We start from the raw sequence: 228,094 nt of genomic DNA, 5'->3' as shown, positions 1-228,094 counted from the left end.
GGCCTCCGTGGGAGGGGCAGAACGGGAGGGCCACAGCTGATCCAGGCCACTTGTGGGAGGGGCACTGGCCAGCAGGTCTACAGGCGGCTCGGGACATACCCTGCCGTCCCTCTCTTTCTCCCGCCCCACGCCATCCTCAACCCCACCTCACCTCTTCCCACCAAATCCTCAGTGTTTCCATGATTCCGAAAACCACCCAAGCTCTGGCCTGGATGTTTCTGAAGGAGAACGTGCCAGAAGTGGCTATCTCCATGTAGTCACTGTGCAGTTCCTGCCTCTTCCCATGTCCCTCTCACCCCCCACCCGTCCTCTCTGTGCTCCTCCAACTGGTCCTCCACTCTGGATCCCCCACACCCCCAGGCAGACTAGCTGGTTCCTGGTACCTATTCCAGGTGGGGTAACCACTGGGCAGGAGGGGAGCAACTGCTCTTTGGGACAGCGCTGCTGTGACATGGCCCGTGGCCTGGCCTGAGAGGAAGGGAGGCCAGCCAGGCGGGGCACGTGGCAGAGGCCTGGGTTGGGGTCTGGCCCTGTGCTGCTCCAGCCTGGCCAGCAAAGGCCAGAAAGGATTCCAAGGCTAACGCCCTGAAGACTGGAAGCTTGGGGTGGCCTGAGACCTGAGCCCACAGCCCACTCAGATGTCCTGGGGCCCCTGGCCTGTGGCCTCTGTGCCCCACCCTCCTCCTTTCCCCAAAGCAGGAAAGTCCAAGGCTCACAGGTCAAAAGCCATTATTGAGACATGTGGCCTTGTGGGCAAAGCCATTGAGCCAGTCCCTCTGGCCAGCTGGTTCTGGCCCTTGCCCTCAAAGTGGGCCCTCTGACACCAGAGGGGCCAAGGCCCAGCCTGGGGTCCAAGAGCACTGCCAGCTCGAATCTTGAGAACCTCTGGATGCCAGGGCCGAGGTCGGGCGCCTGCCCCGCCCTGCTGCCCGCGGCACCTGTGCAAACTGACCACAGGTGCCTGTATTTCCCAGCAGGCCAGCCCAGGGGCAGCAGACACCTCCTGGCCACGGAGACACCTGAGCAGTAAGGTGACCTGCTCCCACACATGTGCCGGGAGAGCAGGGGTTCCTGGGGCAGGGCAGGCCAAGGCCACACACGGCCCCAGGAGGCTGATGCTCTAGAACTGGCCTGGGAGGAAGGACGGGGAGGCTGGGGGGAGAGCTCAGCTGCTCCCTGCCTTCCCCCCTAGGCCTCAGGCCTCTGCAGATGGTTGGGGGCACACAGGGCTGTCCGTGTTCTCTTGCGTGTCTGCAGTGCTCACTTTGGCTCCTGGCAAAGCCTTGCCCCACATTCCCCGAGACCTGGTCAAGACCTTGTGGAACGGGAGAAGGGAGCAGGGGAGGAGAGAAATGAGTGTGCGCCAGGGCCTGACCCATGACCCCTGACCCCAAAAGGCCTGGACTGAGCTGTGGTGAGGACTTCGAAGCCTCTGGGGGCTATAGGTCTCCCCGAGCCCCTCCAGGGGTCCCCTCGGCCCAGCCCTCTGATTTACCTGGGAGCGTGTCCCTTCTGTAGGCTCAAGCCTGCTCCCTCCCAAGCCTCTGCTCTGCCCTGCGGGACAGTGGTGACACCCAGTTCTGCACCCCTTTTGGGGAGGCCAGCTGCTGAGCCCCAGGCCCAGGGGTGCCAATGGCAAGGCTGACGGGGCCACCTGGGATGGGGTTCAACGTGGAGGCTGCCTGGGCAGGCCCTCTCTCCTGCGTGCGTGCCGACGGCGTGCTCCGGGTGTCCACAGACTCCAGAAGCCCTGGCCCACCTCTCTGAGCACCTGTGTTGGCTACAAAGAACCAAATAAAGTTGTCAACCAATCCAACTTTTTAAACAAGTCTGTTTATTGAAAGGATCTGAAAATATTGTAATAAGGCTTTCAACAACATCTAACAAATTTTCAAGATATTAACAATATGAAACATTAAGAATTTACTTCAAAAAATCCGAAGTTTTCTAGATCATTCAAATCATGCTGCTTTCAGACTTGGTTAATACTTGCTTTTTTGTCTAAACCAGTGACCCAAATCCCAAATGCCACTGTCTTTTGGACCTAAAGCTGGGAGTTTTGGTCCGGCCCCCTCTCAGCCCAAGGGAGGCCGGGCAGCGAGCCTCGAACCGTGCCCCGCCCCTGGCAGATGGCAACAAGGGCCCACCTCCCTTTCGCTTGGCCATCCGCCAAGCACCACACTGAGGGCCAGAGGCGCTGAAACACGGACGTGGGAGACCACGCTCAGGCTGCAGAGCCTGCTCTATGGAGGCCCCTGGCTGAGGGTGGCTGCATGTGTGGCCCCAGAGCCTTTCCATCAGCCCAAGAATGAGGCACGTGACCCTCCACGAGGCAAAGCACAGGCCCGTCCCTGTCACTCCAGAAGTGGGTCCAAGAAAGGGCAGCTTCTGTCCCTTCTGTTCTTGCCAATTCAACAGATTAAAAATGCAGCTCAAAGAAAAATCAGTTACTCAGAAACAGATGCCCGAGTGTAGGACATCTGTCAGGGAACAATAACCAGGGGACGAAGCCACGTGCACTGAGCCACAACTCCCACCAGGTCACACGGGCTCTGGGTCCCACGTGGCAAGCACACGTGCCCACGCCCCACGCGCCCGGCCGGCCGAGGAGCGACCACTGGAATGATGGGAGTTTCCTTGCAAGCACAAGACCCACGGGGAGAAGCAAGAGCAGAACCAACACAAAACGTCCCCAACCACCTCTTTCCTCACTAACCAATGTGTCCCCATCTTCTAGTTGCAGTTGCAAAGTACCACGGCTTACTGACCGAGAAGCACCCTCTCTCTCCGTGGACCGTCACCCCCACGGTGAGCATGCTGAACAGTGGTCCCAGCACACAGTGCCACACAGAGCACGTGTAAACAGTGGAGCAAGGCTCCACTTCACAACAGTACAAAGCCCGTTCCCTCTGAAATCTTCCAAGTGTGTACAATAGAATCCGTACACAAGCAGTTCAGAAAGCTTAAAATAATCTCTACAAAGTATACCCAGGATTTAAAATACCTTCCGGGGGCAGAGGGGGCCGTCCCTGCTTCAGGAGGAATGTGCGTGGGTCTGACCTACCAGGCCACCGCTGCGCTTGCAGGGGCCATAGCGTGGAGCCCTGCCGGCACCCGTCACACCACAGTGGGCGGGGGGGGGGGGAGAGCTTGGGACCAAGGCAGCAAGGTGTGCCCGGATGAGGTGCAGGTGCCGAGCAGGAGGGAGGGGACCCCTCCACTCATCAGCCAATCAAATACCGAACTGCTCTCTGCAGAAGCGTCCCCTCCGAGTCCTTTTAGGGGAAAAGGTGCAGGATTTAAGGGGAAAATCGTGGTAGCTAAAGGAAGATTTTTGACTACAAGACATTTATTTTCAACACGGAAAGTCCAATCAATCCATTCTGATCCCCTCTGAATTTCAATAGACTGATTGGAGCACAGGCTGCCTGACAAGGAATCACAAAGCGCACACCCAGCTCCGGCGTCCCCGCCCTGGGACCAGGCTCTGAGCGACAGCCCAGGTGCACGGTGTGGACCTGGGAGCCCCCGCCAGCACTCACTTTTCTTATTTAGAAATGCAAAAAAGAAGTCAGATTTAAAATGTTAAAAACGGCTGATCTGGTCGACAAAAGGCAGATTCCCGGCTCTTCCCCTGGCTACAGACAAAAGTGCTGTGACTTCTGGCGCCTGACTCGGGGCTCACAGCACAGGTGCTCAGGTCAGCCGGCTCCCGGAGGCCACGTGGGAATGAGGCAGCAGAGCAGCTTTGGGACTCTGGGGTTCCGAGTGTGGACGGCAGGAGCTCAGGCCTAGCCCTCCCCCGCCTCCTCCTCCTCCTCCTCCTCCTCCTCCTCCGTGAAGTGCGCCTGCTTCTTCCGCACGTTCCAGTGCAGACACTGCGCCAGGCTCTCAAACCAGTCGCTCACGGGGTCTCGGACGCAGATGGAGGGAAGCGGGTAGCAAGAGGTAGTGATGCTGATGCTGAGGCGGGGGGGAGATAAGCACGGCACAGGTGAGCCCACAGCCTCAGGCCAAGACCCGGCCCCAGGGGCCATGCCCACCCCAGCCCAGCTGGGGATCATCTCAGTTCTGCTCGTGCCGCTCGCTGCGCAGCCCGGGGCCCGTCTCACCCTAAGGACAGGTGCAGCCGGCAGGGCCACCAGGGCAGGCCGAGGTGAGGGGCTGTGGGTCTGTCGCCGCCCCCCAAGTACAGCAGAACATGGGGCGACCTGCTGCCACCTGCGTGGGTGACCAGCTGCCCGACAGCCTCGCGTCTGCCCCCCGCAGCTCTCAGTCACAGAGCTCTGCCTGTGGGGCCTGCACAAGCCAACCTCAACAGGGGCACGAAGGCAAGCATACCCCTCACACCTGCTCCTCGCTCCGGCCCCGAGGCTCACACACCTGTCTCCGTGGCGGATCTCCTGTCTCTTTCGTCCATCAAAGGACACCCATGCAGTGTTCCTTGCTTCCGGTGACAGCATGATCTGGAGAGGGTCAAGCAGGACAGAGCAGGCTCATGAGTGCAGCTGAGCACCTTGGACCCCCACCTTGGGAGGGCAGCACTGGCCAGGAGGACCCTTGAGGGTATCCCTACCACCCACTCTATGCCAAGGCCAGTTCCAGGCCGTAAAGGCCTTAACTTATGTCTCGCCGACACCAACCCTGGGAAATAAGACGGGCAGGCCATCAGGCCAAGTCGCCGACCATCCACCCAGGGCCAGGGACACCAGCCAGGGGTCTGGCTCCATCCCTCTCTCCCTGTGACCTGCAGATGTGGCCTTGCCTACCAGGGCTCACAGCCAGGGATACGCCGGTCTAGGGTGGACCAAAGCAGGGAGTGCGAGGCAGGCAAAGGACAGAGATGGAGGAGCAGGACACGGGCCACACACCAGGACGGACTCTGCTCCTCACAGGGTGCCGCTTCACCCTGCCCCCATCCAGTGGGGACTATCCCCACCCCCCAAGGACCCACAGCCCTGCTGGAGGGGCTGGCCCGGCTCTCAGCGCTGCCCCCGCCGACCAGACGGACAAGGACGAGCGTGAAGCCCTTCCTGCACCCAGCACGGTGGGGCCCACAACCCAGCGGGTGCTGGGGTCACAGCTGGGGGCAAAGAGGGTGGTCAGCATGGCAGGCCCCAGGCAACAGCTTAAAGCAGAAAGGGTAGAGGGTGGACTCTGACCTTCAGCTCGACCCCCGCGGGGACCACGATAGGCCGGAATGACAGCGAGTGGGGGCAGATGGGTGTGATCATGATGGCCGGCACGTTGGGGTGGATCATGGAGGCCCCGGCGGCAGCCGCATACGCTGTGCTACCCGTCGGGGTAGAGACGATCACCCCTGATGGACAGGCCGCAGCGTCACTCTCTGTGGGCTCTGCCCCACCCCCACCCTGTGGGACCCCAGGCGCCCACCTACCGTCACCCTGCACCGTGGTGATGAGGTGCCCATCCAGGTAGACATCCACGTTGGACAGGTATGAGGAGGGGCCTCTGTCGATCACCACCTCGTTCAGGACCTGGGGGGACAAGGTCACTGCACACTGGGAGGGGCCAGGCAGGGCCGCCCTGGGGGGGGGGGGTTGTCCCATAGGCAACTACACTGTTGCTGGGCTCTCGGGAAGATCCTGAGGTCAGGGGGCCCCCACTGGGTCCAGCCCAGAGTCCCTCCACCCGTGCCTCTTCCTGAGGCCGTAGGACAGGCAGGGAGCCTGCACAGGGCACACAGCCACAGACCTGGTACTGCATGACCTGCTTCCCAACCTCTGCATCCGGGTCCGCAGCTAGTAAGCCGTTCTCGCTGATCCCGTTGGGCACCACCATCTTCTTCCCCCTGAGCTCCTTCACGACCCTGACCTTGAGCCGGCTCCGAAGAACAACAGCTGCGTTCCCTGGGGGCCAGCAGGGGTCATACCCAGGGAGGTCAGCAGGGAAGGGGTGGTGGCACCGTGCAGGAAGCAGACAGCCCTGCTCCACCAGAGACCACCCTTCTCCTCCCAGATTGAGGACAGCACCTCCTGCCTTCTGTGAAAGCCAGTTCACCACCTCCCACCAGCACACACAGCAGTTTCAACACAGGACCTCCTCAAACCTCTCAGTGTGAGGAAAAAGTGTTTGAACTGTTCAAAAATCTTGCATCTCTGAATCTTGAAACACTTAAATATTGCTCTACACATCATTAAAAACCCCAAAAACCAAGTGAGAAGACAATCCCATGTTCAGAACTCCTTGTGAGTTCCAGAACATTCCGACTTACCCTGTATCACCTGAGTAACTTGGGACTGAAAGTTCTCAAAGTTGAAGGGGGTCAGGAAGCCCAGGGAACCCAGATGGAACGCCATGACCGGAGGCACGCTGCCCTATGAGCCAACGAGGCAGGTCAGTCAGCTAGCCAATCCACTCAAAAGCCACCCCAGTTGTCCCCAGCACCGACGGACCCACCCCCCGACTGTCCCTGGGAAGGGACGGGCACATGAGTGCTCGGTCAGTGCTGGGGGCTGGGGGGTGGGCGGGCAGGCTGATGCCAAGTGATCGCACGGGAGGTCAGCGGGCAGGCAGGGGGGCGGGGAGGAGCTGCTGAGAAACCAGTGCAACAGGACCGGCCAGCCTGCTGGCCACGGAGGACAGGAGAGAGCTGGTCAGGGAAGGACGCAAGCCTTCATGCCAGAGCCTCCCGCCTTGTGGAGAGTGAAGGCGGGCTTCGGGGGGTCCCAGCGGGCTCCCCGGCAGACTCCTGCCCTCTGGCGCCTCCACAGGCCTCCTGGGTGCCCTGGAGGGTCAGCCTGGAGCCGCCGCCTTCATCCTGCTGTGGGCCCCGTCCCCTCGGCCACGAGGTGCCCGCTTCTCCTCATGGGTGCCATGCATCTGTGGATCTGGGGCAGCCCCCCAGGGCAGTTTCTCCACCACTGCCCCCCTTCTTCCCAGTCACCCCGCTGCCCAGCCCAGGCTCCACGTCAGTAGCAGTCCCCGTGAGGACGGAGACCCTAACAGAGCAGATGCACCACTTGGCATTATTTACAAACCTGCTCTATGGCCAGTATCAGAGTAAGAAGACCGTAGAACTCGGCATCCCCATGGCATAAAGTCATGAGGTACAAGAAGGGATGGAAAACCTCACTGGGAAAGCACCTCCTCACGCGGTGCCGAGGCCAGACCCCCCTGAAGACCTCACCTGGAACAGTGAGGATGCGTAGAGCAGGGTCCCATCCCCTCCCAGGCATATGATGAAATCGATCTGATTGGAAATGTCATCATAATCTAGAAAACAGAACAAACATAAGAAAAGGTGTCTCGGCAGCCCCTGACGCCACAGGGCGCCCTGCCCACGACGGGGCAGGAACGCTAGAAGCCTGCCAGGTCCAGGGCAGTGGTGCCAACCCGCCGCACGACAGAGCCGAAGACAAACTCACCTTCTCTGAAAGTGCAGAACTTTTTCTTCACTGGTCCAAAATTGTCATCGCTCACTATGGCAGGGTCTTCTAGAACTTTCTTCTCCACATACACAATCATGTTATTCTCCTGGAAGGGAGACAAGCACGTCAGCTCCACAAGACCCAGTTCAGATCCTGCTGGTCTTCCATGAAGCCTCCTTTTAAGCCGTAGCACTTTATGATGAGGGGGAAAGGGATTCCTTAGTCCTGGCTGTCAGACTGCTTTTGACCTGCTCGTGCACAGATTTCTGTCTTTCTGGAGGCTCTGTGACCCTCAGTTATGGAAGTCACTTGCCTGAAATGGGCTTCTTGACTTGGTCAGCTCTGAGATCACAAACCCAGAACCTGGCTAGGAGGCCAGCTCCGCGCCTGCCCCCGCCACGTGGCCCAGGAGCACATGGAGACCCCCGCGCTCCAGGGTGGAATCTGGCTGACACAGACGCCGTGGGGGCGCAGAGGGGAGTTCTGGGTTGCCACCCCCAACCTGGTCACTCGCCTCCATCAGGTACACACAGAGCTCCTTGAAGGGCTGCAGCAAGCTGGCGTCCCGGATCTTCTTGATGACAAGAACACTCTTTGGGGACTTGTTCCACGTCAACCGCTGGCTGGCAGGGTCCTGGATATGCCTGTGAGGGCAAAGGAGCGTTCACACCAGGAGCACGCTTTCCCTCGAGAGGACAGACACACCACATCCTCGGAGGCATGTCTCTCAGGCCCTGGACCGTGTGCTAGCCCCACCAAAAACCTCCAAAACCATGACACAAATCACCAAAACAAGAGGCGCGGTGTCTGACGTCATCTAGTTACTGAGCATCACTCACCCTTTCCAGGCGTTTCTACAAGGGGAGGGGTCACTCACAACACCCTCTGTGAGCTTCATCGTCTGCCCAGGTCACGTGCGTGGCTCATGAGTAGGTACGGCTGCTTTGGTCACAGTGTTTCAGTCACACCTTGCTAACAACGGAGTGGAGGGCACACCAGCCCCCATACTCTCCCATCCGTGCTCATTTGCACTATAAACTTAATTTCTGCAACCTCAAAACTGAAAGCAAAACTATCCTAAAGTGACTTCTGAAAGGCTATATAAAACAACTACGGCAAGAAAGCTCCCTAAAATTAAAAATCAAGCAAATCTTACTGAATCTTTTCACCGTTTACACGATCCTATTTAAAACAAAAAGTCCTGAGGATCACCTTTAACAGCAAGGAGGCGGGATGTGAGGCGCCCTGCTCTTCACTAAACTGGCTGGCTGTTCAGGGCCCGGGGGCGGTGACACATCCCAGCCACACAGGAATCCGAGCTGGGCTGTGGAACCGGCTTGGCCCCGTGGGCAGAGCTGTCAGGTCTCGGTCAGGTGAAGGGGTGTGCACTCTGCAAACTTCGTCACTCTGCTTGGCCGTGGGCCTCAGAAGCAGCGTGGACGGCTCACGGACCTTTGCCCGGGTCGAAGCCCCTTTGCGCTGACCCAGGCATGCATGGCCTGTGGCCCTTTTGGCCCTCAGACTCAGCTGTGTCCAGCCAAAGCCACCACAGTGTGTCCTGCACACGCCTGGGTGCCAACTGTGATCAGCCTCCCGCTGGGTCACCTACAAGGTGGGGATGCCGACTTTCCCCAGCACACAGGTTGTGGATGCCGGCTGGGGGAGCGAGGACGCCTGAGAGCTAGCAGGTGACCAATCCGAGCCACTGCCTAGTAAGCCAAAGGCAGTCACATGTTGGCAATTCCACACATTTCAACATAAGAAATGAATTCTGACTGTTTAACAGAAAGCGCCAACATCAAGTAAGTGACGTCACTTGTCTGTGTTTTCCTAAGACATAAAGCACAGCCAGACCAGCACACAGAGCCCTTTACAGAGCTCCCACCCCTGTGGAACCACCAAGTGACTCTTCGGACAGAAGCCGGAGAGTCACTGAGAGTCCAGAGAAATAACCCTGATCGCTTAGTTTTTACAGTTTCTCACCCAGGCACTGCGTGGCCCTCACTGCGTGGCACTGGGGGTCTGGTAGCACTTGTGACAGCCGCACCTGCAAGGAGGGGTGTCTCTCAAAAGTAAAAGCAGGGTTTCAAAATAGCCAAATGATGTCTCTGTATTTTAAGAATAATTAAAGGAGGACTCATGGGTGGCTCAGTCAGTTAAGTGTCTGTCTGCCTTTGGCTCAGGTCCTGGGATCAAGTCCTGCGTCGGGCTCCCTGCTCAGTGGGGAGCCTGCTTTCCCTCTCCCTCTGGTGCTCCCCCTGCTTGTGCTGTCTCTCTTTCTCAATAAAATAAAATAAAATAATTAAAGGAGAAGCATGTCTGACCCACCCAGCGTATTGTGTGAAATACACTGGTTTCCTCCTAGACTTTTTACTGTAAAAACAAAACTAACTCTAAAGATGGTGCCTGGCCCAAACCCCATCCGCGTTCTGGAGAGCAGTGAGCCCCGTGCTCGCTCGAGCTGGTGGGGATGCCCTGCGGCTTCTGCTGACTTGAAAAGTGAACTTCTCACCCCGAGTCAGAACATTCCACAGCGCCGTGATCCTACAACAGCACACACGCCCAAGGAGCGCCCCCCACCCCCAGCACTCACATGATGGTCTGGGGGTTCTGCAGCACACAGGCCTTTGGTCCAAACGTGGTCACTGGGCATGGCCCATGCAGAGAGCGAGTCCTCCTGTGGGGAGAGGGGACACAGCGGGTGAGCAGACCTGTACAGACTGTTAGACCCTCAGAAAGGCTTTTAATCGTAATGACCTTACGTCCATCATCGGCCCAGTAGCCACGTGACGGCCCCAGGAGACCCCGCCCTGGTCCACAGAGCCACACCCACCACACACTGTGCAGCGTCAGCAGTTAGAGAGAGTTCCTGAGAGAAAAGGACCCCAAACCGGGCAGGTGCCCAGGCCCCACCCCCAAAAAAGGGAAGACCACCTCTGGGGACAGGCCTGGAAATCTGAATCTGAGCAGTCTCTCTGACCAAGTCTGTCTGGGGACCAGTCCCCTGGCTTATACTTGGGAATTAAGACCTTAGAGACCAACCCTAAATTACCTAGATGAAAATTCTAACAAAACTGCTCATGCTGAGTTGCAAAGTCACTAAAAGAGATCCTACTTCAATGACCCAACTTCTCCAATAACTGAAAAGTGACTCAGCTGTAACTGAATCACCAAACGAAGGGGCTGTGGCCAGCGCACGTTGCGGGGCCAACACCACCTGGCTGCCCTGCCCCCTCCCTGTCCGTTGAGGGCCCAACGCCCTCCCCGGCACAGGCTCGGGGGAGCGATGAGGACACCCACACAGTGACAGGGTTATGGGACGTGTTCAACCCCAATGGCCTCACCGTCCCTTTCTGCACCCAAAGATGGCCAAATGGAGCTGACTTCATCTTCAACCGTCTCGTGGTGTCAACAAGATCTTCAAATTCAACACAGACAAAACAGATTTTCTAGCTGTCTTACAGAGGGCAACAGACCGAGAGAGAGCCCTGGCGTCGGGTCAAAGACTACACCTCACGGCCCGCGAGTGCACACAGGAAAGGCGGCTCACGACAGGCCTCAGCAGCGGCATGCACGCTCAGTGCGCAAGGACCGGTGTGACCGGACACACGGCTGTCTTCCTCCTCCGCCAACACCCCGCGCGGAGGCGCCCTCTGGCCTGCTGTCACCTGCTGTCACCGCACCACGTTCCACAGCCTCGGAAGCTGGACGGGCCTGTGCTGAACCCCCAGAACCCACCAGCAGCAGCAGTGCTGCCGGGAACGCGGAACCCCTGCTCGGCGGACAGCGCCCGGCCGTGGCCGCCCTTCCCCGACGTGCGCTTGGAGCTCTCCCCGCAGAAGGCTGCCCCCGCCCCGTCCCCGCTCCGCCCTCGAGCACCGACGAGGTACGCGCTTTTTACTGAAAACTTCCCCTTGCGTTTGAGAGAGTGAGCCCTGCTTGAGAAGCGGGGCTGGCTCCGGCAGCTTCTACCCAAAACTCACCGCACTCACTGTTCCAGAAGCCAGGGCAGCGTTGACAGGTGCCATCACCACGCGGCCCGGCAGGCCACTGCGTGGGCAGCCCTGAGCGCGGTCACTGAAGCGCGTTGTGCAAGCACACGCACCGCGGGTCGCCGCAGAGGGCAGGCCGGGTCGGGGGAGGGCACTTGCCCAACTCCCCTGCGGCCACACCCAGCCCCCCGCCAGCCCCGTCACCGCGTGGGTCCCGCTGATGGGCCTTCAGGCACCACCCACACACCTCAAACACCAAAAGTCAGAGTGGGCGCTGGCTGAGGAGAGAAGAGGAAAATCATCCTGCGCTGGTACCACCTGGGGAGACGTGCCAGGCGGGCATCTGTCCTCTGCTCCTGGGACTCAGCCCCACCCCACCTTCTGGACACACACGGTATCAGTCAGTATTTACACACACCAGTACCGAGGCCTCAAAAGAACCCTTGGTCGCAGTTTGGAGCAGTCAGAGTGTGCAGGTGAGGGGGGTGCTTGGAGGAGGGCCTTCGTACCTGAACTCTTTGGTGCTCGCCAGGGCGGGCGAGGCAGACAGGCTGCGGGACTTGGCCCGCCCCCGGATGGGGTGGTTGGGCCCCCAGTCCTCGTCCCCATGGCACGCGGAGCAGCGGTAGGAGGCCGACTCTGCACTCAGTGCCTTACTCATGTTGACTTTCTCTTGTTCCATTTCCATAGTCGTTAAACGAGGACTTCGATCAGAAAAACACTGATGCCTTAATTTAATAAAATAAATAAAGTAAATAAATACGCATGCAGAAAATAACATATATACACATACACGCACCCATCCCATCAGGGCACAAAAATGGCTGAAGTCCCATTTGCCAAAGGACTTGAGAACAGTCTCTTTCTATCCCAAAGATATTTAAGAACTCAGGAACCTACCTGTGGTTTCTAGTGAATCTAGAAGAGCTAACAGTCAAAGAATAAGAAGGAACTAGCAGGCTGGAGCTGTGGCGTTTCTCCCACAGATAAGGCCAAGGGCCAGGTAGAGGAGAAGTCACAAGCAGGGATTCAGCCCATTACGGTGCAAGGAATCACATGGGGCTGTGTGGTGTTAAACGCCCCTCGGTGCAGGTGAGCTAAATGGTTATACTCAGCAAGACTGACGACCAGATACACACTGGACTCCAGCCCTGCTAACGAGCCAATAAAACATTTGCCAAAACTGACCTATTTTAGCCTCAAAGAAAACGTCAATTTCCAAACACTAGTGAAGGCAGAGAACCTTACATTCCGACCACAGTACAATAAAACCAGGAAAAGACAAAAAAGTAGGAACAAAGAAAACAATTCTGCAACCACCTGGGAATGTCTGAACTTTCTCCTAAGCAACTTATGGCTCAAAATGGATATCAAACCAACATATAACACATCGAAACGACCAGGATAAAGTAAACACAAACCAAAGTCTATGCTGCCCCATTAAGGTGTGCTGAAGTTTTTTTTTTTTTTTAAGATTTATTTATTTATTTGACAGAGAGAGACACAGCGAGAGAGGGAACACAAGCAGGGGGAGTGGGAGAGGGAGAAGCAGGCTTCCCGCGGAGCAGGGAGCCCGATGCGGGGCTCGATCCCAGGACCCTGGGACATGACCTGAGCCGAAGGCAGACGCTTAACGACTGAGCCACCCAGGCGCCCTGTGCTGAAGTTTTTGAGAATGAAGAGAAATGAGCCGAGATTCCTATAAAGCTAGAAAAGGAATGAAATAAGTCTAAGAAAGGCAGAAGCAGTGACAAAGGCAGAAATCAGTACACTGAACAATGGAAAAAGAAGGGCAGAGTTTCACAAAAGCCGGTGTAGATCAAGGGACCAAACAGGGAATCCTCCAAGGACAGGAAGGGAAGGCCACCACAGGGTCACGGCGAGGGTGCCTGCAGCTTTGGAGCCCACCCGGAGCTGCCCAAGGAGGAAAGCAGGCAGGGCAGGCGTCTCGCAGAGGAAGACCCCCCGCCCATGGCGGGGGTGAAAGGCGGCGCCCCAGGTGGAACCACAGGATAACCTGCCGCACAACCCACGTTGCAGGGACAAGCGAAGCAAACAAGGTCGCCCCAAAAGAGACTGTAACACACATGGTAAGGCCAAATGTTCTCCCAGAGGGGTGAGGACGCGTCAGAGGACAGCACTGCAGGAGGTGAATGGAAGGGAAACTCCGAGACCAGACAAGCCCGGGTCTCGGTGTTAAGGTGAAAGGTGATGGCGCCCCTGCACCCCTACCCTGGCCGCACCTGACAGGTACCAGAGGAGCTTCAGAAAGTAATGCCCACACCCAGACTGAAGGCATCAGTAGTTTTACGAGCTCCCAGGTGGGGGCGCCCAGGCAGCTCAGTGGGTTAAGTGTCTGCCTTTGGCTCAGGTCATGATCCCAGGGTCCTGGGATCGAGCCCCCCATAGGGCTCCCTGCTCGGCGGGGAGTCTGCTTCTCCCTCTCCCTCTGCTGCTCCCCTTGCTTGTGCTCTCTCTAAAATAAATAAGATCTTTAAAGAAAAACACACAAAAACTCCCCAGGTGATTCTAAATTTTAGCTAGAGTTGACAACACCGCCTAGTGGATCAATATCCAAACATGAAAAAATCTTTAATAAAACCCCAAACCTACAAGAACATACTGATATAACCACTCCTATTCAATCCTGTACTGGAGACCATAGCCAGTGTAATAGGGAGGAAAACGAAGTAAAAGGCATAAGGATGAAAAAAGAACTGGTAAAATTGTACTGTCATGGGCTCCTGGCTGGCTCAGTTGGTGGAGCGTGCGACTTTTAATCTTGGGGTTGTGACTTCAAGCCCCACACTGGGTGTAGAGATTACTTAAAAAAAATTGTACTGTCAGATGACATGGGTCTTCTATATGGAAAATCATAAGGAATCTACAAAAAAGTGACTCTGCCCAATAAGTGAGTTTATTAACCAGGTTACAGGAGACAGTTGGTTAAGCGGCCGACTCTTGGTTTCAGCTCAGGTCATCATCTTGGGTTCCTGGGGTTGAGCCCTCGTTGGGCTCCATGCTCAGCAGGGAGTCTGCTTGTGGATGCTCTCCCTCTCCCTCTGCCCCTCCCCACCATTCGTGCACACTCTAAAATAAATAGATGAGTATTAAAAAAAATAAAAATGCCATTTACAATCGCACTGAAATAAAAGCTACATAGGGATATAGTTGACAAAAGAAGTAGAGAACCTAATTCAAGTTATAAAATAAGTCATGGGATGCAGCGTACGGCAATGTGACTCTAGGTAATAATAATGGAGCATATATTTGAACGTTGCTAAGAGAAGAGTTTAAAAGTTATCATCATAAGAAAACAATTTGTAGGGGCGCCTGGGTGGCTCAGTCGTTAAGCGTCTGCCTTCGGCTCAGGTCCTGATCCCAGGGTCCTGGGATCGAGCCCCGCATCGGGCTCCCCGCTCAGCGGGAAGCCTGCTTCTCCCTCTCCCACTCCCCCTGCTTGTGTTCCCTCTGTCACTGTGTCTCTCTCTGTCAAATAAATAAATAAAATCTTTAAAAATAAATAAATAAATAAAATATTAAAAAAAAAGAAAAAACAATTTGTAACTCCATGTGGTGATGGATGTTAACTATATCCATTGTACTGGTCATTTTCCAATACATACCCATCAAATCATTACACTGTACACCTGAAACTAGGAGGTCATATATCAACATCTCACTAATAGGAAATAGCACAAAACCTGTATGCTGACAACTAGAAACGCTGCTGAAAGAAATGGGGAAGCAAAGAAATGCAGACAAAAGCACATTTCCAGATCAGAGAAGCTGATATTGTTAGATCTCAGTTCCCAAACTGATTTAGACTCTCCACAATTCCTACACACAAAACCCCAGAAGACTCTTCTCCAGAAAATGATGAACTGGGGCACCTGGGTGGCTCAGTCGGTTAAGCATCCAACTCTTTTCTTTTTTTAATTTTTAAAATTTATTTGGGGGGGTAGCACAGCGGAGGGGCAGAGGGAGAGGGAGAGAGAATCCCAAGCAGACTCCATGCTGACTGCAGAGCCTGAAGTGTCCAACTCTCGATTTCAGCTCAGGTCATGTCTCGAGGCTGGGAGAGAGCCCCGCATTGGGCTCCATGCTCAGTGTGGAGTCTGCTTGAGATTCTCTCTGCCTCTGTACCTCCCCCCACCCCATGCTCTCTAAGAAAAAAAAAAAAAAGAGGACAAACTGATTCTAGAATTCATGGAAATGTGGACAACCTAGGCCTAAGATAGCTAAAAAAAACTGAAAAAGAACAAAGTAAGACTAACACTTCCTGACTTCATGATCTATAGTCAAGCTCCAGTAACCAGACAGCATGGTATTGACAAAGACACACAGATAAACAGAACAGATTCCAAAATGATGCCCTCACACAGGTACAATCAACGGATTTTTAAAAAAATTTATTTGTAATTAAGTGATCTCTACACCCAACGTGGGGCTCAAATTCACAACCCTGAGATCAAGAGTTGCATGCTTTTCCAACGGAGCCAGCCAGGTGCCCCTCAATCAATGGATCTTCAACAGAGAAGCCAAGGTAATTCAACAGAGAGAGGATCATCTTTTCTTCAAGTAATTCTTTTTCTTTTTTCTTTTTTTTCTTTTTTATTTTATTTTATTTTTTTTAAGATTTTATTTATTTATTTGACAGAGAGAGACACAGCGAGAGAGGGAACACAAGCAGGGGGAGTGGGAGAGGGAGAAGCAGGCCTCCCGCGGAGCAGGGAGCCTGACGCGGGGCTCGATCCCAGGACCCCGGGACCGTGACCTGAGCCGAAGGCAGATGCCCAATGACTGAGCCACCCAGGCGCCCTCTTCAAGTAATTCTACAAAAACTTGATAGCCATGTCTAAAAGAATAAAGTTAAACTCTTTCTTCACACCAAATATAGGCATATCTCAGTTTATAGCATGTGGCTTTATTGTGCTCTGCACACATTACATTTTTTACAAATTGAAAGTCCGTGGCCACCCTGCTCCAAGCACATCTACATTTTTCCACCAGCATTTGCTCACTTTGTGTCTTTGTGTCACATTGTGGTAATTCTTGAAATATTTCAGTTTTTCACTATTATATTTGTTAAGGTGATCTGTGATCAGTGATCTTTGAGATTACAATTATAATTGTTTTGGGGCACCACTACCCTGCGCCCATTTAAGATAGCAAACTTAACAGGTAAGTGTTGTGTGTGTTCTGTTCCACTGACCAGCTGGTCCCCGTCTCTCTCCCCTTCCTCAGGCCACCCTATTCCCTGAGACACAACAGTATGGAAATTGCGCCAATCAATACCCTTACAACGGCCTCTAAGTGTTCAAGTGAGAGGAAGAGTCACCCATCTCTCACATTATTTATTTATTTATTTTAAAGTAGGCTCCATGCCCAACGTGGGGCCTGAACTCAAGACCCTGAGATCAAGAGTCACGCAGTCTATCGACTGAGCCAGCCAGCCAGGCACTCCACACACCTCTCACTTTAAATCAAAGCTAGAAATGATTAAGCTCAGTGAGGGGGGCATGTTGAAAACCGAGACGGGGCACCTGGGTGGCTCAGTCAGTTAAGCGTCTGCCTTCAGCTCAGGTCACGGTCCCAGGGTCCTGGGATCGAGCCCCGCATCGGGCTCCCTGCTCAGTGGGAAGCCTGCTTCTCCCTCTCCCTCTGCCCCTCCCCTGCTCATTCTCTCTCTCAAATAAATAAAATATTTAAAAAAAGAAAAGAAAAGAAAAGAAAACCGAGACGGGCCGAAGGTGAGGCCTCTCATCCCAGTTAGCTGAGCTGTGAATGCAAAGGAAAAATTCCTGAACTGCTTGCCACTCTAGTGAACACACAAAGACAAGAAAGCAAAACAGCCTATTGCTGATCAAACGAGCCACAACATACCCTAAGCCACAGTCTAATCCAGAGTAAAGCCCTGACTCTTCTTAATTCTGGAAAGGCTGAGAGAGGTGGGGAAGCTGCAGAAGGGGAGTTGCAAGCCAGCAGAAGTTGGTTCATGAGGTTTAAGGAAAGAAGCCGTCTCTGTTACGTGAAAGTACAAGGTGGAGAAGCGAGTGCTGACGTAGAAGCGGCGTCAAGTTCTCCAGAAGATCTAGCTGAGATCATTAATGAAGGTGGCTATGCTTAACAGATTTTCAATGTAGACAAAGCAGCCTTACTTTGGGAGAAGATGCCATCTAGGACTGTCATAGCTAGAGAGAAGTCAATGCCTCGCTTCAAAGCTTCCAAGGACAGGCTGACTCTCTTGTCAAGGGCTAACGCAGCTGGTGACTTGAAGTTGAAGCCAATGCTCACTGACCATTGAGAAAATCCAAGTACCCTTAAGAATTATGCTAAAAGTACTCTGCCTGCACTCCAGCAATGGAACAACAAAGCCAGGATGACAGTCATCTGCTTACAATGTGGCTGACTGAATTTTTAAAAAACGATTATCTATTTGAGAGAGAGAGAGGGAGCAAGCATGCGTGCTAGTGTGTGTGGTGGGGGACAGAAGGAGAGAGAATAGAGAATCTCAAGCCAACTCCACACTGAGCACAGAGCCCAATGTGGGGCTCAATCCCACGACCCTGAGATCATGACCTGAGCTGAAACCAAGAGTTGGATGCTTAACTGATTGAGCCACCCAGGTGCCCCAGTTGACTGAATATTTTAAGCCCACTGCTGAGACCTACTGCTCAGAAAAAAAAAATTCCTTTCAAAATATTACTACTCGCTGACAATGCGCCTACTCATCCAAGAGCTCTGATGGAGATGTACAAGAAGATTAATGCTGCCGTTATGTGTGCTAACACAACATCCAGCCTGCTGCCCACAGGTCGAGGAGGAATTTCAACTTTCAAGTCTTATTATTTAAGAAATACATTTTGTAAGGTTATGGCTGCCATAGATAGTGCTTCTTCCTCTGATGGATCTGGGCAAAGTACACTGAAAACCTCTGGAAAGGAGTCACCATCTAGACGCCATTAAGAACTTTCATGAGGGCGCCTGGGTGGCTCAGTTGGTTAAGCGACTGCCTTCGGCTCAGGTCATGATCCTGGAGTCCTGGGATGAGTCCCACATCGGGCTCCCTGCTCAGCAGGGAGTCTGCTTCTCCCTCTGCCCCTCCCCCCTCTCATGTGCTCTCTCTCATTCTCTCTCTCTCAAATAAATAAATAAAATCTTAAAAAAAAAGAACATTCATGATTCATGGGAAGAGGTCAAAATATCAATATGAACAGGAGGTTGGAAGAAGTAGACTCCCACCCTCACAGACGACTCTGAGGGGGTCAGGACTTCAGGGGAGGAAGTCACTGCAGATGTGGAAACAGCAAGAGCGCTAGAATCAGAAGTGGCCCCTGAAGATGGGACCAAATCGCTGCAACCTCAGGATAAAACTTTAATGGATGAGGAGTTGCTCCTTATGGGCGAGCAGAGAACGTGGCTTCTTGTAAAGATGCTGGGAAGACTGTTGAAATGACAACACAAGATTTAGATCATCACATAAACTGAGTTGATAAAGCAGCGGCCGGGTGTGAGAGGACCGACTCCAGTTTTGAAAGAAGTTCTTCTGTGGGTAAAATGTGATCAAACAGCATCGCCTGCTACGGAGAAATCATTTGTGAAAGAGTTAGTGAGGCAAATTTCATCAGTGTCTCATTTAGGAAATCACCGTGGCCACCCTCGCCTCCAGCAACCACCACCCTGGTAAGTAGGGAGCCGTCCCTGCTGCTCACATGATAGTTAGCGTTTCTTAGCAATAAAGTAAGCATCTGGGGCGCCTGGGTGGCTCAGTCGTTAAGCGTCTGCCTTCGGCTCAGGTCATGATCCCAGGGTCCTGGGATCGAGCCCCGCATCGGGCTCCCTGCTCTGCGGGAAGCCTGCTTCTCCCTCTCCCACTCCCCCTGCTGGTGTTCCCTCTCTCGCTGTGTCTCTCTCTGTCAAATAAATAAATAAAATCTTAAAAAAAAAAAAAAATAAAGTAAGCATCTATCTATCTACCTATCTCTCTCTCTCTCTCTCTCTTCTCTCTCTCCGCCGGGCTCACTACCGTGAGATCAAGACCTGAGCTGAGATCAAGAGTCGGACACTTGGGGGTGCCTGGGTGGCTCAGCTGGTTAAGCATCCAACTCTTGGTTTTGGCTCAGGTCATCTCAGGGTTGCGAGATTGAGCCCTGTGTTGAGTTCTATGCTCAGCAGGATGTCTGCCTAAGATTCTCTCTGCCCCCCACCCCCGCGCTCTAAAATAAATAATCTTTAGGGCACCTGGGTGGCTCAGTTGGTTAAGCATCTGCCTTCAGCTTGGGTCATGATCCCGGGGTCCTGGGATAGAGCGCTACATCGGGCTCTCAGCTCAGCGGGGAGTCTGCTTTTCTCTCTCCCTCTCCCTCTGCTTTCTCTCACGTGCACTCTTTCTAATAAGTTTTTTAAAAAAGATTTATGTATTTGACAGAGAGGGAGAGAGCGCAAAAGCAGGGGGAGCAGAGGCAGAGGGAGGAGCAGGCTTCCCACTGAGCAGGGAGCCTGATGCTGTCTCCATCCCAGACCCTGGGATCATGACCTGAGTCAAAGGCAGACGCTTAACTGACTGAGCCACCCAGGTGCTCCCAAAGCATGCAATTTTTTGATCTCGGGATCACGAGTTCAAGCCCCACACTAGGCGTAGAGCTTACGTAAAAAAAAAAAATGTTTTAAAAAAACACAAAGAATGAGCTTTTGCCGTCTGTGACAACATGGATGGAGCTAGAAGGTATGATGCTAAGTGGAATAAGTCAGAGAAAGACAAATACCATATGATTTCACTTCTATGTGGAATCTAAAAAACGAAACACCAAACTTTCATTTATTTATTTATTTTAAAAAAGATTTATTGGGGCACCCTCTGCCCCTTCCCCCTGCTCCTTCTCTCTCTCTGTCTCTCTCGCTGAGCAGGGAGCCCGATCTGGGGCTCGATCCCAGGACCCTGAGATCACGACCTGAGCCAAAGGCAGACTCTTAACCGACTGAACCACCCAGGCGCCCCAAAAAACCAAACTTTTAAATACAGAGGACAAACTGGGGTTGCTGGAGGGGAGGGGGATGGGGGATGGGCAAAACAGGTAAAGTGGATTAAGAGGTACAAACTTCCAGTTATAAAATAAATAAGTCAGGGATGAAAAAGCATAGCATAGGAAATAAAATTAATAATACTGTAATAGGGTTGCCTGGGTGGCTCAGTTGGTTAAGCGTCTGCCTTGGGCTCGGGCCATGATCCCAGGGTCTGGGAGGGAGACAGCATCAGGCTCCCTGCTCAGCGGGGAGCATGCTCCTCCCTCTGCCTGCTGCTCCCCCTGCTTGTGTGTGTGTGCTCTCCCTCTCTCTCTTTCTCCCTCTCTCTCTCTCTGACAAGTAAATAAATACATAAATATCTTTTAAAAACTAAATATATCTATATAAAAAAATAATAGTGTAATAATGCTGTATGGTTACAGATGGTGACCACAGTTACCTCGGTGAACACTGAGTAATCTACAGAAACTGTTGAATCAATGTTGTACACCCGAAATTGATATAACATTGTACGCCAACTATGAGAGAAAAACTCTCTAAAGGTCTGACATACAAGAGAAACTATTTTAGATTTCTTTCTAAGTCAATATGACTGTACATAAACTTCGTTCAAACCAAAAACCTGATTTATGGCCCCCCACGCATGCATTGTACATCTGCTTTGTGAATGAGTAGCCTAAAGGAAAATCATCTTGTCTTTGAGATATCAATCAACACTCCTACTCCCTGCATTCCTTTACGGCAAAACTCCTAATTCTTGCCTATATGCTAATCTATAATCTTTGAGCTTTTACAAGATGTAAAAAGTATATTACGCTGTAAAAACCATTCATTTCCTGGAGTGTGAAAACGCATCTCCAGGGCAACTGTCCTAACTTGAGCTCGAATAAAACTCTCTTTTTTACTTTTAGAGATTTTTTTTTTTAAGATTTGTTTATCTGAGAGAGTGTGCACGTGCACAAGCACGGGGGGAAGGGCAGAGGGAAAGAAAATCTCAAACAGACTCCCCGGTGAGGGCAGAGCCTGACGTGGGACTTGATCTCACAACCCTGAGTTCATAACCTTAGCCGAAATCAAGAGTCAAACATTTAACTGACTGAGCCATCCAGGCGCTCCTACTTTTAGAGACTCTAAAAAGTTTGTTCACTTTGTGTCGACAGCTATAGATCAATTAAAACAAACACACACACCTAACATTCTTTACTAACAGAACCTCAGCAAAGTAGGGTAAAAACGTCAGTTTTGAGCTGTGACCAAGAGGTCCCGCAGCAGCCTCACCCTGCCATTCTGAGAAGTAAAACCAACCAACTCCTCTCCTCTAATATGTAGAATCAGGGCAAGGCTACCTGAAATGCCCCACTCTGCATGGGACTTAGAGCAACTTACTGCCAAGAAAGGACAAAAGAAGCACTTAAATTAAAGGAGCCTATTAGGCAAGTGGTAACAATGCAATCTTTTCTTTTTTTTAAGATTTTATTTATTTATTTGACAGAGAGAGACACAGCGAGAGAGGGAACGGAACACAAGCAGGGGGAGTGGGAGAGGGAGAGGCAGGCTTCCAGCCGAGCAGGGAGCCCGATGCGGGGCTCGATCCCAGGACCCTGGATCATGACCTGAGCCGAAGGCAGACGCTTAACGACTGAGCCACCCAAGTGCCCCCAGGCGCCCTAATTTTAAAAAACAACTTTGGCATCGGGAAATTTTATTAGGAAAGTAGTGTTGGGCAGCAACGTTTCCTAGAATTCACACATGGTGGGGAGGGGACACGCTGAGAGGGCAGTGAGGCATCCGGGACAGAAGTCAGACATGACACCCATGACATCCAGTGAGAGCTCTCAACCGTATTTGTTGAAAATACTGAATGAGGCTCCCTGCTCCGCGGGAAGCCTGCTTCTCCCTCGCCCACTCCCCCTTGCTTGTGTTCCCTCTCTCCCGGTGTCTCTGTCAGGTAAATAAATAAAATCTTAAAAAAAAAGAAAAGAAAGAAAATACTGAATGAAAAAGGAAAGCTTATTTGGTGACAGAAATAGGAAATGCTGAACCTCACTAGTTGACACTGAAGTGCAAAACAAGTCCCTGTAAAATCGCCCTTCCCTTCTCCATCGATAGTGCCCAGTGCTGGCAAGGATGTGGTAAAACTGGGCATCCACACTGGCAGTGTGTGAACCAAGGAAGGCCTTTTGGAAAGTTCTCTGGTAACATGAGCCAGGAGCCTGACCTGTAGCCCCATAAACCGAACAGGATCCGAGACCTGAAGGGGGCTGCCCCAGAGAGGCAGTAGCACCCTTCCTTGGGCCGGGAAGGCAAACCAGGGTCTGTGCGGCTCTGAGCGAAGCCAGGCCTCCGTCGCCGCGCACTGGAGTAAAGTTCTCAGACACCAATCTGGGCGGCCGTGCAGGGCTATTTACCTGTTCCCGTGCATTAAACTCAGGAGCCTGGCAATCACGGGTCTGGAGGTACCGCGAATGGCCCGCCAGCGGCACAGACAGAGGTGAACTCGCGGAGTGACAAGCTGACCCGCACTAAGCCAGGCCGGGCCGCAGCAGCGGAGCGCCTGCCAACAGGTGTAAACAGCACGGCAGTGAGGCCGCTGCAGGGGGCCCTCAGGTGCGCCCGCCCCCTGCACACCGCCTCTCCTGGGTGCTGGGCCTGCGTCCTGGAGCTCCCTCGGCTGTGGCGATATCCATGCTTACAGAAGTCCTGTGATTCGAGGGAATAAAGAGGTGGGGCCATCAACTCCTATTAAAAAACACCCGCCTCTTCATTCTTCACACCTTTTCTCAAGCGGTAAACTCAGGAGCACCGACTCGTCTCCCCTGTAGCGGGGCGCCAGGGGCGGGGCCCGCGTCCGGAGACCCCCGACCTGCACGTCAGAAGCCCGCGGGGCGCGGTGCCAGCAGCGCAGACCTGCCCGCAAGTCAAACACAGAGAACCCGGAACCAGCACGAGGGCTCCCCTCCAGCTGCGGCCACTGCGTGCCTACTGCCCTGGCACCTGCCCCGCCCGCAAGTCGCCCGGTGGCCAGGGCAAAGGTCACAGTGAGGGCAGGACTCGGGGCGCCCGCTGACAACAGGGCCCCGGGATTCCGGGAAACGAGTCCTTGAAGGGCGTCATCCCGAAAGAGGGAAAATAACTCCCTTCTAAAAGCCAGCGCACCCTCCCAGAACGAATGAGTAGGTCTTCCATGCGAGGCAGAGCTGCGCCCCAGGGCGGGGAAGGAAAAGTAACCTGTTACTCAGAATCAAAGCCCAGGGCATCCTTTGCTCCGAGCGGCCCCCGAGACCCCCGCGGGCCCCGGCTGCGGGCCGCCGGGCGGGTGTCTGGCGCCCAGAGCGGCGCGCCCTCCGACGACAAAGGGCGCGGCAGGCGACCCCGACCTGCCCCCGAGGGCCCGACCCTCCAGGCTGCCCGCCAACCCGCGCACTCGGGAGGCGGCCGTCGCGGGCGAGGTCGGCGGTCGCGCCCCCAGGCTCACACCCGGGCGGCCGCCCTGGCCCACGACCCCGCACCCCCAGAGCCCCGGGCCGCCCCGTGACCTCGGGCGGCGGCGACCGCGGGCGGAGGGCCGGGCCGACTGGCCACGCGCACTCACCGTTCGCTGCCCCGGGCGCCTGCGGGGCCGTCCCCTCTCCGGGCCGAGCCCGCGGGCCACGCCACCCCGCCGCCGCCGCTCGCCGTCGCTCGCCGCCGCTAGCCGGCCCCCGGCGCCGCGGCCGCCCCCCGCCCCATGGCCGGCCCCCGCCCCACGGCCGCCGGGACCGCGGCGCCGGCCCGCCGAGCAGCAATGCAGCCAGTGCGCACGCGCGCCCCACCCCGCGCATGCGCCCCGCCCCACGCATGCGCCGCGCCCCGCGCACGTGGGTCGGCCAGCAAGGACCTGGGGTCCCGGCTGGGGGCTGCGACCCAAGGGTCGGTGGGGCTGGGGGCGGGAGCGGGCCATCGGCTGCCCCGACCCCGACGGCGGCTGCCGCGAAGAAGAACCTTGGTCCCCACTCACCCCGCCGCGTTGCAAGCACGTCGGCTCGCGCCCCTTGCCCCTGCCCCCTTGCCGCTCCCGCTCCCCTCCACCGCGGGCCGGGTGGACTGGCTGCGGACCCCCGCGAGTGGTGACAGCACCCGCTTAGGATTCCATAACTGACGGGGTGTGAATCTACTTAGAAGGCGCATGTTTTGGGAACCAAAACCGGTTGCCAGCAGCTGCGACAGCCGGACCCCTCCCTGCCGGTACCGCTGGAGGGGGCGGCCGGGGCGGGGCCACCGCGGGCCTCTCCCACCCCAAGCAGCCTGGCGGGGCCCTGCACACCACCTGGACTACAGGGGCTGTAGGCCTGGGATGTCAAAGGGGGCCCCTCCAGGGTGACCTGCTAGCACCGTCGTCCACCACCCCTCTCACCATCACCACCGGAGGACCCAGAGAGGAGAGAGGAAGGGGACCTAGGACACAGTTACCCACTTGGTAGCTTCTGGTGGAGCTGCAGGCCTTCCCCAGGCCACCCAGGAGTCAAGTGTCCCAACAGTGTGCCAGGCTCCTGGGACTCGTCTGTGAATAAGGGGTCACCGTAGAAGAAGCCGGGGGGAGTGCCCTGTTCGGTTCTTGGTAATCTGCCTGGCTTCCCAAGTGCCCCTCGTTTTTCCCTGTGTGCGCGCAGGTCTCCCAACCTTGTGTGGAGTGGAGCCTTTTGCAGCAGCGTGGCCGCCAGGTTTCCCCTGCCCCCATACCTGCGGTGGTCAGGCTTCTCTGGTGGGGTCTCCCGGCCCAGCGTGCAGAGACTCCAAACTCAGATGGGCACAAAACAGGACATGTCTCACTACTGCCCTGGGACCACTGGGCAGTGGGGTCACCAAGAGTGAGTAGAAAGGGGGGCAAGGATGTCAGGAATTGGGGGGGATTTCTCAAGCTCTGTAACTTCCCCATCTGGTTATTTTGGAAACCCAACCACTTCCCTAAAGTGACAGCCGGCCACACCCACGGGAGAAGCCTTTTGAGCTGTGTATTTTGGATATGATCATTAACAGAATACTAACACTTGATCCAGCACTTATTATGCTCTAGGCACCGGGCTAGGCCTCCTAAGAACCTTCTAGAGCAGGAAGTTTATAGAGAAGGCACCGAGGAAGGAGAGCCAGCAGCCTAGGAACTAGCCAAGTTCCCACGGCAGGCCCCTTCCTGTGCCCCTCTCTATAGGGAAGTTGTGCAGGAGCCCTGTAGTGATGGAAAGCCTCTGTCCACCGGAGACCTCAAGACTTCACACAGGAGTGCTTCCCCATTTCAGAGATGAGAACACAGGGGCTGTGGCTTCCTTCCGCTGACCAGACTGTGCAATTTCTCCCAGCAGGCCCTGGTCCCACCCAGCCCCCTCAAGGGCTGACCAGCAATAACGGAAGTCAGTGCTGGGAGGGGTTCCTTAGGGCATCCGGAAGGTTCCTAGAAGTTTTATTTGGGCTGGGTCCAAAGGCGGAGTAGGAATAAGCCAGACCTGCTGGGGAGAGGGAAGGGCCAACAGCAGGGACAAAGGCCAGTGTGGGGGTGGGGATGGATGCCAGGCAGGCTAGTTTGGGCTGGGCTGAGGTTGGGCGTTCTGCCTCAGAGGCTCTCAGGTAAACTTTCCCAGCACTAGTGTTTGTTTCTTTGCATTTTTCTGAAACGTGACTTGTGACTCCGGTTTTACTGAAGCCTCAGACCCCTAAAACCTAGATGCACCCTCTTCTGAGGATTGAATGATGGGGGACAGCAGAGTGGGTGGGGTAGGTGGTGGGAGAAGGAAGTCTGGGCCATGGAAGGTAGAGCCACATCGGCTGCCCGCTCAGAGCTGGACTCATTCAGGTAGGGTGGGTGGTCCTGGATTTTGAGTGCAGTCGGGGGCGGGGGTGGCGGCTCCAGGGTGGAGGGCTTTCTCCTCACAGTCCTGCTCCCAGCTCACAGGGAAGTTCGCCTCAACTGTGCCTGGCAGGGGTGGGGGGGGGAACAGAGGCTGCCCGGTATTCAAAAGGGGAAGTGGCCAGGAGCCTGGGTGACAGGGGTGGCAGGGAGGGACCAAGGCTCCCTGTGGAGGAGGGGCGTGTCTTGGGGTATGCAGAGGTCATCTTGTCCACCCCCAGCCTCAGGCCTCCAGCCAGCACGCGTGGGACAAGTCCAGCCCCTCCTGCATGGCCATTCCTCCCCAGAGCCCAGTGTCTGGAATTGCCAATGTGGCGCTGTCCTGTTTGGAGTGGTTTTGGGGGGTGGAGTGGAGCAGCCCCTCTTCCTGCAGGCCTGTGAAGTGCCATGCACACAGTTCAGCAGGGAACAAGACCTTTGAGTGGACTGTAAGCTTCTCAGCAGGGTGGTCAGTGAAGGGGGGCATGCCCTGCCGGCAGCTGGGAGGAGCCCCTGTGGGCCAGAGGCAGTGCCGGCCTGGGGCGGGTGGGGTCTGGCACCTGCATACAGGGGGCTCAGGAATTCTCACGAGGCCTCTAGGAAGCAGGTGCTTTTGTTGTCTGTGGTTTTCACTCGGGGAATCCGGGGCACAGACAGGCCAAGTAACCTGCAGTGAGGACACGAGGGGTACAGCCTGGGCTTGGCTCCAGAGAGGGCTTTGACTGGACTCACGGAGCAGGCAGCGGTGGGGGTAGACGGAGTGCTAGTTAGAGGAGAGACCCTGCCTGGACAGCACACCCCTCTGGGCAGCCCCCAGGGCCGGTGGGGCCAGGTTGAGGGTCAGGGGCTATGGGAGGCAGCAGGAGACCCCAGTATCCACTTGGGGCACAACACTGAGTGGGCATGGTGGGGACAGGGCCCTAGAAGTCAGAGAGAGGCCCCAGTTGGAGTCCACCCTCCAAGGGCTCTGTGAGCTTGGACAGCACACCTTCAACAGGTGTGCCCCCAAGGGCAGGGCCATGACTAGAACCAGGAGGGGCAGTGGTTGCAGGGGAGACTGGAGGAGTGGAAGGAGCAGGGTGGGCACCCTGGAGGGGACGCGTGGCACAGAGCAAGAGCTCACTTCCCGGGACTGCCCAAGCAGCTCAGGCCAAGTGCTAAAGGGTCCGCTCAGTCCGCACAAGATTGTTTTGTGCCTGAAGGTTGAAAACCAGCATTCTGCCCTGGCAGCGCGGGCTCCTTGCTAGATGCCCCGGCTGATGCCTGTTTGCAGGGACTGCTTTGCTGAGAAAGTGGGACAGTAATCTCAGAGCCAGCAAAGGGCCACTCTGTGCCCTGGGGTCAGGGAGCAGGGGGCATGCTGGGTGCCAGGCTGGGGCACTGAAGGAGATAGGGACAGGTAGGCATCGAGGACTACCCATTTTACCCCGTGGCCACCTTGTGCCCATCCCAGGGTGTGCCCCTGGGCCGGCTAGCCACCTGCTTTCTGATCCCAGAACATCCCTCCCGAGGACTCCGGCTGCCAGCCCCAGGGGCACCTCGGATGCTCTCTGGCATTTTCTTCTAAGACAACGGGCAGTGTCTTTCAGGGAGCCGTGGGGGAGGAGGCCGAAGCCAGGCAAACCCACCATTCAGGCTGCCAGTCTCTGAGGAGACAGCACCCCTGGTCCTCGCAGAAACCCACAGGAGGCCCCCGCTGCTCCATCTTGCTGATAATTGGAGAACAGAGCCTCAGGTGGGAGTACTTCCCGTGGAGAGCAGTCTTCACTTATTTATGAAAAAGTACCAGCATTTAACCCACGAAAACTATGAAGTTACGTCTGACAACCGTGTAGAGTAAGGAAGGAACGGGCCCGCCCCGGTGGACGTCCTTTGGGAGTGTGCCCGTTCTGACTTCTCACGTTTTGGTGGGAGATGCTTATTTTTCTTCCATGCTGCAGTTCTTTTTATCCAGACTTGAGATAAAAACCACTCAGTCAGCAGGAGTAATGTCCTCAGACATCTTATAGAGGGAAGAGGAAGCAAGGGGCTCAGGGGAAGACAAGAGACCGGAGGGAGGGCCACTGGGGACAGTCCATGCACCCTGGGCAGTGGCCTGAGAGGTGGGGGGGGGGGGCAAGCCTGGGTGGTGGCAGAACTGCTGGGACCCAGCAGACCCTCCTTTCTTTTTTTTTTTTAAAGATTTTATTCATTTATCTGAGAGAGAGAATGGGAGACAGAGAGCATGAGAGGGGAAGGGTCAGAGGGAGAAGCAGACCCCCTGCTGAGCAGGGAGCCTGATGTGGGACTCGATCCCGGGACTCCAGGATCATGACCTGAGCCGAAGGCAGTCGCTCAACCAACTGAGCCACCCAGGCGCCCCCAGCAGACCCTCCTTTCATGGACTCTTGGTGATGGGGACCAAAGACCTGGCAGAGAAGCGGGCAGCCACGGCACTGCCCACATGACCAGATCAGGCCGACCTCACCGAGTAGGGCAGCCGGGGGACGAGGGCTGTCGTCAGGAACCCAAACAGCCTGGCAAATAAGCAGCCACACCAAAGTCCCTCATGTCAAACTGCTTTATTACATCTTAAATAACAGTACAGTTTAATATAGTATCTATCTTGCATCCAGCCTCCTTGCAATACACTGACTTTAAAATTAAATACAAACAGTGAGGGGCACAGGGTGCAGAGAGCTCTACAGAGGTGTCGATGGGAAGGAAGGAGGGCTCGTGTTTATTCTCTCTGCCAGATCCAGGCCTACCGCGTGTCACAGCGAAGTTCTGTACAGGCTGCTGCAGAAAACAGGACAGAGAGAAGCCACCACTGCTGCGGGAGGGGGCCAGGGCGCGGGGAGGCAGCCGCTGCTGCTGGACGCCGGCCTCCCGCGGGACCCGGGAGGTCTGCGTGTTAGATGGCGGTCTGCCTCCGCGGCGGACACAGGCCAGGGTCTCCATTCCCTGCCCCCCACCCCCACCCCCGAATCCAACAGTGATCATTTGGAACAGGACTTTTTTTTTTTTTTTTTGAAAGAAAGAAAGAAAGAGTGACTGATCCCGCTGCCCAAGCGTGAAGCCTGCGGGCTGCCCTGCCCCCGACACTGCAGACGTGAGCGGACAGAGCCGCAGTGGTTACACTGTAAAGAGGTTATTTCTTAAAAGAAAAAGAACATCTAAGGACTGAGTCCTATATGCGCTTTTGAGCATTTCTACAGCATGCGATTCTAAGAGTAAACCCACCCAATATGGCAAACGATCAAATTTTTTAAAATTTAACTTAGAAAGTTTGAGATCATTATTTTCAAAACATTGATTTGTACATGGTTTCATACACAAATAATTGACTGACTATCCAAGCACAGGACGGGCGCCTCTCTGGAAAACAGAGGTTCCTGACGGCTGGGGGGTGGGGCGCAGGGTAGTGTTAGGCTATTATTACGAACGTCCCTCCGACTTCACAAGGAAACCCAAGGTGAGATTAAGAACTGAACTGAGAAGGTAGGGAGGACGGGTCGGGGGAGCAGGTGCCTAATCTGAGTTTACTATTCATCACGCATTCAAGACCATCCACAGCATGTGCTTGGTTCCTTTCCTTATTAGCATCTTCCTTTCTATGCCGTGTTTGTGCGTAACAATTATGTGACACGAGACAAAAAATAAAAAACAAGGGACTCAATTTACATCATTAACAATTTCAGAGAGGCTGCACCAGACCCTCTTCCTCTGTAACTACTGAACGTAAAGGAATATATTTTAAAAAGGAAATATGAATGTTTGCAGAATTCTGTTACAAACACAACCTGAAATTTAGAACTGATTACAAGATAAAATCCTCAACTTGCTTTGCATGAACAGCACAAAATAGGGTCACTGACCTAAAATTCAAATGAACTAGTGAAAAGGTGTGTCTGCCTCGCAATTACACTCAAGTTTACCTTCTGGTTAGCACGTTTATTATAGTATTTCCTTTTAAATTCACTCAAGACAAAAAAGAAAACAAAGACAATGGTCCCGGGAGGAATGCACAATTTGTTTGAGTTTACAGCACAGAGATTCTTCTCTTCATGGGAATTGTGCTCTTGGTTTCAGCAATAAGTGAAGGAAAAGGTCTTGCCCTTTTGAAGTTCTGAGGGGGTGCAGGGCGTCCACGTTAGTAGGGGTGGATTGGAAATGCTATCACTGCAACGCTTCAAGGTTGGAATGGGCTTCCAGTCGCCACGACGTCCAGCTGCTGCTTTAAACAGAGTTTAAAGAAATGTAAAAAAGAGAACATCTAAAGTCAGTGCTACTGCTCTTCATCCTGCCCCTCCCGTCTGTCGCCGAGGGTATGTTGTTTCAGGTGGATGCGATGCTCACCTCACCATAATTCCAAATCAACTCAACATCAAAATTAATCTAGCAACTGTGAACTCCTCTGTGCTGTGAGAAATACACAGAGGTGTGTGCAGGGAGGGCGCCTGGGCTGTTGTGTTACCTGTCGGCGTTAGTTCCAGATCTTGAGGAAGCTATCCCAGGACCCTGTCGCCACGGCCATCCCATCGTCAGTCACCCCCAGGCAGCTAACGCGGTTGTCATGCCCAGCCAAGACACCTGAGAGCAGATAAGAGCCCAGTCACTCCGGGACCCAGAGGTGCCCCACCTAGCAGTGACGTGCTGATGCTCTGCAGGGCTGGGTGCGGGACCACGCGCGGAGGAAGGCCCCAAATGCTGAGGCCCAGCCCCCGCAACGCCTCCCTGGCAGGAAAGGACGCCAGGAGGAAGAGAAGCCACGCTCCACCAAGGCGAGTAAAGCTCAATACACTCCTCTCTTAAAAACAATGTGAAGGCACCTACAGCGGGGGAAGCATTCAAACAAAACAAAGATACACTGGAGCGCCTGGTACAGATACTAAGACAGCATGACTAGGAACAGGCACGATGAAAGGCACAAAACACACAGTGGGCAACTCAGGGTCTCTTGCACCAACTCTTGAGTATACTCATGATGGTAAGAAGCTTCAATAAGGGGTGCCTGGGGGGCTCAGTCAGTTGAGCATCTGAATCTTTTTTTCCACTCAGGTCATCATCGCAGGGTCATGAGATCGAACCCTGTGTCGGGCTCCCCGCTCAGTGTGGAGTCTGCTTAAGACTCTTTCTCCCTCTCCCTCTCCCACTAGTGCACTCTCTCTCTAAAATAAATAAATCTTAAAAAAAAAAAAAAAATCCAACCATCCCAATCGCAGGGCAATTACAACCCAAGAGTATAAGGCTGTGGGCTGTTTTTCATTTGTTTATAATCCCTAAAGCCTAGCACAGGGCACAAAACACAGAGGGCTGGTGACAGATGCAAGAGGGGGAGGGCCAATGGGATGTCACACGGTAACCCCACGCTGAACCCACAGTGAGACAAAAGCCCCCTGTTGACACCCACCATCTGTGCTTGGATAATTATCAGGAAGAGTCTGATGGCTAATTTCAGAGAACTCCTGTCCCTTTTCTATACTCCTTAGGGTCACAGCTGAGTAAAGAGAGAGTCTCAGCTGGACGGAACAGTGTTCTCTGCTGTGGCACTGTAACCGGGGAACTGTCGGGGCAGAGGCAATGGGGGCAGGGGGCCTGCGAGAGGGAGCAGGGGGAGCAGGAGGGGAGCTCAGCCCAGGGCGGGAAAAGACCCATCGGAAAGTGGGAGGTCAAGGAAAGAACCCCAGGAGACCCCCAGTCATGCTCTGTTCTTCCCCCTGCCAAGGTACAGAGTTGAAAGATTCTGAAAATGTCAATTCAATTCAGTTGCCTGTCTGTGTTTAATACAGGAAGTTTCTCATCTTTTGTACAAGTTGTGTTTTATTATTATTTTTTAAGATTTTATTTTTGGGGTGCCTGGGTGGCTCAGGCAGTTAAGCATCTGACTCTTGGTTTTGGCTCAGGTCACGATCTCAGGGTGGTGAAACTGAGCCCCATGTCTGCCTCCGCACTTTGTGGGTAAGTCCGCTTCTCTCTCTCTCCCCCGTCCCCTCCCCCTGCTCATGCTCTCTCTAAAATAAATAAATCTTAAAAATATAATATATATATATATATATATTTTATTTTTAAGCAATGTCTACACCCAATGTGGGGCTCGAACTAACAACCCCAAGAGCAAGAGTCACATGCTTAACCCAGTGAGCCAGCCAAATGCCCCTGCACAGCTGTGTTTTTTTTAAATTTCATTTTATTTTTTATTTATTTGAGGGAGAGCATGAGAGGGGGAGGGTCAGAGGGAGAAGCAGACTCCCCGCCGAGCAGGGAGCCTGATGTGGGACTCGATCCCGGGACTCCAGGATCATGACCTGAGCTGAAGGCAGTTGCTTAACCAACTGAGCCACCTAGGCGCCCCCAAGCTGTGTTTTAATGCACTTGACAACCACACCCTTGCCTTCAATGTGAACTTCAGACTTTATACTTCACTAGGCACACCTGCCCAAGCCTGTGCTCCACACTTAGATGACACAGTTCCACCACGTACACCCAGAGGGGAGAGAAAGCAAGGCGAGGGCCTTGAAGACCCAGCAGTTCACCCTGTCCTGCCCACTGCAGCTGTCCATGTGCACCTCACACGGTGCGTGCAAGGAGAGCTTCTGGTGCTAAGGAAGCCCGTGTGCCCTGAGCCCGAGTACGGACGCCCTGGCCTGTCCCCCATCCCTCCGCCGGGCCATGCCGCGGGGCAGGCAGGTGTACTCAGGCACAGCACATGTTTCTTAGCGGCACGACGGGCACAAACCTAAACATTTCAGCCTCGGTGCATCATGTCCATCCTCAAAAGTGTTACCTGAACACCAGGAGGCCCAGGAAGGCCCAGCAAACACCTACCTGCCCTGTCGGCCTTGAGTGCATCCCACACGTTGCAGTTGAAGTCATCGTACCCTGCGAGGAGGAGGCGCCCACTCTTGGAGAAAGACACCGAGGTGATCCCGCAGATGATGTTGTCATGGGAGTAAGTCATGAGCTCCTGGTCCGCACGAAGGTCGAACAGCCTGCAGGTGGCATCATCCGAGCCAGTGGCAAATGCGTTGCCGTTTGGAAAGAACTAGAAAGCAAATGAAGAGAATATGCAAATGCACAGAGAAGTACTGGAAACGGGACTGCCCGACAGCAGGGCTGCCGCTGCCACAGGAAGGAAAGGTCAGCAGGGGCTGGGCTCGGGCAGCCACCGGGTCGGAGAGGCAGCCACCTGGGCACCCTGACCTGAGGGCATCGGTACCTGGGCAGCCACGGCCGCGTCGTCCCCAGAGTAGACTTCATTTCATGACTGTTTTCCAGGGGATCAGGAAGAGTACGGTCACCCCTGAGGGCCGCCAGCAGCCAGACAAGCCTCATGAAGAAGGGACCCCCAGCCCCAACCAACCAGATACCACCCTTCACATCTTCTCGCAAGAGCCCCTCACGTCAGGGTGACGAGGCAAAGGGAAGGCTCCTTTCTTTGGCTGCGCCCCAGCCACAGGGAGGGGCTCCCAGCTCAGCCTCAGCCTCCTGCTCCGAAGGGGCTGTGCTGACTGGCTCAGCTGCCGCCCCACTGCCCCGCAGCTGGAGGGAAGCCGGTCCCAATCCCTGGCTTGCCCCGGGGCTGGGAGCAGGCGCCTGCGCACAACAGGCCCATCCCCGAGGCCTGTGAGGTGAACAGTTAGCACAGAATGAGCTGGTGTCACGAGCACAGACTGCACCACAGCTAGGTTTTCGACAGGAGTTTTTGTGAAATAGGTTATAGTTGCATACAAAGACAGAACATCCAACCCTGAACACATTTTAAAACTTGATGTGTTCTGCAGCATACAAGAAGTAATCTAACTTGCTGATGGCTGGCAAAGGCCCCCGACCCACATCTTCACCCCCTACTCACGCAGATGGCATTGATGTCGGACTCGTGGCCGGTGAAAGTTTGCCGGCACATCCCTTCTCGCACATCCCAGAGTTTGGCTGAAGCATCACAAGCACCAGAAACAAACAGTCTGGTGTCGGGAGCAAGAGAAAGGCTCATAACATCCCCAGTGTGTCCAGTGAATGTGGTCGTCTGCTGGCCGGTCTCGATGTCCCACAGAGCACTGCAGCAGGAACACACGACAAGCAGTCACCTCACTTTGTCAGGCAACAGTCAGGTGACTGTCCTTCAAACCATCTAGGACCATAGCAAACCTCTGCGCTTTTTTGCCTGACAATTCTAACTTTTGTAATGTGACTGTGTTTGGAAGGAAAACAAAGCAAACAAACAAAATACAGATGAGAATGTGCCACGGGCTTCGGAATAACCGTTGTCTCTACGCCAACTCAGACACCAACACAGATGAAGCCAGTGACCTGCACTCTGAGTGGGTTCGCAGGAGCTGCAGGGAGCTCCTGGAGGTGTCCCAGATGAGGCAGAGAACGTGAGTCTACTGCTGCCGGCTCCGTGGCCTCTGGCATGACAAGGCCAGAGGCTAGGACACCGAGACAACACCAGGTAAAGAAATGGCTCAAAGCAAGGCTGAGGCCCCACGGCCCTCCCCCGGAGCCACACGTGGGAGAGTGAGTGGCGAGTGCGCCACGGGGCAGCCCTGAGTTTGGTGCCCCGCGGTGTCAGCGTGAGCGGCTACTGACGGGTGTCAAGTAAGATGCGGACAGAGCTACAGTGGGGCACATGCTGTTTCTGTGCTTCAGACTCTAGGAGGCGTCAACACTGAAAACTGCTCAGTTCATCCCAGCCCCCCAGGAAATCTGGCTCAGGGGCAAATCCAGTCACACCATTTACACCTACACTGGGCAGGGCTTCCTTGCTTGGGGCCTGGGGGACTACAGGGAGGAAATAAGGTGTGCCCAGGACTCCGAAAAACACTTATTCATAAATGAAAAAGCTTTAAAAAATATCTTCTAATAAAGAAATTCTTCCCAAAATTGACAATCTAGAATATATGTCTTTTGTGAACTTACACAGTTTATACAAAAAGGACGCCTTGTAGACCAGGACAAGCTGGACATGGGAGTCAGGCCCGGGCACAGGGCACTCTACCACATCGTGCCTCGAAGACCAGAAAAGCCCCCAGGACAGTTTAAGTCTAAAATGACTCATAAAATACCTATCTGAACCAAACAAAACAATATAGAAAACCTTAAGTCAAACCTCTAGCCTCAGCAGATGGCTTACTCTTTTAAACACGAAACTATTAAAAATATGTTCTGCATCCAAAACAAACCAACCAACCAACCAACCAACCCACCTATCTGATCATTTAAACTGTACACACTGGTGCCACAAATGAAAACGTTCTAGAGATTGTGTAAGTGGGCTTCTAACTCTACGTAAGAGAACAGCTCAAACTCAGGAGAAGTCTGACACAATCCACTTGCAATCATGACCCCTGCTCCTTCTGAGCCCTGCTGGGTCCACGTGGCACGGCGCTCTACTGAGGGGAACGCAAGCACACCCGCTCCCCCAGGGGGCTGCTGAGTGTCACCCAGCCAGGGAGTGTGTGCAGGGAAAGAAAAGCAGGCATTTCTCGTGCAGCTGCAGCTTCAACGTCTATGAGTCAGTTCTTCCTTGTTCAAAATTAAACTTTGAGCTTTAAAACCTGTAGAGTAAAATGAACTCACTCATCACTCACGCACTAGTGTTTGATGCCTCACGGCCACTTCAAACTGATAAAAGATGGCCTAATTAGTGTCAAAAATCTTATTTCCTACACATCTAAGGCGAGCAGTGTATGAAAGGCACGGCGCTCAGATGCTCACCAGGTGGTGTCCCCAGAGCTGGTGACGATCTGATTGTCATCCAGGAAGCGGCAGCAGGACAGGTAACCTGGAAAACAGACACAGATGCTGACCCCGATATGCAAGCCCCATCCCACCCCATCCCACCCCGATTCTAAGGTCCTGTAAATAGAAAACACACTGGCGGAATGACTACACCTCGAAGTCCCACATGTAGGTGAAAACCACTGCCTTATCAGCAACCCTGGCCCCGGCCTCACACGCAGTGATGAATAAAGGAAGCAGCGCAGCCCACAGGCCAGGAGGCGTGCACCCCAGGACAAACGGGAAGCGGTGAGCAACCCGTCCTGCACACTGGCAAACACTGCGCAGGTGTAAGGAACACACTCCATCTCTGCTCGTCTTACCCACATGTGGGGACAGAGGTTCCCTTCCCGTTCACACACCCACTCATCCCACAACGCACCCCGGCGCGTGGAACATATCCGTGATCAGAGGAGCGCTTCATTCCCTCCCGGAGCTCACACTCCAGCGGGGAGAGAGAGTGTGCACGCATGAGGGAGGAAGGGGAGAGGGTGGTCTGCAGAGGCCTCCCGAGCCCTCCAGGAAGGCACGGTCAGGGCTGGGAATGGGGTGCCAAGCGGAGCAGTGGATGTGTTTTCTCTAAGACGCTACAGTAGTCCAGGTGGCATGGGAACAGGCGTGTGCTGCCTGGGCACCCACCCTGCCGAGCGTGTGGAGCCAAGGCTGGGACATTGGGCGGGACATACTGAGATCCCTAACCTTGAGCAACTCTTGGTATGAGGAAAGGTAAAACAAAAAACCGATTTTGCAGTACCTATACATTACAATTTCTACTTAATTAGCTCTGTTTATCACGGTTTGTAATTTTGTTCCACTGTAAGTGACCCTAAGAACTGGAAATGCAGGGTAAACCAATCTATCCCCGGAAGGAGTGTGCCCAGTGGGTGGGCTGGCCAGGCGTCCAACCGAAGGGGCAGCAACACTGCCTCTCTTGCGAGGACGGGATGCCCCTGACAGATCGGCCCCGACACCTTTCTTCCTGGTCCACACCAGAGCTACATACAACGCTGTGCAAAACAGGGTAATAAAAAACAAAATACACACAAGGAAGAAAACCACAGAAGGGTTTTGGTATGGAAAGTATAAGAATACAGGGAAGGGGCGCCTGGGTGGCTCAGATGGTTAAGCGTCTGCCTTCGGCTCAGGTTGTGATCCTGGGATCCTGGGATCGAGTCCCGCATTGGGCTCCCTGCTAGGTGGGGAGCCTGCTTCTCCCTCTGCCTCTGCCTCTCTCTCTCTGTCTGACTCTCATGAATAAATAAAACATTAAAAAAAAAAAAAAAGAATACAGGGAAAACAAAGCATTTATCTAAGAAATATTACCAAAATATTTAGAGATGACGATTTTTAAATATTATCTATGTGCCTAGAAAAGGATGTATGGTCAAGCACTTCCTAGAGCCCAGGTCACGTCCATCCACAGGGACACTAGGGAGCCCAGGGGTGAATCAATGCCCAGCTAGGTGAGGAGTGGCCTGTGCTGAGAGATCACCTGATACCGAATCCACACTATGCACCTAACCCGTGGCCCCCACCCGCTCTGTGGACCCCCAGGTCCTGGTCTCTCTTACTGCTGAAGCTCCGGCCCAAGTTCCTCTCCAAGAACAGCATTTGCTTCCTGGTGCATCTGACATTACTCCAGTCAGCTCACACCTCCCTCCTTCCCACAGAAGCCAGTGCTGGGTGTCCAACCCCATCCTGCCAGGTACCCAGCGGGCCCTCCACTGACCCTCACACTGCACCATCATAGCCTCAAGCCTGTCTGACTCAGGGGTGCAGGGAAGGCAGGAGAAGAGAGTCGTGGAGACTCCAGCTGGTGCTGGAGAGCCAGGCAGGACACACCTAGGTCAATGGCCCAAAGAAACATGACCTCCAAGATGGCCTCTGTCCACCTCGTGCACCACGCAGGTTGTGGACACTAAGACCCATCAGGTGAAGGGGGGGGCAGGGCAGTCTCCCCTCTCTAGGTCCTAAAGCCCTGCTGGACAGTGTTCATGTGGAGGGAGGCGGGAGGCACTGTTAGGGAGGGCGGCCTTCCACATTCATTCCCTAACTTTCCATAGTTGGAGCTTCCAAAATACATACACAAATATTACTTTTAATGAAAGTCAGGGCTGCCTGCTCACAATCTTGTAACTCATTTCTTGGTCCTCTTCATATTTTGTACATTGAGAGACAAAAAACAGTAACCAGGGGGCACCTGGGTGGCTCAGTCAGCTAAGTATCTGCCTTCAGCTCAGGTCATGAACCCGGGGTCCTAGGATCCAGGCTCCCTGCTCAGCGGGGAGCCTGCTTCTCCCTCTCCCTCTGCCCCTCTCCCCACTCACTCTCTCAATAAATAAAATCTTATAAATAAAAATAAAGGGATATCCTTAGAAAAACAGAACAAAACAAAACAATAACTAGGTAGATATTTTATATGTATCCACATCTTTTTAGATACTATATATATATATATTTTAAAGACTTTATTTGAGAGGGAGTGAAAGCAAGAGAGATCACAGAGGGAGAGGGAGAAGCAGACTCACCACAGAGTGGAGAGCCCGATGTGGGGCTCGATCCCAGGACCCTGAGATCATGACCTGAGCCGAAGGCAGAAGCTTCACCGACTGAGCCACCCAGGTGCCCCTAGATACTATATTTTTGTAAGTTTTTTTCTTCCAGACAGAAAGCGTAGAAACCACCTTGTAAATGGCACTAACGGACAAGTGCTGCACATCAATGTTCAAGAGCACTGGGCTGGGGCCCGCCAGCACTGACACGGGGTCACGGGGCCTGTGAGAACGGCGGATGCACCGGGCCAGCCTCCAGAAGGGCCCGACCGCGCTCCATACGCTCCGAGACCAGCACAGCCTCACAGGAGCCAGCGGGCTGGACGCAGTCAGCGGCTTCAGACGTGGGCTTTGAGGGGCGCCTGGGTGGCTCAGGAGGTTACAGCAGCGGACTCCTGATTTTGGTTCAGGTCATGATCTCAGGATAGAGGGCTCTGTGCTGGGTGGCGAGTCAGCCTGAGATTCTCCGGCTGCCCCTCCCCCCATTCTCGCTTTCATGCGCTCTTTCAAAAAAAAAAAAGAGAAAGAAAGAAAAAAGAATGTGGGCTCTGAAATCAGAAATACATGGCTCAGTTCTCGCAGTGGCTTAATTAGCACTGGGTTCTCTGATGAGCTGCAGTCGCCCCAGTAACTGGGGATGTGCACTCAAGAAGTCTGGAAGAATCGGTGGCAGTTACCATCTTTGTTACTGAAAAATGAATAAACTACCTGGGAGGGCTGTGTCTGTGCAGACACGTGTACGTGTGTGTGTACATGGGGTTACCTCAGGTGAAGACGGCCCCCCACCCGGTGTGTGTGTGTGTATGTGGGGTCTGCCCCGGGGTCGGGGGTGTGCCACACAGGGGCCAGCCAGTGGTGCTGCTGTCTTTTGGGAACCTACAGAGGGGCTGGGAAAACAGACCCCGACAAGCATGGGTGCCGAGTCTGGAGGTGCACTGGCATGAGGGTGTCCCTATGCACCTCACCAAGACCATGGATGACAGTGTCAGGACATGCTGGGGACAGCCTGGTGCAGGGACAAGGCTACCACAGTCCAGAGACAGGAGGCTTGAAATAGGCAGTGCAGAGAGCAGGTGCTTGGGTCAAGGACCAGGGGGGAGATCAGGGAGTGCTATCAGCTGAGGCCTGGAGGACAGAGGCAGGACATCCTGACAGAGCATGTTGCTTGGTTGGGAATTTCTTGCTAGAGAAACAAATATATTTACTTCTGAGTTTGGAGAAGCTACTAATCCAGACAGAGCAAAGCCAAGAGTACCAATGTGGGTAGAAGAGTGACTCGTGTGGCACCCCTGCCCCAAGACCAGAAGGCCCAGCTAAGGTGATTTATCCCAAGAAAATGGCTGTGAGCTTGAGGGGCCATTCACCCACAAGAATGTCCACACTACTGACAAACTGGAAACCATCCAGACATCCAGCAACAGGAACACATCAGCACGCAATGGAACTCTCTCAACTCTTTAGAAACATCATAGTTCTGGGTGAGATCATAGGTTCAAAACACAAAGGAAGCGAATTTAAAGTTATTTCCCCAAATTTCAACAGTGAGCACATGGTGTTGGTTTAGGCCAGCCCACCCCTAGAGCGCAGCAGGGCACCAGGTTGGGCGCTCTGGCTAAGTCGAAGTTGGAGTCAGAGACACAAGGCCCCACTGCGGGTGCCCACCAGGCAAGTGCTTGTACAGCATCCGCTGCAGCTCCTGCCCTGGGGGGGAGCGAGCCCCGAGCTACGGGGAAAGCCACCTGCCCCACTCTGCGGCGCGTACAGTAGCGGGAGAGCACAGGGTGAGAGCACACTGTTCAAGGAGTGTGGTAAAAAGGGAAAAAAAGACGTGATGAAGGAACTCGAAGATGTGAGAGTGAGGAAATGCCTAAGAAGGGTTTTCTTAAGAGTTAGGAGAGCTTAGGGGCACCTGGGGAGCTCAGTCAGTTAAGTGTCTCTGACTCTAGATTTCGGCTCAGGTCGAGATCTCAGGGTCGTGGGATCGAGCCCTGTGTCAGGCTCTGTGCTGGGCGTGGAGCCTGCTGGGGATTCTCTCCCTCCCCCCTCCCCTTAAATAAATAAATAAATAAATAGGCGCCTGGGTGGCTCAGTCGTTAAGCGTCTGCCTTCGGCTCAGGTCATGGTCCCAGGGTCCTGGGATCAGGCCCCGCATCGGGCTCCCTACTCTGCAGGAAGCCTGCTTCTCCCTCTCCCACTCCCCCTGCTTGTGTTCCCTCTCTCGCTGCCAATCTCTCTGTCAAATAATAAATAAATAAAAATCTCTAAAAATAAATAAATAAATAAAAGTTAAGAGAGTTTACAGTACCCAGAGAGAGATGAACTTATAAAACGTTAATGGCAGAAGATGGAATCAGATGAAAACACAAGCAGACTAGAAACACCTTCAGATGCATTCACAAGGCTGTGCGGTCTCGTCCTCTCAGAGCTCAGGGTTTTGGGCAGTTTGCCACCATCCTTCCAGGATGGTGTGAGGTCTGGATCCAGGACTTGTGGCCACCCTAGGAAAAGAGGCTCTTTCTCTGCTGGGGCTGCTGAGCAGGCCAGATGGAAAGGAGGCCAAGGGAGCCATCCAGAGGGAAGCCAAGGGGCAAGCACGCCCAGATGGCACTGTGAGCCCTGCACCCAGCCAGGCGTCAGGCAGCCCAACCCCCTGGGAATGGTTCGTGAGATTATTTAGTGAGCAGTGGGACCTGAGTTTCCCAGACTGTGACACACACACCACATCACACTTAACTAACTGCCAGTGAAAAGGGTGCCAAAGAGCAGCCCAATGATAACCCCTGGAGCAGAATGACGAGGAGACATCTTTCCCCCCACATCCAAGTTTGCTGGCATGTGCTAGACAAACAAGTGGTTAACAGACAATGTGTCCGGTCCACTGTGCTTTCACAGGAATGTAAAATATTCAGCCTCAGATTAGATGAACAAACTTTCCCGAGGAAACAGAGTTTTAGCCACCACTGCTGGTTTGGCAGGAATACTAGGCAGTCACTGAGCAACATACCACGTTGTCCAGGAAACCTCTGACTAAACTCTTGATCAAAATGTTTATGCCTCTGTAGCCATCTTGACCAGAACGATGTCAGGAAGGGCAGTGTGTCCACACTGCAATGAGACGTTTGGGAAGGAAGGAACCTCTAAGAGCAGGTGTCAGTTCTTTCCTCATCAGCATGCAGGGACCTGCTCTGAGAACAGTCTGTGACACCAGGCCTGACACCTTGGTCAGATGTGAGTCTTCAGGGAGTTCCTCATTTCTCAAACATTAGGATTTCCACCAAAACAGCACTCAGAAAGTTGTATTCTGTATGTGATACATTTATATTTATACTATATAATATATATATAAATTTATACCACATACTAATGATAATAAATGTCCCATCTCAATCACTGTGAATTCAGTCCATGAGCTGCTTCCAGAGGGCATCCTTTACTCTGTAAGACCAAGCACCATCTTAGAGTTCCTCTCTGAAGTACTGGCAGAGAGTTTCCAAACCCTGGGTAGCTGACTCTAGAGAAAGAAGCTTCTGTTTGTTCCATATGGGCCTTTATATTCCATGGAAACAATAGCAGGACACAATTGATTATGAAGAGCCTTATCCCTGAAGCTGAATGTACATGATTCCTGTCCTGGGACTATCAGACACGACTAGGAAGGATTCAGTACGCCTGCTGATAACAGCACACCTAGGCGTATTTTGTGCAACCAGGTTTCTAAGATTCTACAAGAAAATGTCCCAACTGTGGCTTAACCAAGAGTTCTCAACCTAATGCTCGGGCCAGACAGAGGCATCGTAAGTGATGAATGGGCGCTCAGGTCTGGGACGAGACAAAGACAGCAAACCCTCAGATGTGTTGAACACACTACCAGTTCACACCTTTACCCTCTGAATAAAACAAGACTAGTTTAAGCTTGTGAGATTTAAACTTTTATTGACTCGAAGCTGAAAACTATGTATCATGTCTGAAGAAAGGAACACATACTCTTAAGAGCCCAAATGTTTTTAAGAAACCACTCAACGGGGACGCCTGTGTGGCTCAGTTGGTTAAGCAAAAGCCTTCGGCTCAGGTCATGATCCCAAAGTCCCAGGATCGAGTCCCACATAGGGCTCCCTGCCCAGCTCCCTGCCCCTCCCCCCCCATCTGCTCTCTCTCCTCCTTCCCCCCACTTCTTCCCTCTGACCCTACCCCCTCTCATGCTCTCTCAAATAAATAAATAAAATCTTAAAAAAAAGAAACCACTCAACTTCCAGAAAGTAAAATTTCATGACATAGGAAGGAAATAAATTTCAAAATATTTCCTCTAAGACTCATTTTATTTCTTGTTTCGACAAATGCAGTGTTAAAAAATCTAAAGCCTTAATTAAAAATAGAAGTCAATATGCTGAATCTGATGATAAATCAGGAATTGATAAACATTAAGAAGGTATGTGTTTTACGTGCTGGAAGTTCATCAATGCGATAAAGTGGTTTATGAAGTGTGCTCACTGGACAGAGTCACACAGCTTACAAGGACCTGCGGACAGCCTGCTCTGACTTCCAGCGGTGGGGCAGCGGTTCCTACCCACAGGAGCAACTTTCCCACAGAAAACAACTATGAGCTCTGGACAAACAAACAGGAGTGCCTAGCTGGCTCATTCAGTGAAGTGTGCGGCTCTTAATCTCAGGGTCATGAGTTCAAGCCCCATGTTGGGTGTGGAGACTGCTAAAAAATAAAATCATTAAAACAAACAAACAAACAAACAAACAAACATCTAAAGGCACAGGAAACAAAAGCAGACACAATGAAGGGGAGCTACACTTGGAAAAAAGAAAGGGCCTGAGTTTGTCTTCATGGCCGGCCCCCATCTTAGAGCACGTGGGTAAGATCTGTGCCCAACCTTCTTGAGTAGCCAGTGGACAGATCTGCGGGCACCCACCGTCAGAAAGTGAAAGCAGCAAGCGTGGAAAGGAGAAATCCACATAAGAAGAGCCCTCAATCACATACCTACATGCCCAGAGCTTACATGTGAATCACCCAGGCAAAGGGCACGCTCCACATGGCCTGGCTGATGGGAAACGGACAGACAAGGCTTCTGTGGTTGCCTGACGGGATGCAGCGTGGGTACGCCAGAACACAACACATCACAACGTCCAGGGAAGTATTCAAAGTACTAATCGTACTAACAGGAAAACGTCACCCATACTGAAGAGAAAAGAGACACCAAGACCAACCTCAAGAGGATTAGCTGTTGAAATGGCAGACAAAAATTCTGAAGACAGCTCTCGTAACTATGAAGGATACCAAATATACATGTAATAAATAAAAAGACAGGAAATCTCAGCAGAAAAATAAGAACAAATATTTTTTAAAAAGCAAACAAAAATGCCACAACCTAAAAACAGAACATCTGACATATACAGGTTGCTGGGTACTCAAAATTGGAGGTGACAGAAGTCACATGAGCCTGAGGACAGATCTGAAGAAGGGGAGACTGCAGAAAAAACAGGAACCCACAGGACCATATGACAACCCACGCACTGGAGTGCAAAAGGAGAGGACACTACAGAACAGAAAATGTATCTGAGGACATTGCCTAAAATGTCCCAAATTTAGTAAAGGACAAAACTTTACAAATTCAAGATGCTGAAGCACAATAAATACAAAGAAAAATCACACCAAGGCACATGATAATCAAACTGCTAAAAAACAAAGAAAAAGCTTTAAAGTGCGAAAAGGAAAAAAAATGTCAACCCCAAAAATCAATATATCCAGCAGAAATACTCTTCAAAAATGAAGGAAAACAGGGGCACCTGGCTGGCTCAGTCCACGGAGCGCTCAACATTCAATGTCAGGGTCACGAGTGCAAGCTCCACGCTGGGGGTAGTTTACTTAAAAAAATAGAATAGCGGGGCGCCTGGGTGGCTTTGTCGTTAAGCATCTGCCTCTGGCTCAGGTCATGGTCCCAGGGTCCTGGGATTGAGCCCCGCATCGGGCTCCCCACTTCTCCCTCTCCCACTCCCCCTGCTTGTGTTCCCTCTCTCACTGTGTATCTCTCTGTCAAATAAATAAATAAAATCTTAAAAAAACAAAAACAAAAAAATAAATAGAATAGGGACGCCTGGGTAGGTCAGTTGGTTAAGCGTCTGCCTTCAGCTCAGGTCATGATCTCAGGGTTCTGGGATCGAGTCCCACATTGGGCTCCCTGCTCAGCGGGGAGTCTGCTTCTCCCTCTCCGTCTGTGCTCTCTCTCTCTCTCTCTCACAAATAAATAAATAAAATCCTTAAAAAAATAAAAATAAGGGGTGCCTGGGTGGCTCAGTCGTTAAGCATCGGCCTTCGGCTCAGGTCATGATCCCAGGGTCCTGGGATCGAGCCCCACATCGGGCTCCCTGCTCAGCAGGAAGCCTGCTTCTCCCTCTCCCACTCCACCTCCTTGTGTTCTTTCTCTCGCTACCTCTCTCTCTCTCTCTGTCAAATAAATAAATAAATAAATAATCTTCAAAATAAATAAATAAAATAAAATAAAAACTTAAAAAAAAAAAAAAACTCTTTGGGGCACCGGGGTGGCTTAGTCGGTTGAGCATCCAGACTCGTGGTTTCCTGCTCAGGCTCTGCACTGGGTGTGGAGTCGGCTTAAGACTCTCTCTCTTCTCCTTCCTCTGCCCCTCCCCCCCCACTCTCTCCCCTCCTCCCCCCCCAAAAAGAATGAAGGAAAAGTGGCATTTTCAGAAAAATGAAAATGGAGTAGTCATTCTAGCAGACCTCCACTAACTGTAAGAAACTAATGTGAACTCATCAAGCTGAAGAGAACGCAGAAGAAAACTCTCATCCTCAGAAAGGAAGGAGGAGCACTAGAGATGGTAAATATTGGAGTAAAAGTAAAAGACAATTCAAGTTTCTTCAAAGGCCAAGAAGGGAGAAGCAGAACAATGTATGATGGGGGCATACAGATCAATAGCTATGAAAACATGATAAAGAAGGAGGAAGGGCAGAGGGTACCTGGGCGGCTGAGTCAGTTGAGGTCTGACTCTTGATATAGGCCCAGGTCATGACTTTAGGGTCATGAGACTGAGTCCCCACCCCCGCCAAGCTCCAAGCTGGGTGTGGAGTCTGCTTAAGATTCTCGCTCTCTGCCCCTCCCTGTTTGTGCTCTCTCTCTCTCTCTAAAAAAAAAAAAGAAAAAAGAATGATAAAGGGCAGAAAAAATGGGCCTTTCCGGCTCCAAGGCTCTTGTATTTTATATGAATTGATACAATATTAACTGAGTGGACCATGAAAAGTTATGAATGTACATTGTAATCCCTAGATAAACCACTAAAAATTAATGCAGAGGAAACCAAACGGGCCAACAGATAAACTCAGCTAGTCCTCTAAGAGATGAGGTTAGTATCGCACCCAGAGGGCAGGAAAGCAGAGCAGTCCCGGCACGACAGAGCCAAAGCCGACTGTGGGCGCCCTGCACCCAACGGCAGCGGGCCCACACCACTAGGCAGGCAGAGCCCTTAGAACGGAAGAAAGGCACAGCCCAACTACATGCTGTCTATAAGGGACCCTCCTTGTAAATACACAGTCAAGTTGAAAGAAAATGGATGGGAAAAGAGTGTGGAAACAACAGAAATCGGGAGTGACTCCACTAACATCAGATAAAGCAGACTTAGGACAAAGAATATTCTGAGAGAAAAAGGGACATTTCATTATGATTATATTTCTACTAACAGAGCTCAAAACATAGGAAGCAAAAATTGCCAGAATTAAAGGGAGAAAGTGATAAATCCACCATCAGGGCCCTTAACATCCACCCTCAGCAGTTCACAGAGGTAAAGATAAGAGACTTGAACAGGATCAAAAGTCTGGCTGGAACAAACACACTGACAACACTGCCCAGCAACTGCAAAACAGACTCGGTTTCCAAGTGTATGTGGCTGCTCATCCTGACACTCTCTGCTCCATTAAAAACAAGTCCCAATAAACTGAAAAGAACTGAAATGCCACAGAGTATGTTCTCTGAACATAATGGAATTTAATTATGAATCAGTAATAAGTTGTGTAAGGAAACTCCAGGTACTTGAAAACTAAACATCATACATCTAAGCAACATATGAATCAAAGAAGTAATCAAAAGGGTATTAAAAATACTTCAAGCTGAATGATAATACAGTTAAAGCCCTGTTTAAAGGGAAATTTACAGCTTTAAGTGCTTCTATTTGAAAAAGAAAGGTCTAAAAGAAAAAGAAAGGTCTCGTTTCCACCTTAAGAAGCTAGAAAATTACGAAGGAAGCAACCCCAAAGCAAGCAGAGAGCAGGAGATAACGTAGGACAGAAATGAACGAAATGCAGGGAGCACATCTGTAAAGGACAACCAATCTGATCTAACTCTGGTGGTTGCCAGAGGGGAGGTTGGAGGGGAATGGGGGAAAGAGATAAAGGGGATTAAGTACACTTACTGTGATGAGCACTGAACAATCTATACAAGTGTTAAATAATTATACTGTACACCTGAAACTAACGGAATACTGTATGCTAGTTATACTTTAACAAAAACAAACAAAAAGTCACACAAATTAAAAAAAAAAGGACCACGGACATACTCTTCTCTTGCTACAGTTAATTTAACAGAAGGCTTGGGGCACCTGGGTGGCTCAGTCGTTAGGCGTCTGCTTTCGGCTCAGGTCATGATCCCACAGTCCTGGGATCGAGCCCCCGTATCTGGCTCCCTGCTCTGGGGGAAGCCTGCTTCTCCCTCTCCCACTCCCCCTGCTTGTGCTCTCTCTCTCACTGTGTCTCTCTCTGTCAAATAAATAAATAAAATCTTTAAATAAATAAATAACAAAAGGCTTAACTAGAGTCAAAAGCAGTATTATTTACTCCCTCACTTATGATCATTTCTTTGGTTGCATGTGCTGTAGGTGAGCCTCATGGGGTCTAACTGTGAGAACTGAGCAGACAGCCACGTAAGTAAAATATTAGGACAAGACTTCATTTTTCAGAAACACTATGGTTGGGGTGCCTGGGTGGCTCAGTTGTTAAGCATCTGCCTTCGGCTCACGTCATGGTCCCAGGGTCCTGGGATCGAGCCCCGCGTCGGGCTCCCTGCTCCACGGGAAGCCTGCTTCTCCCTCTCCCACTCCCCCTGCTTGTGTTCCTGTTCTCGCTGTGTCCCTCTGTCAAATAAATAAATAAAATCTTAAAAAAAGAAACACTATGCTTTTTGTTATGAATAACAAGTGTCACAGGTAAACTAAACTTGGCAAAATAATATACCACCTAACCCTTAAAACTGGCTGTGTTCAAAAGAACAACCTAGAGGACTCTATTCTGTTTCCTTTTCAACAAGAGTGCTAGTGGGTATGAAGTGTATTAAGGGGACCAGGTTGGATCTGTACACATACATATGTGTGTATGCATATGTATACATGCACGTGTAGATTAGGAAACCCTCGTGGAAAGGCACTCAAGATACGAGATGGCTTAAAAAAAGGTTGAGATTGACCTACGTTACTATAAAATAAAAAAGGGTGGCTGCCAGCTACGAAGGCAGTGACCTAAGTCCCTGAGATCCTTGACAACAGGATGCTATGGTGACCTCAATCCAAAGGTTTCTTACCAGTGAAGGCATATCAAAGCCTGTCTTTGATTTCATTTTCAGAATGTTTCTGGCCATTATTACAACCAACTTATTAAATAATTATTGCGAAGAGGTGCGTGTCCAGAGCATATAATGCACGGCAGACAATTATCCCAGCTCTAAAGTTACCGGTGAGAACATGTACCTGTATGTCCGGCCAGTTCGCGGCTCACACGTACATTCCCTTCACGAGTTTTCAGATTGTAAATGGAGCAAATGTTATCCAGGCCGCCGCAGGCCACATAGTTCCCAGAAGGGGCGTATGCACAGGTCATGACCCACGAGGAACGCAGAGGGATGGCATGGACCTAAACAACAGAACACAGATGATGCAGACACGCTCAAGTTCAAAAACATAATTAAGGACACTATGATTCTATTTCCAGTCTTCAACTTTCATTGCAGAGAAGGTGACACAACAAAACAACGGCCAGAATTATTTTGAAAATAACTTATACATGTGGCCAGTCAGATAAAGTACTAATTTAATAAGAAATCCATCGGGTACCTGGATGGCTCAGCCGATTAGTGGTCTGACTCCTGATCTCAGCTTAAAAAAAAAACAAAACCCAATGCTGCACACCAATTTAATCTGCAGTCTTGTTAAGGTCACAATTTATGGTTAGGTATGCACCTAAGTAATAGTTTTAGAGCCTCCTAATCCAGACTATACATTAAAAAGAAAACAGTTCACAAACCTGTCAAAATGGCTATAAATTGATTTACAAAACAAAATGTTTTTAGTGAAGTAACAAAACTAGACATTGTAATTAATCCTGCCACGGACGTCCCCATGTTTGGGATAGATTTGTTATAAATACTGCAATCTTAGTACTCTCCAGTAAAAATGACTGAATCTGATCTTTTCCTACGTATGGACCAAGTGATAGCAAGTACTTCCTCATTCAGTACAACCTTGGATTAAGTATTTAAAAGAATTTAATTTATACTTCAAAGTACACTGCCTTTCAGATTATCTCTTGTAAAAACGAATAACTAAATGAAAAGCTGGATTTCTACATTTTTAAATGAATCACGAACTTTCTCAGACTGAACGAACTCTGGAATGCAGGTCTTTCAGAACCATTAAGGAGGGACGTAGCTCCCACCTGCCCTGCAGTGAGACCACGGCCCACAGCAGAAGACACCAGCAGCACGTGCTACCACGTGGTTCGGCTTCACGCTGAGAACTCACCGTGATTCCCCTCCCTATCCGGTGTGGTATGTTTGTACACAAGTGGACTGGAGGTTAGAAGCCCGCCTCCTCCTGGGTTGGTTTCTCAGGGAGGGGACTCTGCAGTCCTTACCTTGTTTGTTGTGTAGCTATCCCAGATGATCAGTTTGCCATCCTGTGAGGCACTGACTAGAAGCCTGCAGGGAGAGGACAAAAGAAAACTCATCAGTACCACAGCAACAGTACAAACTAAATCTGAGTGACTACGAACACACACTTCAGTGTCACATTTGTTTGAGACAGAGCACACTGACTTATAAAAAAAATTAAAAAGGTCTAATTGTGGGCACCTGGGTGGCTCAGTCAGTTGAGCGTCTGCCTTCGGCTCAGGTCATGGTCCCAGGGTCCTGGGATCGAGTCCTGCATTGGGCTCCCTGCTCCGCGGGAAGCCTGCTTCTCCCTCTCCCACTCCCCGTTTATGTTCCCTCTCTCACTGTCAAATAAATAAATAAAATCTTAAAAAAAAAAAATAAAAATAAAAAGGTCTAGCTCAACTCTGAAAGCACGAAAGAAAATGCTCCCATAAATAATAGTTCAGATTCAAGAGTGCTTGCCTTCAAATGCAGATTAGATCACCAAAGCCACTCTCTGGTGAGCTAACAGGTTGATTTCTTTCTTTTTTTTTACATTTTTTAAAGATTTTTATTTAGTTATTTGACAGAGAGAGAGAGAGTAAGCGAGTACACAAGCACGGGGAACGGCAGAGCAAGCGGGAGAAGCAGGCTCCCCGCTGAGCAGAGAGCCCGACATGGGGCTCGATCCCAGGACCAGGATTATGACTTGAGCCGAAGGTAGACACTTAACAGACTGAGCCACCCAGGTGCCCCAACAGGTTGATTTCTTATAACTGCTTATGTTTGGTTTTTGTTCATTGTAAATCAACTTTCAGACATATAGATATTTTAGAACCAAAGGTGGCAGAAAATATTTAGTATACAACTTTATGTTCCATTTGACATATAGAAAGCTTCGATAGTAAAGAATAATTAGCTTTTAAATACTCCAAATTTATGAGACATTTCTCACCAAAAAAACAAAACAAAACAAAAATCATGAAAATTTCCCAGACTGAGCTAAATGTGGAATCCAGGTCTCCTAGAAACATTAAGGAGGGGCTTAACCTCCCACCTGCTTTGCAAAGAGATGACAAACTGCAGCAGAATCGTGTCTTGTCCAGCAGAAGAGACTAGTAACTGTCATGAATTTTCTTCATGATTCTTGCTTTGGGTAACTGCTAAGTTTGGGATCCTGTATTGAAAAGGTGCTCTGTCTGTATTTGCAGAATTAAGACAGGAAACTGCAGAAGGAAAGCATGACTAATGGGCAAAGGGACAGAGTAATTCTGGGAACCACAGCTACTTATAAGATACCCTAAGAACTCTGTCCTACAGAATGTGCTATTTTCAAGCAATGACAAGGAGGCTCTATTCATAATGCTAGGCAGAGATACGCCACAGTATGGTAAATAATGATAGATTAAATTTTTTTCTTTTCTTTTTTTTTAGGCAGAGCATTCCAGCAATGCCCCCAGGGGTGAGTTCAGATGCTGCACAAGAGCCCAGGGTTTTCCATCTCCCCCAAGGACACATGTGCAGGGCCAGGCTTTGGATGGCCCTCCTACCGTAGGAGAGGACAGTGGCAGGGTCAGACCTGGGGGAGACTCCGGACTCCCCATGGGCCCAACTGCCCCAATGGAGGGGGACAGGTGACCCCCAAGGGTCTTTAAACCTCTGCACCAGAACACTCTAGGTACCTGGAAACAGGGCGGCTGGTGAGGTGGGGACAGGGCTGCATGGCCACCGCCCCAACACATTTTTAATTTTAAAGATTTTAATCAAGGGGCACCTGGGTGGCTCAGTCATTGGGCATCTGCCTTCGGCTCAGGTCATGATCCTAGGGTCCTGGGATTGAGCCCTGTATCGGGCTCCCTGCTCAGTGGGAAGCCTGCTTCTTCCTCTCCCACTCCCCCTGCTTGTGTTCCCTCTCTTGCTGTGTCTCTCTTGGTCAAATAAATAAATAAAATCTTAAAAAAAAAAAAAAGATTTTAATCAAGCACAGGTTTTGACCATTTCAGCCAAGAGCATATTTGACTTACTAACTGATCAAAACCTGGAGGTAAAACTTACTCAAGACATTCTGACAACTGTGATATTTTCCATCAAATTCTATGTTCTGATGCACAAACTTCCTTTACAGGGAGTCAACAATGAGTTTGGCAAAGAACACAAAATGTTTTTACTGATGCACTGCAAAACTTATCACAGAATCAAACGAAGTGCAGGTCTAACCTATCATTTTTCAGATGCAGTTTCTTTCTTTTTTTTTTTTTTTAAGATTTTATTTATTTTTTGAGAGAGAGAGAGACACAGCGAGAGAGGGAACACAAGCAGGGGGAGTGGGAGAGGGAGAAGCAGGCTTCCCGTGGAGCAGGGAGCCCGATGCGGGGCTCGATCCCAGCACCCTGGGATCATGACCTGAGCCGAAGGCAGACGCTTAACGACTGAGCCACCCAGGCGCCCCTCAGATGCAGTTTCTTAAAGCAAAGTCTTGCACCTAGGTTCAGTAACAAACCTATTAGGCACTTAAAGCTATTTCCTTCCACGTAACAGAGTAAGGTTCAGTCTGCTCCTCAATTTCTGGTTGGCCCTTTACACAGGCTTTGAATGGACTATCCAAGCCAACATAAAGAAGCTCATCTTCCATGAGGGTCACCTTTAGGAAAGTCTCCTGGTCAGAGAGCTTAATATCTGCTGACTCGCCCAGGGGTTAGAGAAATGTTAAGCTGTCCGATGATCCTCCAGAAGGTGAGCGAGGACACTTCTTAATCCAAGACAGGACAACTGTTGGAGAACTGAATTAATTTTGCCCCTAGAGCTTTCAGCTATTCACAAGTCAGTTACTATGAGGCACCATCCACCCAGAACACACAGGAAAGAGCCAGCAAGGAAGTGAGGGCTCCAGGAAGCTGAGAACAGAGGTTGAATAGAGGCCCACATCCAAATGCCTCTGGCCCCTCATTTACTTGGAGGAGGGAGGGCTCTCAGGTTTAGCTGGGCCAATTGTGTTTTACTCTCAATCATAACAAGACTTCAGCAGACTTTAGAAAGGGGAGAAAAAGTTTCACATTAACTCATGTAACTGAAAGAGACTCTCAAATGTTGTAAAAAGTAGAATTTAAGTATAAATGAATATATCATGTCGATAAACAAACGTATACACACGCATACTGCACAAACTTCTTATTGTGGGGCTCTCCTATGGTTTTGAAAAATAAACTGCTAGTCAGTACAATAGTTTGAAAGCATCTATAAATTATACAAACATGATAAGATAACTAGTATTCATGAATTACAGCCTTGAATCATGAAAAACAAATATTTTGGACTTTAAAAAGACAAAAATTTACCTATCCAGAAAATATGGCTATCTACAAAAAAATATCTGAAAGGCTCTGAATAGCAGAGATCCTCCTTAATATCATTTTTTGTTTTCTTTTGTTTGTGATTATAAAATAGGGCCCCCGTATAAGGGCACTGTGAAACGTAACTGTGCAGTTTCAAAAGCAGTTATAAAACAAGTGCCCATGTGCCCACCTTCCCGTCCAAGAAACAGAACAAGACCACAACACCCCCCACCAGCCTCCCAAGTCACCCCTTCTTTAAGGGGTGACCACGACCCTCAATTTGGTGCTACTTATTCATGCCCTTGCTTTTCTTCCTTCTGACTCTGAGGCTTTCAAAGCACAATTTGTGTTTGAACCAGATGGAACATAAAGCCTTGCACATAGTGATGGGAATCTAGATGATCTGGTGTCCTGCTGAGCCCCAGTCCTCATTTGCACAGCGGCCTGCAGGCTGGCCTGGTACTCCCAGTGACCCTTAGGCACAAGGCAGGTGTCACCTATGCAACTCCCCAAACTAGAGCCCGGCTGTTGAGCAAATTGCTTAGGGAGCCAAGACAATCACTGGGCTCCAAGTACCAGATTCCTGAGTACCAGGCTGTGAGCACTAAGCTCCAAGTACTAGACCAAGAACCAGGTTCTGAGTACCAGGCTCCAAGTGCTCGATTCCTGAGTACCAGGTTCTGAGTACAACCTAGCTGCAGTGTCTATCAAGTGTCCTGTCTGGTAAGGACATTGATGTTCCTACAGATGGAGGAAAAGCCCTGGAGGCAACATATCATTTGGTTACCGTCTACTTTTGATAACAAATTCCAAGGTGGACTGATTAGCAAGGGCATTTTTCTTTCTTTCCCCTTTCTTAGTCTTTCTGATTATTGCCATCATTAAAATGATCAAAGTTAGCTCTCATTTGCATTTGAAATTGTACTGAACAGCATATAGAACAAACTAAAGATAGCTTCTTTTGTTCTGTAGCTGTTTACACTCTAAAGCAGACAATTTCATGAACAAAGAGAAACCAAGCAATTCCTCTCTGACACACACACAAAATAATGCTACTCAAAGAAAGGCATTTTGAGAATCATACATCAGGTATTTGAAAGAGCATGTTACAGCCACTAAGTCACACAGCATGTTACTTAATTATTCGGGTGGAAAAGGTAGAAGAGACAGCTTCTCCAGCAGCCTCTAAAAGAAAGAGCTGAGTAGATTGCACTCTGGTGATGTTGCAGGTTAAGGGAAGGAGGTGTGGAGAGGGGAGAGGAAGAAAGGACCCATGACATGATGGAGATGAGCCACCCAGAGGGGAAAGAAGTCCAAATAAGGGGCAGAAGTTAAAGTAAAGCAATGAGCACCTGAGGGGCATTTTCTTGTTGGGACGGTAGATAAAAGGCAGGGCAGCAGCTAAGACATGCACTCCCACGCGTCCACTGTGGGCTCCAAGAAAACCAGCAGCAAACCTGTGCGTGCACAGCACTCAGGATGCTTTAGTCGCTGCTGTAAGGCTCAACACACTTAATCTTCCCCACACCACAAGGCAGGTTTATGATCCCTGAGCCAGGACACTGAAACCACAAGAGGGTAGGGGCCAAGGAGTCATGAGGAACAGGCTGGAAAGGCAAGGAGCCATGCACAGAGAAGCTGTATAACCTCCCCAAGGTCACACAGGCATGGCACAGTGGAGCTGGGGGGGGGGGCCACGGCTGATATAAACACGATGAGGGTGGTGAAGCAATGACAGTGCACCATCAGCCCAGGTGAGTGAAGTACGCACAGGGAGTGTGTACTTGTCGTGCTACACCTGGCCTGCCCAGGTATCTGCCAACGCCCTCACTGTCTTTACAAATAACAGCAAATGAATTCAGGTTATTTTTCCTCAGAAAAACAGAACAATCCTTGAGTGTCTCAAGCACTGTGTTTTGCTCATGCTCCCACACACCTGGAATCCGTGCCCCAATGCATGGCATAAATTTTGGCCAAGTGCCCCCTCAGCGTTCTCCTGGTGCGCATCTGGATTCTTCCCACTGGGTCGATGTTGTTTGTGATCTTAAAAATAAAAGTTACTGCAAATTAACAGTCTGTCATGGAATGACTTCCCCTGAGGCCTCCTCTCACACCCTCCTTTGCAGCCCCATTGCCCTCATTCTGGCTGTGTCCACCCGGTTCCTGCAGCTCTCCACTGTGACTTCTCCTCCTTACCACGGCACCTACCTTCCTTTCATGGTCTGTATGAAGTCTGTCACTCTACTTGCTCTTCAAGACCTCTGTTCCCCCAACCCCTCTCTCCCCATAATGAGCACATGGCACCGGTCCACAGGTGCGCTGACCTCCCCGGGTCTCCCTCCCTCCTCTCTCTAACTGCTCATCCAGGCCTAGCTCCTCCTGCCTCTCAGTCCTTGTAGGCTTGCTCTCCTTCCAAGTTACAGTCCCATCAGCCCCCGTCACACTGAACACAGGCCCGCTGCTCACACACTGTCCACAGCGACCAGGCTGGGCACTGATCTGGACAACAGTCAGCAGTGACTAGAAATGCTGTTGCTTATTGCACAGAACTGGATGTGCAGACCTGCGGATTCACTCCAACATGTAAAAAACGGACATTAACGACTCTGTGTTGACAACTGGACTAAGTGTATCACAATGTGTTTTTTTTTTAAGATTTTATTTTTAATTAATCTCTACTTAATCCCCAACATAGGGCTTGAATTTATAACCCCAAGATCAAAAGTTGCATGCTCTGCCTACTGAGCTGGCCAGGCACCCCAATAATGGGTATGAAAAAATGAACAGTCCAAAGTATACGAAGTATATCTGAGAATTCAAATTTAGGACTTCTATGCAGTATAAGTTTCTCTTTAACTTACTGTTTAACCCCAACTAAACCACATCCCCTAAAGCACTGGGACAATGTAAAACATTTAAACATCCTTAGCAGAAGTATGAATATAATTTTTCTTTCACATTTCTGTTTAATTCTTTGGACAGAAACTTTTTTCTTAATGAGGTGAAACTCACCATTCTAGAGTGAACGGTTTGGTGGTGTTTAGCACATGCCTACCTGTGTGCAACCACCACACCACCTCCATCTGTTCCAGCAGCTTTCCCCCCGAGGAGGAAACCCCCCACTCATCCCCCACCCTCCTTCCTAAGTCCTGGCAACCACTTATAAACTTCTGTCTCCTTGGAGCTGCCAGTTCTGGACATTTCCCATCTGTGGAATCCTACACTGTGTGACCTTGTATGTCTGCTTCTTTCCCTGGGCATCATGTTTGAGGCCCATCCATGCTGCTAAACACGTTGTAATGCATCCTTTGTTATGGGTGATTAACATTCCGCCGTGTGAATGGACCACACCTTGTTATTCACTCATCCCTTCACAGAAACTGTGCTTGTCTCCACTGTTTGGAAACTGTGAACACTGCCGCTGCTGAGAACACACGTGTACGTGTGCTTGTCTGAGCACCAGTTTTGGGTGTGCATCTAGTAGTAGAACCGATGGTTCATAATTTATGTGCAACTTTTTGAGGATCTGCCCAACTGGACTTTAGAAAGGCTTGTGAGACATCTATCTATCACCCAAAAAAACATGACTTCCTGTGCATTCCGAATGAAAATGCTTCAAGCAGTGTTTATACCCTCACTGTGCAAAAGGAAGAGCACAGCTCACTCTCAAGGCAATGAGTGCAGGCGCCGCTGAGAACCAGCCCAATGCCAGGCAAGCGCCTCTGCGTAGAGGGGTCCTTACCTGAGAGAGCGTTGCATCTGCACATGCTTTTCTAGCATCCTAGGAAATAAGAATGACAAAGCGGGAAGTTAGTAATGTTTCACACACATTCAGTCCCAGGTCTTCACACCAAAGTTTCGGAGAGCCTCTACAAACGGTTAGAAACAAAGGTAGAAAGGAGGAGGATGGCGTCCCCTCCCCACTCCCCTGGCTCAAATGCAGTCTAGGGCGGCCAGAGGTCCTGCGCTCTGTGACCTCAGAAATGGAGCCTGTGCTGGGAGGACCACACTGGAAGCCGCGTGGTACTGGAGACACCCAGATTCGGGTGCTGCTTCCTCTCCTGCCTGCCGAGGCTCCTGTACTTTGCCACAGACGTGCACGTGCGCCTCGCTCTGTCTTTCTAACAGCCCAGGAGCCATGGGGCCCAGAGAAAGAAGTCCAAAAAGCACTGGATGTCCAGCCCAAAGAACTTTCCCTCCAGATCATGTTAACCAAGGACTTTGTTTTCAAGCCAAATAACACCCAATGCTAAACTCTACGAGCAAAGGATCTGGACTCAAGACAATCAAATTCAGGTAAGACTCTGGCTGTTGTATCTATTATCTGTTTTCTTTTTTTTTTTTTTTTTTAAGATTTTATTTATTTATTTATTTGAGAGAGAGAGAGAGAGAGAGACTGAGAGAGAGAGAAACAGCATGAGAGGGGATAGGGTCAGAGGGAGAAGCAGGCTCCCCGCCGAGCCGGGAGCCCGATGTGGGACTCGATCCAGGGACTCCAGGATCATGACCTGAGCCGAAGGCAGTTGCTTAACCAACTGAGCCACCCAGGCGCCCTACTATTATCTGTTCTCTTATCTATAAAATGACCTTGTGAAACAGGTAAGAACTATAAAGTGATATTCTAAGGCTAACTAAGATGTTTTCATTGTTCCTAAGTGATCAAACTTACTAGGAAATATAGAAAATAGAAAGCCATATATTATGAAGGAAAATGAGACAACAGCTTGAAAGGGATAAAAATTTGAGTACAAGAATAATATGGGACACAATCCTCTAGGGGCAAACTGCCTCACTGTGAATTATTTTTATTGCATGAAGCTGGAAGGAATATTTATCAACTGAGAACATGGAAAAATACTCAAAGACATTATTGTTATAAATGTGCCAAAGATCTAGATTTCAAATTCAGCTTTAATTACACTATTAGAAGTCATTCTGCTTGGGGTGCCTGGGTGGCTCAGTCCTTGGGCGTCTGCCTTAGGCTCGGGTCATGATGGGATCGAACCCCGCATTGGACTCCCTGCCCCACAGGAAGCCTGCTTCTCCCTCTCCCACTCCCCCCACTTGTGTTCCCTCTCTCGCTGTGCTCTCTCTGTCAAATAAATAAAATTAAAAAAAAGTCATTCTGCTTAATTAATTCTACTTAATGGATTAAATAATTAAAACACCAAAAATTACATCATCAAGTATTTCTATGCCAGCACCTAAATTTGCTGTAAGGAGTAAGCAGAGGGAAGGTCCAGAGTAGCAAGTGTTTCAACAGGGGATTCTACCTGTCAACTACTGAGTTTAATGTTTATTTCTGAATATCACTCTTTTTTTAAAAATTTTATTGTTATGTTAATCCCCATACATTACATCATTAGTTTTAGATGTAGTGTTCCATGATTCATTGTTTGTGCACAACACCCAGTGCTCCATGCAGAACGTGCCCTCTTTAATACCCATCACCAGGCTAACCCATCCTCCCACCCCCCTCCCCTCTAGAACCCTCAGTTTGTTTTTCAGAGTCCATCGTCTCTCATGGTTCGTCTCCCCCTCCGATTTCCCCCCCTTCATTCTTCCCCTCCTGCTATCTTCCTTTTTTTTTTCTTAACATATATTGCATTATGTGTTTCCGAGGTACAGATCTGAGATTCAACAGTCTTGCACAATTCACAGTGCTCACCATAGCACATACCCTCCCCAGCGTCTATCACCCAGTCACCCCATCCCTCCCACCCACCCCCCACTCCAGCAGCCCTCAGTTTGTTTCCTGAGATTAAGAATTCCTCATATCAGTGAGGTCATATGATACATGTCTTTCTCTGTTTGACTTATTTCGCTCAGCATTAACACCCTCCAGTTCCATCCACGTCGTTGCAAATGGCAAGATCTCATTCCTTTTGATGGTTGCATAATATTCCATTGTATATATACACATCTTCTTTATCTCTGAATATCACTCTTAATGATATTATACACGACTTTTAGTTTTAAAAAAGAACCATGACGGGACGCCTGGGTGGCTCAGTCGTTAAGTGTCTGCCTTCGGCTCAGGTCATGGTCCCAGGGTCCTGGGATCAAGTCCTGCATTGGGCTCCCTGCTCGGCGGGGATCCTGCTTCTCCCTCTACCTCTCGCTCCCCCTGCTTGTGCGCTCCCTCTTTCTCTGACAAAAGAAATAAATAAAAATCTTTATTTAAAAAAATGAGAATATTTTAAGTGGAAAAATAAGCCATGGGAGTTAAGCAACTTCACCTTGATTACTGTACGAAGATCAACCTGGATTTTCACACTGTATCATACAATAGACTGTGGTGATACTATTGGTAAACGGAGGGAAAAGTCATCTTAAAAACTAAACACAGAGAACTCCAATTCAGTCTTCATTCTAGCCTACAAGTGCTTGTATCGCTGAGTGCGGCGCTTCTCAGAACAAGCAGGAAGAAGTCTTCTAACGGAAGCAACCTGTAACTGCTTCATAAAGACAGAAATCTCTACTATCTTTCAGATTAATTTCCAATTGAATGGACTGGTGAAAATGTGCATAATGGGTATATTATTTAGTGCAAAGGCTTCCATGCTGCTGTGATGAGAAATGCCACCGAAGACAACAGGCCATCTCTTTTGTCCCTTTAAACCAGAGTACATCCAAACCAGTGATCACTCAGCTCCCCACACAGCGAGGTTTCCTCCTACTTGGGCCCCAGGGAAAGCACCTGCTCTGCTCAGTCGCTGGACAGCAGCACTTGGCTGAGTCTTCTCACCTGCATGGGTTGGCACAGCTGCTTTGTAAATAATTTGCACCTGTACATTCCGAGTTTTTCCTTAATCCATCAATTAGCTCATGTACTTTAAGACATGCCATTGTGGGTTTTTTTCTCTTTTGAAAACAAGGTAAAAGTATATTTTTAAAAAAATTTTTTATTATGTTGGGGCGCCTGGGTGGCTCAGTCGTTGAGCGTCTGCCTTCGGCTCAGCTCATGATCCCAGCTCCTGGGATCGAGCCCCGCATCGGGCTCCCTGCTCGGCGGAAAGCCTGCTTCTCCCTCTCCCACTCCCCCTGCTTGTGTTCCCTCTCTCACTATCTCTCTCTCTCTGTCAAATAAATAAATAAAATCCTATAAAAAAAAAAAATTTTTTTATTATGTTATGTTAATCACCATACATTACATCATTAGTTTTTGATGTAGTGTTCCATGATTCATTGTTTGCGTGTAACACCCAGTGCTCCATGCAGAACGTGCCCTCCTTAATACCCAGGCTAACCCATCCCCCCACACCCCTCCCCTCTAGAACCCTCAGTTTGTTTCTCAGAGTCCATAGTCTCTCATGGTTCGTCTAAGACATGCCATTGTTTGATCAGCATCCCTTTGAGAGCCCGTGTTTCCTCACAATCTAAAGTGGGATGGGGCGCCAGGGTGGCTCAGTTGTTAAGCGTCTGCCTTCAGCTCAGGTCATGATCTCAGGGTCCTGGGATCGAGTCCCACATCAGGTTCCCCACTTGGCGGGAAGCCTGCTTCTCCCTCTCCCTCTGCCCCTGCTTGTGTTCCCTCTCTATGTCTCTCTCTGTCAAATAAATAAATAAAATCTTTAAAAAATAAAAAATAAAAAAAATAAAGTGGGATGAGGGCTGCCTGGGTGCCTCAGTCAGTTAAGTGACAGACTCTTGATCTCAGCTCAAGTCTTGATCTCAGGGTTGTGAGTTCAAGCCCTGCACTGGGCTCCAAGCTGGGCGTACGCCTACAGGCATGCATGCATGCATAATGGGATGAGATGGTCCTTGGGGTCTTTCAGCTTGAAAACAAATCTAAGAAAGCAAGGCCTCTTAGAATCACCTACCACTGCTTGTTTGATTCCCTATGTCCTGCATTCTTTAACAAGTATGTATTCCTTGGGTAGTCAGAAAGAAAAGGGTATTTTTTCTTTTTGAAAGAAAGTCTTCCCTTCCTGTTTGGTGTAATGGACTTTGCCATCCGCCCCTGTGCTGTACAAAGAAACCAGCACAGACTTAGCTCTGAGACCAGTGTGGGAGCTTTGAGCACATGAAGCGCAGCCGAGACAAACTGAGACCTGTCATTCAATGTAGGACACACCGAATTCTTGAGACTTAGTATAGAAAAGGAATGTGAAATAATAAAAATACCTATTTTAAAAATTTTTATTTTTAAAAGATTTTATTTTTGGGACATCTAGGTGGCTCAGTCGGTTAAGCGTCTGCCTTTGGCTCAGGTCATGATCTTAGGGTCCTGGGATCAAGTCCCGAGTCAGGCTCCCTGCTCAGTGGGGAGTCTGCTTCTCCCTCTGCCCGTCCCCACTGCTTGTGCGCACGCACGCCTCTCTCTTAAACAAACAAAATCTTAAAAAAAAAATAGGTAAAATAAAAATAATAAAAAAGAAAAGAATTTTTTTTTTAGATTTTTTTTTTTTTTTTAAATGCAAGAGAGAGCACGAGAGAGAGAGAGAGAGAGAGCATGAGAGAGAGCATGGGGGAGGGCGGAGGCAGAGGGAGAGGCAAGAGCAAACTCCCAACTGAGCAGGGAGCCCAACCAATGTGGGGCTTGATCTCAGGACCATGACCTGAGCTGAAGGCAGATGCTTAACCGACTGAGCCACCCAGGCACCCCAAAAGATTTTATTTTTAAGTAATCTCTACACCCAGTGTAGGGCTCGAACTTACAACCCTGAGATCAAGAGTTGCATGCTCTACTGACTGAGCCAGCCAGATGCCCCAAATATCTATTTTTTTAAAGTATCTATTTTTTAAAAAAGATTTTATTTATTTGAGAGAGAGAGCGAGCACAAGAGCTTGAGCAGGGGGAAGGGGCAGAGGGAGAGGGAGAAGCAGACTCCCCGATGAGCAGAGAGCCTGACTCAGGGCTGGATTCCAGGACCCAGAGATCATGACCTGAGCTGAAGGGAGATGCTTAATTGGGCCAGCCAGGCACCCCTAAAAGTATCTATTAATTTTATGTTGAAATGACAATATTTTAGATACAGTGGTTTAGACAAAGTCTGTTAAAAATTGATTTCAGGGGCACTTGGGTGGCTCAGTCGTTAAGCATCTGCCTTCGGCTCAGGTCATGGTCCCAGGGTCCTGGGATCGAGCCCTGCATCGGGCTCCCTGCTCAGCAGGAAGCCTGCTTCTCCCTCTCCCACTCCCCCTGCTTGTGTTCCTGCTCTCGCTGTCTCGCTCTGTCAAATAAATAAATAAAATCTAAAAAAAACAACAGGGTGCCTGGGTGGCTCAGTTGGTTAAGCGACTGCCTTCGGCTCAGGTCATGATCCTGGAGTCCCTGGATCGAGTCCCGCATCGGGCTCCCTGCTCGGCAGGGAGCCTGCTTCTCCCTCTGACCCTCCCCCTTCTCATGTGCTCTCTCTCTCATTCTCTCTGTCTCAAATAAATAAATAAAATCTTTAAAAAAAAAAAAATAAAAAAATAAAAAAAACAACAAAAAACGATTGCACATGTTTCTTTTCACACTTTTATTTTTTAATTTTTTTATTTTTTAAACTGACTGAGCCACCCAGGCGTCCCCATACAGACTTTCTTTATCTGCTATGAACAGATCTGAACTCACTATGAACAACAACTTCTAAACAATAATTTCTAGCTATCAGAAAAACAAAATTTTGAATTCTATATTCTGGAAGGTGGACAGACAATATTAAATAAGTCTGATCAGAGCAAACTATTAAAAGCACCAAGTCCTCCTTATTTTTATTGAGCTATATCTGATCTTTGTTTTGTTAAGATTTTATTTATTCATCTGAGACAGAGAGATAGAGAGAGAGCACAAGCATAAGCATGGGAAGAGGGAGAGGGGAGGGGGAGAAGCAGAAACCCCACTGAGCCGGGAGCCTGACGTGGGGGGCTCGGTCACCGGGAGATCATGACCTGAGCTGAAGGCAGACACTTAATCATCTGAGATACCCAGGCGCCCCATATATCCGATCTTTTAAATGTTAGGATTTGAAATTTGAAAGATACTTTGTTTCCTCTTGGCTGTAGATCTTTAAAAATTCCATTATCTTTTCTTAAGCTTAAGAAAAAAAGTTGGCAGGGCGCCTGGGCGGCTTAGTCCTTAAGCGTCTACCTTCGGCTCAGGTCATGATCCCAGGGTACTTGGATCAAGTCTCACATCGGGCTCCCCGCTCGGCAGGAAGCCTGCTTCTCCCTCTCCCACTCCCTCTGCTTGTGTTCCCTCTCTTGCTGTGTCTCTCTCTGCCAAATAAATAAATAAAAATCTTAAAAAAAAAAAAAGAAAAAAAGTTGGCTACCAGGATGCTGATGCTTCCTTCCCCAATTACCACCAGGCTTTCTGAACACAGAGCTGGTCATCTGAAAGGGATTTGGCTCCATCCTTATAGTAGACTCAGAAAAATAAACTGATGTTTAGACACATATTGAAAAATGATGTTCTGAGGACAGCTGGGCCTTGAGAAGCCCCTTCATCAAGTGGACATGAATCTGCCTCAATGTCCTAAGGATGAGTTTTCCAGGAGTCAAACCCTCCTTGTCACAGTCTTCTAATCAATGGTGTGAGAACAGGAATAAGTGCTTGTATTTAACGTTTCTCTAGAAAATGTTCATTACAAGTACTGTCTCACTAAATGGGAGGAGAGCGGAATTCACGTCTTCAGACCCCTCCCAGTCCCACCTTTTCAGAAGCACGTGGGCTCTGCGGTGGGAGAGGCTGGGATTTAAAGCTGTAGGACTCTGGGGGCTACTCACTGTACAGGGTGGCTGGGTGACACATGGTTGTGTTCATCTCCAGCTACATGTGCCTGCTCTCATTTAACAGCCTATCAAAACTGCAGATGCCAGTATCCATCCCAGAACCCTTCTCTAGGACACCTTGGGCACACCTGAGACACTTTCCACTGTTGTTACTAACTCTTGTTTTACACAAGTTTCCTTGCCCTCAACAGTCACAAGGGAGGGAAGCAGACAGCACACTCTGCACAGCGACCAAGACAATGTCATGAACAGGGCGGGGGGGGGGGGGGATGTCTTGAATGAATTCCCAAGGTTAAGAAAAAATATACAGAGAGACATTTACAAATTCTATGAAAACATTTTTTGTACATTCAAATAATGATATACTGGAAAACAAAACCCTGAAAACCACGTGCTAGGCCAAATACCTGGCTCTAATTAGCATATCTTGTGGCAGCAAAAATTTAGTTTCAATCCAAAACACTGAGTAGTCATTCTGAAACCCACCTTTCCCAAAACAGATAAGATCTTACCTGAAATCCAAATGATTTATAAACTAAACTAAGCACACATGTAGCTACATACCCTAATTTGGTTTTTAAGCTGCTCGGCCTCCTGCCGTAACTGGTCAAGTTCACTCATCTTCGGGTCCTAGTGCTCTTCAATGCTACCTCAAGGAATCTCAGATCTGAAACAAATATAAGCATAAAAAAATTAATAAACAATGGTTGAGTAACTTAATGAAGCAGGTGAGAAAAGGAAATTAGAATTTTGAGAGCTATGATTTTGTTACAGGTCAGAGCACTTTCCTTCAGCATTCACCAAAACTTCTAAAGTGCCTACCAAGGGCTGGATTAATAAAATATAATTACTACTATCCACTAGGTTTTACAATGACACTGTCTAATAGACCACTCAAAAGATGGTGGTGAGTTGAAAAAGGAAAAATCTGTTAAGCAGCATTTTTCATGAAGGATCTGAGTCTCCCTCTAAACCCAAGAACGTAAGACTGACGTTAGAAGAGGTCTCACACAGAAACCGAGGGGGAGTCTGTTCAGGAAAAGAGCAGAGTGGCAACCTGACAACCTAGATCCTCAACACCACATCCACGAACTTGAACCCATGACCGCCCCCCGCCCCCGATGATGTCAGAATGTTTACACAGCAATTCTGAAAGCCCTCAGTGTGGTGTCCAGCAGGCCTCTGGTTCACGGACATCTCACTCTCCCACCAAAATGGGCCCTGGGGCCCCAGTAAACAGAAGCAGTAACTCCACCCTTACAGGCACCTCAGTACAAGCAGCCCTGCCACCCACTCTTAACCGCGCCCTACCCCGGTCTCGTTAGGGACTCCTTACATCAGACTCCAAACAAAATCACCCTGTTATAATAGAGACTTATTTTCCCAAGGGAATGTCGTAATTGGGGTTGCATTTCTGACCAAGAACATGACTGTTTTATCAGTCATAATTATGACCAATGTATCACAAAGCTGAAGACATAATTACCAACATCTCTTAATCGCTTAAGCCTACAGTGAGCTCCCACATGCAAACATGGCTTATCAAAGGGCCTCAACATCCTATGCAAACACACAGTGGAGATTTTATGCAAAAATGACAGTGTTAATATTATATACATCAGATACTTAATTAACAATAGTTATTTTCTTGAGATTGAAACATATCTGGGGGAAATTGGAGGACGCAGGAAGCATATTTGTTAGAGTTCCCAGTCTAGATAAACTTCCCTATTCTGCACAAAAGCATTTAAAATAAATTTACATGGTTTACATTACAGAAACTTGATGTATACTTACTGATGAAAACAAAAATATCTTTCCCAATAAGGAATATCTTTAAAAAGTGTGTGTGAGTTCTTAGTTCTTGCTTTCAGCTGTGCTGTCTATTCACAGCTACAAAAACAGGCCAGGCAGGAGGCAGAGGGATGAAGGGGGTGCATGCTGGACCTCCAGAAAGCAATCTACAGTTGCTAGGACTGACCTTCAATGAAAGTCTGCAGAACCACCAGGAAAGGCCTTACAGGGACGGGACGGGATGTGAAGGCGCCTCTGGGAAGGCGATACACGGTGACACAGTTTCAGAAATATTTCAGACCAAAATAGTTGTTTCTAAAGGCATTACTTTAAGTGGGTGCTGGAAGCATGTAGAAAGCTTCAAAGAATACTTCAAGGCTCCCTGGTCAAAAGGAGCTTGCTGAAGCTCAATGTAGGAGGGGCTACACTTTCAGACACTTTAGCCCTGTGACACCACTGGCTAATGCTCTCTCCAGTCTTCACGTACAAACTCTTCAGAACTGCAATTCATGAATATTAACGTATGCAACAGGAACAGTGCCAAGAGAATATGAGATAATTTTTACAACAGAAAGCTGTGATGATGTGTCCTCCGAGTTTGTGGACTGCTTTGTGTTCTTTCTGCCACCAGGACATCCTACCACCACTCACATGCATTTATATGTGATCATATTACACCTTATACACAATTATGCAGTTAGCGGTAGTCTTATTCCAGCAACACCACCCAACCCCCCATGTTAGAGAATTGTTCTTAGTCTGTAAAGAAGCCATATTATTCAATCCTTCCAAAATCAATGTTGAAGAAAAATAACAGCTAATGGTTATCATCATGGGGTAAACTGAATTGTTAGTTTTATAAATAAATAAAATCTTAAAAAAAAGAAGGGAGGGAGCCTGGGTGGCTCAGTCAGTTAAGCATCCAACTGTTGGTATCAGCTCAGGTCATGATCTTGGGGTCTTGAGATTAAGCCCCATGTTGGGCTCTGTGCTCAGTGGGGAGTCTGAGATTCTCTCTCCCTCTGCTTCTGTCCTGCCCCCCACTCGCATGCATGCTCTCCCTCTCTAAAATAAATCAATAAAATCTTAAATGGTTGGGACGCCTGGGTGGCTCAGTCAGTTAAATGTCTGCCTTTGGCTCGGGTCATGACCCCGGGGTCCTGGGATCAAGTCCCGCAAGTCCCACATCGGGCTCCTTGCTCAGTGGGAGCCTGCTTCTCCCACTGCCTGCAGCTCCCCCTGCTTGTGCTCTCTCTCCCTGACAAACAGAATCTTAAAAAAAAAAAAAAAATCTTAAATTGTTAGTTTTAGTCAACAAACATTAACTTCTGCTTATAATTTTTTTTAAAAAAGATTTTATTTACAGGGTGCCTGGGTGGCTCAGTCGTTAAGCGTCTGCCTTCGGCTCAGGTCAGGATGCTGGGGTCCTGGGATTGAGCCCCACATCGGGCTCCTTGCTCGGCGGGAAGCCTGCTTCTCCCTTTCCCGCTCCCCCTGCTTGTGTTCCCTCTCTCTGTGTCTCTGTCAAATAAATAAAATCTTAAAAAAAAATTTTATTTATTTATTTTGAGAGAGTGAGCGAGCGCACGGGGGAGGAGGAGGGAGGCAGAAGGAGAGGGAGAAGCAGACTTCCAGCTGAGCAGGGAGTCCGATGCGGGGCTCGATCCCAGGACCCTGAGATCATGACCTGAGCTGAAGGCAAACATTTAACTGACTGAGCCACCCAGGTGCCCACCAAAGTGTCTTTAAAATGAGAAGATCCATTTAATTCACTTACCCCACAAAATTTCAAAAGCAATAATATCAATACTTGCTGACTTGAATCTTTAGTCACAAGCAAAGAGAACAAAACCAGATCTATTTCTTTTTCATCAGTAAATAGCATAAATTATTAATGCTGCTTTTATTTTTTCTTAAAGATTTTATTTATTTGACAGAGAGAGCACAAGTAGGCAGAGCGGCAGAGGGAGAGAGAGAAGCAGGTTCCCCGTGGAGCAGGGAGCCCGACGCGGGGCTTCATCCCAGGACCCTGGGATCATGACCTGAGCCGAAGGCAGACGCTTAACTGACTGAGCCACCCAGGCGCCCCAATGCTGCTTTTAATTACAGATCCCTCTATAGTCAGTGTCCGCATCTGAGTCTCAACAGAGAGACTCAAAATCCACATTTGTTCATTTTTAAGAAAAGAGGTATTCCTGTGGCTACTAGCAATAATAATCATGTCCTGTAAGACCTATTTAATTTATATCTATAAAGATAAGTCTATTTAGTCTTTATTTAGCTATAAAGAGTAACCTACGGTTAAGCATTCAAAATTTTTTAAAATTACATTCTCTATTCTCCATGTAAAAGGTGTATTTTCTGAAATCAAATCTGGACAAGAAGCTTTTTTTATAGATGGACAGACTTAATGATGAAGGGGCACTCAGGGTCTCTAGCACACTGGCCTTACTGTCCCTGCGTGGGCGCTGTCCGGGACCACCCTGATGAGATGTGCGTGCACACCCCTTGCTCGAAGCTAATGGACACTGATATGGCGCCACAGCCTGAGCGTGGAGGGGTCGGATAAGACCACCGTCACAGAAAACCAGGTAGTCAACAGTCACCCAAAGAGAAACTGGCAGACCGCAAGGAGCATGCACACTCAAATAGAGTGGAACTAAGAGGAAGCAAAAAACTTTCTAATTCCCATAAATTAAAAGTTCACCCCAAATGCTCTTCTATGAGGATACAGTAAATGAAATAAACAAGGTACAGAATAGTGTATGAACGATGATGTATTTCTCTTTGTGTACATAAAAAGGACAAACATCTATGTTAACATAAGCAATGCTTTTTCTGTGCACGTGAGAAAATGTTAATAGTGGTTGTTTTCAGAGAATGACAGGAATAGTGGGGCAGCTTTTATTTTTCACACTATCTTTTATACATGTACATATTTTTTCTTTTTAAAAAAATATTAACAGGTTATCTGGGCCCTGAAACCAAAGAGCATTCACATTGTTTTGTCCATACTTCTTGGTTTTAAAAACAAAATGTTAACTTTTAACTGGAAGAACTATTACATATCACTAAGAACAATAATGAAGATGGAATAAACACTTGGAAAAATGCCTGATGTATATTAAATCAAAAACAAAGTTGTGTAATAATTTTAGCTATTTTTTAAAAAGATTTTATTTATTTATTAGAGAGAGAGAGAGCACAAGCAGGGGAAGAGGGAGAAGCCAGTTCCCCGTGGAGCAGGGAGCCTGATGCAGGGCTCGATCCCAGGACCCTGGGATCATGACCCGGGCCAAAGGCAGACGCTTAACTGATTGAGCCACCCAGGCGCCCCTAATTTTAGCTATTTTAGAAGATTAAAAAATATATTTTAGTTTAAAAAAGACATTTAAAAAGACTAATAGCATCTTGTTAGAATTTTTGGTCATATTTCCCTCTTCATTTTCCAAACACTGATAATGTAGTTTGTTACTTTGATTTAAAAAAAAATGTACATTTTAAAAGTCTTACTTACATGGAATCACTTTGCTTTTCTCTTCACTATCCTTAGTTCCCCAAAGCCTTCTGAAAACCCCACCATCAGGTTTCCGTGGCCTGGGTTCCTTCTCTTCTCCCGTTGCTAAAGTCAAGGCTAAGCTCTGGCCATGCTGACTCAGTGCATTCACCCATCTAATCCACTAAGACAGGACCTGCTGAGAGCCTCACATCTGTCCTTTATGACCCACATTGCCACTAGCTTTTATTTAGAACTTCTGTTCTAGAAATACTTTTCATAGAAATTTAAATAACTTAAAAGTATATGATCTGCCCTAATTTAGATTATATCCAACATCTTTGTAAGTCAAAGCGTTAACACAAATTTTTTATTCAAATATTTCACATTTGCAATATAACTTGCTTCAGGTGGCCCCCCATCACATCATTTCCCTCTCCTGAAGACCCCAGTAAGGTGTGGGAAGGAACTTCAAGGGTGCCTCCAGCACCCCAATCACTAACAATGACATTCACGCTGCAAGCGTGTTAATGACAACATGGGGTGATTATATAAAAAAATGATTACAAGTTTTGGTTCTGACACATACAAGGAATGTGACATCAAATCACTTTTCAGTCTGATCCATCAGGGAATGGTGTTACCTACATCCCAGGGCTGAAATGAAAATTAAATAAGCAGCGGGAACATGCTCCGTAAGCCTTTGAGCAACTGGACTATGAAGTACACCTTTCAAGAGGGCGGCCACAATGCATACAGTGGTCTCAAGGGCAAAAAGAGGACAGCCCAAGACTTAGCTGCCAGCATACCCCTGGGCCCACGGTGCTACACTGAACTGAACAGCTGCAGCACCTGTTAACCTTTACAATAAAACTGCTAGTTACTTTACCACCAAAAGATGGGTTTATTCGGGAAGAGCAGAGAACTGCAATTCCGGACAAGCAAGCCACAGCAAAACCAGAGACAAGTCCAACAAATAAAGGAAAGGAACAGTATTCTATGGAAGGAGGAAGGAGGAAGGAGGGAGTTGGAAGGGTTGTTTTGAACGAAAGCCCATGGGAGAGAAGCAGGAAGTCAGGATGATGATGGTTTCTCACCCACTGAGTTGCAGGGGCAGTGGATTTTTCTTTTCTTTTTTTAAGTAGGCTCCACACCCAACCCTGAGGTCAAGAGTCATGCACTCCACCAACTGAGCCAGTTGGGCACCCTGAGGCAGTGGACTTCTTGTAGGAGATACAATGTACATCTTTTCCCACTGGGGCCTGTAACTGATGATTCTCCCGCAACTGCCACTGAGTGGTCCCGGCTCCCCCTATCAACCACCCCTTCCAGTATCCCCAGCGCACTTTAGTGAGGTTTCCTGCAATTTTCACACACTCTGGAACTTCATAAATCAAAAGCAGCCCCACTGAGCATCCAGTGTCATCCAGAGGCAGAAGCTGGCTAACTAGTTCAGCCACAAAAGTGCCCCATATCATCTCCAAGTCGAAGAAGCATTTTGAGAGAAAGGGGTTTGCGTGAGGAATTTAAACCAATTTCATCAGTTCTTCTATTTTTCGTCCATTCCCAAATCCAAGTTAATCTCCAAAATTACTACCGTGAAAATCCAAAGGGCAATAGAAAGTACAGAAACCCTCCTTCCGTTACATACGACCCTAACACAACTATGAGCAACACAGGGCAGCAGGACAAGGGTATCACGCTCAGGAACAGGCATTGTGGCTCACGCAGGTACAGGGACGTGCACTGCGGATACGTCTGTCCAGCAGGACTTATCTGCAGCCTCCCGTCACTTAAAGGTATACGCTAACGTATCTAAGAATAGAATGACATGTTTGAGGTTTGCTTTACAACAACGAAAAAGGAGGAAAACAGGCGAAGGCAGATATAAAACAAGACTGGGTGTGAGTTGGTCATTGCTGTAGTTTGATGATGAAGTTCCTGTATTATTAACTTTTGTGTGCATTTCAATTTTCCATTAGAACAGTTTTTTTTTTTAAATGTTAGTAACTTTGGATCTTGATTCAAAATCCAAACATACAGACTTCAGAGAAAATCAGGAAAATCTGAATATGGTCTGGGTGTTTGATGGCATGAGAGTGGAGTTCTTTTGTTTGGTGTCACATGGGAGTAAAGTCCGTAGTGTTAGAAATACTTCTTACTTATGGGTGAAATGATGTGATTTTGGGATTTGCTTTAAAATACTCCAAGATAAAAAGGAAGGAAGGAGGAAGATGATTAAACGAAATTGGCAAAATCCTATAAATGTTGGAGATGCGTGATTACATAATATTTTTATCTACATTTGAACATTCTCATAATAAATTTTTTCAAAGTATTTCTTGGTATTGTCTGACTACCTTATGAACATGTGTTAAATCTGTCATAAACCTCTTGATTTAAAAGTCTGGGAGCACAGGGGCGCCTGGGTGGCTCAGTCCGTTGAGTGTCCAACTCTTGATTTTGGCTCGGAGCCATGATCTCGGGGTCGTGGGATTAAGCCCCGCATTGGGCTCCGTGCTGGGTGCGGGGTCTGCTTGGGATTCTCTCTCTCCCTCTTCTTCTGCCCCTCTCACTCCCTCTGCCCCCACCCCTGCTCTCTCTCTCTCTCTCTCTGATAAATAAAATATTAAATAAAAAGTCTGGGAGCACAGGCATCCCCCAAACAGACCATGTGGTATCCTCACATTTTTTCCTGTAATGACACAGACTGCCTGCCACTTTAGCTGGTTGTGAGAAGGACTCGATTCCAGTAATTCCCAAATTTGTCTGAACAACTGAATGGTCAACCTTGGAGGCTTATATTTCCATGTTTCAAAAGTGATAAAAATTAATATTACATTTTGATGATATATTATTACCAAATCAGCTTCGATGAAGTAGCAGATACCAGAATATTCAATGAAATAAAAAGTAAACCATGACTAGTTTTTATACGGGGAACCAGATGGTAATGAAGATGCAGAAAGGAAATGCAATCACATGTTACACTCTCATTTGGCTCTGGTTTAGCGATCCGGCAAACTTTTACATGTTATTTGAAAATTACTCTATTAGGATGCAGTATATTTAAATAGTTTGCCCTCAACATCTCGGATGTCTCCTCAGATTTCCCTGCTTCTCAATTTTCTGATGCAAATTTTATTTTATTTTATTTTATTTTAAAGATTTTATTTATTTATTTGAGAGAGAGAATGAGATAGAGCATGAGAGGGGGGAGGGTCAGAGGGAGAAGCAGACTCCCTGCCGAGCAGGGAGCCCGATGCGGGACTCTCGATCCAGGGACTCCAGGATCATGACCTGAGCCGAAGGCAGTCGCTTAACCAACTGAGCCACCCAGGCGCCCCTGACGCAAATTTTAAACAGCCCCCTACCTAGTTAAGTGGCTTATTATTAGATAATGCATAACACAAGAGACTTCTACTTTGCACATTTTACATTTATGCACAATGCAGTATAATTTTCTTCTTAACTTACTGTTTAGCCCCATTTAAAGTACATCCCCTAAAGCATTAGGACAACACAAAAAATTTAGTCATCCTCAGTAGAAATAAATTCATACAATCATGTTAGTTCTGTAAACAGAAAAATAAGACACAAGAAACAATCTCTACATACACTGAACATACCTATTAGCTCTACAAACTGTCTGACCACCCCAGGGTCCCCAGCCGACGTTCTAGAAGACAGGAGGAGCTTCACTCCAGTTTACTACCTTTAAAAAATAAAGGTTCTTATACTTTTCAAATGACAACAAAACCTACACAGATAATTCATAAAGTCACTGAGAGCCAAATGCCACTCACACTCACACTGAACTTGTGGGACCCTAACGTGTCCTTCTAGAAGTCCATGCTCAACTCCGACACCAATGCAGTGGAAAAGCCCGCTGCCCTGTGAACAGCTGCAACACCACTCTGAGACTCACGCCCTCGATTTCCCAGCTCTCTGCCAGGGCTCGAGTGAGGAGTCGTAATAGGGTATGTGCACCAAAAAGAACCTACTGTCTGACAAAAACCAACCACGCACCTGGCCAACACCAGGAAAGCAATCCAGCTCCATGGACAGACTGTAGAGAACACAGTTTCTCTTATGGCCAAAAGTAATACAAATCACTTTGGTAAGACGCCCCTACCCCCTCACACACAGAGATGTGCTTGACTGAGAAGACAGCAGTGTTGACAATGAGAAATTCCAAAGTTCCTTTAAACCCATTTCTCAGAAGGCACTATTTTTACCTACACATGCAAGTTATTTACAGGCCGCTATGCAACGCTACATTTAAAATTACTAGAAAGAATTTATACTTCAGAACATACTAAAATTAAATCTAGGGGCGCCTGGGTGGCTCAGTCAGTTAAGTGTCTGCCTTCGGCTCAGGTTGTGATCCCAGGGTCCTGAGATTGAGCCCCGTGTCAGGCTCCGTGCTCAGCAGGGAGTCTGCTTCTCTCCCTATCTCCCTCTGCCCCTCCCCCCACTTGCACATTCTCCCTCTCCAAAATAAACAAATCTGGGGCGCCTGGGTGGCTCAGTCGTTAAGCGTCTGCCTTCGGCTCAGGTCATGATCCCAGGGTCCTGGGATCGAGCCCCGCATCGGGCTCCCTGCTCAGCAGGAAGCCTGCTTCTCCCTCTCCCACTCCCCTTGCTTGTATTCCCTCTCTCGCTGTGTCTCTCTCTGTCAAATAAATAAATAAAATCTTTAAAAAAATAAAATAAACAAATCTTTAAAAAAAAAAACAATGCAGTACTATAAATGTATTTTCACTTCCTTGTGATATTCTTAGTAATGTTTTCTTTTCTCTAGCTTATTTTATTCTTTTTTTTTTTTTTTAAAGATTTTATTTATTTATTTGACAGAGAGATAGAGAGAGAGCACAAGTAGGCAAAGTGGCAGGCAGAGGGAGAGGGAGAAGCAGGCTCTCCGCTGAGCAGGGAGCCGGATGTGGGGCTCGATCCCAGGACCCCAGGATCATGACCTGAGCCGAAGGCAGCCGCTTAACCGACTGAGCCACCCAGGCGCCCCGTCTAGCTTATTTTATTCTAAGAATACAGTACATAACATATTCCTTATCAGTAAGGCTTCCGGGTCAACAGTGGGCTCTTAGTCGTTAAGTGTTTGGGAACTCAAAAGTTATATGCGGATTATCAACTGCATGAAGTGGGGGGCTGGCACCCTTAACTCGTGTCGCTCAAGGGTCAACTTAATCCTGTGATTGTATTAAATTTTTATTTTTTTCAAGATTCTGTTTTTTTTTTTTAAGACTCTATTCATTTATGAGAGAGAGAGAGATGGAACACAAGCAGGTGGAGCAGCAGCGGAAGAGGGAGAAGTGGACTCCCCGCCGAGCAGGGAGCCCGATGCGGGGCTTGATCCCAGGACCCTGAGATCACGACCTGAGCTGAAGGCAGACGCTCAACTGACTGAGCCACCCGGGCGCCCCTAAATAATTTCTTTTTAAAGGAGAACACTTATTGTGCGACTACTTGTTGAAATCCTGAAGAGGAACCGGGTGCTGTGACAGCTGTCTTCTTGGGTTGAGGTGCTGCTCCTTCATGGAATCCAGACCGGCATCTGCGGTGCACAATTTTTAGGTGCCTTGTTTGACTGGTCCTGTAGGAGTTTCATCTTTTAGCCTTGACACTTCAGTGAAAGGTCCCTTCAGCTCGGCAGGGTAGCTGCATTTGCCACAGGTTGACTGCTGAAGGTGGCAGGCCTCAGAACCACAGTGGTGGCACAACGTGTGCATCTTACTGTGACACTTTCCAAATGACAGCATCCCCTTCACCATCTCGCTGCTGCAGCCGAGACCAGAGGCCAGAAGGCACTTCGTTATTCTCTATCTATACTAGATAATTGTAAACTCAGGCTTATTTAAACTCTTGAACTAAACAAGAACTTGAAACTTGGTCCACCTCGTATTTCTAGCTGACAGAACACCAAATGGAACCTGGAGGACCCTCTGGGGACCTCCCAGCACTTGACAGCCCAAGGGAGCTGAGCCCAGACTCTCCTTTGTAGTGCTGCCTCTCAGAGGGGGGCCTCACGGAAGGGAAAGAGACCACCTGTGCCCAGCTCCAGCCTCAGTCTCTTACACAGCACCCGCCCCACGAGTCCCAGGAAGCCAAAGAAAGTATGACATGCTGATGACGGCTTGTCTCTGCCCAGGAGCTTCTAGGGACATTCTTCTCACCTCCTTCCCCTTGACAAATGTCCCTCATCTTCTAGCAGCCCTTCCTCCCCCAATATGCAGCTCACCTTGATGTGCCTCTTCCAGAGCCAGATATATGTATGAGCTCATCCATGGAGACTCTCTCCACCTGTGCCCAGGCTGACCTTATGCTGCTCCCCGCTAAGGCCAACTGATTCTTCCTTCCCACCTGAAGGCAATGGCCAAGGTTTGTCCACGGTTTGAAAAGCAAGCCGTGAGAGCAGAAACACGTATGTACATGTTGTATAAATGCACTCCTCTTGACAGTGGTGGAAGATGGTCTAACTGGTACCCCAGGGAGCCAAAGTCTTGGTGAGCAGAGCCATCCTAAGCTACTCCCTCAAAACTTACTGTAAATTCAGACAGCCTGCAGCTTGCATCTCCCCCTAAAATTACAGAAACCAAAAGCATGACTCATACTTATCAATATATATTAATTTCTTCTGAATATATCTTGATTTTCACCAAACAGCTCTGTGATTCTTCACCATCAGATCATTTCTGTTGCAATGGGAACAGGTGCAGCCTGCTTGCTTTCTGATTAGGCGTCATGTCCAGTTTGAGTCCAAAGAAGTAGAATTCTTCTCTTCTCAGCAGCACTCTTGGCCTTGCTCTACAAACACCTTACTCACTCACATCTGTGTATTAAGCACCTGCCATGACAGATGACACTGTGGTGAAAAACACAAACTCCCTGTCCTCAGGCACTAGCGTCTAAAGAGTGACAGTCAAATGTCCTTTTAAGGATCTGACTCAGAAAATCTTGATGATTTCACCACTTGGATACCTAACCACTTCAGAAGTAAAAGGGGGGGGCTGCCATCATGAACGACACAATAACTATCCAGACCAGGAACTTCATGACCAACCAACTACACTTCAGCGGAAACAGATGGTCATTGATGTCCTTCACCCCGGAAAGGCAACAGTACCTAAGACAGAAATTCAGGAAAAACTAGCCAAAATGTATAAGACCACACCAGATGTCATATTTGTATTTGGATTCAGAACCCAGTTTGGTGGTGGCAAGACAACTGGCTTTGGCATGATTTATGATTCCTTGGATTATGCAAAGAAAAATGAACCCAAACACAGACTAGCAAGACATGACCTGTATGAGAAGAAAAAACATCAAGAAAACAGCGAAAGGACCACAAGAACAGAATGAAGAAAGTCAGGGGCACTGCAAAAGCCAATGTTGGTGCTGGCAAAAAGTGAGCTGGAGGGGCGCGCCTGGGTGGCTGAGTCGTTAAGCGTCTGCCTTCAGCTCAGGTCATGATCCCAGGGTCCTGGGATCGAGCCCCACATCAGGCTCCCTGCTCTGCGGGAAGCCTGCTTCTCCCTCTCCCACTCCCCCTGCTTGTGTTCCCTCTCTCGCTCTCTGTCAAATAAATAAACAAAATCTTTTTTTTTTTTTTTAAAGATTTTGTTTATTTATTTGAGAGAGAGAGAATGAGAGAGAGCACATGAGAGGGGGGAGGGTCAGAGGGAGAAGCAGACTCCCTGCAGAGCAGGGAGCCTGATGCGGGACTCGATCCAGGGACTCCAGGATCATGACCTGAGCCAAAGGCAGTCGCTTAACCAACTGAGCCACCCAGGCGCCCCTAAACAAAATCTTTAAAAAAAAAAAAAAGTGACCTGGAGATTGGACAACTGAAGGAGTAAAGATGCTGCAGTGGTTTTATCTGTGGTGATTGTGCAGGTTTTTCACGAGAGGATTAATAAACTAAGAACGTTAATGTGTAAAAAAAAAAAAGTAAAAGGGGATTTACAATCCACTCCCAGGTCACAGCTGTGATTTAGGAGCACATACTGTGTCCTCACATGCGTCCTCACCATCTCAGGAAGAGGTCCTACCAATTGTCCACGTGGTAAACAAGAGATATGGATGGAGTCACAAATGGCAAGGCCCCCATTCTGACGCGGGTTACCTCCGGAGTTACCCATGCCAGGTGCCGAAGCAGTCTAACTGGCTTGCAATGTTCACAGGACCATAAAAAAATGTTTCACTTCCTTGTCACCTGTACCCACATATCACCCCACCAAGGCAAGCTCTTGGGACACTGATGCAACAGAAGTTAGCATCTCAAGACAGCCTTCTGACCTGGATAGTGTGAAGGCCTTTTTTCTTCCTTTGCAGATGCTCCACCAGGGGCAACGGATCTTAGTTTCTCCACTTCTAGGGGAAGCATCTTAAAATTGCTTTCCAGCTAAATACCATCAGTTCAGGAGAACCCATTCATCAGGGATAAGAGTTTCTGGATATCCCCTCCAGCCCCCACGCTCACAGGCTCCTACATCTTGTCCAATCAGCTCGCCGGTGCTGTCCAATAGAAACACAATGTGAACCACATATGGAGGTTTTCATTTTCCAGTGCCCATATTAAAAAAGTAAAAAAAAAAAAATAAGTTAACAGTAATTTTAATAATATATTTATTTAATCCAATATATCAAAAATGTTATTTCAACATGTAAACAATATAAGACAATTATAAATGGGTATTTCACGTCCATGTGTCGTACTAGGTTTTCGAAATCCAGTGTATATTTTACATTTTGATTTGGACCAGCCTCACTCCAAGTGCTCCTCAGTCACACGTGGCCAGGGGCCACCAACAACCACAGTGGCCAGCATAGCACTGAACCCTTCCTCCCCTCTTCATTCCTGTAGGAGATCCTCAACTGGGGATGGATTCATTTCAGCATCTTTCTCTCTCACTAAGCTCTCACTAAATAGGACTTGTAAAAGTAGCAGCAAGATTTTTTAGCCAGAAATGATTTAAAAAAATTGGCGCCTGGGTGGCTCAGTTGGTTAAGCGACTGCCTTCGGCTCAGGTCATGATCCTGGAGTCCCTGGATCGAGTCCCGCATCGGGCTCCCTGCTCGGCAGGGAGCCTGCTTCTCCCTCTGACCCTCCCCCATCTCATGTGCTCTCTCTCTCTCATTCTCTCTCTCTCTCTCTCTCTCTCTCTCTCTGTCTCAAATAAATAAATAAAATCTTTAAAAAAAAAAAAAAAAAAAAAAAATTACCTCCTCCTTCACCTGCCAGGCCTCCTGCCCAGAGTCAGTGGAGTAGGCAAAAATCAAGAACACAATTAACAGTGGCAGCCAGCGAAATACAGGGGGTTCACCAGGTAGAGATGAGACCTGCTCACATCACTTTCTAATTGTTCATTTCATTTTTAAAACATAAAATATCTATTGAAATGCAAGTCAAACAATAAATATGAACAACTTAATACCTAACACATGTACACATCTCTGAAACCAGCGATACAATTCAGGTAATGAACGTGTCCATCATCCTCAGAAGTCTCCTTGTGCCCCTCGGAAATCCCACCCCTCCCCCAGGTGCCATTCATCTGCTTTTTGTCACTACACACCAGTGCGCACTTCCCAAGTTTTATGCACACGGAGTCGTACAGCATGTACTTTCTTACGATCTGGCTCTGCTCACTCAGCATTATTGACACTCATCCATGTTGCTGCGTTTACAAGTCTTTATACGAACATCTCCTTTTGTTTCTCTTGGGGACACACTGAGGAGGGAACATATATGGTAGGCATATGCTTAACATTTTAAGAAACTGCCAAACTGTTTTCAAAGTAGCTGCACCATTTTCCCTCCCCACCAGCAGTGGCTGAGAGCCTGGCTCCTGCACGTCTTGTCAGCGCTTGACGTGAGCAGCTGTTGACCCGCCTGGGAGCTGGACAATGGTGTCTCCTTATGGATTTAATTTCCATCTCCCAAGAGCTAAGGATTTTGGCCATCTTTTCTTTCTTTTTTTTTTAAGATTTTATTTTGCAAGAGAGAAAAGAGAAAGAGAGCAAGAGAAAGAGAGAGATGAGCACAAACAGGGAGGAGGGGCAGAGGGAGAGGGAGAAGCAGACTCTCTGCTGAGTAGGGAGACCGACATGGGACTCGATCCCAGCACCCGGGATCATGACCTGAGCTGAAGGCAGATGCTTAACCGACTGAGCACCCAGGCGCCCTGGGCATCTTTTCAAACACGCTTACCTGCTATCTCTCTCTATACTTTCTGGTGAAGTGTCTGTTCATATCACTTGCTTCCTTCACATTGAATTTTAAGAGTTGTTTACTTACTCTGTATACAAGTCATCTAAGATGTGTCACATGTTAGCACTTTCTGCCAGCCTGAGGCTTGTCTTTTCATTTTCTTAACAGTGTCTTTGAAGGAGCAGAGGCTTTTAATCTTGACAAAGTCTAATTTATAAATGTTCTCTTTTATGGATTCTATCTTTGATGTCATAATTAAGAAATCTTGGCCAAACCCAAAGTCTTAACAATCTCCAATGTCTTCTATTTAGGGTGAATATTTAAGGTCTATGATTCACTTTGAGTTAAATTTTGTCTATGGTACCAAGTTCACCTTCTGCATACGGACAACGAATTGTTCAAGCAATGAAGTCATTTAATTTAGTTTTGCTTTTTTTGGTTGTTGTTTTTAAAGATTTTATTTTTTTATTTGAGAGAGAGAGAGAGAGAGAGAGCACGTGCGTGCACAGGCAAGAGCGTGAGCACAGAGGGAGAAGAAGCAGACTCTCTGCTGAACAGAGAGCCCGATGCGGGGCTCCATCCCAGGACCCTGAGATCACGACCTGAGCCAAAGGCAGACAGACGCTTCACTAACTGAGCCACCCAGGCGCCCCTAATTTAGTTTTGCTTTTTAAAGTTCTTTCAACTTGGGCTGTGTGGGTGGTTCAGCCTGTTAAGCGTCTGACTCTTGGTTTCAGCTCAGGTTGTGATCTCAGGGTTGTGGGATGAAGCCCCGAGTCGGGCTCTGTGCCTCCGCGAAGAGTCTGCCTGGGATCCTCCCCACCCCACCCCGCTCTTCTCTCCCTGTGCACATGCACTCACGCGCTCTCCCTTCTCTCAAATAAATAACAGCTTTACAAAAAAATTCTTTCAACTTACAGAGTTGTAACAATTACACAAAGAACTGTACCCTCAACCAGATTCACTGACCCCTGGCTCTGTGATACATTTGCTTTATCACTCCCACTTCACACAAATTTGTGGGGATTTTCTTTTCTTTTCTTTTTCTTTTTTTTAAGATTTTATTTATTTGACAGAGAGAGACACAGCGAGAGAGGGAACACAAGCAGGGGGAGTGGGAGAGGGAGAAGCAGGCTTCCCACCGAGCAGGGAGCCCGATGTGGGGCTCGATCCCAGGACCCCGGGATCATGACCCGAGCCGAAGGCAGATGCTTAATGACTGAGCCACCCAGGAGCCCCTGTAGGGATTTTCTTATGAATGATGTGGCTTCACCTTTATCTGCACGATCTACTGGTATTCTAACTAAGATCTGATTTATAAAAGGGCTCTCCTGCTTTCTAATGAAAAAAGTTGGAGAAATTCTGCTCTTGTCCAGAATGTGAACCATAATCTCTTCCTTCTGAACACTAGACAGAGCCTTTCAAAAAAACATGCTTCTCAGAAACAATCTGTTCTGAAAACCAACTATGGGCTTAAAAAAGAAATGGGCAAAACTGTACAAAGACCAGGTTATTAAAATAAGAAACCCTGAAGAAATGTAAACATTGTGCTTTAAAAATTGACAAGGATCAATTACATCAACATTACCTTAATTCAGAAGTGCTTCTGGTCTGGTCTCCAATGCATGAAAAGTTGTCTGCAACAGACAGAGAAAAAGCTATATATGCATTGCATTCGGGCTGTGACCAATAACATTCCATACATTTGAAGGAGCATATAAATCCATCCCTTCCCTGTCACCATTTCTTGCCCCAGTCATTTCACTTACTATTTGGCTTTTCAGGGTGGAAAAGAACTCTGATCTCAATTTCTTTTTAAAAAATCCTTAGCAATGCCTCATGGAAAATACCTTGAATCCAAATGAACAGTACCGTGGGGAAGGCATACTTAGAATCCTCTTACTAGAAAAATTACAGTACAGTAAAAACAATCACTGCAATTCAAGAAGCTTCTGAAGTACTCTTACCCAGACTCTGCCATTAGACATGTAAAGGAATGCATCTGAACCTCAAAAGAAGGCCTGGCACTTTCCAAGTGTGGCTGGTCTATAGGGGCACACGTGCAACCCACCCCTGGGCCACTCCCACCACCAGCCCTAGCCCTGGTGGCCAGGAGGCCCCCGGAAGAGCCCCCAACTCTCCTCTCTCAGTACTGCAGCCAGAACCAAAGTACACTTAATTCTAGATTTTTTCTGGAATATCTGCTTGTTCTTTCTCATAAACTAAGTTTCAAAACACTTAAATAGGCTTTTGTGATCTCTCCAAATTAAACTGTGTGTGAAAAGTCCCATTCTGGATGTTTCACAGATTACCACCTGCCTGTTGATGGATTCATTATCTCGTGCGTCTAAAACTCCCAGGCACACATCTAGTCTGGAGGTCAGGAGAGGTATTAAGCTGAAATGTCCCCCAGTTGAACTGTAAACTCTAAGGCATTTATTTAACAAAACAGTTTTATTTTGGAATTATGTTGCAAATGTTATTAGCAAGCACAAGCTTTTTGTCAATAAAAGTAAGTGTGGAAAGAAAACAGTATGGAGGTTCTTCAAAAAGTTAAACACAGATTTGCCACATGATCCAGCAAGCCCACTCCCAGGCATATACCCCCAGAACTGAAGAGCGGTACTCACACCTCACCACAATGGCCAAGAGGTGGCAAGAGCTCAGTGTCCACCAGTAAATAAACAGATAAACAAAGGGTGGCACAGCCACACCATGGAATATTACTCAGTCATGAAAAGGAGTGAAACACCGGCACATACTACAGTGTGGATGGTCCCTGAAAACATTAGGCTACCTGAAGAAGCCAGACACAAAAGATAACAAAGGGTATGATTCCATGTGCATGAAATATCCATTTAAATGGGGTATTTTTATGAAATATTCTATTTATATGAAAGAGGCAAACCCACAGAGACAGAATGCGGTGGTTGCTAGGGGCCCTGTGTGCATGTCTGTGGGATGAATACTGCTCAACAGGTACAAGGCTCCCTTTGGGAAGACGGAAACCTCCTGTAACTAGATAGAGGTGATGGTTATACAACACAGTGAACGTGCTAAATGCCACTACATTGTTCACATTAAACTGGTTCCTTTAATAAAATATGCCATGAAAGGTACTTAAAAGAACACCCATATCAGTGGGTATGGAAGAGGAAGCTGGAGATTAATCAGCAAATGGTGGCCAACTAGTGGCTTTCACAAACCCTCAGAGGGGAGCTCTTAGGAGTGCACACCCATGTTGTCACTGAATTACTAAGCAGGTAATCTTAACTTCGGCATGACTGTGGAGTTTTAGGGTGGATCATTCTCTGTGGTGGGGGCTGTCTTGTCCACTGTGGGATATTCAGCAGCACCCCCTTCCCCAGTGTGACAACCAAAACTGTCTCCAGACACCGCCAGATGTTGCTGAAGAGAATATGAGCCCAGGTAAGAGCTTCTTCTTCAAATTGGTTGTCACAATTATCCCAATCTCCAAATACAAATTCTTTCAGGTACTTGCCACATCAAGAGAGGAGGGAAAAAATTAAAATGGAAAAATGTATCATAGTTTGCTCTAATTCAAATACCTAAACTGTCTATGGCTTAAGGCATGAAACAAAGTTAAAGTTCCCTATTCTTTTTCTTTGGAAGAAGAAAATGGGGAGCCAACCCCCCATGAGCATTTGTCTCCCATGCAGCTCCTATGGGCATGGTCACAGTGGGAGAAAGGGTGTGGAGACCACTGTCAAACCGCCTCAGCCTGGATTCACATGTACAGCTGTCTGGACTCTTTTCTGGTTAAAAATCAGACCCAAGTGGGGCTCTTTTTCTGACTACCCAGCCCAGAGGACAAGACCACTGTCCCACAGAGCAGCACACATTCATGTGATCCAAAACCAGAAGCACGGATCACCCTTGTAGAAAATGAGGAAACTGGGGATTTAACAAAACCAAAGCTTAAGTTTCACAATGCTACTCTGCCTCCTGGAGGCAAAAGTAAGTGGAGAGGCAAGGTGCATCTTCAGACTGAAGACAGACTGCAGAGGCTGGCTGACGGGTGTCTAGGGTCCACAAGGGGGGAGCGGGGCAGAGCCTGGCCAGACGTGAGAAAAGATGGTTCTCAGGGCAGGCAGCAAAGAACCCTCCCTGGTTACTCTGAAGCCTGGCTACAAGGGAGGGGTGTTGTTGTAGAAGTGGAAATAAGGGGGGGGGGGGGACATATGTACATGCTGTATTTTTCTCTCATCTTTTTAGAAAGCAATCCATATGGGAAGCTGGGGGAAGATGAGGGAAGATACAGACATAAAACTCAAGAAAAAGGTTAACAGTTTACACAGCCAATTCTAGTATAAATTTAAAATATGTAAAATTCAGGGGCGCCTGGGTGGCTCAGTCGTTAAGCTTCTGCCTTTGGCTCAGGTCACGATCCCAGGGTCCTGGGATCAAGCCCCTCATCGGGCTCCCTGCTCATCAGGAAGCTTTCTCCCTCTCCCACTCCCCCCTGCTTGTGTTCCTGCTCTCACTATCTCTCTCTGTCAAATAAATAAAATCTTAAAAAAATATATGTAAAATTCAAATCACAGAGTAAATACAAATGTCTCATCGATTTTATGAGCAAACCAAACATTTTTAATAATCCAAATGAACTACTCCTCACCCACCCTGATGCTGCTGCTTTGAAACCCTCTTCCTCTTCGCTAGAAGGCAGGAGCCCTGCGGTGCCGCCCTCCTGTCTCCTGCAGTCAAGTCTACCTGTGTAAGCTGACACGGTGCAAAGCTTCCAGATCATTCCCTCACAAAAGGACCAGACTGCTGCACACTACACCCCTTCCTTCCCAGCACTGTCTCAGGCTGCCTCTGGCTACACCTCAAACACTAGTCTTTGAAGATACGTGGGCTTTATTTAAGTGATCTATGGATCAAATCCCCTGAACATCCATCTACTCACTCAAATACATTTTAATGCCTAGGAAGTAAGACAGTGTGCTGGATACTGAGAACACAAGCCAAATCAGGCATGCTCAGTCTAGCTGCCCCCATGGGTCTTACAGGCAAGGGGGGAGAGCATGGGACATTGTCCTATGATGCACACAGGGGGAAAAAAGAGAGAGGGGCTCTACCCACACACGCTGAACTAATAAAAATCAAAAGGGCTAGTTTCACTCAAGCCTCTGTGATCCACACAAAGTCCTGGAAACATGCACAGGACAACCTGCACCACAGGTGAACGGCCAGGACAGGACTCCAAGGCTCAGGGAGGAAAGAGCTGAGGCAGAGCATGCAGCTGACCACTGCTCTAGGGGTCAGAGGGAAAGACATGTGCCAGTGTGGGAAAGGCCACTTGAAAAGAAAATGAGGGAGGTGTGGTGGACTCAGTGACTGTGGGCATCATGGCTCACTCAGCTGAGATGCCCAAAAGCAAAGGTGACTATAAGTTAAAATTCTCAGAGCAGATTTCCAAAAATGGAATTATTACGTCAAAGATAACGTACCTTTTGAAGGCTCTTGAAAAAATCAGCTGAGGGGCTCCTGGGTGCCTCAGTCAGTTAAGTGTCCGACTCTTGATTTCAGCTCAGGTCATGATGTCAGGGTCATGCTCATCAGGCTCCGCGCTCAGCACGGAGTCTGCTTGAGATTCTCTCTCCCTCTGCCCCTCCCCCCACGAGTGTGTGAACGCACTCTTTTTCTCTCTCAAATAAATATTTTTTTTTTTTTTTAAGATTTTATTTATTTGCGAGAGAGAGAATGAGAGACAGAGAGCATGAGAGGGAGGATGGTCAGAGGGAGAAGCAGACTCCCTGCCGAGCAGGGAGCCTGATGCGGGACTCGATCCCGGGACTCCAGGATCATGACCTGAGCCAAAGGCAGTCGCTTAACCAACTGAGCCACCCAGGCGCCCCTCAAATAAATAAATCTTTAAAAAATCAGCTGAGCCTATGTTTGACTCTACAGCGTTGTTAATTTAGCAATATTAAATATTACTGCGATGAACTTCTTTATACATATTCTACTACATCATGAGGTTTTAAGTATCAAATACTAGTATTCATATAAGTATTATTACTCACTATTTTTTAAAATCTAAAAACTGAATCCTCTTGAGATATATCTAAAGAATTCCTTTACAGGTTGCGTTAAAATTTCGAATCAAGCAAAGGTACCCTTGCTGGGCATGATTTCTTCTGTATCAACATAACCCTAAGACAAAGAACATTACTTCCCTGCAATTCTGAGATCCCAAAACCAGAGCAGAACAGACATAAGGGCATTCATTAGTCCTCATCCCATTCAGTGTGGGCAGTCTGTTTTATCAGAGGCTTTAAGGTGTCTGATTATAAACCCCGCTGAAGGCAGTGTGCATCATAAATACACCACTTTATCTTTTTTTTTTTTTTTTTTTTTTAAAGATTTTATTTATTTATTTGAGAGAGAGAGAACACATGAGAGGGGTTAGGGTCAGAGGACGAAGCAGACTCCCTGCCGAGCAGGGAGCCCGATGCGGGACTCGATCCCGGGACTCCAGGATCATGACCTGAGCCGAAGGCAGTCGCTTAACCAACTGAGCCACCCAGGCGCCCAACACCACTTTATCTTTCTAAACCCTCAAAAAGGCAGAGCTCCAGAACATATCCAGCCTTCAGAGTTCTGCATGAGGGACTGGGCGGATTATAAGAAACAAAATAAACTTCTCACTTCTGAATAATTCTGTATTATTACAAAGATGTTCTGAACAAGAAGGTGAAATGATAATGTGAAAGAGTCCCCTATCCAAATTTAGGAAAATCTGAGGGTGAAATGGAATATATCTTATTGAAAACACACACATACAATAACACTCAAATAAAAAATACAGAAACAAGAGGAAAGGTAAAGCTTTTCTTTGCAAAGGAACACAAATTGATGTATAAGGAATGACAGACCTAAAAAACTATTTGGGGGCCTCTAGAGTAGAAACACACGCAGGCAAAGATCACCAACGGATACTAAAGTATGTTAAGTTATAAGATATTCACAAGGAGGCAAAGATCACCAACGGATGCTAAAGTATGTTAAGTTATAAGATATTCACAAGGTCTAAAAGTGTCACTCATGGATCATTTCCTAATTATAAAAACGAAAAGTTATTATCTGACAGACACCACCATCAAATGATTATACCTAGTACTACCAAGAATGGAACAAATCAACATTAGGTATCTTATGATAAAATGGGAATAATTGGTCACCTATGGAGCATTTTTGCCAAAAATGTTGTGTCTGAATCCAATCATGAGGAAACATTTATAAAAATTCAGAATGTGAGACATTACAAGAAATTGGCCTGAACTCTTAAAAAACGTCAATGTCGTGACAGGCACAAAAGGTGGGAGGACGACTCAAGATATGGTGAGCCTGAGCAGCCATGATAACCGAACACGCAACACATGAATTTGATTAAATCCTGAATGTGAAAAAGAATATGAAGACATTTGGGGGAACACTGAAGAAACTTAAATGTAGACTGGATCAGGCATTACTGAACCCATGTTCAAGTCTGGGATATAATGATACTATTGTGGAAACATAAAAGAATATCCTTGTTCTTGGGACATTAGGCTGGAGTTGTAAGGAATAAAATTATCATGACATCTGCAACAATCTAATGGTTCACCAAAAGCACTGAGAGAGACAGAGAAAATGTGGACCCCCCAAAAGTTACAAACTACTTGGTAAAAGGTACAGAGTGTTCACTGACCTATTTTCTCGACTTTCTGTAGCTTCAAAATTAAAACTATTCAAAATTAAAAGTTAAGGTAAGACTATTAAGGTCAATGAAAAGTAAATATAAGGGCACCTGCGTGGTTCAGTCATTTGGGCATCTGCCTTTGGCTCAGGTCATGGTCCTAGGGTCCTGGGATCGAGCCCCACACTGGGCTCCCTGCTCTGCGGGAAGTCTGCTTCTCCCTCTGCCCCTCCCCTGCTCGTGCTCCCTCTCCCTCTCTCTCAAATAAATAAAATCTTTTAAAAAATTTTTCTTTTAAAATGCCCTTGACCTTATCTAACAAAAGATGAGATTACCTACAGATCAATCGGAGGAAATTACTGTTTTGGGAACTCTCAACTCCGCCCCCAGCCAGGAAACTGGGCACAGCATGGGCTGGTGACTTAGTGACACCATCAGTGACTGCACTGTTTCTAAGGCCACTGTGGAAACCAGATGAATCAATATTTCATGTTTAATTTTCGTATTTAATTTTTTCCTCCTTTTGACAGTGTTTCAGTGTTCTTTTTCTCAGGCTGGCTAGAGATTTATCCATTTGTTCTTTTCAAAACACCAATTTTCAGTGTCACTGATCTTCTCTGCGATACCTGTTTTCACTTTCACGGATTTCTCCTCTTACCTTCATTGTTTCTTCCTTCTGCTTGCTTTGTGTTCAATGTGCCTTCTGGCATCAGAAAGCGGAAGCTTAACTGGCCGAGACCTCATTTGTTTCTACAGCACGCACTTCATTCCACCACAGTCCCTGTGGCACCGCTCTCACTAAGCCCCACAAACGCCGAGGTGTTTGTTTCACTTTCATTCAAATCAAAGTATTTTCAAATTTCCCTTATGATGTCATCTTTGGCGTGTTTAATTTCCCAATATTTGAGGGTTTTCCAGGCAGTGCTCTGTTGCTGAACTCCAATGTAAAGCAATGGCCACCACAGTCATTTTGAAGCCCCATCTAACAGTCCCCACATCGGGCCCACCTCCAAGTCTGCTTCACTGATTTTCTTTCTCGACAACAGGCCGCTTTCTGTGGACTGCACCGTTTCTTACTGAGTACCAGAGAAGATCAACAGCAACAGAAGTAAACAGTGTCTGCAGAGAAGGACGGCACACGTCTTCCCCTGCTACGGACAGTTAGGTCCACCCAGGCTTTGGCTGAGCCGCGTCTGTGTTTACAAAGCTCAGTGCACGACAGGCCTCTAACTGCTGCCATGGTAAGCTGCCTTCACCTTCACGCCAAAACACTTTTCTCACAAATTACTGGCCAAAAAAGAAACTTTTTCCATATCTGCTGCAAGCTGGATGTGAGGCAGAAAAGCAAACCATCCAGTTTGGGCTCCAAATTCAGATTTACATCAAGATGTAGAGGACTGCGGGGCGCCTCGGTGGCTCAGTCGTTAAGCGTCTGCCTTCGGCTCAGGTCATGATCCCAGGGTCTTGGGATCGAGCCCCGCACTGGGCTCCCTGCTCTGTGGGAAGCCTGCTTCTCCCTCTGTCACTCCCCCTGCTTGTGTTCCCTCTCTCGCTGTGTCTGTCAAATAAATAAAATCTTAAAAAAAAAAAAAAAAGATGTAGAGGACTGCAAGCTGCCTCAGTGTGAGGGTGCCGTCACTTTATTTTGGCAGAACATTAATGTCTATTAAAGGGGCACTGGAATCTGAGCGAGCACACAGAAGACTCATCACCCACCTAGTGTCCTAAACCGTGCTGTGCACACAGTCTCTGGCTCACTCTCGAGCAGAAAGCACACCTCTCCCCACAGCTACGGAAGTCTCCAATGACCCCATTCTCACAGCAAGCTGGGGCTCTGCCTTGCTTCCACTGTGCATCCAGAGGTTCCTCGATGACTCTCTTCAGGTGCTACACTGAAGATTCCGTACAAAACCTATACCTGCCTGTAAACAATATCAGCCAGATGTCCAAACTCACAGCCTGCAACGACTTCATACAGTGTTACATCAAGAATCTCACATTTATACTGACTTTTTCTCAAGCCCTGAGAAATATAAGAACATACTGGAGCTGCTCTCTCAACCATCACAGTGTGGGGTGAATCCAGCTATATATTAAGGTATGCCAGGGGATTTAAACACTCGTGGGGGCACCTGGATGGCTCAGTCGTTAAGCGTCTGCCTTCGGCTCAGGTCATAATCCCGGGGTCCTGGGACTCAGCCCCAGATCGAGCTCCCTGCTCAGCGGGGAGCCTGCTTCTCCCTCTCCCACTTCCCCTCCTTGTGTTCCCTCTCTGTCTCGCTCTCTGTCAAATAAATAAAATCTTAAAAAAAAAATTAAACATTTGTGATAGTGCCTACATGAAATAGTTTTGGCTGACCCTAACTGCTAAGTAATAAATTTCCAAACATGTTCAGTTGTTTTTTTAGTTATCCTGTATTCCTGTGTTCATTAAAAGTTTTGTTTTGTTTTTTTTTTTTTGACATTTCACTGTGGTTTCTATATGGGACAAAATAAATCTTTCAAAGAAGAGTTATGTTGGAAATGCTGTATTTTTTACAGAACGGTATTGATTATGCAATAAGCACTGAAAAGCTCTCTCCAACTTTCTCCCAAATTAGGTTTTGCCTAGATGAACAGCTCAAATTTTGCAATAAAAAAGCAACTTTGTCATCAAGCACAGTAGTTACCACTAAACATTCAATATGTTTTTGGAGGAACCATCAAGGAAATACATCAATACGAAAAGTATATAAACGGCAGCAGTACGGTGAGAGCACTTTAAGTTCAATAAAGAAATGTGGAGGCACGAGCAGGACGCCACCTCTTGTGGCTGATGACTTCCTTCTAGAGCCGCCTGAGGCCTGTCCAGACTGAGAAGACAGGCCAGGATCAGAGTAATGGATGAAAGAGACTGCTCTCCAGACATGTCGTATTTCAGAACAACAGGGACACAGTTAAGATCCTACAAGTTTCCACATGGAAAAACAGGCGATATGCAAAGGACCCACAGTCAGTGACATCCAACTTGCCAACAGCAACGCTGGAAGAAGACAGAGCAATGTCTTGAACTAATTCCAAAGAAGAATTCCACACTCAACAAAATGATCAACTGTAAGGTCAGAATAAAGACATACAAAGTTTAGAAAGCTACTAGGGGATATTTCCTCCCAAAAGGGGAACAAATGAGGAAAACACTACATCCTCAACTGAGAAGGTCCAGAGGGACAGGACTTGCTTCTTGGTCCCTTCTAGCTGACTAGGCAGCCAGTGTGCTCGCTGATACAGTAACCACCCGGGAAGGTGTGGTCCATGCGGCTCTCAGGGGTCTCTCAGGCACTGCTCCACTCCCTGAGCCTGTCATTCAGTGAAGTCACAACATTTAATGAGTAAGCCTTATGAGTGTAACTGTTATGTTAGGGATAACTAAACAGATTTATTCTAAGTCACCAAACTAGATTTTAAAAGTATAGCTGGAGGGGCGCCTAAGTGGCTCAGATGGTTAAGCGTCTGACTTCGACTCAGGTCATGATCTCAGGGTCCTGGGATTGAGCCCCACATGGCATTGGACTCCCTGCTCAGTGGGGAGTCTGCTTCTCTCTCTGCCTTTGCCCCCTCCCCCGTTTGTGCTTTCTCTCACTCTCTCTCCTGCTCTGTCAAATAAATAAATAAAATCTTAAAATATATATATATAGCTGGAAAAAAGATACAGCTTAAATTATTTTTAGTCAACCTTAAAATGTATTATGTACTTATATGCCAGATGTTACAGTGCTAAATACTCTATGCATCACCTGATTAACCCCTCAGTAACCCAATGAGGTATCAACTGTCGTCACTCCTTATAATTTTAAATCTGTAAAGTTAGGGGCGCCTGGGTGGCTCAGTCAGTTTAAGCATCTGCCTTCAGCTCAGGTCATGACCCCAGGGTCCTGGGATCGAGTCCCACACTGGGCTCCCTGCTCAGCAAGAAGCCTGCTTCTCCCTCTGCCTGCCGCGCTCCCTGCTTGTGCATGCGCTCTCTCTGACAAATAAATAAATAAAATCTTTAGAAAAAAATCTGTAAAATTATAAAAAAAGATATCCGAGGCAAAGAAAGGTCAGTAACTAGCTCAAAGTTGTTCAAACAGTTAGTGTTACACCCAGCAACTAGACAAGCCCAGGGGCTTACCCTGATGCTATACTTACTCTCATTTTGACAAGTCTTAAAAAATTTTTAAAGATTAAAAAAATTTTTTAAAAGATTTATTTACTTGGGGGGAAGGGAGCACGCAGGAGTGAGTGGGGGGGGGAAGCAGAGGGAGAGGATCTTCAAGCAGACCCCACCACCACCACTGAGTGTGGAGCCCACCAACGATGACAATGACAACAAGGACAATGACGCAGGGCTCCATCTCACAACCCATGAGATCATGACCTCACCCAAAACCAAGAGTCGGACACTTAACCAACTGAGCCACCCAGGTGCCCCGAGTCTATATAAAATTTTTAAAAAGTAAGAAAACCAGATACAAAAATTAAGACTTGTCCCCTTGCTCATACTTTTCCCCTCAGGTCTGAACGTTCTTTGTCCTCTCCCTCCTCCTTCCAGGAAATACCACTCAACCTTAAAATCAGAGCTTAGGGCGCCTGGGTGGCTCAGTTGGTTGGGCGACTGCCTTCAGCTCAGGTCATGATCCTGGAGTCCCAGGATCGAGTCCCACATCGGGCTCCCTGCTCAGCAGGGAGTCTGCTTCTCCCTCTGACCCTCTTCCCTCTCGTGCTCTCTCTCATTCTCTCTCTCTCAAATAAATAAATAAAAAATCTTTAAAAAAAAAATAAATAAAAAATAAAATCAGAGCTTAAAGACACATCACTAAACCTTCCTGACCACCCCTCTCCCTCTCCCTTGTGTTCTCTTGATCCGTTTCAATTTTTCTATCCTACAAGACTGTAAGTAGGGACCGTGCCTTGCCTTCATTGGTATTTCGGACATTTGTTTTGGGTGGGGAGCGATCTGTTCAGCTTATAAACCACCTTTTCTAGGAGCTACCCCCATGGTTCCTCCTCCCAACCTGTTCTGGGGTGATCCACCAGCCCTGACAGCACGTTTATACGACACAAGCCTGTCTCCCCACCACTGACCCCAGTCATAGCTGACCAGACCAGGAAGAGGTACCCAACTCAAATCAGACACAACAAACTCTACCCCCAATAACGTGGACACTGAGACTGTCGGTGGGGCAGACTGTCCATGTCTGGAAGTGGGACATGAACTTGAAAGCTGGAGCTGGCGACCCTTCACAACTTGGACACAGCTTTCTGAGCAGCAGCAGGAGCAACACAGATGCAGAGGAGGCGCACAATCACTACCAGCCCTGTTCCTGTCCCTCCTCAGGCTCCTCTACACGCCAGTCTTCATAATGAATTCTTCCTGTGTTCTGTTAATCTAGAGCTTCAGTTGTTTGCTTCTTGCAATCAAGTAACTCTAATAACATGATCTGTACACCGTACCTGGGCCAGCACCAAGCACGCATTCCCTAGGTGCTTGCAAATAAGTACACAAACTCACTTTAGGGCTTCACCAATGGTCTCTGGAAGGTCTCCCAAATGCCACCTGTCTTCCTTTCCAAGCTGGAATGCTTTCTTTGCCTGCAATTACATACCCTACGTCTGTCTCCCACCTGGATGATGGCAATAACAGAACCTCAGCCCTCCTCTCACTTGACCTGTATTAGCAACATCTGACATACCTAATCACTTCCTCCTCGAGTCCCGTCTCCCAACTGGTTTAAGGGGCACCATTCTCTCGTACTTCTCCTTCCCCCGATTGCACTCAATTCTTAGAATCCTAAACATTGCAGTGTTCTCAGGGCTTAAGCTCCTGCTATCTTTACAGGCCTTACCTTTCCAAACAGACTAATGGTGGCTTCACCACCCTCCTTAAGCACAGACTCAAATATACCCTTCCCACCAAGCTGCCACTCAATTCTATCCGTCCCCTCTCTCACCCTTTGCACTCCACCCCCGCTGCCCCTGGCCTCCATCTCTGCCTAGCCTGCTACTGACTCGCTCCCCCAGCTGTCTCTTTTCCTCTTCAACCCACCCTACACATCACTGCCTGATTTATCTTTCTGAAGGACAGCTCTGACATCTGACTCCTCCGCTCAAGTCTTCAAACACTCCTCCTACGGAAGAAAATCAAACTTTTCAGCCCAGCCTAATTTAAAGCTCTCCACCTTACCCACCTTACCCACTGTGTCCCAGGTGTTCCCCACCCCCCCCAACTCAGGGCTCTGATCATTAAGTCTGAGGAGGGCCAGATAGATGTACACAAACACGCCAGAAGAGTCTGCTGCTCTCTGCCATTTGGACCAAGATCCTGACCACTTCAATAGAATTTCTCTTAAACATAAATCCTAAAAACACAAATGCATTTTTGCCTTGAAGAATTAGAGACAATTTTAAAATCTAAAAGAAAGAAAGAAAGAGAGAGAAAGAAAGAGAGAAAGATGGCTAGAGAAAGTGTGGAGATGTCTAAGCAGAGTCCTGAGGAGCGGGGTAAGCAGGTGCAAAGTCCCTGGGACACTGACTTCTTCCTGCTACTCAAGTTCCTACCTCCTTAGACACTGATCCTTGGATGTGACAGCAAGTTGACAAATTAACTTTTTTGTCCCTCCCCTGATGTTTAGTCCAACTGCTGTGCCTCTCTTACAAGAAACCTTGTTGGTACAAAAAAGTTCAGTCAAAAAAAAATGGGGGAAGGTGGAGGAACACAGTAAAGAAGCAAATACTCAAGTAAGATGAAATTCCTTGATCAAAGAATCCTTAATCATTAGGAATTCAGCAAGAAGCTTACTGAATGTAAGTAAACCAAATTCCATCCAAGTTATTCATTAATCAGGAATGTTTAAAAAGCCAAGGAGACAAACAAGACCCCTAGAGAAGGGATAACAGACATAGAGTCATTGTGGGCTATGCAGGGAGGAAAGAGCACTTGGAGGTCACCTGCTGTTTGTTTCCTGGATTGGGGCGGGGGGGGGGGGGGAGGGGGGGGAGCAGGGGGATCCTTCCACAGAACTGGATAGTGTGAAGTGAGTGAGGGGACTCTTGAGCTGGGAGAGACTGTGGGGGAGGACAGCACCTGGACGCACGGTGCTCAGGACCGCGACCAGCCCTGGCTCATTCTTCATGCGGTTCTCAGTGTCCGGGGCTGGCACAAAGCGGCCTCCTAAATATCTAGCATCAGTTTACTTCTTTCTTCAATGAATGATTCTTCCTCCTCCCAATCCTACCTAACGTAGTAATTAGCAATTTGATGAGGCACTGGGGTGATCACGAATATGAATTCTGACAATAGCTGATTTTTCTTTTAAAGCCAAATAATAACATTAATTCAGAAAGTATGAGAGGTTCATGTACCACTGAACCTTCTTGAGGGAAGTGTCCTAGAAAACAATGACATAGAAAAGGCACCCAAGAAAGATTCCACGGAGGGCATATTCTGATTTTTTTTTTTAAGATTTTATTTATTTATTTGACAGAGAGAGACACAGTGAGAGAGGGAACACAAGCAGGGGGAGTGTGGGAGGGAGAAGCAGGCCCCCCGCCGAGCAGGGAGCCCGACGCGGGGCTGGATCCCAGGACCCTGGGATCATGACCTGAGCTGAAGGCAGGCGCTTAACAACTGAGCCACCCAGGCGCCCCTGATTTTTTTTTTTTTTTGGGCAGGTCACCGGTGACCTGAGATGCTGCATTTTTTTTTAAGATTTTATTTATTTATTTGCCAGAGAGAAAGAGAAAGCACAAGCAGGGGGAGTGGCAGGCAGAGGGAGAAGCAGGCTCCCCACTAAGCAGAGAGCCTGATGCTGGGCTTGATCCCAGGACCCCGGGATCACAACCTGAGCCGAAGGCAGACGCTTAACCAACTGAGCCACCCAGGCGCCCCCATATTCTGATTTTTTAAGCGCTTCACATATTTTCATGGGGTAATTTCATCGTCTAATCATCTGTCCTGTCTTTCCTGTTTCCTCACAGGAAAAAAGAAATCTGTCATTAACAACTACATCTTTTGGGAAATGGTTAACTCTAGAAGTGAAAAATTAAAATGACTCCCATTTCCCCCTGACTACCCTGCCCCATCCCCAAAAGTTTAACTGGCTTAGTCAAGGCTCTTCTGTTTGCCAGAAAGAAAGAACCCCCACTGGGAAGTAGAGAGGTACCTGACAGTTCCCAAAGACAGGGAGCACAGCGGGCTCCAAGGGAAGTTTCTGTTTTTCTGGGTATACTTTCTCTATCCTTCTACCACCCTCTCTCCAGACCATCTACTGTCACCCTGTGTATAGTCCAAAACCACCTACAATTCCACATCCTAACCACCATCCAATGACAGCCATGTCTGTTTCTAGAAAGAGTCCTCTGCACCAGCTCACTGGCTGCCTGTCCTCAGACCAGGTGGCCAGTCAGCCAGCTACGGCAGAGAGGATGGCGGCCCCTGCCACAGGCGCTATGGATGGGGTCTGTAAAAGGGAATATAGGTTAGGGACAAGCAATGACTGATGTCTTTAATATAGTAACAAACGTCCCCCTTTAAGTTATATAAGCATTTATTCCTTTACTCTGTCATCATTTAACTAGTTGAAAAGGGTGAATCATGAAGTATCATACACGAATCCAAATACACAATAATTCCGTTCCCCAAAACGTATGGTGAACAGATACATGTGGCCCCCAAAAAGAAAAAAGACAAGTATAAAATCTCTTTAAATCTTTTTTTTTTTTTTTACAAGCATTCATGAATATCCCCAAGGTCTTATCCACTTATTGTGCCAAATCTAGGAGAAAGGGCCACGGCCAGAATCAGAAAGCATCTAAGAAAGGAGGCCATTTGCTCTTTTGATCCAACACACATTTTCAGTTCATCTGTCACAAGTGTCAAGAAAAACTACAGGCAACCTCCCCAAAATCCATTTTTAAGTAGAGTTTCCTAGATGATAAATTCCATTTTTCTCTAGAAGCTACATTATGAATGCTGGTGAGGCCTCTTTAGTTGACATCTGTTGGTTGTTTCTGTGTGTCCTCCAACTTCCCCTCTGGTGACAGACAGCACGAAGAGGACTTAACTTTGGCTCCTTCTACCCTCACCCAGGTACTCGCGGTGGGCAAGCCCCTTACCATGGGAACACACCACCTCCAGGCCGCAGTGACTAGTTCAGGCCGACCGTGAGTCTTTAAAACCCCAGCTCCCAAACTGCACAGTGAGGTGCCTGGGACACAGCGGTGAACTCACAGCACACCACAGGGTACTTTAAAGTTGAGAGACAGCAAACCTGCCAGCTGACCGGAGCGGTTAGGTCACAGCTCACCGGCAGATGGCACTACACCCTGTGATGACGTCACATCCTTGCAAAGCTAGGTTTTCAGTGGTTGCTTTGATAAAAAAGCAAGCGCTGCAAGAAAATCAACATGGAGCAGGAAATGAAGGTGGCGGCGTCCAGTCTCAGTGAAGTCTGAGAAGCTATACAGACTACTAGTTATCAAGCGGTTTATTCCAGAATAAAATAAAAAATAGGCTTTTTAAAAATGTATGGGTATTACTTTTTTCAAATGACCACAAAGTTCTTGGGACACAAATACTTCAGTTGTTTGGAACTAATGACTCAATAAAGGTAACTTCAGGTATTTATTTTGGCGTAGGGGCACTGTGAAAATCCTAGGCACTAAAGGTGCCACAAATGTGGGAATCTTTACATTGAGACTCAAATATGGACCTTGGGAGGATGTGGGGGGGGGGGCGGGCAGCACCTAATGAATCTGCTACACCCCCGCACTTGGGCTCCAACTCCACCCAGAGAACCTCACCTAGCTCTCTGCCCCCTGCTTCAGGGGGGCTGTAAACTATAAATTTATCAAGAGTGGGAACTTTCTGTTCTCTGAACAAAACCCAAGAGGGACTTAGTAACTGCTTACTGAAAGAGAGACACATTCCCAGGGGAAGCAAGATCTGCAATGCAGCCTTGAGGACAGGTGCATCTCAAAGACCTTGGATGCTTAGGGAGGAGACAGAAAAAGGCTGGAAAGAAAGCCACAAAAGAGCTGAAGCTGGCTTCCCAGCAGGCCCGACGACACAAGCAAAGCAGCTGAAGCCAAAAGAGGGCGCAGAGGGAGAAGACAGGAGATGCTGCCCAAACCCTGAGGGCCTCAGATCGGACCCTCCAAGCAGTGCAGAGCACCAGAAATACTAACAGAGGCGGCCCACGACACAACCTTTCTGTGGTATTCTGCCCAAAATGCAAAACCTGAATCTAGCCTTTAGGAAGCCCAGACAGACCCAAAGTTGGGTCAAAACCAGCCTGTACTCTTTAAAATGTCAAGAGCAAGAAAGACAAAGAAGGAAAGAAAGGCTGTTCCAGATTAAAGAATAGACACGATCTCTAAATACAACATGTGTTCTGGACTGACTGGCCCGGGATCAGGAGGAACAGCCATAAAAGACATTACAGGGACAATTAACAAAACGTAAAATAGAAAACAGCTTAGTATCAGTGCTAACTCACAAATTTTGATGAGTGAACTGTGGTTTTATAAAAATATATCCATGTTCTCAAAAAATACACACCTGATGTATTTAGTGATAAAAGGGGGAAAAATGATGTAAACTTTGCATCCTACTTAATATTAATAAATTCACATTTGTTTTAAAATAAAAGTGGCGTGTGCATTAGGACAGCAACCTTGCAATCACATTTAGGATGAATTGGAAAACGAGAACACTCTCTGCTGCCCAGTCTGCCACTCAGTGACTACTGGGGACACCCTCTCCTCCCCCAGTCCTGGCAGCAGCCCCAGAACCACCCCTTCTAGCAGGAAGGAAGGTCTCAGCCAGAGGGGCTGGCTCTCTGGTTAAGAGTGGAGTGCACGGACACAAGCCTCCAAGATTTGGCAAACTGGGCAATCAGGAGACTAACAACAATCTGAGTGGGGTGTGGCCGCCCATTAACTCCTCCTCACAGTGTGGGGGCCACCATCCTCGCTTCCTAAGTTTACTACCCAATGGTGCGAAGTACTTCATTTTTATAGAAGTAGAACTAATGAACCCAGCAGAAAGATAAAGAAACCAATGAGAGCTCGGTGGAGTGCATGGAATCACCCCTTGGAGACGTGCAGAAATACCACGGGGAGGGAAGGCAGTGCAATTCAAACTGCAGTGGACCAAGGCCACACAAACTGCCTCCATACGTTGAAGGGGGGGGCCTGCACAGCCCACAGCCCTCAGCCCTCCAAGAGCACGCAGGCAGAACACAGATGTCTCCCTCAAGGCACTGCTCACACTGGGTGGTCTTGTGCACTGCACGGGGGTGGGCAGCACCCCTGGCCTCTACCCAGCAGATACCAGTAGCCCACCTCAAGTTTTAACACCCCAAATGTCCCTCTGAGAATTGTCACTGTTCCTCTCCACAGCCTGTCAACAGAGTCCGTGAACGGGCTGAAGTTTTTCCAACCAATCTGAAGAGTCAGAGCAGTTCAAGTGGGCAGGCTGAGGAGAGGGGCTGGCTTAACACAGAAGCGAGGGCCAGAGAGAACAGAGCGAGTAAGTGACAAACACCCAAACGTGAAAACTGTGTCAGTACCATTCAAGGCAACCTGTTAGAGCCTCATCCGCTGGTTAACGCAGAGCGCAGGGCCCTCCGTGGCTGGTGCCCTGAAGGGGAGACAGGCAGGCGCGCTGCCACCAGGAACGAGCACACCACGGACAGCTTTAGACTCACCCACCTTTCCGGAAGTGCCTCCTTAGTGATATAAATGCCTTTCTCATGGCTAAACCCACAGTGATTAAGTCCCAATGTGATCCAGATGTTGTCCTGAGAACTACAACAGAATCAAAAAAAATAAACCCAAAGAACTCACTCCTTATCCTCAGAGTTTTCAGACCCTCCTCATTCAACTGTCCCAGCAGAGGAATTCGCCTTCCGAGGAGGCACTTCCCGTACATAAACATCCAAATTTCAAACATCACAGGAAGCTTCCAAACGAAATTTAAACTGGAAAAATTCAGAAAGCCTATCTATATTTCTTGCATATAAAGCACTCCATTAACTTAGTATACGTTAGCACATAACTGGTAACAGAACATTTTTGAAGGAAATCAACACACAGCAGTGTTCCTGTGGAGGCCATGCCGCACAGCAGGACGCACAGAGTCTGGGATCAGAAGGTGGGTTTGGGTCCCAACTCTGTGACCTCAGGTCAACTGCTTGATCCTCAGATCTGCTTCTCTGCTGGTAAGAGGTCAAAAGACGCCTTGCTGGTCAAGAGCTCAGAGCAGGGACGGCCCCTTTTTCAGTACAGGGCTAGACAGCAAATGACGGGCTCTGAGGCAACTAGTCAATCACGCTGTCGGTTCAGCTGTCCCAGAAGCGGCCACAGACAGCACGTGAGATGAGGTGTGCGGATACGACAATCTACGGACACAGACTTAAACTTCCCCTAACTTTCCCGTATCACAAAGTATTCTTTCTTTGATTTGCTGTAACCATTTAAAACATAAAAACCATTCTAGCTCGTGGGCCATATAAAAGGATGGCAGGCTGTATGTAGCCTGCCAGCCTCTGGCGTAGCGCAGAGTGCCTCGCACACAGCGGGTCGTCGATACACAGCTACAGTTACCATCCGGAAAGCTGTACAGGTCACAGTAACTACATGCTGTCAATCTCAAATCTTAGAACCAAAAACTGACTTCCCCCAATATCCTCAGGAATTGGTCTTCTCCCACCTACCGATTCTGTTCCTAGCCATTCTGCTTTGCCCTGGCTTCTGCTGGCCGGAAGAGTACAAGGACACTTCAGATACACCTAGCACTCCTGCACTCCAAGAAATGAACTTTTGATTCCTTAAATCAAATTATGTCATCTTGCCAATCTTGAAAATCCATTATACAAAAGATTTTCAACCCAAAAATTTATACTTTAAGTGGAATTCTACCTCTTACAATTTATATGTTAACCAAGAGGTTACATTTTAGCTGAACATCTACCCATATTTTTTGCTTCCTACATCTTTATCTTAGGTCCCTGACAGGCCTTGACAACTCTCCCTTTCACATGACCTAAAGTCTTCATCAGCGACAATGGGCATCACTGACTAAATTCTACTTAGTCTTTGGTTTTGCCTGATTGCCTTGTACAAATTGACTGCACAGTGTTACCTAATCTGACGTCACTGGAAAGTACTGTTATTAAAAACCAACAGGGGCGGGGCGCCTGGGTGGCTCAGTCAGTTGGGCATCTGCCTTTGGCTCAGGTCAGTGATCCCAGGGTCCTGGGATTAAATCCTGCATCGGGCTCCCTGCTCCTCGGGGAGCCTGCTTCTCCCTCTGCTTCTGGCCTCTCTGTCTCTCATGAAAAAATAAATTAAAAAAAAAACAACACAACTTAACTAAAGATAACAAGAAATACAAAATCTCAATAGTCAACTTCTTTTTTAAAAATTAAACACAGAATTTAAAACATCCCCACAAAGGAAACTCCAGGCCCATAGGGCTTTACTGGTGAATTCTGCCAAATAATTAAGTTTGAAATAATATCAGTCTTATGTAAAATCTTCTCAAGAGTTAAAAAAAGCTCATTTAATAAGGCCAATATACTTCCATGTTAAATTCTGACAGTGACATTAAAAAAATAGGAAAACTATAGGCCAAGCTCTCTCACAAATATAGTCTGCTTGAGATTCTCTCTCTCCCTCTGCCCCTCCCCCTCTCCTTCTCTTTAAAAAATTAAAATTAAAATTAAAAAAATTAAAATTAAAATCTTCAAAAAACCAAAAACAAACAAAAAACACCAGACTGCAGTTATTATATGTCATTTATAACAGTACCCATGGCATTAATTCTTTTACAAAACATAATGAAAAGATGCAGAAAAAAAAGCAAACCATGAGCATAAGATGCTATTGAAGAGCTGACTACAGCACCAGTAAAAACCTTTTACCTCAAAGGCAAACTTAGTCAATTACACCTCAATAAAAAAATAAAGGCAAACAAACTCAAACTATGAGATTTCCGTAATACACTTATTTCTCTTTGAGAGAGCTTCTAATATGTTCAAACATAAATCATTTCCTTTTATATTTCCTCCAAAATGAAATAACTTTTCCCTAATTATCATGATCTTGTTAAATTTTCCACAAAAAATACTGAGAAACCAGCATCTTACTACTACGTGTTCCTTGCCCCCATCAACCCACAGGGGTGAACAGGAGCCTGTATTTCTTCCAGACTTTGATACACAGGTGCATAATTTTTCATGAATGAATCAAATGAGATCATACATATTCTGAAAATTCTTCTCACCCCCCCCATTTACTGCATCGTGGTCATCTCATGACCATAACAAGGGGTCACCTTAAATTTTTAAGAGCTACACAGTATTCTGTGAGTAACCAATCCCTACTGATAGGCAGTTAGAATTCAACCATGTATTCATTTCACAAATATTTACTGAGTTACATGACAGTGAAGGCACCGTCAGAGTACACATCACGGAGACCTCCGCCCTCAGAGTTTATATTCTAGTCACCACTGACAGTTGTTTGCTTTGACCTCAAAAATACAAGGTAAGGGTTTCTAACAAACACTGTTTTTATTTTTTTATTTTTATTTATTTATTTATTTTTAAAGATTTTATTTATTCATCTGAGAATGAGAGAAAGAACACGAGAGGAGAGGGTCAGAAGCAGAAGCAGACTCCCCACTGAGCAGGGAGCCCGATGCGGGACTCGATCCTGGGACTCCAGGATCATGACCTGAGCCGAAGGCAGCCGCTTAACCAACTGAGCCACCCAGGCGCCCCATAGAGACTGTTTTTAATATTGTTTTTACAATTAAAAATAAGTAAAATAAGTATTCTGGTTTTTCCCTCCTTTGGATAAATTCCTAAAATTGCTAGAATAATTTACTTTGGAAATGCCTCTTTTAATACTAAGGATATCAACCCTTTATCATATGTATTTCTAGTATTTCCTCCAATTTACTTGCCTTTGAACTATAGTTCAAAGGTCCTCTATCAGGTGTCTTTTGGTATAGATATGTTCTGAGTATTTCAGCAAATAATCTTTTTATGGCTTATAGCCTTAGAGTCAGGTGAAGAGACCCTTGCCCAACACACCCAATCGCAAAGCTTGTAAAATATACCCCCAATATTTTTCCAGTACTTTCATTTTTTTTTTTAAAGATTTAATTTATTTATTTGACAGAGAGAGACACAGAGAGAGAGGGAACACAAGCAGGGGGAGTGGAAGCTGGAGAAGCAGGCTTCCTGCAGAGCAGGGAGCCCCCCCGGGATCATGACCTGAGCCGAAGGCAGACGCTTAACATCTGCGCCACCGAGGCGCCCCAACTAGTACTTTCATTTTTAAAATTTTTACATTTAAATCTTTAATCCAGGGGTGCCTGGGTGGCTCAGTTGGTTAAGCGTTTGCCTTTGGCTAAGGTCATGATCCCAGGGTCCTGGGACAGAGGCCCCGGGCTCCCTGCTCAGCGGGGAGTCTGCTTCACCCTTTCCCTCTGCCCCTGCCCCCACTCATGTGTGCTCTCTGTCAAATAAATAAAATCTTAAAAAAAAAATCTTTAATTCATCCAGAATCTGTACGAGCTATGGAATGTAGAGTTTTCAACTTTATTTTTTCCAGCAGACTACCATTGATCCAACATCTTTCACATCATACATAATCCATCCATTCCCGACTGATTTCAGATGCCACACTGATGGTGAACTAAATTCCCATAAGGCTACAGATCGTTACCTAGACTACTTTGTTTCCCCTACCTATGTTTTGTAGTACTTTTAAGATTTATATCAAATGGAACACTTTCCCACTCATCTTTTATAGAATGGACTCCTCTCAAATATTTATTCCCCCTAGGGGCGCCTCGGTGGCTCAGTCTGTTAAGAGTCTGCCTTCGGCTCAGGTCATGATCCTGGGATCCTGGGATAGAGCCCATGTGGGGCTGGCTCCCTTCCCAGCAGGGAGTCTCTGCTTATCCCTCTCCCTCTGCTCCTCCCCCCACTCATGCTCTCTCTCTCAAATAAATAAATAAAATCTTAAAAATATATTTATTCCACCCAATTAAGTGCCATCTTTAAAATATGCCAGCATATGTATGCAGGAAACTGCATTCGCATCTCTTCAAGTTCTCTTTTCTCTCTTCAACAACACATCTAAGGGGGCGCCTGGGTGGCTCAGTCGTTAAGCATCTGCCTTCGGCTCAGGTCATGACCCCGGGGTCCTGGGATCGAGTCCCGCATCACGTCGGGTTCCCTGCTCCGCGGGAAGCCTGCTTCTCCTTCTTCCACTCCCCCTGCTTGTGTTCCCTCTCTCACGGTGTCTCTCTCTGTCAAATAAATAAAATCTTAAAAAAAAAAAGAACACATCTAAGTTTTCTTCATACAGTCTTATGACTGACTTAAATATGCTTTTCTCTTTAAAAAAAGAAAAGGTTCAGGCCTAAGAACCATGAAAAATGGCAGTGGTCTACTTGCCTAAGAATATAAAAAGTTATTTTTATTTTATTTTATTTTATTTTATTTATTTTTTTTTTTTTAAAGATTTTATTTATTTATTTGAGAGAGAGAATGAGACAGAGAGAGCATGAGAGGGTCAGAGGGAGAAGCAGACTCCCCGCCGAGCAGGGAGCCCGATGCGGGACTCGATCCCGGGACTCCAGGATCATGACCCGAGCCGAAGGCAGCCGCTCAACCAACTGAGCCACGCAGGCGCCCCTAAAAAGTTATTTTTAAAGTTAATTTTTATAAAAGAGTAAGTTATTTACAAAAAACCAAACTTAAAAAGACTCATGGCTCTTGTCATGAACCTCTACTCCTCTATCTTTCCTATTCATTATTTAAGACACATGACTCAAGTTACTGACTTTTGTAATAACACTAAAAACAGAACTTCGCTATAAAGCAACCATAAAGTTTATTTCAGCTAAACATTCAGGATGAATAGCTACTTACAGGCATCCGTTGTGGCCAGGGCCCAATGGGCGTCTTCTCCTCCTGGGAATCTGTGAGGTGGGGTAAGGTCAATGGAAGGGGCAGGGGTAGCAGCACAGGTGTGCCCGCAGCTGGAGCCTCCTCACTGCCCCTGCTTCCTCCCTGGTGAATCTCAGCCACTTTACTCACAGGAATAAAAAGCAGGAAAGGCAAGAGCGTGGCAATGAGAGGAACCTGTGTGTCTATTCACAGTTATTCATCATGCTGGTTCCTCCTTTCTGCCTTTCCTTCCAGATGACCCAAATACCCTCAAAGTTTCTTCCCCAAGAATGTCGCCGGTTTTATAATAGGTCAATATGTATAAAACTTCAGAGCCACTTATATTCAGTTTATCAGGGAGTACCTAAATTAACCTGTATCCACTTGTCATGCTGCTTTGTTAGGAGTCTTAAATTAAAAAACAAAGACAATCTTTTGTTTGAAACCCAATCCCACTCCCTCCCAATCAAAGCCATCTTTTTTTTTTCCTCCTTAGGTAGGCTCCATGCCCAACATGGGGCTTGAACTTATGACCCAGAGACCAAGAGCTGCATGCTCTACCAACTGAGCCAGCCAGGCGCCCCTCAAAGCCATTTTTCTAAATCTCACTCTGTCTCTTCCACACCTTCAAACCCTGAGCTTAGAGGCGCTGTATGCAGACTCATGCGCAGGAGAGCTGCTGAAATGACATACAGTGTTGTCTGTTGGTTCAACCCACTGCTCAGATATAAAACAAATTAAATTTTCTACTAAGTCAAACTGCTGTTTAACCTCACAAGAGTTAATGATAATAGGTCCATCACATGTCCCAGGTCATAGCTAACTTGCTCAAATGGACAGAATAGCATACTGATTAGGACACATCTGAAAGCTGTGAGACCAGCGGAAATGAAAGGCAATCCAAAGAGCTGGCACCAAAGATGAGACAGGCCTGGGGCTGTAAAGACAGATGAGAACCCCCTGGCTTCAAGGGGTTTAGCCTGCTGTAAGCGCCTCTCTCTCCGCTGCACTGATTTCCCTACCAGTTATTTCTATCTGTGCTCGCTTCTCAATGTGTGGTCCAGGGACCAGCAACTCCAGAGGCACCCAGAGCCTGTTGGAGGGCCAACTCGGCCCCACCCCACCAACTGAATCAGGATCTGCATCTTCCAAGAGCCTGAGGGATTTGTATGCACCCAAATAAACACACGGCTTAGTCTCCCTCTTTAAAAATACAACTCTCGGGGCGCCTGGGTGGCTCAGATGGCTGGGCATCTGCCTTTGGCTCAGATCATGATCCCAGGGGCCTGGGATCGAGCCCCACGTCGGGCTCCCCGCTCAGTGCAGAGCCTGCTTCTCCCTCTCCCTCTGCCATTCCCTCTGCTTGTGCGCTCTGGCTCTGTCAAATAAATAAAATCTTTAAAAATAAAAATAAAAATACAACTCTCTACTGCGCCCACATAACCTTCCAACAGCTCAGCTCTCTCCCTGCCCCTCCATACAAAGCTTCTTGTCACCCCATCTACACCGCTGGCCTCCCCCCCTTCCTCACTTCCCATGTTCCAACTCACTCCAACCTGGCTTTACTTGCCACCAGGCCACCTCGAGGGCCCACCACCTAGTACCTGCAGTTCTTAAGTCAGAGAGACCCTTCCCCACCCCTTTCCACCAGACTCTTCAACAGCACTCTAAGCACCCGCCCTCCTACTGAAGGGCTGCCCCTGTCCCTGCCTCCCCTTTCAGACCTCTGATGGCTGGCATTCCTGCCCTCTCTCACCACTCCCGTGCACAGGTGATAGCAGCCCCGCACAAAAATCTGAATCCCAGGGCGCCTGGGTGGCTCAGTTGGTTAAGTGACTGCCTTCAGTTCAGGTCATGATCTCGGAGTCCCAGGATCGAGTCCCACATCGGGCTCCCCACTCAGCGTGAAGTCTGCTTCTCCCTCTGACCCTCGCCCCTCTCATGCTCTCTAATAAATAAATAAAATCCTAAAAAAAAAAAAAAAAAAAAAAAACAGAATTTGAATCCCAACTCTGACTTCCAGACGGGACTCCAGGCCAACAACACAGTGATAACACTACACTTGCTTGTCTTATGGCCATTTGGAACTTCAAATGTTCCAAGCATAGCTCTTGATCTTCACTAACAGCGAACAAACCTGCCCCACCCATCAGGCCGCATCTCAGTGCCTCACACCACCATCCCCTAAGTCTGCAAAGCAAACACTTAGGAGCCATCCTAGATCCCTTCCTCTCCCTGGTCCCCATGCCCAGTCCATCAGCACCAGCACTCGGGTTGGCTCAACTGCCAGAGCAGACCGGAATCTACCCATTTCTTTCATCTCCTCACCCCCTGCTATCCTTAGCCAAGTCACATCATTTCTCATCAACAGCCGCCTTTAAATGATCTTTGCCTCTATTTTTCCCCCAACAACCCATTCTTCATTCAGCAATCGGAACAATCTTAAAATTCACATCTTGTCACTTCCTGCTTAAACTCTTTCAATGGCTTCCCGCTGTGCCAAGAAAAAATCCAAACTTTCTTCCATAGTGTGCGGCAGCCACAATATGCACTGTCCATACCAGGGCACTTCTGAAAATCAAAGGCACTGACCAGATAGAACCCCAGCTCACCAGGTGTAAACTGACAGTGTCCTGGGCAAACTGGGTCAGGTGACTGAGGACGTCTTCCCTCTAAGCTTTGGCCGTGCGGTTCTCCCCATCTCAAGGCCTGTGCAATCACTGCTCTCTACCCTCACCTACCTGGCTCCCTCTCACCCTGCAGGTGTCATCCACTCACAAAAGCCTTCCCCAATTGCCGTAAACCAAGCCCCTCTCCTCCACACAGTATCCTACAGAACTCACCCTAACGTTATAAATTTGTTGTCTCCCCCATGAGAATAAAACTAGAAGCTATTTCCTAGGATTATTAACAAGCACCATGTATTGCTCAAACTAAGTATTTGGCAAGTGTTTGGTAAATAAATTGAAATAAATTGGGACGCCTGAGTAGCTCAGTCAGTTAAGCGTCGGCCTTTGGCTCAGGTCATGATCCCAGGGTCCTAGGATGAGTCCCACATCAGGCTCCCTGCTCAGTGGGGAACCTGCTTCTCCCTCTGTCTACCACTCATCCTGCTTGTGCTCACTCTCTCCCTCTGAAAAATAAATAAAATCTTAAAAAAAAAACAAACCTGAAATAAATTTTTTTTTTAAGATTTTATTTATTTGACAGAGAGAGACACAGCGAGAGAGGGAACACAAGCAGGAGGAGTGGAAGACGGAGAAGCAGGCTTCCCACCAAGCAGGGAGCCCGACGTGGGGCTCAATCACAGGACTCTGGGACCATGACCTGAGCCGAAGGCAGACGCTTAACGACTGAGCCACCCAGGTGCCCCAATAAACTTTTTATAAGGAGTTCATTTTTGGAATTCATTCCACAGAAATCTTAATATTAACTGGAGATCCTAAAGCAGGCAATTCTAAATGCCATGCTATAGAAAGGTCTGTGATGGGTTTTAAAAAATGGCCACAGATTCTTTGCAGCTCCTTCCATCAAAATCCAGAGTTTATTTCCCTACACTTACAGTCTGGGCTGGACCTTGTAACTTGGCTTCGACCAACAGAATGCAGCTATGGCGATGCTGTGTGACTTCTAAGCATGGCCTCAAGAAGCCTACCAACTTCTGTTCTTGCCCTCTTGGATCTCAGCCACCACCAGACGGCTGAGCTGGCCTGCTGGAGAGGTCATGAGGCAAACAGAGGCGCCCTGGCTAGAAGACCATGCAGGTGAGGCCATCCAGGAAGCGCAACCCCAGCCCACCTGCCAAATGTCTTGCCAACGCATAAGTGAGCACAGTCAACACCATGCAGAGCACAGATGAGCCCGCCTAGCTGAGCTCTGCCCTAATAAAGGTGAATGCATCGTTACTCTTTTATGTCATGTTTGAGGGCAGTTTGTTGTTTTGCAGCAATAGATACTGACGTAAGGCCATGATGAATTTTTCTTAACTGCAGAATGCATATTAGTTTAAGTCAGAGTTCCCAACACTGGCACTGCCGACATCTGGGCTGCCCAACCCTTTGCTGTGCAGTAGCAATCCTATAGCACACCCCAAGCTGTGACAACTACAAATGCCTTCAGACAAAAACCAAGAGCAGAGGGGCACCTGGGTAGCTCAGCAGGTTAAGCGTCCGGCTCTTGATTTTGGCTCATGTATTGATCTTAGGGTTGAGATCGAACCCTGTGTTGGGCTCCACATTGTGTCTGGAGCCTGCTTAAGATTCTCCTTCTCCCTCTCCCACTGCCCCTCCCACACAGACACCCTCCCTCCAGAAAAAGCAAGAGCAGAATATTGTCTGCAACTCAAGGGGAACTGACACTTCCACAAGGGAAGGAAGGATTCATTGCTTTTGGGGGCATTCTTTGTGCTGTCTCTTTCCATTAACTTCTGAGTTGATGCATATGTTCTTTTCCTCCTCCCTGGTCCCCTAAGGACAATTAGTGAAACAGACACTAGTAGTAGCCTCTACCTTAATCCTGTGAAAATTAGCCACAAGGATATCACTCTTCTGTTACCACAAAAGAAACAAGACAGATGCAAACATAAACTACTTCGAGGGCCCTTTCAGCACAGTGCCTGGCCCCCAACAGATACTCAAACCACAGCTACTGAGAGAATTCCAAAGACCATGGAAGACAGAAATGGCTAAAACTAGGGGCGCCTGGGTGGCTCAGTCGTTAAACGTCTGCCTTCGGCTCAGGTCATGATCCCAGGGTCCTGGGATCGAGACCCGCATTGGGCTCCCTGCTCGGCGGGAAGCCTGCTTCTCCCTTTCCCACTCCCCCTGCTTGTGTTCCCTCTCTTGCTGTGTCTATCTCTGTCAAATAAATAAATAAAATCATAAAAAAAAAAAGAAAAGAAAAGAAATGGCTAAAACTAGACAAAACCAAGATCTAAGATACTTTAAATCCAGCAAGTTTATGAACCATGTATAATAAAAAATAAAAATAAAAAGGTAAAATATTTAAAAGTAAATTTAACTAGGGCACCTGGGTGGCTCAGTTGGTTAAGCATCTGACTCTTGATTTTGGCTCAGGTCATGACCTCAGAGTTTTAAAAAAGATCAAGCCCTGTGTTGGGCTATATGCTTGAGAGTCTCTGCTTGAGACTCTCTTCCCCCTGCCATGTGCACACATGCTCTCTCCAAAAAAAAATAATAAAATAAAATCTTTAAACATAAATTTAACACATTTGACAAACACCCCAAATATGTAAGGGATGCTAAATAGAAGTTCTGAACAGACTAAAATTTCCCAAATTCCCATTCCCCTTATATGGAAACTTCCTCATACCTCCCAAATTTCTACCCCACATGTGGTTTTTTTTAAACTTAAGTGTTTAAGTTAACTTAAAGTTAAGTGTTTAAGTTAACTTAAGTGTTTAAGAAACTAAAAGTTTCTTAGTCACTTGAGCCATATTTCAAGTGCTCAATAGCCACATGTGGCTAGAAGCTACCATAAAGAACAATGCAGGTGATAAAATATTTCTATCACTGAAAAAGAATTCTATCATACAAGGCTGATCTGAAAGATAGAAATTAAAAGCAACGTAAAAAGCTTTTTACTAGGGCGCCTGGGTGGCTCAGATGGTTAAGTGTCCGCCTTCGGCTCAGGTCATGATCCCAGAGTCCTGGGATCAAGCCCTGAGCCTGGCTCACAGCTCAGCAGGGAGCCTGCTTCTCTCTCCCTCTCCCACTCCCCCTGCTTGTGTTCCCTCTCTAGCTGTCTCTCTGTCAAATAAATAAATAAAAATCTTGAAAAAAAAAAAGCTTTTTACTGGAGATGGAGAAATGTACCACTTCCAGGAGTGGGGCAGTCTTTCTTCTATCCAGAGCGCTCAGTGCTGCGTAACAACGGGTATACAGTCATTTAAAAAAATAACACAGAGGGACGCTTGCGTGGCTCAGTTGGTTAAGCATCTGCCTTCGGCTCAGGTCATGACCCTGGGGTCCTGGGATGGAGCACTGTGTCAGGCTCCTTGCTCTCAGCAGGGAGCCTGCTTCTCCCTCTCCCTCTGCCTGTTGCTACCCCTGCTTATGCTCTGTCAAATAAATAAAAAAATCTTTAAAAAAATAACGTAGCGCTAAAAGGTGTATTTATTATATAAATACCTACATGTTGTTAAGTTCTTCCAATCAAGAATAGGAATCAAGCCTACAAGGCTGCTCTGCTGTTAAAAAAAAGAATGATTTACCCACCGACTTACAACATTAATCCCAACAATTTCAGAAGCTTTTAATTTTATTATTATGTTTTTAAGTTAGCATTATCTAAATCTGGGAGCAAACGTTTGGACCAGAAGAGCTGCTATTTTAAAGCTCTTCTCTCACAGCCGAAGGGAACCTCCTCAAAGTGCAGCCTGCTCCTCAGCAGCTCAGCATCTTCCTGAATATGTCCTTTTAAATTACGGGAAATGTGTGCTGGTCAGTGCCCTTTTTTTTTTTAAAGATTTTATTTATTTATTTGACAGAGAGAGACACAGCGAGAGAGGGAACACAAGCAGGGGGAGCGGGAGAGGGAGAAGCAGGCTCCCCGCAGAGCAGGGAGCCCGACGCGGGGCTCGATCCCAGGACCCTGGGACCATGACCTGAGCCGAAGGCAGACGCTCAACGACTGAGCCACCCAGGCGCCCCTCAGTGCCCATATTTTAAGAAAAGGTACAGAGAGCATGATGGCCACTTACTGATTCAAAAAGCACGTTTTATTTTTTTTAAGATTTTTTTTTTTTTTTAATTTGACAGAGAGAGACACAGCGAGAGAGGGAACACAAGCAGGGGGAGTGGGAGAGGGAAAGGGAGAAGCAGGCCTCCCACAGAGCAGGGAGCCCAACGCGGGGCTCGATCCCAGGATCCTGGGATCATGACCTGAGCCGAAGGCAGACGCCCAACAACTGAGCCACCCAGGCGCCCCAAAAAGCACGTTTTAAATGCCTTCCCAATCGGTGTAAGGCACCAAGACTCCCCTGCTCTTACTCCATCAAAACCCAGGAAACTCTCCGGCCTCCCTTCTCCTGTCTCTGGATCTACAGCAGCCACCCCAAACTCAAATCCCGTTGGGAGGGGACCTAAAGCTTTGTCAAGAATTCTCTTACCCGTCCTCAGGAAAACTGCCTAGAAGTTTACGTCCTCATTATATGGCCTCACAGGCCACTGTCCCCAAACTTGACTGTGTAGCAGATTCACTTGGGGCACTTCTCTAAAACCCTGCAAGTCCTGGGCTTACAAATGGACTGATGGACACTTCCAGGGAGTCCTGACTCACAGGTTTGAGAACTAACCCTGCCCACCAGCTCAATTGGTGTGCCCTCTGCTTCCAACCTCTGCTGGATAGGGAGAAAAAGAAGAAGGGCTTCACCACTGTCACTACCACATGAGGTAAACGCCATGAAATGGTAACTGTGGCCAAAGTGACCAAGAACAGGGGTGACCTTTGGAAAAGCCTATTGAGGAGGAGACACTCAACTGAAACCTAAAGGATTAAGGACTCAGTACTGAAAACAGCAAAAAAGAATGGGGATGCAAGGTGGACAAGCCAATGGATGGGTCTGGAGGTCGGAAGGCTAGAGGAAATTATAAATTCTGAGAGTCATCAAAACCATCAGTAAATAGCATTTAAAACAGACAACAGAACAGCCATGATCACCTGAGAGCCCAAGAACGGAGAGAAACCTGGACTCAAGACAGAAATGCCAGACAACTGAGGGCATGTAGGGCAGACAAAAGAGGAAACCTAGAAGGAAAACAAAAGGTAAGTAGGAGAGCCAGGAACTAAGAAAGGAGAGTGTTTTAAAGAGGTGGTAGTGGGGCGCCTGGGTGGCTCAGTTGGTTAAGCGACTGCCTTCGGCTCAGGTCATGATCCTGGAGTCCCGGGATCGAGTCCCGCATCGGGCTCCCTGCTCGGCAGGGGGTCTGCTTCTCCCTCTGACCCTCCCCACTCTCATGTGCTCTCTCTCTCCTCTCATCCTCTCTCTCAAATAAATAAATAAAATATTTAAAAAAATAAAATAAAGAGGTGGTAGTGGTCAACGGAGTTCAATGCCAAGAGACGGAATATGCTGAAAATAGGGAAAAAAAAAAAAAACATTTCAGAGAGCTTTCCCACCTCAAGCAGAAGCAGAGAGGTGCTTACAGACAAGGAAAACAGAAAGGAGATGGACAGAGACTCTCAAGCAATTTTTTCATCCCTGACCCCACACTGACGTGAAAAGCCCAGCTCTATTCCTGAACTTTGGTTCTGTGAGACACCGAGAATCCTTATAAAACATTTACTTTTCTATTCAAGTTCTCTCTTACTGGTTTCTTTCACTTGCAACTAAGTCTTCTCTTCACAAGCTTGGACATGAAGGGAAGGGAAGGACACAGGAGACAGGGAGTTAGGAACCCAAGGAGAACAGGGTTAAGGATGAAGCTCTAGGTAAATATAGTGGGGTTTTTTGTTTTTTTTTTTAAGATTTTTTTATTTATTTGTCAGGGAGAGAGAGAGAGAGATCACAAGCAGGAGGAAGGGCAAACAGAGGGAGAAGCAGGTTCCCCAACTGAGCAGGGAGCCCCATGCGGGACTCGATCCCAGCCCCTGGGATCATGACCTGAGCTGAAGGCAGATGCCCAACCAACTGAGCCACCCAGGTGTCCCTATAGTGGGTTTTTTTTTAACAGTATCCCCTGAGGGGCACCTGGTGGCTCAGTTGGTTATGCATCTGCCTTCAGCTCAGGTCGTGATCACAGGGTCCTGGGATCGAGCCCCACACTGGGCTCCCTGCTCAACGGGGAGCCTGCTTCTCCCTCTCCCTCTGCTGCTCTCCCTGCTTGTAGTCTCTGTGTGTCAAGTAAATAAATAAAATATTTAAAAACAAAACAGTATCCCCTGAAAATTACTTTCCATCTGTAGGTGTGACTTTATTTGGAGAAAGGGTCTTCGCAAAAATCATTAGTGTGGATCCTAATCCAACAATTGGCCTACCTTGTAAGAGCAGAGACATGCACTGAGGGCCAAGTGAAAACAGAGGCAAAAACTAGGCTGCTGGCAACCACCAGAACCTAGAAAGTAGAGGGAGCTGCCCAGCCAACACCCTGGTTTCAGACTTCCAGCCTCCAAAACTGTGGAGTAAATTTGTTGTTTCAGCCCCTCTGTTTCTGGTAATTTCTTATAGCACCCACAGGAAAGTAACAGAGTACTATTTCAAAGCCAAGCAGAAGAACCCCTGAAAACTTTTAAGACGGCAACCACAATGATAGGATAAAGAGCATGAGTCGGCTTGGAGAAGCACCTGAGGAGAGGAGGAAGGCAAAGGGGCCAAACATCCCATGTAGCAGTGGTAACGGAAGCAAACATTCCAGCTCCCGCACCACGCTAGGCAGGAGGGTAAGCATTTTATTTGCACCATCTCATTTAATCCTCATAACTACCCTGAGATGAGAAAACTGGGATAGAAATAACTCACTTAAGGGGTGCCTGGGTGGCTCAGTCAGTGAAGTGTCTGCCTTTGGCTCAGGTCATGATCCTAAGGTCCTGGGATCGAGCCCCACGTTGGGCTCTCCGCTCAGCCGGGAGTCTGCTTCTCCCTCTCCCTCTGTGATCCCTCTTGCTTTCACTCTTTCTCAAATAAATAAATAAAATCTTAAAAAAAAAAAAAAGCACAAGCTTGTTAAAAAAAATAAATTTTAAAAAATAAAATAAAAATAAAGATTTTATTTATTGGAGAGAGAATGAGAAAGAGCAAGGGAGCATGGGGGTGGGGGGTGCAGAGGGAGAGGGAGAAGCAGGCTCCTCGCTGAGCAGGGAGCCGGACACAGGGCTTGATCCCAGGACTCTGAGATCATGACCTAAGCTGAAAGGAGACACTTCACCAACAGAGCCCCGCAGGCACCCCAAGAAGGACTTCTTTATAAAAACATTGGTGGCCAAGGGGAAACAGGAACGAAGTGACCCTCAGAGAATGAGAACAGGGTAGAGAACTGAAAAAGTGGGAAGAGATCACCCGTCCAGCGAGTAGCTGAAAAAGATACCAAAATTAATGAGGAGGTTAAGTTATAGAAGACTTAGTCAACTTAGGGGCGCCTGGCTGGCTCAGCTGGAAGAGCATGCGACTCTTGGTCTCGGGGTCATGGGTTCAAACCCCAAGTTGGACATAGAGATTACTTAAATAAAACCTAAAAAAAAAAAGGAGACTTTGTCATGTTTGACAAAGTTCTGTTCTACTACAGAGCCCCTGAAGAAACTAAAGATAAAACTGTTGGTAAATATGTTTTCAAATGGAAGAGTCTTCCCTTTAATAATATATGAAGCAGCAGACGCCGACACATAAGCCTTCCAAGATGAAAGAGTTAGGGAGAAGAGCTCATGCTAGAGGGTCCACAGTGTAATAATTAAGAGCACAGGCTCTAGAGGCAAATGACTCAAGTTCAAACATGGGTCCCACTGCGTAATCCCCCCGTCGGTTTAGCCATCTGTGAAATGGGGCTATTCATAGTACCTGCCTCAGAGCTGATGTGAGAATCACATGGTAATAACAAAGTTCTTAGCATGGTGCCTGGCATGCTAGGTACCCGACAAACATGAGCTAATAGCACTGGGATCACCAACAGGGCAAAATGAAAGTCCATCTACTACCACGGGAATGCCAGGTGGAGGTGCCAGGCCAAGGTCTGAAGGAATATATTTCAACAGGGAAATCCTGAAGTACTTCTCCCAACATATTTGACATATATAAACATCTATGCCAAGTGGAGAGTATCAATCCAAGCACAGTCCTGCCCTGGGGCTTCTCTTTGCCCAGATCCTCTTCATCCTCTCACTATCTCCTGCTCGCTGCTCAAATGCTTCAACCTCTGGCTTTAAGATGAAATTCTAGAGGGGCACCTGGGTGGCTCAATCAGTGAAGCATCTGCCTTTGGCTCAGGTCATGATCCCAGGGTCCTGGGTCTTCGTGGGGCTCCCTGCTCAGCGGGGAGTCTGCTTCTCCCTCTTCCTCTGCCCTTCCCCCTGCCCATGCGCGCGCTCTCTCTAATAAATAAATTTTAAAAAAAATGAAATTCTTGCAACCCCTATGGCCCTGCCTGCCTTGTTTCTCAGCACAGTCTTTTCCACCACCTGATAGATGTCCCTCTCACCAGGGCAGAGCTGGTGTCTCTCCTCATTGCCTCAACAGCAGATGCTCCCTGGCACCGCTCGGCCCTTGAGTGAGCGCGTTACCGCTGCTCCCCCTTCTCCTCTACAGGTTCCTCCCTCTCCACACCTGACAATGCTCTAGCTACTCTATCTGAAATCAGAACAGAGCAGAGTCCTCCCTCCTCACTGCCTCCCACACCACACTGTCAATCCCTGGCCCTGGGGAATCCTGGCAGTAAATCCTCTGGTCTACTTCTCTCAGCCGAATTTGCTACTCTGACCACCCCCACCCCACCCCTGCCCAAGACTGTCGTAGGCTCTAACACTGTATTCTGATACTCTCCCAACTGCTGATCGCTCTTTTAAAAGCTCCTCTTCCTCTACCCACCCTTAAAGCCACACACCCCCCTCAGGACTCTGTCCCAAGGCCTGTTCTCCAGCTACAGCAATGGGTTTTCAACCTTCAGAGAAATCTATGGGTTCTCCTCCCCAAGGAAAAGGCACAATCCTACACCTATAATGCTCAAACAGCAGGGGGAGGAGGGGGGATGGACATATCAGGACAGAGTGCTCATCTCCAGATGAGGACCTCTCTGGTCCCTGCAGGCAGCCTGGGCCAATTCCCTAGATGTGGCCCAGCTGGTTTAACCACTGCACTGCTCTCCAAATCACTGCTGCTCAGATGGCTTGTTCTTAGGCTCCCTCTACACTCTTAAATACTGAGGATCTGAGGGCTTTTGTTTCTGTGGGTTAAATATTTACTATGTTTGATATTAAAAGTTTTTTTTTTTTTTTTAAGATTTTATTTATTTGACACAAAGAGAACGAGAGAGGGAGAGAGAGAAAGAGAACGGCAGGCGGGGAGGAGCAGGCTCCCTGATGAGCAAGGAGCCCGAGAAGGGGCTGGATCCCAGAACCATGGGATCGTGACCCAAGCCGAAGGCAGCCACTTAACCAAGCCACCCAGGCGCCCAAAACAGAGAAGATTTTAAAATGTTTAATAAGCCGGGGCGCCTGGGTGGCTCAGTCGTTGGGCGTCTGCCTTCGGCTCAGGTCATGATCCCAGGGTCCTGGGATCGAGCCCTGCATAGGGCTCCCTGCTTCGCAGGAGGCCTGCTTCTCCCTCTCCCACTCCCCCTGCTTGTATTCCCTCTCTCGCTGTCTCTCTATCAAATAAATAAAAAAAATAAAATGAAATGTTTAATAAGCCTATTACATATTTCCATAAAGGACATTTTTACAAAAAATAGCTAAAAGGGTGCCTGGGTGGCTCAGTTGGTTAAGCATCTGACTTCAGCTCAGGTCATGATCTTGGGGTCCTGGGATTGAGCCCCGCTGTTGGGCTCCACGTTCAGCACAGGGTCTGCTTGTCCCTCTGCCCCTTCCTCTGCTCGTGCTCTCTCTCTCTCTCAAATAAGTAAAATCTTAATGGGGTGCCTCGGTGGCACAGTCGTTAAGCGTCCGCCTTCGGCTCACGTCATGAGCCCAGGGTCCTGGGATCGAGCCCCGCATCGGGCTCCCTGCTCAGGGGAAGCCTGCTTCTCCCTCTCTTACTGTGTGTCTCTCTCTGTGTCAAATAAATAAACAAAATCTTAAAAAAAAAAATAACTAAGAAATCATTTGATGAGAAGAGCAGCAGTATTTTACATTTTAGCCCCCATCTCTTTAATGTCCACTGAACAGGGAAGAGCTGAATTCTCATGTCTGTTTGTGCACTCAATCTGCTGCAATTGTATGTTGCTTTGGTTGAAATACAGGAGGAAAATTCAGTCTCAGACAGACACACAGTTGGAAAAGGAAGAAGTATTTTAACAACCTTTTCAAATAAATGTGCACAGTCTTCTTTGATACTAAATCAAAACCTGACAAGTGGTAAGTTTCCTAAAGGGAAGTTCCAATGTGGAATCTGAAACTGTGTCAGTTAACTTTTAATACCATTACATTAAATTCCATGGGATTTATCCCATTCTTGTGCTCTGAATGGGTCTTTTACCATCTGTGAGTTAGTAGCATCACACACAGGCCACTGGGAAACTATCAGTTCACTAAATTAAGCAAATCTTCCAAATGTTGACACATTTCATTACATAATATTAAAAAGAAACATTTCCTAAGCATCATCACCTACAAGAAAAGTCTTTAAATACTGGGAAGCTGTCAAGCTCATGATAGCAGAATCAAGTTTTCCAAAATTCTAATTTCCATTTGAAAGCTCAAATTTTATCACTGCCAACAATACTGTCAGTTACATTCCTTGAAATATCTAGTTCAGTTGGTTCATTTTCAAGAAAGTATATGCCGTAGAACCAACCCATCTAAAGGGCCACCTTCTTCTGTCAACTGTACCTCCAACGCTATGGCCCAACCACTTGTCCAGGAGACTGCTACAGTACACCAGGGCCCACGAGTGCTTTATGCCTGCTTCCCAATTCATCTCACAGCCGGGAAAGAAATGGGTACTCAGGGTTAAAGTTTAATGAAATTAATTTTTATGCTTCATCAAAAACATTAAACTGGATTTTTCTAAACACAAGTTCATGGTAGTGAATACTATGACTACAATAAATACTATAACTGGTTTGATATCACAGCCTTGATTCGTGTTAAATAACCAGCGGTTTACCCACCACTGCTCTAGTACCATCAACTCAAACGTCAATTTAGTGAACGTCAAATAGCATCTAATGACTGTGTAAGTAGCTTTGACCCAATCAACCACACAAAAGGGTCTCAGGGACCCCCAGGAGTCCGCAGATCATACTTTAAGACCGCCCCCCCAGTAATCATTATTCCCAAAACTTCAATTACCATCTAAATAGTGTTAACTCTGAAAGGCCTGCCTCCAATCCAGACCACTCCTCCAGAGCTCCACATTTACATACACAAAATCCAGTTATTTATTGGGCATCCTGTTTCAGAGGTTGTAATACTCCAGTGACCAAAATTCTTGTCTTCATGGAGCTTAGAACTAGTGGGGAGATCAGCACAAGGACTAGCAAAGCAGAGCAAAGGTAAAATGGTAGAGATTAATGAGATGAGAGAATGACCTCTGAGGAGGGGATATTTGAACAGACCTGAAGACAGTGAACTCAACAAACCAACCTCTAGGAGAAGAGCTTTATAGGAAAAGGAACCAAAAGCCTAAGGACTGATCCACCCTTGATGGAAGATGTCCTAGAGTCCTCCAACCCAACATGCATAAACTGAACTCATTATCCACCCCATCCCACCCCCACCCCTACTAAACCACTGCTCCTTATTTCAGTGAATGCCCAATATCCACCCAGATGCCCAGGACAGACAGACGCCTGTGGTCCTCTCTTCCTGCCTTCCAGGCAGCCGTCACATCTTTCAGTCACCAGCTGAACCACCCTAGCCCAGACCCCTTCCTCTCTACACCAGCACCCCATATGGCCATCTCTGGCCAGTTTTCCTCCCTCCTCTGAACATGCTCCAAGCTCAAGTACCACGCCATGGCCCAGATTAGGTCAATCTCCTCTTTAAAACCCTTTAAAGGTTCCCCAGAGCCCTCAAGGTAAAAGCAGGGTTAAAGTTTGGAATCTCCATCCCCGATGAGCTGTGCTCTCTTTCATTCAGTGAATAATAACTGAGCACCTACCACCACACACAACAGACACTGTTCTGGGTGCTGCAGACACAGCGGGTGAAGGAGGCCAACTGGTGGCTGCATGAAGAACACGCACACAACCTCCTCAGCTTCAAACACTCTTTCCTTCCCCTCCACCCACCAACTGCATGCCAGAGAGGCTCCATCCAACCAGAGGGTCCTTGGGGTCTCAACTTGAAAACACACTTTATTCCTCGGGCGCCTGGGTGGCTCGGTCAGTTAAGCCTCTGACTCAGTCATGATCTCTAGCTGTCCCTTGAATTTCTCCTTTGCACCTGCTTGTTAGGCTATTAAACTATAAATTCAGTGAGGCCCTGGGACACACCCATTCTATGGCAGTTTATAGCCTCAGCACCTACCAGAGAAGGTGCTGAATAAGCACTTGTTAAACAAATTTCCAGTTACAGTACTTATAAAAATATATGAAAAATATTTCATTGTTATTATCTCTACTTGGCAAATCAAGGGACACCAAAAGAAGTTTTGTAAAATCAAAAAAAATTCTGCATCATGGGGGCATGGTGAAATCTTTTGAAAAATAAACAATAATTTTGCCAGTTTTCAAAATGAATTATAGTATCAAAATTCTCCTATAAAGGTGAAGAAAGCCCTTCAAGAAAAGAAAACAATGTGAGAAGACTCTGGAAAAAGTGAGGTAGTAAATTTGACAGGGATTTGCAAAGACATCTGATACAGGGCGCCTGGGTGGCTCAGTCTTAGTTAAGCGTCTGCCTTCGGCTCAGGTCATGATCCCAGGGTTCTGGGATCAGGCCCCACATCAGGCTCCCTGCTCCGCAGGAGGCCTGTTTCTCCCTCTCCCACTCCCCCTGCTTGTGTTCCCTCTCTCACTGTGTCTCTCTCTGTCAAATAAATAAATAAATAAAATCTTAAAAAAAAAAAAAAGACATCTGATACAGCTATTCCATCCTCTGAATTAATAATATTCCTCTGGAACCATTAGGAAGAAAGAAAAAACAAATCTCTTAGTAAGCTGTCTTCTAATAACGTATAACATTACCACGGTTAAAGGGATTTTTACAAAGCAAGGCCACTAGCAGCAGAAATGACTAATGGGTGTACTGTGGGCAAGGCATTGCTCTAAGAGCTTCACACATCTGTCTGCTCACTCCATCCTCAAACCCACCCTAGGAAGGTGGTTCTAGAACACCTGCTTTACAGTTAAGGAAAGAGACACAGAGAAGTCAAAATCCATACCCAAACCAGCAAGCTGAGTTACAGAACTGGGCTCTAACTCCACAGTGGCAGTCCTTTCAGAAAGGAGGCAATTTCTCTCCCTCTCAAGAAGTTAGGAATTATTTTAAAGTTCCCACAACAATTTTTTGAAAACCTACTGTAGAGGCTTTAACACTTAACATTCTTGTCTAATTAGAAAATGTCCAGAATTTTTTAAAGCTTTATCAACTACAACACTTGGACAGGCAATCAAGAGAATCTGTAATATTTATCAGGAATATATTTTATAATTGCCACAGGACTGAGTTAGGAGACAGATATACATAAATATACAATTAGCCACAAGTAACCAATATGTTCAACCAATACCCTGGTAATCCCAGTCCTGACAGGCTAAAGAATATACAAGTCTTTTTCCCTCTTGGTAAAATGCATTATTAAGCTTGGAGTGGCTAATTACTAGATCATAACTTTTTATCAGTGACAATATAGGTTCAACTGAATAATCTCTTAAAAATTACCCTAGATAATCTTGACTTGATCTTTAACTTTTTTTACTTTTATCTTTTTAAGTAATCTCTACCCCAAACGTGGGGCTCAAACTCATGACCCCGCGATCAGGGGTTGCAGGCTCTACCGAATGATCCAGCCAGGTGCCCCTGGTCTTTTAAATCCGTGTGTGTAGAAATGGCTTTCCCCAGAACTTTAAGTTAATAAGTCAAGTAAGTGGATACCTACTTAAGTCTTTAAGAAAGCAACACTGCTCTATAAAAGAAGCTTTTTTATCCCTGGAAGCCGGCAGGAGTTTTTTCCCATCCATTACTGTGACAGCTAAGGCAAGGCAATGCCGCCACAGGACTAAAAGGGTTAAAAAGCTTTCGGCATTCCTCTGACCAATCTGAATGCCTACAGATTGCCTATATTTCCTAAATAAGAGTTCTGGAACAAAACACATAGCTTTAAAAGGTGCTGCTCCATTTTTTTACCAGAATAGTCAACATGATGTTGCATTACCCAATGTACGCACACACCCCCCACATACGTTTAGACCAGCCCTTCCTTCCACTGTTACACGCTGTGTTTGTGAAATGCGTGACCTCAGTGTCAATTTAAGCTTCTTTTTATCTCTTTATTCTATGTTCACTAAACCAAACATTTAAGTGACCCATCTTACTTCATAATTTCTCTTAACCATTCAGCAATGAATGCAAACCCGAAATCAGAATTATCCCCAGGGTTAAAGATTCTAAGATTTTTTGTTCAGTGCCTTACTAGACTTGCGATAACAGAGATTTCAAAATAATATAGCATGCCATATGGTCAAGCCCAGATAATAACATTGAGAATATCTGTTACCAATCCACTAATGCTCTTAAAAGCCAAAGTCTGTAGACAGTAAGAATTTAATCCAATTTGGAGACCAACATGAGCCAGAGAAACCAACATGGGCAGAGAAAAAAACAATCCAGTGAAGAAACTATAATAAATGCCAATACTGCATTTACTGTCTAAAATCAATGTTAGTCATTAAAGAATGTATTAGCTAAAAAGCCAACTGATGGTAGGTAGGTAAGTCTAAAGATATCCTGAAGACCTTTCTCAAAGCAATCTGTAGAAATACAACTTTTTCAAACAAACCAATGGAAGACAGAAACTTTTAGCAAAGTAAAAAGTAACAGAACAGAGCTTTGAAAAATAAGTTAACTCCTCATAAAATCAGTCCCTTTCTCGGGGCGCCTGGGTGGCTCAGATGGTTAAGCGTCTGCCTTCGGCTCAGGTCATGATCCCGGGGTCCTGGGATCGAGTCCCACATCGGGCTCCCTGCTCAGCGGGGAGCCTGCTTCTCCCTCTGCCTCTCTCTCTCTCTCTGTCTCTTATGAATAAAGGAATAAAATCTTAAAAAAAAAAATCAGTCCCTTTCCCAAGCTGTCACTCTAAGTCTACCAAGGTTATTCAAGCTTTGCAATCAAAGTCACTAGGCATAAAAAAAAATTTGAAAAGAACTTTTAAGTTTTACTCTAAAAAAAGACAGTACAGGGGCACCTGGGTGGCTCAGTCAGTTAAGTGTCTGACTTTGGCTTGGGTCCTGGGTCCTGGCCTGGAGCTGGACTTCCCACTCAGCAGGGAGTCTGCTTGTCCCTCTCCCTCTGCCCCTTCCCCGACTCATACTGTCTCTCAAATAAATAAAATCTTAAAAAAAAAAAAAGGACAGTCATTATTCTGCAGTCTTTTAAGAGTCTTCTAAATCTGCTCTGAGATGAAAATTCAATCTGTGGAAACTTACTGCAACTGCCCCCCAAAACACAAGTAACTCAAAATATTAAACAAAGAGAAATCTTTATTATCATTAACGTCCTTCAATGGACATTAATTAAATGGCTGAGTACTTATGTGACGATATCCACACAGCCCCGTGGTAAACGCCAGTATCATACTAGAGGAATAGTTTCTGTCCAATAGGTGTTCATTTAAGAAAGGCTCAATTCTGAGTCAAAACTGCATGGTTGAACAATTTCCTCTATATGCATACTCTTGAATCATTCCAACAGAAGATGAAATGTAGCCCTAACACTGGTCCCCCAGCAGAAGAAAATGGGAATAAGTCACAGGCACAATCACAAAACTTAACTTTGCTTTCCTAAATTCTCACTTCTAAGAAAAACTTGTAGCACTTCTAATGTCGGTGAATCCAGGAGCATGTAAGCAAGCCAGCAGTCCCCACCAGGACAGAGGCCTTGCAGTCCAGCCTCAGAGCCTCCAGAGATCCCACCCCCAACAACAGCCCTAACACGGTCTGACAGGATTGGTCTCTAACCAACCATTCCAGATACTCTCCATTTCTGGCCAGTTCTAGTTGTTAGAAAGTTAAATCAAGCCGAAAGCTACCATCCAGTTGTGCTGTGTAGAGGTTCTCAGACCTGTTTCCATGTTGGTGGCACCAACTCTGTCCCCACCCACACACCCAATATTAGTAAGGAAGCAAAAAAGGAACTGCCTATTCACTTTCTTGTTGCAATATATACCTTCCGGAAGAATCTAGAATAGACCCTATCTTAATAGAACTCAAACTAAAACCTTACTTTCAAATAGAGAACCCCTCTACCCCCCAAAATACTGAAGCTTCAAATTCGAAAACATAAAATTAATGTAAAATTCTTACTGATAACAATTCTCTGAAGACCTTACTGTATCTAGAGTTGAAGGGAACTTCTTACAAAGCTAGTACTTCCATTTATTTGCTAATCATAAAAATAATGTACATGTTTTCTTAGTTAATAATCTCTTAAGCAGCTGCTTGGCCATCAAATATTGAGATCAGTGCAATCAGATGGATAGTAAAAACGAAAACACACAAAAAAGAGCTCCCCCAAACTAAACCTACAGATGAACGTGTCTACATCACTGACACATAAATTCAGTATTCTGTAGCTGTCCGTGTCCAGCAACTTCCCTTTCCAACATGAAAATTCACACATCGCTGTTTTTCTTCAGTAAATGGATCTCACGACCCCAACTAAAAAGCTTCCATAAAGAGGAATTAAGCAGATACAGTAATACTACTTCCGTATGCTAGGTAATTTAAAGGACTTAAGACGTGTCTAAATCCCTTCTGAATCACAAACAATTCGCAAGGAAAAATACGGGGGGGGGGGGGGTCTTCAAAAGTCCGAGGGCTCCGCCACCACCCGGGCGGAATTTTCGGCTCAACTCCTCCCCCACCCCCACCCGCGGCCAGCGAAGAGCTCGCAGGGCGAAGGGGGGACACGCAGCCCGGGATTACTTCCTCCCTCTCCCCCCCGCCGCCCCGCTCCTTCTAAATAATGTAAATGGGGCCCAAAACACAATCGGGGCGCAGGAGGCCGGGAGCGCGCGGCGGCTGACAATGGCAGCGGCGGCGACGCGCCATCTTGTAGCGGGGCCTGGCCCGAGCCATTCATTCGGCGCGGGGGCGGGGGGCGCGGGGACCCCGGCCCGACCCTGCCGCCCGGTCCCCCCCGGCCCCCGCCCCGCCCCGCCGGCGCCGCACCCGGCGAGGGGGAAACGACAGCGGGCTCGCGGTGGGGCTGCCTCCCACTTTTCGCTAAAAACGAAAACAGCCGAGAAGCGCACGGCTCGGGCTCCCCGGCACGGCTCTTTGTGTCTGCCTGCCTTCAATGCACCGCGAATTGTCAGCGGCGCCCGGCCCCGGCCGCGCCTCAGCTTCCTCATTTCACGGTCCCCCTTCCTTCACCGTGTCGCCACCAAACACTAAGTTCAAAGTCCCCAGAAAAGGTGTATTTAAAACACAACGTTCCTCCCAAGAAAAGGACGAGCGCCTCAACCCGCTGCAGAGCCCCGCCGCTCCCTTTGTTCTCGCGGCCCCGGCCCGGCCGGCCTAGAGACCCCGGCCCAGCGCACCCCCTCCGGGGCCAGCCTCCGGCGCACAGCCCCCAGGGAGATCGGGCCCGATTCGGACGGCGGACCCCGAATGGGACCCACGATCCCGAGCCGCGGACCCCGACTCAGGACCCAGGACCGCGGGCCCAGATACCCGACCCCGACTCAGGACCCAGGACCGCGGACCCCGACCCCAAACCTAGAACCCAGGACCGCGGGCCTGGAACCGGGACCCCAGAACTCGGACCACAGACCTGGACCCGGGATCCCAGGGCCCCCGCGCCCAGACCCCGGCCCCTCCGACCCCTGCCCCGGAGCCCGAGCTCCAGACCCCGATCCCGGCCAGAGAGCCCAGACCCCGGCCGCAGATCCCGAACCCCGGACCTGGGACACCCGGCCGAGGACAAGGGCCCGGACCCCAGCCAAAGCCCGCAGGGTCCCTGCCCGCTCCCGGCCCGGGACCCCACCCGGGCGGGGCAGGAAGACTCGCGGCCCGCGGCGGGGTGGGGGCGGGGAGGGTGGGGGCGGGGCGGCTCGGGCGGGCGACTGCGGGGGAGGGGCCGGGGCCCGGGTCGCCGGGCAGGGGCAGGGGCCGCCGCGCTCACCTCGGCGCCTCGTCCCGCCTGACTCGCCCGCGCCCCGCCGCCTCAGCCGCCTCGGCCGCCGCTCTGGAGGTGGTCGCGCTCGGGCCGCTCCGCGGGCGCTGCGGGCAGGTGCGCCGGCGAGGATCGGTCCGGTCCCGCGGCGGCTGCTCCACTCCCGCGCCCGCGCCCGCTCCCGCTCCCGCTCCGCCGCCGCCTCCGTCCGCCCCTCAGACGCCTCCAGCCATCGGGATGGGCGCGGCGGCCCCTGCCCGCAGCCTCGGGAAACCCCACGCCGCGTCACCGCGCACGCCGCGCGCGCACGCACGGCCCGGCCGCGGCCCCGGCGCGCGCACGCCAGCGCGCTTCCTCCCAGCGCCGACCCCAGGAGCGTGCGCGAGCCACTTAAAGGGGCCGCGCCCGCCCTAGAGGAACCAGCCCGCGGAGGACCCCAGGCCTGGTCCGTCCCTCGCCGGTGCCCCAGGGGCTGCGCGCGGGGCCCTGCGCTAGCGTGGGCCTCCCGGCTGCGCACCCGCTCAGCTTCCCAGCCAAGGGGACGTGGGTGGAGGCTGCAGGACCACAGCTGGGACTCTCCCGGCCCTGCACCCGTCCCCCGTACACGCATCCCGCACTACATCCCGCACACAGGCCGAGTACTCCCACCTGGCATCCTGCACCCGGCATTCAGCACCCCGTACCTGCACTGTGCACGGGTACCCGCACGTGCACACACCCAGCCCAGGCCGGCTTTCAGGCCTGGGGGTGCAACAAGCTGACTGGATCCCACAGGGACCCACACTGACGGGGTCGGCCTCTAGGCAAGCCCAGCTTCTGCCGGCCGGCGAGTGGATGCCCACCAACCGAGGGACGGGGGAACAGGGCCAGTCTCGGAGATGGGGCTCGTGTGAGCTTGGGCAGGTGCAGGCAGTGTGGTCTCGGGAGGTCAAGCCTAAGGCACTCCTGGTGGGAATGACCGCCTGGACAGGGAGGTGTGACCACGGAAAAGAGTGTCAGGAGGGAGACAGTTGGTCAACCTCTGGGAAGGCTGCTGAGAATTGAAGCCCCTCAGGTGGGAGCAGAAAAGAGGTGAACGTGGGTCATATATGTGCAGCCCATAGATATCCCCAGGAATGTCAGTGGAACGGTCCCCCACCACCACCTCTGTCTTTCCAACTGGCCCCTGTCTCCCCAGTTCTAACAACTAAGCTGGCCCCTGGCAGCCCAGTTCCCACGGGCTCCCTCCCTTTGGATCCTGCAGCCCCTGACCCTCATCACCCCAGGCCAGATGCAGGCCCCTTTTCCTCCAGGCCTGTGTGTATCCTTCTAGCCTGGAGCCCATACCTTCCCACCCAGGTGTGGGCTGCGCCCTGTCCCTCCCCCTCCCACTCTATGGGATCTCCTACCAGCATACAAGCATGTCCCCATCATTCTTGGAGCCCTTTCTCAGTTCCTGGTACTGGATGCTCCAGGCTCAGCTTACACTCTCCCTGCCCAGCCCTGAATTCAGCCATTTCTGCAAGGAGCCCTGGTGTCTTTTAATGGGGAGTGGTATTTAGAGGCCAGGGTCAGGGCTCCAGGTGTGCTCACTGCTACCAGAATACCATTGCTTCAGCAGACAGAGCTAGGGAACGAATGTACGTGCAAGCATACGTGCATATGCGCACGCACACACAAACACACACAAAGTACCCCCCCACCATGTAACCAATCTCCTGTGATTGCTGCCACGCGCCCTCCTCATCCCTCCCCTGGACCACCACAGTGCTCACCCCAGCAAGGAGGTCCACCTTGCTCAGCGGACATGACAGTTTCCATTGCCCATCCCACAGCTTCCAGGTTCCTCTGTCCTCCTTGCCGCTCCTTAAACACACGGGTCACCACATCCACACTCTGCCCCCGTGACTCCATCTGCCGAGGAGGGTCTCCCCCATTACCTCCAGTCACCTCCACAGAGAGGTCTCCCCCGGCCCCTACCCCTTTGTCCTTCCCCAGTGCCTTGTTGGCTGCATTTCTCTTTAGCTCTCATTCCTGAGACCTCACACAGTTTCATTCGTGGGCGGCTTTGCTCCTTGCCCATCTCCCCTGATGAAGCTGGTACTTTGATTCCCTTGTCCCCTGCTCCACCCACCAAGTAGGGTATGAGGCACACAGTGGGTCCTCAGGGAAGGCTTATGGGATGGGTGAGAGGGGTGTGAGTGATGCTCTGTGTTCTGAATGAGAGGGACAAGACTCAGCATGACAACCAGAGGGGCAGGGGAGTGGGGAGTGTCGGAATCAAATGGTCACTGCTGTCCAGCACAAGGCTGGCAGCCCTGGGGACTCTGCGGTGCTGCACACTGCTCCGGAGGAGAGGTGGATGATGCAAAGTTGGAAGGATGAGTGTCCTGAGATTGGCAGGTGGGTCCCAGAAGCAATGGACTCAAGGTCCCAGACTCAGGGTCAAAGACATCCCTCTGAATCCAGCAAGTCTGATGCCAGCCTTCAGTGCCTACCTAGGCCCAGGACTTAGAAAAGTGGAAATGAGGGGCGCCTGGGTGGCTCAGTCGTTAAGCATCTGCCTTCAGCTCAGGTCATGGTCCCAGGGTCCTGGGATCGAGCCCCACATCAGGCTCTCTGCTCGGCAGGAAGCCTGCTTCTCCCTCTCCCTCTCCCCCTGCTTGTGTTCCCTCTCTCGCTGTGTCTCTCTCTGTCAAATAAATAAAATCTTTTAAAAAAAAAAAAAAAAAAAAAAAGAAAAGTGGAGATGAGGAGGGAGAAGAGGAAAATGAGATGGGAAAGGAGGAGGAGAAGGAGGAAAGGGGAACAAGGCGGGACAGGGCCAGCAGCGGAGCAGAAAGAAATGGGGGTGACGGTCTCTGTGGAGACCTCTGTACTCCTGTGGGGATGGGAAGAGCCCTGGGGGACCCTCAGAAGCCCTACTCCGCCAGCCTGGCCTGACTGGGCAGCAGGGGTGCTAAGAGGGCCGGCCCAGGGCTCCCCTGTCCCACAGGCCACTGCAGGCCTGATTGGGCCCATCCCTAGTTACACCAAGGCCACAGAGCAAGGCCACACATGAGGACACCAGGCCAGAGCCTGCAGCAGCCATCTGAGGTTTTGGGTGTAGACCTGGAGCCCCCAGCTAATCTGTAGGTCTGTGGGGTAGGGCAGGGCCTTCCCTGGAACTTGCCCTGTGGCCCAGGCCTGAAATCCTCCTTTACATGTTTATGGATGGGTGTGAGGGCAATGTCAAGGGGAAGGCAGGATGAAAGGAGTAGAGAGCCCTGGGTCCTTACTTCCAGATCCCCTACACAGACTGGAGCCTCCTCCCCCTTCAATGCATAGAAGCCGCAGGGTCCCAGGGTTCTTCTCCCCACTCCAAGGCCAGTCCCCAAGGAGCAGGGGCCTTCTAGCCCTGGGGACACATGCCCTGGTCAGCTCTCCGGAACCTACAGGAGCTTCTAGCTTCCAGCCAGAGACCTTTGGACCTCCGGGGTATGAAGGGCACTCTGGGGAGCCTGCCGGCCCTCCCCTCCCCTCCCCTCCCTTCCACCCCTTTTGTCCAGGCCTCCTGCAGTTTGGGCCCCCATCTGCCGCCCAGCCCCCTCCTCAATGGGGCATAAATCAGGGCTCATGATGGACCCGCTGCCACGGAGAGAATTTGTGCCCAGCTGGCCAGGAATTTAGGCTTCTCCTGATTTCCTGGACACACGCCTTCCTTCTCTAGATAAGTGGCTTAGAGATCAGCCTGAAGTCCTGAGTCCATGGCCACACCCTGTCAGCTGCACCCAGCCCACGGCCAGGCCAGCCAGGTGGCTGCAGGGCTGAGCAGAGCCTGAGGCTGAAAGCAGTGGCCCTGGCTCAGCGCCCAGCCTTCACTAAAAACCTAGGGTGTGCAAATGCATTATTCAGATGCTCCCCCCTCATCTGCTCTTTAGCAGGAAATGGTCTGACCGGAAAGTAGGTCTTTTTAAATCTGAATTATTCAAACAATTTGTGCACATGACCAGGACCCAAGCCCAGGGGCTATGCTCCAAGCCTGGCTTTAAAGGGTCTCAGGGCTGTAGGGGCCGCTCCCTTCCCGCAGTGCATTGTCTGTTCTTCTACCGCAGCCATCCTGCCTTGGCTCCTAGTAGGTGAGGCCCCTGGCCCCAGAGGACAGGCCTAGCACGAGGAAGGGGGGGAGAGGGTGCAGAATGTAGGTAATCCAGAAAAAGCACTAATCAGTTCTGCGGCAGCCAGAGGCAGGGTCTGGTGACAGAACAGGCTCAGGATGGTGAGGAAGCCCGCCCCTCCTTCCTTCTCTCAGCGGTGCCCTCTCCAAGTGCCCACCGGGTGCCAGGAAGACCCAGGTCCACCCCGATGTGGGGCAGGTCTGCTGGAAGGGACAAGGGGAGAGCGGGATGACCAGCGGAAAGGTGACCATCGGTGGAGCAGAGCCTGAGGCGTGGCAGGCATTGCGGTGCGGGGGTTGGAGGGGTGGGCAGCTTCAGAGCCCAGGAAAGGGTCAAGGCCTGAGATGGCAGGGCACGGATGTGCCTTGTGGCCTTAGGGAGGATGCTGGCTATTTCCCCCTGGCTGCTGTCAGACTGTGACGGACCCCTGGACCCTCCCCCTATGCAGCAGAAGCAGCCCCTCTCTCTCCCAGGCCTGTCCCTTGTCCCTGAGTCCCCCACCATGCCTCTCATGACCTGACCTCCAAGCCCATGATCCTCCCGTCACCTCCCTTTGGTCACAAAGCAGACATCCCTCATGGGGGCCACCAAAACTTGGGGGGGGCAGTGGAGAATCAGAAAGTGCCAAGTGGGGGGGGGGACGGCAAGCGCAGGGCAAGTTTCCCCTGAGATTTGGAGCAGACACCCAAGGGAAGGTCCCTGTGGCCTTGCCACTCCCAGAAGGAGCCCTCCCAAGTGGGTTGAGACTGGGGGGCCGTGCTCTGCTCCAGCAAACATCGGGGCTGCCTTCCCAGGACACCTGTAACAGGAGAGCCCACCTTCCTCTGTGGGGATCTGTGTGGCGGGTACTTCTGGTCGCACCGCAGATGGGGGGATCTGCACCCATAGAGCTGGAGAGCCTGGCTCCATCCAATGGCTCTGCTGCCACAGACTGGCCCAAGCAGAGGCTTGTCACATCATCCTTTTTGGAGTGAGACAAACCTCTCTAATGGAGAAAGATGCAACCATTATCGAGCAGAGCAGCACTCCCCATGTGTACCCCAGAAACGTGTGCACCCACAGGAATGCACAGATGTACACAGGCCAGTCGGGTCAGCCAGGCTCGGGGTACCAGGTAGCGGGAGCATAAACCAGCTTATGTGAAGGAGGCAATCCGCTCACTCAGGGGATGAGTCTGTGAGCCGACTTCAGGTATCCCTGCATCCAGGCGTTCCTGGAGGCTGTCGGGGCCCGTCTTCCTGTGATCTCCAGCCACAGTGCTCCCAAGACAGATATCTGTATGTTGACCCCAGGAAAGCTCTGAAGGCCCTCCGTCAGATTTTGTGTGGCCCTGGAGGCAGGGAAAGGAGGGGCCGCGGTTAGCGCCCCGGGCTGGGGACAACACGCACTCCCCAGGGCAAAGGTGGGTGCTGTCCCCAGGAGGAAGAGGGCTTCTGGACAGAGAAATGCACAGGGGTCCCTACCTGCCTCTTGGCTAAAAGCAGGGTTTGGGCAACAGCTGAGCTACTTATAAAATGAAGCCTCTGTTGGTTGTTGGGTTCAAGGCCCGCAGACGCCCCGGTTCCCTGTGCCCCAGCCTCTGGCCTGCTCCATCCTGAAACGGGATGCTGGAGGCAGGGCCACAGCCACCTCTGGGGTCTCCGGGGGCAGGGGCATTTCCAGTTCTGGGCTGGGCGGCTCCCTTGGCAGACCTTCCCCCAGTGGCCCACAGAAAGCTGGACGCTCACCCGCCCAGCCCAGGAGTGCGGCTGCTAGCACCGAGCCAGGGACCCAGAAAGTGTGATGTCCACTCAGAGAGAGACCAGGGTCAGAGAGAGGCACACCCAGACCCTGACACCCAGGACCAGGTGAAAGGGGGGAATGCAGGGGGGCCCCAGTACCCAGAGTGGATGGGGTCTGGGAGAGAGAACCTGCTGGGTGGGGGCCTGGGGGCGGCTTCTGCCTCAGTCAGGCCTTGGGACTCTGGGCACCCCCTCACCCCTGGCCTGGCCAAGCCTCCTATCCTAGGTGCCGCCAACAGGCCGGAGCATGCTTGGGGGCGGTGGTCCCTGAGGCCAGGAAGTGGGGACACAGTCCCAGGGTTGCACATACCGTGGGCAGGCCACACCGGCGTGGCGGACTGCAGGCCCATGCAGGGTGACTGAGGCTTCTGCCTGCACCCCAGCCGGAGCCCAGGCTTGACACTCCCCCCCCGCCCAGAGTGGGGGCAGCCTGCACACCACCTCCCCCCTTACTTGCTGCTGCAGACATGATGAGCAGGGCCTGATGGGAGGAGGGATGGTGTGGGGATCACAGCAGCATGCCCAGGGAGGTGCTAGGCCTGTCCTGGTCTCTAGCTCCGCCGGCCTGCCGCTGCCGGTGCCCTGCCTTGGGGAGGGGCACCCTGGCTGTTCTGGGGATTCATCTCCCCACAGATAGTGCTCTGGGACTTAGCTCCACCAGCACCTGCCAGGTAAACAGCTTGCATCTGTGGCTCAGCAGGCAGGAGGAGGATGGGTGGTCCAGTGCCCAGGCATGCCTGCTAAGCCTTCCTGAACCCATTGCCCTGTCCAGCCCAGCCAGGGAAGGGGCAGCCCAAAGATGGACCCAGGGGCACCCCGAGGACCTGGACTGAGGTCATCTGATAGGAAGATGCCACTCAAGGCCATTTCCAGCGGTGGGCAGGCATTGAGCGGCCTTCCCCAGAGCTGGGGAAGCAGGACAGAGTCAGGACCAGCGGCACAGCGGGGAAGGGGTGTGGATCCCCGGTGCGGCCACGTTATGTGCCATGCCGTGGCCGCTGCGGCACGTACTGAGTCATGCCACATTACGTGCCACATCTTTCACAAACTGCCAGGTCACATCTGCCAGCCCGTGCCACCTGGGTTTGGACACCTGATGAGAGTAGCCCTTTCTCTGGGCCTATATCCTGGGCGTTGTCCCCATTGCCCCTTCTCTGGCACAGACTTGGAAGGACTGTAGTCTCCAAGAAAAAGACCCCTCCATACCGCGTGTCCCCTGAGGGGGCAGGGACTCAGCATCATGGCCCAAGCGCCAGTGTCCCCAGCCCACCAGCTCGGCTCATGGTATTGGGTCTCCATGAAGAACTTCCTGCCCACAAGGCACCCCATATTCCCCTCACCAGCAGGGGACACCCCTCAGGTGCTCCCCCACACAGGGTTTTCTGTTTTAGATCATGGTAAAATACACATCACATAAAGTTTACCACTCAGACCCTTTTGAAGGGTACAGTTGATTGGCATTTAGTACTTTCACCGTATTGTGCAGCATCCCCGGCGTCTCCTTCCAGAACATTTTCTTCGGCCCAGAAGGAAACCCCATGCCCATTGAGCAGTCATGTCCCATTCCATCCCCCCAGCCCCTGGCAACCACTGATCTGCTTTCTGTTTCCATGGATTTGTCTGTTCCAAGTACTTCATATGAGCAGAATCATATAACATGAGATCTTTTGTGTCTGGCTTCTCTCAAGGGTCATCCACCTTATAGCAGCTGTTGGTGCTTCATTCCTTTCTACGGCCGAATAATTCCATGCACAGATACACCGCACTTTGTTTATCTGTTCATCTGTTGATGGACATTTGGGCTGTTGCCACCTTTCGGCCATTGTGATTAGAGCTGCTACGATTGTTAGTGTGCAAGTTTTTGTTTGAACACCTGTTTTCAGTTGTGTGGTTTTTTTTTTTTTTTGTATTTATCTAGTCGTGGAACTGTGGGGTCATACATAGCCCTGTGTCTACCCTGAGGAACCACCAAACTATTTCCCACAGCAGCGATCTATTTTACATTCCCAACCAGCAACACACAAGGGTTCCAAATGTTCCACATGCTTGCCGACACGTGACTATCTGCCTTCTTTTTTTTTTTTTTTTTTTTTAAGATTTTATTTATTTATTTGACAGAGAGAGAGAGATAGTGAGAGAGGGAACACAAGCAGGGGGAGTGGGAGAGGGAGAAGCAGGCTTCCCGCCGAGCAGGGAGCCCGATGCGGGGCTCGATCCCAGGACCCTGGGATCATGACCCGAGCTGAAGGCAGACGCTTAACGACTGAGCCACCCAGGCGCCCCAACTATCTGCCTTCTTGATTGTAGCCATCCTAGCGAGTGTGAAGTGGTTACCGCCTTGTGGTTTGATTTGCACTTTCCTAGGGACTGGTGATGCAAAGCTTCTCTTTGTGTGCTTATTGGGCACGTGCATATCTTCTTTGGAGGAATATCTATTCCAGATCTTTGCCTTTTTTTTGAACTTTTTTTTTGTTATGGTTGTTGAGTTATAAGTGCTCTTTATATATTCTGGACACTAGACCCTTATCAGATATGTGATTTGTAAATATTTTCTCCGGTTCTGTTAGTTGTTTTTTCACTCTGTTGATAGTGTCATTCGATGCACAAAAGTTTTTAATTTTGATAAAGTCCACTTTATCTCTTTTTTCTTTTTTGTTTCTTGGCTATTGTGTTTCTGGTGTCACATCTAAGAAACCGTTGCCAAATCTAAGTTTATGAAGATTTACTCCTGTGTTTTCTCCTAAGAGTTTTATGGTTTTAACTCTTACATTGAGGTCTCTGACCCATTTGGAGTTAATTTTCATATGTGGTGTGAGGTAGGGGTCCAACTTCATTCTTTTGTGTGTGGATATCCAGTGTTCCCAGCACCATTTGTTGAAGACTGTCCTTTCCCCATTGAATGGTCTTGGCACCCTTGCTGAAAATCAATTGACCACACATGTGAGGGTTTCTTTTTAGGCTCTCCATTGTGCTCCACTGGTCTTTATGACTGTTCTTATGAATACCACACTGTTTCAATCACTGTAACTTTGTAGATTTTTAAAAAATATTTTTAATTTTTATTTTTAAGTAATCTCTACACCCAATGTGGGGCTCAACTTACAACCCTGAGATCAAGAGTTGCATGCTCCATGGACTGAGCCAGCCAGATGCCCCAAATGAAGCTCTGATTTGTGGGTTTTATGCCAGAAATGTTTCAGGAGCCCATGAGTAGAGTGTCCTGGGTCAGGCGCTCACCCCTGGCCAAATAGTGGAGGACACCAGAGCATATGGCCCACAGGGCAGACCAAGAGGGACAATTTTATTTTTTGAGTAATCTCTATACCCAACGTGGGGCTCAAACTCATGACCCCCAGATCAAGAGTTGCACGCTCTACCAACTGAGCCAGTCGGGCGCCCTTGTATAGGTCTCATTTATTTATTTATTTTTATTTTTTTAAAGATTTTATTTATTTATTTGATAGAGAGAGAGACAGAGCGAGAGAGGGAACACAAGCAGGGGGAGTGGGAGAGGGAGAAGCAGGCTTCCCACCGAGCAGGGAGCCCGATGCGGGGCTCGATCCCAGGACCCTGGGATCATGACCTGAACTGAAGGCAGACGCTTAACGACTGAGTCACCCAGGTGCCCCCCTTGTATAGGTTTTAAATTGGGAAGTGTGAGTCCTCTGACTCTCCAACTCTGTTCTTCTTTTTCAAGACTGTTTTGGCTATTTTGAGTCCCTTGCAATTCCATAGGAGTTTGAGGAACTACTTTTCTTTTGCTGAAAATAAAAGGCCATTGGCATTTATCATCTACTTCTTAAAAAAAGATGAACTCAGGAGAAGGCCGTGGGTGGTGTCTCAGTCTTCCTGCCATTTGGAGGCAGTCAGCTCCCTTAAGGCCTGTGGCAGTGAGGACGACAAGTCCTGTCATGGTGATGGGAACCGCTGCGGGTCTAAGCAAGGGAAGGGCTCCCTCTGGCTGCCTCAGGGCAGGGTGAGCTGTGTGGAGGGTAGCACAGTGGGCTGGACAGGCTGGACAGGGCCATGTATTCTGGAATGGGGAGGCTGTGGTAGGTCAGGGATGAGGGCATGGAAGGAGCAGGGGCGACACCAGGGTGCCTCTGTGAACAGCTAGGTGGCGAGCTGGGAGGGTGGGGAGGGGCAGCTAGAGGGGGTAGTCTGATGGACAGGAGGAGAGTGTGCTGTGTCTCGGATCTCTCCAGTCTGAGATGCTTATAGATGTTGGGTGGAGAAGTGGGTGTGTGGTGAACACGCCACAGGCCAGTGAAGGGCCGTGGGGGAGTGTGTGTAGCTGAGGATGTCCCTGAGCTGCCAATGTCCCCCCGCCCCCCTCAGGAGAGGGGTGAGAAGGAAGAGAGCCCCAGAGAGAGGGAAGGGACTTTGCAGACAAAAGGGTGGTGCAGCCAGGGAGGTGGGGCTCAGCATGGGGGGGGGGTCCCAGGAATGGACACAGGAGCTGCAGGGCCTCAGAGTTGGCCTGGAGGAGAGGCATGTGTGAATATAGCCAGGAGGTTGGAAGGGAAGGGGCTCAGTGGGGAGCCAACTTCATGGAGGCCTTGAGGACCAGGTTTGGGGGCAATTCAGAAGGAAGGGGAGGTCAGTGCTTCCTGTCACCTTGCCTCCACTCCAGTGCCCCTCTGCAATAAGCCCCCAGTGCAGCAACCCACCTCAGCCCCGCACCACTGCCCTCTTTCCACTGCTGGGTGGCATGTCCTTATTTACTGGTTCTTGCTGTTTGGGCTCTCTGGGGAGCAGAGACCCCTGACCCAAGGCAGAACGCTGAGCAGGCCCTGAATAAATGAATTGCACAGGTGGTGGTGGGGTCTTGTTCCCTGGAGGGCCCCCTGCACCTGGTCCTGTTGGGCCCCCTTAGCACTGGTCAGCCAGCAGGGGGAGGACCCAGCCCTCACCCTGGGTCTCCTTCTCTTTCCCTTCCCCACCCTGGCGGCTGAGGGAGTTGACCTGGCCCCTCCTGCCTGCCCCAGCCGGTCCTCCCTCAGACCAGCTACCCTCATGCCCCTATGTGTGGCCCACCTGTCACGACAGTGGGATTGCCTTGGGAGCCCTGGCTAGGACCCCTGCCTAGGACCCCTGGCTAGGACCCAAGGGCTGCTCCAATAGCCAGAAACCCCAAACCATCTTCTTCTTCTTCTTTTTTTTTTTTTTTTTTAAGATTATTTATTTATTTGACAGAGAGAGAGCACAAGTAGGCAGAGCGGCAGGCAGAGGGAGAGGGAGAAGCAGGCTCCCCACGGAGCAGGGAGCCTGATGTAGGGCTCGATCCCAGGACCCTGGGATCTGACCTGAGCCAAAGGCAGACGCTCAACGACTGAGCCACCCAGGTGCCCCCCCAAACCATCTTCTGAAGTGAAGGTGGGTGCTCAGGGAGCTATAGGGGTATCTGTGGGAACAGCAAGGGGGGGTCACTGGGTTCCCACACTCTTCTGCTCCCACTTGTTCTTGGTCACCAGGCCCTGCTCCAAGTCAGGTGGGCACTTTACAGTCAGGCCAGGCACCAGTGCATGTCGCTGGGGCAGGCAGAGGGTAGTGGGACTGCGGCTGCCTCTCTGCAGGGCCCCTGAGCACCGCAATCCCCCCCCCCCCAGGGCCCCAGTCCTGCAGTGCTGGCCAGCCCCGGCTCTCTCTGAAGGTGCAGCCTGCCTCATCTCTGGAGACTGCCACTGGGGCCTGAGGGCTGTTTGTTAAGAATCCTGTCCCTGAGGGCCAGCCCACCCGCCACCTGGGAGGTGATGCAAGGTATGCCTGGGAAGGGCAATCAGAGGCAGGGCGGGGCAGGGGGGCCATCTGGCCTGAAGAAGGGTCGTGTGCAAGGGCAATGGTCTCAGAGGCTGGAGGACAGGGCACCCAAGGAGGTGAAGGAGGAGATGGTGGGCTGGGACCCCAAGCAGTAGGGGTGCTGGGAGGAGCCAGGAGCACCCACAGGCCCTTGGGCTGCCCCTCCTGAGGAGGCTGGGCCTGCAGGCACAGGGTGTTTTGGAAACCAGCAGGTGTGGCTAGGCCTGTGGGGCGGCTGCCCGGTGCCGGGGGCCCTGGAGATCTCCCTGTGACGCCCGTCTGGGACCAGCTGGGCCCCGCTGTAGTCCCCTGGGCATCTGCCCAAGGCTCATGCCCAGACCTGCTCTGGGGTACCTGGGTGGGGGAGGGGATGGCTTAGCCTGCTGGATCAAACTTCTAAGGGCCTGTCTGTCCTGCCCCATTGCCCCTCCAGCAGCCCCTGGTGGCCATGGGGCCCAGACCTTGGGTGGGCACTTTGGTGCCCAACCTCTGAGATACACCATGGGGAGGAAGCCACTGAAGAGAGTGCAGGGTGAGGGGCTTTGGGTCAGCCCTGACTGGGCACCATTTGGGGCACGGCGGAGGGCAGGATCATGGGTGCCCCACCCCTGCTGCCTGGCCCTGCCCCACAGGCTGTGGGTGCTGCTTTAGGCTAGGCTGAGTGGAGAGGTAGGGTAGGCAGTCCCCCTCTGCAAGGGGCTTCACCTTGAGCCTCAGTTTCCCCTCTGTGCAGGACGGACCTCCAGGCTTCTACCCCCCTCTGGCTGCTGGGCCAGCTGGAACGCCCGCCCCTGCAAAGGTCTGAGGCTTTTTTTTTTTTTTCCTTTTAAGGATTTTATTTATTTCTTTGAGAGAGAGAGAGAGAGAGAGAGAGAGAGCACAAGCAGGGAGGAGAGCCAGAGGGAGAAACAGACTCCCCCCGGAGCAAGGAAGGAGCCTGACGCAGGGCTGGATTCCAGGACCCTAGAATCATGACCCCGGCCAAAGGCAGACGCTTGACTGACTGAATCGCCCAGGCATCCCAGGTCTGAGGCTCTTGATGCGTTTAAAACCTCTTTCAGCTTCGGACAAAATGTCCTTGGTGTGGTCACGTGTAAACGAGACTGAGGGAGAGAAGAAGAGCCTCAGAGCCCCTCGGAGGAGCAGGGTCACAGGGCACAGGGCACAGGGCGCGCCAGCTGTGAGCCCCTGGGGGCCAGGACGGTCACACGGCAGCCGCGCAGGGTCCCAGGACGCCAAGACCGGGAGCCGTGGTCCCCCTGGGTGCGAAGGGCCATCTGGGGACCGGGGTGCTTCTCTGGGGGCCTGGACATTCAGGGTCGGAGGCCCCGCAAGGCCCGCGGCAGCTGCGCTTTTCCACGCTCGGCGCCCCGCCCCGCTCCCCGCCACCTGCGCGGCGCCTTAGGGGTGAACGAAAGGCAGATTTATGTCTATTTTCCTCCTGACAAAAGTGGGACCTGAAGTGAGGTTTCGAGGGCAGGGTTATGAGTCGGAGGGCGGGACTAGCCGGCGACGCCGGCCCAGTTCCAGCCGCTGGACGGCGGACCCCAGACCCCAAACGCCGCGGGCGGAAAACTGGGGGCCCGTCTGGCTCCACGTGGCCCACGAGCGCCGCCTGGTGCCGGCGTGTGGAGAGGCCGCGGGCGGGCCGGCGAAGGGCCGGGGGCGGGGCCTGTGCTGCGCGCCGTGCCGGGGCGGGGCCTGTGCTGAGTGACGGATAGGAGGCGGGGCCGAGGCCGAGAGGCGGACCCTGGCGGGGCCCGCGCCCAGCGCGGCCTCGAGCTAGGCCGGGGCCCGGGCGGGAGAAGCGCCCTCCCGGGCACCGACCGGGCAGTGGGCTGGGAGTCGGCACTCCCCAGGAAGAGCCCGGTGGCCGCGGTGGTTTGTTCCGAGACGGCTTGTGCTTCGCTCAAGCCGCCCTGGTTCGGCGCCGGTTACCGGCAGCGCCTCCCTCGCCCACTCCCTAAGCAAAAACAAACCCCTGGAACTCCTTCCGCTGCTTCCTCGTGTCTGGATTTCGAAATTAATCGCAATCTCGGCGGTCGGAGAAGGCAGTCAGATTGATGTTGACTTCAGTGTGGAGATTTCCTTGTGAATCAATAAGTGATCGATATTTAGACCCAGGGGGTGCTGGAGAATGATGTTCAGGGGCTGCGCCCGCACACCCGGCACGCGTGCAGAGCGCGGGGTGCAGAAGGTCTCACATCCCAGGACGCGCCCCCCCTGCAGCCCTGCAGCCCCCTCCCAGCCCCGCCAGCCCTGCAGCCCTGCACCCCCGACCTCCCCGCCAGCCCCGCCAGCCCTGCAGCCCTGCAGCCCCACCAGCCCTGCAGCCCTGCAGCCCCGCCAGCCTCACCAGCCCTGCAGCCCTCTAGCCCCCTCCCAGCCCCGCCAGCCCTGCACCCCTGTAGCCCCCTCCCAGCCCCGCCAGCCCTGCAGCCCCACCAGCCCCGCAGCCCTGCAGCCCCGCCAGCCTCACCAGCCCTGCAGCCCTCTAGCCCCCTCCCAGCCCCGCCAGCCCTGCACCCCTGTAGCCCCCTCCCAGCCCCGCCAGCCCTGCAGCCCCACCAGCCCCGCAGCCCTGCAGCCCCGCCAGCCTCACCAGCCCTGCAGCCCTGCAGCCCCCTCCCAGCCCCGCCAGCCCTGCAGCCCCGCCAGCCCCACCAGCCCTGCACCCCTGCAGCCCCTCCCAGCCCCGCCAGCCCTGCAGCCCCACCAGCCCCGCAGCCCTGCAGCCCCGCCAGCCTCACCAACCCTGCAGCCCTGCAGCCCCCTCCCAGCCCCGCCAGCCCTGCAGCCCCGCCAGCCCCACCAGCCCTGCACCCCTGCAGCCCCTCCCAGCCCCGCCAGCCCTGCAGCCCCACCAGCCCTGCAGCCCTGCAGCCCCGCCAGCCTCACCAGCCCTGCAGCCCTCTAGCCCCCTCCCAGCCCCTCCAGCCCTGCAGCCCCTCCAGCTCTCTTGGCCGCTCTCCCTCCCGCCTTCCTGCGGCAGCCTTGCTTTGAAGGTTGTGTCCTGTGAACAGAAAGCAGCAGGGATCTGTTTTGTTTTTGAGTCTGACAGTCGGTGATTGCTTTAAATGCATTGTTTTGATTATTGATGTATTTGGATTTCTTTTTAAAAATAAACAATTTTTTTTAAGGGGGCGCCTGGGTGGCTCAGTCGGTTAAGTGTCCCATTCTTGATTTCGGCTGAGGTCTTGATCTTGGGGTCCTGGGATCAGGCCCACATGGGGCTCCTGGCTCACACAGAGTCGACTTGTCCCTCTCCCTCTGCTTGTCCCCTGCTCATGCTCTCTCTCTCACTCTCAGTCTCTCTCAAATAAATAAATAAATAAAATCTTTTAAACATTTTAAAAAATAAAATTTTAAAAAGATTAATATTTTATTTAAATTCAATTTAGTTAACATACAGTGTATTATTAGTTTCAGAGGTAGAATTCAGTGATTCATCAGTTGCGTACAACACCCAGTGTTCATTACATCACATGCCCTCCTTAATGCCCATCACCCAGTTACCCCATCCCGCCCAGCCACCCTCAGTTTGTTCCCTAGAGTTAAGAGTCAAAATAAACTTTATTTTTAGAACAGTTTTAGGTTTACAGAAAAACTGCTGAGAGTACAGAGTTCCCATGCCCTTCACACTCGGTCAGGTCTGTTAGGAACATCTTACATTAGCATGATCTTACATTAGCATGATCTTACATTAGCATGATACATTTGACGTCACAGTCAACCAATATTGACATATTATTATTAATTAAAGTCTATGCTTTATTCAGATTTCCTTTTTTTTTTTTTAAACATTTTATTTGACAGAGAGAGAGACAGCCAGAGAGGGGACACAAGCAGGGGGAGTGGGAGAGGGTGAAGCAGGCTTCCCACCAAGCAGGGAGCCCGATGTGGGGCTTGATGTGGGCCTCGATCCCAGGACCCTGGGATCTTGACCTGAGCCGAAGGCGGATGCTTAACGACTGAACCACCCAGGCGCCCCATAGATTTCCTTGGTTTTTAACAACTATCCTCTTTGTGTCCCAGGATCTCATCTTGCATTGAGTCATCATGTCTCTTTGAGCTACTCTGGGCTGTGACAGTTTCTCAGACTTTCTCTTTATTTTGATGACACTGACAGTTTTGAAGATCAGGACATTTTGTAGAATGTGCCTCTACCAGGTTTTGTCTGGGGTTCTCTCGCGGTTAGATTGGGATTGCGGGTTTCGGGAGGATGACTGCGGAGGAGCTGTACCCTTCTTCTCGCATTACGTCAGGGGTACCTGCTGTCACCGTGACCCATCAGTGCAATGCTGACCTTGGTCACCTGACAGAGTCAGCACCCATCTCTCCCTTTCCATACTTTACTACTCTGTGGAAGGGAGTCACTCTTGGGGCCCAGGGTGTGTTCCCCCTGCTTGAGGCTAGAGTATCTGCACGAATATTTAGAATTCTTCTGTGTGGGAGATTTGACTCTTCTCTCCATTTGTTTATTCCACCGCTTATACCAGTATCGACCCATCAATATTTACTTATGTTTATCGTGGTGGTAAGATATACGTAACATAAAATTTGCCATTTTAACTGTACAGTTTTGTGGCTCGAGTACATTCCTGTTGTTGTGCTGCTGTCCATTTTAAGGGCTTTTCACCCTTCCCACCTGGAACTCTGTGCCCATTAAACACCAACTCCCCATCCTCCTCCCCCAGCCTCTGGCGCCGCCCAGCACTCTCCTTTCTGTCTCTGTGAACTTGATGACTCTAGGGACCTCATATAAGTGGAATCATACAATATCTGTCCTATTTATAAATGGAAGTATAATTAACATACAGTGTTATATTAGTTTCAGGTATGTAACATAATGATCCAACACGTGTATACATTCCTCAGGGCTCATCCCCTTTGTTTCCGCCAACCCCCTCCAGCCTCCCCTCTGACAACCACCAGTCTGTTCCCTGTATTTAAGAGTTTTTTTGTTTATCCATTTGTTTTGTTTCCTAAATTCCACATCTGAGTGAGATCATATGGTATTTGTCTTTCTCTAACTTATTTCACTTAGCATCATACTCTCTGGGTCCCTCCATGTTGTTGCAAATGGCAAGATTTCATGCTTTTTTTTATGGCTGAGTGATATCTATGCCGCCTCTTTTTTTTTTTTTTTTTTTAAGATTTTATTTATTTATTTGCAAGAGAGAGAATGAGAGACAGAGCGCAGGAGAGGGAGGAGGGTCAGAGGGAGAAGCAGACTCCCTGCTGAGCAGGGAGCCCGATGCGGGACTCGATCCCAGGACTCCAGGATCATGACCTGAGCCGAAGGCAGTCACTTAACCAACTGAGCCACCCAGGTGCCCTTCTTTTCTTTTTTTAAGATTTATTTGTTTATTTGGAGGTGGGGAGAGGAGCAGGAGGAGAGGAAGAGAGAATCCTAAACAGACTCCCTGCTAAGCAGGGAGCCCGACTCGGGGCTCCATCCCACGACCCTGAGATCATGACCTGAGCCGAAACCATGAAGCAGACACTTAACCAGCTGCGCCTCCCAGGCACTCCTGTATGTTTTCTTAGTATTTGTCCTTCTGAGACTGTCTTCCAGTTTCTTCCATGTGGTAGCAGGTGTCAGGAGTTCCTCCTTTTTAAGGCCAAATAATAACAATTCCATTGTATGTTGTATTAGGGTTCTCCAGAGAAACAGAACATACACACAGATACATGTGTAAAATATATAGCGATGAGGAGATTGATTATAGGAATTGGTCCATGCGGTTGTGGAGGCCAAGACGTTCCCCAATCTGCCCTCTGTGGGCTGGAGGCGCAGAAAACTGGTGGTGTGATTCAGTCTGAGTCTGACGGCCAGAGCGGCAGGAGGGCTGACTTGCAAAAGCAGGAGAAGATGGATGTTCCACTCAGGCAGAGAGCAAACTCATTCTTCCTCTTCCTCTTTTTGTTTTATCGGGGCCCTCAACAGATTGGACAATGCACACCTGCCTTGGCAAGGATGATTTCCTTACTCGGTTTATGGAATCAGATGCTTATCTCTTGCAGGGACGCTCTCACAGACACATCCAGAAGTAAGGGTTGACCAGCTGCCTGGGTGCCCTCAGCCCAGTCAAGCTGACACATACCATTAACTACCGCAGATGTATATATGATGTTTCGTTTATCCATCTGTCCATTGGTGTACATTTGGGTTGTTTCTACCTTTTACGTATTGTGAATAATGCTGCTAGGAACACAGGTGTACAAATATCTGTTCAGGTCCCTGATTTTCAGTTCTTTTAGGTACAGACAGAATTGGAACTGCTGGGTCATATGGTCATTCTGTGCCTACTTTCTGCAGGAATCTCCATGCTGTTTTCCATAGCAGGCTTAGTGTCCCACAGTCCCACCAGCTGTCCACAGCGTCCCAATTTCTCCACATCTTCCCTAACACTTGTTTTCTGTTTTTTTTATCGTAGCCATCCTAATGGGTGTGAAATGATAGATCATTGTGGTTTCGACTTGCATTTTCCTAACGATTAGTGATGTTGAGCATCTTTTCATGTTTTTCTTTGTCATGTGTGTATCTTTTTTGGTAAAATGTCTATTCAAGTCCTTTGCCCACTTGTGAATTGGGTTGTTTATTTTTGTTGCTGTTGAGCTGTAGGGATTAAATATTCTGGATATGAATCCCTTATCAGGGACGCCTGGGTGGCTCAGTCAGTTAAGCGTCTGCCTTCGGCTCAGATCATGATCTCAGGGTCCTGGTCGAGCCCCGCGTCGGGCTCCCTACTCAACGGGGAGCCTGCTTCTCCCTCTACCTCTTCCCCTGCTCATGCTCTCTCTCTCTCAAATAAATAAATAATCCCTCATCAGATATGTGATTTGTGAATATTTTCTTCCAGTCTGTGGGGTGCCTTTTCACCCTGTTGATGGTGTGCTTTGATGCACAATGGATATTTATTTTATACTTGGGTTATAATCTGATCCTACTTGATTTCTTTTCTTGCTCACATTGTTCCAGCCTCAGCCCCTGGGAGCTCTGTCAGGTGGCTGGGGTTACTTTTACGACATTACTTGCTGCTTTCTAGTTATGCTGCTTTTCTTAGGCTTCCGTCTTCTTTCCTGAGTTCTGTTGGGTTCATTACATTTTCTTTATTCCTTTTTCCCTCCTAGATATGGAAGTTACACAATCCATTTCTATTATTTTAGTGGTTAACTTAAAGTTCCACATACATTGTAATCTCAGCAACCAGCTCTGGCCATTCCTGAACGCTGCTGGGGCCTTACACTCGCATCCCTCCCCATCTGCCGTGGTTGCTGGTCCAGAGCTGGGGTTTGTTTTTACGCCCCTTGTCCAGGCCGGGCTCCCCCGAGCAGACCCCGAAACAAAGACTCAAGACTAGGACACGGAGTTTTTCTTGGGGTTGTAGGAGGTAAGAGGGGTGGGAAGGGGGCATTCCTGGGGCTGAGCAGGGGACACTGTGGGCAACGAACAGGCTCAGCACACTGGGACCCTGAGGAGCCCGTGTCACGGGCGCAGCGCCGCTGCTGGTGGGCAAGGAGGCTGGCTGCAGGCGCCGTGCAGAGTGTGCGTCCCGGCCCGTGGCCTGCCCTGTGCTGGTTTAGGACGCCTCAGGCGGAAGCTGCAGGAAGAGGGGCAGCTCTGAGAGCCAGTGGTAGGTGCAGAGTCTCACGCCTGCCTCGGTTATGCCTCCAGCCCCTCAAAGGAGCCCCTGGGGCTGCCCGTGCTCCCCCAGCTCCTGCCAGCTCAGTCCATTGGTCCCTTCATCCTTCGCTGTCCTTGAGCTGTCAGACCCAACTCGTCCCCAGCTGGGTTATGCTGCAAATTACCCCTGGCTGTTGGCCTAGTGGCTAGGAGGGGAGGTGGCTGTCCTAACGGGGCTAAATGTTGCCTGGGGGGGTTGGTGGGGAGGCCTCAGAATTCTAGCTCAGCTGAGGCGGGGGTGCAGCTCTTCCCAGGGAGAGGTGAGCAAACCCTGAAGGTGCAGAAGGTTCAGAGGAGTCTGGGCCTTAGAGCTGAGGGGGACAGGCACCCGGATGTCCCCACACACATGGCAAGGTCCCAGCTTTCCCCAGCAGGGTCCTGACAACAGGTCAGGTGCTGGGCAGCCGCCACCTGCTCTCTCGTCGCCCTCGGCCCAATCCAGGACGGTGACCGTTGCAGCAGGTGAGCCACCGGGAGGAATGTGTGCCCAGCCCCAGGGTGCCTTGTCGCAGCCGGCCGGTGAGGGATCCATCTCTAATGCCCCCTCTAGCTGTGCATTGGGTCCCACGGAAGCTGACCCCGAGATGGAGTTTGGGTATGAGCTGTGCACAAGGCGTCAACCCCAGAGACAGGGAGGGGGCAGGATCGGGCAGAGGGAAGTCCGGCTGTGCCCGAAGCCTCAGGCCAGCCATGGGGACTCAGCCTGCGTGAAATTACCTGTTCAGAGGTTCTACCTGGGGCCACAGTGGCCGGCGACCTGGGTCTGTACCTGAGGCTGCCCTGGAAGGGTCAGGGCCTTGTGCTCTTGTCTCACTGGGGACCCCCCAGCGCCAGCGTCTATGGGTTTCTTTGCTCTTCCAGGGAGGGGTCACTGGGGAGGCACTTGCTGGTGGGGAAGGGCTGGGATCGCTTTGTCACCACGCAGCCTTTCACTACACCCTGGCCTGGGTTTCCAGTCTGTGAGTCCAGCTGCTCTCTTCAGGTGCCCATGCCTCCTTCCTGCCCAGAGGAAATTCCACGTGCCCTGCAGTTGGGAGGGTGGTCCTGAAGGCCCAGACACAGATGCCCAGGTTCCTGGGGCATACTGCCTTCAGTGGCCTTCTGTATCAGTCGGAATCTCCAGAAAAACAGGCCAATAGGAGTGGGAGGGAGAGAGAGAGTGAGGGAGAGAGGTTGATTTATTTTAAGGAATTGGGTCCCTTTGTGACGATTGTGGGGCTGGTGAGTTCAGAGGCCTGAGACCCAGGGAGAAGCTGATGTTGCAGCTCGAACCCAGAGGCCCTCTGGAGCAGAATTCCCTCCTCCTCTGGGGAGCTCACTCTTTTTCTCTTAAGGTCTTCAACTGATTGGATGAGGCCCACCCACATTATGAGGGTCATCCGCTTTATTCAAAGTCTACTGATTTATTTTATTTTTATTCTTTTAAAAGATTTTATTTATTTATTTGACAGAGAGAGACACAGCGAGAGAGGGAACACAAGCAGGGGGAGTGGGAGAGGGAGAAGTAGGCTTCCTGCTGAGCAGGGAGCCCGATGTGGGGCCTGATCCCAGGACCCTGGGATCAAGACCTGAGCTGAAGGCAGACGCTTAACGACTGAGCCACCCAGGCGCCCCAGGATGGTCAGTTTTATATGTTTTTTTTTTTTTTTACCAAATTAAAAAAAAAAGATCATGGTATGTAACAGATGTTCAGTACATGTCAGTTCTCCCTGAGTAATATTTCATGTTGATTTCACCACTGTAATCAATAAATATATGAACAAAACCCCCTTCTTAACGACATCTAGACTAGTGTCTGAGCAGAAGTCTGGGCTCTGCAGTCTAGCTACACGCGCGAAATTAGCCCCCGGGCCTGCTTTCTCCTCAGGCCCCGCCCTGTCTCGGGCCGGCGCCCATTGGCTTCCTGCCTCGCATGTTTGGGCTTGTAGAGGGGACTAGTTTACTGAAATGTTTCTGACTCCTGTTCTAGTTTGAGGTTTTCAAGGGAAGGGAGTGGGAGAGTCTCTTCTCATCATCACAAAGCCTGAAACCAGAACCAGAGAGAGTAGCCAGGGCAAAGGTAGGGGGCCACCCCCAGACCTGGAGCCTGCTTTCCCTTCAACCCTGTCCCCTGGGCCTTCTGGCCTGGTGCCCGCCGGAGCCATGCTGGCCGTCAGCACAAATCTTGCGGCCTCAGCAGCTGGCCTGGGCCTCAGTGGGGAGCGTCCTGGAGGCTTCAGACGTTCGGGCAGACCCAGAGCCGGGCTGCTGGGGGCACATCCCACCTGCTCAGATCACCGGGCAGGCATGGGCTGGGGCTGCCGTGTGTCTGTGTGACTCTGGGGGGCCACACACAGGCGTGAGGGTATTAGGTGGGGGCACCCATCTGTGACTATCCCTGGGGGGAGCTGGAGGCCGGGATGGGAGGAGTCCCCTCAACCCACAAGGCTCCCACCTGTAACCGCAAGCCTCGGAGCCCTGTGGCCAGGCCAGTGGGTCTTGTGCCCCGTGCCGTGGTGGGAGGGAGGAGGCCCTCGGTGGACGGGAGGGTGGCTGCCTGGGCCCGAGGGCTGAGCGCGCGCGCGCAGTCATGTGTGCACGCTGTCCAGGCAGCTCGTCACCGAACGGCCAGGCCGTGAGCCTCCCTCGGGAGCCAGCTTTGCTGTTCTGAGTGCAAGGGAGGTCAGGTTTCTCTGAGAAACCCCAGAATAGCCCCTGGCTGCTCAGAGGAAACCTGGTCTGGCCTCCTGGTAGCCAGTCTGGCCCCCTGGTCCTGTCCGTCTTGCCCTCTGGCCCCCACCCCATGTCCAGCTGTCTCCTCCCCGGACTGCCGACTTCCAGCCCCTTCTGCACAGGGTGGCCAGAGGGATGCATTCGTTCTCTCAACCTGTCTTTAGAGACTGCCTGCAAAGCACTGGGCCCATAGGGATATGGGGGTGTCACGGGGCCAGGGTGGGCATTCAGAAAGAACACTCGTACGTGAGTGATGACAGGCCGTGCGAGGGTCCTGCGGCAGAACGGTGGAAGGGCAGCCGCTGCCGAGAAGGAGATTCGAGGAGGCTGACACGGTGAAGAGGAGACAGCAAAGGGAGAACACGTGTACAAACACTCTGGGCCCCCCGGGCCACCCAGCAGCCCCTTTCCTACCCTTGGCCCTCAGCCCATGCTGTCTATCTGGGCTTTGGCTCCAGAGGGCTGAGGCTGGGGTAGGGCCTTAGCCGGGACCTAGGATCTGAAAGGGAGCTTCAGGGTGAGGGGATGCTCAGGCCAAGGAGGGCCAGAAAGGGGCTATGGGGGGAAGGGCCAAGCCTGTCCCAAAATAGGGCTGCAGGATCTCCTAGCCATACAAGGATCTTGGAATCTGGACTCTGGGGACCCCAGGCAGCTGGGCCCAGCTAAAATGCGGCTGACACCCCTCTGCCCCTGGTCGCTAGTGCCACTGTGCAGTGCTCTCCCGGTCAGCCATAGACATGGTAAGGCTGCTCCCGGCACCCGGCAGAGCCCCTGCTGGGCTGGCTGGGTGGTGGAGCGGGGGCTGGGGGGACAGAGGACAGGACAGGGCCTCCAAGCACAGGCACGGGCTGGGGCCTTACCCGAGAGTGTGACTGCCTCCCTGGGAATCGAGGGAGCAGTTCAGCAGGGCTGGAGGGAGAGGGCAGAGTGCGGCAGCCAAGGCTGAGCCCTGCTGGCTGCTGATGCCACCCTCTCTCTGGTGGCCGGGATGGGGGAGCCCTTTCTGAAAGCTGCCATGGCAGTGGTGGGCAGGGGAGGTCAGGGGCCATAGACCATCCCCAGAAACGCCAGAACAGGCTGGGGTCCTTCACTCTCACCCGGGTCATGCTCCCCCATGGCGTCCTTCACCTGGTCTCACCTGGTGTCCACTGCCTCCGCCCCAGAGCCTGGGCCTGCCTGACACTCCCTCATGGGGCTGGCCTGAGCCTTGGTGCTCACACCTGGCCTCGGCCTCATGTGTCCTTCCCCTGAAGCTACCTGACACCGTCCCACTCAGCCCTCGACACCGATCCCTTGTGCCACCTTATCTGGAAGCTGCTCTGGGCTGGGGGCCCCCTTCCTTAACCATGGGCCCGGAAGGGTTGCCAGGTGGATGGACAGGGTGGGGGGCCGTGGGTGCTGGGGCCTCCACCCTCCCTTGGACTGAGGGGCAGAGGAGGCCCCGGTGAAGCTAGGCTGGGGCCCCCACCCTCCCTTGGACTGAGGGGCAGGGGAGGCCCCGGTGAAGCTAGGCTGGGGCCCCCACCCTCCCTTGGACTGAGGGGCAGGGGAGGCCCCGGTGAAGCTAGGCTGGGGCCCCCACCCTCCCTTGGACTGGGGGGCAGGGGAGGCCCCGGTGAAGCTAGGCCGGGGTCCTTGCAGACGGAGCGCCTGACAGCCGAGCAGATCCAGGAGTACAAGGGGGTCTTTGAGATGTTCGACGAGGAGGGCAACGGGGAGGTGAAGACTGGAGAGCTGGAGCGGCTCATGAGCCTGCTGGGCATCAATCCCACCAAGAGTGAGCTGGCCTCCATGGCCAAGGACGTGGACAGAGACAGTGAGGCCAGGCAGGGGGCAGTCCTGGGGGGGGTCACCTGTGTGAGCGGGGAGGGCCGCACCAGCTCACCCTCATGCGGCCCACCCTGCTGCTTGCTCCCTGCAGACAAAGGATTCTTCAACTGTGACAGCTTCCTGGCCCTGATGGGGATTTACTGGGAGAAGGCCCAGAACCAGGAGGGCGAGCTGAGGGCAGCGTTCCGTGTCTTCGACAAGGAGGGCAAGGGCTACATCGACTGGGACACGCTCAAGTAGGGCCTGGAGCTGGGGAGGGGGTGGGCGAGGGCCAGAACCCTATGCGCTGCCACTCAGCGTGGGGGCCCCGCAGGTACGTGCTCATGAACGCAGGTGAGCCCCTCAATGAGGCAGAGGCCGAGCAGATGATGAAGGAGGCTGACAAGGACGGGGATGGGACCATTGACTACGAGGGTGAGTGAGGGACGGGCCTGGGAGCCGGGTGGCTGGGCCAGGCTGGTGGCTGACCTGTCCTTCTGCTCCCAGAGTTTGTGGCCATGATGACCGGAGAGTCCTTCAAGCTGGTCCAGTAGGAGCAGGTGCTGTGGCCACGGGAGGCCTGCCCGAAGAAGGCCACTGCTTGCGGCTGCCCCCACAGCACCGCCCACCCCACCCACCCCCACCTCTGGCCAATAAACGCTCCTGCCAGACTACTGTGTGTTCCTACCTAGCCCAGAAAGGCTGGCAAAGATCTGGGACTGGAGAAAGGAGAGGGTTTTCCTAGGGCAGCCACGGCACATGGCCCGTCACTCCTGCTGTGACATCTGACACCACCCACTGCTCGGCTCTGGGCTCTGGACACCAGCCTGAAAGCCAGATCGGGGGCAGGTCGAAGACTACCACTTGCCCTTCTGCCCGCACTGGGGGGGGGGGGGGGGGCTACCCACAGGCCCCTCCCAGAGCCTTTTCCTACAGATGGAGATCACTTAGGTACAAACTTTATTCTCTCTCCAAAAAGCTGGGGGTGTCACAGCCAGCCCCGAGCCCTGAGGCTTAGGCCCGTGGGGTCAGGGCCGAATGAAGCGGCCTGTGTGTGTGGGGGCATGTGCGTGCTCGACACAGGGCCAGCTGGCTGGGCTGCCTGGCGTTACACAGCAGCAAGGCCGGGGCTGCGGCAGTGTGCTGGGGGGCTGGCCTTCCCTGGGGACGGATGGCAGGGGTGTGCTGGGGGGGTCCCTGGCTGCGAGTGGCCTTGCGCCAGTCCCCTCTGAGCACAGGGTAGCTGGCAGAATTGGGAGGTTCAAGAGAGTTTTCCTCTGCCCTTGAGGGGCACCAGGGCTCTAGCCAGGGGGGTTGGGCATTGGTGCCTGGCTCCTGGAGCCCCGCCGGTATCTCTAGGCCTCAGGCCCCAGGGAGAGGACTGGGTTACTAAGAGGGGGGTGGCTCTTCCTGGCTGGGTTTGGCCATCTTGACAGCCTCTTCATAGGAGGGTGGCAGCTCAGGGGCATACAGGCTGTAGGCAGGAGGGGTCATGGAGTCGAGGTCCAGCTCCCCAAAGGGAAGGGGCAGCCGCATGCCCAGCGGGTACTGCACAGAGCTGTAAGCTGCAGGGAACCAGAGCGGGTTTGTGGGGATGAGTCTGCTCTCACCTGCCCCCCACTCCGCCCTGCAGGCAGGCAAGCCAACAGGTGAGGTCTGCAGGCACTCACAAGTCACTGTGCTGTGCACTGGGCTGTCACTATCCATAGGGCTGACCGTCAGGTCACAAGGCTGAGGTGTTGGTGGCAGGTGCGGCTGGCTGTGTACCCGTTTCCGGAGGCAGCAGAACCGGACACAGCTGGCTGTGACCCCACACAGCAGCAGCAGAAGGACAGCGAGTAAGATAAGCCTGTGCAGGGAGGAGCGAGACCCTACCACTGGACTGACCCCAGGCCGCTGGGCACCACCCAAGACAGGACAATGGGCAGGACCAAAGAAAACCAGAGAATGTCTCTCCAGGCCGGAGACCTCCTTCCAGGCCAGAGCTGGGCCCGAGGAGCTCGCCGTCCTGGCATCCTGCTGCCGGGCCTGTCCTGGCTCTCTCCAGGGCTGGCCACAAGTGCCTTGGGCTCACTCCCAGGACACACCGTCCCAGGCCATCCGCACAATCCTGTGCCCAGACCAATGACCATGTCCACAGGGGCCTCCTGCAGGGGTGAGGAAGGAGGGGCTGGGAAGTGGGCAAGCGAGCTATGAAGGGAAGTCCTGCCAAGGGCCTGCGTGCCCAGAGCAGTCCCGAACTGGGGCAGGGCCCACAAGAGAGGCCGCCCTGGTGCTGAGGGCAGGAAGCAGGGGCCAGCCTGGGAGGCTGCTGAGGGCCCCAGCGCCTTCCTATCAGCGCCCGGAAGGGGACAGCGCTGGCGACTCCTCATCCGTGAGCCAGGAGGGGTGGGGGTCTGGTGGGCCTGGCCGGGGGAGAACGCGGCGGCCTGCACTTACCCCACGTGCCACAGGCTGCTCCAGCGGGCCTGGGGCGGGCACCTGCGGGGACGGCGACACGTGGAGCAGGCGGGGCATCCTCCGGGCCGACGGCCCCGCCCGAGCCTCCCCCACAGGGCGGGGCCAGGCCCCGGCTCCCACCCCCCTGACTTACAGGTCCGACGGGTCGCAGCTGCCGTCCGCGAAGCCCAGCGCCACCTGTGGGGACAGGGGTGAGCCCGGGCCGGGGCGCGCCGAGCGCAGACCCGCCCCGCGGTGCCCGAGCCGAGCGCCGGCCACCCACCTGCGGCAGCGGCAGGAGCGGCGGCAGCAGTAGAAGCGCCCGGGAGGCCGGCGCCCCCACCACCATGCTCGGCGCGGACGGGGAGCGGGGGCCCGCCGGCCGCGCCGCTTTATGGAGGCCCCGCCCCGCGCAGGCCCCGCCCCCGAGACGCGTAGCCACGCCCCAGTGCCCCCGCCCGCCGGAGGCCTGTCCCGCGGCCGCACCCCCGATCCCCTGGCCCCAAGCCCCGCCCGCCAGAGGCACCGCCTCTCGAAGCCACGCCCAAATCGAGCCCCGCCTCACGGCCCCGCCCGCCACGCTGGTCCCCGGGGCCTGCGAACCTGGGCTGTCGGGGCGGAGGGAGGGGGGTCTTGCCCTCCGCCCGGGCGCAGAAGCCCCATCCCGGCCGGGCCAGGCCTGTCCTGCAGTCAGGCTCGGTGTGGGCCGGGCGACCCCTGTTGTGGCCGCGGCTGCACAGGGTGTGGCCCCGGAGGGGGCGGCCGGGACAAATGTGGCGACTCTCGCACACACCGCGGCGCGCAAGGTAAAGGGTTGCAAGAGCCAAGATTCTGGGGTGTTCCCGGCGTGTTGTTCAAGGACGTTTATTTTGCTCTCACGCTGCGGGCGCTCACTGCCTGGGGCTGGCCAGGGGCAGGCTCAGCGGGAATCTGAGCGTGGCCCCAGGCCCCTGCGGCGTCCTGGGACCTAACCACGTTTCCAGAGCACTGCGCCTTGAAAGACATGCCCAACGTAGGGCGTGTGGCCTCTGTGGTCTCCGGGCTGGGGGTCACAGAATGCCTGCTGTCCGTTCTGCCAGGAAAGCCTGGGGGCCATTTCTTCCACCTGACCGCTCTTCTCACCAGGCTAGTGGTACTGTTAGGTTCCCTCCGGCCTCTACTCCACCATCTGGTGGTCAGGCTAAGGGAGGTGGTCCGCACTGCAAGGTGCAGGGTGATCAGGCTTGTCTGGGGAGTGGGAGGAGCAGCTACCCTTGACCTGTCTTTTCTTTCTTTTTTAAAAGATTTATTCATCTATTTTAGAGAGAGAGAGAGTGAGCATGAGCAGGGGGTGGGCCAGAGGGAGAGGGAGAGAAACTGACTCCCTGTGAGCTTGGAGCCTGAGGCAGGGCTCAATCCCACGACCCTGAGATCATGACCTGAGCAGAAATCAGAGAGTCAGTGTCTTAACCAACTGAGCCACCCAGGCTCCCCTGACCTTTCTCCCTTCCTCCCCCGCTTCCTTCCTCCCTCCCTTCCTTCTTCCCTTCCTTCCTCCCTCCCTCCCTTCCTCTTTCTTTCTCTTTTTTTAAAGATTTTATTTATTTATTTGAGAGAGAGAGGGCAGGAGTAAGAGAGCACATGGGGGGGGGGAAGAGGAGGGGCAGTGGGAGAGGGAGAAACAGACTCCCAGATGAGCAGGGAGCCCAACTTGGGACTTGATCCCAGGACCCTGGGATCATGACCTGAGCTGAAATCAGAGAATCGGTCACTTAATCGACTGAGCCACCCTAGGTGCCCTGACCTGTCTTTCTTAATTGCATTCAGGATATACTGTCCATGAGTCTCCCCCATTGGAAGGACCTCCTGGGCTTGGCTCTCCTGCCTGGATCTGCCAGGCACCTGCTTTTTGATCTCACTTGATCTTGGCCCGGGCTTTGCCCCGAAGCTGTTCTGCACCTCCAGGCTGTGCCATGGCACCCCAGGGCCCCTCCTGCCCACCTTGCTCCAGCCAGGCTGGCTGAGCTTGGCTGCTGGCCATCCTTCCTCCTCCTCCCTCTTGCCCTTCACTGGATGGAAGGGAGGAGGATGGACAGAAGTCCAGCCAGTGCACAGGAGTTCAGGCAGGGCCTTGGCCAGTGAGTACCAGGGCCTGTTAGCAGGAGATTGAGGCCAGGGTTTAGAAGAGTGGCCTGCCCCTCTTGCCCACCAGTCAGAAGAGGAGGCAGGGACCGTGCCCTTCAGGGAGCACCTCCTCCTGGGGCCTGGGTTTGGCCTGGGCTGCTGGAGCCTGCCTTCTCCTCTCATCTGGTGAGAAAGTGGCTTGGGCTATGGCTGGTCAGCCCCAGGAGGGCACAGACAGAAGTCCTGCAGAACTCCACTGTAGAGTCACCGTCACTGGCCTCAGGTTAGGGATATGACAGGCTTCCAGCCATGAAGGGCACCAAGGAACTGGGGTTAGGATAGGTGGTTCCAGGCTGGTGTCCTGAAGCCTGTGCCCAGGGAAGCCTCCAGATGCATCACAGCCTCCATTCTTGCTAGGGCAAGTTGCATGTGCTCTCCTGTTGGCAGGCAGGGCACTAGGGTTGGTGGGCTGGGCAGGCTGTGTACAGAGGGGCCAGACTGGATGCGCTCTGTGGGGACAGTGTCCAGCCAGCACTCTCCGGAAGGCAGGGGCTGGGGCAAGGGCACATTTTGAGCTCCAAGGAGTGTTGTGTGGCCTGTGGGGGCTTCTACCTTGAAGGACCCGTTGGAGCCCAGAAGGCTGAGCCTGGACTCTGTCCAGAAAAATGGAAAATAAAACTCATGCTCTGGGCCTCACCCTGGACCCCAGCTAGACACTGAGGGAGGCCCTGAGCATGAGTCCCCCACATTTGTTCCCTCCTTCCTTGGGGTCATCAGGGATCCTGAAACTTCGGAGGGGCAGAGAATCCTAAGGGGTCCCCCTGGCTTTGGAGCCTCCTGTCCCCTTCTTCATCTTTGCAGGGCCTCACTGGGTCTGGGCCTGTCTCAACTCCAGCCTGTATTCCCAGCACCCTGCCTTGCTAGCGGTTACCCCAATGATCCAGGCACCCACCCTCCAGAGAGGCAGAGTTCATTGTTTATGGACTGGTTTGTGTGTGTGGGTGTGGGGGGTTCAGAGGCAGCGTGCTGCCCCCCCCCCAGGGCTCTGTGTCCATCTCTGATTTTGTGCGCATCCCACACTTCAGGCCTGTATGAAGAAGGCCAGAAGGTTTATTGACAGACCTGTGGGGGCAGCTCTTCCCCCCACCAGGACTTCTAAAGGCTGGGCAGGTGGCTACGGGTGGGGCTGGGGGTTCTGAGGGGCTCAGAGTAAGAGTAGGTTGTGGGTAGGACTAGCCTTATTGCTGGTTCTGAGTGGGGCCAGGGAAGGGGTGCTCTTGGGCCTCTGGACTCACTGGGTCTGAGGCAGCAGGAAGTGGCCATGCCTGTGGGGCTGGGGTGCCCTGGCCCTGGGGCAACACAGGGGTCTGCACATTGGAACCTGCCCAGCAGCAGATGCCCAGGTCCCAGGCCTGTGGGTGGTTTGGCCTGGTTTACAGACTAGGGGAGGGCTTCAAGGGTGAACAGGAGGGTTTGAGGGGGCTCTGTGGAGAGACTCCTGTGGCCTCAGGGGCCGGTCACCACCTGGGCCACAAAGAGGACCTTGTAAGTCTCCTTCACGTCCCCCTTGAGCTGCAGCAGGGCTGACACCATGAGTGGGTGATCTGGCTGGAATGGGAGGGGGAGGAAGGAAGGAGACCCTCAGCCAACTGGCCCAGCAGACACATGTGTTGTCTTCTGGCCCACTGCCCGCCTCACCTGCCCAGGGCCTACCCAGCAGCCCCCTCCCTGGGTGGGGCAGGGGTGTCATCCCGCCAGCCTTTGGCTTTTGCAGGGCTTCCTGGCCAGAGTGTGTGGCACCTACATCAAAATCGGCAGGTGGCATCCAGGAGATGCTGATGGTCTTGGTCTGGCCACGCTCCACGGAGCCCCTGGAGGGCTCGACGGTGAAGCCCTTGTGCTGCAGAGACGTGCCGCTGTCCAGGCTGAACTCGACGGTCTGCGGGACACTGGAGCTGCTCATAGGGCTGGCGGGCCAGGCACAGCTCCCAGGAGGCAGTGGGACTGGGGTCGAGGGGGCTGACGCCACCCGCCCTCTCAGCCCTGACCAGCAGGCTGCCCACCCCGTATCAATCAAGGGGCAAGGCCGGGAGGGGCCCAGGCCGTCCAGGCAGGGGTGCTGCAGAGGGGCTGGGTGGGCCTGGGCAGTGCTGTGGTCACCTTCTTTGGGGACAGCTGGGTGGTCCGGATGCAGCCCACCCGCAGCTCTCGGGTGGCAGGTGGGGCCGGTGTTTCTGTGTCTAACTGGATGTAATCCAGGGTCACCAGGATGGGCTTTGGCTCCTCCGCTTCTGAAGAGAGAGCACCCGGCTGGGGCCAATGGGGTGGGGTGGGGCTGCCACCCAGCGAGTGGGGAGCTGCCTAGGGTCAGCTGGTCCTCAGGAAAGCTCTCTTTAGCATGACCCCACCCTTTGGGCCAGGAATGACCACGCTACCCTTCCGGCTTCCTAGGCCTAAGGGTGCAGGTGGGCAGTAGGAGGGGGCCTCTTACTGCACCGAGCCCACCCCCCCAGGGCTCACCCTCTCTGCGCTCAGGGTCGTAGGTGGGGATCACAGTCAGGGACTCCACAGGCACGTCCAGGGGGTCTCCGCCCTCCACGAACATCATGTGCTCGCGGGCCGCGCCCTTCAGAAGGATCTGGTGGGACAGTTTCTGGGGACAAGGAGCATATAGCATTGTCCTGCGACCCGTGCCCGGGGCTCCAGGAGGGTGTGGGCCCATGGGACCTGGGACAGTGGCCTCTCCAGCTGGCTACACCCCTGGCACGGAGCCACCAGTAGGGCAGGTGGGGAAGGCCGGGAGGGCCCTGGACACGAGGGAAGGGGTCGAGGCTGGGCTGGTGGAGCCACACCTTCTCGAAGAGCATGACCTGCAGCCTGTCGGAAAAGTACAGGCTCTCGTGGTCTGGGCTGAAGGTCACGGTGAAGTCCTGCGCCTTGCCTGGGTCCATGATGCCCTTGACCGGGATCACGCTGAACACGCTCTGGCCGCTGTTGTTCTGAGTGCCTGTGGGCCAGGCGGCGTCCCTGCTCAGCCAGAGCCCCTGGCCCCCCACCAATCTGCTGCCGGCACCCCTGCCCCGGGCCCCACCCCTGCCCGCCGCCCGCGGCTCAGCTCCCACCTCCCTCGGCCTTGCCCCGACGGCCGTCCCCAGCAGTGGTCCCTTGCCTCCGTGGGCCAGCTCACCCACTACTTCAGTCCTCCGGGCCCGAGAGGCCAGGAACTGCGGCAGCCGCTGCTGGTCTTCGCTCCTGGAGCGGGAGAGGCTGTCCAGCTGCAGGGAGAACTGGATGGGCAGCGCGGAGCAGTTCTGCAGCTGTGAGGATAGGCGACCCTCAGCAGGCTACCATCTTGTTGCCCACATGCAGGCTGCTGCAAAGGGGGTCTCAGCTTGCTCTCCCCCAGGGGGAGTCACGCCTCGCTGGGTGTCCAGTCGCTCTCCTGTCCAATCATTTTCACCTTGCGCTCACTGCACTTTATTGAGCTATTGGTTCATCTCGTCCAGCCTCACGCTACCCCCCCTTTCCAGGCTGGTGGGTCGAATCCACTGTGCCTCAAGGTGGGGCAGCTCCGCGGTGCCCTCTGTCCTCCAGAGCTCCCTCCGTTGTCAGGCTCAGGCTAGCCTTCAGCTGAACCAGCATCCTTGCCCCAATCTCTCCCCTGCCCTCACCCCCTTCTCCTGAGAGTGCCCCCTCCTCAGTGAGACACTTCAGGGAATCCCTGTTCTGGGCTCAGTGCCAGGTCCCGACCTAAGCCAGTGGACTAAGCAGGTGTCCTGTTGGTTGCTTGATCCCAAGGCTGGTGAGTCCCTTAGACATCGGAGAAGCATGGGGAGCTAGGCCTGCCCTCCGGCAGGTGGCGAGAGGCCACAGGGCAGTGTGACCTTGCCAGACACATCTGTAACCACGCCCCACCCCCCACAGCAGCGCCTGAGCTGAGCTCCTCCTCATCCCAGATGGGATGGCTCCTGCCAAGGCCCTGAGCAGGAAGACAGGGAGCACTGAGGCAGAGCAGGTGAGGAGTGGAGGGAGGGGTGCTGGACAGGGTAGTGGAGGTGGCAGCTGCTGGAGGGTGGGGTGGCTCAGGTGGGGGTGGCCTGCACCTCCCCTGGCTCCCCTACCAAGGCCTGGATCCCTCCCCGGGTGGAGCCCCCTCCCAGGAGACCAGGGTAGGCACCAGGCCCCCTGTGATGTGCTTCACCTTGAAGCTTGAGGACACAGACTCTCTGGCAATCACATAACCCATGTCCAGAGTGTCCCCTTCAATGGAGCACGTGATCATGGGCGCCACGCCGGTGCCCAGGAGGGTCAGGGAGAGTTTGCCTCTCTTGGTGATGATGTCCAGTGTCTCTTGGGCCTACGGACAGAGACCACGTCCATTAGCATGGGGCAGACGTCTGCCAGAGGCACGTGCTGGAGCTCTGCTGGGAGCAAGTGGGTCGGGGCAGGCTGGAGCCGACACTGCTCTGAGCTCTGTGGCCGCCTCCTGCTTGCCTCAGAGGTGAGGGCCTAGGGGGACCGGCCGCCCCCGGGGGCCCGAGCATGCGGGCTGCAGCATGGCGTAAAGTGGGCCTGGGACTCACCAGGATGCTCTCGTGGGGAGAGAAGGACAGTGTCAGGACGTGGGTCTCGCCAGCAAGCAGCTTGCTGATGGGGTTCAGCAGGACGAAGGGGCCATTGGGGTTTAGCATGGAGAACTCCACCTGAGGGCCCAGTGTCAAGGAGAGGTGGCCAGGGCAGGACTGCAGCCCCCCGCCAGCTCCTGTCCCGTCCCTGTGGGCTGCCTGGGCTGGGTGCGGACAAGGATACAGCAAGATCCTCCAGGGAAATGTTCTGGATGGAGACCTTTTTTATGCCGCGGTGTCCTGAAATGGGAAGGTGGAATCAGGCTGTAGCCCTAGGCCCAGGAGTGGCGTGTGGGAACCCAGGCAGTGACCGTAGGGGGGCTCAGCCTCTGGGGGGGGGTGTGCATGGGGGGCTGGGCCCAGTCAAGGCTCACCTACAGCGATGTCACCGAAGTTGGAGATGGTTCTGCCTCTGTCGGAGGTCACCACGATGGACGGCGCCACCGCCGGACACCACAGCTCCAGGTACAGGGTGTTGTGAGGACTGGGAGGGGGAGGGCGTGCTGATGGCGCTGTGCCCCCCCTCCCCGCCCTTGTCCTGCCCACTCCAGCCACTGTGCCCTTCCCTCCGGGGCCCCAGATCTGGGTTGGTAGCACAGGAGGGACGGTGACTTTCTGGAAGACACCCCCTCCCTCCCGCCAGAGCACCGCACCTGAAGCTCAGGGGTTCTGTCCCCTTCCTGTCTTTGGGGTCACCACTGGCAACGACACAGGGAACCACAAACTTGTCAAACTTCCCCTGGAAAGATCTGGCCAGGGTGGCCTGGGCAGCCTGGTACTCGTCGGAGCTGGAATGACGCAGCAGCATGCACTCACACTCCTGGGGTAGCAGATGGGAGGCCTGGCCATGCTCTCCTGGGGCAGTGGGGGGGGGGGCACAAGGCCACACCTGCTCCCCAGGGCCCTGGACCAGAGTGGGAAGGGGCCCCAGGCTGTGGCTGTCCTACCCTTCCCTGGTTCCTATGGGGCCTCCTCCTACCCCAGGGTCCTGGTCAGGCACTTAACAAGAGGGCTGTGTTCCTGGGGCCTCAGGCAAGGGTCTAGGATGGGCAAGTGACACAAGCCCCTCAGAGCTCTCCTGGCCTCCTTTTGTACCTGGGGAGGCTGGGGTTGCTGAGCTGGGAATACGGGAGTGAGGGGCAGCAGGGTCTCCCCAGCCCATGGTGTGAGGCTGTGCATAGGGACACGAGGCCCATGGGAATGGGGTGGGCAGATGCCCAGGAAGTCAGAGCTGAAGAGCCCTCGAGGCAGCGCCTGGATTCAACTGTGCCTGAAGCCAGCCCAGCCCTGGACTTCCAGCCACATGGCTCAAAACAGCTCTGTCCCAGGCAGCCTGTGGGGGAAAGTCTCCGTGGGAGTCAGGACAGGGTCTCGTCATATGGGCGCAGAGGGAGGTGGCAGGGTGGTCTTCTCTTGGGCTTACCTGAACTTGAAGTCCTGCTCACACAGCTCTGCAGTCGGGGTGGTCGAGGTCCGGAGCAGTCGGTCTTGGTTCTGCAGCCGCAGCGTGGAGAAGGACTGTTTCCTTAGGTCCTTCCTCTGGGTGGCTGTGTCCTTGCGGAGCTGGGGTGCGGAGAGGCCAGCTCTGCTCAGCCCCGTGGGCACTGTGGCCGCCCCTCGCCAGCTGCTGGCCGCCAGCGCACGCCTGGGCACACTGCCCCGTGCAGGGGCCCCAGGGCCGTGGGCTTGGAGTGGACGGGGACCCAAGCAGCAAGTGGCTTCCTCCGGAAGACTGACCGAAGGTGCAACAGGCAGCTGAGTGTCCAGAGACCCCCATGGACCTGTGCACCGACCCCAGCGTTTGCCTTCACCAGTGGGAAAACAGGCAACAGAGGGGGGGATTCGCCTGGGACCAGGGTCCTCCTTCCTGGGTGCCTCCCCCCACGCCTCACTGCAGGAGGACAAGTGCTTCCCCGTGTGGGCCAGACGCTGGAAAAGTGTGCTTCGCGTCCCTCTGCGTCCCCAGCACTCTAGGCCGTGGGACTGCACAGCTCTGTGTGGGTCCGTGGGACTCCCTCTCCCCGCAGGAGCCCACGGGCTGCTGCCTCTGCGGCTGGCAGGGGCAGCGGGCCTGACGCTTGCTGGGCTTTATCCCTGGGCTGACGCTGCCCTTCTTTCTTTTTAAGAAATATTTTTGTTTTATTTATTTACTTATTTATTAAGATTTTATTTATTTGAGATAGAGCACACAAGAGAGAATGGGGGGGTTCAGAGGGAGAGGGAGAAGCAGACTCCCCCCTGAGCAAGGAGCCCGATGCGGGACTCGATCCCAGGACCCGGGATCAGGGCCTGAGCCGAAGGCAGACGCTCAACCATCTGAGCCACCCAGGCGCCCCTCCCTTCTTTCACGTTTACATTTGTGAGGCCGTTTTCACGGGCTTCATGGTTGTTAAGAAGCCACACTTGCTGAGGGTCATGGGCCCCTTTGCCATTTTATCTGCTCTCCTTCCGTTAAAGCTCCACCTGCTTCTCACGGGAACGCCCCCCAGGGACCTCGGCTGCCTGGTGATGCTGCCTGGAGGAGGAGACGCTCTGAAAGCTGACACCCATCATGCTCCACAAAGTCCACCCAGCACTGCTGAAGGCACTCGGCCTGGCCCCCTGGAGCCTGGGGGGGGGGGTGCAGGAAGCCACAGCCCCTGCTCTGTGTCCCCACGCCCCTCCTCTTGGGAGTCCCCATGCACCAATTTTACCTCCACTGGTTTGGTCAGGGCCTGGGAGGCTTCCTGGTGGATCAGCTTGCCGGGCAGCACGGGCCGGAACCCCACCTGGATCAGGCACCTCTGCAAGGGAGCCGCCCAGAGGGCAGAGCTGGCCCCTGCTGGTGCCTTGTCCCCCTCAGCACCCACTGAGGTCCCCCCGTCCCCCCTCCCCTGCATGTCCCCAGGTCATGCTGACACTCCTGGCAGGACACCTCCGTCACTTCGTGAAGGCCCTTTCCAGGGAGATGCTCCCTGACCACTGCCCCTGGGGGCTAGGTAGGTCACCGTGCACGATTATCAAGTCCACTCTTACCACGTAGGGCAGGGGTCCTGTGCCAGAGATCCTGATGAACCAGGACCCGCCCACAGCTCACATTAGGCATGCCATGCGTGAGAAAGGAAACTTTGCATTCAGCTGTCAAGATTTGGGGGTGAATTCCCCACCCCAACTTGTCCCTGAGACTGGCACAGCCTACAGGGAGGTCCTGGGCCCCACCGAGGGCTCACTCCCAAGTGTCCCCAGTGCTCAGGACAGCAGAGGTGCCCATACGATGGTGGGGGCAGAGCAGATGGCATGGGGGGAATAAAGGGAAAAGGAAGGGAGAAGGAGGGAGCAGGGAGAGGGAGAGAACGCAGAAGCCAACCACAATACCCCCTTTGGGGACGGGTACTTACACAGTATTTGCTAAGTTTAATAAAATGCATTTTAAATGATCACACAAATTGAAATGCTGCCAGGCCCAGGTGTGCCCAGCCCCTCACGTGCCCCTCCTCACTTTGTCCTGGCAGGAGCCGCCCTAGCTTTTGAAGGGAAAGATCTAAGCTCCAGGAGGCTGGGATGGCCCTGACCCGGGCTGAGAGGAAGCCCTGCCCCCAGGCCCGGTTCTTTCTGCTCAATCAGGCAGAGTAGGGGCGGGGAGCCCTTGCTTAGCTGAGTGGACTCGCACCCTGCACTTCTGGTGACCAGGCCCTCTGTGCCCATCTGCTGTGAGATCCAGGGCTCTGCACGTCCTCCCTCAGTCCACACTGCCAGAGCTCCCAGGCAGGTGCTTGTGGGGTCAGCCACCCGTGGGTGCCCCTGCCTCTGGGGCTTGGGCTGGGCTGGGCCTCTTCCCCCCGCCCAAGCTCATGGGCCACGGAGACCTCCTTGGCCCTGCTTGGGTCTGACGAGGGGCAGAGCTCACCCCCGCCTCTGCTGTCCAGGCTGCGTCGCTGTGGCCCAGGGTGGACAGAGCCAGGCACCCCCAGGGGAGCTCCACCCCCCAGCCTACCTCGGGGCCCACACTTGCCTTTCCTGGCAGCACGGTCCCCACCGAGGGCGAGATGGTGATGGGTGAGTCCGGGGGCAGCAGGAACTCAAAGGTTGTGGGCCCCACGGGAGAGGCGTCCTCCGAGCCGATGCGGGGCATGGAGTGGGTCAGTGAGTTCATGCTCACGTGAGAGTTGATGACGTACAGGGTGGCCACGGACATGTCATACAGGGAGGTGGCTGCAAACTTGACCTGGTAGTGGGACAGCTCCAGGGGCGGGTGGACGCCCACAGCCCGGCACGCCAGCTTGAAACACCTGGAAGGGCCGGTGTGGGTGGCTCAGCGGGGGCACGGCCCGCAGGGTCCCTCTGCGCTGTGGAAGGTGGCCCCTGAGGGAGACGGTGGCCTGCGTGGGCACAGCGCCTGGGACCACGATGGCAGCTGTCACAGATTTTGCTCACTACTTCGTTAGTGAATTTTACTGTCTTTTGCAGATACTGCAGACTCCTGCGCGCATTCAAAGTGGATAGCTAAAAATGTCATCCTAAGTTGCTGAGGAGGTAATTTCTGGCTTATTTTGTTAAATATTCATCGACATTTAAAAATAAAACCGATAAATTGCTCTTTAAATACGAGCACAGGAATCTATAAACCCTAGTTAGTTAATTTCTGCCATTATCCTTTAAAGAAAACGAAGAGATGTGGGAGGGTGGGCTTTCCCTCCCGGAACCATGGCTCCGTCTGTCCGCGTCCCGGTGGAGGGCCCCCCGCGCTGCTGAGCCTCAGAGCCTCCTCGACTGGTGCATCTTGGCACCTGGCCGGGTGGTGCGGTTCCTGTGACCCCTGCTGAGGCCCTACGGCTCTTCAGAGCTGGGACAAAGTAGTCAAGGTGCTCCGGCTGGCAGCTTTCAGCAGCTCACAGGAAAGGAAGCTCTGCCCATGGTGGCCACGGAGGCGTGGGCGTGGCTTTCCACCAGTGAGGCCAGTGTGGCACCCTGGGCTACGACGTTTGAAGATTAATCTTTAACTTTGGCTTATGTTTAGTGTGTTATCTGAGTGTTTTTGGACCATGTGTGATCAGCCTGGTATTTGAATTAAGATAATGTGTTAAAAAAAACAGAACAGATATTTGGTATTTTAACCACTGGAATATTTCCATTCCACAACTTCTTTGGACCCAGATTTCTACTGTGCTCTCTGTGTCGAATTTCATCCTAATTACATACATTTTAACGCTCTGATGTTGATTGGCTATGGTAACCCAGCTGTGATGTTGCTCATACATTGAAGTACTGAAATACATATTTTTATGTCTTGTGACCACAGGCTCTAAATGTGGAACAAAAATCCTTCTGTGTGGCGATATCATTGAGGTTATTGTTAGTATGCGATTAATTGAAAAACCATAAATGTATGAAATGGGATAATCATGACGTACAGAAAATGAGATTTCACTGTACGTGTTTCGGGATGGTGGACGGAGCTGCTGTTCCCCAGCAGGTTCCAGCACCAGGAGGGGCGAGACCGGGGATGGGGCGCTGCCTGGCTCCCCTGCAGGGCCCTGGGGACGGGCGTGGAGGGAGCTTTGCTCCCCAGCATCACTCAACCCTATGAGCCTCTCCTTCTGCAACCACACCACAGCACCACATGTCTTCCCGTGTTACTTTGGATAGTCCCCCTCTGGCAACTCATTTAGGCCCTCCTTCATTTTGTTGCAAAGAAAGAACCAGAAACCCCCTACCTGTCAGGGGCGGCATCACCAAGGCTCAACTGAGACTTGCCAGATGCTGTGGTTCTTATGACTGGGAGACAGTGGGCTTTACCCAAGAGCCTGATGGGGAATGTGGCAGGGGGGTAGTCAGGGCCCTTGATTTTCCTTGTGGGTTCTAACTCTGCACTTCACTCCCTAAGCTCTTACCACCCGTGGAGTTATTCCTGCTCACTCACAAGCCTGTCAGATCCCAGGCGACCAATGGTCCTGCCCATGGCCACATGCCTGGGGCCAGAAGGGGGTTTGGCCCGTGGACCCCAGGCAGCCCAACACCACCCAGGGCTGCCCAGGTCCCCAGACAGGGCCAAACAGCAACTCAGGCCAGAATGCAGGTGGGAACAGGAGAAGAAAGGAAGGGAAACGGGAGGGCAGGAGGTGGCCAGTGGGGCTCGGTGCCCAGCTGGACACCTGCACAGGATGCTCCAGAACATTCCTCACTAGGGCTGATAATCTCAGGCAGCAACAAGAACAGGCCCTTATCCCGGACCACCCCCTCTGCACCCTGTTTGATTTCTCTTTCTACCACCTCCTCCATTTCATCTGTCAGGGTGGAAATGGGAAGCTCAGGGAGGTCCAGGGACTATCCCCATCACACAGTGCATTAGAGCAAGGGGGGCTCATGCCCAGGTCCTCTTGGGTGCAGAGGGACACTCTGCATACCACACACACACTCACACACAGACACACGCTCACACATGCATGTTCACACGTGCACAGACATGCACACCACACATGTCCACACATGCACACACATCCACACGTGCATGCTCACACACATCCAGGCACCCACATGCATGTTTACACACACACCACACGTGTCCACACGTGCACACCCACACCTACAGTGCATGCTCACACACATTCGGGCACACCCCTCACGCTCACATGCACACATGTCCACACATGTGCATGTTCACACGCATATACCGCACGTGTCCACACATGCACGCTCACGTGCACACCCACACCCACAGTGCATGCTCACACACATTTGGGCACACCCCTCACGCTCACACGCACACATCTACACACACGGTCACACGTGCATGCTCACACACACGTCCACAGGTGCACGCTCACATGCATGCACACACTTACACTGCTCCCATGCTCATACTATCATACACATGTACACACACACACACACACACACAGGGGCGAGCGGGCCCAGCAAGCAAGGTCCCGGGTCCCAGGAGCCTGCACCTGGGTCTGAGGTCCTGGCAGTCAGTCGTGCCTCAGCCCAGCCCCATGGTCTCCCCAGCCGGCAGTGCTTGAGGATGGGGGAGGGGCTGGCACCCCTGAGCCAGCTGTACCCGGCCCTCCACGCGCCCCTTGTCTGCCAGGCTTACCGGTTGATCTCGGACTTGCAGACGAGCTCGAAGTTGTACTCCTTAGCCTTGGTGGGTTGGAAGATCACGTCAAGATGCAGCATTTCTAGTGGCAGGATTGTCCCAAACCCGTCATTGGGCTGAATGTCCACAAACTGGCAAATGGAAAACCATTGATGCCAAAGTGAAAACACAGTGGCGTTTGTGTATGAGCGAGTGTATGTGAGTATCTGGCTGTGCGTGTGTTTGTATGTATGTGAGTGTCAGCATTTTTGTGCGAATGTCTGTCTGTCTGTGATCACATGTGCATATGTGAGTTGTCTGTCTGTATGTATGTGATGTGTCTCTGTGTCTGCATGCATGGAGCACACGCATGTCTGTGTGCATCATGTCAGTGTGTTTACACACGTGTCTGCATATATATAAGTGGATGGCAGGGTTGGCAGCAGAGCGGCCCAGAGAGAGTTGAGGGCAGCCTGGTCTGAGCCTCATCTTGGCTGCCCTGCAGGGCCAGGTAGGCAAGAGTTCTGGAAGGAGGGGAGGGAGAGGAGTCTGGAGTCCTGCTGAGGTGTGGGCCAAAGAGGGAGAGACAGGCTGCGACAGAGAGCAGCGAGGCAAGGCGGGGATATGGGCAGTGGGGATGAGGAGGGGGACAGGGAGGGAGAGACCCAGGCGGAGGGGCCTGGAGGTGGGTGTGGGGTCCGGAGAGGCCCCCTGTTGCCGGGCATCTGGACCCTGGGGCAGCACCACCCTGGCCCACCCCCCAGCTTCCCGACTCTGTCCCCACCCCGTGCCCCTCCCCACCGAGCCAGGCACCTTGGGGAGCCCGACGAACCCAAACCCCTGGGGCAGGAGGCAGTGGTTGTAGAGGCTGATTTGTGTCCTGACGGCCTCGTAGACGGTGCAGTAGCCGAAGTCCACGGCTGAGGGGCGGAGCTCCAGGTCCGAGGTGGTGACCACAGCACGCACGGTAAACCCCACCGGCTTGAGCTGAAGTGCACAGGGCGAGCGCCTCCTGGTTACTTGCAGTCTGTTTCTGCAAATGTCTCCACGCACAAGAAAGGCAGAAGCATTGCTTCGACCTGGTGGCCAGACACAGGACTCTCTTTGAAAAGGCCACTTCCCTGTAGTTCCTGACTTGGGAGGACAGGAAAGCAGGTGCCAGAAAAGAGGGGAGGAGCCTCGGGTGGACGCGGTGCGGGGGGTGCGTGAGTGCACATGCGCGTGCACACACATGCACACACTGTGAGTGTGCATGTGGGCACGTGTGGGTTCCGGTGCTGGGGGGACACCCTGCCGGCCCTGCACAGCCCCCAGAGGTCTCTTCCCGATCCACAGACACCCTGTCTCATCGCACTGTGCAGGGGCTGCTGGGGTGGGAGACAGATCTGCTGGTCAGGCCATGGGAACCCGCCAGGGCCCTGCCTCCCCACGAGTGCCCAGCGTTCCCGGGGAGAGTCCCACGCAGACCTGGTCAGCCACCCGGATTGTCATTGGGGCCTCTAGGACTCTGCTTTCCTTGTCGAAATACTTCCCTGCATCTTCTGGGAGGGAGTGTCTGAAAGAGAGGATGCACTCAGCGTGGAGGAGGACCCTAAAACTGACCTGCGAGTGGGGCTACACAGCGTGCTCCCCAGGGCGCTCACCGTGGCAGGAACTTGAGCTGCACGGCGTAGGAGGACTGGGCCTGGATGTAGCCTGTCTCCGGCAGGAGCTCCATGTGCTCCCTCAGCTCCTTGCACACTTCGAACTTCAGACGCAGGGCCGCTTTCGACCTGCAGGACACCCGGGGACACCAGACAGCGACGCTGTGCGTCTGCGCCCACGGGACTGACACGCTCCGCACACCCACTCCCCATGGGTGTGCCGCGTGCTCGGGGAGCGTTCACAGCCGGCTTGCTAAAGGATGGCTTTCCTGAGGAGGAGTTCCTACAAACAGAAACCCTGCCATGGAAATACGGCCCCGGTCAATTCTCAGAAACCTGAGTGTTTTCTGGGAAGACTCCTGCGGGGCCAGGCACCGCCCAGTGGGAGGACCTGGAGGGGTGTGGGCACAGGGGTGGGACCCCTGCCTGCCTGGGGCTCTGCCCTGCTCCTGCCCAGGCCAAAGTTGGCCCCAACAGGCCTGGGGCCGCTTCCCTTGGTTTTGTCCCCTCCTCCAACTCTGGGGCAGCGGGAGGAGGCAGCGTGGGCCCCCCACCAACCACGTGGGGTGCCTGCTTCTAGTTAGTGCCTTGGGCTCCCAGGCCCCCATCTGGGCTCACCTGGAACCTTTCCTTTTTCTACCACGAAGTTCCCCCACTCCCCTGCCTTTCAGTCTCCACCAAACCAAGTGTCCTGGCCGACTGTCACAAACACACGCCCTGAGTTTACCCCACAGGCCGAGTGCTGCCCCTCACCCCCGGCCCTCCCCCAGAAAGTGGCTGCCCCAGGCACCCTGGGATAAACTGGCAGAGGCCGGCTAGCCCTAGTTTCCCAAACAAATCCACGGGAGCCCCTCCTGAGTCCCCTGACGTTTGCGGTCCTGAAGCCGAGACAGGCAAGTTCCCCACGGACGCAGGGTCACGGGGGAAGTCTGCGGGACTCCACACCTACGAGCTGGTTCTGCGCTGGAGGTGGCCTGTGAAAACCAGGGGCCTGGCATCAGCAGGTGCTGGGACCAGGCCTGTTTGGGGAACGAGAGCCCCCTGAGCGTTAACCGTGGCATTTGCCTACTTTTCTCCACCTAAGTTGTAGTTCAGTAAAAAGCTTTTAGACATCACTGCTCTGGTATCTGGAAGCCTTGGCAAACCCCGTAGAGAGGAACTCGCTTCTTTCCTCCGGGCTCCATCCACTGTTCCTCTCACAGCTGTGCTCCGGCTTTCCTGTCTGTGTCCACGAGGCGCCGAGGACCTGGGCGCGGAGCGGGTAGCATCCCCTTGTTGCTGGAGCTGCTCACCACAGACCCAGGGGTTGGAACAACACAGACTTATCCTCCTAGGGTTCTGGAGGTCAGAACCAGACACGGGTCCCACTGGCTAAGGCCCAGCTGTGGGCGGGGCTGCTTCCTTCCGAGGCTCCAGGGAGAATCCCTTTCCTGGCCCTTCCCCGGGTCTAGGGGCACCGCATCCCTGGCCGTGCTCCTGCCTCTGTCTTCCCATCTGATTCCCTCTGTGCCCGACTCTGGCCCTGCCACGCCTCCCGTGACGATGACCATGAGGCCGACCCCCGTGGGAGGTCCTCGGCTGACTTGCACACGTGGGTCCCCTGGGTCCGGGCTCACCGTGTGTGCACGAGGACGGACTCCTGGTACAGCCGGTCATACATACACGTCTTCAGATCTACGCTGGGCACCCAGACGGGCACGTCGAGAGCAGCACCCAGGACTCTGAAATACAGCTGAGTTTGAAGGTGCAAAGTCAGCGACACGCACGGTCGGCAAAGCAGGGGGTGCGGGTCAGTGCTAACGCGGCCCAGCCCCGGGGGTCCTGTAACTCTGAACAAGCATCCGAAGGTTAATTGTTAAACCAGCCACGTTTTGGAGTTCTGTGGCAGTTTTTATGTCATATAATTTAAACAATCCTTTTTATTATCAAAATGTTTAAATATAAAAAGGTAGATTAGTATAATGGATTGTCATGTACCCATCCCACAGCTTCATGATGATCAACATTTTTAGCTGTTTAGAAAAACCCTTTCATTACAGAATAATGCATCTCACAGAGAGACGTACACTTTATAAAACTCTCCCAGCTAATACAGATGGGGGCTCAGAGGTCTCCAAAGGACCAGGGACAGAGGGAACCACTTTTCCCCTCTGCAGCCACTGGCTCCTCCCAGCCAAACCCTGAGTCCTAGGCCTCAGGAGGTTTGGGGGTCTATGGGGGTCCTGTAGGGACAGCCTGTGCCCAGCAGCCCTCTCGGGCTGGGCAGGGGCCTGGCATGGGAGGCACTGTCCTGGGGTGGAGGCGGTGAGCCGAGGACTCCCCACACCTTCCTCCAGGACCCCCAGCCTGGGAAGGGGGCCACCAGCCCACAGGACGGGACTCAAGACACTTAGAACACCCCAGCCAGCAGACCCTAGGCCCCAGGGTCTCTGGGGCAGAGACAAGAAGATTGCAGGATAAAGACAGCACATGTCAGTGGTCTGAGTGCTGGGGAAGGCGCGGAGGGCGTGAATAATGTGAACCACCCAGTTCGGGGATTTGCTTACAGCCTTACACACACGTGCACACGTCACGTCGATAAACTCAGTTTTGCCTTTGGTCACAACAAATACGTCAACAAATTAAACAGTTTGCAGATCATGTTCTCTGAGCAAAATTTAATAAACCTATAAGTAAATAAATTAATAACAAAAAGTAAAGAGTAAAAATGGCAACGACTTGGAAATGAGGAGAGGCATTTCTAGTGATGGAGAGCAGGGGCTGCGTGTGCGTGTGCCCGGACGCGTGTGTTGGCTATGGAGGCTACCATCTGTGCGCCGACGGGCTGCCAGGCGTGGGCAGCGCGGGCAGCTTCCTCACAGGGTCGTGGTGGGGCGAGCGCAGGGGGGCGGGGACCCCAGGGCCCGGCCCGTGCCGTAGTGCGGTACTCACTGTCGGGCACTGCTGATTCTTGAACACAACCTTGAACCTGGTTTGGACCTCTCCTGGGATGACCGGCGTGAAGATGACTGGCACTTTGATGGAGCTGAAGGGGCCAATCTCACCCTCTGTCACCTGCATGGGAAGAGAGATGCCACAGGTCAGTCAGGCTTCACGTTTCTATCAAGGCACTTCCTGTCCTCACCGCGGCCACGTCAGCACCACCCCTTGGAGGACTTACTGCTCAGCGTCACAGCAGAAGCCCGGCCGTGTGTGCACTTGCTCTCTTGATGACCCGGGGCCCTTGCATGCGCGCACACGCACACACACACCCCATGCTCCCGTGGGGGCGGCCCCACCCGTGTCTTCTCAGAGTGGACCCAGGGCCACTCTGCTGCTCCAGTCCTGCCGGCCCCCGCTTGGGATGGGGGTGGCCGCAGGCCGTCTGGCAGTGCAAGCTGCCCAGAGGCTGCGAGTCCAGACAAGCCTCGTCTGGCCAAGTGGAAGGGCCGCCCTGGGTGGGGGGGGAGCAGGTCAGGAGGGCATGGCTGGAGGAAGGGGGCCTGTGAGGCAGCGGGCCTTGCTAACCTCTCCCAGCGAGATCTCTGTCTGTTCCTCGTTGGGAGGTATGGTCACGACAGTGGTCACGGTCACTCCCTCTGATTCTGGAAGAGAAGCAGGTCCAGATGAGACGGCTGGCTGGGGTCCCAGGGGGATCTGGCCCCTCCCCCTCCGGGACCACCAGCTCCCAGCCAGCTCCCTCCCTCTGGCCCTGCTCTGCAAAGAGGAATGACCCACTGGCATAGGAGGGGCAGAGCGGGGAGGGGCTTCTCAAGTGGACACGGACAGGGGCACCATGGCCTCAGGAACTGCAGACTGGGGGCGGGAGAGGGGACCAGAGCTGCCGAGGCCCCAGCTAGGGGAGGTGAGCTGGCTGTGGTGGGGTGCAGTGGCCTGAGGGCCAGAGCCAGAGAAGATGGAATGAGCCAGCCCTTTGGGGGCCAGGGGACTGGAGAGTGGGCTCAGAGGGGTTTTCTATTCAGAGGAGGAAGCCAGCAGAGAGGAGGGCTGATGCAGAAGGAGGGGAGAGGTGCCAGGGTACGGCCTGGGGGTGGGAGGTGTTCCTTGTGGCCAGTGGAGCAGAGGGACCAAGGACTGAAAGTTTACAGTGATATCGCCTTCCAAATGTCAAGTCCCCGTTACTTAGTGTGGCCTGTGCGTGTGCCCCGCTTGGTGGGCTGTGCATGCGGACCCACCCCGTGGCTATCTGTCGGGAAGGCCCCTGAAAGCAGATGCTGATTCCTCTTGTCTGAGAAGGTCTTTCCGTGGGCTTTGCTCGTGAAGACACAGTTTGACCGGAGAGGTGAAGGTCAGCACCCTTCCGAATGCCGTGCCTGGGCTGCCTGGCCCGGCCACCACGGAGATCCCAGGTGCCTCCGGTGGCCTGCCCCAGGCCCGCCCCTGACACCACGTGTGCCCGGCATGGCCGAACGATTCCCCTACAGGGTAGTGTGCACCATTTCTGGGTCCTGGGGTTGGTCTGGGCCCCTCCAACTTGGCGGACCTGTCACCCCCCTCAGCAGCCACAACTGTCACCTGGGTGGGGGAGGGGCCAGTCGGCTGCCACAACCTTGATGTTTAAGTCCTTGTCTGCTTCAGGAGTAAGCACTATGACAGCCCAGGCCTGAGCCAGGGCAGACCCTGGGGTCACTGTTTCATTCTGCGTGGATGGTGGTTGGGGTCTCTTGGTGTCCCAGTGTGGAACTGTGCTGATCTGTTCGTTAAGAATGCGGCGAACTTTCGTCAGTTCTAGAATTGGGCTCGTTAATGATTGTGAAGGCTTCCTTTAATCACGTGTCCAGTGTTGTTCCCTGCGATCAGTCATGGGATATTTACTCACTTCCGGGATACGAGTTTAGATGTGTTTCAACATTTTAGAACATTCTCAGCGAGTATGTCATTAAATCGACCGTTTCCCGACTCGAGGAGACAGATGAGACTTCCTCCCTCTGTCCTCCATGGCTTGTACCATGCTTTCATGTCTCCATGAAATTAGTCTGTCTGCAATTAGAAAGCTCCCTGGGTCTCTCCTTAGCAATGTCGCTCTACAGTTCATCCCATTGATTGGGGTTCCCATTTCAATGATCACATTCTTACTTCAGAAGTTTTATTGGGTTCATCTTCCAACCTGCTTCATCTCCTTCTTCGTGATGGTTTTCCATGTATTTAGTGAGCACGCTTACTTTATGTTCAATGTCTGACAATATCAGTATCCGAAACCTGCAAGATCATAGCTCTCTGCTGTTCATGTGAGTTGAATGATTTCTTTTTCACCTCTTTTTATGAAGGAATCATTTACATGCAGTAAAATCCACCCATTTCAGTGTAACCTTCTGCAAGTTTTGACAAATGCATACAGTGTGCACCCACCACCACAGTCGAGACACGGAACAGGTCCATCACCCCCATGCCCCTGTGCGCCCGCCCTTTGTAGCCAACCCCTCCCCCCGTCCCTGGGAGCCACTCATCTGTATAGTTTTGCCTTTCCCAGAGTGCCACGCAAATGGACTCACGATTTGCGGTTTTTGAGCCTGATCTTTCGCTGACCATGGATGCTTCTGAGATTTGCGCGTGTGGCGTGCATCACTAGCTCAGTCCCTGGCGGCAGGGGTGCGCCAGAGTGCTCACCCGTCAGCAGACGCCGGGCGGGCTGGTTTGTGGCCGTTACAAATAAACCCTCTGGAAATGTTCACATACAGTTTTCCCTTCGAATACAGGTTTTCTTTTCTCTTGGTCAGTACCTGGCAGTGAGGCGTCTGGGTTGTATGATGTTTGCTCAACTTGGTAAGAAAGTGTTAAACTCTTCCGAGTGGCCGTACACCAGCAGCTCGGATGGGGTCACAGCTGCTCCTCACCAGCACTTGGTGTTGCCAGCTTTTTGCCTTGTTTTTGGTTTGGATCTAGCCGTCCTAACAGGTGTGTAGTGGAATTCCACTGTGGTTTTAATTTGCGGTTCTTTCACGGCTAATGATGCTGTGCTGAAATGGTGTCCACAGATCTTCTTTGGTAAGATGTCTAAGTTTTTTGCTCATTTTTAAAAAAAGCTTTTATTTTTATTTATTTATTTGAGAGAGAGAGCAGGGGAGGGGCAAAGGGGGAGGGAGAAAGAGAGAATCCCAAGCAGACTCCCTGCGGAGCACAGAGCCCAATGTGGGGCTCGATCCCATGACCCTGAGATCATGACCTGAGCCAAAACCAAGAGTACGCTTAACTGGCTGAGCCACCCAGGCACCCTTTCTGCCCATTTTTAAACTGGGTTATTTGTTTTCTGAGTTTTGAAAGTTCTTTACATATTTTGGGCATGTTCTTTATCAGACATGTAATTTGCTAATATTTTCTACCAATCTGTGGCTTACCTTTTCATTCTCTTAGCATTATCTTTAGAAGAGCAGATATTTTTAGTTTTGATGAAGTCCAGGTTATAACTTTCATTTTTATTTTATTATTTATTTTATTTTTTTCATCATGAGAAGTGGATTCCTTCAGCCCCACCCCCTATTTCCCCCATCCCCCCACCTCCCCCTCTCTGGTGACCGTCAGTGTGTTCTCTGTAATTAAGAGTCTGTTTCTTGGTTTGCCTCTCTTTTTTTCCCTTTGCTCATTTTTTTTCTTAAATTTCACATGAGTGAGATTATATGGTATTTGTCTTTCTTTGACTTATTTTGCTTAGCATAATACTCTCTAGATCCATCCATGTCATTGCTAACGGCAAGATTTCATTCTATTTTATGACTGAGTGATTTTCCATTGTATATACATATATATATAATATATATACATATATTGTATATATATATATATAATATATATACATATATTGTATATATATATACACCATTTTTTAATCTATCTATTGGTGGGCTCTTTGGCTGCTTCCATAGTTTGGCTACGGAGACAATGCTGCTATGAACATAGGGCTGCATTATCCCTTTGAATTAATATTTTTGTATTCTTTGGTAAATACCTAGTACTAAAATTGCTGGGTCAAAGGGTAGCTCTATTTTTAACTTTCTGAGGAACTTCCACACTGTTTTCCAGAGTGGCCGCACCAGTTTGCATTCCCACCAACAGTGCACGAGGGTTCTGCTTTCTCTGCATCCTCACCAACATCTGTCATTTCTTGACTTGTTAATGTTAGCCATTCTGACTGGTGTGAGGTGGGATCTCATTGTGGTTTTGATTTGAATTTCCCTGATGTTGAGTGATGTTGAGCATCTTTTCATGCGTCTGTTGGCCATTTGTATACCTTTTTTGGAGAAATTTCTATTCGTGTCTTCTGCCCATTTTTTGAATTAGATTATTTGTCTTTTGGGTGTTGAGCAGTATCAGTTCTTTATATATTTTAGATACTAACCCTTTATCAGATATGTCATTTGCGAATATCTTCTCCCATTTGGTAGACTTTTAGTTTTACGGTTGTTTCTTTTGCTGGGAAGAAACTTTTTATTTTTGTGTAGTCCCAAAAGTTTATTTTTACTTTTGTTTCCCTTGCCTCAGGAGATAATATCTAGAAAAATGTTGCTATGGTCTATGTCAAAGAGGTTACTGCCTGTGCTCTCTTCTAGGATTTTGATGGTTCCACGTCTCACATTTAGGTCCTTAATCCATTTTGCGTTTATTTTTATGGTGTAAGAAAGTGGTCCGGTTTCCTTCTTTTGCATGTGGCTGTTCCATTTTCCCAGCACCATTTGTTGAAGAGACTGTCTTTTCCCCATTGGATATTCTTTCCACCTTTGTTGAAGATTAATTGGCCATGTAATTGTGGGTTCATTTTTGGGCTTTCTATCCTGTTCTACTGATCTATGTGTCTATTTTTGTGCCAGTACCATACTGTTTTGATCACTACAGCTTTGTAATATAACTTGAAATCTGGAAGTATGATACCTTCAGTTTTGTTTTTCTTTTTCAAGATTGCTTTGGCTATTCAGGGTATTTTGTGGTTCCACACAAATTTTAGGATTATTTGTTCTACCTCTGTGAAAAATGCTGATGGTATTTTGATAGGGATTACATTAAATCTGTAGATTGTGGGATACCTGGGTGGCTCATTAGGTTAAGGGGCTGCCTTCAGCCCAGGTCATGATCCCAGGGTCCTGGGATCGAGCCCCGCATCAGGCTCCCTGCTCAGTGGGAAGTCTGCTTCCTCTTTTCCCTCTGCTTCTCCCCCTGCTTGTGCTCTCTTGTTCGTGCATGCTCTCTCTCAAATAAATAAATAAATAAATAAATAAATAAAATCTTTTAAAAAAAGGTACAAAAAATCTGTAGATTGCTTTGGGTAGTGTAGACATTTTAACAATATTTGTTCTTCCAATCCATGAACATGGAATGTCTTTCCATTTCTTTGTGTCATCTTGAATTTCTTTCATCAGTGTTTTATAGTTTTCAGAGTACAGGTCTTTCACCTCTTTGGTTAAATTTATTCCTAGATATTTTATTGTTTTTGGTGCAATTATATGTGGGATTATTTTCTTTCTTTTTTTAAAGATTTTATTTATTTATTTGACAGAGAGAGACACAGTGAGAGAGGGAACACAAGCAGGGGGAGTGGGAGAGGGAGAAGCAGGCTTCCCGCAGAGCAGGGAGCCCGATGCGGGGCTCGATCCCAGGACCCTGGGATCATGACCTGAGCCGAAGGCAGACGCTTAACGACTGAGCCACCCAGGCGCCCCTGTGGGATTGTTTTCTTAATTTCTCTTTCTACTACTTAATTATTAGTGTATAGGAATGCAACAGATTTCTGTACAATGAGTTTGTATCCTGCAACCTTACTGAATCCCTTTAGCAGTTCTAGTTGTTTTTTTGTGGAGTCTTTAGGGTTTTCTATATATAGTAGTATGTCATCTGCAAATAGTGAAAGTTTTACTTTTTTGTTACCAATTTGGATGCTTTTTATTTCTTTTTCTTGTTTGATTGCTGTGGCTAGGACTTCCAGTACTAAGTTGAAGGAAAGTGGTGAGAGTGGACATCCTTGTCCTGTTCCTGACCTTAGAGAAAAAGCTCTCAGTTTTCTACCATTGAGTATGATGTTGGCTGTGGATTTTTCACATAAAGCCTTTATCATGTTGAGGTATATTCCCTCTAACCCTCCTTTGCAGAGGGTTTTTATCATGAATGGATGTTCTACTTTGTCAAATGCTTTTTCTGCATCTATTGAAATGAACATATGGTTATTATCCTTTCTCTTATTGGTGTGACATATTATGTTGATTGTTTTGTAAATACTGAACCACTCTTGCATCCCTGGAATAAATCCTACTTGATCATGGTGAATGATTCTTTTAATGCATTGTTGGATTCGGTTTGCTAATATTTTGTTGAGGATTTTTGCATCTATGTTCATCAGGGATATTGGCCTGTTGTAGTTCTTTTTCTTTGTGGTGTCTTTATCTGGTTTTAGTATCAGGGTAATCCTGGCCTCATAGAATGGATTAGGGAGTTTTCCTTCCTTTTCTATTTTTTGGAATAGTTTAAGAAGAATAGGTATTAACTCTTCTTTTTTTTTTTTTTTAAGATTTTGTTTATTTGACAGAGAGAAACACAGCGAGAGAGGGAACACAAGCAGGGGGAGTGGGAGAGGGAGAAGTAGCTTCCCGCTGAGCAGGGAGCCCAATGCGGGGCTCGATCTCAGGACCCTGGGATCATGACCTGAGCCAAAGGCAGACGCTTAACAGCTGAGTCACCCAGGCATCCTGATATTAACTCTTATTTTAATGTTTGGTAGAAATCCACCTGTGAAGGGGCCCCGGGTGGCTCAGTCGGTTAAATGTCTGCCTTCGGCTTGGGTCATGATCTCAGGGTCCTGGGATCAAGCCCCTTGTTGGGCTCTCTGCTCAATGGGGAGCCTGCTTCTCCTTCTCCCTCTACTCCTTCCCTCCTGCTCGTGCTCACTCTCTCAAATAAATAAAAAAATATGAAAAAAAAATAAAGAAATCACCTGTGAAGCCATCTGGCCCTGGACTTTTGTTTGTTGGGAGATTTTTGATCACAGATTCAATTTCATTGCTGGCAATTTGTTCAAATTTTCTATTTTTTCCTGCTTTAGTTTTGAAAAGTATATGTTTCTAGGAATTTATCCATTTCTCCAGGTTGTCCAATCTGTTGGCATATAGGTTTTCTTTTTCTTTTCTTTCTTTTTTTTTTTAAATATTTTATTTATTAATTTATTTGAGAGAGAGAGAACACAAGAGGAGGGGCAGAGGGAGAGGGAGAAGCAGACTCCCCACTGAGCAGGGAGCCTGACGTGGGACTCGATCCCAGGACCCTGAGACCATGACCTGAGCCGAAGGCAGACGCTTAACCAAGTGAGCCCCCCCCAGATGCCCCAGCATTTGGTTTTCATAATATTCTGTTAAATTGTTTGGATTTCTGTGGTGTTGGCTGTTATTTCTCCTCTTTCATTAGTGATTTTATTTATTTCTCTCTCTCTCTCTCTCATCTGGCTAGAGTTTTTCCTCAGTTTTGTTGATCTTTTTTTTTTTTTTTTTTTAAGATTTTATTTATTTATTTGACAGAGAGAGACATAGTGAGAGCAGGAACACAAGCAGGGGGAGTGGGAGAGGGAGAAGCAGACCTCCGGCGGAGCAGGGAGCCCGATGTGGGACTCGATCCCAGGACCCTGGGATCATGACCTGAGCCGAAGGCAGACGCTTAACGACTGAGCCACCCAGGCGCCCTGTTGATCTTTTCAAAGAACCAACTCCTGGTTTCACTGATCTGTTCTACTGTTTGTTTTTTTTGAGTTTCTATATCATTTATTTCTGTTCTAATCTTTATTATTTTCTTCCTTTTGCTGGGTTTGGGCTTCATTTGTTCTTCTTTTTCTAGCTCCTTTAGGTGTAAGTTTAGGTTGTTTGGGACTTTTCTTGCTTCTGGAGGTAGGCCTGCTCTAAACTTCCTTCTTAGAACTTCTCTTGCTGCATCCCAAAGCAGGGGATAATTTTTTAAAAATGGATCACACTTTTGATGTCATATCTAAAAAATCTTTGCCCAACACGATTACACAGGTTTTCTCCTATGTTTTGTTTTAGAAGTTTTATGTTTTACATTTAGGTCTATGATTTATTTTGAGTAGTTTTTGTTTACAGCGTGAGGAATGGGTGGAGGTTCATTTTTGGGGGGCATATGTTTATCTAATTAAGGTCCCATTTGTTGAAAATACTGTTCTTTTTTTTCCTTCCGAGGAGTTAGCGTTGCGTCTCTAGTGCAGATGGACTGGCCGTATCTGTGCAGGCCTGTTCTGGACTCTGCTCCGTCCCGTCGCGCCTCTGCGGCCTCTGGGTCCCCCTATGCCACCACCACACTCTCGTCACTGTGGCTTAGAGCAAGTCCTGACATCAGGCAGTCCGAGTCTCCCAATTTTGTCCTTCTGTTTCACAATTGTTTTGGATATTTTAGGTCCTTTGGGTATCCGTACGAATTTCAGAGTCAGCCGTCGGTTTCCGCAGACGTGACTGGTGGCAGTTGTTTGGGGCAGCTCGGTCCCAGGCGCTGCCGGCTGGAGTCTGAATTGGCACCAACGGGTTGAAAAAGAACTTAAGATGAGCGAACAAGAGAGAGGCAGCAAGAATGCAGCGGTGGGCCCTGCCGACATGCAGGCAGGAAGGGTCGTGGCCGGGGGCACGCTGGCACACACCCCGACTGGGGGCAGCGGGTCTGTGACTCGAGGCGTGTACACGAGGGTGGACGCCACACAGCAGAGGAAACAGGAAGAGCAGCTCACACAGCGGCGCGAGCAACAGGACTCCTGGGAGAAATCCGCTGCTTCTGGATGTGTGTGGAAGGGATTCTGTCCAGGGAGGCAGGGAGTGATGGGAACGGTGCCAACAGGGGAGGCCGGGCCCACGGGGAATGCTCTTCCTTCTCCCGCCGGGGGCTCGGGGCTCCTGGGGGGAGCCGCCTGTTTCTTGGCTCTTCGGTAAACTGTCCTCACATGTTACATGCTGCTCGGTACTGGCCGAGCTGGGGGTGGCCCCAGGCGGCCCAGTGCCCCCAAGACCCGGTCTTCCTCCGTCCAGCTGCTGCACCCCTGGGGCAGGGCTCCTCAACTGTCCCAACAAGGACCCCCAAGCCTCCGGTGGCCAGCCTGGTGGTCCAGAGCTGGGAGTCCCTTTAAATACTGTGCTAGCTTAACTGTGACTGCAAATTTCAGTCCACCCCACAACCAGTATTTATTTGAATGCATATATTTCCTTATTTACTATCACTTAACATCAAAGTCCTAGAAAAACACGGCGTAGTCCAGCCCTCTGGTACCACGTGGGCTGGTCAGAGCCTCCCAGGAGGCAGCAGGTGTCTGCCCCCCAGTGCCCAGCTCACCTGTGGGGTGCCCCCTTTCCTGCTCCTTGCTGTCCCGCTTCCCAGACTCCTTCTGGCTTGGCATGTCCGTGGGAAAGGACTCGTTGCCCTCAATCTGTTGCTCAGAAATGCTGGTGATGGTTTTATTGTACAGGCTTTTATCTTCATCTGTGAACACATTGCTCTAAAAAGGAACATGACACTCTTACTAGCAGCTTCCCATTTGCCTTCCCCACTCAGCTGCCCAGACGCCTGTTGCCAGGAGGGCCACGTGGAGAACCTGGCCATGATCCTCCTCCCCGGCTCCCTCTCTGTCCTGAGCCAGGCATGCAGACCACAGCAGCGGCTGGCCCAGGGGCTCAGGGCCCGACCGCCCGTCTCTAACCCAGGTTGGCTCCTTGCTTCTCCACGGGCACTGATGCTGGGTCTTGTGTCCTGCTGTGTGCTGGGCTCCAGCATGCAGCCCATTCCGCGGTCTCCCTCCATGCTGACGCTCCATCCTCCTTTCCTGGGACACCTGGCTCCTCTCCCCATGTGGGGTCGGTGCCCCAGGTTCCGGCTCCACACTCTCCTGACTGCAGCTCAGCTCAGATGCCTGCAGGCCTGAGAGCTGACCCAGCCTGTGCCCCCGTCCTCACCCACCATTCTCCTGGCCCTGCTCTGGGTTCACACCCCAGTGCCTCCCACCCCAGCCCCCACCCCATTGGTCCCATCCCTCCCTGGGGGAGACACTTCCAGGGCCTTTGCTGAGACCCCTTCACGACTGGACTGAAACTGTAAAGTAGCTCAGTGCTTCTTGTAGGAAGTTTCTCTCATGCCCATCTTTATCACCGACAGACCTCCCAGTGCCCATGGGTGGGACAGAAGTTGTCTGCACAGACAGGGGTCCCACCTGTGTCACTCTGAGTTGTTCCCATTAACTTAGCAGTATGCCCACACAGCCTTTCTATGAAAAGACCTTTGGAAAAGGCGCAGGAATGCACAGGATTTGCCTGTGGCTTTTGGGCCATGTCCTCTTGGTTGGTCGGCCCCAAGCTGGGGCTTCACAGGTGCATCAGGAGAAAGATGGGTCCCCTGCGGCTCTCAGGCCTGGAGCTCTTGGCCACCGCCCTGTCAGTTGCCACCCACTCGAGAGGGGTTGGGGTCCTGTTGCCACTGCACCTGCCAGGTGGCCCCAGGTGGCCCCTTACGGAGCCCAATCTCTCCCACTTTGCCTGACGATGACTCCCAGCCCTGTGTTGAGACTCCTTCCTGTCACTGCTGGTTTTATACTCACAGGACTATCTTGGGTCGGAGGGGAGCATCACACCCACCCTGGCTGAGAAGCCAGGGCTAATGATTGGGGGCAGGCAACACACTCACTATTTTCATGACTGACTGGGAGACGTCCATCTCACAGGACTCTGAGGCTGGAAGAAACTTGAACTTGGTGCCCAAGCCCCCGATGTTGGTCAGCGTGATGGTCCGGGACGTGGTCTCCCCCACCACATAGCTGCCAAAGTCGATGAGCTCCTTGTCAAGGGACAGCTGTCGAAAGACCCAGGGATGAGCCAGGGTGACTGCCAGGCAAGCTCTCCCCTCCCACCTGCTGCCCTGCAGCCCTGAGGGGACCCAGGAGCTCTGGCCCCTTCTTCTTGCACGAGGCTGAGTCCTGTATCTGGTTCCAGCGGGGCCTTTGCACACTTCAGGGACACAGTCCACATCCTAGAAATCGTTAGTCTGTGGATTGATCGTGACAATTTGGGAGCTCCTGGGTTCCAATCTAAGAAGTTAGCTAAAAAGAATTGAGCGATCAAGCCATGAAAGGATGGAGAAATCTCAAGTGTACATTAGTAAGGGAAAGAACCTGAAAAGGGTACATGCGGGGGGCGCCTGGGTGGCTCAGTCGTTAAGCGTCTCCCTTTGGCTCAGGTCATGATCCCAGGGTCCTGGGATCGAGCCCCACATCGGGCTCCCTGCTCGGCGGGAAGCCTGCTTCTCCCTCTCCCACTCCCCCTGCTTGTGTTCCCTCTCTCGCTGTGTCTCTCTCTGTCAAATAAATAAATAAAATCTTTAAAAAAAAAAAAAGGGTACATGCGGTGATTCCAACTGTATGGCGTTCTGGAAAGTATGGCGTTCTGGAAAAGGCAAAATCAAGGAGACAGTAAAGAGATCAGTGGCTGCCAGCAGTTTGGGGAGAGGGAGGAAGGGGCAGGCGGCGCGCCGGGGCTCTGGGGCAGGGAAACTACCGCGAGTGACTGCAGTGACGACGCGTCGTTAGAGCTTTGTCCAAAGCACAGAATGCACGGCCGCGCGCGACCCTCTCGCAGACCAGGCAGCCCACGACACCGCGACTCGTCCGCGCCGCGTGTCCAACGTCACAAATGGCCCCTGGGGGCAGGGGCACGTGGGAAATCTCTGCAGCCGCCCCTCACGTTTGATGTGAACCCAAAGCTGCTCTGAATAATAAAGTCTATTGAAAAATATATCATTTTGGAGTTTGAGGAAATCTCGGGATGGAATGCGGGATGTCACCAAACAATCTCGCTTGGTCACAGTTTGAAGAAACAACCTGGCTAGAAAGTAGGGAGAAGGTGCTGAGCTGAGTCGCTCCAGGGCGGCGTGGAGTCCGGGGCTGAAGGCCACAGCACGGGGTGTGGCGCTCGGGGCCCAGCGCGGGGCTCTGCTGCTTCCGCAGGGCGGGCTCTGCCGGTCCACACTGCAGGGCGCTGGGGTGGGCCACGCTCTTGCTGTTGGACTGGAATTGGCGGGTGAGCAAGGGGGGGAGGCTGGCGGTCCACACGGGCGCGCGCTGGGGGTGGAGGTGCTGGTACGAAGGTCCGGGAGCACCCGTGCACCAGCACAACAGCCACTCGTTCTGCGCAGACACCAGTTCCTTTCTTTTCTTTTGTAAAGATTGGTTTCTTTATGTGAGAGAGAGGGCGCACGCGCGTGCACATGAGCGGGGAGGGGGCGCGGTGAGGGGCAGAGGGAGAGAGAGACTTAAGCAGATTCTGCGCTGAGCACAGAATCGGATGCGGGGCTCAATCTCACGACCCTGAGATCACAACCTGAGCCGAAATCAAGAGTCGGAAGCTTAACCAACTGCGCCCCCAGGCGCCCCCCAGTTACGGGTTACTGCCGGCACTCTCCAGCCCAAGGAACCGGGCTGTCTGGAGAAAGGACTCACTCTAGGCGGGGGCAGGAGGTGCGCAGATGAGCCTGGTGCGTTTTCTGGTGTTAGAAAGAGAGGAAGCTCCGCGACAGAAGTTCTGAGCACAGTCAACCGTATGGCAGAGGGGACGGGAGCCGGCTGAATTGCTCCCAGGAAAAATGTGAGCAGCAACAGAAGGCTGTATTTGACTCTAATTCACAGAGTGAAATAAAGAAATGATTTTATAAATTAATGAATGTGGAAGAGATAAATCTCCCTTACAGAAGCATTCCAAATAATTCACGCATCTGGCTATTCAATCCTCAGTGAGCCGGAGCGCGGCTCCCGCCCCTCAAGTCCTCCCCCAGACCTCAGTGTGGCAGGAGGGCGGCAGAGGAGAAACCTCACAGTGAGGAAACCTGGCGGCCACACCGAGTCAGGTGATGAAGGTCACGTCGCACCCTGAGGCACCGTGGTAGTGCGTGCCCTCGACATGATGCGGCCAGAACCCTGCAGTCCTCCTCCCAAAACCCACCACCTCAGTCCACTCATGAGATAAACTTCAGACAAATCCCAGTGGAGGAACATTCTACACAAAACTGATTGGCACTCCTCCAAACGGTCAAGGTCATCAAAAAAGAGGAAGTCTCAGAAACTGTCACAGCCGGAGAAAGGGGACCCCCCCCCACACTGTTGGTGGGAATGCAAGCTGGTGCAGCCACTCTGGAAAACAGTATGGAGGTTCCTCAAAAAGTTGAAAATAGAGCTACCTTACGATCCAGCAATTGCGCTCCTGGGTATTTACCCCAAGGATACAGACGTAGTGATTCGAAGAAGCACGGGCACCCCAATGTTTATAGCAGCAATGTCCACAATAGCCAAACTATGGAAAGAGCCCAGATGTCCATTGACAGATGAATGGATAAAGAAGATGTGGTGTATATATACAATGGAATATTATGCAGCCATCAAAAAATGAAATCTTGCCATTTGCAACGACGTGGATGGAACCTGAGGGTATTATGCTGAGCGAAATAAGTCAATCAGAGAAAGACAATTATCATATGATCTCACTGATATGTGGAATTTGAGAAACAAGGCAGAGAATCACAGGGGAAGGGAGGAAAAAATGAAACAAGACAAAACCAGAGAGGGAGACAAATGATAAGAGACTGTTAATCTCAGGAAACAAACTGAGGGTTGCTGGAGGGGGTGGGAGGGATGGGGCGGCTGGGTGATAGACACTGGGGAGGGTATGTGTTGTGGTGAGCACTGTGAATTGTGCAAGACTGATGAATCACAGACCTGTACCCCTGAAACAAATAATACATTATATGTTAATTAAAAAAAAAAAACTGTCACAGCCACAAGGACCCACGCAAAACAGCCACCATAAGGAATGTGTTACACAGGATATGATGCTAGCCCAGAAACTGGATGTTAGGTAAAATCTACAGAAATTTGAATAATGTGTCTTCTTCAGCTAATAATAATCATGATATGTCAATATTGGTTAATAATTTTAATAGCCGTGATGCACTAACATAAGATGTTAATAGGGGAACCTGGCTGTGGGGTTAGCTAGGATTGCATTTTTTCTGTAATGCTAAAACTATTCTAAAAAACAAAGTCATTTAAGAAAAAGCCGAGCTAGCATCCCCCTCGCTGGGGAGTCACGAAGATCGAGAGGACACGCTCACGCTCAGAGGGTCTGGCAGGGCGGCCGCCGTCCCAGAAGACACCAGCGTGCTGTGCGCGCTTCCTTCCGGGGGGGGGTGCGTCCTCCAGGGCACGCCTCCCTCGCCCTCATGGCCCGTTGGCAACTGGCCATCTGGGCGCCGCCTAAGAATGTCGTGTGCAGGCTGCCTCCCCGTGAGGCTTTTCTGGGCCCCAAGTTTGGAAGCCCAGGGGCCCCTCTCTCCTCTGTGCCCCTGCAGGACAGAAGCTGCTGAGGGAGACCAGACAGAACAGCCTGTGTGTGTATGTGGGTGTGTAAGTGTGTGTGTTTTCGGGGGTGTGTGAGTACGAATGTGTGTGTATTCATGTGTGGCCGCCAACGGTGGGGTGTGTGGAATGTGTGGGTGTGCGTGTGTGTACGGAGTAGGGGGGCAGGTGACCTGTCTCCTGGTTATAGGTCACCAGACTTCCAGAGGCCACATCTGGACAGGACGCAGGGGGCCCTCCCCAAGCATGCTGAGCTGGAGGCAGGGCCTGGGTGGGCCTGGGTTGCTGCCCTGGGCAGGGGCTGTGTGTTCTGAGTGTGGGGGTGATAGAAGGTCACGCATGAAATCGGGTGGCTGGAGGGCTGCCCTGCGGGGCCCCCCGTGTGCCCCTCTAGCCATTCTCCCTTCTTCCTGTTCATGACAGGGCCCCTGAGCTTCAGCGGGACACGGAGCTGCCCGGTAAAGACTCTACTGCCCCGTCTACCCTGCAGCCAGGGGTCATCACGCGACCGTCACCTCCGGCTCATGCGGGTGACCTCGCCTTCCCCCTTCCCTCTGACTGGGAAGGGACAAGTCTTGGAAGCCATCTGGGAGGGTGGCAGGGCAGCACGCCGGCCAGACCCTCACCTCTGGGGCAGAAACAAGCCCCTGCTCAGCGAGGCCACAGTGTTGGGTATGTTCGTCACAGCAGCTCCCCCTGATGATTCCCTGAGCAAAGTGCCGAAGAGCCCAGAGGGCAGGAGGACCCTGTGCTGGGCATACCTGCCTGGGGGATGCTGGCCATCTACGTACTTGGCGACGGGCTGGGCCAGCAGATGACAGGCTTCCTGCTGTCCGGCCTTTCCCCATGGCCGAGTCCGGGGTCTGAAGCTCGACTCCACCACGTGTTGCTCTTTCTGGGGGCCCGTTCCCCAGCAGATAGTGTGCCCCGTGCCGTGGGCCACTCTGAGGAGAAGGCGGCATCCACACAGCGTGGGGGCGGCTTGCCAGCCCGGGAGCGGCGGTTGTCCTGGAGGCAGGAGGCGCCGACAGACGTGGCTCTCCACGGCCTCGGCGAGCCTCGGCAGCCCCCGGCGCAGCTGCCATGGCCCGGGGCCACAGCGCACAGGCTGTGTGGGAGCCACGCAGGGGCCCAGGGCTGCCACGGCCACGGCGGGGTAGTGTGAGCGCCAAGAATGGAGACTAAACGATCAAAACATGGAATACGCAAAACCCATGAATCCACGAGGAAACAGGAAGAAAGAGAAGCTAATTGCCACCATCGCAAGTGATAATTGTCCCAACTCCTCCTTACACTAAAGACCAGTAAACAAGTGAAAACACAGAGGAAGCAACAACTTAGTGCAGAAAACAGCACTATTGGCCTTCCCGGTGGGACCGGAGGCCCAGGGGGTGACACCCGGGAAACTCGGTTGCCCCAGGAGACTCGTCCGGCCTAAGGAAGGGGCTGCTTCAGGCAGGAGGCATTGCTAAAACCGGGAGGTGATGGCCACGCTCGCTAGGGAGGTGGCAGTTGGTGCCATGCTGGGGTTCCAGACACGGTGTGGGCTGTTGCCACATTACCAGGAGACTGGTCTTGGTGTCAGCCCCAGTGGCAGGCGGGAGAAAGACTCAGGGGACTCAGAGATATGACAACGGGGTGTCAAGTCTGAAGGAAAGCAAGCAGAGCCTAGGGGACCGTGGGCGGGCCACCACCAGTGGACCAGCATCTGCATCACGGGGGTCCCGGCAGTGGGAGACGAGGAATATGGCCCGAGACTCCCAAGCTGGATGAAAGACGTGAATATAAACGTCAAAGCAGCTCTCTGAACTCGGAGTAAGATGAACCCAAAGAGACCCACGCAGGGACACACTACAATCAGACCTTTGAGACAGAGGGGGAGGGAGGTGACCCAGTGCACACGAAGCCGCAGCAAGATTGTCAGGAGATTTCAGAGACTCCGGAGGCCAGAGGGCAGCGGGCTGACGTGTACAAAAGGCCAGAAGGGAAAAACTGTCAACGAAAAGCCCTTCTCCGATAAAACTGTCTTTCCAAAGTGAGAGAAACCAGGACATTCCCAGATGAACAAAAGCCGAGGGCCTTGCAGGAAATGTGCCCAGAGCCCGGAGGCCAAACGGAGACACGGGGACTGTCACTGGAAGCCACCAGGAGAAATACAGCCTCAGTAAAGGTGAGCACACGGACAACATAAAATCTAGTGTTCTTGTCAAGGTGTTTTAAGTGTGGGTTTTGTTCTCTACACGATTTAAGAGACTAATGCTTTTTTTTTTTTTAAACAGGTATTAGTCTAAGAGCTAATGTTATTGTCACTTTGGTTTGTAATCCACATTTTGTTTTCTACATAAATTAAGAGACTAATGCATTTCAAGCATTATGAGTTTGTGGTTTTGGACACACAGTCACAGAGAAGTAATTCTTTGACATTAACACCCGAAAGGGGTGGGGGCCGAGCTGTAAGGAGCAGATCGTCTATACACTACCGAACTGAAGCGGCTATAAACCCAAATCGGAGTGCTTTAACTTCGGGATGTTAAATGTGAGCCCTTGGTAACCATACAGGAAATAGCTACAGAATGTACACAAAAGGAAATGGGAAGGAGTTTAAACATTTCACTATAAGAAAGGTCAACGAAACACAAAAGAAGACAGTGATGCAGGAAATCGAGGGGCAGCCCGACAGAAGCAGGGCCTCTGCACCAGTCAGCCCGACAGGGACGCACACTCTGACAGACGCGGCAACGTGGAAGACCCCTGAGGACAGTCACAAAAGACAATATCGCACTGAGCGGTCAAGTCCCTAGAGACAGAAGGTGGCGAGGAGGTGTCTGGGCCGGGTGGGGGCGGCGGAGAGCGCTGCCCGGGGACAGAGCTTCTCCCTGGAGGTGGGAGAGTTCTGGAAAGCATGGCGGCAGTGCCCACCCGTTATGACTCTATGTAATCTACTGAGGCTGGACTTACACACGGCTGAGGTCGTAACCTCTGTGCGGGGTGTCCTAGCTGAAGAACAGCGGCGACGGGGGGCGGTGTGGGGCCGCTGGTGCATGTGAGTGTGGACCGGGCGCTGCCCTGGGGAGGGGGCCTCTCTCTCTGCCCCACTGATGGCGGACGCTGCACGCGACTCGCTTTAGTCAACGTAGTTCGGACATGAGATGGGGTGCTCTGAAATGTGCTCGCGTGGCTGGCCCTCGTTCCGGGGCTACGATTGTTGCCCACGAGGAGCTCCTGCCAGGGAGGCTGCTGCCCGTTCACCTGCAGCCTGGACGGAGCTGCCCGGCCGAGCCCAGCCTGCGCATCTGTGACCGTGGGACATCATGCTTGCTGCTGTGACCAGCTGCCGAATTTGGGAGTGCAGTAAGTGCTGACTTGCTCACTCAGGAGGGGCCGTGACACGGTGGTTTCTGCAGGAGAATCTCCTTCTTTATCCCAGAGGCCGGTGGAAGTTTTCTAAGGGGGGGGGTGTTGAGTGTTATGATGTTGCTGGTTTATTGGAAGTGGATCAGCAGAACAGACAGACAGATGGACAGACCAAGCAAATGTGGCAAACGTCAACAGGGATGGGATCCAGGCAGCACACAGATGTTCAGTGCTTTTTTTCCTGCTTTTCCTTATGTTCGAAATTTTTCTTAATTAAAAAAAGGATCAGCAGTGACTACACGTATCACAATGAGCATTGAGTAAGGTATGGAACTGCCGAATCAATGTTGTACACCTGAAACTAATAGAACATTGTATGTCAACTATACTTCACTAATAAATATTAAAAAATAAATTAAAAGGTTTTAAAAAGAATCAGTTCCACATAGCAAAGGCAGACAAAATGAAAAGGCAACCGACAGAATGGGAGAAAATACTTGCCATCCAAAATATATAAAGAACTCATATAACTCAATAGCGATAAAACAGTTTGATTAAAATTGGGAAGGGGACCTGAACGGACATTTTTCTTTTTTTAAATAGAGAATAAAATTAAGGCAGTTCTTATTGACAGGGTGATCAGGTGGGCAATCCCCAGGGGTACTACACAGCTCTTCTCCACGCCCCTAAACACACACTCTTCTAAAGGAGACATGCGGACGGCCAACAGGCACGTGGAAATCACTCCATGTTGCTCATCATCAGGGAAACACAAGTCAACCCACAATGAGGTGTCACCTCACAGCTGTCAGAAAAGCTAGAATCAGAAACACTAGAAACAACAGGTGTCCGTGAGGACGTGGAGAAAGGAGAACCAAGCTGGTGCAGCCAGGCTGGAGAACAGTGTGGAGTTTCCTCAAAAAGTTAAAAATAGACCTACCCTGCGATCAGCAATTTCACTTCCGGCAATACGCCCAAGGAAATGAAACCACTAACTCAAAAAGACATCTGCACCCCCATGTTCACAGCAATATTATTTACAATAACCAACCAGTGGGTTCAGCCTAAGTGTCTGTCAATGGATGATCAGGTAAAGAAGGTGGGGCATACATACAGTGGAATAAAAAAGAAGGACATCTTGCCATTTAGAACAGCATGGAAGGGCCTTGAGGGCACTGTGTTAAGTGAGATAAGCCTGCCAGAGAAAGACAAATACTGTGTGACCTCACTTACGTGTGGAATCTAAAAAACCCAAGCTCATAGACATGGACAGCAGACTGGTGGTTGCGGGAGGCGGGGGCGGGCAAAATGGGGGGAAGGTGGTCCAAAGGTGCAAATTTCAGCTGTCAGGCCTGGGGATGTGACACCCAGCATGGTGACTATCGTTTAAAAGGGAAATTGAGGGGACATCACAGAGCTGCCGAGGGGACCAGCGTCTCCTGAGATGAGCCCGAAGGTCTCCCGCAGTCTGGGCTCTGCGTGGTGCAGGACTTGGCCCTGGCTTCCCAGCGTCAATGTGAGTGCTCACCTTCCCAGAACAGTCTGCGAGCTCTCACCTGCCCAGGGCTCGGCCCCAGCCTCACCTGAGCTGCGTGGGACCGAGGCCGGACCCAGGACGCGCTGTGTAGGCGCCACCAGGACCTCCCTAGGGGTGCCGGCTCGGGCGTCTCTGGACTTACTGCACATTTCTTCGTGGAGCACTTCAGCGGAACAGAAAATCCACCCGTCTGAGTCATAAATGAGACGTTTCCTTCCAGATCTTTGTTTATCTAAAAAATAAAACACCCCAACCACCATAACGTTTGTAACGTTACCACGGGCTGGACCTGGGCATGGTGGCGGCTGGGAGGAGCCTCGCACTGGCCAGGGCCCGTTAGAACATTCTAACATGCCCCATTTCAACCCAAGAACACCACCAGATCACACCTACTGGCTAGCAAACCATCAGGGCAGCCTTGTGGTTCTTCCCAGCGTCAGGAACATGCCGAATATGTTTGGAAACAGAACAGGGGCCTGTGACCCCTACTGAGGTCCGTGTGTCATTCCTCCATCAGCACATCAGCGTCTGCAGGGCCCGAGAAGGAGACCCGGTTCCACCCACCACCCACTCACGATGGAGGGAAGTCCCTTTACATCATCTGGTTTCGGAACAGACACTCACCATGGGCTTGAAGGTGACAAGTACTTTGCAGGACATCCCGGCTGACATGGGCCCAGGGGGATCAAAGCTGCAGGCACAACCATCCGTGGGATACGTGATCAGATCGACAGGGAAGGCGCAGCGGGGCTGGAATCAACTGTCTGGCAGCCACGGCCCGGGGCAGGCACTGAGCGGGCCTTCTGGACCCCGTCCTGCCCGTCCTGGGCGCCGTGCCACAGGTCCCAGGTGCCCCAGGTCCCAGGTCCCAGGAAACATTCAGGTGACATCTGAATGTGTGCAGAGTGAGTGAGGGGCCGGGTGCCATGGGGTGAGCAGTGACCAGGGTCCTGGAGGACACGCATGTACCCGCCTGGACCAAGGGCAGGGTTTCAACACCAGTGTGAGGGGTTGTGAGCCAGGTAGGGGGCCCTGACCCTGCACACAGCTGGGACCCTCTGAACCCCACTTTCAGGGAAAGATCCGGGGTAAGATGCCCAGCTCCACAGGGAGATTCGAGGGCATTTGGCTTGTCTTGGTCTGGATCCTGAGTGAGGAAAATAAGCTCCCAGAGAATTTCTAATGTGGGATGTATTTTCACAAGGTTGGATTTTACCTAAGGTGCTTGGATTAGAAAGATACAAGCTAAAATTTAATAGAATTGTTTTCCCCTTGGCTGGCAATGACCTCACGGCACCAGGCAGAAGCAAATTAAAAACTTCTCCGGTTGTGAGGAAGGTTCTAGATGCCACATCTCAGAGACCCCGGGGGGCAGAGTCCCACTGGTGAGAAGACAGGATTCCCTTGTTGGAAAGGAGGCGTGGATGCCAACAACACGTGCAGACAGAAGGCCAAACTCCAAGAGCCTCGGATAAGAGAACGATTGATGGCGACTTTAAGAGATGTAATGTTAAAATGATCAAGGACAGAAATAGAGAATCACAGACATGAGAAAGGAACTAGTCGCCATCGTGAAGTTGCTGCTGGCCTGAGGCAGGATGCCGGGCTTCTGGAAATGAGAAGTATGGCCCTGAAACAAGAGACTCGGTGACAATTTCAACAGCCAGTCAGACACAGAGAGGAGGACGAACTGAGTGTCAGACTCGAGAACACACCTGGACGCTCAGCTGGAGAGACGGCCACAGCTGTTCAGACGTCTGGGTCCTCAGTGAGCCCTAACGCGTCTAAGAAAATCAGCCCACAGCTGACGCACTGTGGAGGAGCTGCAGGACCCCGGAGACGGGGAAGTGTCAAGGCGACAGAGGGAAGCCAGACAACCCACCAAGGGCTGTACGTTTGGGCTGAAAGGCAACTTGGCAGCAGAAGACAGAGGGGGGATAACCTCAGTGTGGGGATCCCAGCTCCAGCCCCGGTGGGGAGTGCTTTGGGTGCCAAGGGAACAGACACCCCGAGTCTGGGCCCCTGAGGCCCCCCAGAGACCCGCAGACCAGCATGAAGAACAAGTAGACCACAGGAATCCTGCGCTTCGGGCATGACTGCAGGACAGAGTAGTGGTGCTAAGTAGTGATTTCCAGCCATGCTCTGCCCACGCAAGCCTCTGCAGATAGCCGAAGGGTCCAGAACACTGCAGGCATGGGAACGCAGGTCCCACGTCTAACCTACAGCAGCCCCCGGAAGAGAACAGCGTGTCCTGCGTGGGAGAAGCTGACCAGAGCCCAGGTCGGCGAGCACGGATCGCAGGGACAGGTTGTGGGGATGGGCAGTGGGACCTGCGCTCCAGCCAGGAGTCCTAGAGCCGTCTGGGGTCATCATGGGCCTCCAAACACATCAACTAAAAACTGGCAGAAACCAGGAAGAAGCTTTCTTAAAACCAAAGGCAAAATGCTAAGGAGCAGAAGCAGAGAGACAATGAAGCAGACACGAGCAGGTCAGCACGAGAAAAATGAGGGAAAAAAATAAAGCAAGGAAGAAGCAGGCGTTAAAGGGCACCAGATAGACGTGAAAGAAGATCCAACTCGTGTACCAGTGGGGTCGTAGAAGGAGGACACGGAAGCACGGTGACAGAGAGGACATGCAGACAGCTGGACAGACAAGTCCCTGTCTTTAACCTTCACACAGAAAAGGCCCAACAACTGCTGGGGACATCTTCCCCAGAGAGGGCAGCACCAGAACATGGACAGGGATGGAAATGATCATGGAGACCGGGGCTGGCCTCAGACAACATCACCCAAGCAGGCAGACAGAGCCATCTCCCAGCGGAACGCTTTGCACCGGGACCATGTGCCGCACGGGCGTGAGGGCTGTGGACGGCGGTCTGACACCCGGGGGCCTGTGCCCCCCGGCCCCCGTGCCCCCCGATTCCCACACTCCCCGGCCCGTGCCCCCCAGCTCATGCCCCCCAGCCCGTACCCCCTGGCCCCCATGCCCCCCGGCCTCTCACTCGATGTGGATGAAGTCCCGGAGATGATCCTCCACGCCCACCAGCTTGCAATAGTTAATGGTGTAGGTGGCGTTTATCAACGTGATCTTTTTCTTGTACACTTTGCCAATATCAAAATCCTGGAAAAATCAGAGAAGTTATTCCGAGCCTGTCGGAGGGAAGCCGCCTGCGAGCATGCGGCAGGCAGGCTCTCCTCATGTGCCCCCGATGCCCAGCGTGCTGAGGACATGACCAAGGTCTCGGAGACGAGCACGAGGAGCGTTAGGAGACCAGGAGCAATTCCCAAGGTTTCCCAACTTAGGAAGGGCCCCTCTGGGGATGCACGAAGAGCAGAGAGAGCGGGAGCAGGAAACGGCTTCCTGGGGACCTCGGCCAGCGTGGGGCCCAGGGCTGGCGCCCAACTCTGTCTGACGGACTCAGGACCGCACGTGCGGTCCTCTCCTCTCCTGCAGAGTCTGGTGACTGTGACGACGCGTGAGCACTGACCTCCTCACTGTCCCTTCCCAGGGAGGCTGTCCCCTGGCACGAGGGCCCTCCTGGGGCTGGTGTCTGACCCCCCACAACACCCTCAGCACCGGGGAGGCCGGTAGGGCCGTGTCCCTCCTTCTGTGTGCCTGGGTGGGCTCTCGGGGCTCACCTTGAAGTGGATGAGCTTGGGCTTGCTATTGAAGGGGTGACCTTTGAACTCGCACCCGGACACCACCTGCTTGTGGGTCACTCTGCAGCGCACCTGCTCCATGGTGCGGGCCAGGATGTCCTTGTCCATCTTTGTCCCACCCACGGGCTTCCGGTCCACCTCCTCTTTGGGCACCTGAGGTTCCAGAGACACAGCGGCTGACACTCAAGGGCAAGCCCAGGCCCAGCGAGATGCTCTGCTCCCTGTGGCCAAGGGCAGCTTGGGGGCCACAGGAGTTAGCGGCCCAGAGCCAGGGCCCAGAGCAGCCAGGGCAGGGGACAGCCCGCACCATGTGGCAGCCTACTTAGAGAGAGCCCCGGCAACAGCGAGGTGGACAGTCCTTACTTCAGAGAGAAAGGAAAGATGAGAAGAGTAGACACGTCCAGGGTCCCAGCAGATTTCTGGGAAGTGATGGCAGGGCAGGTTTTCTAGATTTTTGAATAGTTCACTTTATCTGTTTTTATTTATTTTATTTATTTATTTTTATTTTTTTGGCGGGGAGGGGCAGAGGGAGAGAGAATCTTTTCATTTTTTTTAAGATCTTATTTATTGGAGACAGAGAGAGAGAGAGAGAGAGCACAAGCAGGGGGAGTGGCAGGGAGAGGGAGAAGCAGACTTCCCACTGAGCAGGGAGCCCAACGCGGGGCTCGATCCCAGGACCCTGGGATCATGACCTGAGCCGAAGGCAGAGGCTTAATGACTGAGCCCCCAGGCGCCCCGGGAGAGAGAGAATCTTAAGCAGGCTCTGCACTGGGCGTAGGGCACCTCAGTGCTCAGTTGGTTGAACGTCTGACTCTTGATTTTGGCTCAGGTCATGAACTTGGGGTTAAGAGATCAAGCCTCAGGGGGCGCCTGGGTGGCTCAGTCCGTTAAGCGGCTGCTTTCAGCTCAGGTCATGATCCTGGGGTCTTGGGATCGAGCCCCACATCTGGCTCCCTGCTCAGCGGAGAGCCTGCTTCTCCCTCTCCATCTGCCTGTCACTCTGCCTACTTGTGCTCTCTCTGTGTCAAATAAATAAATAAAATCTTTAAAAAAAAAAAAAGAGATCAAGCCTCAGGTCGGGCTCTGTGCTCAGCAGAGAGTCTGCTTGTCCCTCTGCCCCTCCCCCCTGTGCTCTCTCTTTCTCTCTCTCAAATAAATAAATAAATCTTAAAAAAAAAAATAAAATAAAGAGCTAAAGTCTCAGTAGCAACAAAGCAAAATAAAAAGAGTCGGATGCTTAACTGACTGAGCCACCAAGACGTCCCAGTTTCCTAGATTTTTAAGTCAGGCCAAGAGGAAGGTTTTGAAACGTGCAACAGGAAACGTTTCCTCAAGCAGCACAAATAACGGTGTTTCCCTGAGTGACGTTGAGTAACCGGGCATGGGGCTCTCTCTGTGGCCTTGGCTCTAGGCTAGCAGGGTGGGCGTTTCGACCTCTCGGACCTGGAAGCAGGAATCGCTCACCTGGTACGGCTTATAGTCTTCCTTCCAGAGCCCGGGGATCTCGGGCTCGGCCAGCGTGTCATCTTCCCAGCTGGTGTTCCCGGGGTCCCCCTGGACAGACTCACTGGAAATGGCTTCCAGTAACTGAGGAGCCTTGGGGTGTGTGGCCCCGTCACTGTCCTGCCGTTGAGGGAAGGAATTCAGTAGCTAATTACAGAAAACAGGGACTCTACAGATCAGCAAGAAGAAAATAACCCTCATCGTGAGCCCCTTGGGCACATCTTTTTCTCTTTACCTGAGAACCAGAACACAGTCTCTTTCGTAACTTTACCCATTTAAAATATAAGTATCTTTATACAGCATTAAATTTTTCTCCAACATCCACAAAAGAATCCGCAAGATACTGATTTATGGACCTACTGGAACCCTTTTCACCGACCCTTAGTTTTGCATTATTTCTAATTTTTGCGTCTAATTTTTGCGTCTAATTTTTGTCCTTCATGGTTACCACCCGAGGATGCCTGGTCCTGGAATTAGGCTTCAGTGGGGCCGGGCTGCAGCCTCCCTCCAGGGCACCTAGTGTGGAGGGGCAGGGAAGGCTCCTGGGGCAGCTGGCTGGAGACTCAGCCCAGGGGGCCGGGGAGGAAGGCAGGTGTGAAGGCCCAGAGGTATGAGCCAGCTCAGTGTGGGGGCGGGGCTGAAGCAGGAGAAGACTGAAAACCACCTCAGGACAGAGTGAAGGCCCCACAGAGGCCAGAGGCCGAGGGCAGAGGCCTGAGAGGCTTTTTAGGGCCACGCATTTGTTGGAGCCAGTGACCTGGACCTTTAGGTTTTGGGGTGCACAAGGGCAGAAGTGCTGCGCTGGGCTCAGGAGGGGGTCCTGATGGCCCTACCCCACACCCCCCGAGACAGGTAAACAGGTCACCTGACTGGGTGGCTGGCACGGAGTTGGCCCTTGGTAGGGATGAAGACGTGAATGGATGAGGGAATGCACAAGAGGGAAGATGCTGGTGTCTGGGGGCACAAATAGCCCTTGGCCCGGGATTGGCCTTTGGTCATTGGCCTGTCTCGGTTATGTAGGGACAGGTCAGGCGGCCCGAGCCAACCTTGTTGCGGGCGACACCGCGGCCACGGGCTTCCCCACCTGCAGTGGTATCCCCAGGGGGTGGCTCCCACGGTGGGTGAAGCACCAGAGACCTGGGCCTGTCCTTGCACCTGTGCCGTCACCCGGGGAAGGACAGCTCTCTGGTGGCCTGCCACCCCACCCGCTGCGGAGAGGACATGCCCGCCCAGCGTTGGGGCCTCCCAGCAAGGGCAGCCCAGGAAGAACATGCCGAGGAGAGGAAAAGGAGACATCCTGGTGCAGGACACGCAATTTCTTCTGTTGGATCTTAGCTGGAGGCGTTTATACCATGACTCAAGGTCCCGGGCCCTCGGGTCATCCGCCTGCTTCCCTGGAGGTGTGCGCATTTGACGGGCAGGGGCACCCGGCTCACCAGCAGGTGACAGGAAAGCACTGTGTCCCTCCCTTCACAGACATCTGTGACATAGCTCCACGTCTTATCCCTCAGAGTCAGCCGGTCCGTGGCTTTGGCAGGGGAAGACTGTTTCTTCTTCCTGTTCTCTTCCTCAGCCTCCTCTTTTAAAATCCGACTTACAATCTCCTGCTTTCTGAGCTTCTGCTCCTCCTCGAAGGTGCTGTGGGAAAACGCCATGTGGGCCCAGAGGAGGCAAGATTCGAGCTGCCTCCGGGGGCCCAGGCGGCCCGGGCCCAGCTCAGCGGCCCTCGCGAGCCCCTTCCGCAGCAGCGCGGGTCCAGCACCCCCGGGCGCAGGGCTGCAAGGAGCTGGCCCTGCCACAGGCCCCCTGGCTGCTGAGCGAGCAGATGAGGCCAGGATGGCCGCCAGGCCGGAGGCGCAGGACTTGGCCCTGCCTGGCCCAGGCCCAGGCCCCACAATAAACCTTGACCCCACAGGAGCTGCCCCTTCCTCCTGGCTTCCAGGCCGGCAGCTGGGGCAGTCCCGCTGGGCACGAGCCAACGCCACCCTCACTCATCCCAGCTGCTGCTCCCTGGCTCCTCCTGTGTGCCAGGACTGTGCCAGACGAGGGGGCTCGGGGGAGCTGCCGCTGGGAGCCCCTAGCAGGGTGGGGAGATGGCAGAGCTCCTGTGGTGACCCTCAGGGCACAGTGACTCCCCGACGGGCGATGCCGTCCCCAGTGAGACGACCGGGAGGCCACCCCGGGGTAGACCCTAACAGTGACCGTGGTGGGGGTGGGGAGCTGGGAGCGCAGGAGGCGGGCAGGGGCAGAACACTGACCTTGGGATCTTGGGAAGCCCACTCCTGCAGGGGGCTTGGGGGCGGGAGGCAGGGCGGGGTACAGCCGGGGGGCCGAGGCATAGGGGCCCTGCTGGGCGGAGGGGGGTCTCAGGGTGAAGGACGGGGAGGCAGGACACGCTGAGGAGGCAGCACGGAGCGCCCGTTTGGAGGAAATCAGAAAGTGGAGCCCCCAAGGGTGAGCTGCCCACAGCCCCCCAGAGGAGGGTCCCGGATTGCCCAGAGACAGAGAGAGTGAGCCATGTTGCGGCCTCGGCGCAGCTCTTGAGAAACCGGCAAACCAGGCCAGGGGCCCGAGTGGGGCCACGCTAGGGGTGATAGGGCTGGAAGGGTCTGTGTTCTGAGGCCAGGGGAGGCCCCACCTGCTGGGGTCTGCATAGCAGCGTGTGGAGGGAGGGCTGGAGCCCCCATCTGAGGGGAAGCCCAGGGAGGGAAGCAGCTTGGCTAACTGTGATGGACACGCCTCCCACGGCCCAGGGGCACGTGCCCTGCAGCGCCACCTCGCACTCACCGTTTCTGGGCGTCCAGCTCCTGGCACCGGCGTTGATGGAAAAGGTGCTTGAAGGCGTCCCCACCTTGGGCCAGAATCATCTCCTTCTCGGCTTGGGCCTTCTGCTCAGCCAGCTCTGCCTTGGCCTGGCCCCAGGCTTGAAATTTCCGGAGCGTTTCCTTGGGAACAGAGAGCAGTGAGGTTTGTAGCACTGACACACGCATGTGCACACACACCGGAACTTTCTATCTTTCTATCGGGTGACGCTGAGTTAGCTCTGAGATGCCTGAATAGATGTTTGCAGAGCCCTACTCCCTCACCTGGCCCGCCCACCTACTGACAACCGTCCTCAAGATCCTCAGGGGCTTCCCGCAACCTGAGTGCGCTGTCTGCCCTTGTTCGCAGGACTGGCCCCTGGCCTCCGCCCCCCGGCTGTTTCTTGGCCACGCTGGGCTTCCCTCCAAGAGGCCTGCTCTCTCTTGCCTCCGAGCCTTTGCAAATGCTGATCCCCTTCTTCCCTCTCCATTTTCCAGGCCTAACTGCCACACCCCAGGCCCAAGGGGGGTGTCACTTCCTCCAGCAAGATCCTGGGCCCCCGCACACGGCCTCACCAAGCCCTGGTCCTCCTGGAGGCTTGTCATCGTGCCTCCCATGGACCAGGCCCCATGAGGACAGGTCTGTGCACTTTCTTCCTGCCCGGCTAGGCACCTGGCTAGGGCCCGCACAGACCCGGGGGCAACAGATCCTGGGGGGAGTGACTGAGCAGTGAGTCGGAGGACACGAGACTCCCATCCGGAGGAGCAGGGATGCAGGAGAACAGGACAGGGCGGGCCAAGCGGTGTGCGGGTGTGGACCCCTGCGTGGAAGGACACATGCCTGCCTGGACAGGCTCAGGGAAGATTGCGCGGGGCCCTGAGGGTGTTGGGAGGCTCTCACGCTGTCGCTCCTGGATTGCAGTGCGTCCCGCGGGCCAGGGCCCATGACGGCTGAGAGCCGGGGCGCCTACCCTGTTGGCGGTGATGCTGTTCTTCAGAGCCAGCACGGCGTCCATGCGCCTCTTCATGTGCGCCCGGGACTTCCTCTCCTCCTTCCTCTCCTGCTCTCGAATTCTGGAGGAAGGTGCATTTTTCACCAGAAGTGCCAAGGTCATATTGATGCGCAAGTACAGAACCAGAAGGAGCCTGGGGGTTGGTCATGTCCACCAAGGAAATAATGGAATGTGGTGACATGAGAGGTACACGCAAAGTGCTGTTTGAACCTCTGATACGAGGAAACATTGAAACACGTTTCCCTGGACTGGAGGTTCCTGCCATCTTATGGTAGGTCCTCTTCTGAAAATAAGCAGGCAATCAGCTCAAAACTAAAAATAGTTTTATTATTTTTTGACAGTAAGGTGATGATTTAATAATAAAATTGGGGAATTTTAAAACAAAAACAAAAGATCCATTCTTACATTTCTTCTCTGGGGAATCAATGGGAAGAGAGTCTGAGAACGCTACCTTCTCAGGGAGGCCTTCAGGAACCTCACTGCGATCTTGTGATTCCTCTGGGCGTCTTCCACCAGCTTCTGGTGCCTGAGCCCGTGCTCCCTCTGGAGGTATATGGACTTCCTGCAGTGGGAACAGAAGCGCATGAGCATCGGCACTGGGGGGCCACGCCCACCTGGGGAAAAGGTGTCCCTAAGAGCCAGGCTGGCGGCACCTGTGTCCTTGTGCCGAGGGCGAGGGCCAGGAGGGGGACATGGGGCGGAGCGGGCACCACGGGCAGGACGAGGACCAAGCTGGTGGGGAGGGGCAGGTGAGAACCCCATGAGTGACCAGGGACTTGGCTCCCATGGAAAGAGCAGAGAAACCTGGCAATGGATTGGCTGGGGTGGGGAGGGGAAGAGTAGCGAGGACCTCGGGTAAGGACTGAGAGGTAAGGAGATGGGGACTGCACCAGGGGCGCGGGAGTGGGGTGCTCCCTTCACAGTGGGGTGGTGCTCAGGAGCCTGGCCCAACAGGAGGCCCCTGGACGGGGGCCGCACCCAGGGAAGTGTGGGGACTGAGCCCCTGGGAGCAGCCAGAGCAGGAATGGGAAGGAAAAGTGACGTAAGGTCAGGGTGGGGGGGCATGGAGCAGGGGTGGGGCTCAGGCAGGACCACAGCCGAGCTGGCTCTGGAGAAGCTCTGGAGAGCCCCCCTCCCCCCTGCAGCAGGTCCTCACCACCTACCTGACCCTCAGCAGCCGGTTCCGCTCAGCCTTCTCCAAGGCCTCCTCCTCCTTGCGGAGCTGCTTGGCCGCCTGCTCCCGGAGGCGCTTCCTGCCAGCCACCTCCTCCTCCTGGGCAGACTTTGGGCTGTCCTCGAGCTGTCCCTCCTGGATTGCAATGTGCCACATGGTGCTCCTTCAAACAAGAGGCACTTCTGTTTGTCAGTGAAGGTGTTGGAGACCTGGGGCCGTACCCAGGCGTAGTGTCCATGCCAGGGGTCTGGGAGTGCCTGGACATCCAGTTTTGACAAACACCACGGAAGGTCATCTTGTCCTCCTGGGAGCCCTCTGGGCCTGCAGCTGCTGGAGAAGGAGGCTCCCCATTCACCTCAGCACCAGCGGCCCCTGCCCTACTTGAACCTGGATCTCCACTTCCTGAGTGTCCGTGGGCACTTACCTGCACCTGCCCCCTCCGGGCCTGAGGACAGGCGTGGCACTCTGAAATAGGCCAGGGACACAGGTGGGAGATGCTGCCGTTGAAGGGGGCTCCCTGTGGCTCTGGGACAGAGACAGGGCCAGGGACAGCGCGGGGCATGGAGGGGAGGAAGGTTGGTGCCGTAACAGGCAGCGGGTCAGGGTTCTGGGTATGGATGGGCGGCAGGGATGTTCGGCTGATTGATTATAGGGTCCCTAGGCCTGAAAAAAGATGGGGGTTTTACTAAGGTCTCACTTTCTCTGAATAACCAGTGTGGTCAGTCAGAGAGAGGTGACCGTGGAAAGAAGGTCAGAGGGCCAGAGAGGCCGCTGGAGGATGGGGAGGCACACAGACTCGCCCCCTCCGGGGCTGAGCAGGCCTCAACTCCCGCTGAGTGCCCAGTCCACCCGCAGCAGAGAGCAGGCCAGGCCCCATCTGGTACACGCCCTTCAGGCCCCACATGGTCTTGCACCAGGCCGGGCACGGCGATTTGTGCTCTCGGGAACAGTCACTTCCTCTGGACACAGGGCTTCCTTCTTCACCTGTGTCCTCGTTATTGCCGTGATTCTCTGAGGAGGCACGGTCACTCAGCTCACCAGGCATCACTGTGACTTCCGCACAATGGCGTCATTTTAGAGACCAAAGTGCCGTGGCGGGGTGAAGGCTCAGTTCGCCGCTTGCCAGGCGCCTCACGGGGACAGCAGCTGGTTTTGCCGGGGAACGCCAACTTGAGACTCAGTATGAGGTGGCCAGTTCCCAAGATGACAGCCCGTGACCCTGCCTCTTGTGTGTACACCCTGAGCAGCTTGCACCCGCCTGGTCTCACGGTGGATCCAAATGTGGCAGAAGTGACGGTACATCACTTCCGAGATGACGCTGGGGCTTTTGCTTTGCTACTTCCCCTCTCCCTCCACATTGCTCACCCTGGGGGCTCAGTGCCCTGTTGTGAGCAGCCCTAGGGGGAGGCTCATGTTGGGGGAGAACTGAGTGAGCTTGGAAGCTGATCCTCCATCCAGCCCAGTGAACCTTCAGATGATGCCACCTTGGCTGACATCCTCATGGAAGCCCTTTAGTCAGAACCCCTCAGCTACACTGCTCCTGGGTTCCCGACCATCTAGGAAGGCTGAGGTAATGCTTGTCATGTTCAACTGCAGATGCACCTGGACCCCCGCTACACACAAGAACACGGATGCACCTGGACCCCCGCTACAGACAAGAACACGGATGCACCTGGACCCCCGCTACACACAAGAACACGGATGCACCTGGACCCCCGCTACACACAAGAACACAGATGTACCCAGACCTCCGCTACACACAAGAACACGGATGCACCTGGACCCTCGCTACACACAAGAACACGGATGCACCTGGACCCCGCTACACACAAGAACACGGATGCACCTGGACCCTCGCTACACACAAGAACACGGATGCACCTGGACCCCGCTACACACAAGAACACGGATGCACCGGACCCTGCTACACACAAGAACACGGATGCACCGGACCCTGCTACACACAAGAACACGGATGCACTGGACCCCGCTACACACAAGAACACAGATGTACCCAGACCTCCGCTACACACAAGAACACAGATGCACCCGGACCCCGCTACACACAAGAACACGGATGCACCTGGACCCTGCTACACACAAGAACACGGATGCACTGGACCCCGCTACACACAAGAACACGGAGGCACTGGACCCTGCTACACACAAGAACACGGATGCACCTGGACCCCGCTACACACAAGAACACGGATGCACCGGACCCCGCTACACACAAGAACACAGATGCAGGGGCGCCTGGGTGGCTCAGTCGTTAAGCGGCTGCCTTCGGCTCAGGTCATGATCCCAGGGTCCTGGGATCGAGCCCCGCATCGGGCTCCCTGCTCCGCGGGAAGCCTGCTTCTCCCTCTCCCACTCCCACTACTTGTGTTCCCTCTCTCGTGTCTCTCTGTCAAATAAATAAATAAAATCTTTAAAAAAAAAAAAAAGAACACGGATGCACCTGACCGTGCTACACACAAGAACACGGATGCACCCAGACCCTCGCTACACACAAGAACACGGATGCACCCGGACCCTCGCTACACAAAAGAACACGGACGCACCCGGACCCTTGCTACACACAAGAACACAGATGCACCGGACCCCCGCTACACACAAGAACACGGATGCACCTGACCCCCGCTACACACAAGAACACGGATACACCTGGACCCCTGCTACACAAGAACACGGATACACCTGGACCCCTGCTACACACAAGAACACGGATGCACCGGACCCCCGCTACACACAAGAACACAGATGCACCTGGACCCTGCTACACACAAGAACACGGATGCACCAGACCCCCACTACACACAAGAACACGGAGGCACCAGACCCTGCTACACACAAGAACACGGATACACCTGGACCCCGCTACACACAAGAACACGTATGTACCTGGATCCTGCTACACACAAGAACACAGATGCCCCGGATTCCTGCTACTCACAAGAACACAGATGCACCTGGACCCCGCTACACACAAGAACACGGATGCACCGGACCCTGCTACACACAAGAACACGGATGCACCCGGATCCCCGCTACAGACAAGAACACGTATGCACCCGGACCCTGCTACACACAAGAACACCGATGCACCGGACCCCCACTACACACAAGAACACAGATGTACCCGGACCTCCGCTACACACAAGAACACGGATGCACCTGGGAATCTGACAAGGCAGGACCACCAGTGTTTTTGCGGCTCTGGTAAAAACGACTGTCCAGCTGGGTGCTGGTTGGTGAGCCCCAGCCTTGGGGCCAACTGTCAAGCAAGGGCCATGTAAATGCCCATCATCCTTCTGGCTTACTCACAGATGGATCTACCATCCTGGCCACCTTTCTTTCCTCCCCTCTTCTCACTAGATTATGGGGAGGGTGTTGTGCTTTATCCCACAGGAGCCAGAGGATCAGACTGGACTGTGCCTGCCTTGCAGGAGGGATGGGTTACAGACTGATTCCCGGCCCCCAGACTTGCTGTGGGGGGTGGGCAGCTGTGGTTCTTCCAGCAGAGGGGTGGCGTGCGGCCGACGCCCTGTCCTGGTCCTCTCTGGGCCCTCCTGCATGTTTCCCAGAGGCCACCTGGCCAGCACCTGGGGGAGGGGGCCGCTGTGCGCGGGTGGGGAGCAGGACACGAGGGACACGAGGGAGCTGAGCCCCTCCTAAATCCCTTTCTTGCTTCTACAAGCTAGAGGTAATGCTGATGTTTACAACCTGGTCTCCAAAATACTGAAGACAATGCAACAGTCTCTTTTTCTGGGGTATGATTTTACAGAGGTTGTGAAACACTTAAAAAAAATTTTTTTTTGAGGGGCACCTGGGTGGCTCAGATGGTTAAGCGTCTGCCTTCAGCTTAGGTCATGATCTCAGGGTCCTAGGATCGAGCCCCGCATCAGGCTCCCTGCTTGGCAGGGAGCCTGCTTCTCCCTCTCCCTCTACTGTTCCCCCTGCTTGTGCTCTCTCACTCTCTCTGTCAAATAAATAAATAAAATCTTAAAAAAAAATTTTTTTTTTTGAGAGAGAGAGAGTGCAAGCAGGAAGGGTTGGAGGGAGAGGGAGAGAGAATCTCAAGCCAACTTCCCACTGAGTGCAGAGCCTGAGACGGGGCTCCATCTCGACCCTAAGATCATGACCTGAGCCAAAACCAAGAGTTGGACGTTAGCTGACTGAGCCACCCGGGCGCCCCTGAAACACTCTTTTAAAAAATGGTGTTGGCAGCTGTATGGAAGCACAAAGCCGGAAAGGGGAAAAAGGAAAAGAAGCAGGTTTCATAGTTCTTAAAAATGTAAACAAACGTGGAGAAAGTGGGAAACATTTACGTGAAGTCTTATCCTGTCAGTGATTTCATTTAACGAGCTCCCTTCCAATTTCTGGGCAGCTGGGAGGTCAAGCACACAACACCTGAAGGGCAGTGTCCTGGCGCCCGGCCGCAAGGCCCGTCCCGCTCCCGCCTGACTCACTCGCTCTTCCGCAGCAGCGCCTTGATTTCTGACTGCAGGTCTCTCTCGTTGTCCAGCTCCGTGCACAGGCGTCTGGACACCGCCTGGAGGCGGCCCACGGCTGCACTGCTGAGTCGGGAGAGGGAGGTGGGGGGTGGCGTCAGCCTGGCCCCGGGAGAGCCCCCTGCAGCCGCCACCCAACAGAGGCCTTCCCAGGGCGGCCTTCACCTGGCCTCTTCATCTTCCTGAGAGAAATCTGTCTAAACCAGCCAGCGGGGACGGCAACGGGTGTGAGGTCCTATGCCCGCTGCTGGCTGCTTGGCCGGGCACAGAACTTGCTAGAGAACCCGCCCTGGTCACGCCACTGCTCACTTTCCTCCAGGGTCGGGGAGCCGGCTCCCCTGGTTCCAGCCCGTCGGAGCTGCAGGCCCATTCAGATCCAGGAGGGATCCAGCACACCCGCCCCAAGACTGTAAGCAGCCAGGTGGCCGAGAAGCCAGTGGAAGACTCTCTAGGTTCTGAGCCCACTCGGCATCCTCTCACGTCCTTCCCCTCTTGCGTCCTGGACTTGGGGCTGGCCGGTGCGCTACCCAGTCATCCTAGCGCCCAGGTGTGTTCTGAGATAATGACGGGGATGCTGGGCTGAACGGGGTGGCCGGTGGGGCTGCCTTGTGGGAACAGCCTAGGCTGACACTGACCACAGGACCTGGCTGTGTGGATACCGTGGATCAGGACCCCAGGCATGGACAGCTGGGGAGTGGGTCTCGAGCAGCTGGTCAGTCGGGCCATCATTTCCAGACCCCTGGCCTGCTATGTCCCATAGAATCAGGTGGATTTCAAAACCCTACAAAAGAGCTTGTTTCTCCTGGCGGGGGCCTGGGCTGCAGGCCTCAAGAAGCTGTTGCTCCATGCGCTAGCTGGCTCCTCGTCCTGTCTGTCCTGTGGCCCCTAGGACTCCCGCCTCCAGCGGCCAGGAGCCCCTCTGTCCTCCTGGGGCCAGTGGGGCCCAGTGTTCGCCTCTGTGGCTGGCGCCCTTCCCTCTCCCGGCAGCAAGTGGGACAACTGCTCTCAGACTCCAGCTCAGAGCGCCAAAGTCCCACTGCGTCCCTTCTCAGCAGGGTGACCTTGGGCAGGTCACTTAGTGTCCCTCAGTCCCTCCAAGGGCTGCTGTAAAATTACAGGGCTGAAGCACATGGACGCCATCTGGCTCACAGGGGGACCTCAGGGCGCATCTGTGGACGCCAGCCCCAGGGGCACGCAGAGCTCCCAGCTGGTGTGTCCGTGCGGTAGCCATGCAGGTATCGGACACCCTTGCCTGCCCTACCCTGCCCCCTAGTTTTGGTGGTGGTACCACCTAGCTGGCCATTCAAGGCAAAGCCAGTCCTGATGTTTCTTCCCCTTAGCCCACTGGTATTCCTACAATGTCCCCACAGAGTGGCCCCTCTGTTTGGGCGCTCCTGGGGCTTTGCACATCCTCACCCCCCAGAATGTTCTTTCCTGGTCATTGCAGGCAAGTTGTTTTTGTCACTCAGGTCCTAGCCTGGAGGTAACTTCTCAGGAGGCTTCCCTGGACACCTGCCTCAAAGTGACCACCCCTCCTGACCTCATGGCCAACAGCTTTCTTGTCTTGTGATGACAGGTTTCTTTGCTTCCGATTTGGGTTGTGTCTGTTTCCCACACTGAAGGGCAGCTAGTCTGCTTCCTCGTGTACCTAACGGCTGCAGGTGTTAGTAGAGATCATGGTTCGGGGGAGACTAGATGCCTCTCTGTGGCACTGCACTGGTGATCCCCAACCTCCTGCCCCCCTCGGCGCCCAGTGCGCATGACCTACGTGCTGTTGGCCTCTTTTTCCGCAGCCACCTCAGCCGACACGCTCGCCTGCTGTTTGGTGATGAGATCCATCCTCTGGCGGCAAGCACGCAGCTCTCCTCTGAAAGCAAGCCAGAATCTAGGTGAATGCTTCTCTGGAGTCCAGTCTCTCTGCATGCTCTGCCCAGGTGCCTCTGACTGTTACGCATCTTCAGAAAAGGACAGTGGGGCTCAGGGCAGTGCGAGGACTAGGCTCACAGACCATGTTGGCATTTCCCTCCAGCTCCTCTTGCCAAGGCTAGGGGCCATGGTCATCTGTCCCCCTCACCCAGGCCAGGGGCTGAGGTCACGTCTTCTTTCTAAGGATTTCTTTCACATAATCAAGTTGCGTGATCAGGGTCTTGGACATCTGTTTTCTGAAAGTCACCTGTGTGACCTCAGCCCAAATGAGAATTAACATGAACCAGCACAAATGAATGAGCTCAGGCATGAGCTCATTGGCCATCATGGCCATCCTGACCTCATGGCCATCAGCTTTCTTGTCTTGTGATGACAGGTTTCTTTGTTTCCAATTTGGGTTGTGTCCATTTCCCACACTGAAGGGCAGCTAGGCTGCTTCCTCCTGTACCTGGAGGTTTCTTTGTTTCCAATTGGGTTGTGTCTGTTTCCCACACTGGGCACCAGGGAGAGGCCTGGGAGGGCTGTGCACAGGGCACACAGCTGTAGCCCCTCCTCAGTGTTCTAGAACTCACAGAACCAACAGGACAACCAACCAATGTGTGGGCCTGGACTGAATTCCAATTCAAAACTCTAGCTCCTGTGATTAAAACAGCAGAACCAAACTAGTTCTAAATGATGCCTGGAGGACACGCAGGGAACTGCCATACGGACGGTATGCGGTGGCAAGGAGATGTCCGTTCCTTAGGGGAAGTAACCAAGCCAAGGTTCTGCACAAAGATGTTTTTGTATTTTTAGTATTTAGGAGTAAAGTATTGTGATTTCTGCAATTTGCTTTCAAACAACTTAGCAAAAAGAAATCACATAAATGCACACATACACAGAGAAAGAAATGACAGGAAAGGGTTAACAGTGGTGTACGGGTGATAGCTATAACCATTTCCAGAAGTTTCCAACTTTTCTGTATGTTTCAGCTTTTCTTCACAGACATTTGGGGAGCACGCTGAATCAGTGTTAGTGCTGATGGAGCTGGAGGGGCCTGTAAGGGCAGGACTGGACCATCTGAGGGCAAGTCCCACCCAGACAGGTCACCAGCCAGGCCCAGGCCCAGCAGGAACAAAGTGGGTACCTTCTGCATGCTTTACGTGACAGCCCAGAAGGCAGGAGGAAGTCTGTCCATCAAGGATGGCCAAGGTCCCTCCTGTGGGGCCTGCGGGGTCAGCAGGGGTCAGAGGGCTGGCCCGATCAATGCCTCCGGGAAAAAGGGTAGCCCCGCCCACCGCCGCTCACCCATCCCCCACCGCCGCTCACCCCCCCACCATCCTGCCTTGTTCCCTGATCGCCACGCCCACTGTAGCTCCCTCCCCGCAGCCTATCATCGCTTGCCACGCCTACCGCTCGCCACGCCCACCACCTCTCATTTCCCCCCCCCGCTCTCTCCGCCCACCATCGGTCGCTCCACCCACCACCAGCCCTGTGCCACCTTGCCCCGCCCACCACAGCTCACTCCCACTGCTGCTCATCCCACCCACCGCCTTCACCACTGACAACGCTCACCCCGCCCACTGTGGCTTGCCCCACCCACTACTCCGCCCCACCCACCGCTCACCACAGCTCTCTATGGCCCCGCCCATCACCACTCGCCACGCCCACCACTTACCACGCCTGCCGCCACGTGTGGCGTTCACCATTGTCCCCCCCCCTCCGCCCACCACCCACTCCGCTCACCACTAACTTGGTTTTCTTTTCTTTTTAAATTTATTTGAGAGAGGGAGAGAATAAGGGGGAGGGGTGGGGAGGAGGATCAGAGGGAGAGGGAGAAGCAGATTCCCACTGAGCACCGAGCACCAAGCAGGTGGCCAGGGAGCAGGTGGCGGGCGGGTCCCTGGGCCAGTGTGGTACTTGATCCCAGGGCCATGGGATCATGACCTCAGCCCGTCAGACACTTAACTGACTGAGCCACCCGGGCGCCCCTCACCTGGTTTTCTGAAGGAAAAGCTCTTTCTCTTCGCGCAACTTCTCTAGGTGGCTCAAGGTCTTTCGCAGGTGGCATGCCTGGAGTCCCTCTGGGATGGCTGTTTTCTTCTTACTTCTATCAGCATCAGCGTTGTGCTGTTTCTCTGGGCTTAATGTAGAAAGGACACCAACTGCCCTCGCAGCCCAGCTCCACCTTTCTGCAGAGGATGCCCAGGCTGGGGTGGGAGGAAGCGAGCTGCCCACCCAGACTGATTACCAGAGGCATCCCGAGTCAGCACTGTTCCCAGCTTCTCGAGGAAGAAATTCAGTCTCAAACTCTGGATCCTCTAGTTCGTCTCTTTCTAGAAATTGAGGCAAGAGAAAAAAACAAAAAGCAGATACAGACATTCAAGTCTGAAGCACTGGTATAAATCTAGACAAGCTCACACTGATAGGCAATGATGCCGATGGTGTCTTAGAGCAATGGTTCTCAAAGTGTGGCCCAGGAACCCCTGGTGGGAGTGCCTAAAATCCTTTCAGAACGTCTGCAAAATCAAACACTATTTTCCTAATAATACTAAAACATCATTTGTCTTTTTTAATTCTCATCTCATAAGTGTACAGTGGAGTTTTCCAAAAGGCCACATGATACATAATATCACAACAGACTAACATAGATGGAGATACGAGAATCCAACTGTCTTCTGATAAACCAGATTCTTTGTTACATATAATAGGTTTAGTTTTGCTAATTTAAGTGAATAAATATAAAAAATTTTCAGCTTTAATATTTAATACAGTAAATTTTAAAAGATACAATCAACATAAAAGCTCTTTGGGTCTTCAAGAATCTTTAAGAATGTAAAGGGGTTCTCTGACAGAAAACTTTGAGAAATATTGTCTTAGAGAATCTCTGTAGACTTCCAGCAAAACATGGCCAATGGAAATATCCAATAGCATATATTGCCACTCCTTCATTAAATCTCAGTGAAAATGATGGGAAAGGAATTTAAAAAGGCATCAACGCAAATCACAAGGAATACGGGAAAGAAAGTGGACAAGAAAATCCTATACAATTTTAGAAGATGGAAAGGTGGGCACTGATTTACCTCACGACACTCCACCATACCTCACCTCACAACTCCTCACCTCACCATACCTCATCTCACCCAACTAACCTTACAATACCACACCTGACATCACCACACCTCATCTCACCTCACGTCACCATACCTCACCTAATCTCACCTCAACTCACCTCACCTCATCTCACTCACCTCACTACACTACACCTCACCTCATCTCACCACACCTCACATCTCACCTCACCTCACCATATACCTCACCTAATCTCACCTCACCTTACCTCATATCCCACACCTCACCTCACCTCACCATACCTCACCTAATCTTACCTCACCTTACTCATATTCCACACCTCACCTCACCATACCTCCCACCTTAATCTCACCTCAACTCGCCTCACCTCATCTCACCTCACCTCACCTCACTACACCACACCTCACCTCACCTCACCATACCTCACCTCAACTCACCTTACCTCACCTCATCTCACCTCACCTCACCTTACCTCACCTCATATCACCACACCTCACCTCACCTCACTTTACCTCACTTCACCTCACCTCACCATACCTCACCTAATCTCACCTCAACTCAACTCACTGCACCTCATCTCACCTCACCTCACCTCACCATGCCTCATACCATCTCACCATACCTCATCTCACCTCACATCACCACGCCTCACCTCATCTCATCTCACCTCACCGCACCTTACTATATGACAATTCACCTCGTCTCACTACACCTCACCTCAACTCACTTTACCTTACCTCACCATACCTCAATAATCTCAACTCAACTCACCTCACTTCATACCACCACACCTCACCATACCTCACCTAATCTCACCTCACCTCGATTCATCTCACATTATCTCCTTACCTCACCTCACTTCACCGTACCTCACCTTACTTCACTTCACCATACCTCACCCAATCTCACCTCACCTCATCTCACCACACCTCACTTCACATCGCCACACCGCACCTAATCTAAATTCACCTCACCTAATCTCACCTCAACTCACCTCACTTCATTTAACCATACCTCACCTCAATCACCACACCTTACCTCACCTCACTTCACCATATCACAACTCATTTCATCTCACCACACTTCACCTCACCTCATCATACCTCACCTTACCACACCTCACCTCAGTAAACCTCACCAAACCACAAACCACACCACACTACACCATGCCTATCCTCACTCAATCACCATACCACATCACTCCACACCTCACCTGACCTCACCTGACCTCACCTGGCCTCACACCACCACACCTCACTTTACCTCACCTCACCCCACCTCACCATACAACTCGCCTCATCTCACCTCACCACACCTCATCTGACCAAACCTCACAATACCACAAACCACACCACACCACACCATGACTCATCTCACCTCACATCACCATACCAAACCACGCCACACCTCACCTCACCTCATCTCACCACATCTCATTTTACCTCACCACACCACACCTCCCCTCACCTTGCCTCACCACACCTCACCCCACCACACTGCGCCTTATCATACCTCACCCCACCACACTGCACCTCACCTCGCCTCACCTCACCTTACACCTCACCATACTTCACCACACTTCACCTGACCTCACCAAACCTCACAACACACAAATCACACACCACACCATGCCTCATCTCACCTAATATCACCATACCACACTCCACATGTCACCTCACCTTGCCTCACCACACCTCACCTTGCCTCAGCTCACACCACACCTCACCTCACTTCACCTCACCTCACACCTCACCACACCACCTCACCTCACATCACCATGCCTCACCTAGCCTCAGCTCACCTTACCACACCTCACCTCTCCTCACCTCACCACACTTCACCTGACCTCACCTCACTATACCTCACACCACCACAAACTACACCACACCACACCATGCCTCATCTTATCTAACATCACCATACCACATTCCACATGTCGGCTCAACTCACCTCACCAAACCTCACATCACCACACCTTACCACACCTCACCTCACCTCACCACACCTCACTTCACCTCATCTCATCTCACCTCTTCTCACCATACCTCACCTCATCTTACCTCAACTCACCTCACCTCATTACACCTCACCTCATCTCACCTCAGCTGATCTCACCACACCTTACCTTACCTCACCACACCTTACCTCATCTCACCTCATCACACCACAACTCACTTCATCTCACCACACTCACCTCATCATACTTCATATACCTCACATCAGCTCACTTCATCCTACCACATCTCACCACACCTTACCTCACCTAATCTCATCTCATCTTACCTCCACTCACACCTCACATCACCACACCTCACCTCATCTCACCACACCTCAATTCACATCACACCTCAACTCGTCTCCCACACCTCACCTCACCTAACTTCCCCTCACCTCACCACATCTCACCTCATTTCACCACACCACACCTCACCTAAACTCACTACATCACAACTCACTTCATCTCACCACACCTCACCTCACCTCACCATACCTCACATAATCTCACCTCACCTCATCTCACCTCGCCTCACCACACTTCACCTCATGACACTGCAAAGCACACCACACAACACCATGCCTCACCTCACCTCACATCACTATACCACACCACATCTCACCTCATCTCACCTCACCACACCTCACCTCACCAACCTCACAACACCACAAACCACACCACACTACAGCATGCCTCACCTCACTTCACATCACCACACCACGTGACTCCACACCTCACCTCACCTCACTTCACCACACCTCACCTAATCTCACCTCACCACACCTCACTCCATCTTACCTCACCTCACCACACCTCACCTAATCTCTCCACACCACACCTCACCTCACCACATCTCACCTCACCTCACCACATCACAACTCACTTCATTTCACCACACCTAACCTCACCATACCTCACCTCATCTCACCTCACCACACCTTATGTAATCTCACCTCAACTCATCTTACCTCATCTCACCATGCCTTACCTCACCTCACCATACCTCACATCAGTTCACTTCACCCTCCCACATCTCACCACACCTCACCATACCACACCTCACTCACCTGACCACATATCACCTCACCATAACTCACCTTACCTCACCTAATCTCACCTCAATTCACCTCACCTCACCATGCCTCACTTCACCTTGCCTCACCTCACCACACCTCACCTTATCACACCTCACATCAGTTTACCACACCACACCTTGCCTCTACTCACCACACTTCACTTACCTCGCTTCACCACACCTCACTTACCAAACCTCAAAATACCACACCTCATCTTACCCCACCTCACCACATCTCACCTCGCCTCACCACACCACACCTCACCTCACCTGACCTCATCTCACTACACCTCACCACACCTCCCTTCCCCTCATTTCACCTCACTTCACCTTACCTCACCCATCTCACCATGCCTTACCTCACCTCACCACACCACACCTCACCTCACCATATCTCACTTCACCTCAATACACCACATGATACCTCACCTCACCTCAACATACCTCACCTCACTACACCTCACCTCACCACACCTCACAACACCACAAACTGCACCACACCATACCTCACCTCACCATACTTCACAACACCACAAACCACACCACACCACACCATACCTCACCTAATCACACCCCGCCTTCCCACATCTCACCTCACCAAACCTCACTTCACATCACCACACCACACCTCACTTCACCTCACTCACCTCACTTCACCTCACCACACCACACTTCACCACACCTCACACCACCACAAACCACACACCACACACCTCACCTCACCACAACTCACTACACCTCACCCACCTCACACCACACCATACCTCACCTCACATACCTCACCTTACCTAACCACACACCTCAACCTCCCCTCACCACACCACACCTCACCTCACCACATATGAACTCACCTCACCTCACCATACCCCACCTCATCTTACCACATCTCACCTCACCAAACCGCACTTCACCACACCTCACCATACGTCACCTCACCACACCTCACTACACCTCACAACACTGTAAACCACACCACACTATACCTCATCTTACCACATCTCACCTCACCACACCTCACTACACCTCACAACACTGTAAACCACACCACACTATACCTCATCTTACCATATCTCACCTCACCAAACCTCACCTCACATCACCATACCACACTCTACACCTCACCTCACCTCACCAAACCTCACCTCACCAAACCTCACCTCACCTCACCAAACATCACCAACCCTCACAATACCACAAACCATACTGCACCTCATGTCACCTCAGGTCACCTCACTTCAACCCCGCTCACCTCACCACACCATATCTCACCTCAGCTCACATCACCATACCATGCCATACCACACCTCATCATCTCACCTCACCTCACTAACCTCACCACACCTCACATCAGCTCTCCTCATCACTCCTCCCTTCATCACACCTCACAATGCCATAACTCATCTCACCTCATCTCACTATACTTCACCACACCTCACCTCATCTCACCACATCACACCTCAACACATCTCACTTGATCACCTCACCCCACCTCACCATACCTCGTATCACGTCACCTTGCCTCACTTCACAATACCTCACATAACCTCACCTCACATCACCATGCCTCATTAAACCTCACTTCAGTACTGAGAAAGGAGCCATGCTGGGGTTAAATGGAGGACCAAGGAAATTAGTCCAGGTTGGATTGTCCTGCCTGATGCCAGCACTAGCCCAAATCAAAGCATATCTTAGAAAAATTTGAGATTATCAGTGATTTTTTTTAATCTAACAGCTTTCAGGGAAAGAAAACAAAAATAGGTCATATTCAAAGGATTGGGATAAAAATGGCATCATATTTCTCAATAAAGATGTTAGAACTAGAAAATTGTGTTCTGCCACTTTCAAGATTCTCAGCCATAATTTATCTTTCTTTCAACTAAAGGCAGAAAAATATAAGCTCCCTCTTTGAGAAAAAAATATAAGCTTAAAATATGTAGTCTTTCTGAAGAAAAGGAATTAAGGGAAACTATGAAGCACATCATTTATCTTCATTGTTGCTGAAACACCTGTTATTTGTGAAAAGACCTTATTACCATTTTCCACAAGCGGGACATTGTCCAAAAGCTCCTTCTTAGGAAATAGGCTAGCATCTTCTTCCATCTTGGGAAGCAGAAATTATCTACAAAAAAAATTATTACAGATATAGATGAATAAGGTCATAGTTTAAAAAAAACATAAATATTGGATTTCATAAGAATTAATAATTTCTCTTATAAAAAGACATTAAAAAAATGGATAAGCCACAGCTTAGGAAAAATCATTTGCAGCACATGAACCTGACAACAGTCTTATATCCAGAATATATAAAGAGCGCCTAAATATCAACAATATAAAGTCCAAACTCCGGGGCGCCTGGGTGGCTCAGTCGTTAAGCGTCTGCCTTCAGCTCAGGTCATGATCCCAGGGTCCTGGGATCGAGCCCCGCATCGGGCTCCCTGCTCCGCGGGAAGCCTGCTTCTCCCTCTCCCTCTCCCCCTGCTTGTGTTCCCTCTCTTGCTGTCTCTCTCTCTCTGTCAAATAAAATCTTTAAAAATAAATAAATAAATAAAGTCCGAACTCCAACTGAAAAGGCACAGAAATTTTAGGACAGACATGGTAAGGGAAGATACACAAATGGCCAATAAGCTTGTGAAACTGCGTGCAGCAGCATTAGTCACGGGGGAAATGTGAAGTAAAACCACAATGAGATACTGCTGCACACCTATTAGAATGCCTAAAATCAAAAATACAGATATTAAGTCATAACACTAAATGTTATTGACATAGACTTACCGTGGGACCCAGAAATCCTACTCGAGGTATGTGCCCAAGAGAAACAAAAATATGTCCTTAAAAAAAATCTTGTACATGAATGTTTATAGCAACCTTACTCATAGAGCCCCCAACTGGAAACAACATAAGTGTCCATCAGTGTGAGAATGGAACACTGCTCAGTAACAAGACAGAATGAAGCTGATCCACACAAACATGTAGATGGATCTCAGAAACATTATGTCAGGTGCAGGAAGCCAGACAGACACAAAAGAGAACGAGGAAACCCAAATGCAGGCAAAACTAATCGTCAGCGATAGTGGTTTCTGGGTTAAAGGCAGGGAATGGGGTGGGGGCATGAGGAACACGGGGGTGGGGGATGTTCTAGGTCTTGTTTGGAGAGGTGGCTACATAGGTGTATATAATTACCAAACTCATCCAAGTGAATATTTAAGATGTGTGCGTGGTATAGAATGTGATGTATGTTACAGTACAGTTCAAAGGCAATTCTTTTTTTTTTTTAAGATTTTATTTATTTATTTGAGAGACAGAGAGCACGAGCAGGGAGAGGGGCAGAGGGAGAAAGAGAAATGTGGGACTCGATCCCAGGGTTCTGGGATCATGACCTGAGCGGAAGGCAGACGCTTAACAGACTGAGCCACCCAGGAAGCCCTCAAAAGCAATTCTTAAGAAATTTCAGAATATTCATTACACTTTAGTTATCATTTTGGGAATGTTAGGAGCTTTTCTGTGTAGAACTTAGTATGGAATGTCGATAGTATGTAGGAGATGCTAAAATTGTAGATGAATTTGTTTTTCATTGCTTAATTTAACAATTACTTCAGAATAATTCCCTGAAAAATATTTTCAAAGCCTAATAATGTTTCCTGGATAAATCATTAATAACTCAATGCTAGTAATTCTTTAAAAATGCTACAAAGAAACAATCATGCGTTACAATTCCGAGAGACAGAATTTTAAGGCATCTTGTAAAATGCCAACAATGTTCCTCCTACTTGAAAAAGTCTATTAACTTGCTGGTCCGTGAATGGCAGAGCTTTCAGAAGATATTCATAAAGTGGTCGAATCTGTTCTGCTTCGTGCCCATGAACTCCATGTGCTCATGATGATGTAGTTTAATTGACCCCCCAATGAATGACTGTCTGATAAGAGGTGGAACATCACAGTTTCATTTAAAACAACTACATTAAACCACATATACTTTTTTTTTTAAGATTTTATTTTTAAGTAATCTCTACACCCAACATGGGGCTTGAATTCACAACCCAGAGGTCAAGAGTCCCGGGGCACCTGGGTGGTGCAATTGGTTAAGCCTCAGGTTCTTGATTTTGGCTCAGGTCATGATCTCATAGTTGTGAGATCAAGCCCCATGTCCGGCTCTGCGCTGGGCATGGAGTCAGCTTAAGATTCTCTCTCTCTGCCCCTCCCCACCCCCTTCTCTCTAAAAAAAAAAAAAAAAGGAAGAAGAAAGAAAGAAAGAAAAAAGAGTCACCGCTCCACTGACTGAGCCAGCCAGGTGCCCCTAAACCACCCACACTTTCAATGTCCAGTTAATAACGGTAGTTCCAGCAGGTGGCCTCTGATCCCTCTTAAATTCTCACTAAAACAACAGCAGAAGGATTCAGTTCTTCCAACACATGAATCTGTAAGGACAAGGCAAACAGCAGAAGACATAGTTCGAACAAAACAGAAGCTGGGAAGTGTGAGATGATATCGCCCCGGCAGGCGGAGGCGCGGACTGACCCTCCAGGAGAGAAACTTGGACCACGAAACCCCTCGGTGTAGCATCAGCCAATGAAAGGCCCCAGAACTGGGTGTCTCTGAAGGGGGGGTGAAGTAGAATAAAAAATAGAGATTTGCTAAAACATGCTTAAGAAGCAGCTGGAACTTCATTTCTGGTTTTGGCAGTGTGGCTGTCCAGTGTGCCAGCCATCACACTAAAAATAAGCAGAAATGCTGGTTAAATTGTTTTTAATTGCCTTAAGAACCTCGAAGAATTGACTAGAAAATAAGAAATCTTCGGGTCAAAATCTAAGTGAAGGCAAGAATATAAATGGTTTAAATGGCCAAGGTAAAAAAAAAAAAAAAAAGTCTCTTTTTAAATGGGATGAAAAGACCAATAACAACAACCAAAAAATCTAACTGTATGGAAGCACTGCATTTTAAAAGTCAGAAAAAGATGCACTGGGTAGAAACTGTAAATAGGAAGCTGGTGGAGTTATCTAGAAACACACAAAACACTTGAGGCAAAAAGGGGCAACAGCAATAAAGAGCCTCCTAACCAGATGTTCAGCTCCCCAGGAAGATGCAACAATTTTAAATCCACGTGCATTCACTAACATAGTCACAAAGTAACCAAAGCAAAGATGGACAGAACAAGGAAAAGGTCAAAATACAGACTCTCATGGGAAATTTTAACACACCTCTCTCAGGAACTGATAACAAAACCAGATAAAATAAGTCATCAATGACATACATTTAGACAACATCATTAACAAAAGGAACTGACAGGCATATCTGGAACATGACAGCTACAGAATTTTCAGTGCTCCCTAAAAGCAAACACAGAACATTTACAGAAGCCATCTCCTGGCCCAAAGCAGGTCTCCATCAATTTCAAAGGACTGGAATGATACACAGCTTTGTACAGAGTAGGGAACATAGTCAATTATGTCCTGATGACTTTGTATGGTGACAGATGGTGACAGGACTTATCATGGTAACGATTTCATAAGGTAGATAAATATCAAATCACTATGGTGTCCACCTGAAATGAACACAACATTGTATGTCAGTTATTCCTCAATAAAAACAATGCTAAAAAGCTTGTTCTCTGACCAAAAGCCATCGGCCCAAATCAGTAATAGAGAACTACTTTTTGAGAACTACTAAGAAATATACTTTTTTTAGAAAAGATTTATTTATTTTAGAGAGAGAGGGAGGGTATGGGCAGGGGGAGGGACAGAGGGAGAGAGAGAGAGAATCCCAGGCAGACGCCCTGCTGAGCATGGAGCCCAACTCGGGGCTTGATCCCGTGACCCTGAGATCATGACTTCAGCTGAAATCAACAGTCGCAGCTTTAACTGAGTGAGCCACCCAGGTGCCCCTAAGAAACATACTTCTAAATAACCCATGGGTCAAAGGAAAAGCCATCGTGGAAATGATACAAGACTTGGACCTGAGTTATAATGACCAGAGCGCCTGACAACCTGCTGGGCAGCTGGAGCCCAGCCGACTCGCGGCCCCGACTGCGCCTATCAGGAAAAGGGTAGCAGTAAATGTGCTCAACAAGCCAGTTCAAGCAGTTACACAAAGAACTGCAAAAGAAACCCAAAGAAAGTGGAAGAGAGACGATTAAAAAGATTAGAAATTCATGCAACAAAAACAAACGTGAGAGAGAGCTCCTGAAAACCAGAAGCTTGTATTTTTAAAAGATTTATAAAACTGACGAATATCTCATGAAACATTAAAAAGTGAAAAAGTCAATCAACAACTTTATGCCAATAAATTTGAAAATTTAGACAATGGACAAGTTACTAGAAAAATATTACTAGTCAACATTGTTTGAAGAAAAGAAAAAACTTAAAGAATCCCATAAGCATAAAAGAAACTCAATGGACAGTCAGAGACATTCCTGCAATGGGAGCTCGGGGCGAAGAGGCTTCCCTGCCGAGTTCCGGGAAACCCGGGAGGTGCAGGAAGCAGGAGCAGAAGGCCAGCTCCCTGACGTATTTCCTGAGCTCACGTCACCTTTGTCACCAAAGCTGGACAGAGCAAGTGGAGAGAGACTCGCGGCTCGCATGGCTCATGCCAATGCAGGGTGAAGCATCCCCAGCCCGAATCCCGCAGCGGCACGTGGGTGAAACCTCAGGATCCCCTGGGCTGGTTTAGCATTAGAAATCAGCTTAATTCACCACGGCGACAGACCAAAGGAAGGGAATTACGTGATCAACTCGATCAATGTGGGAAAAAGTATTGATAAAATTCAACATCCTACTCAGGCTTTTTATTTTTTATTTTTTTTAAAGATTTTATTTATTTGTTTTGATAGAGAGACAGCGAGAGAGGGAACACAAGCAGGGGGAGTGAGAGAGGGAGAAGCAGGCTTCCCGCCGAGCAGGGAGCCCGATGCGGGGCTCGATCCCAGGACCCCGGGATCATGACCTGAGCTGAAGGCAGACGCTTAACGACTGAGCCACCCAGGCGCCCATACTCAGGCTTTTTAAAAAGACTTCGCGATCTTCTACTAGACACGGACTTCGTTAATGTGGAAAGGCTGTTTGCAGGAAGCGTCATGTGTCCTCCTAACCATGAAAAGCGTGCCTGCAGGACTGAGAACAAAACAAGGATATTCGCTTCCACTCAGCGCTGCCCGGGGCTCCCAGCCAGAACCCGCTAAAAGGGAACAAAAGGCGCTCAGAAATGGAAATATTTTCAGATCACATGACTGTGTGTGTAGAAAATCCAAATGGGCACACAGATATCCACAGTTATTGAGACGATTTAGTAATGTCGCTAGATATTAAGTTCAGTCATAAAAACCAAATGTATTCCCATTTATCAGAACAGATGGGAAAATGAGATTTGGAAGAGATGCTGTGTATTTACAGTCACGTCAATAAATCTGAAGTACGTAAGAACAGACAACCAAAGATGTGCAGAACCTCTCCGGAGAAAATGCTGGAGCCTCCCTGGGGGACATTAAAGGAGGCCTCAATATACATAAATGGAACAAATGATCCAGAAACTTCAAGAAATGGATGTCACGGCAGAGAAGAGAGACAGGGAGGCTGCTTTAAACCAGAAGGGCTTTAAGAAACAAGTCAGCCACCCGCGGTGGGGGGTCCTGTTTGGACCCTGATTCAAGGGAGCAACCGTAGAAGACATTTTTGAGATGATGTGGCAAAATGAACCCAGATTGGTATTAGATTTTATTAAGAAATTCATGTTCATTTTGTTGGGGTTGATAATGATTTCGCAGTTATGCTAAAAGTGAGTCTTCACCTGTTAGAGCTGTAGTTACAGGTAAAAACATCACACCTGGGCTTTTCTTTAAACTGCATCAACCAGAACCCGCAAGCGAGGAGCAGCAGGTGGGCCACACGGTACCCGCGAGGCCCCGTCACCACCTTCTCTACCTTTCTGAGATCGCACGTTTCCACAGTAAACGTGCAAAAAAAGAATAAAGCTAATATAAACAAATAAAGGCTCAAGTACTGGAGACTCAGTGCTGTCAAGACGCCGATTCTCTCCAAATTGCTCTGCAGATTCACTAACCCCCCAAATCCAGCAGGAGTGTGTGTGTGTGTCACCCGGGCAAGGGTGGACACCTCAGTCACGGGCTGAGGAACTGGCCTTCCTGCAGGGACTCGGTCCCTCGGGAAGAGCGAAACTTGGCTGCGGTGGATGGTGGGGGGTGGGCAGCTTCACGGCGTCAGGGTTTCCTACGCAGGACACTGAAAACATCAGCCATGAGAGGAAAAGCCAGCAGACGGTCACGTACATTTAAATTAAAAACTTTTGTTCAGAGGACACCCGAGGGAGAGTTAAAGTTACAAACCAGAAGACATTCGACACGTTACCCAACAGGGCTGCCGTCCCGACCACGTAAGGACTACCCACGAACCAACAAAGGTGGGCAGCCTTGTGGCAAAGCGGCGAGACTCCCGCGCACTTCACACCACAGAACTACCCCACGGCAGGAAGTGCGGCAGCCACGCGCCCGGGGTGTCCGTGGGCCCCAAGGCACGCCTGCTCTCCCGGCGGTATTGATGGTGCTCCCTTTAGGTCTTAACCAGGCTCCTGCTTTGGATGAGAAATGATTTGTTGGTAATAAACAAAAATTGCCCAACCTCATTTGTAATTAGAGAAATGCAAATTAAAACCACAATTTTTGGCGCCTGGAGGGCGCCTGGGGGGCTCAGTCGGTGAAGCGTCTGCCTTCGGCTCAGGTCATGATCCCGGGGTCCTGGGATCAACCTGCTCAACGGGGAGTCTGCCCCCCAAATAAATAAATAAAATCTTTTTTTAAAAAAGTAAAGTTAAAACGTATACACCTCTGTATTACTTTCCCATTACTGCTGTCACAAGTGACCGCAAACCCAGTGACTTAGCAGATTTATTACCTTATGATTCTGATGGTCAGATTCTGAAATGAGTCTCACTGGGTTAAAATCCAGGTGTGTGCAGGGCCACATTCCTTTCTGGAGGTCACCCACACTCTTTGGCTCAAGGCCCCATTCTACCACCATCAAATCCAGCAGTGTGAGCTACTGTCCTAGCCTGGGGCTCTCTGACTCTCTCTCCAGCCTCCCGGTTCCACTTCTGAGGACCCTGTGGTTGCACTGGGCACACCTGGATAATCCAGGATCATCTCCCCAGCTCAAACCCCCGGCTAACAACCTGAATTCCCCTGCCACATCTTCTAACATATCCCCGAGTTCCGAGGATTAGGTCATGGACACCTCTGGGGGGCATTATTCTGCCTCCCGTTCTCTCTGACTCCGCGGTTCCACTCCTGGGTGTGCGTCCTATGGACGCTCTTAGATGCTGTGGTAGCGTCCTGGGGTTACCACCGCCAATGGGACACACTGGGTGTCTCAGGGCAACAGAAAGCTATTCTCTCACACTTCCGGAGGCCGGGGATCTGCCATCGAGGTGGTGGCAGGGCCATGCTCCCCCTGAAGTGCGGGGCTAGAGGATGTTCCAGGCCTCCCTCCAAGGTTCCAACAGTCCCCTGGCTTGTGGCAAGCTAACTCCAACTTTCATATGATGTTCTCCCTGTGCACACATCTACGTCCAAATAAAGACACCTGTCATAGGACCTCATCTTAACGAATGACATCCCCAATGACCCTATTTCCAAATGAGGTCGCATTCTGAGATCCTGGGGATTAGGCTCAGCCTATTATGTTTTCTCCTTGAAGAAACACAATTCAACGCATAACATGCTCAGGCATCGGGACACATAACGGGACCCCCAGAGTGGCAATGCTCGGAACGGCAGCAAGTCCGGAAACCCACAGCAGGACGGCAGCAGCCGCAGGATTCCTCCCCTGGAGTGCTCTGGGGTAACGCGAACGATCCACCACCACGGGCCGTGCTGCGGCTGCACCAACAGGACTGACAGGGAAGGAGGTGCAAAAGCACATACGCTGCCCTTGCCCTTCCCTCCACCTTCAGAGCAGGTGCCCCAGACGCGGCAGGTGAAGCAGGGTCCACAGCGGCCCAGACGGGGGTGTTGGGGCCTGACTGCTGAGGGGGATGCCAGAGCTGGATGTCAGGCCCGAGCAGCAGGAGGGCTGCCCTGTGGAGGGCATCAGAGCCCAAGCAGGGTGTGTGGGGGGGTGTCCACTGGGAGCCACCCAGCTCCAGCCTCGGAGGGATGACACGGCCACGTAGCTTCAAAGTATCTCCTGACAAAATACGTGTACATTACAAAGGGAAAAAGTAACTTCCCAATGCAGACGGTGGCAGACACTGCTTTAATTCAGCGATCAAGGCGAACATCAGCGGTAATGTGACAAATGGGCCACCGTGAGCCACCTGACAGGGTGGAAGGAGCAGAGAGTGGTGCATAAATTCTGTGACTTTCCTGCCAAGGATGCATAACGCAAATCTCATCTTGGGGAAACATCAGACAAGCCCACACGGAACAGCTTTCTACAAACCCGCCTGCAGCCATCAAAGGTGCCGTCATGAAAGCCCAGGACAGGCTGGGGAATGTTGGGGGCTGGAGATTAAAGAAACACAACGATCACAGAGTGCAATGCGTGATCCCAGACGGGGTCCTTTTGCTTTTGCGACTTTATGGGATCGACTGCCAAAACACGCTTAACTGGGGCTGAGGACCAGTGGTGGTGACACGTCCATGTGACTGTCCTGTCTTTGATGGCCATCCTGCGGTCACGTGGGAGAACGTCCCTGCACAGTGGGGCGCAGTCAGGATGCATCACGTAAGCGATTTATTACCAAATGCTTCAGGAAAAGAAGATTTTTGGAGCTGAACTTGCAATTTTTATGTAAACTTGGGGTTGTTTCAAAAATTAAAAAAGAATATATACAGTACTATTCCATTTATACGAAGTTTAAAAACCAGCAAAACTTAATTATGTTGTTTAGGAATGCGTACACACGTAGTACACCTAAAGAAAAGCAAGGAAATTAGAATCACAACAGCCAGTCCCGGGTCCTGGGGGTGAGGGAGGCTGGCGGGCAGCAAGGGAGGGGAGGGCTGAGCTTTGCGGTGTTGACACGGTTCTATTTCCTGACTTGGGTAGTTGCTACTGATGTTCTTTTCTCTTTCTCTCTTTCTTGCTTTCTCTATCTATCATCTATCTATCTATCTATCTATCTATCATCTATCTATCTATCTATCTATCATCTATCTATCTATCTATCTATCTATCATCTATCTATCTATCTATCTATCATCTATCTATCTATCTATCATCTCTATTATTTTTTCCCCTTAAACCAACCTGTGCGCCGTGTGCGTGGATGCGCGCGCGTCCACCTGCAGGGCGCACCTGGGCGGGGACTCCTGGCGCCTGGCGGAGCGGAGCGGGCCTGCTCAGTACCTGGCGCAGCACCTGGCTCAGCGCAGATGCTCAGCGAAGGCTGCGAGGAGAGGAGTAGCCGCTGATGGGAAAACACAGCAGGGCCCCTCCACTGCCCAAACTGGGTTAACCCTTGAAAAACCCAATGGGGGCGCCTGGGTGGCTCAGTCGGTTAAGCGTCTGCCTTCCGCTCAGGTCATGGTCCCGGGGTCCTGCGACCCGGCCCCGCATCGGGCTCCCTGCCCAGTGGGGAGCCTGCTTCTCTCTCTCCCCCTGCTGCTCCCCCCCCCCCGCTCGTTCTCTCTCTAATAAATAAAATCTTTAAAAAAGTAAACTTAAGAAAGAAAAGCCCAGTGGGGAGGACTTGGGGCGCCCTTCGTCCCATGGGCCCCCCAGCCGGGCTCCCCCCAGCCGGCGTGCAGAGCCGGCGCACGACCCCGAGGGGCGGGGACCCCGAAACCCACCGGGGCGAGACCCACTGCAGCAGGTGCGTGCCTGGCAGGACCTGGGCGGAGCGCGTGGAGCCGGGCCGGGGGCTCCGGGGCGGACGGCCCCACCTCTGTGCGGGCCGCTGCGGGTCGCCGAGGCTCCTCCGGGGGCTCCCAGACAACGGCGTCGGCAGCGTCGGCGTCGGCGGTTCCCTGGCAACGGGCGGCTCCACGGGGCGGGGAGGCTGGCGCGCCGCACGCACCCCTGCTCGGGCGGTGGTTCGGGCCGGCGCGCCCCCCGCGCAGGCGCAGTGCGGCCGGGCAGAGGGTCCCGGAGGGGGTCCCGGGGCTCAGGGGACGCGGAGGCGCGCCGGGGTCGTCGCCGGGGGGGGGGGGGGGGCCAAGCAGGCTCAAGTTCAGGCTGGTTGTCAACGCGAGAAAGCAGGTGCGCTCGCATAAGGTCGGGCTTGCCCCCCGCCGTGTGTGGCAGGAGAGCGGGCGCGGCCCCGTCCTCCCCAGCGGCCCCGGTGTCGCCGTCATTCCGGAGCCCCTGCCCTCCTCTCTCATCAGGCGACCTACCGGGCCGCGGAGGGTGAGCTTGCCGCGCAGCCGTGGGGCTGTGACGAAGGGCCCCTCGCACCGGGCCCCGCGGGGACACGGGCGTGTGCGGCCAGCCCTGCCCTGCGGACCCCGCGCCCGCTGCCTGCACCTGACTCGCAGGGTGGCTGGCCCTGCTGCCACGCGCTGGCTCGGACCCGTGCCTCCTGGTGCCACGCGAGGTCCAGGAAGTGCTCTGGTTCTGTGCTGGGAAGACCACCCTTCAGGAGCCACCAAGCCTTGCAGGAAGCACGGCAACGCTGGGCACCGTGCCGGGGAGCCGGGGGCAGCGCGCACCTCCGCGGTCATCGGCCGCTGGTGGCTGCGGGTCTTCTCCCCGCTCGGAAGGCTGGACCCGAGGAGCAGAACTAAGGGCCCGTAGGAGCCCACGACAGCTTCTCTAACAGGAATCGTACTTCTCCGCTCCCACCCCACCCGCATGACCAGGCTTCTTCCTTACCAGCTTTGCCTCTCTGGGCCTTTCCGTATTAACCGTCCATGCACTTTCCCCTGCAGAAGGGAAGGCTAGCAGAGGCCTGCAAACAGCGCCTTGTTCACCAGGAACAGCCGTCCAGCGGAGCAGCTCTGAAGATCCGAGGGCTGTTCCCATGTTCTGCCTGGAGTGATCTTCAAAACCTATTGTTAAGAAAAAAAAAAGTTGTAGAACAGTGTGTATGGTATCTTGCTAAGAAGGGGCAGAGGCAATAAGAACATACATGTGTATTTTCCTACATTAAAAAGTAACATAAAAATAGTTCCCAACCAGGGTCAGGAAGGTGAGTTGCATGGAGAAATTAGATTTCTCTAAATGTGCTTGTCCCTTTGGCTATGGAACTGTGTGAATACAAAGCCAAAAATAAATCAATTCCTAAAAATTGGAAACAAAATGAAAGCAACGAACCCAACTGCATGTCAGGTTGGTGGCTTAACCTTACAGAAAAGAATTCAAGTGACTTTAAAACCCAACAATCTGATTGTACTTAACTAGTAAGGGCAAAAACAGCTGTAAAGCTCAGATTGTTTGCCGTAGTCCTGGTCTTAGTAGAAATGTTGCTATTGCCCTTCTGGAATTGCATGAAGTGAGGTATAGCAAATACGTAGTATGGTAATATTAGGAACCAACATTTTCACCTTGAGAGAAGAGATAGAAATATAAAATAAGTTTAAAACCGTAATCTTGGGTGTGAATGGGAAATACTAGTATGAATTAATAGAATTTTAAAAAATGTATTTCTCGGGTGCCTGGGTGGCTCAGTCGGTTAAGCCTCAGACTCTTGATTTCGGTCATCATGATCTCAGGGTTGTGAGATGGAACCCCGGTCCAGCTCCGTGCTGCACATAAGCCTGCTTAGAATTCTCTCTCCCTCTCCCTCTGCCCTTCTGCCCCTGCTTGCACGCACACTCTCTCTATAAGTAAATAAATAATAAAAAATTAATTTCTTAGCTCTGTCCACTGAAAAGGTCTAGAACTGTCCAATATGGTAGCCACTGGACACATGTGGCTATTTCAATTTAAAATTAATTAAAATTAGGGTGCCTGGATGGCTCAGTTGGTTAAGCAACTGCCTTCGGTTCAGGTCGTGATCCTGGAGTCCCAGGATCGAGTCCCACATCGGGCTCCCTGCTCAGCAGGGAGTCTGCTTCTCCCTCTGACCCTCCTCCCTCTCATGCTGTCTATCATCCTCTCTCTCTCAAATAAATAAATAAAAATCTTTATAAAAAATTAATTAAAATTAAATACTCGAACAGGTATTTTTACACCAGTGTCCACAGCAGCATTATTCATAATAGACAAAAGGTGGAAACAACCCAAATGTCCATCAATGCAAGAATGGGTAAATAAAATGTGATCTATACATACAATGCAATATTATCCAGCCTCAGAAAGGAATGAAATTCTGACACATACTACAGCATGCATGAACCTTGAAGACATTGTGCTAAGTGAAATAAGCCAGACACAAAAGAACAAATATTGTTTGATTTCACTTATACGAGATACACAGTGTAGTCAAATTCATAGAGACAGAAAGTGGAATGGTGGTTGCTAGGAGCTGGGGATGGGTGTGAAATGGGGAGTTAGTATTTAATGGGACAGTTTCAGTTTGGGAAAATGGAGGGATTTTGGAGATGGGTGGTGGTGATGGATGCAAACAACATGAATGTAGGTAATGTTGCTGAACTATACACTTAAAAATGGTTAAAATGAGGGGCACCTGGGTGGCTCAGTGGGTTAAGCATCTGCCTTCGGCTCAGGTCATGATCCCAGGGTCCTGGGATCAAGCTCCATGTTGGGCTCCCTGCTCAGTGGGGAGTCTGCTTCTCCCTCTGCCTCTCCCCCTGCTTGTGCTCTCTCCTTCTCTCTCTCAAATAAATAAATAACACCTTTTTAAAAAATGGTTAAGATGGTAAAATTTATGCCATGTATATTTTACCACAATAAAGATATATCAATTAAATGAAATTTAAAATTCCATTCCTTGGAGTGCCTGGCTGACTTAGGATGTGGAGCATGCAACTCTTGGTCTTGGGGTCGTGAGTTCAAGCCCCAGATTGGGTGTGGAGCCTACTTTAAATAAATAAATAAATAAATAAAATTTAAAAAATAAATAAGATAAAATTCCATTCCTTGGTTGCAGTAGCCACATTTCAAGTGTGCAGTAGCCCTGTGGGGCTAGCTGCTGCCATGTTAGACAGCAGAGATATAAAAAGTGCCCATTTCTCTTGGGTTGCACTGGTCTAAAAACAATCACCAGTTCAGTAGCAGTGAGCACTCTTAGCTCCCAGCTCATTGTCCCTGCTGCCATTCCTACAAAAAGAAACCACAGCTTCTTAGAAAAATGACTGATTTCAGATCTGAGGCAGAAAACACACAAGATGATCTTGGAGCCTCTTCTCAACAGAAAGCAAGGAAATTATCAATGAGTCCAGCATTGTATCAGAGGATTTGCTAGCCAATGTGGAGGTGCTCCTATTGGCCAAAGTAAGGACAATTTGAGTATCAAAAAAAAAAAAAAAAGTAAATACAGTGGATTGAAGCACAGCAAATACGTTAACATCCATGAGTTCATTAAAAATAAAATTCTCATTGATCACTTTTGAAGGATGCTAGAATACTACGTCACTATTCTGAACTGTTGCAGCTTCCGTGGAGAAGCTCTGCTCTGATCTCCCTTCAAGAAACGTTTTGCATTTAGCCGAGAGGAGTGCAGCAGTGCCATAGTTGAGCTGAGTTATCTTTCAGGGTAGTTCCTGGTCAATGATTGAGCATGGCAGGGGCTCTAGGTGGACCATACCCACCAGCCCTAGGATTCCTCTAATGGACAATCTCTGCTCCAGAGTTCCTCCACCCCCTTCCCTTGGGTTGGCCAAAACTTTGTCAGATTTGCATTAGAGTTAGGTTCTCCCTGCCCAATTCTGCTTCTTCCCACTGTCCATCCACAGGCTTCAGATCAGTATTGCAGTCTGTGGGTTTCCTCAGCCCAATTTCACTTCACCCCCACCCCATCTTTCATAGGCATGAGCCCCCAGTAAATCTCTTCTATTTTGAATGCCGTTTCATAGTCTGCTTACTGGAGGACACACATTAACAGTTCGTAGCAGGAATGGTCTCAGACAGTAGATGGTAAGAGGGGGGTTTGTAATTAGATCACTCACTGCCCAGCTGGCCATGAGTACCCCATCCTGGGTTGTGTGTGGCAGCCCACTGACACAGTGTTCACCAATAATAAATTGGGAGAACAGCGGTTGGTACAGTGATTGACCAGAATGTGTGTTTGGGAGGATGAGGGAGATACATACAAGAACGGGACATCTCAGGGTCGTGAGATGAGCCCTATGTCAGGCTCGGGGCTCAGTGCTGAGTCTGCTTGAGGTTGTTTCTCCCTCTCCCTCTGCCCCTCCTGCTCACGCTCTTTCTCTCTCTCAAATAAATTTTAAAAAATTTTTTGTTTAGGTGGCGCCTGGGTGGCTCAGTCGTTAAGCGTCTGCCTTCGGCTCAGGTCATGGTCCCAGGGTGCTGGGATCCAGCCCCGCATCGGGCTCCCTGCTCCGCGGGAAGCCTGCTTCTCCCTCTCCCACTCCCCCTGCTTGTGTTCCCTCTCGCTGTGTTTCTCTCTGTCAAATAAATAAATAAAAAAAAAAATTTTTTTTTGTTTAAAAAAAACAAAAAAAAAACAGTACAATGATCTCAGGCCCTACCACTCCTCATCAACTGCTGACCCAACAAGAAGAGAGGGACCCTGCAGGGGGATGTTACTTCACTACCCCAGCAGAAAA

At 51.2% G+C, this 228,094-nt stretch overlaps 6 protein-coding genes and 2 long non-coding RNA genes across 16 annotated transcripts; 3 read left to right on the top strand and 5 right to left on the bottom strand.

Annotated features, from left to right (window-relative positions):
• Positions 1-1,813: 1,813 nt before the first annotated feature.
• On the bottom strand, positions 1,814-25,252 carry NADK (NAD kinase). 7 transcript variants are annotated; one of them, XM_036089641.2, is made up of 13 exons: positions 25,130-25,252; positions 22,819-23,110; positions 11,893-12,111; positions 9,985-10,068; positions 7,906-8,035; positions 7,389-7,497; positions 7,151-7,236; positions 6,236-6,338; positions 5,743-5,870; positions 5,399-5,498; positions 5,163-5,320; positions 4,384-4,466; positions 1,814-3,963 (listed from the first exon to the last, which is right to left on the bottom strand). In XM_036089641.2, exons 2-13 carry the CDS (start codon positions 22,830-22,832, stop codon positions 3,792-3,794), a joined length of 1,386 nt encoding a protein of 461 aa, XP_035945534.2. In that variant the 5' UTR covers positions 22,833-23,110; positions 25,130-25,252; the 3' UTR covers positions 1,814-3,791. The 7 variants fall into 7 exon arrangements, with proteins under 7 accessions (XP_035945534.2, XP_035945535.2, XP_077930029.1 ...); XM_036089642.2 differs by having other exon boundaries at positions 5,716-5,870; positions 25,130-25,251; XM_078073903.1 differs by having other exon boundaries at positions 5,716-5,870; positions 22,819-22,964; positions 25,130-25,251.
• A 3,561-nt stretch (positions 25,253-28,813) lies between these two features.
• On the bottom strand, positions 28,814-124,960 carry GNB1 (G protein subunit beta 1). 3 transcript variants are annotated; one of them, XM_036089665.2, is made up of 12 exons: positions 124,706-124,960; positions 80,652-80,700; positions 64,110-64,212; positions 56,566-56,604; positions 54,760-54,866; positions 49,494-49,557; positions 48,332-48,494; positions 35,964-36,030; positions 34,102-34,303; positions 33,075-33,291; positions 30,724-30,839; positions 28,814-30,483 (listed from the first exon to the last, which is right to left on the bottom strand). In XM_036089665.2, the coding sequence occupies exons 3-11, from the start codon at positions 64,164-64,166 to the stop codon at positions 30,733-30,735; spliced, it is 1,023 nt and encodes a 340-aa protein (XP_035945558.1). In that variant the 5' UTR covers positions 64,167-64,212; positions 80,652-80,700; positions 124,706-124,960; the 3' UTR covers positions 28,814-30,483; positions 30,724-30,732. The 3 variants fall into 3 exon arrangements, with proteins under 3 accessions (XP_035945558.1, XP_035945555.1, XP_035945556.1); XM_036089662.2 differs by having other exon boundaries at positions 28,814-30,480; positions 124,706-124,959; XM_036089663.2 differs by lacking the exon at positions 80,652-80,700 and having other exon boundaries at positions 28,814-30,480; positions 124,706-124,959.
• LOC118534081 (large ribosomal subunit protein eL37-like) lies at positions 71,697-76,303 on the bottom strand. The gene is given in 2 exon segments (XM_078073914.1): positions 71,697-74,480; positions 74,483-76,303. Coding segments are annotated over 2 exon segments (318 nt in total). The 5' UTR covers positions 74,625-76,303; the 3' UTR covers positions 71,697-74,304.
• Positions 124,961-148,500: 23,540 nt separating the features above from the next.
• On the top strand, positions 148,501-149,294 carry CALML6 (calmodulin like 6). Its single transcript, XM_036089600.2, has 4 exons — positions 148,501-148,630; positions 148,736-148,880; positions 148,958-149,058; positions 149,131-149,294. Exons 1-4 carry the CDS (start codon positions 148,507-148,509, stop codon positions 149,175-149,177), a joined length of 417 nt encoding a protein of 138 aa, XP_035945493.2. The 5' UTR covers positions 148,501-148,506; the 3' UTR covers positions 149,178-149,294.
• Positions 149,295-149,566: 272 nt separating this feature from the next.
• On the bottom strand, positions 149,567-151,472 carry TMEM52 (transmembrane protein 52). Its single transcript, XM_078073900.1, has 5 exons — positions 151,346-151,472; positions 151,217-151,260; positions 151,063-151,104; positions 150,294-150,472; positions 149,567-150,188 (listed from the first exon to the last, which is right to left on the bottom strand). Exons 1-5 carry the CDS (start codon positions 151,409-151,411, stop codon positions 150,013-150,015), a joined length of 507 nt encoding a protein of 168 aa, XP_077930026.1. The 5' UTR covers positions 151,412-151,472; the 3' UTR covers positions 149,567-150,012.
• Positions 151,473-151,656: 184 nt separating this feature from the next.
• Positions 151,657-160,533, top strand: LOC118534042 (uncharacterized). Its single transcript, XR_004916482.2, has 4 exons — positions 151,657-151,868; positions 157,093-157,180; positions 158,171-158,255; positions 160,248-160,533. It is a non-coding gene; the product is annotated as an uncharacterized LOC118534042 (long non-coding RNA).
• Positions 153,996-223,562, bottom strand: CFAP74 (cilia and flagella associated protein 74). Its single transcript, XM_078073899.1, has 39 exons — positions 223,271-223,562; positions 213,495-213,580; positions 207,549-207,633; positions 207,294-207,440; positions 205,161-205,259; positions 203,351-203,455; positions 198,868-199,041; positions 198,156-198,266; positions 197,663-197,765; positions 196,678-196,835; positions 195,327-195,528; positions 193,852-194,010; positions 192,367-192,540; positions 191,730-191,848; positions 189,353-189,419; positions 188,871-188,960; positions 180,123-180,287; positions 178,782-178,944; positions 169,995-170,071; positions 169,419-169,541; positions 168,104-168,219; positions 166,488-166,616; positions 166,312-166,399; positions 165,658-165,831; positions 164,863-164,996; positions 161,782-162,058; positions 160,475-160,573; positions 159,214-159,353; positions 158,444-158,578; positions 158,165-158,274; positions 157,975-158,030; positions 157,749-157,868; positions 157,367-157,522; positions 156,353-156,482; positions 156,018-156,172; positions 155,686-155,818; positions 155,326-155,456; positions 154,970-155,104; positions 153,996-154,773 (listed from the first exon to the last, which is right to left on the bottom strand). Exons 2-39 carry the CDS (start codon positions 213,559-213,561, stop codon positions 154,672-154,674), a joined length of 4,908 nt encoding a protein of 1,635 aa, XP_077930025.1. The 5' UTR covers positions 213,562-213,580; positions 223,271-223,562; the 3' UTR covers positions 153,996-154,671.
• LOC144382008 (uncharacterized) lies at positions 162,004-163,062 on the top strand. Its single transcript, XR_013448428.1, has 2 exons — positions 162,004-162,302; positions 162,431-163,062. It is a non-coding gene; the product is annotated as an uncharacterized LOC144382008 (long non-coding RNA).
• Positions 223,563-228,094: the final 4,532 nt, after the last annotated feature.

Source organism: Halichoerus grypus, chromosome 5 (assembly GCF_964656455.1).
Source record: "Halichoerus grypus chromosome 5, mHalGry1.hap1.1, whole genome shotgun sequence".
Classification (NCBI taxonomy): domain Eukaryota; kingdom Metazoa; phylum Chordata; class Mammalia; order Carnivora; family Phocidae; genus Halichoerus; species Halichoerus grypus.
This window is presented reverse-complemented; position numbering and strand designations above follow the sequence as displayed.

Coding starts and splice junctions, on each gene's coding strand:
- NADK (XM_036089642.2), bottom strand. Junction 8,036..9,984: donor CAGAACCCCCAGACCATCAT/GTGAGTGCTGGG, acceptor TTGCCCTCACAG/GCATATCCAGGACCCTGCCA. Junction 5,321..5,398: donor CACCACGGTGCAGGGTGACG/GTAGGTGGGCGC, acceptor CCTGTCCATCAG/GGGTGATCGTCTCTACCCCG.
- GNB1 (XM_036089665.2), bottom strand. CDS start 64,166: ATGAGTGAACTTGACCAGTTACGGCAGGAGGCCGAGCAGCTTAAAAAC. Junction 48,495..49,493: donor ATAGCTACACAACAAACAAG/GTAAGGACTGCA, acceptor TCTGTTGTTTAG/GTCCATGCCATCCCTCTGCG. Junction 34,304..35,963: donor AGCTCTGGGGACACCACCTG/GTGAGCATCTGA, acceptor TTCCTGCTGCAG/TGCTCTGTGGGACATCGAGA.
- CALML6 (XM_036089600.2), top strand. CDS start 148,507: ATGTTCGACGAGGAGGGCAACGGGGAGGTGAAGACTGGAGAGCTGGAG. Junction 148,631..148,735: donor CAAGGACGTGGACAGAGACA/GTGAGGCCAGGC, acceptor TGCTCCCTGCAG/ACAAAGGATTCTTCAACTGT. Junction 149,059..149,130: donor TGGGACCATTGACTACGAGG/GTGAGTGAGGGA, acceptor TTCTGCTCCCAG/AGTTTGTGGCCATGATGACC.
- TMEM52 (XM_078073900.1), bottom strand. CDS start 151,411: ATGGTGGTGGGGGCGCCGGCCTCCCGGGCGCTTCTACTGCTGCCGCCG. Junction 150,473..151,062: donor AGCAGCCTGTGGCACGTGGG/GTAAGTGCAGGC, acceptor CTCCCTGCACAG/GCTTATCTTACTCGCTGTCC. Junction 150,189..150,293: donor AGTGCACAGCACAGTGACTT/GTGAGTGCCTGC, acceptor GGTTCCCTGCAG/CTTACAGCTCTGTGCAGTAC.
- CFAP74 (XM_078073899.1), bottom strand. CDS start 213,561: ATGGAAGAAGATGCTAGCCTATTTCCTAAGAAGGAGCTTTTGGACAAT. Junction 164,997..165,657: donor GGTTCGTCGGGCTCCCCAAG/GTGCCTGGCTCG, acceptor TCCATTTGCCAG/TTTGTGGACATTCAGCCCAA. Junction 158,275..158,443: donor ACAGAACCCCTGAGCTTCAG/GTGCGGTGCTCT, acceptor TCCCCCTCCCAG/TCCTCACAACACCCTGTACC.